This window comes from Ptiloglossa arizonensis, chromosome 5, assembly GCF_051014685.1.
Source record: "Ptiloglossa arizonensis isolate GNS036 chromosome 5, iyPtiAriz1_principal, whole genome shotgun sequence".
Classification (NCBI taxonomy): Eukaryota; Metazoa; Arthropoda; class Insecta; order Hymenoptera; family Colletidae; genus Ptiloglossa; species Ptiloglossa arizonensis.
This window is the reverse complement of record NC_135052.1, coordinates 5,593,690-5,827,121: the sequence shown is the minus strand read 5'-3', so window position 1 is coordinate 5,827,121 and position 233,432 is coordinate 5,593,690. Positions and strand designations below refer to the sequence as shown.

General features: G+C 44.6%; 2 protein-coding genes and 1 long non-coding RNA gene across 10 annotated transcripts; 1 reads left to right on the top strand and 2 right to left on the bottom strand.

The window, feature by feature from the left end:
• Positions 1 to 3,961: 3,961 nt before the first annotated feature.
• Ca-beta (Calcium channel protein beta subunit) lies at positions 3,962 to 155,842 on the top strand. 8 transcript variants are annotated; one of them, XM_076312522.1, is made up of 11 exons: positions 3,963 to 4,273; positions 141,740 to 141,856; positions 143,331 to 143,450; positions 144,209 to 144,419; positions 145,373 to 145,470; positions 146,805 to 146,941; positions 147,026 to 147,191; positions 147,268 to 147,637; positions 148,290 to 148,328; positions 153,388 to 153,662; positions 155,378 to 155,842. In XM_076312522.1, exons 1-10 carry the CDS (start codon positions 4,025 to 4,027, stop codon positions 153,582 to 153,584), a joined length of 1,704 nt encoding a protein of 567 aa, XP_076168637.1. In that variant the 5' UTR covers positions 3,963 to 4,024; the 3' UTR covers positions 153,585 to 153,662; positions 155,378 to 155,842. The 8 variants fall into 8 exon arrangements, with proteins under 8 accessions (XP_076168638.1, XP_076168637.1, XP_076168639.1 ...); XM_076312529.1 differs by lacking the exons at positions 3,963 to 4,273; positions 155,378 to 155,842 and adding exons at positions 127,443 to 127,738; positions 133,256 to 133,833 and having other exon boundaries at positions 144,209 to 144,383; positions 153,388 to 153,654; XM_076312527.1 differs by lacking the exons at positions 3,963 to 4,273; positions 155,378 to 155,842 and adding exons at positions 127,443 to 127,738; positions 133,256 to 133,833 and having other exon boundaries at positions 153,388 to 153,654.
• Positions 94,670 to 95,797, bottom strand: LOC143146550 (uncharacterized). Its single transcript, XR_012991985.1, has 3 exons — positions 95,681 to 95,797; positions 94,882 to 94,987; positions 94,670 to 94,791 (listed from the first exon to the last, which is right to left on the bottom strand). It is a non-coding gene; the product is annotated as an uncharacterized LOC143146550 (long non-coding RNA).
• Positions 155,843 to 165,047: 9,205 nt separating the features above from the next.
• Rau (RA domain-containing protein rau) lies at positions 165,048 to 232,996 on the bottom strand. The gene is made up of 6 exons (XM_076312530.1): positions 232,502 to 232,996; positions 230,465 to 230,682; positions 170,918 to 171,174; positions 169,048 to 169,111; positions 167,792 to 168,040; positions 165,048 to 167,086 (listed from the first exon to the last, which is right to left on the bottom strand). The coding sequence occupies exons 2-6, from the start codon at positions 230,666 to 230,668 to the stop codon at positions 166,730 to 166,732; spliced, it is 1,131 nt and encodes a 376-aa protein (XP_076168645.1). The 5' UTR covers positions 230,669 to 230,682; positions 232,502 to 232,996; the 3' UTR covers positions 165,048 to 166,729.
• Positions 232,997 to 233,432: the final 436 nt, after the last annotated feature.

Below are 233,432 nucleotides of genomic sequence, written 5' to 3'. Positions count from 1 at the left end.
CGCATGCGATCGATACCCAACACCGCCGGGGTTTTCGCGTCTCCGCGCGACGTCACGATACAAGAGCCGAGCGCTGCCGACGGTGGACGAGGCCGGCCGAGACCGGCCGAGGTAGCGCGAGCCGCGGTAGCAGCAGCCGTCAACGCGAGCACGGCCCAACCGTCACCGTCGTTTCGACGTCGTGGACACTTTCTAGCCGCCGATCGTCCACGCGGAAATCAGTTCCCGTCGCGAGCAACCCGCTACGTCGACAGACCGCAACCTACGCGATCGAGCACTGTATCCTCGATGATCGCGGGCCGCGCGCGAAAGTGATCCGAGTGGTGTGTTCGTCTCTTGATTTGGAAAGGTCGCGGTACGAGGACACCAGGTCGTACGGAGATACCGAGTAAGTTTCGGGGAACGGTGTCGTCCGGTCCCCGCGCGAGTTTCGCGAGGCTCCGAGAACTCTCGGACAACCCGTGTTTGTCCATTTTGAGTTTCGTTCGTCGACGGGGCGGAACGATCGGTTTTCGAGTCGGGAAAAAACAACGCTACCGTTACGACAGCTCCCCGAGCGGCGTGGTTACGCGTTCGACTCGGTCTGATTATCGACGGTGCGTTCTACTGCCACGTAACGCGTTCCCCCCGTTGCCGCGGTACATAGTTCGCGACGAGGCGAGAGGCGCGTTAACCGAGAGACGATCGCGGGGAGGGAGGAGGTTCGCGGTGTACGTATTTTCCGTGGAAAAGTAACGGGAATCGTCGAGCGTCTGGGTCGTGTCCGATCAGCGACGAGCCGCAACCCCTTTAGGTCGCGGCGCAGCTGAGCTCGACCGGGCGCGACCCACAACCCTACATTCGCGGTCTGCGGCGTGACCTAACCTCAACTCACCCCACCTTGGGGCGAGCTTCGTCGCCACTGCCCCCCTCCCCTCGCCGCCATCCCCTTTAGAAGGGAAGATCGGAACGGGGCAGGGATGGACTTTACGCACCGGTTTATCGTTTTGATTTCACGCCAGTTAACTGGTCGATCCTTGCGCTCGCGGGTGTTCGCGACGCCGTCCACGGACCCGACGCTGCTGCGTCGCGTCGATCCCTTTCCACTGGTTGGCTACTTGGAGGTAACGGTGCGGAGCTGCCGTAACTTTCGAACGGTCGTGTCTGACCTTGGCAGAGAGAGAACTTGGCGTATATCGCTATCAACGGATAGGCGTCTTCCGAACCACGGGGAGGGGTTACGGGTCGTGGAGGGAGGTGGCGGTGGTGGTGTTACCGTTAATTAACGATAATCGATTCGACGAATCGAGACCGACCTTCCGATCGTCGCTAACGATCGTGACGGGGACGGTGCGGTTGGCCGCGCTTCGTACGAAACATTTATGAAACCGACCGACTTTAATTTTTAATCGCGACACGGAAATAATTGCTCGTGCACCGCAGTGACGTCGACGACGTTGCACCTTCGACCGTAGAGAGTCCAGTCTCGCGGACCGGGTGGATCGTTATATAAATGTCGGTTTTGCGTTTCGTAATTACGAGCAACGCACGGTTAACCCGCGTTTAAATTTCATTCGAGTACGGTTGACGCGCCGTAAGCAGCAACGGGATACGCGTCGATGGTATTCGAGCGATCCGATGCGAAAGTGCTCGGTGAGAGTGTCGAAAGATAGCGAAACCTCGTGTACTTGAAATTTCCATATCGATGCTTCTTCGAATCAACATCGATCTCTCGTACCTTTTCCGATCGTTGGACCCGGTTTCATATTTTCGACACGTTCGCGGGAGTAACGATGTCGATTCGGTCTTCACTGTACCGGTATTGAAGCGTATTCCTCGTTTCGTATTAGCTTCTCACCAACGACTACCGGTGAAATTGTAGAAAAGTACGCCGAATTGTACAACTCGTGTAACTAAGAATGCCAATATTCGTTACGAACCGTTCGGTTTCCTTTTTCATCCTCGAATGAAACTTTGGACGTCGATCGATTCGTGCTTTGTCGGTCCGTGATTGAATTTCATACATTTTTTAAAGAGCTCTTCGTTTACCGAACAGATAAGTAAATAAGTGAACGTATCGGTGTAGAAAATTGATGCGAGGCACGTATCGTGTATAATTGATACGGTTTCGATTCTTTCGTGTAGCTATCGAAACGGTACTCTGTTATTCGGTATCGATACGGTATCGGTTCGGTTGCCGACCGTGAGTAATGTTCGCTCGTCGATGCCCGATATTTAGATTACTCCGTACGGAAAGAAACGTAAACTTCGAGAGGCGTCCGCCGATTGAAACACCAAGGCGGGACTATAAGCTGGCACGTGTCGTTGCATCGAAATTGCTCGGCACGCTAAAATTAAATTAAATTATCCGACGTGGCGTATAGAGAGGCGACGTGAAAATTGAATTTACATCTTACGTGGCTGCGGTAGCGTTGCATCGAATACCAACGGCCGCGGAAGCTATAGGCTCGTTTCTCCGCAACGGTCTCGTCGTTTCGTCGTCCATGCTCGAACACATTCGCGGTATATTTCAGCGACAAGTTGTTTCGATCGCTTAACGGTATCCAGTTCGAACGTTGTCCACGGTCTCTCGTGATTCGAGCGGCACTTGAATCGTCGCGAACGCGTCTCACCGTAACAGCTTCCGATTTCTCGGCGGGTAGCATTTTCTCTTACAACTTCGCGAACCACGCTCGAAGAGGTTCATTTACGCGTTATCGACGAGCTTTACGCGCCCAGCGATACGAGCGTGACACGAAGCAGCATAAAATTCGAGACAACGAACACGTCGAGAGGATACGCAGAAACGAAATCGTCCAACGAATTCAAAGCGACGAAATTCTTCCTGACAATTTCTCGAACTTGCAACCTATTCTCGTTCACGCGTGCACGCAATAAATTACTCGAAAATTTTTCTCGTTCGATGAGAAACGGAGCTTCTAGGTTCTTCGTTCGATTTTTCGAAAGACGGTATTACTGTTCGATGAACGTGTGGAAGTGTCGGGTAGATCCGTCGATTCGTTCGTATATTTACACTTGTTCAACGTCGAAGTGTCGTAGTATCTTTTTACAATGGAAAACATGATAAAATTTATCCAACAACTGTTCGACGATGGTGTATCGTCGAAATGTTGCACGTGTTAGTCTCGCGCGTAGATCGCGGAAAGTGTCACGCACCGATTTTAACTGAAGTTCGTAATAGAAGTCAAATCGAACAATCCGGTACAAGAGTAGCGTTTCGGTCGATGCGACATTCTCCCTAGGCGTATCGACCGAATACGAAACGAAAAATCCAAGATAAAACCGCTGCGTAAACGTTTGTACAAATTGGTCGAATGAAACGGCGCCGAGTAGGAAGTATTGGTCGCGAAAAGTGTTGGAACGATTCTCGAGGCAAATCTCGCGGGATCTGTCGATCGATCGAGCGTGTACGGTTGTTCGAGTTTGCTGCTCACCGGTAACGAAAACATCGGTTCGAGAGTCCGAACTCGGTTGTCGGTCACGAGGCACGAAACGTATTCGAATCGATCGCGGTAACCCTTTCTCGGTCTCTGTTTACAGACACTCGAGCCTTTCTCCGAGCGCATCTACTCCAGCCGCCGGTCTCGCGCCGCTTCCGTCCGTCCGTCGTCGCTCCGCTCCTCACCTAACCCTCGAAGGGATCGAAGTCTCCGCTCGAGAAAGCGAGAGGGAAGAAGGAAGACCGCCGCGACGAGGAATCGAGGAAAGGGGGTAGCGAAAGCAGAAGAGCTGGATCGTGAGGGGTCCGAGAAGCGTAGCGTTCGGGTGTGATGTGGTGGAGCCCCCCGGGGGGCCGCGGGGGCAGGAGGTTCGTGGCAGATCGGTCGTGAGGGCCCCAGGCACGGCTCGGTTGCCCCGCGGCGAGGTCGCCGGAGGGGCGGAGGAGGAGGTAGGATGGTGTGACCTCCGGCGTTATCCCGCCCGACGCGGAGGTAGTGCCGGAGGTGGCGGAGGCGGTGGCGGCGGTGGTGGCGGCGGAGCCGAGCAGCTGCTGCTCGACTCGGAGGAGGAGGAGCCGACGGCGATGTCGAGGCAGCTTCGCGGTGAACGGGACCACGTGAGCCGTTGCGACCTCCGAGAACAACGCGACCTCCGCGACCTTCGGGACCTGCGCGACATCAGGGACCTCCGGGATCTTCGGGACCTCCGGGACGTTAGGGACGTCAGGGACGACAGAGAGAGACACGTATCCGGTAGGCACCATCGGGACGAGTACCTGGATTACGATCACCATCCCACCGCTGCGTCCACCTCGGCACTCACCAACAATCCGGTGAGTCTCCACCGTGTCTTTCATAACTCGCGCGTCTTTCGAACGCGCAACTATTTACACTCGAAACACTCGATGTTCCAACCACCGACAATCGGAACACCCTTACCACGGTTCAGGACCGAGTTGTTCCGACTGTCTAGCAACGATGTAGCGTCGTTCCGCGAGGAACGCACAGGAGTTGCTACATCGATCTTCGGAGGACGATACCGAGCGAACATTAGACGAAATCGTGCCGCCGATTCGACAACGACGAAATCAACAAGTGTCGTTACGTCGTTTCGAACTTGCGACGTAGATCGTACAGATTGCTTAAATTCGGTAAACGTTTTCCTAATCTACGATTTAACTTACCGATTCGTTCGTCGAGTTATTCGCATTATTTCGGACCACGATTCAACCGCAAGCGAGCATCTGAATTTCCATCGTCCTTTATGGCTACCGAATCCTCGACTCGTTTCGCTCGAAAGTCGTTCAGATGTTTCAGCTTGCCGGGAATAAGATAAACTTGGACCGTTATTATGGTTGTAACGTTGTTACGTCGAAGTTTGAAGCCGCGAACTTGCACTTGTTGGCGCGATAGGGCAGGCTACATTCTTCGAGTAATAATTTTCTTCGCGGAACAAGGGGTACGAAATCGTTTCCGAAATCTTTGCGCATTTATCTGTGCGAACTTTTCACCCGATGTAAACACACCTGAGAATTGTTCTAACGTCGAAGTATTACGTTTCTCGTTTGTTTCGCGATTCGATCGCAACAGTCTCGTTTGGAAACAAATTTTGAATTCGGAACAGCAACGCGGTTGAAATATTTGATACTTTTGGAAGGACTAGGGACGAATGGAGTTAAAAGTTGGCGACTATCGACAAAGATTCCGTAAAAGTGACCTTGAATTTTGTAGGGCCGTCGATATCGAAACGCGAAGGAGAGTCCGTAATAAGTTCAAATTGTTCGATTCTCCGAAGAGGGTGACGGTTAAAATTTCTTAATCGGTTCGATTGAACAATTTGAAATATTCTTCGCGATCGAAGATCGTTCGGTAATTTGTAACTCGAAACCGATACAACGTACGAAAGTACCATCGAAGGAGTATAATTTAGAAAGGCGAATAGGGAACTTTCGAACATATCCGGACGATAAATTGGGTATATCGTGGGGTCTCGAAGACTCAATCGACGATGAAAAACGTTCGAAAAATTTGCTGGAAACGAAGGTGTCGAGGAGTTCCGAAAGAGGCCAAGGGGTTTGACTTCTTTGGGGTGAGGGGTCAACGACGAAAGAGTCGAATACAAAAATCGGAGAAGCTGCACTTACGTACTTTGAAGAAAGTTGACCGCTCTCGAGAACAGAACGGAGGGCTATTATCAATGTTGAAACCAGAACTGTGCACATATCGGTCGATGACGTTAATAATTTGCATATCGTCGACGAACACGTACGAAGAAAGACATCGATTAATTCAGCCGACGGGGCATATCCTCTGTCGTCTCGAGAAGCAGATTCGAGTGTGTTACGTTTCCGCGTTATCTTCTCCGACTCGTTATCGAGTACTTTTCGAACGTTGAAAAGTTCGTTTCACTTGGAGACAATTACAGGTTCGAAGGATGAAAGCAGCCCGTCTCGCGCGCCCCGTTATCTCTTTTAGCCAAACGTTAAGGAGGTAGTGGATCGAAACTTTCCCGCTTCCATGGAAATTCACCTTTATAGAATCTTTCAACGGTATTCCCATTTAACTTTATGGCACTGGATACAGATACAATAAGTGAGACGGGGAACGGGGGTGATGGATGTTGCACAAAGTGCTGTCAGGTATGAATATCTCAGGAAGCAATATTTACGCGTATAAGACGCTTTACGTAAAGCTTCGGTGAGAGCAACCGTTGAGCGTACAGATCGGTGTCTGAAATATTTCTCTTTCGATACCTCCTCCGCTTCGTATTGCGCAATATTACGAGGCACAGTCGCGTGCCTCTCTCGCGTTTACGCTTCTCGATCGCTCCGCTCTTCCATCGAAACGGAGACGCTGAAATTTCATTATAATTTAACCCCGCCGAGAGCACTACGTAGAAGGTAATTCAATACGTTGGAAATACTTCGGGGGTGAATTTAGCGCTCGAGAGCCACGAAATAAGGTCGTATTAACCTACGTCCCGTTTGACCTTGTTTTCGAGTTATATAGAGATTTCTGCGTCTTACGGGAAACATCCTCCGATCGTGTTACCCGTATGCACCATTGGAAAATGTTAGACCCCGTTGATGTTCGCGTTCAGGGAGTGTAAAGTACACTTGAGTTTCTAGATGGAATATTTAATCAAATACCTCGAAACCAAACGCGGAAAAATCTCGCATACTTGCACGGTTTCGATAAAAATTTTATCGAGTCGTCGATGTAATTAATTGGATCACACTTTTTGCGTTCGATTGGCTACAGTGGCGTCGCTCATGATTCGATCAAGTTTTCACTTAGGTTGTACAATCGCTTGTCAAAGACAAACCATTTTGTATGTATTCTAAGTAGGGTATTTAACTTTTTAAAAAGAGAAAATAGGTAATTTAAATACAAGTTTAAAGGTAGATTTCATCACTTCATAAATGTAAACATCTAGCGATGAAAAAAATTACGAGTTTAATATTTTTCAATGTTGTATCTGTGCGTCGAGTTTCGTCAACGTTCGAGATTGTCGATTGGGCCATGTTCCTTGTTAGAAATCTACAAAGACGAGAAACCTTGATTGTCGATACTGGTAATTGATCCGAAATAACTCCAGAAGTAATCGTCTAATAGATTTGTGTCCGAAGCGCGAACTGGACGACGTTGTTCAGAATTCGTTTGTTTAAAAGAGTAACTCGCTGAAACGAGACGGAGCACCAGCTTGCGTAAACTGCATACGATATCAAGTGGCACATCTTCTAATATCGTTTTCAATTGCCTTCCAAGGAAATTGACTTACAAGTCCTCTGTTACATATACAGAAAGACGGGGTCGATCGTCAATTATTCCCGTCTGTGTACATTTATTCCAAATTGTTCATATTTCGATCGAACAATAGCACGAGGATTTTTCTCGGTCCAGTGCCTGCCACGCGTTAAAAAAATTTATTTATTCTAGCGTCGATCGAGTCCAGCTTCGTCGGTATATAACACGATCGATCGGGGTGGATCACATAATTCGATCTTCGAGATGACAACACGTGCTTATTTGTAAGTTTTTAAGGTCAGCTTTGACTTTGCTATTATTTTGAACAAAAATTTCAAGTACGCGAAAACAAAATGCTTATTTTCTAGTTTGTTGAATTTCTAGTCGTTGGGTGATGGAAAAACAAATCTACGTACACTTGTGCGTAAAAAAGTCGAAATGCTTATTTTCTAGTTTGTTGGATTTCTAGTCGTTGGGTGATAGAAAAACAAATCTACGTACACTTGTGCGTAAAAAAGTCGAAATGCTTATTTTCTAGTTTGTTGGATTTCTAGTCGTTGGGTGATAGAAAAACAAATCTACGTACACTTGTGCGTAAGAAAGTCGAAGATGACGTTGAGAAGAAAAGGTGTGTAAAAGAATCATATTTTCAACGTATCGTATGCCCGTAGAAATCGTATCGTCCGCGATGAAAAAGAGTTTCGATTCGTCCATTGATTGCGAGAAAAATTGAGTCGATCGAGTTAGGTAGTTCATCCTGTGCATCCACACAGGAGTCAGGTGCAAAACGTTATTCGCGCAGGAAAATCGACTTCGATAAGCCCCTGGTCGCGTTGAACGTGATACGGATACAAGTGCTGCTCTCGAGTAATCCTCTACACGCTCTCGCGAGAGACATTCGTTCCTGCTGATATCCTTCGAGTGCTATCGTTTGCCTCGCTCGAGAGTCTACTCTTCGAAATTATCTGTTCTTGTACTTTTTAGTTTCTCCGCGTGTACCGATCGTTCCTTGAACGAGCTAAAATCTTTTAAACGTTTCGCTATTCAACGAACTTCCATCGAGCGGACGTTCGACGAGCAGTGTTGTTTCGAGCGCGTTGCATTCGACAAAGTCGCGTACGTAAATCGGATGTTTCTCTGTCAATACAATAACTCTTTGTATCGTCACTCGAAACGTAAACTTTCGATACGTGTCGCCAACGTTCGACACGCAGTGCTCTTATCAAAAGAACGAGCTAAACTAACTTATCGCGCTATCAGATAGTGTTTGGAGAATAGACCACAAGGTCGTAAATGCGAGATATTGGAGCATTATTTGTAAATAGGCGAGTGAAATTGCTTATACGTGTCGAGTGAATTATTGGAAAACGAAACTCTTTGCAACTTGGAAACAAGGTGAAATTGGACATACGTTTGAACGAATTTATCTCGTACTTTTTAACCGCTGATTACATTCACAAGCGTTTTGGAAGTTTGAACATTCCGACGACCAGTATTATCTACGGGTTATTTTGGATATTACGTCACCGTTTGCCCAATTTATCACCTTCGTTTAGGTTCAAGTCTCGCGTCGTATGTTCGTTACGGTATCTACGATCGTATCGCCTCTTTTTGGAACGAATTTAATATTTCCATCGAACGTTTCGACCACTTTCGTTGAGTCACCTTCAGAGTACACTAGAGATTCGAGTAATGCGTGTTCATCTAACGAACCGCTGTGACATTTGAGAAACCGTTGCAGAGTGTCGAAAGATTGGATAAATTTGACGATAATCGTAAGAAATTCAAATATCGTGTACGACGTCTAGGTGCGAAAATGTCGAGTAAAATATCAAACGTTACTAACGAGTCAAGACGAACTTCGTGCCGCGTTGATGGCCAATCTTTTAAATGTATTAACTGAATCGGTGAAAAGATCGATCGTATTTTCAAAACGATTCTCCTTTGGAAGAAAATTGTTCGTGGAATTAAAATGTCCGTCAAGATTTCGATGTGTTTCGAAAAGGAGAAGACTACGATCTCAAATATCGCGAACAGGAGTCCAGAGTTACGATACATCTGACCACGTGACGAGTAACTCGAGTCAAAGTTTGATTTCGGCTTACAAAGATTTTCACGACGGAGCGAAAGGGAACGAATTAGAAAAAGTAATCTTGGTTCTCGACTTACAGAGGTGTGAGTTATCGAGGTTCCGCTGTATCGTTATAATTATTATTATTCATTTACGAACGGACGAAAACCCTTTATATAAAATGTAGCGATTGTCTTCTAAAGGTACGAAAAAGTCTACGATTGTAAAAAGTGTTGGAGTCAGTAACGATACGATTGATTGGATTCTTTAATCCATATGCAAATCTGGATTCATGTGTATAAAAACCAGCTCAGATCGATTTGCATAAGAAGAGAGGAACAATCGATGTGATTATTGATTAAATTAAAAATAAAACTACTATCAGCTATTCTTCTACGTGCAGACAACGTATCCAAATTGATCGTGTTTGGTATATCAGTGTAATCATGATCGAGAGTACATCGGGTAGTTTAGTTTATGCTGTAACCTTACCAACGTTACAGCGAGACCTAACAACTGGTGAAGTCTCACCTCGAGTTTGTTTATAAATGTTCCCGGAAAAGTAATGCCTTTTCCTCTAGCTGCGAAGTATGCCGTGAACGTGAAAATCGTAAATGCCTGAATTCGTTTTCGGTACTTGCAGATGTTTTCGTTATTTATTACGATTGCTAACCATGCGCCGCTACAATGCGAAGAAAACCGGAGAAATTTATACTGGACTCTCTCTGGTATGATTTCGCGATTGGAAGTTTCCAGAGACTTGAAGCGTATTCTAACAGTGATCGAACATGGCTAATATATAGCAATCTTAGAGTACGGATTGAAAGTCTGAGGAAAAACAAAGAACGAAACCAAGAGTTTCAGAACCGGAGTTGACAATTTGAGAAACATAACTGGAACAATCCAAGATAGAGGAGAAATAAATTCCAAAGTCCTTTACTTCCGTCATCGTTGAAAGAATATCGTAATGAACGCACGTTTAAAGTGCATTCCCATCGAGGATGCATCGCCGGTTCGATGAAAAAAAGTATCGTAAAGTTTCCTTCCTCTCGTCCACCGATCGTACGTTTCGTTTGATCGATCGGTTCACCGTGGATTCTGTCGTCAGATCGGGAAAGCGAATCGGCGTGGAAAAGTGTCTCGTTTCGCCACGAATTCGTTCCCTTTCGAATTGCAGGTGCGTGTTGAATTCCCGTGCGCGTTTCCCGCGTGTCGAGTTACACCCTCGGCGCGTGCGATCGCGCGCGTCTGCATCGAAGCTGGATATTACGATCTGGGTATCGTTGATCGATCGCGAAACACGTCGCAGGGAACGAGGGTGCGGGGTCGAGGGGGAACGGTGTTTCGACGGGACGAAAAAAAAAAGAAGAAAAAAAAAGAGGTATTCCAGGAAAGTAGTTCACGCGGGGAAAGTCGCCTAATCTATTCCAGCCCCGCGGCAGAAAGAATTGAATGCCGTGGAACGAACGTGGCGAACGCAAGAAAATGAAAGACGGACCGGGCGCTGATCAAAGCGGTCTCTCGCCCTAGTTGCAACGTCGTTCCTGATATATCCACGGTATCCAGTGACCGCGGTCTTCATTTAGCGCTTCTGCATCTTTCATAGGGGCTAGTTCCGTGGAAACGGTGGCCGCTGCCTCTCATTTGCAGCTGCATTCAGCTCCCGACTTCCTTTCCCGCCTGGCGCAGAGCGTGCACCCTCCTCCTCCTTCTCCTTCTTCTCCTTCTCCTGTCGAGGGTCAGAAGTGCTAATGAGACAGACACGGTGGATGATGGGGTGGAAAATGGAATCGAGCCCCCGTCTGTGGTACGCGTGCACACTCTATTCCTTCCTTTTTTTTCCCCTCTTTTTTTCTCTTTTTAGCATATCCTCGGTAAAAACGAGCGCGAAACCGAGAAACTGGGCCGCGTTTTATCCTCCGACACACCCCCCGCACCACCCTACTGGTCCAAGGTCGACGAGGACGAATTTTAATAACGTTAGGCGCCGCGGTGCTCGGGTTTCTCGCGTCACCGAGGGGATACGAAGCGGTCGTTAAAAACAACGATGCTCTCGTTCGGGACAACAGGTACGGAAGCTTTTAATTGCTCCGCGTAGCATGCTTCGCGACCGAATCGAAACAAGTTTCCCAGGTATAGCGTTTTTACTCCATTAGCGTCAACAGTTGTCCGAGGAACGATCCTAGTAGCTTTGATCCGGTCGACGATAGTGGTCTCAAAGGTGGTCGCGATAGGATTGTTGTTCGTTTTGTCGTCGAGAAACGGCATTATCCGCGTCACGGATTGTTTCTTAACCGTTTGGTGGTCAGGTTGAAAAATTTTAAACCGTTTGCTACGGCGAACTCTACCCCCGAAAAGTAATTTTGGTACGTACGGACAACGCGAGTCCTTGTCTTTGTATTTTCGAGTTTTCTCGGTACACAATACACAACGTTTGAACGTCACGGAATACCTACTGAAATTTCGTGAAAATTTAAACGAACAATGAAATTCGCCAAAGAAAACAGTCTCTTTTGTTTCACGTTATTAGCCGTGCTTGCAGAACGAAATACACGCGCAATAATTTGCACAGAGTCTCACCCACATCGTCAACAATAATCGGATCTTTTTTCGTTGATATATACTCCGTGCGCTGCGAGTACTCGTTGCATATATTGCACAGTATTAGGACGAGGTGCATTGTTCCGTTAAGCGCGAAACAGACATACGCGAAATAAATTACATTTTCGTATTTAACTTACGTAACCTCCTTTTAGCGATAAAAAGAGCCCGTTTCTTTCGCAACGTTTGAATTCGCGGTGACACGTTTTCGAACTTAAAATTAAATATTCGAGATGTTTCTAGAAATCGAACGATAAACTTTTTGGAATTCATTCGGTCATCCGCTTCATAAATATTGACTTCTTCGGGTACAAATTACTTTACATTGAATAAAAAAAAAAAAAATTTCAACCGATATTGACCCACGACACCGAACGATCTCGCGGCGATACCGACGGGCGAGATTTAATTATGGGCATTTATTTACACTTTTAACGTATTACGTACCATCGATATTAAAAATAACTCCAAAAGCTAAACGCGTGCACACCGATGTGGCAATGTCCTCGAAGTAGTTAACCCGTAGACCGTGTAATTTGGTCGATCGTAAACGCCTACATACGCGTGGTTAAGTACGAACAGAAACGGTAAATGCGGGTACGGCACAATTTATGGCACCGCGTAGTACAAATATCGCGACACGATTAAATACAGGGATCTTCGAACCAACGAACAAACAACCTAACGAAAAATATCGTACAGCACGGTATAAAATACGAATCCGACTCGTCTTTCACGGATTAACGAATTAATACGCCGTTAGTTACCATCGATAAAATTCCGCCCGGAGTTCGTAGAATTTCGTAAAAATCGGCCCCGCGTTCCCGAAACAATCGAGTATCGTTGTCTCGAGAAACGGTCGTTATCGTCGTCCGATATCTCAAGGTGTCCGGTCGGGTGAATATATTTTTAGCGACTGGAATTGAAACATTTTCCAAAAACAACCGGACTCCTAAGGACGGTAAATTAACTGCAACCGTTCGCAGACTTGTGGCGAGCCGGCCCGATGATGCAAGAAAACGTATCGCGACACTGGGAGAGGCTGATTTATTCGTTTACTTTCTATTCGGTATGGAAATCAGTTTACGGCGTGCTCGTTACGCGCGCCGTGCGAACGAGTTCTTTTTTTTTCTTTTTTCCACCTTTTTCTTCGTTTTGTCGTTTTTGAAAAAGCAGATTCGATTAACGCAAACGCACCGGGGATTACTGACATTTACGAAATATCCGGTTGTCGAAAATTTGCATCCCGTGAGCCACCGACGAGGTTCCCCTTCACGCCTCTGCCCCCCTCGTCCTCCCTTCCCGTCGTTAACACTAGAATCTATCAATTTGACCTGTTTTAAATTTCTTCTTAAAATTATTTAATTATTAACGGTAACTTTTCCTACAATGCTCGTGGATTCCTACATTGTCTATTTCGATAGTTGTCTAATTTAATTAAGAATCTATCAATTTGTCCTGTTTTAAATTTCTTTTTAAAATTACTTAATTATTAACGGTAACTTTTCCTATTATGCTCGTGGACAGTTATCGAAATAGACAATTGTCTAATTTAATTAAGAATCTAATAATTTGACCTGTTTTAAATTTCTTTTTAAAATTACTTAATTATTAACGCTAACTTTTCCTACAATGCTCGTGGATAATTATCGAAATAGACAATTGTCTAATTTAATTAATGGTACTCGTAAATTAATTTGACCTTTCCTCATTTCACTTCGAATATACGTATGTGGTCTGATACAAATGGAAATACGTTCATTGTCAGTAATTCTAGCGTTGACACTATTCGCGCGCATTAAAACGTTACGAGCGTTACGGGGTCAGTTGTGAGGGTGGATAATAAAGAACCACTCTGATAAGTAAGATGAAAAATATAATTCGTGAACAGAAAAATTAGCTTGTACGATAACACAACAGTCCACTTCTATCACGCACGCTTCTACCGTGGACACTCTCTTTTCACTCTATGATACATACTAGATTGCTCGATAAGTTTCTTCGTTCGGTAAGAAACGGGGCTATTAGGTTCGTCGTTTTATTTTTCCAAAGATGGTATTACTGTTCGACGAACAGGTGCAAAGTTTCGTGAAGATCCGTCGACTCGTTCGTATATTCACGGTTGTTCAAAGTCAAAGTGTCATAGTATTTTTTTACAATGGAAAAAACGACAAAACTTATCGGACAACCTATCATATGCTCTCTTTCTTAACACTCTACGTTAAGTGCCACCACGCATATTTCTCCCATTCTGACTCTCTTTACCCATACAAAATACCGTATACAAAACACCTAGACCATACCACGCTAGACTCATCATCGTAACATAAACTTGCGTCTAAAGTCGCTCACACGATAATATACACTCGTCGCAATCATTCTTCCATACAAGCATTATTCACTTTTACATCTAAATAGAAAGTGTCCCAACGGTCACCGGTCGATTTACCTTTTCCCCCCGAATCGTTAGCGTTAACGATCGCGATTTTTCGTAATACGTCTGAATAATTTCCACGCGTTCTTTCGCCGTGCACTTGTCCGCGATTAATTTCCCACGTGTCCAGATAACGCGCGTCAAGTTTTAGATTAATCGGTGCGACGTTTCGAAAATAAGGTGAAATTCAAATCGACCGGTAACGATTGGGACACCCCGTAGATCGCGTTCTATGCTAACCAGTTTCACATCGGTTTCATCGTGGCACGACGACGCGACGTAACCGCTTTTTTCGCGCCTCGCGGGGCGCTTCTTTAATCGATATCTTTAGGCGTGTTCCTGTATCAATCACGAGCGTATATATCACCGGGACCCTTCACTTATCTCGGATCGCGCGTCCGCCGTTTGACTCGCTTTATAATCGTGCACCTGTAATCATGTAAATAACGGGGCATGCATTAAAACGGCAACTACGTAACTATCGCCCCTGATAATCGCGCGAACTTAATCCGAACTTTCCGGCGCGGCGTACGCACGGTCAATTATCGATCGTTTTTCAACACCGGGAACGTGTCACTATCTGTTCTCGTAATGTAAACGATTCATTATCGTTCGCTGGCCAAATTCGATCGTAACCGCGCACAACGGGGTGGACTTTGCTTACGAGCCGACACTTTTAATCTTTTTCAAGGTGGCGTTGTTTTTCTTCGAAACGAAGAAAAATTCCAACCAATATCCATCGGTCGGTGACACTCGACGGATGGATTTTACGATTGTATTGTCGCTTCGCGTAATTGTGAAATTCAATTATTAATTTTTCATCGGAATTTTCCCAGTTATTTCAGCGTTTCGATGTTCCGAATAATTGAAAAATGAAATGTACTCACACGGTATCGATAGTCTCCGAAAGAATAAACGTATTTGTTTTTAACTAGGTTTTTTCGCACACGGACCCCGATTGTTCGCTTTTAGAGTCCTTTAATCTATTTAGGAACGAATTTGTTTTTGTTCGAAATAAAAAAAAAAAATTCACGACGATATCGACTCATGGCACTCGATTTTCGACTGTACCGTCGCGTCGCGTAATTGTAAAATCGAATTATTCATTTTTTAACGGTATTATGTTCTTTTCGCGTTACTTGTTCGTGTACGATTACGGTATCGCTCGAGAGATTGACAAAAATTCTTGAATGTTTTACCTTATCAAGTAAAACAAACTAGTACGTATACGCGTACTAGTTTTAATTAAGAGGAAGGAAGTGTCATCGAGAATGAGGGTGTTGTTGAAAGAGTTGAAATACCGATGCAAATTATCAAATGAAAAGAAACATTCGTCGAAGCTGCAAAAAAAAAATGTGTCGCGTTGCACATAATTACGCGTTTAACGGTTTAAACGAGATTCGTTTTACCGTGTATCTATCGCATCGCGCGAAAGACGTTCTTTTTTTCAGATGAAAATCGATAAATAATTTCCTACGCTCGACTGACTTTACTTTCGATCGATCGTAAATATGCAAGGTAGAGTTCGATAAGAGATAAAACATTAAATTCGATCGTTTTGCAAGAATTATAGCTCGAAAATATAGACGTCGAACGTAACTCTTTAAATAGAGAGCCAGAAAAAAATAACTTCGAAGAATTGGTTAGACGTTGAGATTCGTGCACTGCTTTGATATAATAAAATGCAATCTTCTCTGCTCGTTGAATGTTTAATCAGTCGTATTTTTCTCATTTTCGAATTGCTCGTGAAATTGTTGCGCCCTTTAAAAAATTACCAACACGACACACTTTCCTCTCCGTTGAAATTTAAAAATTATTCGGTAGGGGTATCAAAGGTAGGTCTCGCTCCGGGCGTTGAATATTTTAGCTACGCCCCTGGTTATTACCAACTAAATTGAAGCCTTTACCGCATAGCCTTACATACATAATGTCATTACGGACTAGAAACTTACCTAATCGAATACCGTTAGCGATCGAATAAAGTACGTACGTACGTACATTGCCTCAATTGGGACACGGTAAAATTTCACAAATTGAACGATCGAGATTCAACTCGAACGCTTAGTATCGAATAGAAAGAAACAGAAACGGTTATTTGTAGTTACTTGCCCCGAACGACCGTATTCTACGCTAGCATTAACCCGTGACCGATAACTTGGTATCAGACCTAACCCAGCGAATTTTATTGTCAAAAATTCAATTTATTCGGTCTCTTAACAAATCGATAAGAGTAATTCAAAAGAGCAAATTTTTCTCCAAAAATCTCTACAAATATTCATTATTTAAATGTCTACAATTATACGTGATCCTACAGAACACTCTACCGTACACGTGACAAAATTACCACCATATATCCGTTAACGGTTAAAGAATCCTCCTCGGATGCATATTTGCGTTCATCGTCGCTCGTGATTTATCAGGTGTGTTTCGGAAGGTAATTTTATTAAATGATACATTCCCCAATTTGGAAAACGATTTCTCGAACGAGGGAACAATTTCCAATATTTTGGAAATTTCATCGTTACGGTTTCCCGGTGGATTTTGCACCACAGTGAAAGTGAAAATGGTCCAGCGCGAAGTACGCATCTGTGACACAGTTGGAAAATTGGGACAGCTGGAACCGGAACCGGGTAATCGATCGCTCGGGCGATCCTAGAATCTCCGGAGCCCTGGTGCTCAGCGCGCGGTGACTTTCCGCGTGCAACGAATGCAAATGAAATTTTGCATATTTATGGAACGTGCGTTCAATTTACGCTCGCGTACGGAACCACCAATCCCGGTTTATCCCTCCTCGCACGTTCAGGCGACTCAATTATACGACGATTCCATTCGCGCCGGGGCTTATTGAGCGCAATTTTCCCGCGTGTATAATTTCACTGGCGAACACGCGATACCGCACGCTCGTGCACGTATGTATTCTTCCACGTCGAATACCAAATTTCTTCTCCCGATACGTAAACGTACAATTACGACGCGTTGCTCGTAACAAGCGAACAAGATCCGGTGAATCTCGACAGTCGACCAGGAATGTTGACCCGAAAGCGAGCAGGATCGATTCGCTGGAAACTCGAGTCTCGCGAGATCGCTCGGTAACCACATTTTACGCGTGTACAAGTTTACACAGGATCGGACTTCCGACCCGATGAACGATTGCTCGGCTGATCCGAAAATATAAACCATAATACGGAACGCGGCGCTTGGAAATTTTATTCGAATGGAAAATAAGATTCACGGGAGATCTGTGGAATTAAATACCGATCGATACGAGAGGTTATTCGAACGAGAACGAAACGTCGCCAATGAATCGAATGGATCGACATTTAGGAAAATGTTACGACTCGATCGCGATCGTAAGCGTGTTTCTAAATTGTGTCGAATAATTCTAATTTTCGGGAAGCAATCTCGTAAGGAAGAATTCTCGAACTACTTACGATTTATTCGGTTTCTCGGGAAGTAATTTCGTTTTCCAAAATGGAGAATGTACAATCGGATAAAATGTTTGCGCGCTCTGTAAAAATCGTTTCATTCTCACCAAAGAAAAAACAAAACGACTTTCCGAACAACCTAATACATATCAGCTACTTTCCTAATGGAATAAGAAGAAAAAAGTGAAGTACACAACCGACGCGACAAAGATAAAAAGTACACTGCGCGTTTCCAAAAATGATAGAAAAAAGACACGTATAATATACGCGAATAATAACAAATAAAAGATACCTCGTATTGTACCCGTCAATGATTGATTGCGTTTCGCTAATGTTTCGGCGAGTATTGGGTTATTCGGAAAGTCATTTCTTTTCCAAAATGGAGAATACATAATTGGATAAAATGTGTGCGCGCTCTGTACAAATCGTGTTTCATTCTCACCAGAAAGAAACAAAACGACTTTCCGAACAAACTTTAATACTTCGAAACCAAGATCCATCCGCACGAGTAACTGTTACGAAGAGAGCCACGATGCTAAATTTACGTACGAAAGCGTGGAGACTACTCAGTTCTCGATAGCAGGTAAATTTCCAAAGTAACGAAGTAAATAAAACACGAGAAATGGAAGTTGTATCGAGAGACGATATCGAGTTGGTGGTAGTCGAGATTGCCGCGGTGAATTTGCGTCAGTGGAGCTGGTTGTTTCCAATCAAGGGTTAAGAATACCGAACGGGAGGAACGTGGAAGAACTTTGGTGAAAATGTTTGCCTTCATCGCGAAAAGAAGGGAATCCACGATCATCGAGGGCCGTGTTCTCGCTTGACGGGATACCGGGACGAAAGGAGGATCGGTTGGAATCGTAGGTACGTACGGGGAGTCGATTTTGAAAAATCGATAATCGCTTCGATCGTGTAGAAAATCGAATCGTCGTCGAACACATCCACCGTCGACGATTCCGTAGACGCGCGACCAGCGAACCGTGAAATTGTTCAAGTTTCGCGCCGCGACGCCTCGTTCCGGGTTATAAGTCTCGGATGATCCTCGCTCGACCCAGATACGCCCCGGGGATATCCCGTCGTCTCGAGTGTCCCCTCGGATATTCGATCAAAGTGAAAGTCCGTATTCGTTTTAACGAAGCGTAACGAAGAATCGCCCCGACGTCCGAACTCGAGATCGCTCGAGCGCGGGACCACTCGCTTTCTAGTTAATATCTACGCCACGTGAATACGGAATCGTTGCCGCGGCGAATACCTGTCGCTGCTAAACACTTTTGTAAAGCTACGTGTAGCTGGATACGAAACTTCCCCTTGTCGCGGCTCGGGAAGCACGTACACACGCTTGCTTGTACCTACGACTCGTGGCTTTTCATTAAACGGGGGTGCATCGAGGCGAGAAAGGAACGATCGCTGAGAGAGTATCGTCCCTGGTGCAAGTTCAGATCCCGTGCTCTGTTATTTCTGTTCCGATGTAATAACGTTTATTCACCGGTGATACCCTTTGGTAAGCGAAATACATTAGCTCCGTGCGTAAACGGAACGACGAAGAAACGAAAATGAAAGTAAAATAATATAGAAAAGAAAGAAACTAAAAGAGGAGAATTCAAAGTAATTGGAAAGCTTCTGGGTGTCGGTCTACAGAGCGATATACCCGATGAGTCTATATTTTTCGAGAAACTATCTAAATTTCGTCGATACAGTTTCTTACTTGAAATTACCGGAAAATACTTTAGGATGCAATTGGAAATGAATTAAAGGAAGTTTGAAAATTATCACAGGAATACGGTCGTTAGGTTTACTTTTCACGTTCGAGACAATACGTAATCGATATTTTAGTTTCTTCTCGTTTTTCTTTCTCTTTTAACGTGGAAATTAAACAAATCTCCACCTTGTCCTGCGAGTTGTCACGGGTTCATTCTGCGGCAACGTGCCCGTTACACGCACACCGCTTTCGCAACGCATCGATTCTTATAATAGCAAATTGAATACCTCGGCCGGTACAATTCGTTTATTTTCTAGGAAACCGTTTAACAATAAGTGTCGAGCCCCGGGCAAGTGGCCCCAGTGCTAAGGGCGCTACTGCTCCAAGGGAACACGAGAATCGTTTCCTCGTTGATACCAAGCCAACGACGAACACACGCTCGCGGGTAAACGATGAAATCGCATACGTTTCTTGGCACTCGGGGCTGTAAAATTGCTTTCGTATAAAGTTGCTCATCGATTTTCCTTTTCGAAGCAAAACCACCGCCTTTTCGCACGCGAACGTATCGGTGGATAATCTAGAGGAGATGTGATATTTTTCTAGGAACTTTTCATCGGGTCGGAGAACTCGTTCGATCGAGATCCGTACTTGAGGCTCGTATATTTAAACGCGCCGATGCCAATCCCAGTCACAGGATTACGCGGAAACGTACGATTTTAAATAATTAACCGTACTTGAAATAACCGTACTTATTTTGTAACACGATAAGAGTTTAGTCCCTTGCGCGTTGTTTTACGAGAAAGAAAATTGTAAAAAGTTTACGAGAGTCGAGAAGGACCGCGAGGTTTTTCGAGAACTTACGATACGATGAAAGAATAGGGGAAAAGTTTTACTTAAAAATTGTTTAGTAATTTATTAGATCGAATACGGAACTCTTACGTGTTGTACTAAAAATAGGAAAGCGTTAAAACGTGTCTTCAGTTTGGATTGTATCTAATTTGTTCGTTATTTCGCAAATATAAATCGAAAGAACCAAAAGCAATTTCTGGGCCTTTAAACAAGCTGAATCTTGCGAGACTGACCGAAAGATGCTTCGTTGAAGAAATATCACTAGAAGAAAAAAAAGAGAAAAGAAGTATCGTCGGTGTGTCGTACGTAGTGTAAAAAGAAACTAGGGAAATGGACACGGAAAAAGATTCTATTGCAAAGATTGCAATATGGAATTATGTATCCCATGTGTTTTAAAATATACCACGGTAAATTAAATTTTTAGTCGCGTTTATAATTTCTATTGAAATGAAACGTTATACGTACGTATTTACGTACAATTTTGTTGGTTTCTTGCAACAAAAGAGAACTTATTTATCGCTTGAAATTACTTGTTTTACATCGGAGTAACGTAACCAACCAATTTATGAGAGACAAAACGGATGTGGAATTTTTTGGAGCGATCTCGTTAAAATTGCGGGACGGTTGTTAATTTGAAATCGTTCGTAATTTCGAATCGGTTCGATTTTAGCGGGAGAATATCGTTTTCGCGGGACGATTTTCAAATTTATGCCACATCTTCTCGATCAGCGGAGGCACTTTTATCGAGGGGAAAGAAAAGGGAAAGAAAACGGAGAAAGAGGTCGCGAGGCGAGATATCGTTGCAAAAGGTTACGGACTCGAGCTCGCGTATAGATATCCATCGCGCGAAATATACTCCTTTAAAACTGTAGACCATAGTCGTTCACCACGAGACACCATTTAGATACGACGGGCGACTATGGTCGCTTTCCACGAGAGAACGCTTTACGTACGACGGACGATTATAGTCGTTCTCCACGAGACACCATTTAGATACAACGGGTAATTGTAGTCTTTCTCTATGAGACACCTGCGAACATTTAGACGAGACTTACTCGCAACGGTCCTCCGTACATTTACCCCGAACTTGCAGGTTTTCAATGTTTAATTAACCCATTCGGTCCAAACTCACGAATCGCACACGTATCGCACAACCTGAACCAAAACGTTCCATTACGAACCAAACTCGTAGTTTTCGATGGTAATTTCTAGTCGCGCGGAAAATTGTACGCTTACGGCTACAGTAAGCTCCGATTATGCGAACATCGAAGTAAAATATTGTCAAAAATCGCAGAGTCGGTGCCGTGGCTCCAAAGACGGTGTTGGAACAAGTTTACCGAGAGATCGTATTGGGCTGTTTGGAAAGTCATTTCGTTATTTTTGGTGAAACACAATTTTTTTATAGACATTTGATTAAACTATGTATTCTCCATTTTGGAAAACGAAATAACTTTCCGAATAACCCAATACTCCCGAAACATTAGCGAAACGCAATAAATCATTAACTGGTACAATACAAGGGTATCTTTTTCTTTTTATTATTATTCGCGAGCAATGAACGTAATACTTCCAATGTGTCTTTTTTCTATAATTTGTGGAAAGGTACAGTGTACTTTTGATCTTTGTCGCGTCGGCGGTGTACTTCATTTTTTTTTTTTCTTATTCTATTAGAAAAGTAGCTGATGTGTATCAGGTTGTTCGGAAAGTCGTTTCGTTTTTTTTTATGAAAATGAAACACGATTTTTTTAGAGTGTACAAACATTTGATCAAATTATGTATTCTCCATTTTGGAAAACGAAACGATTTTCCGAACAACTCAATATATACGTCAGGCAGCAGTGCACAGCGTAGAGTCCCTTGAGTTTGTTGCGCAAAGGGTTTTGTCTACGTTTAAATCCATCGATTGAAATTGGAGTTGTTTTCGTCCATTGTCGATGAAATTTTTCACACGTCGAATACAAGGGACTGCACTCGAAGAAAGTTCTTCGGTAAAATTGAACAATTGCCAAACATTGGCGCTGTTCGACAAAGTATACGTTACCCATTCCGTAAGACGAAAGATCGAATCATGAAAATTCAAGTTGCACACTATGTACAACTTTCTCGAACTTGGGATTGTCGATTTCATTTCATCAAATGATATATTCTCCATTTTGTTAAACGAAACGACAACCTAATAAATATCTCGCTCGAGAGAGAAGTTACTCTTCCGGAAGATCAATGCGAACGTAAAATTTTCGTACGCAAGACGTGAAGGTGAACTTTCGTCAATTGTCCACGAGCAACGTGTACACTTTCGGCTCGTTCGGTGGTTTCGTTTCATCGAGGAGGATCGTATCGAAAGGATTAATTTCCACGAGAATTCGTCCACCCCGTCCAAGGGTGTAAATGAACGAAAGTTGGCGAGCGCGCGTACTCGACTCTGTACGTTCGATCGATACTCGCGCGCGGGTTCGCGGGTATCGAAGCGGTCGGTGAGAACCCTTTCCAGCGTTATCGGAATACGTACGTAGAACACGTTCCCGGGGTAACACGTAGGCTCCGTTGGTGTCGGGATGGGCATCGTATCACCGTCGACGCAGGGATCGATTATCGTGCACCGCGGGGAGTCCCCAAAGTGCGTCACTCGCTAAAAGATTCAGAACCGCGCGAGCCGCGTAAATAACCGTAGGCGAGGACGGTGTCGGGGCTAGGCTCGAGTCGTTCCACATCGATCGAGACGCAACGAGGACGCGCCGATCGAACTTTGCGTACGAATGATGCGCGGAATGGTAAATTTCCTTCGAAAAGAAAGAAACAAGAGATAGAGAGAAAAAAACAAAGGAGAAAGAGGAGAGAAGAAGAAAAAAAAAAATACTCCCAAGCACGCGGAGCGGTGGGTAGAGAACCGTCGATCGATGGAGGGTAGCGAGCCGCGTGTAGGCAGCCGCGTTTCTTCGGGGTAGTGGGTCTCCGATGGTTGCACGGTTTCCAGACCCGGTTCCATCGAATATAGGTCAGTGTACAAGCCGGTAGGAGCAAAAGAGCAGCTTGGACTTTTAGCCCGTGAGCGCGCGGCACGATCGTCCCGAAGTGAGTCCCCTGCGCTCGGTGGCGGTGGTGGTGGCGGCGGCGGTGGCGGTGGCGGTGCTGGCGGCGGCGGTGGCGACGGCGGTGGCGGCGGAGACTGCTAACGGCCAAAACGGGTTTGCGCGCGGCTTCTCTTCCTTCCTTTTTCTCGCCCGTTTCCTTTTTGCCCAGAAAGGATTCCTGCGGACGTGTCTCTCCGCCAGGCCCGGCCGATTCACCGTCGAAATTATTGTTAATGGACCGCTCGCGGTGTGCATCGCGGCTGTACCGACACTCGCTGAACCGGTCGTTCCTTTTAAGGCCGTGGAATCCGTATAATGCGTCCGTGGCTCGACGTTTCGCGTTTGTAATTAAACGTTCCTTTGTTTTGCCCCCGTGAAGGACCGTTTCACGGTTTTGACGGTCTTTTCCGTGGATCTTGGGGGTTGGTTGGATCATCGGGAGAGAAGCCTCGCGTTCGGGACGAATTCGTTTCGCTCGAGCCGGTAGTGTCGTTTTCGGTTCGTCCACGCCCGATCGAGCCGAGTATTTTTAAAGCGGACTGTGCGAATCTGGAGCACGAAACGAAACGAAACACATCGGACGGACCATCGTCAGCTACCGGGGTTTATTCTCCGGTTTTACGAGGAATCGAGGGAAGGATCTTGAAACTCTCCGTAAGCGGACGCGCATATGGCGTACGGTACGTTGCGCGCAGCCGACTTCGATCCGTCTTACCTCGAGGAAGACGAGGCTCGCGCTCCGGGCTTTCTTTTCCCAATTTTCGACGCTGGTCCCAGTCTTCCGGGATATCGATTCCTCGCCAAGAGGGTGTTCGATTTTTTTTTAAGGTACGAGCGAACATTTCCAACGGAAACGACACGGCCTGCTGGACTTCTCCGGGAGAGACGGAGAGATGTCGGAGAACGGAGAAAGGAAGAAAAAGATGGAGGAAACGTGGAGAGAGAAGTCGGAGAATAGAAACGAAGACAAAGATGGAGAGAACGTGGAGAGAGAAGTCGGAGAATAGAAACGAAGAAAAAGATGGAGAAAACCTGGAGAGAGAAGTCGGAGAACAGAGAAACGAAGAGAAAGATGGAGAAAACGTGGAGAGAGAAGTCAGAGAATAGAAACGAAGAAAAAGGTGGAGAGAGAAGTCGGAGAACAGAAACGAAGAAAAAGATGGAGAAAACCTGGAGAGAGAAGTCGGAGAACAGAAACGAAGAAAAAGATGGAGAAAACCTGGAGAGAGAAATCGATGTCTACCGTTAAAGTGCGGTAATCGCGTCCTCTAACGTCTCTCGACAATACTCGTACGATCGATGAATCGTGTTAATTTTCTTTTTTTTTTGTATAACTTGTACTGCCTGCCGCGTTTTGCCTGCAGGCCCTGCGCTCTTCCTTGCGAGCTTTCTAAACGTAAACAGCTTGTATCCGAAATAACTAAAATCCACCGAGTGTTTTCCGTCTCCAATTTCGATAATTCCACACTCTACTCGAGTTTTGTCGTTTGATCAAACTTATCGAAGAACGTAGCACTAGGTTGCTCCGAACAGTACCGTTCAATGTTTCGTCGAACGACGAAACTTATCGAACAACCTATTACCTGTAACGTGTACGAGCGACCAAAGGCTGTTCGAAGAGAGAGAAACTTACCGATAACAACGATCGAGAAATCGGTGTAAAAATTGGAACAAAAGATAGTGTAGTATTCGACGAAGCGTCTTTATCGCGCCGAACGAGAAAATGCGTATACGAGAACAAAGTTGAAAGAAAAACGAGGTTACCTCCTCGCGTTTAAGCCCGATTCGAGATAAATAATAAATTCGAATCCATCGGTTCTTTTCTCGTATTTTTCTTTCGCGGATATCTTGCGAATTAGCGTTCTCGTCGTTGCTTTGAAATTTTAATTACGCAGCAGACTCCACCGAACCCCTGGCGGCCAACTGCAATCGTCGTCCTCAAAACGGTGACTGGCCACCGACAATGGTCGTTGTTTCGATGCGACATTCGGTGTCACGTGCACACAACCTCGAGCTCGTATATGGGACGGTGTTTCCAAATGTACCTCTATCGTTCCGAATTACTGCGTTTAAATTTAAAATCCAATTCCCAGATTTCGCGAAACGTTCGTACGATGCGCGCGACTCGAATTTTTACACGTTCCACCGTGCAGAATGTTCTCCAACGAAGAACAGGATCGTGTAGGATTTTTGTCCCACGTTCGAGGATAAATCGAGAAAGTAGATGAAATTTTATACGTACCTCGATCGTTTGGTATCGATCGATTTCAATTTCGAATAATCGACAATTTCCAGTGTTCGCGAAAAATTTCTTTTCACGGGTTGCAGTGTACGAATGAATTGTTGCCACGCTCGGCTCTGCTTTATCTCTTCGTTGCAATTTGTTAACTTTCACGGACGCGTGTTCTTTACTTTTGTATTTTCGTTCGCGCCCTCGCGGTTAATTTCTCTCTTCCGGTTACCCGTACTTTGACCGTGCCACTTTAATCATATTGTATACGTATATTGGACTTTGGTCCGCGAGGAATAATTCACCACGAATATTATTCTAAGCAATTGTTACGAGAAATGACCACAGTGGTAGCATTTAACGCGTTGATATTTATTTATACGTTTAATCACGGTTCAGATCCTTTGACAAACAAAGATACGAAACCGTCGTAGATGACTAGCAGTCGCGTAACATTGTTTCTAAAAACAACGGAAGAAGCGACAAAGTTTGGAAAAAATTCATCTCGCGAGACAACATTTTTCGACCCGGTGATATTCAACGGGTCGCTCGATTCGAATTTAATAGAATTTCCAAATTTCGCAAAGACCGTACTCCCTGCGACAACATCGCGTTCCATCTCGCGATGGTTGCCGTAATTCGTGGCAACGAAATAAATAAGGAAATTCTTCGTGGAAATAAATAAAGAAAACAATACACGGTACGTTTTCTCGCGAGCGTGTGGTTGGTTTTCCGAGACGATCGACTTTTCGAAGTTTCGCGTCCACGGATACCCGATAAGACGGACACCGCGTTAGGTTCGCGAGGAACGATAATCCCGGTACGGAACGATCGCGGGACGAGTCCGAACGTTTCACGAGACGCGACAAGAGCCGCGAGATCACCGCGAGATAAAGAATACAGCGACAAATTCACGTTTCTTGCCTCGCGGGACCGCCCCGTGAGCGAAAAACGGAGAAAGAAAGTCGCGCGAACGTGGGAGGGAAAGAAAGAGATCGAACGATGGATAAAAAGAAGGAGGGAGGAGTAGGGGAGCGCGCGACGAGGCAAGACCCTCTGGGCCTTTGTTGTCCTAGGCTGGCGGGGGCTTTCGGTCCACTTCTAGACTGTGTTTTGTTACAGCACGCCATAGTTACACTCTTTCTTTCCCCCCACCGTCGTCGGTCCTTAAACACGTTCTAACCCGGACCGTCTCGTCCTTCGTTCCTCCGTTGCCCTTCCACGCCCGGTTCGCGCACGCAAACAGACGCAACCACCGGGTGTGGGCCTTACAATGTGCCCGACGCGGACCGAGCCCCGTTCATCCACGAACGCTGAACGCGGCGCGAGAAAGAGACGGACTGCGAAATCGTCCGACGACGACGAATGGCTGCTTATGCGCCCGGACGCGTACACCTGCGGAATTAGCCGCGAAAACAACGGAAAAAGAAGCAACCGTCTCGACCGAGACGGTCCTTCGGGGCCGCGTCGTGCCGCGTGCCACTCGAAATTGCGGAATTATGATTATTCCGGGAACGGGGCCCCGACGAGTGTGTCGCCAGCTCGAATCAGAGCCGACGAGCGGCAAAGGAGGAACAACGGGCCAGAGTGGGGGGAAAAGTTGAAAGAGAAAAAGGGACCAGAACGAACGAACGAGATCTCAACGGGGTACCGTCGTTTTCCTTTTCTACCCTCGGTGAGCCCTACGGCCACGAAAAACGAACACGTAGCGAGACTTTGCACCGGCCTCCTCTTCCTTTGCACCTGATCGAAGCCTCCTGCCGCTTAATTGGAAAGATCCACGAGGACCGAGCATTGTTTGCGGACGAGAGTCGCGTGAAACACGCGAGCCGGGAATTTCTGTGGTAGTCGACGAGACCTCGATCGGACCTCGAGCTGTAATAGAAGTTGACGCCAGGGTGCTCGATAACGTCCCGCCGCCACCGCCGCCACCGCCGCCGCCACCGCCACCGCCATCGCGCTCTTGGAATAATTATCGAGGGGGGAGGCAGGTGGCGCGACGCGAGAAATTCGAGTTTCCGGTCCGTTGGGAATACCAGCGGGCTGAACGCGGAATAATACCCGCGGCTATCGGCCGCGAGTGCAATTTCGATGTCGAGGCCGAACAACCACGGAAATACACGAAGCGAGCAACGTTCGCGATCGGATATCACCACCGCGTGGACGTACGTATACATCGGCGAGGCATTCTCGAACTTTTCCGATCGTTCGCTCGGAACTCGGTTCACCGAAACCCTCTCTTCTTGACCCTTCTTCGTCGATGGGTCTTATCGTTGGAGACGAGCCCAACGAATGCCCCGCAATGGTTCCAAGGTGGAGAAAAAGTTTTTTCGATCTTGAGAAACGAATCTTTTTTTAACGCAGTTTCACGGCTGGATAGTCGACGTACGAATGGTGATACAAATTTTTGGAGAATGTCTCGCGGGTTGTGAAAAATGTAACGTCGATGTTGGAGTACGGAACAGATGCTACTTTTAGCGGAAGAGATACGTTAGGATTAAGGATAACTGACAGCGTTTAATGAAAAGAAGTTTTAACAATCTATGTTTCATACATAGAGAATCAAATATGTAACGTACGTTGAATCAACGATTTTGTTATTGTATTCGGTTGAACAGGAATTTCAGAAATGTGAATTTTTATTTGACTTTAATTGGATAGAACTTTTTAGCGTCGACGAGCGGTGTTGTCCGACTTGGTACCGATTGGTCGATAAACCTTAGAGAATGTAACCAAAGAAGTTCCAGCTGCGTAAACTTGGGGGTTCGGTAGGACGATCAATTTTTCTGAAAAGTGTCGGAATCTACGCTTCGATAGTACCTAGTTAAATGTTTAAACAAATGAATATTTTTCTTCTCGAAAATGATTAGATTTAGTGTCTCGTCAGTGTACCGTAAATTTCTCGAAACTCTCGACCGATTGTCTCCAACTCTTCTTTAGTTCGACTCGGTCGTTTTGATTTTATCGAATATTTATCATCCTTATGAATTCCTGAATATAAAGTAAATATGGCAATGAAATATGAAAATATGAAAATATGAAAATTATTTAAAATATGCATTCGATAAATTGGGTTAACCACTTTCTTTTCAGCAATTTTCATTTCAGATTCGTAATCAGCGACCTTGAAAACATTCGGATACCAATTTTGGTGTAAATCAATGTTCTATAATTTTTTCTGAATTTTAGCCATTTCGAACCACTGTGTGCTGTCCCGAAACGTCGAAGTTTCGCATTTATGTACAGGAAATTGTACACTTTTTTCCAAAGTTTCGTTCGCGTAAACCGTAGTCACCGAAGAGAACGTAGAAGAATTCGACGAGTCGAAGATCGAAACGTTCAGTCGTTTCAATCTTGGTCGTTAATACGAATACACCGTACGGGACATTCAAGTCTTTGACCACGAACGACTTCGACGTGGAACGTACGCTGTGTGCTGAAGATCTTCTCGTTTATGGTGTATACGTACACGCTGGACGCTCATAGGCGTTTACCGCACGCGATGGTTTAACAAACACCGTAGGATGATCGCGTGGCTGGTAAATCGGAGTCTCTGGGATCCACTTTTGCGTTTCGATCGACTTTACAATGATCGTCTAGCATCGTGTACGTCGTTATCGCGATAAGACTACGAAGTAAAAAAAATTTCGGTCGCGTGATCGTTCAACGATTCAACGATTCGATTTATCAACAGGCGAAATACTTTTTAGCGTACGACATAGTAAGAAAAAACAAGCCGGAGCATAGTTTAGCCCGTTAATCCGCCAACGGCGTAGCCCGAGTTAACTCGGGCGCAGCTGTTACGCTTTCTTCGCGATTGAAAAAAGCAGAAGAGCATTGGGAATATCTGTTTCGAATTTTTACACGCGTTTCAAACAGCAACGTAAATTTCTTCCAACGTTAACGATTATTCGTTCTCGAGTTTTGCATCGTTGCTTTCGATGTTTCGATTATCAACGAGCGAGTTTAGCGAACGTTTCATTTAACCGAAGGTCTTTGTAACGGCAACTTAATTTCCAATTTCTTGAAACAAACGTAACGAAAGATTTCATCACAAATGAATTCTTCTTTTTCTTTCAAGACGCGTCTGAAAACTTCTCCAAGTTATAAATCCCGAAGAAAATATTTTTTTCAAAATATTAAACCGCGCTGTCCCTTAAAACGGGCTACCCGATAATTTTCTCCGTTTTCCAACGAACAGATAAAACACGCACGATAAATCCACCGTCACGATTCACTGAACTTCCGTTTGCTCCTTGCATGGAACTATAAATCATTTACTCTCGTCCCGGTTTGAATTATTGGTGGATTAGTTGCGCAACGATAGTTTCTTTCGCTTTTTTTCCTATCGCCTCTCCGGTTTTTGTAACGAGCACCCGATACCCGCCGTGCGTGCAATTAAACGTATTTACGTAGCGCGGTTATCGCTCGCGAATATCTGAAAATCCGTCGCGCGCGTGGGATTTAGAAACAGCGGGGAGGAACGGCGCAACGAAGCTCGACGATTAATTGCCACGGCCGAGATAATCCTTCGCGATTCAATAATAACAATACCGATAATATCATCTGTATCGGACTTTGCGAAATTGCATAATACAGAGGGTGGTTTAAAGCCGAGGTTCGGTTTCGTTGCTATTAACCGCAACCTACATACGACGGTCGATACAATGGAACAAGCTTAACGACACGAGAGATACAATAACGACGAATCAACACTTACAAAATTGGAGTCGCGGGTAAAGGCAACCGTGCCCGGTGAAATTTCAGCGGAATAACTTATCGAATAATCGAGTAAACTTCGATCGCTTCGACGTGAAAAATGATCACTTCTTTCGTTCGAGTTTAATCGTCTTCGAACGATCGAGGCGTTCGAATAATCTTCGAGCAGCTCGAAATTCGAAACGAGCAGCTGGAACGAACCGAGTTTGAAAAGATCGAGCGTTGTAAACGCTTCGAACGAATCGTATATTATTTGAAATAGATGTGTGTATTATTATGTATAATTGAAATATACCAGGTTGTTCGAAACGACAAAACTTATCGAACAGTATAGTACCAGTCTCTTTTATCAAACGACAGAACTTATCGAGCAACTTAGCAGCAGACAAAAGTTTTGTCGTTCGATAAAACTCATTGAACAGTACTGGTTTCTTTTATCAAACGACAAAACTTATCGAGCAACCTAGTATTACACTGTTCGATAAGTTTCATCGAACGATAAAACGATTACTATTATATCGAAACTCGATTATTTCGAGTTACTCGTTTAAATTCGAGCTGCTGATCATTCAAACCGAGTGCAACTTTCGTTCGAGCGTTCGAACACCTCTTCTCCGAGTTTACCGCAACAAGCTACGAAGAATGTTCCTGATCGATAATGTTCACGACGCGATTGAAATCCGATTTTTCTCCCATGTATCGTATCTTCGTCACGGTAAATCATCGGTTTGCGCGACGAGATGATCGAGATCCCGATCTTAATATTCTTTCCCAAAAATTTCGCTCGTCAAACTTTCGGTCGTCGAGAAACGCAATCGTGAGCCGTGTTTCACGTAACTGTGAGAGTTACGATATCGAATTTAAATCGAGTCTCGAAGATCGATAATATTATTCAACCGTCCGATCGGGACGAGCGACGCGAGAGGAGCCGAACAAACCGGACGAAACGATCGTTAAGAAACGGAAGATATTCGCGGAACTCGGAAAGCTCGTGTCCGTAGAAAAGGTACTTGGTCGCGATTACTCGTTGCCTGGTATACGTAGCGAACGCTAATGGCAATTATCAACGTGTAATCATCCGGATACGAAAATACCCGAACGACGGGTTCCTCCTTGCCCCGCGGCCGGTTCGCAAGTAACATAAATAAAAGATGATCTTTCGCATTCGCGTGATACGCCAACGAGCTTCGTGCAATAACAAATCGAAGAGACAAGAGAGAGTAAGAGAGAGAAAGAGAGAGAGTGAGAGAGCAGAGACGCGAAAGAAGACGAAGAAGCGCACACTGAGGATGAGACGGAGCGTAGAGAAGATCCGTGTCGGTGGGAGAAGGACGAGGCGTCGGATCCTTACGTAAAATATCGCGCGGCTATCCGCAGGACGGTCGGCCGAATATTATTTCGCCTCGTAAAGATCCTGATGAGCGTCCGGGGGCCCAGGATTATTTAATGACGCGCGTGTATCTCCGCGTCGGTGCACGAAGCTCGTCCGTGGCAGGTATAAAGGTATAAAGGTAAGTAGCGACGCAGCGGTGGGGGCGAGGCGGGGTGGAGGGTAACGCCGACTCCGGTCAGGTATGCGAGTGCTCGGCCAGTACCACACCGGTGAGATTTACGCGTGTATGAGTGGGTGGAGGAATCGTAGATGCACGCCGGAGACGGTGGCCTCCGAGGTCTTCACGACTTGAAGCTCGCGGCAAATGACAGGGGATCGGGAGGGCTAACTTGGACCGTCCCTTTCCGCCCGCCGACCATCGTCCACAAGTGTCCAGAAGCATCTCTTTCTCTATTTCTCTCCCTCTCTCCCTCTCTCTCTCTCTCCGTTTCTTTTTCACTCTGGTTCTCCTCGGAGTTAGAGTCCTTTCTCAGGTAAATCGAAACAGGTACCAACGCCGCGCGCGTTTTCACCAATACCGGGCCCGAGGATGCCGAGGATCCCGTCGATGCGGATAGAAAGAGAGAAAGAGATACCGAGGGGCCCCGAGGATGGATGAGGGGGCGTTTTTCGGTTCCACCCGCTCGAACGTCGATTTTTAGCAGCGTGTTTACCGCTCATAGACGCCGTATGGTACCTGCCCCTGCGCTAAAAATATACGTACGCGCGAGAGCGGTATCCTCCTCTACCTGCGCGTAGGCTTTCTCACGAACGCCCGATGTCCGTGGCGCGTTCATTAGCTCGACATTCTTGGCCCGATCCCTACCACGCGGCGTCCGACGCCGCGATGACAGGAATTGAATTCCCCTCGTGGCCGAACGAACGGGCACCGCGGATTTTCAAATAATTACAACCTAGACGAGCATAAATTACGTCCGGCGGACGACTCGATCGTAAAATCGGCAGCGCGAGATTACGCAAGACGAGGCTCCGGCACGGGTATTGTCGCGACTCGCGGATGACCAGAGCCTGACGAATTTATCGACGCGACGATTCTCGCGCGTAAATTTCACTCGTGAATTTACCCGTAAATTATCCGGCATATTTCGCGTTAATATTCGCATCAATTCTCGCGGCAATTTACCCGTAGAACTTTCCTAAGTGTAAATTATCCCGCAAATTTTCGCGGCAATTTTACTACAAATTTTCGGGTAAACTTTCCTGTCAATTTTCGTGTAAACTTTCCTGTCAATTTTCGCGTCGATTTTCCTACAAATTTTCGCGTAAATTAGCATATCAATTTTCCTACACATTTTCGGGTAAATTTTCTTGTAAATCTTCCTGCAAATTTTCCTGCAAATCTTACTGCAAGTTTTCCTGTAAATTATGCAAATTTTCGCATAAATTTTTCTACAAATTTTCGCGTTAATTTTCCTACAAATTTTCGTGTAAACTTTCCTGTAAATTTTTGCATAAATATTCTTACAAATTTTCTTGTGAATTAGCATATCAATTTTCCTACAAATTTTCGGGTAAATTTTCCTGTAAATCTTCCTGCAAATTTGCGTATAAATTTTCCTGTAAATCTTCCTGCAAATTTTCCTGTAAATTATGTAAATTTTCGCATAAATTTTTCTACAAATTTTCCTGTAAATGTTCATGTAAACTATCGTGTCAATTTTCGTATAAATTATCCTGTAAATTTCCGCATAAATTTTTCTACAATATTTCGCGTAAGTTTTCCTACAAATTTTCCCTGTAAATGTTCGTGTAAACTATCGTGTCAATTTTCGTGTAAATTATCCTGTAAATTTCCGCATAAATTTTTCTACAATTTTTCGCGTAAGTTTTCCTACAAATTTTCCTGTAAATGTTCGTGTAAACTATCATGTAAATTTTCGCGTAAATTTTTCTACAATATTTCCTGTAAATGTTCGTGTAAACTATCATGTAAATTTTCGCGTAAATTTTTCTACTGTAAATGTTCGTGTAAACTATCGTATCAATTCTCGCATAAATTATCGTGTCAATTTTCGCGTAAATTCCCGCGCGAATTTCCTCGCGAATCTCGTTCGCTGTCGGAGTGGTCGAGTCCCAGGACGTTCCGAGTCTGGGACCTAATCTCCACGGTTGCTTCCGTTGAACACTTGGTCGCGTTTGAACTTTCTCGAGACACCACGAATCCCCGAGTCGGATCGCTTCCGAACGAAGGAGGACACGGTTCGTTCCGCGCGTCTCATTTCGAGATTCCACGGGCACTTTATCATTGGAAATCTTGGTCGTCCTCTTTGCACCGCGGTCGAGAACACAGGACCCCTCGGCTACCTGACGCGTCCGAGGGATGAAGGATCTCCGGTGGGAATCTCCGCAGCAGGGAGAGAAACGCAGAGGCTTCGAGACAGCGGTGGACATTAGTGACACTTCATTAAGATAATTCCAACGAATCCTGGGTTTTCATCTTCCGGTGTCCCTTCTGGTTCGGGTTTACCGAGCGTGGCGACGAAAAACGAACGAATCGTTCGATTCGGGCGCGCGTTCGAGCCGCTCGGGACAGCGTGGATGCACGTTTGTTCGTCGGGAGGGGAAAAGAACGAAACGAAGAATGGAAAAAGGAGAAGGGGGGAGAATGGAAAAAAAAGGGCGAGAGTGTGGAAAAAGGAAACAATCGAAACGGATGCGTCCGAGTACGTAAACGAGAGGATACGTTGGGCAGACGTACAAGTGTGATCGATCGATGATAGAAAAAAGAAGGGAACGAGAATTTTTTCACGTCGTTATTTTATTCGCGTTCGACGCAAGTATACGAAATCAAAGGGAATCGAAAGAGCTTGAGAGGCGAATCGCGGTTCGAGTGTTATTATTGGAACCTACTCTAAAATGCATTTGGTATTAAACCGTACGAATATCGGGTAGCGAGTAACGACGAACAGGACTGGATAGTAAACGTTGAAAGAAGCCTACCGGGTTAAAGGAGTTGGCAACGAGTTTAAACGCGGTACGGACGAGACTCGAAGATCGCAAACATTGGTCATAACTCGTCGAGTGCGATTTGCATAGTAGGAACGGATCCAGGAAATAGAAAACGATGGCGGATCCCGATGCAATGGCCCGTATTTTAACGGATCGCGATCGAACGCGTACAACTCTTTCGAGGAATCGAGAGTTAGTCGCAAACGTAAAACGTCTACGGCGTACCAGAGCGTGCGTACCAGAGTCGTCGCGATACTGAATCGTTATCGAGAGTCCGATTAAAATTCCGATGTTGCATTCGAAACCTTTACGCGGTGTTCGAACCGAACCTAGCTCTCTTCTCGGGAGTTTGGGACGAAGCAGGATTCTCCGCGAATCGGAACGTTTACGGTCCAGACGATCGATCATTGAAGCAAACCGTTAGAGTCTACAGGGCGGAAATAAAAATAATTGCGCCACGTTTGTCGTCGTTGGACTCGATGCTACCAACGACGTATAAAAACGCATCGAACGAGGTGAAAAGCCTCGATGAAAACGCGCGGCACAGTTTCATTCCGCAAGGCGCGTCGCGTCGTTCTATCCTCGCGCAATCTCCGCTCGATTTAATTCGTTTCGCGGGCCATTCGATTCCTTGAAAATAACCAGGCTGCAACTCTTGCAACAGTCTCGAACGTATCGGGTTGTTCGGGAAGTTGTTTGGTTTTTTATCGGTGAAAATGAAACACGAGTTTTTTAGAGTGTATGTGTGTACGTTCGGAAAATTTACAGGGAGATTTACTGGGAGATTTACAGGAAAATTGGCAGGAAGATTTACAGGAAAATTTACACGAAAATTGGCAGGAAGATTTACAGGAAAATTTACACGAAAATTGGCAGGAAGATTTACAGGAAAATTTACACGAAAATTGGCAGGAAGATTTACAGGAAAATTTACACGAAAATTTGCAGGAAGAATTACAGGACAATTTACCCGAAAATTTGTAGGAAAATTTCTACGATAATTTACACGAAAATTTGTAAGAAAATTTATGCGAAAATTTACAGGAAAGTTGACACGAAAATTTATAGGAAAATTAACGCGAAAATTTGTAGAAAAATCTATGCGAAAATTTGCATAATTTACAGGAAAATTTACAGGAAAATTTACAGGAAAATTTGCAGGAAGATTTACAGGAAAATTGACACGAAAATTGGCAGGAAGATTTACAGGACAATTTACCCCAAAATTTGTAAGAAAATTTATACGATAATTTACACGAAAATTTGTAGGAAAATTTATCTGCTAACTTACACGAAAATGTGTAGGAAAATTGATACGACAATACAAAATGTTTATTTTAATTAAATTATATATTCTCCATATTGGAAAACGAAATGACTTTCCGAAGAACCCAATGCTACAGCTGTACGAGAAATTTGAAAAGCTTCTCGACGAATTAGGCGCCCACTAGCGATTCACAGTGATTCGGGGAATCGTGGATTATCGATCTTTCGAACGAGGACGATTTCGACGCAATATGCGGGATACCTCGCGTATCGAGCGTACGTACACGTTGAACGCTGATGGGCGTTTAGCGCGATCGACTAATAGCCTATACGCTGTAATCGTAGCGAAAGGATCGATACGGACCATTAGAGTCCACGGGGTAGAAATAAAGATATTTAAACCGCGATCGTCGTCGTTAAACTCGATCCAACCAACGACGAACAAAAACGCCTCGAACGAGGTAAAAAAAAGAAAATAGAACCCGTCGAAAACGTCGGACACTTTCGTTTCGTAACTCGCGTTTTCGTCGTTCTCCTCGCGCAAGGTTTCGCTAATCTACTTCGTTTCGTGGAACAGATTATCCGTCGGCTTCTGCGTGGACACCGTTTCGAACGAGCGAAACGCAGCTGCATGCCTCGGTTTGACGAGGACTGTTTCGCCACGACCGTAATTATTAATCGTTCGCGAAAGAAGACGAGCCGAAACGACGCGAGATAGATAGATAGATACAGAGAGAGAAAGAGAGAACAAGAAAGAGAGAGAAATATGGATAGATAGATACAGAGAGAGAAAGAGAGAACAATAGAGAAAGAGAAAGATAGATAGATAGATACAGAGTGAGAAAGAGAGAACAAGAGAGAGAGAGAGAGAGAAATGTAAAGCGAGAGAAAAGGATAAAGAGAGTGTGTTTTCGTGGTGGTGCGCGCGCGCGCTGGCTGTTGCACGAAATTGGTCGTTGACTAGCGGACGAAGGCGGATAGCTCGCGAGCAATTTGGCGGCTGGTAACGAAGGGCCTGCGAAAACAAAGGGATCGTCCTCGCTCCGGCCAATTGTTGCATTATTCATGCGTTTCTAGCAAGAAGCGGTCGTAAGCCGTGCCCGTCCCCGGGATCGACTCCTTCCCTCGGCCTCCGTGCCGCGCGGCGTCTTTTTCTCTCTTTTCTGCCTTCAAAATTCATTTTGTTCCCCCTGGGTGCCTTAGACGCACCATTAGTGCGCCCGGCACAGCGTATGGTTCGTTTCGGCTCGGGCTACCTCGATTACGAACGAAACTAGAAGGCCTTCCAACCACGGGAACTAGTTCTCGTCTAACCGTCCGTCACGGGGGTTTCTCCGTCAAAAAATTCGACCGAGGCCTCGTCGAGAGCCGATAGACCCCGATAGGGTATCGGGGACGGTGTCTCGGACCACGTGAGAAAAAAAACAAAGAAAAAAAGTACTGGATGCGCTTTCGACAACAAAATCCAGAGCTCGTAGAAACTCGAACATCGTACGTCGATCGATCGTGTTCTTTCGGATGTTCGAACGCGGGACGTCTTCGGTGAACCTTGTAACGCGGATTTCGACGTATCTCGATCGAAGAGTTTCGTACACCGTTCACACGCGTCCAAAAGCTCACCGCTTCGAGGCCGAATCGCTGGTTCTTTGGGTCATTGGGACCGGTTAAATTAATTAATAAGACTTATTCGTTTCTTGTCCCGCGTTTCTGGCCTTTAAGCGGGCTTTCGCGTTTTGTTGGAGGCCTTTGACGGTCGGTACGATAAATATGGAGCAGCAGCGTCTCGTCCTTTCCTCCGCATTCCTGGTCCCGTGCCACCCTCTTCCCAGAAACCGCGACTTCGGAACAAACGCGCGCGCGCGCGCGCGCACGCGCGCAAAAAGAGCGATCCCGTCCCGTCCCGACCGACGCGGCATCCCGATCGCCTAGGATCGAGAGGGACTCGACCAACGGCTTTTCATTGCGGCAATAAGAATTCCGGAGGGTCGTTAAATTTGCTGAAATCCGCGAGACGACTTTCTAGGAGCTTCTAGGAATCCGCGGGGAGAACGCGTCTTTCGCGAAGATACACGCGGGACGAGATACCGGCAAAAAGGAGCTCCTTTCTTCGACGAGACCACCGCTCGATCGTTTAACCACGGCAAAAGGCTCGCGATTCATTTTCACCTTCGAGTATAAATTAAATCGGATTCGTCGATGGCAACGATTCGCGCGGAACACCATTGTAACCGCGCGCCGCGCGTTACTTCGTAGACGGTGCGACCTTATCTGATGTATAAATTAGCGAAGAAGGAACGAAACGACGTATCTCTTTGAAATCTACAGAGCAACCGCCAAACGGCTCATTAGTCGTTTTGTCGACGACAGCTGCCCTTCTTCTTTTATCGACGTACTCGCCGGAACATTAACGAAACGCTATAAATCATTAACGGGTACAATACGAGGGTATCTTTTTCTTTTTATTATTATTCGCGAGCAATGAACGTAATACTTCCAATGTGTCTTTTTTCTATCATTTTTGGAAACGCGCAGTGTATTTTTTATCTTTGTCGCGTCGGTTGTGTATTTCACTTTTTTTTCTTACGAAAATGAAACACGATTTTTTTAGAGTGTGCAAACATTTTATTCAATTATGTATTCTCCATTTTGGAAAAGAAATTACTTTTCGAATAACCCAATACTCGCCGAAACGTTAGCGAAACGTAATAAATCATTAACGGGTACAATACGAGGGTATTTTTTTCTTTTTATTATTATTCGCGAGCAATGAACGTAATACTTCCAATGTGTCTTTTCTCTATCATTTTTGGAAACGCGCAGTGTATTTTTTATCTTTGTCGCGTCGGTTGTGCACTTTACTTTTTTTTTTCTCATTCCATTAGGAAAGTAGCTGATATGTATTATATAATATTAGGTTGTTCGGAAAGTCGTTTCATTTTTTTTTTATGAAAATGAAACACGATTTTTTTAGAGTGTGCAAACATTTTATTCAATTATGTATTCTCCATTTTGGAAAACGAAATGACTTTCCGAACAACTCAATATATACGTTAGGCAGCAGTGCATAGCGTAGAGTCCCTTGAGTTTGTATCGCAAAGTGTTTTGCGTACGTTTAAATCGATCGATTGAAATTGGAGTTGTTTTCGTCCATTGTCGATGAAATTTTTCGCACGTCGAATACAAGAGACTGCACTCGAAGAAAGTTCTTCGGTAAAATTGAACAATTGCCAAACATTGGCGCTGTTAGACAAAGTATACGTTACCCATTCCGTAAGACGAAAGATCGAATCATGAAAATCCAAGTTACACACTATGTACAACTTTCTCGAACTTGGGCACAAGAGCTATTATCGAACGTGTCGAGTATATTTAATCTCAGTCGGAATACTGGCACGCGCGCGTTCGCGTTACTTCGAATACTGTAACGCAAACCCCAAACAATTTCGAACGATTATTCGTAATTAAATAACGATCGATAATTGACGCGGTCACGTTACCCGTTAGAATTTTACTGAACTTTCCACGCGAAAAAATGAATTCGTCCTGGTTCGAAACGGTGCGATAAAACTGTACGATGTTTCGTCGCGTTGAAAATTCTCTACGAATTGCGAGACGCTCCTCCCTCGTTGCAAATCGCGCCCTCTGCTGTAAAAAAATTCGATTCGAGCAACAGCGGCCGTGTCAACCCGAAGTTGCTCCTAAAAACAAAAAATTCGCGGAACAACGATTAATAAAGCCCGCTGTAATTCCAAGCGCGAGGAAGACGCGCCGTATCGATTGCCCGGCGAATCCTGGCTCGCGTCCATCTCCTCCATTTTCCTTTCGATGTTCGCCGGTTTCGTTCGGTCGCGAACGAACAACCACGATGCAATATTCTCCCGCGAAACCCTTTTGCATTCGTTTCGCATCGATGGATCCGCGCAGGCGTTCGCGGTTAGGGGAGAGAAAATCATTTAGCGGTGCGCGAAGACTGCTACGAAATGATCTCGCGTACGGCGCATGCGCAACGAGGACGAGGACGACGACGACGACGACGTAGCGGAGAAGAGACGAGGAATAATAATTTACCGGCGCGGATTGCGTAATTTCTGTCCGGTTTCTCGGCTCGCTAGGCGATCAGCGAAATATGAAACAGAAGAATGATACCATAAATTCACCGACCGTTATGTTTATCGAGCAAAAGTCGATCCCGTGGCGATCTCACCGCTGGCGCGCTAGTCACGATCCACGATCGTAGAGCAGCGTCGTTTAAATTCCGTCGCGTTAGAATCGCGTCCCGATCTCCTACCTATCCGGGTATCAGGAAGTCGTGAATCGTGTCGAATACCAGGCTCCCGCGGCGAGACATTCGGCGATTGAAAAGGTTACCCCTCGTCGTTGTAAATAACCTCGTCGTTGTAAATAACGCGCGTCGTGGACGGCGCTTCGTCCGGGACTAATTCGCGGGGCCCCGCAACGAACGAGCAAGGTGCAGCCAGCCAGCCAACGTTCTCTCTACGTTCGTCTCGTTACTTGGTCCGGGGTACACGCGCTTGGTACCCGGGGGGAGAAACGGCACGGACGACTCGGGGGACGACGGAGGAGGCGGACGAGGGAAAGAGAGAGTCCTCTCCATGCTAATAAAGAATTTATAGTCCTCGTTACTGGTACGGTTTTCTACGAATTAACGTTGATTACCGGAGCCGACGTAAAAGCCTAGAAAACAAGATAGGCGCAGAAACCGATTAAACGAATTCATGAATAACTTAAACCCGTACGACTCGACGCACCTGCCCCCTTCTACTTGCGCCTCGCCCCTCCGCCTTCGTGTACCACGGTTCCTCTCCTCTCCGCCCTCTTCCTCTTCCTCGTGCCGCACACCCACCCGTCTCGCGAGCAGAATTTATTTCGAGCTCGTAAGATAGCGGATGGAGCCAAACGACCGACACCTTCCACGTTATACCCGCCCGGGCGTTCGACGAGCAGAACGCGTACCACGCGGAGGACCCTGCTACTCGATCCAACGGCGAAAGAACCAACTTAAACGAACGCGTAACCCCGATTAAGATTAGACGATCGTCGCTGACACCTTGCTACGTTCGTTGCACGCGTCTATCGGAGAGTTTCACGGAGCGGTGCTCGCTACGAATTTGTCCCACGCGGAAGAGGCCACGGTGCCGCCTCGTTTTACGGTCGTTCCTCGAACGATTTACGGGACACGGGGGAGACCGTTGCGGATCTTCGGGACCGCGTGCCCCCCCATATTCGCTCGGCGTCGGTTCGATGGAACGCTCGGGAGACGATCCAGGCGACGGGATTACGCGCGAGGGAAAATTTTATCGGTAGACGGTCCCTAATTGAAAACAGACCGAGAGACGAAACGCAGGAAGAATACCGACCGGTTTCTCCATGGCGCGGAATTCGATATTGGTTCGCGGTAGAAAATAACGATCGTGTCTCGGGAATAGGTTCATTTTCATGTGAAGAAAAAATTCAATTTTAGGAGGTATTATGTAAGGCACTGTATCTGCCTTACAACGGGCAGATTCAGTGTCGGCTCTGGATATCGCGGGGCACGTTGGGAACAAATATTCCAGAGCCTGATTTTTCTATCGATATTGAAAAGTTGAAAAGGTGTTGAAAGGGGGCAGTGGTAACGCTTTCACTTTGAAACTATTGCATTTGTAACGAAAATTATTGCACAAACGTGTTACCTAGTTGTCTCATATTTTTGGACAGTGACAATTTCACTGTACGTCGAATAACATCTAAGATATTGATTAAAAATTGCAAGCGGAGAAAATGTTACTCGTCTCGGGTAGGTTGTAACAGTGTGTGATAGTAATAAAAGTTTAATTTTAGAAAATTGAGATATTTATTGAAGTAAATTGTAATTAGTTTGTTGGTTAGTCTCTAATTGAAACTTGTCGCGACAAAGTTTCATGAAACGGTCGCACAAACTCAAGGTTGAATTCTGTACACGGATTCGTTTCTTCGTTCTTTCGTCGAGAAGTTTTGTTTTTCTGCTCTTCGTTAAAAATTTTATTCCAAGCTCTGTAACCCATCGTTACAGGCACACTAGTATCCTCTTCTTCAACTTTTACTCTTTTCGAGTAAACGACCGCACTTGTGACTTTTAATTAAATATTTTTATCAACAACATGTTTACGAATGCTAAGTAACGATCAGCGTTTCTTTAAGAAAGATCAAAGTGAAGTTTCAAAGCGAGAAGCAAGGAGGTATTTGCTAAAAGAGCGTTTATATTACAATTTTAAAATAGCAAGATAAGTTGAAGCTGTTTTCTTCGTTACGCAAACGTTTATTTTGCATCTACATAAAGATGATAGACGAGCGTGTTCCAAATGACATTTTACACTATATACCTATGAAAACTTGTATTAACATTAATTATATATTTCGAGATATTTACGGTATTACTATTATTCACATTATTTCCAGGAAATTATATTTCACGGAACATCGCAATTCCGTCGATGTGGTTTTTAATTTAAACTTACTATCAGAATGATATAGTAGTTTGTTTGATATCGTTTCGTCCACTGTAAAAAAGAATACTATTACACTTCGACTTTGAACAACCGTAAATATACGAAGTCCACGGATCTACGTGAAGCTTCGCACAGGTTCGTCGAACAGTAGTACCATCTTTCGAAAAATAAAACAACTAACCTAGTGGCTCCGTTTCTTATCGAACGACAAAACTCATCTAGCGACCCATTACTTGTAAAAGTACGTTAAAGAAAGAATTATTACTTATTATCGGAATGATATACCAGTTTGTTCGATATCGTTTCTTCCATTGTAAAAAAAAATACTATTACACTTCGACTTTGAACAACCGTAAATATACGAAGTCGACGGATCTACGTGAAGCTTCGCACACGTTCGTCGAACAGTAGTACCATCTTTCGAAAAATAAAACAACTAACCTAGTAGCTATGTTTCTTATCGAACGACAAAACTCATCCAGCGACCCATTACTTGTAAAAGTACGTTAAAGAAAGAATTATTACTTATTGTCAGAATGATATACTAGTTTGTTTGATATCGTTTCTTCCATTGTAAAAAAAATACTATTACACTTCGACTTTGAACAACCGTAAATATACGAAGTCGACGGATCTACGTGAAGCTTCGCACACGTTCGTCGAACAGCAGTACCATCTTTCGAAAAATAAAACAACGAACCTAGTAGCTATGTTTCTTATCGAACGACAAAACTCATCCAGCGACCCATTACTTGTAAAAGTACGTTAAAGAAAGAATTATTACTTATTATCAGAATGATATACTAGTTTGTTTGATATCCTTTTTTCCATTGTAAAAAAAATACTATTACTGAACAACCGTAAATATACGAAGTTGACGGATGTACGTGAAGCTTCGCACAGGTTCGTCGAACAGCAGTACCATCTTTCGAAAAATAAAACAACTAACCTAGTAGCTATGTTTCTTATCGAACGACAAAACTCATCTAGCGACCTATTACTTGTAAAAGTACGTTAAAGAAAAAATTATTACTTATTATCAGAATGATATACCAGTTTGATATCGTTTCTTCCATTGTAAAAAAAATACTATTACACTTCGACTTTGATAACCGTAAATATACGAAGTCGACGGATCTACGTGAAACTTCACACACGTTCATCGAACCAGTAGTACCATCTTTCGAAAAATAAAATAACTAACCTAGTAGCTCCGTTTCATCTAGCGACCCATTACTTGTAAAAGTACGTTAAAGAAAGAATTGGACTCCTTAGCAGGTACAATTACCTTCGTTTATATTTGATAAAACGTGGAAGCAAGTAACAATAAGCGAGGGTGCAGGGTTCCGGGCAAGTTGCCCGTTTGCCCAGCGTTAAGGGCGGCACTGTGTAGCGCGATGATTCGTTCACGGATGAAACGTTCGAGAGATCGACGCATCGGGATCACGCGTTTCCGTGCGATGGAGAATTTGATCGTCGATAGCTGGTTTCTATCTGGCGACAATCGAGAATGGATCGAGGGACAAAGCGGAGGGATAGAATCCGCCGAGCAGTTTGGCGATAGGCGCGGAATTCGCGTCTCTTCGGAAGATATCTCGGTAACGGTCGTGGTGTGTCGGGGATAAATTGATTTTGCGCCAAAAAAAAAAAAAGATGAAGAGAATCTTTTAAGAGTTATCGACTATTCGCGATAGAAATTCGACGTGGGCGCTCCTCTCGCGGATGGAGAAATATTCCAGTGACGGTCGTGCGTAAACTCGATAAGGTTTCTAAGAAATATTGCTTTCGTTTCGCAACGAAAAAGCATGAAATTTCAGGAGGTACTAAAATAACTACCTGCGCGGCGCGTAACACGTTCCAAGTGGATGCAGCGTACCGGATAACGCGTTTCTGCGCGAGAGAAAATTTGATCGGGGAACGATAGGTGGTTACTATAGGGAGACAAACGAAAACAGACCGAGGGACGAGGCGAAGGGACAGAGTCCGCTCGAGGGCAACGGCTCTGCCGGATAGAAAATATTTTCTTCGCGATAGAAAATATTCCAGCCACGTTACTGGATAAATTCGATAAAGTCTTTGAGAAATATTGCTTCCATTTTGCTATTAAAAAGAAATCAAATTCTCGGACCTATTACTCTTCTACCTACGATTCACTCCGTTCGACGTTCCGTGTATACGATAATGGAAAATGAAACGATTCGCTTCGAAATCAACGTATTCGTTCAAAATGATGATCCCTGTTACACGTAGGATAAAAGAATAAGAATATTCAATTTCAATTTAGTTCTGCTGCGCGTGGTAATTTTCGAAACCAGTCCAGTGAACGACACTTGAAATTCTTCGCGTCACCGGGTAGTTTCTTTTCGAATTTTCCACGAAAAAAACACACACGACTTCTTTTGATCCAGTTGGTGGTACACGCTCCGGAAATTACCCTTATCCTTTACCTCGTGATCTAATTGGAACGTCACTTGCAATCCGATACTCTGGGGGTAAGCTTCATCGGCAGTGTCTGTGTCTAATTTTTCTCTCCATCGTTCCGCGTTGTCTTCGAAGTAGAATGTTCGAGTAATACGGAACAGTAGATTTGCAAGGGGATAGGAATTTTTCTAGGAAAGAAACCGGATAAATATCGGGTTGTTGGGAAAGTCACTTATTTCTTTGGTGATAATAAAACACGATTTTTTCAGATATTGTACAAACATTTTATTAAATTACATAGTCCCAATTTCGGAAAACGAAATCACTCTCCGAACAACCCGATAGCTTCGAAAATCGCATTTTAGGGTAAGAATAGTTGTCCGCGCAAGAGGATCCTTCGAGGAGTCGGTTCCTCGTGTACGCAACTTGGCGTTCGCGAGTTCGACGCGTCACGATTTTGCGCGTCGAGAAATTCAATCGATGAACGATAGGTGATCGTTATCGGTGGACAATCGAAAAGGAATCACGGGACGAAGCAACGGGACAAAGCACGCCGCGCGTGTACGTACGCGCTAGAGACTCGGAATTCGAGGTGGACGTGTCTCCACGCGGTAGAAAATATCCCGGCGTGTCCGGTGGATCGATTAAAATCGCAATCCACGCCGGTCGTAATCGATGGGAATTAATTGCGGGACACCCGGTACAGCCGTGCTACGGAGTAACGCGGGATCCACGGGACCGACCGGCTCCGCCGGGCGGGCCGTTAATGAAGATAAAAATCTAATTAGCCGGCCATAAACGAACACCGGGAATTTTTAAGGACGTCCAGCGGAGGACGTGTAGCCAGGCGCAAATTCACGAGCTTCCTTGGCCAGCCGCGGTAAAGAGGATCTCTTTCGACGGTGACGTCACGCGGGTGAGAATGCGGTCAGTCCGGATGGGACCCCGCGATAGTCCTAGGTGTACGCGTAGCAGAAGATGCGATTAAAGCATCGCTCGCGCCGAGTAGAGACATTTTTCCTCCACGGCGTTCCTCGATTATGATTCCAGCCGTGCATCGGGTAAACTTCCAACCCGAGACGCGCTCTACGACGTTACTTTCAGCTCCGTTCTTGCTTTTTATGCACCGCGGCGCGTAAGCGTGCCCGAGCGTAGTCCGTTGCACGGCTAGTTTCGTGACAAATATATCCGTTTCGTGCAACGTCGAGGATCTCCTTGAAATCTTCCAGGCGATGTTCAGTGGTTTGAATCGAAGGAATTTTCGACAATTTTCGTAACTCGAAAATTTTTCGAGAAGATTTCAACGATCGTCGAACCGAGTGTCCGAAGTGAGTTTACAGGTGTTCACGAACGCGAGAGTACCGAATTGGAATTTTCGCGATCGTATTCTAGATTTTGCATTCTTTTCCTTCGAGAGTTTCGATCGACGATGTTGACTTTCTTCGTTCGGTGATTCGTTTCTTAATTTTTGTATTTCGGTGTTATCGATTAGGTTACGAACGGTAAGATCGAAACTCGAACTCGAACTCGATCCTCGCGAATCGTGTAGTCTTCTTTGGTGAATCGGATCGCGTATTCGTTTCTTTACCGGTCTGCACGAAATTCAACGGTAAATCGAAGACGATGTACGTGAAATCTCGGGCAAGTTGCTATTATTTATACATATAGTCGATCGAATAGGTTGTTTCGAAAGAATAGCGCGCTCGACTGGTAGACACAGTTCCGAGGAAATTACCTTTATGGTCCCTGCCTGATTTCCCCCGTTCGTTCTCTCTCGAATCGGATAATCCGCTCCATTTTCTCGTTATCAAACGCCGAGCGTACGGTACACGGACGGGATCGAGGACCGCCCTGACCCATATATTCTGGTCGCAGATTTTCATATCGCTCTGCGCACGGTTTTTTCGACCGTCGATGCGTTTAAGAAATAGGTCATACGGATAGAGGAACACGAGGGAAACGGCCGAAACGAGGAGTGTACCGGTTATCGGGAGTGGACCCGTATTTACGATACGAACAGGACGGGAATAAGTCGAAGAAATACGAAAACAAAGTTTCGAAACACGGCACGACCAGAAAGATCTTTCACGCGATTACCGATGCGCCTAATAAGCTTCACGAGGTGGTCGCCGTAAGCTCGAACGAGCATCGAACCATGCGACGAAGAGATAGATAGAGAGAGAGTTAGAGAGAATAGGAGAACGTTTAGGAAATTATTATCGGTATTACCCTCCTTCGTTTCTTCCGGCATGTCGGGAATCTTAATCCCAAAGGGGAACACACGGTTAAAGTGGCTTTGGGGACGCCGTTGTCGGACCTTATTAAGTACTTAGAGAGCATAAGGGACTTCTTGCTTCCCGGGTAGCCCTGTTTAAACGTGCTCGAGTTACCTTCTGTTGCCGTGCCATCGCGTTTGTACGAGCGACTGCGCGCGAAAAAAAAAAAGAGAAAACGAACCCGAGAAAGAAGAGACAATCGCCTTAGCCAAATTAATAGGCGGAAATACAAATGCGAGGGTTATGTTCCGTGTTACGTCGTTGAGTCGAGCACCAGCTCTTCCGGGCCAGGTGTCGAGGCGTCCCGTGAACCTGGAAACGGGATTTCGTGGAACGCGTGCCGAACGAACATCGTCGTTCCACGAGGAGAACCGACCGTGTTCGTTCGTCCGACTCGCGAGAACTTTATCGCCCCGTCGGAACTTCCGGTCGAGTTCGCACGACTCTTCGTTAATCGACGCGCCCGAAACGAGAACCGCGATAGTCGCTACGACGTCGAACGTTGCGTTTCGTCACGTGACTTCGATAATCGTCGACTCGATCGGGACACTTGGTCACGTGACGCGAGAGCAAAGAGTCGCGCTCGGTTTAATTGTCGGAGATTTATTTTTCCACCGAGTGGAAAGAGGGAAAGACGACGTCGCGAGTCTCGCGAAAGTACAATTTAAAAGCGCTATTGAAAACTGGATCGAGCCGCGGAGAAACGTCGAACAAGAGTCGGCGAGAGAGAATGCATAGAAAAGTGGGAGAAGAGAAACCAGCAGGGACGAAGAGGGGAGGAAAGAAAGGAGAAAGGGGCTTATCGAGGTAAGCTCGTTGTATTTATTTGTATTTATACCGAAACTTGTTTCTCGTAAAAATGGCGCTGCGTCCCGAACCAGTTGTCGATAGCGTTTTTAAGTTGTATTTTCGTCGCTCTTTCGAGCCGCGTATAATAATCTATGCGATTTTATCGCCCATCGAACAGTCCTGGTATTAAAACGGGAACGTATTTGGGAATTTTCCGACGATAAGAAACCCCCTCCCCCCCCCACGATACGAATGTTTCGTACGTGTACGAAAAGTATACACCTAGAGCGATACGTTCGACAATTTTCATACAGAAACGTATATAGAAAGTATAAACGTTCACGTGCCAGGCTACACGAATTTCCTGGTTGCACGGCGAAGTGGATTTCTCCGGCCTCGATGGTCGGAATTGAATAAAATTACAATTTTTATCAATCGAACCCGACCTCGTTATCGTTGCATTTGCGAAAATTTTGCGGAGAAAATCGAGCGGACCACTCGTAAACCATCAAAGAGAAATCAAAATTCGTACACGGAACGATAAAGAACGTTATTAGGAATATACAATTCAAATTTCGACTCGATATTTTCTCTATGATACGACTTTTTCGATGCGACCGTTTTTAAATTATTCGAAAACTCGGAACAATTACTTGAAAAAGTTTCTCCAACGGGAAACATCCCTCCGAATTGTTCGATAAGTTTGCAACAATTAGGCTCGTTTTCGAGAATCGTCCTAATACGTATATCTGGTTAGAAGTCAGCATCTGCGGATTATTCCACGGCCGGTGATACGTTTCAGAAACCGCGCGCGGAATATTCCGCTTCTCGATGCAAATAGGTTAATACCCAGTGGAGGGATGAGAATAATCAGACTCCTGTTAAAGACATCCTTGGACGAGTAGCAGACAGTCCGTGGATAAATATACATATTGAGAGAGTTTCGCGCCATTATCGCGTAACTTTCCCCTTCTTGAACCGCTCTTGGTTCTCGAGGCGAGCGTCGGACAATCCCTTTTGTCGGTGGACTTTTTGCGGGATCTTCGAGAAAGCTTTTGCCGTTTATACGACCACGTTCAACCGAGTGTGTCGGGATACACCGACAGCGGATGGAAATTAGAGCTCGGGTTCCGGTTAAGGGAGTCGTTCCTCGAAGATTCGAAACGCGCGCGCCGGAGTCTGCGGCAGCTGAAGGATTACTCGGGCGTGACTCGAGGGGGTTGCATCGACATAATAAACCGTGGAAGGGGTGATCATCAACAGCGGGCACGCGCCACTGACTCGGAAGAGCCAACCCTTCGTCGGGTTATCCTACGGTTTCCAGCCCACGAACGATAATCTCGACCCCCTTGGGCGAGCGACGGTTCTCTATGGCGGTGTTGGTCGCGGCGCGTTTGTTACGCGCGAGGCTGCCGAACCCTCGGACGACCTTACGGATACGTGACATAACGATTCATGGTGATTCTTCCAGGTCTTATCCCCGATGAAATTATTAACCCTCGCCCGACCATGCCCTGGTTTGCCAGAACCTGTCGCTCCGAAACGGTAGTCGCTTCCATTTTGTCACGAATATGTTGCGATCGAGACGACGATCGGAAATGGTAAATACGAATACAGAATCTCTAACAAATATCCAAGTATACGTAAGAGAATCACCGTACCGATCAACGTTAACGAAAATCAATTAAGAGGAATAAAATTGCCCTTGAAGCGTTTCACGAGCTTCTTGGTATAAAAGAGCCCAATGTAAAACGAGATACCAGATTGTTCGGAAAGTCGTTTCGTTTTCCAAAATGGAGAATATACAATTTGGTAAAATGTTTGTACACTGTAAAAAAATGTTTCATTTTCACCACAGAAAATAAACGAAACGACTTTCCGAACAAGTCGATAGAACGTCCGGGCGAGAAATTGCATCGAGACTTTCTGGGCAAAAAATAAATGGCGATGTTTCAGCGAGAATAGGTTAAGTCGAGTCAACATGTACGAAGCAGTAAACGTAAAAGTGCTCAAGAATTTCTGCGATAATTGTACGATCGGTTTGGAATAATCTCGCGGGGAAAACATACACATTGCATTGTCCGAGGGACACGTCCCTCGAAACCCAGCCACGTGCGTTTGTTTATGGCTGGTAACTCGAACACGTTACAGAGTAGGGGTTCTCCGTAGCCGAGCTCGATAATTCGAACAGGACGAGAGCAGTTATTCCGAGTCGGACCCCTGGCCGAGATGACTGCTAGGGATAAATAATTCTGTTCGCGATCTCCGGATCGATGCGGTGATAAAGCGGAAGCTTCCAGACCCGTGAGCGTAACGCGTGGAACACGATACACAATCACTGTGACTCTCCCGTCGGGAGCGGCGACGATGACATTTAACGCGCCGTTTGATCGCGCCGATCGAGACACGCTGGAAAAGAACGAACCAGTTACAGTACCGTCTATCGGGTTGTCGCTAACTAGCCCCTCCCCCACCACCACTTCCAGGAACAGCTCGTACGGAACGAGCCTCGACGTTATCTGTGTCCCGCGATCGACGATGACTCGACGACTAACGAGTCATCGAGATCGAGAGAAATTAAACGTTTACCTTTCTTACCTGATCGTTCAGAGACTGGTTCGCTCGGATAGGTGAGCTTTTTGCGACGAAAACTATACCGGACACGAGTACGTTGACAGAATTAAGAGCAGTGTATTTGAGGTTATGTTTGAGTTACCAGAAAAGACTGCGGACGAACTTTTTTAAAGGACGATCAGTGGTTAGTAGAAGGGGGTATAATTGGTTCAAATACGTAAAATTGTAACGACCAGGGCGTTTCATTGATATCGTTATTAAAAGTAAGTTACGTTAGGTAAATAAGTGAACACGTTGTAGGTTCTTTTGGAATAATACGTAAATGTTAAAGTACAAGGTAAATCGATATTGTGTAAATAGTTAGGTGTAGTTTCGATAATCCGATCTTCTATTTCGCCGTTACCAAAAACGGTAAATTGGGTTTGGATAAACGAACGGTAAAGGTACGGTGATTCGCCACCTCGATACGTGTACTTTGAAAAGTTACGGTAAAACGCTAACAGTATTACTTCGGAAATTGTCACAGCCTCGAGACCGGGTTGTAACAACTTCTGACAAGTAGGTGAAACTCAATTGGTGCAAAGTAATTCCGGGAAGTGGTGGAGATAACTTTGCGATAACTTGTCCGGCCATTGTGTAAAATACACAGATGTTGTAACGTTTTGTAACCGAGAGACGAATTGAAATACGCGACGAGCGTACGGGAAAATACGTTTGTCTCGTGATGCATACTGAGAACGAATACGCGTAAATGAAATTACGATGTATTTTCAAATCGACGCGTACAAATGTAATTGTATTTTTAATATCGTTATTCGAACAATTTCCGAATTCGTTCGAGAGATTCGCGTAAAGAATACGCTACGAATATTTTCCTATTGCAAGAACCGTGTCGTACGAGTGCGATTAAAAACAATAATTGTCTCCGTCTCTCGTGAACGCGTTCGATAACGAATCAAGTTTCCGCTCTTTCTCGCTCGCGCTCGCTACTTTCTCCGTGTACACGAAGACGAGCGAGACAGCGATAACGGTGTTGAAATTTCACCTACCAGTTTACCAGATTGTCACTGAATACGTAATCGCGCGAGGAGACGATTACCGTAAACGTTTTCGCGCCAAATCGTCGAAGAATTTAATTCTCCTCGATTTCGATTCATCAACGTCGTCCACGAGCTACAATTGCTACGATTGGGACTACCGAAAGGAATAAAGATTTTTGAACAGGTAACCACGTAGTCGTCGGTGTTGTACGCTCGATTCTCCGGCAGCGGACAGGTCGCTACTTTCTTAGGTTTAGCCACCATAATACCTCCTGGTCGTGCACCGACATAAATCTACCGCCTCCCAATATATACGGTGGTATCGCTGGACCAAACGGTAATTCCATCTTCCAGCGATGCTCGAGTCGGTTTTCTCTCTCCAACGACCACCCATTCTCTTTGTTTCTGCGTGGCTGTTTATACCTGGTCCTAACTCGAAACCCGGCGGGATTGAAATTATTGGAGGGTACACGATTTTTACCCGGAACGAGTCCCCGGATTCTGTGAGCATCGACCAGCTGTAATTTCGAGAATAAAGCTAGCTCGAACGACGACAAGGGAAAACGAGAATGTTACTCGTCTCTGTGTGTACGTACCGGTTCGACGATTCGGCTCGAGCCAAGGTAGTTCGGTAGGGACGCTGCTTCATCGTGAGTTAATTTTACTTTGTTCGCTCGACGACTTTATCATCGTAACGATAGAAATACTATGTACGAAGTACACGAACGCGAATCCAAGTATATGAAAACATGACAGTACTGCGGTGGAAGCAAGGTGAAAGGGCGAGGTTCAGCGAATCGTTCCGCAACCTAACCCTAATTGGTGGGGTCAAAGTGCGCGTACACTGTTCTCGAGGAGCCTCGTACTCGTTTCGATTCATTGTTCATCGATCACTCGGTGTATCGATCAATTTCTCGATCGTAGTTGTAAGTCGGACATTCAGTTGGTAGGTTTTTATCGAAGTCGAAACGACCCAACCTGGTAGCTACGAGCGTTTCACCTTACCAATCGAGGGTTAACACACAAGCGTACCATTTTTTATTCGAGGGACTTTCGTGACAGGTCACACAGGTTTAGTCGGGTATATTTTAGTTGTCCTGTCGATCAGGTCGAACCGACCCACCTTACCGGTTACATAATTATTTCATCCTACCGATCGAGGGTCAGAGATTCACGAGAACTTTGGTATAATAAACGCGGTGAATCGTCTCGCGTTACCCGAGACTATAATAACGGTAAGTACGAGGTCATTTCGCAAGTGTTTGGGTTTTCTCGTTCGAGGGAATCGTATTCGAGGGAAATATACACACATGTATACACGTATTAATCATCCACGGAATGATCAACTTCTTGCACGAGCTTTCGTTCGTCGTTAAACGTCTCGGTGTCTTTTCTCGATGATTTATTTACGAAAACTCAACGAGTGTTATACATCTCAACGTGTCCAAGTTGTTGAAGTTTTTGCTCCCCTAACAGTTGTTCCGAAACGACCCACGAACATTCGTATTTTCTATACCCTTCGATCGACCAAAAAAAGAAACAAAGTACACTATTTCGCGCCACATATAAGAACATTTTGTCCATCGAACGTAGGTATAAACAATGCGACGATACGTTTCCGAATCGAACGTTAAACCTTCCACGGGAAAAGTATTCATACTGGAGAAACATTTGTTTTCTTTACCGCGTGTTTCAAATTTTCTCTGAATTTTTACCTATTCGAGTAGAAAAAGGACAAACAATGATATCTGTCACCGACGACGGAAACACGATAATACCTGGAGCAACATTTCGACCACGAACGACTTTTTCGAGAAACACTAATCGAGAAAAAGTTTCCGATCGGTTCGGTCTAGACGCGTCTCAACCACGAACGAATTCTGTCGTCCCGATCGAAGAACTTCGCTCGGTCCACTTTTCGTCCGTGCGGGCAGACAGTCCGAAATTCATCTCTTTTGTTAACTCTGTCTGGGAAAGCTATGCCCGTAACTAGTTATCAACCAGGTTGGCCGAATGAAACCGGCGATCCGGTGGTTTTGCGGAGCGGCAACGATTAAAGCGGATCCGTAGACGACGCGGCAGACGCCTGGCAAACATCTGCGACTAAAACGTTTGCGGATTTCTGGCCGGTAGCGGTGTTGTGTGTTTGTTGCACAAAAAACTATCGAGGAAGCTAGACCGACGAGCGCAGCGGAACAATAGTGCGGGGCTAGAGACGAATAGAAAAGGGCAGCTCGTAGATCCTCAGACCAGCAATTTGGTCGTCCATCAGATGGCGTCTTCGTGACCGCCGAATATTATGGTCGAGGTGAAGTCCAGTCGGAAATTCAAATTCAACTGCACGGGATACGGTGTACGAGGTATACCGTATAGCTCGCGGCTGCTTTTCTACTAAATCGTTTTGATTATACTCATTACGCTGGGCCAGGCCGCGGGTAGAGTCTCTCGTCCATTTTTGGCCGTGCGAGAACCAAGCGGACCTTCGTGTTCTATTATTCCCGGAAATCGTGACCCGCCAGCCGTTTCTGATCGGACTGTATGCGTGTATCATTTTATAAAGCCGGCATTCCGGGATGTCTGACCATACGGAGCGTTCCCTGGACCAAATACGTGTACTTTGCCGGGCGGATCCCTCGGCAGAAAATGTTTCAAGGACGCTTTCTCGAATCCGAGTCCCCAACGCCTCCATTTCTATACACCGGGACACGGGAGAACGACGTCCTCGGTGTTTCGACATTGATCTGCGCGAGAATCGGCCAATTTGATAGGTTGTTAGATGAATTTTTTCGTTCGATAAGAAACGGAGATATTCGGTTTGTCGTTTGTTTTTGTCAAAGATGGTACTACTGGTTCGACGAACGTGTGCGAAGCTTCACGTAGATCCGTCGACTTCGTATATTTACGGTTGTTCAAAGTCGAAGTGTCGTAGTATTTTTTTTTACAATGGAAGAAACGATATCGAACAAACTAGTATATCATTCTGATAATAAGTAATAATTCTTTCTTTAACGTACTTTTACAAGTAATGGGTCGCTAGATGAGTTTTGTCGTTCGATAAGAATCGTAGCCACTAGGTTCGTTGTTTTATTTTTCGAAAGATGGTACTGCTGTTCGACGAACGTGTGCGAAGCTTCACGTAGATCCGTCGACTTCGTATATTTACGGTTGTTCAAAGTCGAAGTGTCGTAGTATTTTTTTTACAATGGAAGAAACGATATCGAACAAACTAGTATATCATTCTGATAATAAGTAATAATTCTTTCTTTAACGTACTTTTACAAGTAATGGGTCGCTAGATGAATTTTGTCGTTCGATAAGAAACGGAGCTACTAGGTTAGTTGTTTTATTTTTCGAAAGATGGTACTACTGGTTTGATGAACGTGTGTGAAGTTTCACGTAGACCCATCGACTTCGTATATTTACGTTGACATGTTCGTGTATTTGCAGTTGTTCAAACGTTGAAGTGTCATGGTATTGGGTTGTTCGGAAAATCATTTCGTTTTCCAAAATGGAGAATATATAATTTGATAAAACGTTTGTACACTCTAAAGAAATCGTGTTCCATTTTCACCAAAAGAAAAGAAACCAAATGACTTTCCGAACAATCCAATAATTCTCTTTAAAAGCAATGCAGTTCTAAAAGTACATTTTAAAAAACCTGGCCGTTTCAATTGGTACGATTATAATAGATTGCTCGATAAGTTTTGTCGTTCGATAAGAAACTATTAGGTTCGTCGTTTGATTTTTCGAAAGATGGTACTACTGGTTCGATTAACGTGTGCGAAGTTTCGTGTAGATCCGTCGACTCGTTCGTATATTTACAATTGTTCAAAGTTTTTACGTTGGAAAAAATGACAAAACTTCTCGAACAACCTGGTATATATGACCTGTCGCTAATTCAATCCCATTTTTAGGCTACGCAAGGTTGTTTCTTTGTTTCGATCTCTTCCGATTTAGTAAGTTGGTATTAAATTGGTGCTCACGACCTGCCATCTTTTTTTTTTAGATTCAAGTTTCGATCGTCAGTCGGCATACGACGTGGAAAGATGTCACGTTGCTCTCGAACTCAATTTTAAAAATGACAATCGATGTCCGTTTGAATTATTTTTCAATTGAACAGTAACCAAGTTCCTTTCGAATTTTAGTCTCTCAGGCTCGACGAAGTAAATGTACCCTTTGACTTCGTATATGCGTGACTTTTCAAATGAAATTCATGCGATCCGAATAAAATCTTACAACGTTGAATCTGGGAACCACCGAATCTCGTTGGTGTCACCCAAAACTATATTACAAGAAAGAATGTTACTCCGATTACGGTTAATTGTCACTGCTAAACGGTAAGGATGAGATCAATCCAGCTACGTGTCGCATCTAGAAACACTAAAAACACCTCAAACTACTCACGGTGCATGTAAACTAGCTATGCAAAAACAACAACAAAAATTAAGAATGTAACAGAGACACGTTTGCAAAGGCTCCGACTTATCGAACAACCTGATACTTTACTACTGTTCACTTCGTGAACAAGAGAAAGCGGTGGACGAGTTATTGTTGTCAGCACGAGCTACAAGGGTGAAACCTTGGAAGTTGCACTCTTTGTAATACGGTGTACGCGATGATATGGAAAAATGAATAAGAAACAGTCGACAAATGGTTGTACATTGCAGACAGTTCGTCGCGTACGAAAGTTGGCGTTAGAATCACTCGTTTTTGTTTTTAAACTTGCCGACGCTACGAGCGTGTTTACACGTTTAATAGTTGGTACGCGTGTGCGCCACGGATGCGTACACTCGTTCAACGAATTGAGTACTACGAATGCTGCGGTCGTGTTTACGCAAAGTATAAAGTAAAGTATTCAGCACCGTGCTACAAACGGTGGAGTATTCAGCGCGTACGCAACACTCGCGTTAAAAGTATGCACCATCGAAAGGGCTAATTGCCGATGTACAATATCGGTTGTAAATAAAAGTTCCGACGGTTGATAGGGGATTTCGAGTAAAAAAGGCGCGCTGTTCCGTCCGTGGAGAAATATGGAGAACAAAGGTAGAAGCGATTATTTTATTCTCTTATTTATTTTGTTTATCGACGCTCGGTGTGTTATTTCTGGCCGCAATCTGTAAATAGTTTGCTCGAAAAAGTTCTGTCTGCGATATTTTTGTACGAAAGTTACCATCGTTAGTTTTCAAGGTTACATCGGAAGGACGAATCGCTAGAGGGTAGTTTCATCTTTCGAATTTGAGTGGCAGTGAACGAAAGCACTGATTATGTAACGTAGTGTATATATATATTATATCGGGTTATCCGGAAAAGTCAGTTCGTTTTCCAAAATAGAGAATATATAATTTAAGATTTTGTTTATACACTCTAAAAAGATCCTTTTCTATTTTCACGAAAAAAAAAAACGAAATGACTTTCCAAACAACCTAATAATGTATACAATAGTATTCTGATATTTTAGATCGATGTTTAGCTATTTGCTTGATCAAAAAATTATATACAAAGTAACATTTGACTTTTCGTATATGTTTCTTTTATGTAAGTTTTCAAAGTCACCTTCAACCTTTTAGACATAAACATGTAATTTTCTTATCTATCAAGTGAAAGGTATCGAGACAAATCCAACGAACTAGAAATCCAATGAAGTATTTTTTTCGTTTAGTAAGAATTTCTATCCAGTAGTCCTGAAAGCTTACACGAAAGAAAGATGCAACTTTACACATTTCTTTGAAACTGTACAATTCGCGCGGGAATTTTTTCCTTACAAAAAGATCGAGTCGTTCGATGTTAATCGAAGAATAGAAATTGTCGTTTGCTTCGAAAAATCTACAAGTTTCATCGAATTCGACATTGAACGTTCTGTAACGCGCGTTTGAAACAGTGGAATAAGCATACTGGGGGGAGAGGGGGGGTTGAGTGTAGCAATTAGGTTACCTTGAGCGGCTCAATGTGGTCTTGATTCGCGAGGAGCGCGACATGCGAATCCTCGCGTTCGAGTCGATGGAACAACGAATCGCGAATTCCCTGTAGAATTTCATTCCTCGTTTTCGATTGGCTCTCAGTTCGAGCAAATAAATACCGAATGTGTGCGATCGCGTACAGATAACTCGATTCACCGAACAATTCGGACTTAATCGGAGCACTCGCTGTTCGAGAGACTATTTCGATACAGCTGAACGCAATTACACGAGTGAACGAAACGAAACGAAACGTTATAAAAGTTCGTTGCTCGATCCATTGTGCCCGATTAAAAGATTTAATTCGTCAGCGTCGTTGCAACTTAGGCGCTAACAAGGACGTTTCCCGTTTGGAATTCACTCTAGAATTCCTCGAGATGGTGTTACTTCATTGTGTATCCTGTAGAACACGATTGGCCGATTCTTCCATAGCGTTCGATTCGTCTCTGAACTGGCTCCGTGCGTATACAAGAGGAAACCTTTCTTGCGCTCGCGGCACCGCGGAAAATCATAGCCACGCGGCTAGAAACTTATTGAACTGGTTCGTAACACCGAATAAGGAAGCACTGGATTTATACGTTCTAATTTTATAGGCACCGCGGTGCGTCGTAAAACCCGGGACGGAGATCCGCGGCTTATCGAGGTACTAATGGATTTCAATCGCGGAACAGCGTGTTCAAAGGTCGAATATTTGCGCGGGTTTCGTTTTACCGACGAAAACGAGTGTAGCTTGTCGTACACGGCTTTACATTATTTTTGTCCGCGGTACAAGAGGGAAACCGGGCCGTTATTTCCACGTATATCGTTTAGTAGCTTTACAAGGTAGATAAGATAAACTCAGGCTTGGAATAATGAGTCGGTATCTATCTCTGCGCAGCAACGGCCCGAAACGTCGATAATCGTTGCTGCGATTACAACAAACGGAGAGCAATCGAACGATCCCCTCGTCGGATGGAAAATTTGTCGCGAAGACGGCTCGAGATCGGCCTCGAAGAATGATCGATCGTTCGAGGAATAGGATTGCACCGGAAACGCGTCGTTCGCGCGATCGTTTCTACGTTCTTCTCGAGGGAGGAGAAGAAAAAGAAGTAAAGGAAAAAAAAATGAAAAAAGTAACAAAACTGGGCGAAATATCGAACAACGCCATCGCGAGAATTCTTTGGCAATAATACGCGATAAACCGTAAACGAAACGCTCCGAATGGAAAGTTCCGTCGATTTACATATTTGATAAATTCGTAAATTAACGGACAAACGGATTATTAACGTCGATGGTGCAATAAGCGATATAAAACGACACGCCCGAGTGATTTACACGTGTTTAATAAGTGAAATCTCCGCAAAAGCAGCGAAAGTCTTGTAAGTGCGTGTCGGTTACACGTCGCCGATGTCTTGCCGCATCTCGCGAAAAGGTGTCAACGCGGATCCATTGAGCAATCAATTACGTTTAATTTTCACGATGGTGGCGGCGATGGCGATGGTCGCGTAACGACGCAAATAACATCGCGGAGGTGTTAATGTTCCGCAAAAATTATCCAACGACGAGTGGTCGATGATCGAAGTTTCCTTTTCAATTTCTTTGGAATTCTTCTCCGCTGTTTTCCACGTGAAACGCGAACGAAACCGTTCCTTTTGAACACGGTAACTTCTAAATATAAATATTACTTATGCGCCGATGCAACTGCATTCCATAGAAGGGTGTCAACGGAAACGCATTGCCGAACTATCGATCGACTGCAGTCGCTAGAATGCACAACTCGGCTAGCATACTTAACGAAGGAGCATAACGTGTGTCGGCTGACGGCAGGTTGTAGCTGAAAACCGGGATAATCCAATAATTATCGAACGCGCGACGTTTATCGAATTTTTGTCGTTCCGTGTCCAGAATCTGCCGCGACATAATTCGAAGAATGGAAGCGTAAGTGGGCGAGACCGAAAGAAATGAAATTTCTCCGATGCACGCGAGCGACTGTCCTCTGTAACGTCGTTGGACAGAATGGACGAGTTATAAATTACTGTTTGCACATCGTCCTCTTTACCATTGTGTCGCTCGTCGTTCGATGGATCCATTATTCCAGAAAAAGGAGAGAACGAATTTCAAACGGCATTCATTCATTTACCGGACGAAAATTACGAGCTGTTTGGGGATAGTTAATTATGGTCCGTTTGTCGATTCTCTCCGTTTCGTTCGACATTTTACTAGACTTTTAGACGGATAGAAAAATATTACCGAGTGTTCCGACCAAGTTTCGGCAATAGATGCGAAACTTGGACACGGTCCGTACGATCGAGAGTAATAAAATTTGGACGCAATTTAAATACATTACACGGTCTAATTAAAAATAATTGTTTCCGTACGAGACTCCCCAATTATTTCCTCGCGTTTCGCTGGATGCTCGCAACGTCATCGAAAACGCGCAACAATAGTATCGAACGAGAAGGGAGTTTGTTGCAAGTTTGTCGTCGATACATCACGAGAGAAGAATAAGTCGGCGATTGTCGTTCGATTTTGTTACGCGGTTTGTTAATCGAGCATCGTCGAAGGCGATCGATATCGATTTCTATCGATCGTTCGCTATCGATACTCAATTTCGAAACGTCGAACCGAATTAGAAGACCGATGATCTTGCATTTCGTTCTTTCGTTGCAAATTTTCGACTCTGTGTTTACGTAACGTTTTTGTCTCGTTTATATTCGCGAAAGTTATTGGTACGGATCGATTGTTTATTTTGGACACACCCCGTTGGATCGATATCGCAACGGTCCGCCTCGTCGTTAACAGTTCCGAATCGCGTAGAAAAGTTTCAAAACCGGTATTATTTGACAGACCTTTTTATTATCGATAAATTCAACACTGTCAAAATCGACAACGGTGTTTAACGACTGGTTGATCGTGGCTCAGCTTGGGTTTCATCGCGAGGTTGTCCTTGGTGTCGGTTAATCGATAGAAATTATGCTGGAATTTGTTCACGTTACTCGCGACCCTAACATTCGGAGAGCCATGTTTTTGCATTTCTAAATAGAATCAATATTTCCAAACGCGTACCAAACATTGCACGAATTAAAATATACACGATATACGAGACGTCCCCAAATTTCTTCAACTGGTTAAAAGTAGTTTCCAGCGATTGAAAATAATTTCAGTTACGTATACGTTTACAGATTAAAATTGGTTTATCTTGTGAATAATAACAATACGGCTCTGTTGCGCCAAGATTGTATATATTGCACAGTGCAGCACGGCGCGAAGGAAAAAAGAAAAGAGGAAAACGACAATAAGAAGTTAACGCGCAGAAGTAAAAATAAGTATACGTTCGATATAAAGGTGAGGTGCAGCTGTGCGCTGTTATTAATCTAATCTTGAAGGCGATGTAATGAGAACGCGATGAAATGGTACAGGCACGAAGAAAAGAAAAGAAAACGAGGAGAGAAAACTGGAAAATACGAAGAGAAGATTTCACTCAGAATCGATAGAAGAAATTTATAAATCGACAATTGACAATCGCATCGAATGGATAGTGTTCGAGGGAACAAATACAACGAAGACAGGTTCAGTTTTCGCCAAGTTTGGGTGCAATGTAGACGAACTGTTTCTCGAATTAGCGGTGCGATAGCTGACCAAACGTCTCATCGAGCGTCTCGTTCTCGAAGTTTGCTGGCGAGAGCATGCTGGGAATTAGAGTGACGCTGTTTGAGTTGCAAGTTGTAGCGCGAATAAGATAAGCGGCAGGGGTCGAATCTAGGCGCTATCGAGTCTCGCTAGAGTAGCTTCAAGACAAGCAGAGCTCGAAATTGGTCTCGCCTCGGTGAAAGAGTAAACGAAATGGAAAAGTTCCACGTCGAGGTTGATTTCGATCCGCCATCTTTCGTTCCTAACTAACGCTCTTGTTCGAAAACGTAGACAGAAGAAATCTTTAACCCTTCGGAAGCAATTCTTTTGGTTCGACATAATTTTCTTCGTATTCCGAATTCGTAGATCGAAACGTAGATCCACTACTCGTACGCTCATCGTATGCATAGATAACGTTTATATATTTAGAGATTATGTATACCTATATATACTCGTTGTATCGTTATTGGAAAAACAACCGAGTCATCGCTCCTACATCGGGAAGAAAAATACCGACATCTCGGGGGACCACCTTCGTTGCTGGGTCCGGAAAATGAGAAACTTAAAGCTCGCGCGACCTTTCCTTCTACTATCTTCGAAATATATTTTTCATCTCAACCCTGACACCTCGAACAATCCAGCTTAACTCTATCCGTAGAAAGCAATTTCATCCTCTAGAAAACTCAATCAACCTGTTCTATCGTGATATTAAAACTTCACGAGTATCCATTTTCGCCGGTACATTTCCTAAAAATGGTACGTCGATTGAATTTACAGTGCACCGAAATTTTGCTTCAAAAGTGTCCGAAACTCGATCCATCAATTTTATTTCGACGTTAAAATTTTATTTCTTGATTTAAAAATTTCTCGTGTATTAATTTTCACGAGTACATTTTCTAAAAATGGTACGTCGATTGAATTTACAGTGCCCGAAATTTTGCTCGAAAAGTGTCCGAAACTCGATCCATCGGTTTCCTCTCTATGTTTAAATTTCCCGTGTATCCACTCTCCCGTGTATATTTATCTACTTTGAATCGAATTCACGGTGCAGCGAATTTTGTCGCTCAAAAGTGGGCCATCAACCCCGAGCTACCCTATCCGAAATATGTATTTCAGAACCAGGGGCGTTCGGTCGGTCGAGTTTGCTCGAAAATCTAGGCCGAACCGAGGACCGACAATATCGATCGGGGACGCGTTGATCGATCGATCGATCGATCGATCGATCTCTCTTTCGCGGTTTGCGAACGCAACGTGTACCCGCGGCCGCGTAAACGTGTCCGGCGTTGAATACGCGGACACTCCGCTCCCTCCCCACTCCTCTGGACGACATAGTAGCGACTTGCGACATGCGCCGCAATTATCCGCTCGCCGTCTCATTTGCGATTGTAATTAAGATCGGTCGGGAGCATAGACGCGGGGCGCATTCGAGCGTGCACCGATCGGGTCCGATTGGAGAGGCCTGGGCCGAGTCGCGGCGTGGCGCGGTGTGGCGCGGTGTGGCGCGGTGTGGCACGGTGTGGCACGGCACGGCGTGGCGCGGCGTGGCGCGCGAGCTGCGCTTTCGTTGCGGCGCTAACGCGACTAACTGCTCTCGCGCGTGTTCCTCTTTCTCCTTTTCCTGCCTCCTGTTCGAGGAGGCGAAGAAACAGGTAGACACACGTAACGGAGGATACAGCGTTTTCATACCGAGCCGTGCTCGAAAAAGATACGCGGACGGTTAATCACGACTCGGCGCTAGAAATCCGCTCCGCGCGGATAGAAGGTACACGACGCGCGGCTATCGCGACGATCTCGTAATTACAGGTTGCACGCACGACGAAAATCGTTCACCGCCTCGGAGCGATCGTGGTTATCATTGAATAACGAGCACCGGTTGTGTATCGATTCGGAGTATATATTATCGCCGATGTTATTACGTCGATTCGCGAAACTAGTTCTGTCGAGACGAGCCCGCGATTTCCGCTCTCTCGGACGCGTCGTCGATGCAGAAATTTCGAGACACGCGTAAAGCTACGAGTCGGTGCGTAGGTGTTTCGGCGAATCGTAATTAAAGGACGGTTGGATTAAATACGGGCGCGTTCGAAACGAGCGATCGCCGCGTTGCGTTATCAGGAAACAACGTGTTGCAAGAAAATCGTTGCCGGTAATAGCGTGTACCGGGTAGGAACTAGTTTTTTCGCCAGCCGGCAATTTTTCTCCTTTAACGATCGCCGCCGGTATTCGCGGAGCGTTAACTCCGTAACGTTCGAGCGATTTAACGAAACGGTCTAATAGTCCCATTATTCGAGTAAATAATTCGATATTAAATTTCGACTCTCGAGCACGGACCTCGTTTAACGAGCGATACGTTTCTACCGCGGTGACGCAACCTCGCGCGGGACGCGAGGAAAAAATCCCTCGATCGATCGATCGATCGATCGTGTGGCCCGTTTTCGCGGGAATATTTTAGATCGTTAACCGGGCGATGGGAGGGGGAATTTCTTAAAGTGATATTGTCAATCAGAGAGTAATCGTGACGATGGATAACGTGACTCTCGAAAAGATAGCTTTTCGTAATCGCGTAATTGTTCAACCCTCGCGCTACCGTACCACGGATGCCTGTGCCGGAGTCACTATTGACCCACACATCGATATTTTACTTGTACGAATTCACAGTCTTCTCTCGTGCTCGAGTTTCTCACCGATGGTACACCAAACAGTGACTTCCTGATAGATTGATAATCGTGTTTGCATTTAGAAAAGAATCACAAATTGTAACAAAAATTGTACTTACATTAATCATTCTACTACAAGCATTACGCATAATAGTTTGTGTGTTTCTTGAATGTGTTTGCATATCTTCTACAATAATTCATTATCGAAGAATATTCGTTATTACTACCTATGCAGAAACAGCACCTGACAAGCTTTTGACCTAATTTTTAACCATCCGACGACTGATCACGATCGTCTTCGGCTTCGGTAAACCGAGCATACAGAGACTACTCGACGTACAACGCAAATGACAAATAAACAAAGATAAGAATAACGATAAAATAACAAAGGCAATAAAAGCGATAAAAATAGGTTTTTACACAAAATACTTGGCACAGGTTTTTCTTCGTTGGGAGGTCGTAAGAAACTACACAATTCGAGAAATTCAAGAACGATCGCCATCGTATCGAAGAACACCATGCTTTTTTTTTTTTTTTTTTTATGTACGCTATGAACCCAGTACAGGGTTATCAGCAGCATGCACATTGATGTGCATACTAACGGTACAAAGCAAGAAATGGAATACATAAGTTAAGATTACCCGAAGATACATCGTTATGTATCGTTATACATAAATAAATGCTTATTACCAGCGATTGTACATAGTGCTTATAATTACATACTTATAACTATTGGCAATATATAATACTTATTACTAGATGCTTATAACTAGTAGCGGTTTATAAATATGGTATACTTTGTATAAATAAATTCATAATTTTTTGGATCAGTATCAAACAGACAGACAGACCTCACTGGCAGTCAGAGATTTACGCCATGGTCTTTCAGAAATTTGTGAATGCACGGTAGAGGAGCAATGTTCAGTTTGCTTATGAAGAACTCGATTGAGGAGGGCGGACACCATGCTTGTGTATACCCGTGTGACGGTGTCCATCGAAGAAACGTTTCACCGTTGAAAGAACACGTATAGAAACCCATACAACTGTCACAAAATCGGTACGATGACGGCAGTGAGATTCGTATCAAAAGTAACCTCGGCATCGTATACGAAGGGTTGATTCGGTACACGAGACATTTCCTTCGCCAGTTTCGCGCAATTAATCCGTTATCGAGATTGCTATGCGTTCCGAGAAACCGAAAAAAGAAACCGAACGTTAAAATTTCTCAATTCGATACCCAGGCTCACCTACGTTGCCAATCCAGTTCTACGATCAAGGCTGACGGGTATCCGGCCGAAACGTTCTCGATTTAATCGATGTTTGTCAACGTTTCGTGTATTTCGTCGAGTCGGTTTTCGCTAAACCGGCGCACCGAGATGCGTTAAAGGCCATCCATATTCGCGCGGTTGGTTCGTTTCTTTCCCACGTGTTTCTTTCACCTACGATCGTCCGAAACATCGTTTAAAAATGTCTTCATTCCAGATTGCGCAGTCACGTCCACCGGTTACAGTGGCAGCCAGTTGCGTAACAATACCCAGTCGAAAAAGGCGGCTGATTTGCGAGGATCCATTTTTCCCCAAGACTGGTGGTTCTTCTCGATAATCCGCCGACAGGGTTTACGCGTCACGCGCGTGGATGGAAACGATCCACGGGTCGGTCTCTCGTTGCGTGACTTCAACCCCTACGCGGCATTACCTTCGATTCGTTCGACTGCTTCTCAGCCAGCACGGTCAGCGAAACGATGAAAAAGAACGCTTTTCGCCGAGTTTCGATTATTCGGTGTTCCTTAAGACGGCTACGAATCTAACACGCACGTCGAATAAAGAGCCACGGAGACTACAGAGGTCGAACCAGAAGGGAAGCTACCCCGATGAGCGGGGGTTGCAACGTGTTTCCGCCTCGGTAACCACATGTTGCGACTTTTCACCGGGGCTTTTGTTGCGTCTTTGATTTTTCGGTCACGAGGTCCTACCCCTCGACTCTTTTTCTCTTTTTTTTTTCCCTTTCTTTTCTCTCTTTCTCGCTCTTTCTTCGTTCTCTCTTTTATCTATCCCTCGTGCACTCGCTGGCTCTCTTTCTTCGTTCTCTCTCATATCTCTCCCTCGTGCACTCGCTGGCTCTCTTTCTTCGTTCTCTCTCTTATCTCTCCCTCGTGCACTCGCTAACTGTCTTTCGTTTTCTCTCTCGTGTCTCTCCCTCGTGCACTCACTAGCTCTCTTTCGTTTTCTCTCTCTTATCTCTCCCTCGTGCACTCGCTGGCTCTCTTTCGTTTTCTCTCTCGTGTCTCTCCCTCGTGCACTCGCTGACTCTCCTTCGTTTTCTCTCTCGTGTCTCTCCCTCGTGCACTCGCTGACTCTCCTTCATTTTCTCTCTCTCTCTCTGGCTCGTTCCCACTCCGTTGACGTCTCTTATTTATTTCGTTTCCTTCGTGTATCACTTTGCACCGTACCGGGGCAATTACAGGCCAAATCGGGCGTCTCGTGTACGTGCGACGAGCTCACGGTCGATCTCTGATTGCGCCGGCAATCAGCGCGATGAGACGAACGTGCGTGCCGACACACGGTAGAGCGATTCGTTGCGGGGAAAACACCAACGCGACGACAAGTTTCACGGTCCCGAAGAAGCACGATTTCGCTCGATGAGTCGATACCTTTTAAGGGTGCATCGGAGGGTCCCGTACACGGTACGCGTATACGTTGCATTTTCTCGAAGTACGGTGCACGGAAAGTGGATACCGTTGAGGTGAAATTCGTAGGTCGCGCGTAGGAGCGAAGATAATGGTTCAAGACAGTGGTTGTCAACCTTAATCCGCGTTGGATTAATCCTGCTTTACGCGCGAAATTTATGAAATCTCGTCATTTATGAAATCTCGTGATTTATAAAATCTCTATGATTTATGAAATCTCGTGATTGATAAAATCTTGCAATTGTTTCGAAACTTGCACGTAATGCGTAGTTTTACTTGTGCGATACGTATTACGTATATATGTAATATACGTTGTATATGTACGAGCACGATAGGCTTTCGCTTAACTGGCCCTCGTGGGACCGATACTCCGGTCGGATCAATAATTGACCGGTTGATCCGAGAGTACAAGTGATAATACCAGCGCTTGAAAATTTAGTACGATGTTAAGATGAAATTAAGTAGAAAATAACTGCGTATTTAAACAACGATCGATATGGCGAGAAATGCGTTTGTTCGAACGAAAGTGAAACATTGCGCAACGTGTCGTTCATTTTTCTTCCGGTCGCTTGTTTTCGTCTACGATACGTGTGCGCGTAAATAATGCGTGAGAAAATTAAGAGGATTATTGTGAAGATTAATTCTGGGATTACAGAATTGAACTTTTATAGCGCATAAAAGTTAAGACAAGCGATCACGTGTCGCGAAGGAGGCGGTTGGTAGTTATGAATTTCGAGTGTTTGGAAAAACTTGTTTCTCGAATTATTGCATTTTCTTAAACTCTGGTCGAACAGAGAATTAAAATTCGACACGAGAGAAACATTAGAAACTATTACGTACGTATCGAATCCATTCACCCGAACTAAATTTTACTCAATATTTCGAATTATCGAACACATTGGCGGGAGCTCTTTTTCCGGTAGATTACGGATCTCGTGCGTTAATGGTAAACACGTGAAAACGTATGAAAATTCTATATATATATAGTATATTTCGTAAAATAATGTAATAATATTAATATTCCACGTTGCACGAGCTCGTATACTCCGTACAGCGTATGCTTTTTATATTTGCATACGCCATAAATACATAAAATCCGCGATCTAATTATCAGAATTATTGCCGAGCTCCGGTTACACGAACTTTGGTTTATCGACCGCATTACATCAACATTCCGCGTGACTAGTTAGAAATTGTAATGGTCACCATTGCGAAACGAACGAACGAACGCTCGATTCGCTGATTATTAACAGATTACGAACCGGACAATTTTATTCGTATAAAAATTTCACCTTTGTCCGTTTGAAAATCTTGGCTTCGATACAAGCGAATGGATCCAGTTATCCGAACGCGACCTCCTACGTCTTATCCAAATAAGGAATCATTGGTGGGGAGATCGGTAAACTCCTATTATCCGGATGTACCAGTTATCCTAACGGTCTCGTTCATCGACGTGTATCGATAAACGGAGTTCTACTGTAATTTGTTAAAGTAATACGAGACGCGTCCTTGCATTTCACTGTCGCAAGAGCTACTCTGTCGATTTGTCGATAGTCATCTGGTCGACGACCAATAACGGCCTTCTGTTCCATTGTTACACGGTAACTTTCGCAACACATGTACGATATTCGTGACAGTTCGAAGCTTCGGCAGCTATAAACTTGACAAATTTATACCCAACTCTTTCTTCATTTTCTCAGCTATCGTTACTTTTACGAATACCGCGCATCTTCGAACTATTGTACATCTCTTCGAAAACTCTATACACGGGATAAACAAGCCCGACATTTCGATTCCTATTGAACTCGACGGTACGCGTAAACGATCTTTCAAAGTCGTTAAATTTTACGACGCGCACACGGTATCTATATTCGCGCAAGTGTATTGCGTAAAGAGTCTACACCGTGCATTCACAATTTTCCCAAAACTGTTGAAAAAAATATAGTACAAAGTATGGTACAACACCGTGCGTGAAATCCAAATCTTATTACTCGATTCGCGATTTCGTATTTCGCGATAATTACTCTCTTCGTGGTGTTCGATGTAAATCAACGACGAAGGTTTAACATACAAATGCATTTACCTCCATCGAGTTGGATACCTTTCTTTACGGTAAACGAAGTCGTTGAACGAACGAAAGAAAAACTAAAGACGATGAAAAATTCGAGAATCTTCTGACCCGAAACTGTTGAAAAGAATATAGTGTAAAGTATGGTACAACACCGTACGTGAAATCCAAATCTTATCACTCGATTCGCGATAATTATTCTCGTCGTTGCGTCCGATGTAAATCAACGACGAAGGTTTAACACACAAATGCATTTACTTCCATCGAGTTTGATACTTTTGTTTACGGTAAACGAAGTCGTTGAAGGAACGAAAGAAAACTAAAGACGATGAAACATCCGAGAATCTTCTGACCGTGAAACCGAACGACGGAACAACGCGGTGACCAACATTTTCCGTTCTGTCGTTCGTTGTTCACCGACGGAATCATCAACGCAAAGCCTACACCTCGATTCGACGATATCGCGGGGGATTAAGCCGCGACTGAGATCCATCGAGCAGGTGAGCCTCTCTAAAACCAACGACGTCGAGTAGAGGCAAGCGAGAGAGCGCGGCCATGGGTTGCTTTTAGGGCTAACGACGCGCCCGTAAAGCGAGAACGATGAAAATGGAGAGTAGAAACGAGCGTCTAAGCCTGGAATGCAGCATAAGTGCACGAGGGATCACCGTCGGCTTAGGTTGGGTTAGTACGAGTCGGGGGAGAGGGAACGTTGGATTTGACTTTGCAGTTGTGCCGCACGCAGCATCCTCTTTTGGATGTGTTTAACTCGCAGGATACAGTAAGAACGGACTCGGAGCGAGAGAAAGAAAGAAATAAAGAAAGAGAGAGCGAGAGAGAGAGTGGGGGCAACGAGGGGTTGAAGAACGAAGCGAGAACGAACGTTCTGGAAGTAACAAGGACGAAAGTGGGGTGGCGGGACGGGAGGGGTGGTGGTGGTGGTGGCGAAGAAAAGAGACGGAGAGAGGGCCAGTAAAAGTGACGAGGGTATGATGTTCGCTTTAATATCCACCAGCAGGTATATATTCTCACTTGCTCTGCTCTTCTCTCTGTCTCCTTCTCACCGATTCCGTCTCCCTTCTCGCTCGGCGTTGCGCTTCTTCTCCCTTTCGCTCGCTTACGAACCGCTTCCAGAGTGTCGATGCCATGAGGCTCTCCCCGCATGGGAAACTCCGGCAATAGCGTCGCTGTATACCTCTTCGAAAAGGAACGAGACGAATAAAAAAGATAAATTTTCCAGGACTCGCGTCTAGATCTGGTACCCGTGAGCTCGAAAAGTCGACGAACAGAGACCGAGAGGGAGAAAGAGAGAGAGGCGATACTTGGTCTTTTCACCGAAAGTCTATCCATTCTCGTCGCACCGGACCGATGCGGAAAGGATGACGCGCGAAATCCTGCCGCCCTTCTCGACCTTCGAATTCAACGAAACGAATTTACCGCTCCCGGTGGTTCCAGTAAAAATTCTTCCGGCGGTGATTGTGCCCCGCGAGTGGTTCGACGCGTAACGCACACACGCGGAAAAACAAAGAAGCAATAAACAGTGTCAATAGACCAGGTATACCGAGTTCCTACAATAAGGATGACCCTGCTAAAGGGTTTCAGGGAACGCATCTACGGTCTCTGGCTATCTTAAATACTCCACGTTACGTCGGACAGAGAGAGGGCGAGAGAGGAGGGGGTAGGGGAAAGACGATGCGATCGTAAATAAATAAATGGACGCGCAATGCCCGGGCGGGTCGGCTCGGGCAAATAAATGGCGGCCGGTAGGATCCTCGGGGCCCGGCGTCGTCACGGGTCCTTTGTCGAAGGACCATACGCGTCGTGCAACGTTTCGAGTTTCTGGCATTAGGATTAGACACGCCACGCAGCCGAGATTCTGTACGAAACGCCTCGTCCTTGTCGTCGGTGGGACGTTCGCTCGGTGGCTGTGTGCGTTGGGTACGCGAGGAGGGGGAGGCTGCGGGTCCTGCGGGATTATGTCCGCGCCAGTTACTGCTTTTATTGTTTCTCGCAGGACTAGGCTGCCGTCAGGGTCGCCGAAGAGGCCGGGTGGGGGAGTACGGGCGGGCCCGGTGATCTTGTATCTTAGGAGGATCTACGCGCATTTTCACTTAGCGAGTTACACGATACCGGATACCGTTGATGTACCTCGCCAGGTTGGATCATTAGTACCAACTGTTGGAGAATCCGCAAGTACCTTCTCGCTTGACCCTAAATTTTTTTCTCCGTCTCCTCCGCGTCTCCTCTCCACCGCGTCTCTTCGCTCCCTTCCCCGACCGCACGGGTCTAGAATTGTAAAGGAAGAAAAAGGTGTAGGTACGGTCAACTGTGCAAGAGTGTGCATTTCTCTCTCTCTATTTTTCTTCTTTATTGTTCCAAGACCTCCGAATCTCCACGTGAACGACGAGAGATTCGATGAAATTTCGAAATTTTTGACAGTACGACGAGAGATTCGATGAAATTTCGAAATTTTTGACAGTACGACGAGGGATTCGATGAAATTTCGAAATTGTTGACAGTACGACGAGAGATTCGATGAAATTTCGAAATTGTTGACAGTACGACGAGAGATTCGATGAAATTTCGAAATTGTTGACAGTACGACCAGTGGGTGAGAGTACGTTCCTCGATGGTAAAGTCTCGAAGAAATATTTCACGCGCGCGTACGAAGCGCGTACGTTCTCCCCTCCCGAGGGACGCGAGATAGGAGCACGTTTGCTCGTCTCGCGTCCGAAGTTTAACGTTCCGTTTCACTGGTGTCGCGAGACCCAAAGCCGCACCGATGCGACCGTCGACGACGCACGTTGTCACGGGTGTATTAAGAATTTGTTGGACTTTCAGGAAAGGTCGAACGGAAGGGCCACGCTGCACGAGGGTCGCGACGATCTGCAATTAGTGAATCTGTGCGTGCCACCGAGATCGACGATCGTCGTAAGTAGATCCACAAAGTCGCGCGAATCCCGTCGCTTTGCCGATAGGGGATGGGGGCTGAGGACGGCGCGCGCGTTCCTCTCCGAAAAAAAAGCTTCTCTCTCGCACCTGTCCGCTTCCGTTGCACTTGGACGCACTCGGATCGCCACCGAGCGACCGTCGAAACCGCAAAATAACACTCGGTCGCACGCAAAAGAAAACACGACCCGAATAATGGCACCGGCTGAATTCTGTACGGGGCAGGGAATCGGCTTGGGACGCGAGTAGCGACAATGGTACTAACGAGGCCCCTAAACGCCCGAAAAAGAAAGCGTTAATTCCGACCTTTCAAGTGTAAATTCCGCGCTGCAAAACCACGCTCTCGTTTTCACCGGCCGGGTAGCTAGCAGGTACAACCGTTTACGTTTTCTCTTTCGTCGTCGGCACCGATCCCACGAATCCCGAAAAAAAACCCGATGAAAAATCCTTGGTCGTTTTCCATTAGAAAAACAGCGCGCCGGGGGAGTTTCGAGCCGTGGAATTCCATTACGGGGTTAACATTTCTGTCGAGAGTAAACCGAACCTCCCTAACGGGGAGACGAGAAGAAGATTGTTAAATGTATTTTCAAATTTATCACTTTCCGACCAAGAGTAAGAGGTAACCTTTTCTAATCGAGACGAATTTACAAATTTCTTTCTTTCTTACGACACGAGTTTCCAGACTCGATCGATTGCGTTTTAACCGAAAAGAAAAATTTCTTTCCAACGCGCGTACGTCGCGATTGCTGTTTACAAACCGTTAAATCGACTCGGTTGCGACAACGATTGTTTCTCGTAGGTATCTCCAACGTATATTCGTTTGTAAATTAAAAAAGAAAATTTCTTTCCAACGCAACGAACGTTTCTGTCGATGGTAGGTATCGGGACTCGTTAATTTCGTACTTGAAATCTGGCACTTCGCGAACACCTGCTAGAGAAATAAAACGTACACGCGCAAAAATATTACAATATAGAATGTTATTCTTTTTGCCGGTTTCGAACGACTGGGATCGCTACGCGTCGTGTTAACCGGCGCGCTGTCCGCCAACGAGACGCGTCACGATTACGTTCGTCGCTGTTAACGATGATGACGGTCGAGATTCGTGGGGCAACGAAGTTGGCGCTCGATAATTATCGGTCGACGTCGGGTTCGAGAAACGAGCATCTCGATCGGGGTGTTCCTCTCGTACAGGGAGGAAGAGAGGGGGTTGCGTTCGGCAGCTGCCCGAACAGTTTGTCGTTGCAACAGCGTTGCGCGGCGCAGCCATGCTCGCATTAGCGCAATGACGGGGGTTGGCCGAGAGAGGGGAGAAGTTGTTGAAGCGGGAGGATAGGATCTAGGGAAGGGAAAGGATCTCTTTGTCCTCGCCGAGAACCTTACGGCAGCATTGACCTGCTGCCCCACTGGCGTAGGTACGCGTACCTCGGTTATCGAACGTTTCCTTAAAGGGCGCCACGGTTCTCCGCGCACGAACATTTTCCAATGGACGAAAACGGGCATAAACGGTGAACGAAAACAAACCGCGTCCGACTCTTACGAAACTATACCCGTGAATATTACCACCGACTCTGTAATCGCGGTGAAATATAATTGCTCGATGCGAAACGCGCGATCGTACCTCTTTCCTTGTTCTTCCACTTGGAAACGAGAAAGACGGACGTACGTTTCCAATGGAAGAAATCACGCGTCTGCGTCGGTCCTTGGAACACGCTTGGAACGCAAAATCTTTTTTTTTAATTTACAAACGAATATACGTCGAAAAAGCGTACGAGAAACAACGGTTGTCGTAACCGAATCGATTTAACGGTTTGAAAAAGCAATCGTTCGAAAGAAATGTTTCTTGTTAGTTGAAACGTGATCGAATCTGGAAACTCGTGTCGTAAAAAAAAAAAAGAAAAACAGCAACGTATTTTTCCCAACGACGAGGAATCTCGAGAGATTCTATCGAACGCGAAACGGGCGAGACTAATTAAACGAGAGGGTTTCGAGTGTTCCACGCCACTGGGTGACTTATTTCTCTCGCGATACGCAAAAGGCCCGTCCGAGCTGGCGAACTGGCCTTTGCAGCCCTGCTGTGCTGTGGTTAACTTCTGCCGAGGGGCCCCCGGATCTCGGGCATTGTTGCAGCGGCCAGTTTTTGACAGGTACCATAGAGCCGCGCTGTGCGTGCGCCCACCTACGTACGCTCGACGGATTAACGTTCGGAGTCAGGACGCTGCGCGATCGGAGAGCGACGTGGAAAAACAGGTCTTCCACTTGGCTCGTTGGTATTTTATTATCGGCGGCAAGTCGACCGAGAGAGAGACGATGCCCCGTTCTCGTCGGGCCGTTAAGCCGGGGATGATAAGTTTTGTACAGAGCCGTTCTACCGTTAATAGTCGCTTACTTTCGGTCAGATTCTCGGGGAACCTGTTTCGTCGGGCCCCGTCCGGACGCGCACACGCCTATTGAATTTCAAACGCACGTAGAGACTATGTGCTCGATCATCGTACGTTTCTAGGTCACCTTTCTCTCCACCGTGCTTTTGGCAAAACGTATATCCGCTCGCGCGGACACGGATATACCGAACATCGCGGCTCACGGATCCCCAACCATCCGAGAGACCCGCAAGAGACCCTTTCACTTTGGGCAAAAGTTAAAACTATAGAGGGCGTGAGGTGTACGCATCTTCCGTGCAAGTTGAAGAGGGTCAGGTGAAACTCTTTTGACGAGGAGGGTCCACCCGGTTGGTCGGTCGGTCGGTCGGTCGGTCGTTTGCTCGCTCGCTCGCTCGCTGGCTCGCTTCGTCTCTCGAAGGGGGCATTTATTTTCGAACGAGATGCACAGGTCGGGATCGCCCTAACCTGACCTAACTCTTGACCGTCCCCACGGGTGTACGCAAACGACTTCAGTGAAACAGAGAGAGAGAGGACTCTTTCGTCGTTGCTCGAGTAGTCGGTTTCGCCACGCTGACGAACGAACGATTTCCCCGTGAATGCGAATGCAACTGTCCCATTGTTCCGTGGCGCGCGGGCGAATCGACCCGGCGAGTTTCCCTAAGTCCATCTCCGGGAAGTTAAGCCCCCGCCCGGTTAAAAGGGGCGCTATTGTCGTAAATCTCGAAATCTCTTAAAATAACGCACGGGGCCAGCGGTAGGTAGATACCTGTCGCCTCGGGTTCACATGGTCAGGAAGTGCGGATCGCTCCGTCACTCGGGGGGTGGCGGTTGATTTTGCATCTCGTACGATTCGTAGATAACGGCTCCGAAGCCCGGCTCGATTGACGAGGGACGACAAGTTGTGCCAGTCGCGCGATCCTCCGATGGAAACACGGACGGTGTCCTCCTCTCGTTCGATCCACGATCGTTCGACGAGTTCCACGACGAGCGTATTTATCGATACACGGACAGCAGCGTGAGAAACGCCGAGACGCCTCGGCATTCGCGGTCCTGAGAATCCATACCGGCCGTGGACGCCGCTTACGAACTACACGCGGAGCACGGTGCATTTTAGCACGTGAACACGGTGACCAATCACCGCGAGGATCTAACCTTCCTCGTGGATCACCGTTTTTTCGGTGTACCCGCGATGAATTCCTCCCGTGCCTTCACCCATCGGGAGACGCGGTAACGCAATCTCGGTAACCAATAGCGTTGTCGGTCGCTCGGGCGTACCCCCACCACCCATCGACCGGTGGGCCGCGAGGCCCGAAAATATCCACGAAGCGTAAAACACGGCTTCCTTCTCTCTATACACGTGGATACCGAGCGCGTGCGCGCGCGCAGCTTCACCGATACTCCCGTATACCCGCGTATCTCTCCACGTATACAAGCGTTCGTACGAACAGCAACCGTGGTAGGCGCAAACCGAGTCGGCGCTTTCTTCGTGCACCTCGAGACCTAGCGAGTTTTAGGCAGACGATGCGGTCCGGATTCACAATGCGGCCGCTAATGTCCACTTACCGACCGCGGTTCCCCCGCGGGCCCTCTACAACTATCAGGGTGTTTTAGTGCTTTACGGCGGCCATAATACCTTCTTTCTTCGACGCCAGGTAGAGGAGAGAACCCTCGTGGAGCGGTGATCCGGCGATTCGCTACAATATTACGACGTACAATAACCCTGAGAACGAGCGCCACTCGAGAATTACGGGAACTCGAGCGGCAACGATCGCGGAAAATTCTTACAACGAATGGTATCGCGCGAACGCTAACGAACATCTGTCTATTCAACGGTGATTGGACGCAGAAATCTATACGACCAACCCGACCACGCGAGACGTACTCTACTCTTGGCCTGAGAACGCGCGCGTCGCTCGAGAGTTGCGGGAACTCGAGCGCCGACAATCCCGGAAAAAGATCCACGTACAGAACCCCGCTAACGAATCTCGGCCTATTCGGGTGTAATTGGGTACGAGAATCGACGCGCCGCTTACCAAGGCTCATTGTTTCCACGGAAAGTAGCAAAGGTTTCATTTTCGCGGCACTAGCTAGCGACGAGCTCCAGACACGTGGAACTACCGTGTTATGAGAAACTGTTGGGTTGTTCGGAAAGTTTGTTTTCTTTTTGGTGAAAATGAAACACGATTTTTTTATAGTGCGCAAACGTTTTATTAAATTAGATATTCTCCATTTTGGAAAACGAAATCACTTTCCGAACAACCCAAGAGAATTTTCCGAGAGTCTTGGAAACAATTTGTAGGCCTCGAAGGTCTTGGAGGTTAACCGGTACCACTACCGTGTAACAGTTAGGTGCGTGCACGTAACTTGTTCATCCTTGCTATCTAAGTTATTGACCGATCGATAAAAATTTGTTCGTCCCCTGTTTTTGTAATTTTTCCAGTCATTTCTCCTCTATTCGATTTTTTGTCTAGCTACAACTTTCGAACGATCTCGAATATGCACTACCGTATATCAGTTAGGTGCTTGCACGTAACTTGTTCACCCTTGCTATCTAAGTTATTGACCGATCGATACAAATTTCTTCGTCCCCTGTTTTTGTAATTTTTCCAGTCATTTCTCCTCTATTCGATTTTTTTGTAGCCACAACTTTCGAACGATCTCGAATACGAAATTTTCATTAGAAATTTATCACGATACGAATGTCGCGTACCGCAGGCAGTTGTAAGAATAAGCGATTTTCGGTACACGTGAACGTTTCTATTCAACGTATTTAAAATCTCGTTTTCAACGATGGTTCTTTAAACAGAGCTGGATACATTTCGTATAATTTTAATTTGCTTTTTTCGACGTCGAAAGAAGTTCGTCGATCAACGACTAGAACGGTTCGCGCGCACGACCTTGGGACTAAAATCTCCAAAATCTGCTCGAACGTAACACTTTAAACGGAAATTGGATGTACGTTCGAAAAGCTACGTTCCACCGACACGAATTTTTGCATCGAAAATCGTACGACGATGTGGTTCGTTGTACGACGAACAAACGCGATTCCTCGAGCGGCTATTTTTCCCCGGTTCTTCGTTTAACGACTTTATTGCGCAAAGGTCGCGGTATCGCAAAGGTAAACGTTCGTTTACCATCGGAGATACGAGAAAATAAAGAAACGAGGTGCATCCGAAGGGCTGTTTCGGAACTATCTTTTCCGTACCTCGTCTCTCGCAGTAAACTAATGTTTGCACTGCAGGTATGTCGCAAGGTTTGCGCAATAAAGACGTTAAGTAAATAGATAAACAAACTTCTAACGCGATCACGAACGTACTACGTTGAGAATCGTTCGGTGGATACATCGTGAAACGTGGTCACGAATCCACGACACGCGAGGATCCGTTAAATCGTGTTACGTGACACAGGGTGTACCGATCGCTCGCCAATCGGCACCGAGACGAAGAACGATTTATCGCGCTTCAAGGATGATCCAAGCCGAAGGTCGACGTACAGCAATTGTTGGAGTGACGCAAAAAAAGAAGAAAAAAGAAAAAATAAACAGAAAAAAGCCGAACAGTTACGCGCGAACGTCGAAGCAGGGAATCGAATAATGAAGCCATTTCGATTTGAGTTTCCGGTTGGACGATGATCGCTGCGCAACGCTCATTGGGTGGTCTCTCGTTACGGCGGTTCCTTCAATGACTTCTTAGCACATTCGGCCAGGAACATATGGCTTCTGACCGTTGGAATCGGGATGACTGGCCGCACAGAGGGCAGTATTGTAGCAGCGGGAGTGATTTTTCATGGGAACCGTTCTGGTAAAAAGTTCTATCCTCCGCTGCCTGGGATAATGAGTACTTTTGTGATGCACCAACCGTTTAACGAAATATAATTCCCGTTCAAACAAATTGTATCTTTGGTGGACGATGCCAGTTCGTCGTGGTCGTTCGCTGAACCACGGCTTCCAAAACCTCCGAGTCTATCCAATACGAAATATTCCGAAACAATGAAACAATCGACGAGACGATCGGTCCGGGATAATTGTACAAATTTCCGATCCGGTCGACGATGATTTTATTCGCTCGTTCGATTAAACGGGAATATTTCATCGATCGCGGTAATTATGATATATAGAAATCGAGTATCCGAAAGAAATAAAAAATCGAAGTTGTCGCTCGAGGAGATGGTATACGGTATCGCGATAGAATCCGTGTTATTAGAGTATTAAATAAAGAAGTCTCGCGAAGGGTCCAACAGCAAAGCGTTAAGTTTTATTAGCTCGAGGATAACGAGAGAATTTATATTCGTTCGTTACGATTTTTGAAAGGAGCTTCTTACCAGCTTCCAATGCTTGTAATCCAAGTCGTCCAATGATACGATCGTAATTATGCCGTTTAGTATCTTATATAGACATCTCGCTCCGAAGAAAACTAAAAGACGTCGGTACCTACTCACCATCTCGGAGCAATACAAACCGGGACAATGTTGCAAACGATTTTGACGCGGATAATTAATCGTTTAGCATCGTTTCTATGCCATTGACTAGTCTCTGCCTATAGTAAATAAACAACTTCATCGTTCGATAAGTAACCCAGCGATTCAAAGGCCGATCGTACTGCGCAACGCGAGATACTGTTCCACGCGTTCGATCGGTCTTTCAAGTCAGGACTTTCAAATAGAAATTTCTTTCCGTCCGTAATTACAACACAGCGATCGAATCCGTTTCTCGTTTCTGTTTAGCGAGTGATCTCCGGAATATTGAAACAAACGAAAAAAGAATACGAAACATCAATTCGAGCACCTTTGGTTGTTCCTTTCGGAGAAAGAAACGATTGAAAATTGTCGAAAGTTACCAAGACACAGTCAAAACCAAACAGAAAGATGATCAGCGTGCACGAATTGTTCAAGATCTCCGATCCAACTACCAGATCTGGGAATAAGTCCCAGCAACTGTTCGGATCGGTCGTTCGATTCCCAGCGCGAAGAAAATTGTCAAAAGTTACCAAGACACAGTCAAAACCAAAAAGAAGGATGATCAGCGTGCACGAATTGTTCAAGATCTCCGATCCAACTACCAGATCTGGGAATAAGTCCCAGCAACTGTTCGGATCGGTCGTTCGATTCCCAGCGCGAAGAAAATTGTCAAAAGTTACCAAGACACAGTCAAAACCAAAAAGAAGGATGATCAGCGTGCACGAATTGTTCAAGATCTCCGATCCAACTACCAGATCTGGGAATAAGTCCCAGCAACTGTTCGGATCGGTTGTTCGATTTGCAGCGCGAAGATCGAAATAAATAAAACAATCCTCCACCCCGTGGCCGGTATCCGTCCATTACGCTTTAATAAATACCAAAGTCGCCGAAAGGAAACGTCGATGCGCCAGCGATAGCGGTGAATTCGATCGGGATCTAACGGAGGGGGGCAGGAGAAGTAAGGGGGGATGAGTAAGGGGGGAATCGTAGCCGAATTCGCGAAGAATAAACGAGTAATTGGCGACGAAGGAGGGAAAGGACGCGAGAGCGCGAGAGGGACCGGGACGAAAACGATGTAGAGGAGGAAGGGTGGGTGTAAGAGGGGGGGACGCCGGTAATTATCATTTCTTGTACGAGCGTCGGTCGGTGCGGGTATAGTCACGGATATAGGCGGTTTTGCAACATTCGGGCCCTCATTGTGGCGTGGTTCCTCTGGTCTCGTCTCGTTCCATCGCGCGTCTCGTTCTCACTCTGACCATCGCGCGTGCCCGCTCCTCTTCCTTCTTACATCGGGCCTCTGTCGCGCCCGCGCGCATCCTGTGCGCTAAAACAAAACGACGAGACTGCACGGGCCTCTCAAGGATAACGACTATGAGCCGCCTAGCCGAGGCGCGGCAGCCATATTGCGGACAATTGAAACCGTTGCAGCGGCTTTTCGGTACCTGCAGCTGCAACACTCCGAGACCCGCGTCGCCTCGCTTCGCGTCTACGTCGGGTCGCCTCGCTTTGAGTCGAGTCGCGTCGGTTCTCGCATCACGCACGCCCATAACGCGCAGATGCGCGGCCAATTAATGCGAACTCACGCACGCACGCCACCCGGAAGAAGGGCATTGCGGGTAATTAGGTATCCCGATCGCGGAATAGTCGCGAACACGGCGTAGAATTTTTTCTTCTTTTTTTTCTTTTTTTTATTCCCCCCTCCGATTCCTACCCGATAGATTCGACCGTACGTTTAGAATCGTACCCCGGTGTTTCCACTCTTATCGAGAAAGGTATAAATCCCGCGCAGCTGCGCCATTTCTTCCGGAGCTGAGTCCCGCTCGGGAGGAACGCCGGTTCGGATCTTTAAATCGATAGGGGGAGAACGCGTTCTCGTATAACCCAGATAAGACCGATCTTTCTTTTTCCAGAATTGTCGAGAATGTTATCGTAAATTACTCGAGAGTCGAGCGAAAGAGAAATTTCGGTCCCGTCAACAGGGATCTCGGAAATGTTCGTTTCAGGAAGATGGTTTGGTCTAATAGTCGTGATACAGAAACGGAACAATATTGTAACCGTGCGGTGAGCGTTAAATCGGTCGTGTCGCGACGTTATCGGGTATATATTAACGAACAAAAAGCGAGAATATTGTATATTTTTGCCGACAGCTCGTTAGGAATTTCGTCGACGACCAACAGCTGTCCATCTTCGTTTCTCGTAGAACGTGATGAATCAATAACGCGTGTAACGATATATTTGAAGATTCGATCGAAGAAGGACTTTTGGTAGAACGTCAGCCTTAACTGGGTCAACGGACGATACAAATATAGATTCACGAACCCGCGGTTGTGTCGGAGATAACTAAATTATTCGAGCGAAATAAATTTGATTTATTCCCTTTGATTAAAGTCGTAAAGATTCGTGTCCGAGAGGGGTGTAATCGTTGGTCTGTCCGTTGCTTGTAGATTCGTCGGTAAAACCGAGCCAGTGAACCTTGCCTTCGGCGCGATCGATCGTTCGAACGTTCTCCCGTTTCGTAGAATTCGGAACTAAACGTCGAGAGAAAAGATCTCGAGAGCGATGGCCATCTGGTGGCAAAAATTTCGAACGAAGATGGATTCTTCGTCTCCGTCGCCCTGTTTACAAAGCGCTCGTCTCAAAGATTCCTATTTATTTGTTTAATTTACTCCTCTCTCGCTCGACTTCGCATACCGAGAATGCTTCTATCGTCGGGTTCCGTCTAAATCGAGGTTTTACAAAGTGGAGGGCGCGACACCTAGGAGATGGAGGAAGGGAACAAGGTACCGAAGAAAATTTTTCATCCAAAAGAACGTTGATAATCGGATCGTTTCTTCGTAACGATGCATCGACCGTACGAGTGTATCTTTCCCGTTTCCTTTTAAATACTCGATTCGTCTCGATCGTCCAGATGATAGTTGCAGGAAATTACAAAAATACGCTGCATTTGGAACACATAACGCAGTGAATATTACCGATCTACCACTGCGAAAGGTTTCCAAGCGTTCAATGTCGATAGAAGAGACTCTTCGAATATTTACAGTAACCGAAATCAAAAATTCGATGCATTTGCAACACATAACGCAGTGTGTATTACCGATCTACCACTGCGAAAGGTTCCCAAGCGTTTAATATCGATCGAAGAGACACTTGGAATAATTATTTACAGTAACCGAAATAAAAAATTCGATGCATTTACAACATATAGCGCAGTGAGTATTACCGATCTACCACTGCGAAAGATTTCCAAGCGTTTAATGTCGATCGTAGAGATTCTTCGAATAATTATTTACAGTAACCGAAATAAAAAATTCGATGTATTTGCAACACATAACGCAGTGAATATTACCGATCTACCACTGCGAAAGGTTCCCAAGCGTTCAATGTCGATCGAAGAGACACTTCGAATAATTATTTACAGTAACCGAAATAAAAAATTCGATCGAAATCAACGTACAACGAACCTCGTGTTTTCGTCTACTCGTATCCCCATATATTTTCCCCTGCATGTACGATAAACGTACAATTCGATCTACCGACCGACAACGTCCGAGATCTCGGTCCTCGACGCTGGGACGTTTCGCGAAGGAGGTCGTCGCGGCGCGATAGGTTCCCCGTAGATAATGGTCCACGAAATAAGAAATATTTTTCCCGTTGTCGAAAATATCACGGGCAACGCGGGGCCCCGCGTTCACGCTCGCACCCGGACAAAGAATGCATTTGCCGCATTACGAAGGACTTTTTGAGAAGGAACGGAAGGAGGGGTGGGTAACCCGATGCCACTGGCGGCGGCGCAAGTTCAGCACGGACGCTGTAAACCACATGGCAAAGTGGGAAGCGGAGAGTGAGAAGAGGAGGAGGAGGAGGAGTGACGGGAGGTACGGTGGGGAAAGAGAGGGACGGAGGAGGGTGGTGGTGGTGGTGGTGGCAGAAACGGTCTCTTTGTGTTCGTGCGTACAAAGCGAGGAGGGAATCGTGCCGCTACACACGGCCACCGCCGAAAAGTCCAAAAGTCGAGTTGGCAGACGGTTGGCAGAGGCCGCAGACAGGAGAGCCTAGGAAACGTCCGAAAGCACGTACTGTAGACGGCCGAGAGAGGGAGCTGTTTGTGCCGAGCAATTAAACGGGCCGGACGCTGATTGCGCGGCTAGTTTACTGGCGTATAAATCGTCGATTTAAATCGTCGGATTTTTACGGTCGCTTGTCATAACGGTAGCCGGGTGTTTTCTACACGTGTTCCCCCCGCGAGCCGGGAACATAAAATTCGGCTATAGCGAATAAATGTAAATCGGTCGGGACCGGTGGAATGCTCCGAGCCCCGCCGAAACGGAACGGAACGGATCCGAATGGCGTCGATGGTAATGCAACTTCGACACCAAGGAACCAGCACCGGCGCGGAGGGGGGCGTCGGGGGATGAACACGGGTTCGCCGAATCCAAAGGACTCTCTTCGTTGGCTAGTCGGGGCCCCGAAAGTCGTCCTACACGGACAGGATCCAATCTCATTTGGTACTAGCATGCCTTCGCTCACTCACCTCCGGAGCCTCGGATTACCGGCTCCGTTCCTCCCTCCGTCCCTCCGCGTCCCTGCCTTCTCACCGAGTATCCCGAAACCGCCTATCCCCACCTCGTAGATCATTATCGCCCAGACATTCCGAGATGTATCCGCGGTGCAAATGCGGAATTACACCGGGTACCGGGCCTCACCGGCCGAAGATTCATCGAATCGGTCGGTGCCGCGACGATCCACTCGATTCCGCGGAACCGAGCGTACGAAAACAATTGTCGTTTCATGGTCAGGGACCATGGTAACTCGGTAACGCACCGCATGGATATCAGAGAGAAAGAGAGAGCGAGAGAGAGAGAGACTTGAAACGCGGCGGTCGACTCGAGGATTCCGACAACGCGGTCCAAATAGCTGTGCGTCGGATATCATCGGGGGGAATAAAAAGAATAGGGGAAAAAAAAAGTGAAAAAAAAAAAAACGGTCTATTTATCATGACACCCGCGATCGTAAAGAAAGGTCTTTCGAGGATACTCACGAAGGATGTCTGATTCATCGGGTTCATTCATCAACGTCCGCCGCTTCTGTTTCTTTCATTTCTTTGAAACCTAACACGCTCTCTGGTGTACGTGCGTCATGCAGAAGTGTGAGCATGACCGGTTACGGTCCTGCGGGGCCCGGCTTATGATTAAACAGATCATTAGAAGGATGACTCCTAATTCTTTCTTCCCTTTATCGATACGGACCGTTTCGATGGTACGGCCCGCTCGGAACGAACCGACCGCGGGCCCGAAATTACCTCGTCCTTCGAAATCCATCGTTTCTTCGTGGGTGTACGAGCGTCGGGAGGATCGGGACGAACGCGTTACCGTACCCCCGTATCCTCTTCCTGGATCCATGGTGTTATCGCGCGTACCTCGCGGCCGATAACGCGATCCGACGATAGCCGGACGGCGATACGCCGCGTTCGATACGGTGGCCCCCGGTCCCGGTATCGATCGAGTATCACCACTAATTGGGATTTCGCGGGATCCTGAACGGAGAACTGGAAAAAACGTGAAGCAAAACGGAGGAGGGCGTGGGCCCCAACATGGTATGACGCGATAATGCGGTACGGGCCGCGTTCGGCGGAAGAAGGGGGCCAGCGCGTTGAGGGAAGACGAGGTGGAAACGGTGGAGGAGGAAAGGGGGAACGCGCAAGAAGCGGTAGAAGAAGAAGAAGAAGCAACAAGAAGAAAGAGGAAGACAGAAGGGGGGCAAGGAGGGTGGGGCCTGCCGCACTGACCTTGACTAGGCCCGAAGTTGAGGTGGGTTGAGGTGCTGCCGGGCCCTCCTGTCCACCTTCTTCGCCCCTCTCCCCCGCCATCCAGCGGCTTCCCCCGTCTCGCCGCGCTCTGGCAGGCCCCACCGGGCCTGCCTCGTAGTTCTGCATTCGCAGACTCCTCCATCAAGGACATCACAAAAAGTACATTAGACGAAAACACGTTGCCATTATACCGCGGCGAGCACCGCGAGAGGAGAGCGAAAACGCTACGTCTGCCGAGGCTAAGGCCGGCTAAGGCCGGCTAAGGCCCGGTGTGTGCGGACCGGCAGTGCAGCCCGAACCACCACCACCATCCTCGTTGCCGCCACCGCCGCCGCCGCCGCCACCGCCATTTGGGCCCCCGCAACACCATGAAAAAAGCCCACGGGTATCTCTCTCCCCTGTCTTTCTACGACTACGCCAACTTTAGGCCGGGCTCGAGACTCTTGGCACCCGAATTCGCGCCGATCGATCTTCTCGGTCCGTCCTCTTCCGCGGGAAACCTAAACCGAAACCTTTTTCGGCTCGTCTGTCTGATACTTCGGTCCGGGTGTTGGTCAGACTCGAGCGATCCGCGGCGGAAAAAGCGAGGACCACGAGCGTGGAACGGAAATGCACGGGAACGGGACGATCGCTCGGAACAGAGTAATTTAGTATTAACCAGGACGAAGGAGAACTCCGCGGTGCGAGGGGCCCGGGTATCGCGGTTTCCGCGCGTTATTTATATCTCTCGCACGGACGGAATCGTATTCGGGCAAGTTCAAGGTTTGCGAACATCGAACGCGCCTTCCTCGAATTCTCGCGAGTGTCAAAAATAAGAAGGTAGTGAAACGCGCCTTAACTGCCGCCTTTATTTCTGGCCCTCTTGGTGCACCTTACCAATCCCTCTCCTCTCTCCTTCCCTCCCTCTCTCTCTCTTTTTCTTTCTCTCTCCGTCGCGGTCTCCCTCTCTTCCTCTCACGCTCGTTCTCTCTCTCTCTCTTTCTCAAGATCAAGGTCAACTCTTTGGAGATGACTGGACTCTTTAAGCGACGTACCTTTTCTTCGTTACTCGGCGCGGTTCTCGCTCCGCCTCGGCCCGCGCTAGAGCCCGAACACCATCGTACCTACGGTTTGGTCCCCCGTGCGAGATTTCCGATCGAAAGTCGGTGGCAAACCTCGGTGAATTATGGCGGTTACCGCGAAGTTAGAAAGTTTGTCACGCGATCGTGGAAACCGAGCAACGAGCATCGCGCGTCCCGATCCGGTCTACGGTATCGGAAAAAGTGAACCGTGCGAGCAAAAATCCTCGAGGCGCGTCCGTATGTGAATATTATCGAACAGGACACCGGTTCTCGTCGATTGTACCTACCCGTTTCCGCGGTTCACGCGGTATGCATGAAACATGGGATTTTCTTGTAATTATCATCGTTACGCGGTGCTCGGTACGCGATATTTTATCATTCGGACGGGGCACGGAGGAGTTGCGGTTTGTCGCGCTATAAATCCTACTCCGCAAACGAGCAAGAAGCGAACCAACGAACGAGCGAAACGAGCCTGCGTGCTAGCGTGCGAGTGAGCGAGCGAGCGAGCGAGCGAGCAGTAGTAGCAGCAACGCCCGTTCTTACGATTCGTCGCGAGGTCGAGTCGGCTGGCCTGGCTGGCCTGGCTGCCACTCTTTCGAGAAGTTAAGTGCCTATAACGGATAAACCACGGCAATTCCGATGAGGCGAAATACCTCGCTACCGGCTACGACAATTCCACGCTCGCTTTCTCTCGCGCAACCATTAAAACCCGCCGCCCGGTTCGTGGATTCACCCGCGCCCGCTTCCCGCTCGAGCGCGCGCGTGCGTTCACGCTCTTGTGTTCACTCGCTCGTTCGTTCGTTCGTTCGCTCGCTCGCTCGCGCCACTTTAGAGAACGTTTCGGTGAATTTATTGCGCTGCTTGGCTCGTTGCGCCGCACATGTACGTGCCACTCTCGGTGCTTCTCCTTTTTCGCCTTGACGTCTAAATGCTGCGACTCGTGGCGGGTAATAAAACTCGACTTTAAAGGAACACATCCTCCTTATTGGCCATTCGATACGTCTATGCTGCTCAAAATAGAGGATCCGTTCGTTACGACGACATCCTCGACGTTGTCCGAGCGATTCGCGAGTGACAATTCTCGCGCCGGATCCATCGATCGTTCTAGGAACAATTCTGGAAGAGCTCGCGAACCTCGACGAATTTACAACACCCTTCGATCTTTATGGAAATAAAGTTTTTTTTTTTTAGACGTACGATTGGTTGCTCGATAAATTTTCGAGTTCGATAAGAAATTGAGCTATTAGTTTCGTTGTTTTATTTTTCCAAAGACGGTACTTACATACTTATACTTGAAACATGCACGAAGTTTCTTGTAAAAACCGACGAAACTTATCGAACGCTGGTATTTCGTTTCTCAAAATTGTTTTTTTTAATTCTTATCAGAATCGAGTTCTTAGAATACGTTTAAAAATTAAATACTACAAACAAAACCTTATTTGTTCTCCTCGATATTTGTTGCTCGATAAGTTTCGTCGTTCGATAAGAAATTGCGCTATTAGGTTCGTCGTTTTACTTTTCTAAAGATGGTACTACTGTTCGGTGAACATGTGTGAAGTTTCACGTAGATCTGTCGACTCGTTCGTATATTTACAGTTGTTCAAAATCAAAGTCTCGTATCAGATTGTTCGGAATGTCGTTTCGTTCTCCAAAATGGATAATACATAATTTAATAAAATGTTTGTTACAAACTCTACAAAAATTGTGTTTCATTTTCACAAAAAAAAAAAAAAACTAAACGACTTTCCGAACAACCCAATAGTATTTTTCACAATAGAAAAAACGACAACACTTATCGACCAACCCAGTACTTCCAAAAATATGGGAATAATATCTCCGTTTCGCGTAGAACGTAATCATCGATCGAGGTCGTTCAATTTCTACCGGTTTTGTGGCATCGTATCGGCACAAGTATATATTTAGTTACGAGTGTTTGTCGTTTGCATAATTAGTTTACCCATTTGTTGCGTCCCATTGATCGAAAACGTACATGTGCCGTGTACGTTGGATGCTGTGCGTTCACCACGGCGCGGATAGCTTTTCCAGACATCTTTTGTAAATACACGAAGTCCCGAACCGTTTTTATTCGGGTCTCTGTTTGTATTGATTATAGACCGAAACAGTACCGGAAACGATAGAAAAATTAGTAAGACGTAGGTTGAAATTAGTCGAGATGGTGACACAGAAACGTAATGTGAAATATATATTTTTCTTATACTTCTTCGTAACAAACTCGATAATATGTAATTGCACGAGAGTGTAACAACTTCTCGATCATTTTTCAAGTTTAATTTATTTTCTCCAAGAATCTTAATACTTTTGGAGCGGAGTGTATACGCTCGATTCATTGAAAATTTTACCCGTTCGTGATGAAAGAACGTTATTCTTGCGCGCAATATAAGATAACAATTTCGTATCGTAAATATTTTTCGAAGGCAGACGAAAAGTTTACAAACTGCTCATTTTCGAGCATACGCCAAGTGTTTTAATCACAGTTATTCCTCAGATTACAGTATTTTTTATTACTTCCGAAATACTCGTATCGAACACTTTTAGGTATCCAACTGTCGTAACTTCGATGTAAATTTGAAACACGTGACAGCAACTTTTCAATGTTTCGTTTCCTCGAAGAAGTTCACCGCGACGGATTGCACGCGCTGTTATTGTATCGATGGAGATTAACTATCGCGTTAATTAAATATCGTATTACGTCTGCTCGAAATACACCGGATTCTCTTCTCGCAGAGTTAATTAGCGTTCGCGGCAACGTGTAAAGTGAATAATTACGGTAACGCAGAACAGTGAAAGGATTTTTGAAATCGTTCAAGGCTCTCCACAAAAATCCCAAAATTCTGCAATCAACGCGATTAAGGTGCTCGTTAAAATTTAAAGTTAAGCTAAAAATAACAGCAAGATCACGAACGTGACATGTGCCAATCTAGTGATTTCTCCTTTTTGTTTTTACGTCGATGTCTGAATAGCGGGGCTCGCGGCCGGGCAATAAAATTCTCTGTTAAATAAACGTTTCGCTTATCGATGCTTCGATAGAAGTCTCAATTACCGCTGGTATTCGAAATCTGCGTGCATATTCGTTCGAGTAATTTCTGTCCCTACTTGTACCGAATTCCGATGAACTTTTCAAATATTCCAAACGCGAATGCGCGAATGATAGACACTTCAATGGAGGGAGTTTCGTGAAATTTCCGTTACTTCGACCATCAATTTTACAAATCCTGAGAACCGGTGAACGCGTCTTCGCGGATATTTCTCAATTCAAAGTCGAACGATCGACATTTCAATGCGAATACCGGTCACGTATAACCATTTGTCTCGATAATTTCGTAATACTTTATCGAGGCGTCCTTATTGTTTCAGCGACGTCTCACCGGAGCGTCGATAACTTTATTAACGAGTTATATACTTGCCATAGAAACAGAGAGTCGAAAATTATTAAATGTCGTCGTTATCGTCGCGCTGTACCGTTCATGGTTATCTAGGCTAGTATTCCGAGAGCCTCGTCGATCCGAAGATCACGAACCGAAGATATCCAGGATCCGTCGCAACTAGAAGGATTTAACTCGAATTAACCAAACTTCTCGTCGGAGTGGAATTATCGAGGATGAATACGGGAGACCTAAGATTTCACTCTCCAATAGTTTCGATGATATTTACTCTTGGATGATTTTTGTCGTTGAAGTTCAACCATGAAACGTTCTTTCGTTCTACACGTAAAGACTTCGGACGAAAAATGTCTCGAACGTGTTGCAACTCGTGTTGCTAAGTTTGTAACGAAAGGACCGAGTAAACGCACGTTTTAATTATAGAAAAACGGTATATTACGAAAAGCGGACGAGTCGGAAAAGATCCAAAAGACGCATCAGGGTCTGTAGAATTTCATCAGGGATACGACTCGGAGGATTCGAATGTCGCGTCGATCGACGTGTCGCTCCAATTCATAAAAAAAAAGACGAACAACGTGTGGCGGTAATTTCGTTTCAGTTATCCGGGGTGAAATTGTTTCAGTTGTCCGGTCATTACCGTAATCGCGTTGTTTAAGGGCGCGGTGACGAAGCGCGAACAGGAAACGACGAGCGAACGGGTTTCCCGTGCACGGTGCGTCACGCGTGCAACAACCAACCGTTGTAATTCGCTTCGTGAAAGTCGATTCGCGCAGAACGGAGGTGGCTCGCGCCCACGCGCTCCTGCGCTGGTGCGCACGCGCGCTCGCGTTACTCGAATACGACGCGGTGTCAAAGCAGGACCTGTTTCCGCGAGCTGATCGTTCGCGATACCGGGCGTCTAGGGCTCGTGAAATCGTTACGATATTTATGGCGGGCGATAATCGATACCACGGCTTTCAGCAGAAGTTGTTAACTAGTCGGAAAATAATGGCCGCCTTAAAAAGCGTATCGTTACTTGATATATTCGCCTCGTATAAGTTTACGCTTCTGTCCCGCGATAGCTCTTTATCGTTATCGGTGCTATAGGTTTATTATCGCGTGCACTGGCAAAGACGTATGCACGTACTTGTAAATCGAGCGCACCGTGTAACGACATTTCGCCCGAGCGAACGAAGAGGTTTATCGGGAGCGGATTGCACGTGGACGAATAATTTTCGAAACCGCGACCCGATGCGCGTCTCGCGCGAGAAGAGAAAGCGCAACGACGATCGTCTATCGTAGTGTCGCGCGTTCGGAACGCAGCTACGACAACTTGAGAAACGCGACGTACGAGCGCTGTTACTTTCGCCTCGCCCGGCTTTGTCCACGGTATCTGTCTCTCGAGTTGTCTCGGTGGCTCGCGATCGTTGATCGTGACTCACTTTCGTCCGCGATACGTACAAACTGAGCGATCTCGCAACGATGCGGCGGAGAGTTTGTTTTTCTTATTTCGGTGACTCGTTAGCTACCGACAGGGGAAATTCGGTCGTTCGAGAATTCAAAGAGATCGAATTTTCGAAACTTTGCAGAACTCGAGCGACGTTGATAACGGAGCCATTCTTTGTTTCGACGATGGAACAATCTCGGGGAAAACACCCCTTTGAAGAACTCGTGAAATATATAAGAGAAATTTAATGAAAAAGTTTGATAGTTTTCGTCGTCGCACGGTACGCCGACGAAGGATTTTCCTCGCGAGTCACCTTCGATCGTGGATCGTGGATAACTCGATGCAGTTTCGGATAACGGAGTATTAAGATCGGGGATAAGTTTGTGAGAATCTGACGCACAGAAACCGATCGTCCTGCACTTCTGTCAAAGAGGAGAGGAATCCTTCGCAGACTTCGGATTCTTGTAGAACGATCGAGGTAAATGAATACATCAGAGGCTTTAGAAGGCGAATAATATTCTCTCAACGAGACGACCGGTAGTTCTCTCTTTGTCTGAAAATATGAGCATCGCGTTGGATCCGACTCGATGAATGAAGCTATCGTGCCGCTGGTAGCGAGATAGCTCTGTTGACAAACGATAAAGTAGAAGTGTCCGTCGATCTGTAAATAGAATCGATAAAACGCCCAGTCATTCCTAACAATACGATGGCTTTGCTATCGTCATTACTAATGCCGTCGCGTGTGCTCGTATGTCTGCTACGATGATACATGCGCGCGCGTTTCGAGTCATCTAAACGCGCCTCGTCATTGAACTTACAAAGTGGTACGTGCGTTCATACACGCGCAATACGCTACTCGAAATAATTACAGGATCGTGTACTCGAGCGAAGTAAGAATTATTTTTAGAGTTACACGCGCGTACACGGCAACGTCTTTGTAATCTTACCTTATTTCTTCCATCATCTTTTTTTCTCCATTCGAATTGTTCTCCGATCTCGTGCCACGTTCAATGCACGAACACGAGATCGGCTAATGTATTCCGAGTCACGTACTCGTCGCGGTATTTCGACAAATGCGCGTCAGCGATCGCTGTATTCGTATATTTTTTAAATACGAGAATATCAACGAAACGATTCAATCGGAGAGCCTCTACCTAAAATAAACATCGAACCCGAGTAGAATTATCGTTCGATCGGGTACGTATTGTTGAAAGGTGTTTCAATATCGTTGATGTTAGAATAATTACTGTTCGTCCGCGTACGTAATATCTAAAGATATTTTAATGTCGGTGATGTTAGAATAATGACCGTTCAATCGCGTACGTAATATCGAGGGATATTTTAATAACGGTGACTTTAGAATTATTGCTCAATCGCGTACGTAATATTAAGAGATATTTTAATATCGGTGACGTTAGAATTATTGTTCGAACGTGTGTCCAATATTATCGTGAAAGATAAAGTCACCGTACGAGCGAGTATCGCGAGGCAACGTAATGGCGCGCGCGGTGCTCCGTTCTTGAACGTTGATTCATATTTCGTATCGCGGCTCGGTAGTGGTATTTTTTCGTTACAAAGAGTAACGGCAAGACCGATGAGTCTACGTGCACGGTCTACTGGAACGGTATTACCGTTTCCAACGAATGGTATAACATCGCTACCGAGTCACGATACGTAAATCACCGTTTAAAAGCCTTCGCTGATGCCATGCTCCGCGATCGAACGTACAGTGTTCCCTTTATCCCTTGTATTTGACTTCTCCGCGATCCGAGATTGGGTGCGTTCTTCGTGCACGAGCTTCTACAATTGTCTCGACGAGCTGGTGCATCGATGCGCGCCAACTCGCGGAGCTAACGTTTCTCGATTCTTCCAGGATCGTCGTTGCACTCGTGCATATATCCGTTAGTGGCCGTTGTACTTGTACAGTTTCAACGTGTACGAAGACCTAGTCGTCGAATCGTTTTATCGCGCGAGCAATTCGACGGACGATTTCACTCGCGTTTAATTAACGAATATATGTATATATATGTAAGGAAAGCACCCTCAGTTATAGCGAAGTTAGCGTCGATAAGTTAGAAGACAAGTGAATGTCTTCTACAACTCGATTGGTAGGAAGACACGTGAATGAGTATACATGTGGCGGGAGTGGGAGAAGAGAAGACAAAGTGTAAAGGATAGAGACATGTGAAAAAAGTCATCAGAAAAAGAACGGTGTGAATAATAACATTGAATGTTGTTTCTTTGTTATTATAGAAACAATTCAACCCATTTTCCACCAAGAACCTGCAGACGAAATAAGACATTATATATATTCGAGAATGGGATTACAAGAGGGAAAAGTCGAAGAGAAATTTATTCGCTTATTTTTTTTTTTTGCTTCTTTGGTACATTTTGGGACCGATACGTATCAATTATTGTTATAAATTCGAAGAAACAAACCAGTGGTACGAAATATTACAAAATTGTAGTTTCTTTAACGTTTTCTCTAATATTTTTCCTATCGTCGAAACAAGCGATATATATATGTAGGGAGGAGTTTTGCGCGAGCGAATCGCGTGAAGTTTCGATCGAATGAGCGACCGTTTCGGTAAATCGATAGCTCATTGAAACTCTGTGCAAAAGACAAAAGATGAGTTGTAATGTAACCAGCGACCGATACGGACGTGAGTCGACCGGTATCGAGAAAAAGTTAAAAATGAGTTTTCGAGAAAACGTGTTCACTTTTCCTTTTGTACGCGTCGTGACCTTGCGCAGACCCTATATTTCCATCTGTAATCCAGAGGGAATATATTACTATAACAGAGGAATAGGCATATTTTCCTATATATGTATATATATCTACATATATATACACACCGATCGAATTTCGTGGCCCGCAAGTCGCCGAAATTTTCCACGAAAATACGCGAAACGCAACCGCGGGCAACGCCCACGTTTCGAAGAGCATAACTCGCGGATCAAGTCCTTGGCATTAAACATGTAAATGTTTCGACGACCGTGCCACAGCCGGCGATCGTTTAATACGTCGGTGAATCGACAATCGCGCGGACCACGGCGTCAATTGGATTTCGGACGGCGTTCCGTGAAATCATTGGCCGGTAATTAGGTTGCGTATAATGATAACCGGACAAACGCGTCGTTTATATCCGTGCGGGTTTCAGCGCGTTTGACGGGTAAGCGCGAAGAGACGTACCGATCGACGACCGATTGAATTATTATTCTCACGGTGGCTCGTTAAACGGCCGATAAAGAAAAATAACGCGGGCTGGCAAAGGGTACTTGTCGCTCGTCGCGGGTTATTACGCTCGATCTTAATTGCCGTTTCTAAGAAACCGAGAAGGCAAAAGCCCGAGGAAGGGCCGCGAGCATCGATCGCGAACCTCTTTTTTCGATACCGTGCATTTGCACGTTAACGAACGCGATCGTTGATTTATTGCTCCGTTGCGCCTGTTCTTTCTTACCCTTGTCTCGTCGCCCGTAGAGAACCGTCGACTCTCGTTCGCTACGAGGGAATTTTAATGTCCGCGAAGCCTTGCGTCACTCGGTGACCCGTAATTCGCTCGTGATTCCGAAATGTGCGCCTTTGAAGAGCTGGCGACACCTGTGCTCGCTTTTACGCGAAACAACGAAGCGGAAGGACGAGGGAAACACGGTATCATCACCGGTGAAACTCAATTCTCGCGTCGATGGAAACGAGTAAGACAGATGTTGGTAACGTTCTGACTGAATTCGTGCAGGGGGGCTGGTGTAATCGCGTCGACGTCGATGTTTATTAACGTGTCGAGGCTAGAACACGTTGCGTTTAATTCTAGAAACGAAATTGAAAGTGTAAAGTACAGTAAGGTTCTAGGTATATACCTAGTCTACGGTAAGGTGTAAGGTTCTAGCGATATACGTTGTAACTTGGAACCGTGGTTGCGTGATAGAGCGTAGACGAAAATGGGATTACAAGAGGGAAAGGTCGAAGAGAAATTTATTTTCTTTCTCTTTTTTTTTTTTTTGCTTCTTTGGTACATTTTGGGACCGATACGTATCGATCGTTGTTATAAATTTGAAGAAACGAACCAACGGTACGAAGTATTAGAAAATGTTGGTTTCTCCAACGTTTTCTACATTTTTCCTATCGTCGAAACAAGCGAGATATTTACGGTGGTCGAGTTAGATGGGACGCACTGTATCTACGTCGTTGGTTTTCATGTTACGATAGAGGCAGGGGTTGCCGGGACATCGGTATACCCAGTCCACTGCTCCGAATATCCATTTTGTTAGATTACGGACGTAAAAGCGACGATACGGAATATCATAAAAATCTCCATTCGACGAGCGTGCACAGGGTATGTTATTCGATCGAAGAATATGGAAAGCGTACCGCTACATCCTCGGGACATCTCGAGGGTGGGGTAACAAGCGTGTCGGTACATCCGAAACGTTTAAAAGTTTTAAATATAGCTGAAGTTTCGAGGGTCTCGAGAACCGGGAGCGAGAAGCAACCTTTCTACGATAGGGTTAATTCTTGTCGTGTTGTATCGAAACCGTGTTAAGCGAAACCTAGACGGTGCGATGGAAATATTTGTGCTGTTGCACGAGTTTATTAATCCGTGTTATGTCGATAACCGTGTTACAAAAGGGTCGAGTGTAAACGAAACAACGAGTAAGTTCTTTATTCCTTGAATATTCTCTACTCGATAATTTCGAGTATTATATACTATATTGTATCGATTATAAGTCGTGATAAATTCGATCTATCGTTCACGGTAAATATTGTAATATTGTAACAGTAATTATTGTAACTTTCCATGCTGAAGCTCATCTAATGGCCATTGTACGTCAAGTCGTTGAATTTCTTCTTTAGTCAGCTCCGATACTACGAAGTGAAAAATACAAAGTGTCGTTTAAAAAAAGTTAGAGCAACCTTTATTTTTCATCGAATGGAAAAATTTTTAGAAACTTTTACCATTGAAATTTATTGCCATCGAAGTACCGAGTAATTTTTTTTCGAGGTATTTTTCCATTGCATAAACGCCGAAAAAATCATCACGTTTGTCGATTCAACACTAGAACTATCGATGGTGAACCTATTACTATTTGTAACAGATCGCATACGTATTATCGAAGTTAGGCGAGGAAAGGGCAAATTAATTTACGAGTACCATTAGTCGTCTGTTTTGATAATTGTCTAGAAATATTCTAGGCGAAGACGCTGTTAATAATTGAGTAATTTGAAGAAGTTTGAAACAAGTCAAATTTGTTTGGAATAAATGCAACAATGACTTAGGTAGTGTCACACGTTGATGACGAACGGTGTGTGTTAGGTTTTGGGAACTATGTTCGTTTTGCCGAAAAGTGTCGTCAGCTCAACGGTTTGACCGTTACTTTCTTTTTCAATTTTCCACAATCAGTCGCAAGCAGAGAGTCGAGAAAAGCACACGACAACATTATTCGCCTAGAGTTAATTCACTATAATAGATTGCTCGATAAGTTATGTCGTTCGATAAGAAACGGAGCTACTATTTCGTCGTTTTATTTTTCGAAAGATGGTATTACCGTTCGATGAACGTGCGTAAAGTTTCGTGTAGATACGTCGACTCTTTCGTATATTTACAGTTATTCAAAGTCAAAGTGTCATACTAATTTTTTTACAATAGAAAAAAGCGACAAAACTTATCGAACAACCTAGTATCATTAGATACGCAGATCCCTGCGTACTATAATAAACCAAATATTATAATCCAAACTTTCACAAAAAAATGTACCCCTTTGGTAGTTGTAGCGTTAAGATCCATCAAACTACCGACGACGTAAGCACGAGCACGAGCCGAGCTCCGAACTACCGTCGAAACACGAGTCGATGGTGTCCCGTCGTTATTTCCGATCGCGACGCTCGCACGAGTTGCGTGTAAGATTCGTCGGTAACGATTTTTCCACGAGCGTCGTTCGGTCCTCGTTCGGAGTAAATATACAGCCGGAAATAACGACGAAACACAATCGACTCGTGTTTCGTCGGCGCGGTAGCTCCTGGCTCGGCTCGCGCCGGCAGTATATATACCTTTAACGAAATAGTTGCGCGCGCAGCCTCGACGACGATTTTCTCGTCGATCGCCGTGAACGAGGATCGTACGAACGCGTACAAACGCGAACGCGTGCGCCACAGTTACGTGCCAACGACTGTAAACAGCCGAGCGAAGTAATTTGCGGGGCGCGCGCGTGTTCGAAGTACTCGTGCCACTTATAGTAACGAGTATCGAACGGATTCCTGTTATTCGAGCGGTACCGAACGATTTCTCGCGCGTGCGCACTCGCACGGATTTTCGCCGGTAGCGGTCGGCTATGTGTACACCGGTAATAACATTATTGGCGTCGTCTTCGAGGCCGTATGTTCTAGATATCCCAGGCATATTTCTCTGTAACGTTATTGTAGGCAACGGTTAACTTTCGAACGCACACGGTTGCACAAGTACAACGTACAATATCGGATAAACGTATTCGGACGAATGCTTCGCGATACTTTGAATTGTTTGGCTGCCGTCAAAGTGTACAGAGAGGGGAATGGTAAATAAAATAAATTAGAAACATAGATTTGGTAATGATACACGAAAATGTGAAATAACACGTGTGATCTTCGTACTGCACTTTTCGTTTGTGTAAATGTTAGCAGATACTGGGTACGTGTTGCTCGACTACCGTTGTATTCTCACGAGAAATATTTGTCAATTTTGATTAGTTTTCCAACTAATATCCATGCAGATAGTTTCTTAACTCTTGTCGAATATGTTTCGCTTGTATCGTACCGTAGGATATTTGCAATGTAATTGAAATGATCCATCACACTGTAACGTACCGGGTACATTTATCTCGATCCGCACATTATATTGGAATGCATCTGTTTCTCCGAACAGATTCAAACGAACGAACTTAAACTTCCGTTATTATTTCGTCCGCGTATCTTTCTGAAATACTCCACCGAGATCGATACGGTCAGGATCATAAATCCTCTGGATAATTTCAAAAACTTCCTTCTGTAAACGACTTCTAAAATCGGCGAGTGTATCTTCAGTTTTTGCGTAGCAACTCGTGGAGCTACACGAGTGTCGTCGATTTTTCTTGAATAAATAACCGAGTGTCGTCGTGTTTTATTTTATTTTTTTTCGATCGAATTACGATTTCCTCCAAATCGAACGATTTCCGCGGTGTTTTCGTTCAACGATCTAACGCTCGTTGCGTCTTCTCTTCTCTTCTCTGCTCTTCGATCGTCAGTACCGGTTATGTGGCACTAGATACACATACACAAACACACATATATATATATATACATACATACTCGTACATACATACATACATACATACATACATACATAAATACTCGTATATTCATACATACTCGTACATACATACATACATACTCGTACATACATACATACATACATACATACTCGTATATTCATACATACTCGTACATACATACATACATACATACTCGTATATTCATACATACATACTCGTATATTCATACATACATACTCGTATATTCATACATACTCGTACATACATACATACATTTATACATATACATATATATATATATATATATCGCGATACTTGTGCGAATCGTCGAGGCTTGAATGGTTCGTAGGTTTGTTGTTCCGTGAAATTCGAGGTGTCGAATTTTAAGAAGGTATTTTCGAAACGCTCGAGCTGGAGAGAACGGTAACAAAGAACAAATCGATTCCTCGCGGCCCCTCCAAACGAGAGTACCCCACTTATCGCGCGAGCGAATACGCCGACGTGTCACGAGAATGGAAGTGGATACGGTGCTTCTCGAGGATCGTTTAATTGTTACGTGAAAAATATTTTAACGGTGGGGCGCGAGAGAAATAGAGAATCGTGCCGTTTATCGGTAGACCGTGTCTCGCGGGTAATGGCCGCGATAAATCGGCTTAAATACAGAAATAAAAACTCGCGGGGCCACGATTATGAGGGTCGATCGCGCGGGAATCCGAGCCACCGGGGGAAAAATATTGCCTCGTTATGCCTGTACCAGCACTTCGGGCCACTTGCTTCTTATCTGTCGCTCCATTTGCATGAGAAACTGCGACTTCGGCGCGATATACCTCGCAGTCTCGTCCAGTGATTAGAGAGACTAAACGCGAAACAACGCGTCGCGAACCGGAGAACGGTTGCTGGTTCCGCGCGTCTTGCTCTTATTACGTCGTTTTACCCGAGGAACGGGTGGAACGACGGGCGAAATAACTTTTCGCGTTACCACGGACGTTAAATACCCGTAAAAAGTGTCGGTTCGAACCCGGAATATTGCAATAAACACGGCTACTCCGCGTGGTACGTGTTTCTCGATTCGTGGATACAGGAGGATACTTAATTGCGCGTAGACGCCGAGGAAACGAATCCCCCGGCATAAAATTAGGAGAAAAAATCGTTACGTGGTTACGCGCGGGCATTGTTCGCAGTTCATATTTCCGTGTTGCAATTAATAACACGCAACTGCTTGGAAGTGCTCGTAGCGGTTTGCACATTTTGCTTCTTTCTGACGTCGAATGGTCGTTCGTTCGATTTATCAACCGTTCCGGTTTCGAACAGTTCTACTTGCACGACAAGTTCGGTTCGATGGAGTGTCCGTAATTGTTGCTTTTGTACAGGGTGAGGCTCACCTAACACGCTCGCCTCGAAAATCTAGTAAACCGCTAGTCGCGTGAGGAATCGCTGAACGCAAAAGTTTGCAATGGTTTCTGGTGAAGCGTTACGTGGCGTGCACCGCGTATGCATTTTTTGCGCGGATGAAAGCGTTTCGGAAATTCGAAGGTGAGCTTCATTTTTCTTTGCTAACGGAACGAACGTCATTATGCTTCGTATCGAAATTCGAGAGACCGTCGATTTTTGCGCGAATATATTATGCAACGGAGTTCAACTTCGCGCCGGTTGTAAACGTAATGGTTAACGATATTTCGTCGATCGTTTTTTTTTCAAATTTTGTTCAGCGGATTATAAATCTCTGTAAATCGTCTACGGAAAAAAGATACGCGTTTCGCTACGTCCAACTTGATGCGATGCAACTTTTGTATAAATCAGTTTTTCCTGCGGTGCATAATTTACGAGTTATTCGATACGAGCGTGTCGGCTGATTCCCTCTGTATTCTCGAAAATACTTGTTGTTGTTAATCTTTTTTTAACTTTATTTCAAGAATTCGACATCCTTGTCTTATTATTTCTACTGTTTTATTCGACACGTTCACCGTGGCGCCACTTTTCCGTATCCGGCGATAATCTCGACATTTATTCAATGTATAATGCGAAATTCGACGATTCATCGGTGTGCTTATTATTGAACAAATAGAAGAAGCGGTTAGCCACCATTGGTCGGCAAATCTGTCTGGAAGACTTGCGGCAAGAATGTGCGAGAAAAACCATACGCAGGGATAGTTACCATTTTACGCTTCGACTCTAATGAGGGTCCTCTTAGAAATGGTCTCAACTTTATCGAGTGTACTGCAAGAAATATGAGATTGTACAGATGGTGAAGATAAATTATACAGATGGCAAAGAAAATTGCGCAATTCTTCGGGCATGGCATAGGTTACTTGCTTCTCGCGAAGGCTAAATTACGAATAATTGTTCGATCGGTATATAGACCGCGCGTTTTCTTTTTTCTTTTGGTAAATAAATTTAGAAAGTATCCTTAGATTCTAACTTACTTGCACACGGTTAATTTTCAATAAGATCGAGGCACTCCGAGAAGAAACTACGTCAAACTCGAAACGTAAAATGGTAACTATCTCTGTGTACAATTTTTCTCGCACCTTCTTCTTGTAAAATTCTTCCGAATGGATGTACTTATTGTTTCGTTGCATTCTCTAGTTATTCAAAAGTTCGCAAGTGTTAGGGTAGACGTTGCAAACGATTTAAGGAAATGTAAATTGAAAGTGTTGCGCAGTGGGGTCAGAATTCATTCATGGTATGACAAAAATAGATTGTTTCCAGAGAGATTTACGCGTAGAAAAGTATTGAATAATCGTGCTCATCTTTTGCTTCGGCCGTCACGTTGATGTATCGTAAAATACAAAGATTATTAACTCGAATCCATTGATTTCAAGTAAAACATCGTTAACTGCGCGCGATGCAAAATCTTTTAGTCGCGAAGTCCTTCAACTTATTATACCACCGGTCGCAGACATAAAACATGATACTATTTCTAGCGGTGGAGATTAATTGGGTTCAAAGTTCTTCTTCTGGTGATTTATCACACCGATAACGATCTTAACACGCAGAAAATGAAAGAAATTGCCCATCGAATATTTTCCTATGCGCGTATTCTACTTCGAACGATTACACTGTATTGAATTTCCATCGCAACGTGCTTTTACATTCGCGCTGAACGAACGATCCTTTTTCTTAAGGTTCGATGTCTAGGTTGTGAAAAATTCAAAGTAGAAACTCGAAGCTTTTCTGCCATAACGTTGAAAACCTTTTTCTAACTTTATTTCAATATTTACATTACATAAGGCCCAATTACGAATACCAAGCTTTGTAATGTCGTTTCGTGCGATACTTTAGGGAGCACTCGCTTTCACTTTTTATTACACCAATTGTTCAGCTTCTTGGTCCATTTACTCGACCGTCGTCTTCGCCACTGATATCTATTTCGCCATGTTGAGACGTCTCGTTCGTGACTTTATGAATTCGGCCTCCAAACAACGTAACATCGAACACATCCTCGTTGGTACAAACTTCGTGGATACAAATTATTTTTCCTCGTCGCAAGACTGTACACGCACAATACCTCTCTCAACTACTGTTTTCATAGCTCCTGAAAAATAATAAGAGAAACTTCCCCCGAACAGTTTCGTGTCCCAAGAATACTAAATCCACAATCCATAGCGCGTGGAACGATAATACCAAAAGTCTTAACCCCGGTGAGTTCTTCGGCTCTCTTTCGACCCATTCTGATAACACGTTCTTCTGTTCCAATGAAACCAACTTCGAGGCTTCCGTGTACTTCCGTATCCCAGTCTCGTTGCACGATAAATTGAAAAATACGAGTTTCCCGCGCTCGAGATATTTACGAACGAAACACACGCGTAAGCTTCAAGTTCGAAGCATCGGGCGAGCGAGAGTCGCCCCTCGAGTGGAAAGGGTTAACGTCACGAACGATATCGAGACGAAACGCGGCACGGAATGTTTGCGGATCGAACGTTGTCTTCGTCGTCGGTGTTGATTCGTCGAAGCGGGTACAGAACGGTGGACAGTATTTTCGGGCCGTACGATGAGGAGGGTGGTGGGTGGAGGGGATGGATGGAGCCTCTTTGTAGAAAAATGGTACCCCGGTGGGACCTCCGGCTCTGTGGATTCGTCTTCGCGCTCGCGAGCAATCACGTCTACCCGCGCAACGCGTGTCCGTGCAGCCTCGGTTCACGGTTTTCGGCGCGAGTGTACGCGCGCGGGCGCACCGACTCGAAGGCGGGCTGGATGCTTAGAAGGCTATAAAAAGAGAAAGCTGGACGGCATAGAGGCATACGGTCGAGCGTGTGGGTGCTCGCCAAAGCGTCCGTACACACCGACCACACGAGTGGGTGTGCGGGATACGGTGGTGTGTAAGCGCGGCTGTAAAACGTACGACAGGATTATCCTAAGACCGTTTCTTAACGGCCTCCGGCGCGCGCATTGGTCCGTGTTCTACCCAGAAAATAAACGGTGTAATAAAAATTTTCGTGGACACGCTTTTATGAAATTGCGATAAAAGCCTCGTATAGTACTCTCTCTCTCTCTCTCTCTCTCTCTCCCTCTGGTCCGCGCGGGGGAAGTTTTATGTAATTCGTTGACCACTCGATGTATAAGGACGCGTATCGGACGCGTTGGGGAGAACCAGCGCCGGATCGTAAAATTTCCTACGGACCACGAAATTCGTACAAAGTCGGCGCAATAAAAGGTTTCCAGGCTGCCCCGGTACGATTCTTTCGAAAAAGAACCTACGGTTTAACGAACGCTTCGTAACCGGTCACATATCATTCTCAAAGACCACGGATATACTAGGAACAGAAAGGATCTTACCGCGATCCCTCGAATTTGCATAAAAACTCGATCGAGGGAATTTTTAAAGAACTTTGGTAATTTCGAACGAAAGAACAGAGACTTCGAGATGTCGAAAGTAGCGATTGCGTGGAAATTGTAGCGACGTTTGAAAAATTGTCGATGCTACGGGACCTTCGACCGAATTCTTGCAGATCCATATTGTTCGGCGACGGTTTTGTGCACAATGTCTGGAAAGTTACTCGAATACGTTGTAGAAAACACGTTCATCGATGAAATGTTGAATGTTTTTAGTTTTCAACCGGCTGGAAATAAGAAGGAATAACCGAAAGACCGAGTGTTTCCGTTTGCGAAGTGGTTTCCTTTTTCTTAATTTTTTGAATCGACGCTTTACGATCGCTCGATGAACAAAGTAATCTAAATTGATAACTTTCGCGATATTTACACGAAATCGTGCATACCGTCGAAGCATATTCTTTCCTTTTGTCTTGTTTCGTATCGAGAAAAACGAGAAAAAGTTGTTACGGGAAAATAATAAACGTCTCGTTTAAGTACCTTACACGAAGCATAGGTCTGTTCATTCTCGTTCCGATTCGATTGTTTTTTTTTTCGTCGAGGATAAAAATGACGAAGAAACCCTCGATTTTGGGCTCGAAGTATCAGACCGTTCCCTGAAAGAGATCGGTGAACGAACGATCGACGAAAATTACTGCGTTTGGAGCGGCAGAGGCACGAAAAATCAACGTGAAATATCTCTTCATCGCATGCCGAGAACGTGGCATATATGTACACGGTACGGCCAAGCTGCATCAAGAATACGCGAAACATCATTATCGTGACTCTGCTCCAGACTCGTGACATGCACCGGTGGTGTTGAATTTTTCATTAAATTCCACTTCAACGTCTAATGTCTACCGAACGATAAGTCATTACGGTTTGATCCTTTCGTTCCCATCGTAGTTACGCGGTCACGTATTTAGAATTACGAAATAAAATATTCCTGCCACTTGTACTTTCATACTCGCAAGTGTACGATATACCGATTCCGTTTAATTTTCCGAAGATGACGTCAGTAGGTGTCTCGACGCGTACACCTTTTCATCGTTTATTAAGAAAATAAAATTTGAATCCCTGCTGGTTCGTAAATCAGTTTGCCCATTTATTGTACATTTGGCTTAGAACGATGCCAAATTACACGCGTCTATGAAGTTTTTACGTTTATATCTACGTAACTGTCTATACGAGCTCCTATCTAACTATCCACGTTTGTTTATTACGAATTTGTCACGGACATACATTTGTTAAGATTTATGCGAGTAAATATACACGTTCGCGCACACGTACGTACACTTACCTCCACTTTCGAACCGTACGGTTTCGTTCGAAACGTTTTTCGATATAACCAATAGTTTCGAAGATATTCGCGCGGTTCGATTTAAATGGGTCACCCTGTACACGTATGCATACATGCACTTGTTCTGCTGACAAGAAAAACCGTGGTACTTAAAAGACCCTGCCGCACAGGAATTTCAACCAAGAATGCCCCATTAATTCTCGATTCGGTTGAACAAGGCTCGAGTTAGGTTCAAGTTCTTCGACGTAAGATTCGCGGGACCTGACACTTTTGGAGCGTACGGGAACTCGAATAACGAGAACGGTAATTCTTGAAATTGTTCGTGAAATTTCGTTTAAACGAAACGAAAATAACGTATATACAAGGGAAAACGATACAAAAAATCCCCTTTCAATTTTTCCCTAATTTTTCACCGTAAATAAACTTCTGTTCGTACATAGACGATCAAGTATTTACGCGATGCAATAATAATAGATCGTTCGATAAGTTTTGTCGTTCGATAAGGCTTGTTGAACAGTGTAATACCAGGTTGCTCGATAAGTTTTGTCATATGATAAAACTTATCGAACAACGTATCGGATTGTTTATTATTTGGAACAAAACCGACGTGTATCGAGAACGCATAGAATATTTTGTACCGATTGGAAAATATTGTACTGCTCGACAGTACTGTTCAATGTAGTATTGTTCACTAAGTTTTGTCGAACGATAAAATTGATCGAGCAACGTATTAGATTGTTTATTCTTTGGAACATAACCGACATGTATCTAGAGTGCATAGAACGTTTTGTACCGATTGGAAACTATTGCACTGTTCGACAGTACTGTTCAGTTTTGTCGTTGGATAAAAGTGATCGAACAAGCTATTAATACCCAGCGCGTAAAAGTTCTAAGAAGAGAGTAGAAAAAAGCATGGTTCGCGCGCGGCTCGTTATCTTTCTAGTGTAAAGTTCGTGGTGTGAAATCGACTCGATTATGCATCGTTACGCGCCGTAGTGTTCAATGAGACGTTTAATTATCGCCGACGAAAGTGGCAGGTAAAAAAAAAAGTCTGACCTAAAAAATCGCTTTGAAAAGTCGACACGAAATGCCACTTCGTCGGATATCGAGAACGAAGTACGACTTGCATCGGTACAGACGTACGAGCGTGAAACGCGAGCCACGATTATCCCGACTCTGGTCAGCTTGTATACGTAGCTTGTTGCTTAATAGCCAGGCATGTCGTGCGCCTAGAGCAACGACCAGCGTAATTATTGGCCCGTCTCCCACCTTTCTTGATCCCGCGTTACGTTATTCACGACACCCGCTGCCGCCGCCACCGCTCTATACACGTTCTTGTTCACGGCGTGGCGGCGGCTGGTATAACGGTGACCCACAAAATTGGGTACCTCTGGAGGCGGCGTAATTATTATTGCGGGTCATTCATTGTGAAAACTTGTCCCGAGACGGCCGGGAATAATGAGCGACGTTCAACGTACCCCGTGTGTAATTACCGCTCGACTCTATCGGAGTAATCGGGAGTGCGGAATAATTGGCGATGATGCGTGCAATTTGTATTGTCCCGGCCGTCCGGGGTTATTCGATTTTTCCCCGAATCGAATTTTTTCGTTGGACCAACTCGTCGGATGAATCACGAAATCACCGAGGAGGTGGCGATGATGGTAATACTTGTGGTGGTGGTGGTGGTGACGACGATGGAAGAAGGTTCACCGTCCACGGAAACGCGTGTATTCTTCGGGCAAGCACTCTCGATCGTGATTATCGCGATCCGACGGTGAACAGGATCTCGGTGCTTGGTGGTACAGTTTTATCGCTTCTCGATCGGTCGACAGGCCATCGTATCGATGTGTATTCCCGTTCGAGTTACGCTATCTCGAGGTAATCGAGTCCACCTCGAGCGGTCGGCCGTCGTCCTTAATCATTCGATTGGATCTAATTCGCCTTCATGATTCTCTGTGTCGTCGTCTTCGTTGTCGGTTCAAGGGCGTCGCGCGTATCGAGCCGCGTACACAATTCCGACTCGTTTCTCTCGGTACCTACCACTCGTCTTTATCCTTGTTCTGGTCGGTTACGAGGTGACCCGCCTCGCGTCGGGGTTTCGCGATGTAAAATTCGGAGATTCACCGATCTTATCGTCACGAGACCGGGACCTTTCCTAAAGGGAACGCGGTGGTCAGGTGCTTGCCATCTGCCGTTCGTTCGACCGGGCCCTTCAGGGAACGAAATCCACCGCCGGGTACCCTGGTTCCCTGCGTGCCCCGAAAACGACCGAGTTCGCTGTTGTTTCTTCGAACAACTCGTAACTCGAGAGGATCGCGCTTGTAAGTCGACACGACCGAGTACAATACGAACTTCCGGGTTCCTCGTCGATAGGAATACGAATCTCGAGTACCGAGAGACACCGCGCGAGGAAATCTTCACTCCGTGGAAGCGGAAATCAGCCCTCGTGTAGGATATTTGGAATTTGGAAAATTGTAAAAAGGCGCGTGGAACGATCCGTATAGAAACAGTTGCTCCAAATTTTACATTGTTAAAGTATGCTGATCTATCGTCACTTGACGATACTTTACGGGCGACGAGACGCGTTGTCTTTTTTTTTTAAGTATAACTTGTACCGCTCGATACATTGTAAGCTTTCTGAGAGAAAATAGTTTTGTATCTGTAATAACCGTGAAGTTATCCACCGAGTGTCTCGTCTTCGATTGCGATCATTCGACGCTCTACCTGCAACAAATTTTATATACCTAGATGTCTGTTTAGGATGCTGCGCGCAGAGCAAGCTAGAAGACTCTACAGTCCGTACGGTATACTTTGTAGCACAGTATAATCTGTAAAAGACATTACGATCTCGAGAAACTCTGCAGTTGAAAAAAGTACAGTAAATTCTCGCTTAACCGGTCCTTAATCCGAACTGGCCGGTTAATCGGTATTATGTTCCGATAATATGGAATCCAGCGCTCGAGAATTGAATACGATGGAAAAGAAAATCAACGAGAGAGGAACTATGCATTCGGGTAATAAACAAAGAGTACGTCACGGAACGTGTCGATAATTTTTCTGCCGGTCAATTGTTTTCGTGTAAAAAAAACCTGTGGTCGGTTAAAGCGGAGACCGGTCGATGCGGGACAAGATGATCGGGAATCTCCTTTATTGTACACAATATACGGGTCGAAACACGTGTGATATAGTCTCGAATACGAAAAATCTTGCACGATGAAAACTTTCAAACTATTCGACCGTTTGAACAATTTTGAATCGGTTCGTGAAACATCGAAACGGAGCTACGATACACGGGGTATAATTGTTATTCGTTTTTATATTTCTTTCTCGTCTTTTTTTTTCTCTTTAAATATTCAACTTTTTATCTACGTATCCCCGTTGTATTGTTTTCAAGGTTTGATTAATAACAGACCTCCGTATCTCGGCTTCGCATCGGTAACTTATTGTCACTTTTTCCTTTTCACCCGATATTTCGTTTCGTTTTATGTACAATCGTGGTGCAATAGAGACGTATTATTATAATTGCTGTATTAAGCGCACGACGGTGCAGTCCCACTGCTACGGTCGATTTCCACCCGTAATTTCTCGCTATGACGTCACTTGCCCGTAGCTGTGCCCGCAGGCAACGGCCAATGCCCGCGGCTGCGAAAAGCCCAGTTTAGCGTACGTGCTCTAAAACGTTCTCGCTAACCTTCCTATACGTTCGAAAATTCCGGGTGTTCGGATTCGTTGACAACCTTCTCCGATACTCAGTCGGAATAGCCGAGCTGGTTATCTACGATCGTACTGTAAAGCCACGTGTAAGAATTCAGGATTTAAATCCGGTGATCAAAGCGTCCGAGACGAATTTATTCGTTTTGAATCGTTCGTTTAAAAATCACCTCGCCCGACACAGGTCAGATAAATGCAAACATATCGTAGCAATTTTTAACGGAACACGTTTTCCAATAGTACATTTATCTCGTTTAAAAAAACGTCGTAATACACGCCGATTAATCTTCCACTTGTAAACAATGATCCGATTAAACGGTCGCCAATTATACCTACCTGTGCGTTGTGCCAGATATAGGTGTTCGTTTCCATTGCGCAATAACATTGCGCGGTAATTTTTTTCGGTCGACCAGTGGCCACTGTGAAATTTCGGTGTGTATCGTTTTCGATGAATCGATCTCACCGATATCGAATCGAGACAATACCGATCGCTCGATAAAAATCCACGTTAACCGTACCGCAGAACGTCACTCGTGGAAGATAGTCATTACGTGCAAGTCCTTGCACCGGTTGCACGTGGCACGTATTGAGTTGTTCAACGCGCAGTATTCTCCAAACAATCGCGTGACCCACATTTTCCACTCTTGCAATCATTCGAGTGCTATCTCTCTATCGTTTTGGTCGATGCGATCGAGCAGTCGCTCTTCGAAATCTACAGACTTGGCGGTCCTAGGTCTGTCACCGATAGAAGCGCTACGAGGAACAGCAAAGAATGGCCCTGAACGATGTTCGGGTTACGAGGAAAATCATTTTTGCGATTGTCGCATCGTCGATCGTTAATTCGCGAGACACGGAATCCTTCGTTGGAAATTTTAATCGTCGATTTTTAAATTCCAACCGGTGACACTTTCTCCAGTTTTTCGGTACGCGTTTTCCAAGTCGGTGTCTCGTAAACGTTGGTTCATTTTTTCAAACATTTCCCTATTTAACGAACGTCCATTGGGAATAGTTCTAAAGGCAACACACTTTGAAAGTTTACCAGCCTCCTAATACGGTCGCTCTACAAATCCGTAATGTTCGATCGAAATCGAAACACGAGAACGTTCGTAACACGAAAAAGAAGGTAACGCGACAAACGATCGTGTACACTCGTTTGATCATTTTCGAGCCCTCCTTGGAAGTTAGGTCCGCGTACCTTGGTACACCCTGCGCAGTGCACACTGTACAGCAGTAACGAGCAACCGGCGGTGGTCCGGCGAAGTTGTTTGTTCGACCCACTTCAGTCGGCTAACAAAGTTGCAAAACGAAATGTTCGATGAAACGCAAGCCTCCGAGAATAAGACGAAAATTTGGAATCGTCGACTCGAGCCCGTCGATACGGTGCCCTGTTCAATTCTGAGATGATAAAATATGAAACTCTAACTTCTGCGAGCGCTCAACTCTGTAAAGTTAACGAGTCCGGAATTAATAAATTAGATCGCAGCGGCTCGAATTATCGAGTTACTAATTTTGCCCCACTGCGACGAAAAGTTACCACCGTTGTACGGTACAAGTTTATACACGATAGCGCTCCGAATTTGAGAAACTCTTCCAAAAAAAAAAAAGAAAAAAAACGCGTTACACCAGGGACGCAAAACCTGCAGAGCGCTCTATTATTCAAAATGCACCGAAACTCTGCGTCACCTTGGCTACGGGTTATCCCGAATCGGTGAAACGCCAACTCCTAAATAATAAAATTTCCACCAAGTGAATCACTTCCGTACCGATAAATCACGTTGCAGCTGCTCGAATTATCGGTTTTTAATTTTAGCGCGCGGGTCGTTCAATTATTCGAAACGCGTTCAAATCGTAGCTCGTATGGATCGCTCCGAATACACGGAAGACCGCGTCACCCCGCCTACAGGTCGCCCGGAGCGCAGGAATCTTAAGGGGTCAGCCCGCGTACAGGTCGCCTCGGATTCGTGACACGCCGCGCCCCCTGGCCGCGAGAACAGCGTTGCGTCGCTCCTATTCGTAACCAATTCTCTCGGGCGGCGTATTCGTGTTCCGGGCGGTGTTACCATCGGTGAGAGCACGTAGGGGGAGGGGGAAAGAGAGAACAACTCTTTATCGCTACTCAGGAGCGAACTTTTAATTCGCTAATTGCACGATAAGCGACGCAGATGCGAGAGTTAACGGGCGGTCGGTGGAAATTAAGGCGGCATTAGGCGGCGCGGCAATTACCACGGCTTACACGGTCGTCGGTCGTTACCGCGCGAAGGCGTACCGCGCGCAAACGTACACAAACGTGCGCAAACGTACACAAACGTGCGCAAACGTACGCAAACGTACACAAACGCAGACGAATACAAACGCACGCATACAGAGTCGGGAGCGAGAAAATAATTTTAGGCCCGATAGCGATCGTCGGACAATTCGCCGCAATCGAGAACAATTTACGGTCCGACCTTCGTCGGGTATCGCCGCGGGTGCAGCGTCGCGGCGCGCGGCGTGCAGCTGCGGTCCCAGCTCTCTGTGTCGCGGAATCGGCGTCCACTCGCGTGCCTCTGGAAAAACGTTTCGAAGGCTCCGGCGGTCCGTGTATCGCGGCGAGTAGGAAGAACGCGTGGAACCGGGCGACGGGCCGCCAAGGGAGGGATGCTAAATCTGCTTTGCTCCTCGTCGGCTAGAAGTCGGCCTACATTTACGGAGCCGACGAAGCCACCACGGTGATGCAACTCGCGCCGGTAAAGAGAAACAGGTGCGGACGGGGACTGTGGACCGCGCGAAACTGAAATCTAGGATGACAGACGATACGCGCATTACGCGCGTGGAAACGTAAGCGCGTAAAGCGGCACGTAGCGTCCGCTCGGAGCATTCTGCGGGATTTACCCGCGGGTTTCGACGACCGTCTTTCCGAGAATACCTAGAAAAGAGATAGAGAGAGAGAGGGAGAGTGGAGGAGGAGCTTTCCTGGAATTTTTTTCTGGGAACGATAGTCGATGAAATCCGCGGCCAGTTCTTCTCGCGAGCCTCGAACGTGTACAGCCCGTTTAAGGTCGGAAGATAATGGGACCTTGATACATATTTTAGAGCAAGCATGCAAAACACGCTAGGATCCCATTAACTCGTTAGAGCACGGGGTCCGATTTATCTGGGAATTTTACAATTTTTACCGGGAGCATTTATTCCTGCTCGAATACGTCGAATAATCGACAAAGCTCCGACCATCCAGCTCGGGAAACGAGTCATTCTTTTTATTTCCAAGATTCTCTCTCGCATCGGGCAATTTTTGTTCGAGAAATTAACAAAGCGTTTATGAACCGATAGGCGAATCGATGTTTGCACGGTGGAGGTTCCCGGATCATCTCGTTAGAGAAATTATGATCGTTTATCCTTGCGTGGGAATAAATGTTTCTCGAGGTATCGATTTAAGCGTTTCAATGTTAACCGAGTTGTACGAGGTAATTTTTACGGATCCAAGAAATCACGACGATGGAAGAAAATAATCGAATGCTGCTCCGTTGAGTATCTTTCGATAATGTGTAATTTGTGTTATTTCGTTCAGGCGATTTATTTTTTCAAAGCAATAGTATCGATCTTTCGAAACTTCGACTGTATTGTTCGGATCCTCTTTGGTAATTTGAATAATTCCTACAGTTCGTGCACCAAGAATAAGTTAATATACTTTATTTCGACAGTCGGTTTTAAAATAACGGAAAACGAACCGACCGAAACTGCGCAATAGTTTCTGGGACAGTCTAATAGAATTTTCTCGGTTTATTAATAAAACGTCGAACTCGTTACGTTCGGTATTAAGAAAACGATAGAGGTGGAAGCGTACAAAGTTTATTTTATTCTTATCGAGCCGGTACAGCTGTTTAACGTTTAATCAATTTTAATGATACAATATGACAATTGAGATATACATAATGGCGGGGAAGTATTCGGACCTGGACACTTTCCAAATCCACGGAGCAGTTATCGTGTTCCTCTACATTGTAATGTAGGCTTCCTTCGTATACGTCTGCTTTATGTTCATTTTCTTTTTTCCTGTAAAAATTTATTACCACGATTCTGGTTTCTAAGTGGCGTCGCATCACTGTATTATTTTAGAACTTGACACGCGATCTCCCTCGGAGAGCAAAATAATTAAATAAACATCGTTCGCGTCCGCAATCGTCTCGCTCCTGGTACTTTGGTACGCAACGAACTTGAAGTTACACGAACAAGCCGAAAAACTTTCTCCTTCGAGTTACCATTCATTTGCATAAATTTTACAACTACATTAGCAGCCCCCCGAAGAAACGTAAGAAATTTCGCAACCAAGGGGCGGGAATGTATCTTTTTTACAAATATACGTACCGAGTGTCGCCAGCTCGACTATTCCAAGAAAGTCGATAACAAATTCGGTTCTTTGGGTTTTCAGTTCGACGTTTTAACCGTAACGGGCTTTACGAAATAAATAACTTACCACTGTTTTCTTGGTCGCGCTCGAACTCGAACGGTTATAGACAAATCGAAGCAACGTGTTTCTACGGCAGGTCGATTCTCTCGGTTACACTTTGAAAAGAAAAACGTTCGAAATGCCTCTTCAAAGCCATAGAGATTTCTTTGTATCGTCTCGACAACGCCAATAACGAGCGACGTGGAAACACAAGTACGACCGATTAATGGAACAGGTACGCCATTAACGATTTATCCCCTCTACTTTTATCGAGGTGTGTTTACCAGGAGGAGAGATTCGTAGAAATTGGTCGGTGATTATTCGATCGGTGAGTAGCGGTAAAAATTTCTGGTACAGAGGACGAGATGTCGATGGTTGCACGTAGACGAAAATAACGGCGGAAATGCCGAGACACGGTGAATAATTAAAACGGGAAACGTTTCTCCGAGGGGCGCTTGAGAACGCTACGAATCCATCCGGTCGAGAAGCGACTTTCGGAGACTGTATATTTAGCATCAATTCTTTCGAACAGAGAGACACTCTGCTCGACGACAATAAGAAGTAGACGATTATTCGAAGAGCCCTGAGGGCCGATGACAATACTGCTAATAGCTTTCCAGAGCTTTTTTTCCATCCATTGAATATCTCTTTCAGCGAAGAAGCGAACAGTTTGCTACTCGTGGAGTAACGGTGACCGATAGGGCAAGATCAATTCCGGATTTGGTCGGTGTAATCGTTCGCGTTTCGACAAAATTAACACCTCTGCTTCGAATCTCGTTACGTTACCGTACATCGATAATCACCGTATTTAATTTTTTATTCTCATTTCGTTCCATAATTTGGAAATATAAAATAGTCGCTTTGAAATCCAAGTTTTCGCTTTGGCATTTCAGAGACATCTGATGGCAGTTCCTATCTTTCGTAGTTTCTTTCTATCTAATCGTCTACCGTTTGTCGGTAAAGAAGAATTCCACAAGATCGATAGAGCTTTTGCGGAAAATGGAAACGATTTCAGTTCTCAATCCGGTTTTCAGTTCACTCGGTCGGTAACTAGCAGCGAGTATCTGTCGTTAGGAGCGTATTTTGAATCCTCGGTTACCTTCTACAGGAAACTGGAACTCGAGACGAAATATAGGATAAATAAAAAATTCCCCGAGCCTGGAGAGGGCTCTCGAGTCACTTTATCGTTTCGATGTCACGCGCAACGTTACCGATTCGGAACGGAACAAGGCTACAGTGCCAGATGTGGCAAGAATCAAAATCACGTACACCTATGGGTAATTGTTCGAACATTTTCGATATTTGGATCGATCTGAATCCAGCGAGCGTGCTAGATCCGTATCAGACTTTACGTGGGAACATTATACGGTAATGTTTTTGTCGGTTGTTACACGACAGACGGAATGGCTTCTAAAGCTGCTAGGATGAATAAAACATAGCCTACCCTAGATATCCCAACATACCCCACAATCGAGCCACACTTACGATAAACTATACAAGGAAGATCGTGGCCAATTTGCTCGTATTATTTGCTATGCAATCAACGATCTCGTTACGCTGCTACCGATGATGCAATTGGTAATTACACACCTAATAACATCGGTCGGGTAGATTTAGTGAAGATTTTGCGAAAAACACGACCATTTGACAGACCATCGCTGCTCCATTCGAGATACTTCCTTTCACTGAACCAAAAAACGGAACCGAGAACGAAACAAACCGATAAAGTAGAATTTTCTTTAAATTCTTCTCCGCTTGTGTCTCGATTCGAGCGTTCGAATCGTTTCATAATAATCTCTTTAATATTTGGTACACGTATGTCCAAGAGATGTGAAACGTTCGGTCGGTCGACCAGATAATAATCTCGTGAAATATTGTCGAAAGAGGATCGAGTTTTGCGGGAACCGATCTTCGGGATTTAAATGCCGTGCTCGGAATCGGTCGTGCACCGTTGCCAAAACGTTTCAAAATTGTTCAAATCTAAAATGTAAAATGCCTACGATGAGCTGTACTACATCTCGGAGAGGAATTTCTAAAAGTCGAGACGACGCGCACGATGCCAAAGGTGAGCGGCGTCTGTTGGCACAGAAACCGTGCGCGTCTTCAGGCGCCGACGCGTGCTTCGTTTGCGTTTACGTGTCACCGTTTAAACGCTCGAAAGATTGTTTAAATATTCGAGTTCGATCGAGTACAACGGTATCGGTTCTGTGAAGCGTCGTTGGTCTCCTCGTCGAGGCGAAGAAGCGCGAAAATTGTCCATCCAAGTGGACAAGAAACCACTTTTTTCGCTTTCGCGCGAAACGTGCCGTGTCGCGGTGAAAAATTAGCAACGATTAAGAAAATTGCCGACACCCGCGTCTTGCCACCGGCGGCCGACGAAACGAGAACCTGACCCAGTTAAATTCTTGAAAACGCGAGAGGAGACGCGAGGCTCGACAACGGAAGCTGAATCTCCGTTTCTCGCGACCGAACCGCTGGAACACGAGTACTTAGCAACGTGCGTTGCACAAAGAATCGCGTTCACACGAATAGTTCGAACACGGCCAGCTCGCGGAGATGTTGTTCTCGAAAGTAATTCAACAACGCTCCACGTTGATCGCGATTTCGCTGATTTTATAGACTGACCCCGATGAATTGCGCAACTCCGCCTCCGGATTGCTTCCGGTGTTAGTATTACAGATCGATTCAAATATTATTGTTTGGGATATATTCGGTCCGGAGAGGTTTACAAATTGACCGTGATCAATTTATTACGAGACTCGACTTCTCGTACAGTTCTCAAGATCGTTCTCAATCTTCGAAATTTCTATTCGTCCTTGTCATTCTTCTCATCGTGTGTTATTTCTTCCGAACGAGAAAAACCACGGAGAGATTCATCGGAGAATATTGCAACGTTTTACACCGATCAATTTATCGATTATTTATTATCGGTTATTCGTTGTTAATAATCGTTCCTACGAACGAAGTACCAGATCTCACAAAGCGAGGAAAATGAGCTTACGAGGGCTAAATTTTCCAAACGAATTATCAGAATATACCGATGTTACCTTATACATATATTATTATTACATCAATTTGTTAAATATCCACGATTGAATATTGTGGCACGCGTTGGATGTATCAGAGCTACCATTGTTCAAGACGCACTGGTAAAAGGAAGCGAAAGGGTATTTAGGGTTAACTCGATCGTTGCGTCAGTTTCTATGCGATGGTCTCTCGGTGCAATCTATATATTTAGGTATATGTATCCTCTGCAAGCACAATGCCACTCCAGTCCCCGATCTATCGATCGTCTTCGTTCTTTCTTCGCCTTTTCACAAAGGCAAACCCTGGCTTTTAGGAGCAACCCCCACACGGACCTGTCCCCACAATGGCGATATCTTTTTGATGTATCCTGTCGGGTCATGAAATCGAAGCATCGGAGTTCGTTGCACCCTCGTATCGCGCTACGAGATCCGTTTTAATTCGGTGGGTAAATAATTGTCGCAATGTCGTCGTTCGAACGCGATGACACCGCGGGGATTATTTTCCTTGGCGCGTGCACGCTCGCTCAGCTTTGATAAATTTTAGAAACACGCTCCCCGATCCCAGCCTAGACACAACCCAGACCTACTTATCGATTACAATATACCTTTGTCGCCCAGGGTGTTATTAACGACTGGGATTTCGAGCGCCTCCTTCAAACGAGAACGAATAACAAAAACAGGAAACGTACGAAGGATCTTCGTCGCGATACGTCGCAACATCGATTGGTTGTTCAAGGATACTTCCCTCGGTCGCGATCCTGTCAACCCTCGTTCTTACATTTCGTTGGATCAACACTACGTTCGATGTAAAGGATTTTATTTCGCGTACACCTCCGCTCGAAAATAATAAGACACTTACCAATTTTAACAAACTTTGATCATCTACTGTAAATTATTGAAATTTTACGTTTAAAATAAATATTTTACGTTTCGTGTACCTTCTTCGTTATTTCAAATGACCGAAACGACTAAAATTTCTTTATTTGTATTCATCTAATACACGAGTAAAATACTTTGATCATCTACTGTAAAATATTGAAATTATTTTACTCGTGCATCAGCTGATTGCAAATAAAGAAATTTTAGTCGTTTCGGTCATTTTAAATAACGAAGAAGATACACGAACCGTTCGAGAAGAAAATGTCCGAAATTGTAAACAGAGTTGTGAAGCGTTCTACGAGACGAATGAAACCGTATCAATCTAGAAGTTATAAAAAGACTAATCGCCAGGATGCCAAAATTAGTGGAAGCGGTACTTAAAGCACACGAACGATGTACAGACGAAAATAAGGTCTATAGATAACTTTTATTAGTGTGAGATATAAGAAACGATTGTTTTCCGTTAAAGGTTTCGATGATTTCTATTATTTCTATTATCTTTCAGGTGTTCTATGACTTCTGAACAGGTGTGTATACTCGAATACACGCGTTAGGTATCTGGTTTTTAATTAATGCAGTTTTTCATTCGTATTTACAAATTTGTAAATATACACGTACTTCGGGACGAAGAAATTCCAACGTAATTTCCTTTGATAGGATTAGCGAAATAAGTGGAAACAAATAATTACAAATTGATCGGTAAATAGTTCGTTTTTATAGGAACAATTAATTTCCTACGATTTATACGTAACTATTCGTGGATTAAGGACCCGGATTTTCAATTTCTCGATAGTTGCTTACAAAACCTGGTCTTTGGTTCGATAGACGACGAGCGTATGTTCGCGAAGAGACGAAAGATGGAAGAGTGGGGCAGTGAAGCGGTGGGGTGGGGGTAAGCGACCTTGAGCGGTCAATTGATCTTGTTTCGAGCGTAGTTGCAATAGGATGCGAATTACTGGCGCAGTTGTACCAGGACATTGTACGTATCGAATACAGGTAACGAAAAATCTTTATAGAGAACATTTCGTAAAAGGATTTCGTCGCAGTGGATAATTCGTGAAATCCTTTTACGAAAACTCCTCGTCGAGGGTTAAACGATTTTTTGTTTCTCTTCTAAAACGAAGAGAACGCGCGAAGTTTAAGGAGAGAGGTCATTAACTGTATGGATGGTGATCTTTTCAAGGTCACCGGAAATTTCCATTGAACAATCTTTTTTATCGTAAGGGGTGCAGTTTCTTTTTATCGAAATTGAACACGAACGTCAAAGTGTAGACTCGAAAAAGAAACGCAAGTGACATTGAAATTATTATAATTGTTGAACGTCTTTCTACGCACGCGTGAGCCCATAGCTTGGGTCTAGAAAAAGCACTTTGGCCGCACCTCGCCTCTTTCCGCGCTTTATTTTCTCGCGTCTCGTTCCCCGCGGTAAACGAACGTTTACGCGCATAATAGCGCGAACTATGCGCGATACACGCGCAAAAGAGAGAAATAAAAAGGAAAAATCAATAGAGACACCCGAGTACGTAAGAAATAAAAATTGAAACGAGAAACATGTGAACGCTCGGGAAGCGAGACGCAGGTAAAAACGCTTTCGTCGAAAGCTAACCTCGACGACTCTGCGACAACAGTTTACGAGCATTCTGTTCGTCACGTTCTGCTGAACGTGTTCTCTTATATCGTGTTCCGTTCCGACGAGAAGCAGTAAAAACCTTTTTAACAATTAATCTTTCTTACACGTGCTCCTCTGACGAGGGAGAGTAAACGGAGAGAGAAACAACGAACAATTTAGAGGGGTAGCGTCGGTTGTGACGCAAATTGCGTGATTCGATAAAAGAGAAACATTTATCGAATACAACTCCGAGAAGTATCTACACGGTACCGCGACCAGAGATTCCTCCATCTTGCGAAGAATACGAAACGTTCGAAAAGTTCAACGTAACGTTAATATGTAGAATGGTGGAATGAAATTAAACCACTCGGACGACGTAACGAATAAATAAATGCAAACTTCGATCGACCGTTTTGACCATCTTCGAACGATACAAAAATCTGACACAGCGATGTTTACCAATACAGAACGCAAGCGCGAAGCTTTACGAGGTCTCGAAGTCATGGCTGCGTGCGGAATAATACTATCGCGTCGAACGTTGTTCCCAAGATTGTTTTTTCAACGTTTCGCGCAAAATGCAATCCTTACTGGTAATTTCTTCATCGTCTTCTTCGATTTCTCTATCGGTCTCGCAACGAGAACGCTCGGCTCTGTAGATCTACGTCACTGAGGTCATCGCCGTATTCGTTTTCAATCCGCGTTTCTCGGTAACGCTCGCGTCCAATAACTTGTTAACAATTTTCCCCTTCGATCGAGCTTTTCCGACAATTCAAGCATTACTCGTTTCTCGGACAACGCGAGAAATCTCTCGACGAGATTCGATAGACGACGGCTGGGTCAAGAACGACCCGAGCTGACAAGAACAACACTCGAGATTCGAAACCGGTATCTCAACGTTGCGTTAGAAACTATTCGATTGTTCGGAAAGTGATTTCGTTTTCCAAAACGGAGAATGTATAATCGAATGAAACGTTTATACATTTTAAAAAAATCGTGTTTCATTTCACCAGAAAAAAAAGATCTACGATTCACGCGATATATTTTCTATCGTAAACGTTGCTCCAAGTGTCTTATCTCTAGATGTACGAAATTGTATCGAACTTGGGTAGAAAAATTATTCAATAGTAACCATCTTTGCAACTGTTAACGACCGTAGTCTAGAGAGAGAGATGAGTAAGAAATATAGTGGTCTCGAGAACACTGTATTCTACGAGAAGAGAGAAAAACGAATTGCCAAAAATCGAAGACAGTTTCGGGTCGTTGGTGACCCTTGGGTACCACCTCCGTATCGATTCCTCCGTCGAACGATCGTCGCGGATTCGCGGTTCCCACGATGGCAATTGATTAGCCAGCGAGGAACGAATCCTCCCCGTTGACACGTTAGAAAAGAAGAGGATCGATCTCGTCTGGTTTCTTGGCCGTTTCGAGGGAGACGGTCTCGTTCGTTGGATATTATTTCGATGGATCGTGTAAGCCCACCTCGTGTCCCCGGGTGATTCAGATTCCGCGGAGCGGTGGGTAGGTATCATCTAGCAGAGAAGACGCATTCTTCGCGGCGAGTTTCTCCGTCGAACGAGGAAAATCACGAGGAATCGGGGCTCTCTCGGCTCGGCTGGCAGAGTTTTCGGTGTGGCGGCCACCGTTTTATTTATAGCGGAGGAGGTCGTGATGCGTTCCAAAAGCCTCTCGTCGCACCAGTAACGCACGCACTGGCATACCGGGCTCGTCTCGTAGCCAGTTTCCATCCGATCGTCGTCGTCCGTTCACCGTCCCGTGGCTGCGTGGTCACTGTTAACGGTACGGTAGCCCCCGACGTATCGCGTAAACGTATACCCCTCTCCTCGCGCATTCGTCGCACCCGGTGAACCGCGATTTCCGTCTCGAAATTCGTTCTCCCCTCTCCTCTCGGTGTACGAACACGTGTCGCTTGCCGCGATCCGAGGGACCCCCCGAGTGCACCGAAGTGGTTTCGAAAAGAGAGAAACGCGAAAGAAAAAAGAAGAACGAAAGAGAAAAAAGAAAAAGAACACACACGAAAAGAGATAAAGCAATCGAAGGTCGTGAACGAAACTTTGGTGATCGGTTTCGAGCGAAACCTCGGTCACGTATCCGAGACGATCTCGGGAACGGTTCGGATAGACGAGCGTGGGATGCATCGAGGCAGCCGATAGGTGTCTCTCTCGCGGTCTCGGCTACCAAGAGTATCTCCTTCGGATTTCTTCCACGGAATCGTCGTCTCTCGTTCGCGAAACACCGAAGCTCGCGTTAATCGTAAATCGTACATCGCGGTACGATTTCGAATTAAGTTGACGGTGCCGGTTCGGTAGGATCGCGGGGTTCGTCGTTTCAAGGTTAAGGCCGAAGATTTATGCGCCCGATATACCGCAGAGAGCCGCGAACGCGTCACGAGCAATCGCGATTGCTCTTCGGCATGCATCCAAAGATCGGAGGTGCGCGCGAGGCAGTGGATTGATCACACGCTCGAGACGATCGCGATTCGTTCGCGTCGATCGGTATCGTTTCGCGGATTCGTTCACGGATGAGCTCGATGCAACGGTGAGAATCGATCAGTGCGCGAGTGTGAACGGAAATCGAACGGTCCCGCGATAAATGCGGTTTCGGACCGTGACTCGACGCACCTCGTGCCGGAAGTCGATGGACTCGCGAAGCTGACGATCGCCGATCCACCAAGGGCGATCGAGGGAACCGTGGGATCGGTTCGGGACGATTGTTACCCTCGTCGTTGGTTCACCGCGCGGTTCTATCGGGTTCTACAGGGTTTTTTTTTCTTTCTTTTTTTCTTTTTTCTTTTCTTTTTTGCGCGCGCGTGAAAGCTCCCAGCTGCTAGCAAGCTGCCACCACCACGGGTAATGGCGCATCTTCGACGCCCGGCCAGGCGGGAGCATTACAAGCCCTTTGGCAGGAGGAAGGTAAAGAGAGAGAAAAAATATTGTACGAGATCCCGATTTTCCGCTAACCGAAGGAGAACGAGGGGAACGAAATTTCAACGGGTACTGCACCGAGCCGAGAAGTTCGTCTCTGGAGGGAATATCCGCTCGGGTTTGAAAAGTTAGCCTTCGATGGCCCGCGGCAAAAATTATTCGACCGTATTCCCATTAATCCCGAGGAATCGACTTTTCGATTCTGTGACAGCATCCCCGGCGTGGATTTTCGTTCGAACGTTGACCCTTCGTCGCAGATGGACAAAATTTTGAAAGAATGCACACCGATTTCTCGATCGCTCGAATTTTCATTCGACCGTGGCTGTCGTACGATCTATCGTTAGGAAAATTTCAATGTACTCGCTTGAAAATTGACACGAGTCGAACCGAAGACACTTTTGAATTACCGATTTCAATTTGTACTTTACGCGAAAAATGATCCAAATTAAACCGGAGACTTTTGAATCACCGATTTCAATTTGTATTTTATACGAAAAATTATCCAAATTAAACCGGAGACTTTTGAATCGCCGAATTCAATTTGTACATTACGCGAAAAATGATTCAAATTAAATTGAAGTCTTTTGTATCACCGACAGCTTTTCAATTTGTACATTACGCGAAAAATGATCGAAATTAAACCGGAGACTTTTGAATCACCGACAGCTTCAATTCAATTCGTATTACAGGATTTGTATCCAATTTGCGTAAATGTTTCTGCACTCGACGCCTCGATGGACGAAAAGTAACGCATTCTCGATGAAAATTTTGCCCATTCCTGCCCTCTGCGGACACACTGTGCTGTACCACCATCTTTCGAGTTCGTCTCGATTCCTCGAGTCGATCGAACGTCGCGTAACACGCGTCGAACTTTGTCCAAATGTTGCTCGAGTTTTCGGATTTCTCGGTTACCGAGATTCGCGGGAGATTCGATAACGACGAATCGACGTTCCTCGGAAGTCACAGAGTGTTCGCGGAGATTTAAGTTTGCGAATAAAGTGGATATTCCGTTTCTGCTTTCACGCTTTCCGATTTTAACGTACACATTGTACCCACCGGTAAAGTTTCTACTTGTTTCGACGATCGACAAGGAAATTATATCGAATTCGTAAACGAAGCTGATCACTTTTGCAACGCGAATTCTTGGCCACGAATTTTGGAAAGTTTAACGAATTTGAGACACTTTGAACGAAGGAAATATTTAAACGGAATATCACACGTTTTCGATAGCAACCTGGTCGTCGTCGAAATAGCAAAATATAGTCCGTTAACTGAAAAAACATCACGCGTATATACCACAAGTGGATACACTCGTCGTTTCCACTTGCTCCGTTTGCTTCGGTGTTTATTAACCACCTGACGTTACGTATGCGTGTTGTTCTTTTAGGACGAGAAACATTATAATTTACTCTTTCGAAGACGACTGGTCGAGACGTTTCATCGAAACACGTTATTCATTTGTTCACTCGTGCAATTGCACGTGGAAATTATTTATCGATTGATCAAGAGCAAAGTTCGACTCGATGTTAGTCGATAACCCCGCACGGTTGAAAACAAAATTTCTGAATACATTCCGTAGAATTCTCAGTGTCGGGTTATCAGCAACGATTCCTATTCGTTCGCTTAAATTTTCCACGCTCGTAATCTTCGTCCAATAGTGATGGGATTTCATAAAGCCTCGCGCAAAAAGATACGAAGGGGGGTTGAATCTGGCGATCTGGGTAGCCAAGTTTTGTTCGTTGGCCCCGCCTTATGAAACTTCCTTCGAAACTTCTCTCCGATTTTATTGCGTTTCTTTCCACGGAATCGCCAAATTACTACCGTCGGTTCCCCGAATTCGTCCAAGGGTCTCTGGAACGAAATTCGTAAAATTTTAATTATTCCATCAAAATAGAGACGTTGCGGGCAGCCAGTGCAACACACACGGCACACAAGGTGCACACACGTACACTTGGATCGGATGATACACGCGTATCGAACAATGGCAGCGGTTGCATTAACATTGATAGCATTCCACGGGTGGCTCCGATCGGAAATATCGATCGATTTAGAAGAGTCTATAAGCAAAGGAAGAATAAAGCAATAATCTTCGGTACGAAGGCCTTGTGTAAGCGGTCTATTTTTGAAATTGCCTCTAAATGACAGGATGCTCCAATACCGCGTTTATACTGAAATAGCTGAGACGTCCTTCGATGCTCGAGAGTCCTCTCTGCCGCCAAGTTTTGCCGAGTCAAGCTTCGCCGACCTGTACTTTGTAAAGTTGGACTTGGTTACTTTCGTGCGCAGAAACGTAATCTCGCACGAGGATATTTTCTCTCGATGAATCGGCGCTGGAACGTCGATTCATCGATACGACGCCTGCGCCGGGGCATCGACGAACTCGAAATTTATCGAGTTTCGTTCGCCTAACTGGGAAGAAGGAACTGGCGTTCCTTACCGGGTGTCTTCGTAGAAGATAATCACGTGCTTCGAGCAGAAGGAGATATCTTTCTCTTCTCGCCTTTTCGTAAAGTCTACGATTTTAAAAATACATTTTTTAAATAGCACGTCGACGTTCGGTAAAAGTCGTCGAAATTTCGGATCTTTGAGCACACGGTTTAAGAATCGTGCGCTTAGATCGACTTGCAAGAGTGAACTTAATACAATCCTCGATTATCGCGAGGATAAATTACCGAAACTTGTAACGATAATAACGATACCTCTGTGATGCTATCGCAACGTTAAGTATACAAAACTTTAAATGTAAGAAACAATATCCCGATATTCGGGTTGAAAATTCGAGGATTGCGTAAACAGAAAAGATTTATCCGGCTATCGCTTCCATTCGTTACTTACGTTAACGTCTATCGTAACAGTTGCAAAACGTTACGACTCTCCCGATGCAATTTCTAGCACCTTCCAAATTATTTTGAATATCGTCTTCGTAACGTTTCTCGCAAAATATTCCGAGTTTGGATACTGCTCCGCTATTCTTTCGCAATCCGTGACGATATTCGAGTTGACGATATCGCGCGGCGTAAATAAAAAGGTAAACGAAATGGGTCGACGCTTAACGCGTTGAGAAAAGAACGCATTAAATATAGTCCGATCCGAATAGATCCATCGACGGGTATATCCAAGCTAGGTATTGCGAAATTGTCGGGACCGTTGAACAAATATCGTGACACGAATTACAAATACGATCGTTCTTAATTTTCACCCACGGAGGACCTACAAAGACCAATATGTATCCCAAAGTCTGCAATATCGAAGTCTGCAGTGGTCTTAATGCAGCCCTACAACTACCCTATGTTTCTATGCTCGCGTGATTACGATACGTAGTTTATAAGCTTGCAACTTCGATGCAAACAATACCGAGGAACAGTGTTTAAGAAACGAAGAACGAAAACGTTAGGTGCGATGTAGAATAAAACAGTTCCTAATTTTGTCACATTTTTCGAACCCAGTCGAGTTCGATACGAAACAATTCGATGGACTGGTCACACTGTTGGACGATAAATTAGATTTCACGGTATTCTCGACGAATTCGCAACACACGTCGTGTCTCGCTCGAAATCCTCCTCGAATCCAATTTGTTATGTCGCAAAGCGAGCGTGCAATCAATTATTATTGGCGAGCTTCATCGAAAGGGAAATAGGATCGGAGAACACGAGAATTTCATTCGCGGACCTCGTGTCGCGTCTAACGTTGCAAATTCAATTAACACGAACAGTCATCCGACGAGTCTCTCGCTGGACGACCGTTATGGTTACCAAGGGTTCGAGACGTTGATAACCAATACTCGAAACGGGATATGCCGTAACGTAAACACCAATTTAAACGAACGATTCGCCCGAATCTCGACGCGACTCACCTTCGATTCCCGCGAATGTTCGTCCACGTCAAGTTTTCGTCGACTCGGAATCAAACGTCCGGTGGTCGACGTTTCGTGACCCGAAGTTCCACGTTTAACACGATCCATCCGAAAGTCGGGAAAGAAGAAGTGAGTACACACCGAATCGTTTTATTTCCGATGTTACGATGCTCGGTCCGGCGACACCGATAACCGGTAATCAAAGCCGTGATACGTGTATTCGCGTACGTGAATAAATTTGTATAAACGAGGGTCATCTCCATCGACGAGCGATCACAATTACCGAGTAACCGGCAACGATTACATTGTAATTAACGATTACCAATGAAACGAATAACAAATCATCGGACACGATCGATTTATTCGCGGTTGGTCGCGAAACGGTCGCGTTTCTGAATTATACTTGTTGGAATAATCGAGTGGTGGATAATCCGAACACTAAATGTTTGTTTGTAAAATGTATTTTTATTAATTAATCGATGCATAATTATTCACGAACGTTCCGTTATTATCTTGTACTTACACCGTTGGTTCGAGTAACGATTCGAGTGGTTCTTTTTATTTCTTTATTGCTAGTCACCTATCTAGCGATGCTTAGTATTTATCGTTGTCAATTATCGTTCAACTCTCTCGTGGAACGATACAACGATTCGCGTTTCGCATTTCCGTACGATCTTTCATCGAACATTTTCTTCGAGCAGTTAACATCGGTTCGATGTTTGGTGTACCGAGTTTGCTCATTTTGACAACCGATGATGGAGATTACAATGCAGGTCGAATACACAATATGAAACGACGCAGGCTGTCTTAAAATAGTTAGTGGAACATAGTACAAGTATAGTTCTAACCGAGGAAGCAAGCGAAAATTGTTGATCAATTCTTTCGCTACAACGAGGCATTCCGCGAACGTTGGCTCACGATCGATACACACCGTAATATAATTAGATCGATGGAAAAGAAATCATGACATTGCATTTTTTTTTTTTTTTTCATGATAAAATCACTCTTTCCATTTAACGCATTCTGTGCTGGAGAAATATAAATATAATACGCTTTCGGAGAAATATAAATAGGTTACTCTTCAACGATCAGAGGTGTCATTCCCAAGTGGTCACTTATGTGTAATTATATTTATTTACTTATTTGTTTATTTATTTATTTATTTATTTACAAATATGGGAAGAACCTATTAGTGTACACAAGTAAATTAACCCATATGAGAAAGAAAGAACAACATACATCGCGTTGTAGACAGAAGAAATAGAAACACAATATTAAAAAACGTTACGGAGTTAGCTCTTAAAGGTAGAAACAGAAACATCGAAAAGATCAATAATTGTACAATACTTACGTACCGAACATATTCCACAGATTGGACAGTAGAGAATAAAATGAAACGATAAGTACACATCGAGTAGAAAAGTACGAACAAATCTGAACAACGTGCTGGAATCGTAAAGTTAATGTTCGATAAGTGCGGTGGACAATACCGAATGCCGTTAATAATTTAAAGAAAAAAAAAGTACGTCGTCATCCTACGACATTCGAGAAACTCGAGCTATATTCTGCACGAAACTAGTTCATAGGACAAAGATAAATTTTATCGATCTTAGTCACGATCAAAATGCCCGTAGGATTTTCAAGTTTGTAAGCAGCGAGTCTCAGAAATTTGTGTTGCGCTCTTTCGATAAGTTTTTCGTACTTGAATCGATCCGGTGACCATACCACCAGTGAATACTCCAAACGTGGACTTTACAAGAGATCGATACAGGACCTTAATAAAGTGAACGTTCTCGAAGTCAGTGATACAACGTCTGGGGAAACCTAAAGACTCGTAAGAACATTCAATTACTACATATATATGTATACGAGAAGTGAAGCTCGTATTCCGTTTCTCATTTGCTTCAATTGTTTTTCAGATTCCTTTTTCTCGTATTATCTTTCCGTTAAACTCGTTCATCCGTAATTTTGTAACGTTTTCTCATCGATTTTAGCCCGTTGCGTTTGTTCGCACGAGATCGAAGCGATCGTTTGTTCCCGATTAGACAAGTTTGTTCCCCATTGCGCAAATATTCGCGTGCAATTCTATTCGAACAATTGTGTATAATTTCGTGTAAATATTCGAAAGCGAGTCGACGACAAAGAATTCGCGGATGATTTGTCAGTAATTTCCATCGGGAACGACCTCGGTGCGATAAAACGTGTAGATTATTCGGTCCTGGTAACAGAAACGTGCGAGTTCCCGTGTAAAAATTTCACAACAACGCGCGTAACACGATTTTCAAGCTAGAGCGGTTTCTAGAAACATACGATATCGACGCACCGGTGCGATATTTTTCGGTGTACCGGCGAGAGCCGGTCGACGGACAGTAATGCGTCGATAAAGTATTTTCGAATACAACGTACGGAAAAACAAACATCAATTTCGAAAGAAACGCTCCGTTACTTAATGGAGCCGATGGAATCGTATGTCAATAGTAAGTAGCGAAACGGTCAAAACACTCGCGAACTATTTCATTCGTATTATTGTGTTGTTATTTCGAGCAAAGATCCTTCGGTAATGGTACACGCAAAATACGATATTCCGTGGAGGAGAAAATCGAGATACGAAACGAATACAACGGAACCGATATTAATACAAACGCATTAGACGGTGCGATCCAATTACGGGGAAATTCTCCTCGAGTTTCGAAAGGAGACCGGTGACCCGGAGAGAAAATCAAAGGTATCAACGTGCGTTCAATTGTCACCGGTTGTTGCACGGTGCGCGTACGCTCGTGTCCGACGAGGGTATTTTTCGTTTTTTTTTTTTTTTCGTAAATACGAAACGTATACGAAACACCGTACGCGAGGAGAGAGAATCGTCGTCGACGAGTTTCTGTAAAAATTCCAACAGCGTCCCCCTTGACTGTCCAAGCCGGCCACGGATGGATAAACCGTGGAAAGTTTCGTCCCCCCGCTTGTCCCTCGGACTTAATCGTCCGACGTTCCGCGAATAGACGAAAGGTAGACCAATCGAAACCGGGCGTCGGGAGTACGGTTGTCCTCTCTGGTAACGCGAAAAAAGAACCGTGTCTCCACTACTATTCTCGACCCGCTCTGACCCGACGAACTCGTCGGCTAAACATTCGATTCACCCGAATGACACACTTCTGTCGGTGAAACCTTTGACCGCAGCGGCCACGAAGAAGACGCCTCGTGGCGGGTTCTGCGATTCGACGATCGTGGCGCGCGCGCACACACGCGCCAAACACGGGTGGAGGGGGGCGATGGGGTTCCGTACGCGCGAAACGGGGTGGGGGTACACATCGACGCAGACACCGGCACGCATACACACGCGAACGACGCGAGTGGCTTGATAGGACACGTTGCCTTCGGGGTGCAGTGGCCTGGCGTTGTCGTGTGGGTCGCCCGCGGGTGGCGAAGATCGGGTGTAGCAGGGGGGTGGGTTAGGTGGATCGATATAGTTACGGGGGTGTCGTCCGGCTCCCTCGGTGGCGCCACAGAGCGGGTGAGTCGGGAAACCCCTCCTCGGCCGATGTATCAACTAAAACCCGGCCAACGAACGCGACTCGCGCGCTCTATAGGGGACGAACGAACAGCGGGGGGCCGGGGAACGGAGGGGTAGTATACCCGCCACCACCGCGCAGAGAGCGTCAGTGCGCGAAGCAACCTCGTCTCGATCGCTCGTGCTCCCGTGGTTCGTGCGTGCGTGTCAGTCGAAATTGGTACGCGATCGCGGGAGGGTTGAGCACGGGCACCTCCAGGTGGCGGGGGAGCACGAAGACTCGCGCGCGCGTGTACCGAGACGAACGATAGACACAGAGAGAGAAAGAGAGAAAGAGAAAAAGAGAGAGAGAGAGAGAGAGAGAGAGAGAAAGAGGGAGAGATCACGCGACCCGCTGCCTACTCGGTTTCCCAAGCTGTTGATATTTGTTTTTCTTATCTGTTTCCGTGCGAGACGATCGAACGCAGGTAACCGACCGAACCGGGCCGTGTGCCCATGAGGTGGGGTGGGGGTGGGGGGCGCCCGAGCGGGCGATTACGCGCCCCGCGAACGGACGCAGGCAAGCGTCCACACGGGATGAATAATGTTGATAACGCCTCGCGGCTAGTAGCGTTGCTCCGAAAGAGCGAGCTAGCGAGCGACCAAGAGAGAGAGAGAGAGAGAGAGAGACCGAGTCGATCGACGCCGAACGCAGAGACTCGACGTTCCACGGCGATGTCGTTGACCCGCTTCCGTGCTCGAGCTTTTCGTAGATTCGCGACAGGGGATTTCGAGTCACGAGCGAGGAACGACGACGATACTCGCCTAAACCCCTCGGTGAAACGTTCTCCTCCCTTCTTCGTTACCCTTTGTGCCGCAACGTCGACGCTTCTCTCAGGTGGATATCTCGCGTTACTCGCGGTCGTGTACGGTGGTAGACAAAAGCGACGATTTCTTTTTTTTTTTCTTTTCGCTCACGACGTTGGAGGGGTGGCGTTGTTTTTCACCGAAAGGACACCGACATCACGCCCGTGGGGTGTTTCTTTTTTTTCTCCTCCCGACGCGTCGAGACTAACTCTTTACTTCGCGACTGCTACCCCCTAAATCTCACCGATCCTCGCTCCCGTACGCGTGAAAACGAAACGTCGTCGTGGAATCGTCGTTCCTCGAGACACCGAGGTCGTCGACGACTGTTTACAAGAGGATAACTCGCCTCGAGGAGCGGAACGTTACAAAGAGGTCAACGGAATCGATTGCCCTCTCTTCCCCGTACGGCGTGGCGGATAATTCGCGGAGAGGGGAGGGTAGAGGGGGGCTCTCGGGGGCTTTTCTTTTTTCTTCGAATTGTTGCATTCTCTCGATCGAGGCGAGCGACTGCCACTCCAGTTCTGCCGGACCCGAGAGTCAATTAATTATCCAGCTGGCCGAGCGATCGGGGAGTTGCGTGACCGTAGAGGCTTCTCTGTAATATAATCCAGTTTCTATTCCGCGCGTTCCATTTGCTGCTCGAACTTGCATCGCGTACAGTCGCTCTCACAAATGTACATCCGCTTGTCCGAACGAAGAGAACCACCAATGCACGTTGCGGGACTGTTTACGTCTAGAACGGATACGATATTCGTGCGTCGTTGAATTTTTCGTTTACCTCGTCCGTTGTTTTGTTACACGATGCTTCGTAAACGATGGTTTCAGCGTGTTTCCAGCGATACGATTTAAGTAACAACACTTGGGAGAATGTTCGTTGTTCCGTTACGGATAACTCGTTACGGACGAAAGTTTGGAATGAACCGGAACGAAGGAAAGTTTATCAGATCCTCGTCGTGTACATAAAATCGTGTATGCGAAAGTTTGGAAATATTTAAGAAGGGATCTGATGGAAAGCGAGGAACCTCCTTGAAACGATGTACACGCGTAAAGAAAAGGATAACGTGGTACAGGAATCGGAGGAAATACATAGTTGTGCAACTGGCGTGCTTGGTTCTTTTTATAAGGAGAAAACATTGTCAAGTTTTTATTTAAGGGTATCGTTTCTTTATTCGAATTCGATTTTACGACGTTTTCATCGGTGAGATTGTTCGATTGTATTTATTCCCCGAGGAACACTGTAGACGGTAATTGCAAATAGTGTCCGTAATATTCGTTGGAATGTACTATAATGGGAACAATTTTCGTACATTTTTTGCGACGTTGTGTCTCGAATTCGTCGACATTTTCTTACGAGAGAGTTCAACGAGTGGCAATTTTTTCAAAATGTGGGTAACGATTCGCTGTAAATTTCGGAGCAACGATCGCCAACCTGTTACTCGAAGCAACGAGTCGTTCGCGTTAATTTGTAAGGACGGAAAGAAAAATTGAGTCCGTTACCCAATTCATTTCGCTTCCTTTCGCGAACTTCGACGTTGAACGTGAATCCAGCTGCTCTGGACATTATTTTCAAGAAGACGATCCATTCGTGAAAATCAAGTTTCCACGTACTTGGAACCAAATATTTGATCACGATCCGCATTGCGTTACACGCGAAGTCATTCTTCCGCTCTGTATCTCCAGACGAGTTGCCATTTTCAACCACAGAAATAACGAGAAACAAATATACGAACAGACTCTTCGAACGTTGTCTGAAAATTTCCATATGAATGGAAATTACGAACCGCGTTCATAATTCATCGAATCTCTTTAAAATTTTAAATATCGAGCGACAGTCGCTCTTCTCGTTGAACGAGTTTCTCGAGACACGTATATCGCAAAAATTCTCGCCTTTCGAAATAATTCCTTCCTCGTTCGTCGTTGTATAATATTTTCGATATTGCTCGTCATTTTCATTCGTGATCAGTAGACTTATACAGCAGTTTCTATACGCTTCAAGATTGACAATCGCTGCTTCGTAGGGTCGGTCTTCTGTTCTTGACAATTAAATGCGTAACGGACATATTCGTGACACGTAAGAGACAGACACTGTCGATTTACATAAGTTGTTATCCCTGTTCAATCTCGAAGCGTTCTTCCACTCGTTCGATTACGCGTTTGAGTGAAAAAGCTCCAGGTTGTGCGGAACTTGTGTTTTTGACTTTATAATGCCGTGAGAGAATTACAGAGTTCGAAGCGATACGATGGGTCGAAAAAGACCCGAGGAACCAGGAGGTAACAGAAGAGGTAATAGAAGCTGGTAATAGAAGAGGGAGAGGACCTTGAGGGTGTTGAAAAGTTTTCGTTGGAAGTTTTCGTCGCGCGAACATCGATTGGAACGAGCTTCCATATTTCGAGTGGCTTCTTTGGACACTTTAGAGACCGAACCGGTTGACCGTGTCGATATAATATATATCTATGCTCTTTTTTCCCAACGAACGCTATCGTCGTTGCATTAATTGCTTCTGGTGTGTATTAACAAGCGAGCACTCGTTAGGCAAAGCGTGTGCGACCAAGACGGCCGTGTTCCTTCGTTAAGATGCTCGCTCGAGAGCAATTATATCAGCATATTTCGTGACAGGAGTGGAACAGGCGCGCCAGTCTGGCACCGCGCTAGGAGCATAAATCTATATTAGCGAATCCGTTGTAAAAAGATCGACACGAATCGAGAAGCAGCGCGGAGAACGCGATAGACATCCTTTCTGGCTACCCGAGTGCTACGAGGACCTGGAAAGATGATTTCTTAATTGAAAGGAATATAGTGTAATGTGTAAGAAGAATGTAGCCAGTGTCGAGAAATTTTTGTTTAGTCACAGATCTTCGAACGTCGACTAAAACGTCCGATTCAATATGATTCGCATCTTTTTCCAGAAGTCGAATTCTCAGTTTTGTAAAGTACTATGAGGAGCTGGAAAGATGACTCTTGAATTAAAAGGAACATAGAAATATGATGTGTAAGAAGAATGCAGACAGTGTCGAGAAATTTTTGTTTAGTCACAGATCTTCGAACGTTGACTAACACATCCGATTCAATATGATTAGAAATTTTTTCCAGAGGTCGAATTCTTAGTTCCGTACATTACTATGAAAAGCTGGAAAGATAACTTTTGAGTTGAAAAGAAAATATTATAACGTGTAAGAAGAATGTAGACAGTGTCGAGAAATTTTTTAGTCACAGATCTTTGAACGTCGACTAACACGTCCGATTCAGTATGATTCGAAATTTTTTCCAGAGGTCGAATTCTCAGTTTCGTACAGTACTATGAGGAGCTGGAAAGATGACTCTTGAATTAAAAGGAACATAGAAATATGATGTGTAAGAAGAATGCAGACAGTGTCGAGAAATTTTTTAGTCTCAGATTTTCGAACGTCGACTAACACGTCCGATTCAATATGCTTTGAAATTTTTTCCAGAGGTCGAATTCTCAGTTTCGTACAGTACTATGAAGAACTGGAAAGATGACTCTTGAATTAAAGGGAATATACTAACACGAATAACAGAAGTGTGAATACCGTTGAACAATTTTTGTTTGGTCGTAGACCTTCGAAAATCGACTAAAACGTCCGATTCAATATGATTCGAAATTTTTTCCAGAGGTCGAATTCTCAGTTTCGTACAGTACTACGAGGAGCTGGAAAGATGACTCTTGAATTAAGGGGAATATACTAACACGAATAACAGAAGTGTGAATACCGTTGAACAATTTTTGTTTGGTCGTAGACCTTCGAAGGTCGACCGAAACGTTTGTCAACTTCTCAATTGCGAACAGTATGTACTGTGGGGTACTGTAAATATGTCTCGAGGAAGATACATCGAATCAGACGGTTCGGTCGGTCTTCGAAGGCTGAGATAAAAATTGCTCGACAGTGTCCACGTTTTCCTTAGACGCTACACTACATTCCCCTTAATCCAGGAGTCGTCTTTCCAGCTCTCGGCTATACTCCTCCCTTTGGGTTACTATGGTGACCGCATTGCCGTCGATAGGAGCTCTTAATATTGTATAATACAATGAAACGCACCGTTCTGAAATTGGTAGGTAAACGTCGTTACTCGTGTGTTGGTAAAACGTTGTCTTGTTTTGCTTCGCACCTGCGTGGACAGCTGTGAGTTCTGTTTACAGCTTCTGTATCGAATTTAGTACGCAATCGTTATCGACATTGAACGCGTCAGTCACGGATCTGCAGTTTTGGATGGGACTGGAATCACCGATTTAGAAATAAATGGTCGCCGACATCCATTAGCCATGTTCAACGGAGCGTAACTTCGACGATCGGACGAGAATCTAACATATCGTGGAGGATACAGTCGTTGGCCGATTAGAACCGATGCTACATGCACGGAAAGGATGGACTCGTCGAGACTTAGACCGGTCGTAAGAAGTGGGATATTTTCCTGTCTGGGACTATCGAGGTTCTTTCGTTGCTTTTTTTTTCTTTACTCTGTTCTCGATCGACGTCGTTAAATACAGACTCTAGACGAAACCAGTATCACCGATTTACAAGTAGACGGTTCATCGGAGTCGTTTAGAAACAGATTAGAATCGAAAGAGGTCGTTTACCATAGACAAAGCGATACCTTCTTCGGGCAGTTGATCAAGATCACTTTGCGAAGATCGTTACCGTAGGCCTAGTCGACTCGCGACGAACATATTTCGCAATTTGAAATTTCGTAGGTACATACTCTAGAAAGATGTCCAATAAAACTAAAACCTATCGTAGATATTGACATGACTTCGGTTCTCACGACGAAGCCTGTTTGATAATCTCGATATTTAAATTAGATTCGTACCCTTCTCGAAATATCGTAACAGCTCGAAAAGCAGGTGTCAAATCCAACCGTACTCACTGAGAACTTTGTCGTTTCGTCGAATTCGAGTATAAAGAAACGTCAAGAATAACCATCGATGAAGTGTTCCGAGAAACTTGGATAAAAAAGTGTTTCTACCCCTCCGAACAACTCAGGAGTACACGTTCTTAACCGTTCCTCCAGGTTAGGTGTCTGTTACCATTTTCATCGCCGTTTAGTTGGAATCTTGCCTGCGTACGTTCGTTCGTTCCCCAGCCCGTTGTAATATCAGCCAACGTGTGTATCCCTCCGACAGTGTCCCCGAGAGTGAAGAAATCGAGGTCGACGATCAGAGGCGGGCTCGTTTCGCGCAGGTTCGCGCGATGCTCGCGAAGGTCGGGGCACCGTGTCGTCTAGGTGCGTTGACGTTCGAAAGCCGGGAGTAGATCGCGACGCGTATTTGGATGGCTTGCAAACGGAAGCGTAAAAAGTCGTGGAAGAGCGCCTGAGGGGGGACGCGCCCTGCTGCCCTACGCCCTTGCGCCGGCCACGGCATGGCGTAGCGGCGCTCGAGATCGACGCGCGAACATTTCGAAACGTAGTCGAAGCCGAGCGGAGGGACACGGTGACCGAGCAACAACATCGGCGTGGCGAAAAGCCGGGTACGCAATGCGGTAGCGTGCGCTAAGCGCGAGCTTAGCGTTTCGAGTACACCAGTCACCGGATTCTCGATTTTATTCGGAACCGGGCCCGTGAACACGCGTCGGATTAGGGCCCCCCGAACCTGGATAACAACAGCCGCTCGAAGAACGGCCCTGGCGACGACGGTGGCGGCTTCCGGCGATGATCGGATACAATCAACACAATTCTGGCTACAACAAGCTGTTCACTCAGGTACACGCGCGGAAACTTCTCTTACCTTAACCCACTTAGCCTTCGGGTGTTCCGTGCTTCGCGTGGACGAACTGCGCCACCGAGTCAGCGATTTTTCACAAGCTTTTATTTCGATGTTCACGAGTCGAGAGAGTAATGCGGTAGAATTCGGTTGTTGTTGTGATCGGGAATAATGGTGTCGAGAGATTGTTACAATCGGTCCGGAATTATTCTGCGTAAAATTGGTTAAAAAGATTCCCCTATTGTTACGAAATCAAGGAGATTTCGGTTAAGAGTATCGATTGTGATAATTGTACTTGGAGACAAACGATGAAATTGGTTAAGAAGGTGGATTATAGCGAAATCAACGAGATTTCGGTTAATAGTATCGATTGTGATACTTGTATTTGAGAACAACCGATAAAATTGGTTAAAAACTATCCGTGTATTGTAACGAAATAAACGAGATCTTTGTTCACATTTTCGATTGTGATACTTGTACTTGAAAACAAACGATGAAATTGGTTAAGAAGGATCCGTGTATTATAGTGAAATCAATAAAATTTCGGTTAATAGTATCGATTGTGATGCTTGTACTTGAAAACAAACGATGAAATTGGTTACAAACGATCCGTGTATAATAACGAAATTAATGAAATTTCGGTTAATAGTATCGATTGTGATACTTGTACTTGAGAACAAACGATGAAATTGGTTAAGAAAGATCCGTGTATAATAACGAAATTAATGAAATTTCGGTTAACAGTATCGATTGTGATAATTGTACTTGAAGACTAACGATGAAATTGGTTAAAAACGATTCATGTATTATAATCGATTTGGTGTAATAGTGCATGTCATAGAAAAAGAACATATTTCGAGGACACTATGGGTCGAAAAGGGTCCCAGTAACGCACTCGAGTGGAGATTAAATACAAACGATTATCAATATCCACGATGGTGTTTCCGAGTTTCGAGGGATTTGTTCGTTAGACGCGGAAAGTTTGTCTTGGAAACTTTATTTCGCTCGTTATATTTCGATAGCTGGTCCTACGGATCCGGTTATGTATATCTTTTTAACAATCGAGTAAGGTGACAAGAATTCTACTACATAAAAATAATAAATTCAAAGCGTTTCGATAGCAGTACTGACACTTTAAGAGCGAAATTTAACACGTGTGATTGTTTTTCGGTTAGAGATCTAATTTCAGAAGTGGACTAGACAGTTACCAAAGACTGGACCGGCACTTTGGCCAGTTGTACGTCGTTTTCGCGTCTTGGCCGTGTCTCTCTTGGACGAGATCGTTAGATTAATAGTTTTAGAAATTCACTGTCCGCCTCGTTTAACTTACATACGTTGATCAACACCCGTGGAAAAGTGATTTACACAATCTCTCGATCCGAAGTAACGTGATCGAGACACATAGCTGCACGTAGATAGATGCTGCGTACGTAAGCACGACGTTTAAAAGCAGCCAATCAACCTCTCGATTTAGCGAAGTCAATTTCAGATCATCTCGGTTCGTTCGCTCGATCAACTAACAAGAGGAGGTCACTTTCGAGACCGGCGCGTATGGAACGGAACTCTCCACTGAAATTGTGACACTCGTTCATTATGAACGAACGTCGTTCGGTCGTATTTGCTTCAACCGTTTCTCCAAAAACGATTCTTAAATGAAATTTCGCAGTCGTTGAATTCACTTGGTTTAGTATTTCTTTCTTCGCCTGTAAACTTCTAACTCAACTTTTTTTCGTAGAGTCGTCGTACCCGTATTCCGTCATCTATTGTACAAATCTCGCGAGAAATGTTGTTTCTCGGTTACGGTGTTATTTTTTTTTTTACGCGTGACACGATTACAGGTTGCACCCCTAAGAGGATAATGCAACACGGGTGCTTCTCACAAAGGGTGTCAATGAATCGCCAACCTTACAAAGTAAATCAATTGCGAGGGAAGTTCGCGGCGCCTGCGAAGCGTCTTCTTCTCTTTCTCGATTTATAAAAGGGCTCTCTGTGGAGCGCGACGCGTCATACGAGTTTCGCATTAATCAGCCTGGCGTGAAATAAAAGCGACGAGGCGTGCCATCGTTGCACCGGCTCGATCCTTTGCGTTGCAATCTAAATCGATCTGGTTTACGTTTTGAGCGTGAAACCGAGCGTTTCTGGTATGCTCCATTGTCCCTGTTGTCGCTGTTTTCGCCCCTGTTACGGACTCTTCTTTTTTATAGGTATCGCGTTTTTATTACTTTGTTTATATTATTCCACCGGTCGTGCACGGTGAGTACCGTTTAACTCGTTTTCTACGCTCTCCAGACACTCGATCGAGCTGTTCTCTTATCGTTCACGATCATTTTGAAAAATTATTCCGCTCCTTTTACGTTCGCTCGTCTTCTCACCGGTGTAACAGTTCTTCTTCGGTGGTCGTCGAACAATTTGAGAAAAATAATGAAATTCTTAATCGGCTCGAACGAACCATTCGACGAAGAACAATCAAACATTTCACAGTAGTCTATGGTGAAAAGAAGTATCGACAAGCGTGAATCGTAGCGATTCGATTCCATGTACCATAATCTACGTACTATTAATTAGAGTACATAATTTCTGAACGCTCCTCCTTTTATGCATATGCACGTGTACATACCGCACAACAGTAATTATATTAATACCAAAACGTAACTAAGGCTGGAATCCGGCCTCAACGTAATTTTTAAATAATTATAATTTATATACAATAGTTTCTACCGACAATCAAGAATTTTTAAATACACTTTCACAAAAGTATTTGGCATTTGTTTTCGCAACGATTCTATTCGTTCTAAAAAAAAAAAAAAAACAAACTAAGGACGAAGAAGGAGCAACGATAAATTTGCGTATACATTAACATCGGCTAAGCGACGACGAAAGGGCAAGGTTCGACGAATTGTTATTTGAAAACCAAACCCTAAAGTTGTCTCTCGATGGTCGAGCGTTAAATATCGATTACCAAACTCCGAATGGATTTACCAAATATTTACCGAGAATCGCAAAATGGCACACCCAACCGGCGAAGTAAAAGTTTCCGTTGCTCGCGTAACCGTGCACGAGAATTTATTGCGTTCAATTGTTTAGAACCATCCTCGTTCTTAAGGTTCCCAGAGGGGGTAGCAAGGTCGCTGTGACACGCACAGACAAATTTACACAGTCACGCACGAGAAGCAGGTAGAAAGAGAGACGATTAAGTAAAGGCCGTTGGCATGGCTACGACCCCCAACCGAATGAATTCATCCTCCGGAAAAAAATTCCTGCTCGGACAAGAGGGTAGAGAAACACCGGCGAATCTTTTTGTAAACAAATTCGACTCCTCGACCACACGAGCGGAAATTGGACGACGTCCACGAAGGGACGTCGCGGTGCTACGCGCTGAAATGCAAAACGGTAACACGCTCCGTCCAAGTGACGCGCGGTACACGTCCACTGTCCTTTGCATTTAATTATGTACCTAATTACGAGACAGGTGAACGCTTCGACTTTGAAGAGCGGATCAATACGTCAATGTCAGCAGCCGGGATCGATAAAACTGTTACAAATTACGCCTTGCCCTCGTGGATACCTTGCCAACGACCACCGATAAGACTTCTTCGTAGGGACACGATCGATTCGGTTAATTTGGCCGAGATAATTCCCGATTAATATCGAAAGTCAGAGACCAACCCTTTGTAACCACATTGTTGTCGATAGATACCATTCAGGGTGTTCCGAAACTATTCGCTCGAACGTTCTCATGGACAATTCTCGAGCTTGGTCGCGAAACGATTGTCCCCAAAATTGTAATTGTCAACGAGGGGAACGAAATTCAGTGAAATTTTAATTGCTCGAAACAGTCGGGGAAACGAGATTCGGACGATCGATTCATCCGTATAGGTGTTCGAACAATTGGATTTTAACGGAAATGTGGATAATTTATCAGAGAGCCCTTTACCGTTTAAACGAAACAGGAAACCTTTGATGAAAATTTTCGAATTATGGTTATTCTAGTTACTCCATCTTTCTCACCTGCCAACTGACACGTTCCTAAGAGAGAATTGGGTTATTTCGGATGAAAAAATTGATTTTTTGTGGCATTTTAAATATTAACTCGATATTAACTATTGAAGTGGATATTTGTTTCGTGTTTCGAATTAAGAAAAATAGCAACAAAGAATTGTACGTATCTCGTTCAATTACGTTACAATTAATATGTCTATTAATTTTCATTCCGATACAATAATTACTTCAGTAATGTAAAATAAAAAAATACAAATTAATAACGTTGCTCCGTAGATATTATGTTCTGGTCGGGTCGAATATCGTTTAAAAGTATTTATCAAAATAATATTCAATTTGTCTTCTTCTTCGTCGTTCCCACAGCTATCGACAACTATTTCGATCATCGCTCCTTATCCAATTAATCTTATCAGTATCCATTCGTTCTGGTTATATTTTCGATGCTGCGGCACGTTGCGCGAAATTACAAGTATCGTTTTTGTTTTCGTTGGTCTCTCGAAATTGCTCGAGTATATAAAATGAAAAGTACACGAAACGTTTATCTTCGTTTTCTAAATAACGGTTCGGTGTTTCTCTTCGTAAGGAGATTCTTTTTTTTTTTTTAAATTGTGTACTTACACCGTCGTGTCAATTTTTTAATCGACACGCGACCCTTATCGTGTGATTTTACGACGATCGTCTCCGTTTATTTACTCGGTTCTGAAGCAACGCGGAGAGGAAATTGCTCACGGTGCAACTATCGAGGGATTGCGTATACGCGTCTAACCAGATACCGATCGTTTCTACAGCGCGACCCTCTCCGTTGATTAATTTATTTACGATCGGGAACTCTCGTTCGCGCGAAACGATCCCCGTGTAAAACACCATTGTTCAGCGATCTACGAGAGAGGCGTAAACAATGTTTCAAAGTATGTGCAATTAAAGCTGCATAAAAGCTCCTTAACTAAATACACGCTAAGCTCCCGCGACAAATTTCATACAGCCCGGAGAATGTCGACGGTTTACGCTGACTGCTCCGATTCAAATCACAGACGATTATACAAGCCGCCGCTTTAAAATGTTTGCAAAGACTGTTTAAAAGCGGAGCGGTCGTAGTCGGCTTGAAACTCGACGAGAGTGTTCTCTTTTTTCAAACTAATGGTCCCCGACACTGTGAAAGACCTCGAGAACTTCACGGTGGCTTTCGTTGACGAAATACCGAGGCTACTCGCGGTTCTCGGTTCTCGGTGCACGCGGAAAATCCCCAGGTGGCCATTGCGTTTCATCGACGGTGGACGAAATTTTGAGAACGCGGATCGTTACGTAACGTCACCGTGGAATTCCGAGTTTCGGATCATGGCCGGTTCATTTTGCCTCGTTCGAGCCAGCTAATCGATAAGTGGTCCGCGAAGACGTCCAAGGATCGTCTCGATGTGTTGCACCGTCTTTCCGGTTAATTGTCCTCGCGTCGTATTTATGCCTACGCACTATGACCTATGAAAAGGTACGGTAAGTATAAATAAAAGAGAAATCTCCGATACGTATTATTGCTTCTTTTAATTCCAATCGTCCGTACTGTTCGTTTGTCGGAATGTATTGCGCTTTTCTCGAAAAGAATACCAATACTATATCACTTTACACTTTCTCGAGTCACGTCGTAGATACTATATATTTTCTTTTATCCATTCCTAGTCGATACAGAGGGGAGGGACAAGAAAACGTACGAATCGAACTTGGAAAAAATTTCAAAGATATTGTCCAGAATGAACCACCTTCGATACTACACTCGACGAGTGTAGAATATACTCCGCAATATCTGTCTTATAAAACCGGTATATAGTAAATACGTTTCAATTAGTTCTCGGAAGAGCGTGATCGTAAAATTTCCCCTGGACACCGCTCTAGAGTAGTTGCTCATAATTTATGAGCATTAACCGATACCTGCGTTTCGACCGATTCGATCAAAGTTCCCCTGGAACGTTGTTCTCGTTTAAATATTGCACCTGAAATGTTAGATATTCGTGTCGCGCACATACGACGTGGCAGTCGACGCGTCGAGACGATTCGGAAATAAGCTCCTCGAGCGTAATTCGAATTAACCCGACGGTTTGGTGGGCAATGACCGATCATGGGCATCAGGAACAGATCGGGGAAGATCGCGCGATTCCAAAGGCATACGAGGGTAGTCCCATAAGTACTCGAATTGGTTTATAGACAGCGGTAGTTTTTGAAAAGAACGACCTTGCGAAGTTTAAGTTCGAAGGTTGACAGGATCGAAGGATTCGAAGGATTGAAAGTGAATTTGTAAACACGAGAAAAATTGGTTATCGTTACGCGATAGAATACTTTCGTTTAAAAGGCCTCGTTGCAACTGGTATCAAAGCAGGGCTAGATTCTACTCCAGGGGTGTATGCTCTTTCGTTTATGTTGTAAAGTTCAGATTGTAATATCTAGTTTATTACAATATGCAGGGATCTCGCGTATCCAGTAGTATAGTTTTTGTGCATATAAGAATACAAAGTCCGAAAAAATGCGTATACAGTGATGTGTCTTGATGTAAACGACGACAGTGTCGTGTGGTCTTCGTGACTCTGGACTTGGAATTCGACTAAAAAGAAAAACCAAAAGGAAAACGGCCAAACAGTCCTTACAACTGTCCTTAAAACTGACATTGCCTGAGACAGTCCTTAAAACTGACATCGACTGAGACAGTCCTTAAAACTGACATCGACATCTGGCACCCTTAAGATCGTTGTTGCATTCATTCCAACAGTTTACAATAGAAAAATATTGGGTGGCAGAGTTTAAACAAGGCAGTACGAGCTGTCGAGACGAACGTCGCAATGCTCGACCAAATGAGACGACTACGCCCAAAATGGTGACAAAAATCCACAAAATGGTATCGGATGACCGTCGAGCGAAGTGCGCGAGCTAGCAGACACGGTAGGCATATCGAAAAGTGCTGTACTTCGTGTATCGATTGAAAATTTCGACACGAGAAAGCTGTGCGCAAGATGGGTGCCGCGATTACTCATAATGAAACAAATACAGCGCCGTGAGGATGTCTCGATCGAGTGTTTGACGAGGTTTCGGAGCAACGAAGCCGAGTTTTTGCGTCGATTCGTAATCATGGACGAAACACGGGTTCATCGTTTCACACCCGAGACGAAGAAACAGTCGAAACAAAGATGAGAAGCGGCTCCGAAGAAAGCGAAGACAGTTTTTTTGGGATTCGGGTGGGATAATTTTCATTGATTATCTTCCGAAAGTAAACACGATCGACGAGTATTACGCGAAGCTATTGCAGCGTTTCTACGAGAAGAAACAGTAACATTTGACGAGAAAGGTTTCGTTTCGTCGAGACGATGCACCAGTTTACACCGTTATCGCACATTCGTTATCGCGATGGTCAAAATCAACGAGTCAAATTTTTAAAGGACGTGCAATTTTCAAACCTTTTAATCACGTGATATAACCATTAGTTTACACATTGTAATGTGCACAAAACAGAATACTGTTTTGAGTCAAAGTTCGAATCGCTACCTCGCGCACCCTGTTCCCCAGATTTAATCCTCTCTATTTGATTCTATTCCGTTTCGAAACTCGAAAAAATGGCTCGGTGGTAAAAGATTTACCGACAACGAAGAGCCAGAGTCCGCGATTGATGTTGTTTCGCAGAGCTCGTCGGTTCTCGCTCTAAACAGGGTATCGAGGCTATCGAACATCGTTGGGAGAAGTGTATCGATCCGAAAGGAGACTGTGCCGAGAAATATAAAGATACATTTTACCCAAATTTTCTTGCGTTCGGGTATTATTAGTTCTACTGCTCTTTGTCGGTTCGTGTGTATCTGGGACCTACCCTCACTAACGCGGCGTAATTCTCACCGCCTCCGGACGCAATTTAAACGTGTTTGTTTCGCGTTTCAGGGCTCGGCAGACTCGAACTACTCGCAGCCGAGCTCGGATCTCTCGCTGGACGAGGAGAAGGAGAGTTTGCGTCGCGAGAAGGAGAGGCAGGCCCTCAATCAACTTGAAAAAGCCAGGGTAAGTCATTGATCTTTCGCATGTTCCAGTTTCCACTGGTTCCGCCGCCTGCTGTTTTTCCACGAGCCTTTCGTAAATCGTTCGTATCGATCGGCGTCTTCCGAACGGTCGGGGGCTTCGAACGGGGTGGGCGTCATTGCTTTCGACGCCGATCCCGCGAGCGTCTAAGTCGCTCGCCAGGGGAATGAAAAGCGTGTCAATGAATACGTGCGCCAGACTAATGAGATTTCACGCGGAGGCTGCTGGCGAAACCAATTAGACGTTCCGCGATCCTTTGTCACGACGATAGACACGAGCGAACGCATTGTACACCGGTGCCGTAGCGCGGTAATACTATTGCCTTTGATTGTACGTTTCCTCGATACCGTTACCGGGACGCTCGAGCCATTGATCGTCGATCGACAATTTCGTACGCGTGCACGTTATTTCTCGTCGTTCGATCTCCGTTGAGCTATTTTTCGAAGCGAATCGCGACCAAGACGGTTCGTCGACGATAGAGATACCAACGATCGAAGGATAACTGGAACAATTGAAATTATCGGATAGATCGAAGTTATCGGAATTAATCTCGAAACGAATACACTACCGAGTATATTGGATAGCTTAAGCGAATCGTTGATAAAAATGTCAAAGGTTGGTTCGGAAAATGTATCTTTATCGATCGACGCGGAATTACTCGCGATGGTATTATTTTCATTTTGTGCGCGTGTTGTTGAGTCGAACCGGATCGTTAACGATGAAATTGTTGTCGCGATTACTTGGTCGATCGATCGTGGAAACAGTCAGAAGAGCGTCGATCGTTGTCCCGATACGTTCGTAACCGGTTCTTTGAAACTTCGAAGACGTGAAACGTTTCACCATTTCGCGGAGGAACGATTTTTAAATATCCTTAAACGCCAATCGGGCAGTGTTTCCTCGCGTACGATTACCCTCGCGTTCGTGACAATGCGACAGATGTTTATCGTTCGACGAGGAAAAGAGGGAGCCCGCGGTTAGGGGTTGAAACGAATCGAGGTATCGGCCGCTCGCGTCCGAATTACGGTTAAATTCCTATCGAAGTTCGAGTATACCGGACCGATCGCCGAACCGAACGATAAATGAATATCGATTCACGGGAGCCGACCTTCGATGTATAGAGCGTCGTAATAAACACGAGGAAACACCCTATCCATGTGGCACGCTTTTATTCTTTATCGACGCGGCGACCTGACACGTGAACAGCGTTGACAATGTACCGATCATCCGTGATCTCATCGGCGTTCGCTTTATGCGCGGATTATGGTCGCGCGGATCTCGTCGCGTTTTACCGAATTGTACCGCGAGCCGGGCAAAGTCGATATTACGGGCGATAAAATGTCTCGCGCGGTGTGTTTCGTTAAACGATTCACGAACGACGGTCGCCGGGTCTTCTAAACGCGGAACGTTTTTAACGAAGAGTTTTTCTTCTTTCTTTTCCCGTCGATGAATTATTCAGACGAAACCGGTAGCGTTTGCAGTACGGACCAACGTGAGTTACGATGGATCCGTGGACGACGATTCGCCAGTTCACGGCTCGGCGGTCAGCTTCGAGGTTCGCGACTTTCTGCACATCAAGGTAAATGGATATACCTCCCGATGAAATATTGATACACCGTAGGCTATCTGGTCCACTTTAGGTACAATAACATACCACATACCACCGCTTCGAATAAATTAGACCGTCCACTCGAATCGAGAAACTAGCGTTCTAATGGTACTCGTAGCGCACAAACTGCCACTCGTAGTGTACAGACCGCGCGAATTCAGCATGCGAAGAATCAGGACAGTATCGGCAATATCGTAGTCGGGGCCGAATCAATTGGCGGCTCAAGGTCTCCGGGAACGTACCCCCACCGTACGGTCCGGCCATCCCCACCGCTTCGTTTCTCGTCGACTCGCGCGAGCGAATCTGGCGCGCACACTGTTTCCTCCCACCAAGGTTTCGCAATCGTGTCTTTCAGGTTAATTTCTTTACGATCGAATCGTCCGTGGTACAGTCGAGTCGAACGTTTTTAATTTATGGTGTCGAATATCTCTCGAGCCATCCGAGATATATTTTTCGAGTTTCTTTCTACACGAGTTTCCCCGATCGACTCGAGGGACCCCTTTTGCGAAAACAAACGTACCTGTCCGGCAAGCTCCTTGCACGGAAAGTAGCCTTGAGCGACCAACCGATTCTCGGTCCCGTTAAAATATCGAGCAACGACGCCATTGGCGATAAAAGATTCAGCGGAAGTCCGGACGTTTCTGGCCATTGTTCGCATGCACGAGCAACGCTCGACCGTAAGATCCAGGACGAAATCTGAAGTAATCATTACCCGCGATACCCCTCAGGAGAAGTACGACAACAACTGGTGGATAGGTAGGCTGGTGAAAGAGAACTCGGACGTTGGCTTCATTCCATCCCCGGTGAAGTTGGAAGCCCTGAGGCAGCAGGCGAGCGCCGCACGTGGCACAAAGGGTCTCTATTCGGCGCGCGGAGGGTCTTCAGGGAACCTTGGCGAGAGTGGTATGCCCTCACGTGGTTCCACACCACCTACACCAGGTATCCTAGCACGTCCTTCTTTCTTTCCCCGACCCGAAAACCACGGTGTATCTACCTGTTCGAGAATTGTCTCATCTTGACCGATCGATGTCCGACAGAGAAAACAGACGGAGGAGATCGTTTCTACGGCAAAAAAAAAAAACAAATAACAGAGAGAGAAAGAAAGAGAGAAAGAGAGATATATCGGAGTAAAAAGACAATGAATCTTGACGAACACTTGCGTTTGTGGCCCTAAGTATTTGAACATTCAAAAAAAACACTGTAGCTTTCGCTCCTCTCACACACGCATATCTCGCGGGCTTCTTTCTCCCTTCACAACCTTTTGCCCTTTTAGTTGCTAGGTCGAACCGTCGCTAGCGATGGTCGATATAGCGTGTTAGGCTATAGGGACAGTTTAATCGTCGTTACGTGGGTCATTGGACGGATTCGGTGATAAATACCGATAAATACGACACAGAAACCAAGTAATCGAAGAATCGTGACCCTGGTATCGTCCCGGTTGACACGTGCAACCGTAAAATGTTGAACGTGTCACTCGCCGAGAGATCGGTACCGGTCCCCCGATGGCCTACGTACGAATAGAACGACTCGCTTGATATTAGTGCCAATTGTCGTTCGCTTTCAATTCGATCGAGTTCAACTACGATCAGTGGAGCACACTAATCGCTGACCACCGCGTTAGTCGACACCTACACACACAGACACACCTTCGTACACATACAGACGCGTCCGTGGTACACTTAGTATCTCTAGTTGCGTCCGAACGTTGGTAGTTGCTTCTAACGATCTCGGGACCGATGCATCGATTTAGCAAACCCTAGGTTCTTAGACTGCATTCCGCGCGATTTGAAGCTTCTCACTAGTATATCCTTGAGAGAAAGAGGGACACTCGTCGATGCACAGGTAAGAGAGGATCGTGTCGCGAGTAATCGGTGGATGTGCTTCTTCGACAGGTGACGACAGCGACAGCGTCGGGAACGTGCGCGCGGGCAAAGCGACCTTGACAACCCCACCTGCCAAGGACAAGCGGAAGAACTTCTTCAAGAAGCCGGTAAACGATCCCGACGAGTCCACAGTGGCTGCGACTACTTGATCCGTTGTGCACACCTTCGTCTAACGTCGTGCTTGGTTTCTCTTTTGGGGGGAGAAGGGTTACGTTAAATAGCGTAGTACGGGAGCTGGAAGTATGCCGTAAAGTTTCGACCACGTTGCTCGCATTGTCATCGCCAGCGAGGAATCCGTCCGCGTACACCCGCTCGGTAGCGGTGTGTCGCGATAATCGGTCACTGGGCGGTGTCGAGGCACGGGGCTGAGGGATGGGAAGATTTTTCGCGAATTTGGCAGGGATTCCGAGCACGGGATAAAGCTCGCGACGCGGTCGAGGCTTTAGAGTCTAAATTTATCTGTCGGTGCTAGAAAATATCGTGGGGCCACGCGAGGACTAGCAGATTTATTTCTGTGAGTATGCGACTGTATGCGTGCGGCTGTAACCAACTCTTTTGCATCGTGTGTTTGCTGAAAAAATTACCTACCTATGTACATCGAGCACTCGGGCTACTCGTAACTTTCCTCCGTGGACGAGAGAGAGAGAAAGAGTTTACGTAATAATTTCGCGATAGCTTTCGGCGATTGTCACGCCGAAAAGGAGAGCGTTTCGTTTTCTTTCGTTTCGGCGAGAAGTCGATCTCTCTCTTCGAGTCCCGTTGGCCGACTGCTCCGTGGAACAAACGGACAGGATAAATGGCTTCGTTTCTCTTCTTTGTGTATCAGTGTGTCGATGTGAGTAGCGTGTTTCTAGCATCGATCGGTAACCGTACGTGAATCGTGCGTTCTCGAGCGGACCGTTTTCGGGTCCGCGACTACCATTGTACGCGCGTACCGTGGCAAGTTGGAAAGATGTCATCTGACTGGAACCGCGAGTCGTACGTTAACGCAAGAATTTTACGACCGTCCACGTTGTCTTTAAACGTGTTGGAACATTCTTCTCGATTCGAGCGACATCTTTTCGGCTGGTCGTGGTACGATAACGACACGAGAACGGTTCACACGATGTCGGTAGATTAGCTCGTAGCTCGAAGAGATTAGTCCTGGTAGAAAGCGATTGGTAGCGTAAGTCGATCGTAGTTACCAAACACACTGCCTGGCCAAAGCGCCTTTGGAAGCCGAAGAGAGTGCCCGAAGCGATGCGATCGGGAAGGTCTTTGGCCGTGCAGGAGGGTAGGTCGCATGTCTCGAGTCAAACGTGGCCATTAACTGTTTTCAATGTTTTCAATGTTGCATTCCGTGCTCACGAAGTCCGACGTAAGTGAGACTATCCTGGGACTGGTCCTGGCGAACGGGTCTCCGCTAGATAGGTCAGACTGATCCGCCCGTTGCTTTTTCCAGGAGACGACAACACCGTATGACGTCGTACCATCCATGAGGCCTGTCGTCCTGGTGGGTCCTTCGCTGAAGGGTTACCAGGTGACGGATATGATGCAGAAGGCGTTGTTCGATTTCTTGAAGCATCGATTCGCGGGCAGGTGAGCGGGAAACGCACTGGGATTTCGTTCCAGCGAGGTAGCCCGGTGGTCCACAGACGACAATCCTCGTTCTCACGTTTTCAGAATAATCATCACCAGGGTAATGGCAGACATTTCGTTGGCGAAGAGATCTTTGTTGAACAATCCGACGAAACGAGCGATCATGGAACGATCTACCAGCAGGAGCAGCTGCCTGGCGGAGGTACAGGCGGAGATCGAGAGGATTTTCGAGCTCGCCAGAACTCTGCAGGTAATCGATCCATCGTCGATCGTTGTTCCCCGTCTCGGTCGGTGTTCGTCGATTATGACCGATTTGACTTACGCAGTTGGTGGTGCTGGACTGCGACACTATAAACCATCCGTCGCAGCTGGCCAAGACCAGCTTGGCGCCCACGATCGTTTACCTGAAGATCTCGTCACCGAAGGTGCTGCAAAGGTTGATCAAAACGCGGGGCAAGTCGCAGATCAGACACCTGAACGTACAAATGGTGGCGGCCGAGAAACTGGCCCAGTGTCCGCCGGAGATGTTCGACGTGATACTGGACGAGAATCAACTGGAAGAGGCCTGCGAGCACGTCGCCGAGTACCTGGAGGCATACTGGAGGGCCACGCATCCTCCGGTGATCGCCACCGTGGCGCGTCCGATTCCCGCGCCCGATGCGCCCGTGGACGCGCTGACGCCGCGCGTTACATCAGGTATTCCGTTCATTCTGACGCGTAGGTCACGGCCGGACACTTTCATCGAGGATCGCGTAGCTGAATGTTTCGAAGTACAAATATTCTACGTGGGTTTCATTAACGCGGAGAATGGAGTCGCTGATGGAGAACCTACACTGATCGCGAAACCATCACTGTGACGGGGCCACGAGTCGGGCCGAGACGTCTCTCTTCGGTCAGGAGTAGAGTATTTGTATTTGGAAAGAAAATGTCCTTCGGGGTCGTGGTATCGGACGTTCAACGTTGCAAATTGTTGCGTCTCTTGGATTGAAATTCTATCGAGGCAACGGGTCCGCGACGGATGATACCATCGGAGCGGAAACGTCTCGGTGTTAACGCAACGCTCGCGTACGGACGAATCGGCCGAGCGGGATCTCGAGCGGGGAAACGCGCGCGTACCAGATTTTCCAGCGAAACTCGCAACGAGATATCGAGACTCGGTGATCGTGACCCACGGTAGCCATATTTTTTTCTCATTCTCGTCCGCGATTATCGGTCCTTCTCACAGCCTCAATACGATCCTCTCCTCCCAGTCTGGCGCTGGGTCGAGGTTTTTCTAGCTCACTCGAAAACTCTAACGAGCCCCAATTCCGTCAACTAACACTCGACACTTTCTTTCTTGCCCCTTCAGGTGCCCATCATGAGAGTTACTACGGCCACGAGCCAAGAGGTAACCCAACCTTTTCCTCGAGCGCAACATACTACACACGTTCTTTCTAAGCTCACCGTCGCGCAGCCTGTGTTCCGTTACTCGCTTGAACAATCGCAAAATCTTCAGTCAAAACGTACCGAACATTTCGGGATGATCTGCTTCACACGTGACACGTACACCGCGCAAATCGGATCCGTTCGTTTCGGAGTCATTTCTCTCGAGTGTCGGCGACATTCGAAGCTAGTAATGAAACACGCCTGTAGTGCTCCTTGTATCATTAGTTTGCACGTAGTCGTTGCATGGATTCGTGTTAGACGGTAGAGGCATTTACTATTCGGGAAAGACTGCTAGTGGCTATGCAACCTATACACAGCCTGTGAATTATTGCGATACATTCGACGTGCTGCACGTTCTTCCTCGTATGCGCATTGCAAAAACATCGGGCGAGAGTTGTTCGATAAGGACGAGGTCTGTTTCTAAACGATTCTTTTTTCTTTTCTTTTTTTTTAACAGCAAACTTGGTGTTAGCAGTAGAGATCAACTTCCCCGTAACTCGTTTCTATTTTCGTTGAATTTTTCCAGCCCGAGTTTTTTGCGAATTTCGGAGATCCAACGACGGTGGTCCGGACGATACAACGTCTCGAATCGGTGCTAACCAAGCGAGGCCACGCGAGAGATCTCTGGAGTTGTTTCACTTTCGCCTAAACGCGACAATGACGTACACGTTGCGCGTAGTATTTACGGACTTCTTTGCGACGAAGAGGCTCGTTGCGCGGTTCCACCGACAACGTGTATTTAGGGGCTGAAAAGATGACTCTTGGACCAAGGTATACACAGTACCGTACGTAACAGGAATATGGACAGTGTCGCGGAATTTTTTCTCGCTCGCGAGTCTTCGAAGATCGACCAAAGTATCGTACGATTCGCAATTCTTTCCAGAAGTCAACTTTTCAGCTCGCTCAGTACCTACTCTGCGCGCGTTACTTGATGGCACGCGAGAGGAATGCGGATGTAATTGTAGATTAACTTACCGTTTCTAGGTATTGTAGCTACAGGGTTGTCGATAAGTTTCGTCGTTCGATGAAACTTATCGAACGGTACAGCACCGTTGAGCACGAGAAAACCTATTATTCGTTGGTCCAAATGTAACGTATCGGTTAAAAATTTCTTTACACCGTGTACAACTTATTAGAAAATTAATACGTAACGAAATCGACTTACCAACGAGCAACCTATTATTTGTAGTAATTAACGTACTATTTACCGGAGAGGTCACGTACCAACTAAAGCGAGTGACGAAGGAAGAGAACGAGCGAGAAGTGAACAATGGCGAGAAAAGAAGAACGAGGGCCGCTCGTGTGTCGTTTCGTGTGTCATCGAGCGAACACACAGTAGATAGGTACAGTGTGTGGGAAAGTAGGCACACGAGTGGTCCACAGACTGGACATCGCGGTGCCAAACGCGAAAAGTAATATTTTTCCAAGTTCGTTTCGCGATTATCGAACAACTCTCGTGAATGATTGTTCTCCGTTGTAAATACTGCACCCCCGTCTCGCCACTATTCGGATCGTCCCGAAAGGAAATAGTTCGCGTTCCCCGCGAGCTGGTAGATTGTATACTAGCAGTCTTCGAGTCATCGGCGAAACACGAGCGACAAGAAACCGAACGAACCGGGGGATCGAACGCTCGTGATGGACTCGCGCAAGAAGCCTTTTTACATTGAATTTCTTTTCAGCGACAATGTACGGAACGGGAAACTCGCATCAACCGCAGCGAGACAATGGCGCGCTTGCTCTCGTTAGTTTCAAAACATCTTTCATCTTGTTTTCTTTGTTCATTTCCCCCCCTATTGTTTTTTCTCTTCTTTTTATTTTTTCCGCGCTCTCCCCCCGTAAGCAAACGAAAACCGAACCACCTTGTTCTACACACTCTCTCTCTGTCTACGTTTCACCTCATTTCTCAATTACCGTCCGTTACACTTCATCCGCAGCTTACCCACGTGCACGCTGCGCTCTCTACTACCCTGACACGAGTGGATTTGCCCGACTAGCTGTGACCGATTCTTAATTCACCGAAAGTCGTTGTTGCAGAGTATATTATCGATCTCGGATGATCGCCGTGGACGAAGAGTTACCTGGAGGAAATCCCGTCCCCTTGACGATTATTGTGCATTAAATTCGTAAACGCGTTGACGATCGACCGGTAGGGTGAAATACTCGCGGATTGAATCTGAATCGAAAGATCCGCGTAGCGTTGATTCGTTTCATTTGGGATGTTCCGCGATCGTTCCTTCTTTCGAGGAGTATCGAACGTTTTGCTCTCCACGTTGGTCCAAATGTAACGTATCGGTTAAACATTTCTTTACACCGTGTACAACTTATTAGAGAATTAATACGTAACGAAATCGACTTACCAACGGTGAAACTTTTATCGAGTAAGAAATTACGGGTGAACGACTATCGCGTCGTTTGTAAGATCGGTACGATTTTTCGCAAAGACGGAATCGTTTTGCTCGCGTTGTTATCAGCTGAGCCGTCGAACTCGTTAAATCCACACGTGTTCCCGTGCTACGCAGGACTAACTTCACAGCTGTTGCGCGCGCGCGCGCGTGAAGAAAAACAAGCGCCCCCTAAACGGGGACGGTGCGTTTATACATCCATCCAAAGACACCCCGTCCCATTGTCTTCCATTCCATTCGTTCGCGGTACGTTCCATTCGTTCGCGAGTGTAACGAGAACACGACTAGGTATCCTCAACGAGAAAGTATCGGGCAGAAACGAAACGGGAACGAAACGTGACGAAATGTCAGGTCCACGTACGATTGGCAACGAGCTCTGACTCCGATGTTCTCTTTGTTTACGTGTAAAAGCCGTGGAGGCGGTGGCTGCCACGGGAGTCATCCGAAAACAGGGCCAATTCACCTATGGTCGGGGTGACGAGGGCAAGCCCAAAGAGTCGAGTTAAGAAAGCTCGCGCACGACGACGGTCGGCCTAGAACGACCGACCTCTTCCACTTCCTCCTCATCGCGGATGAGATTTTACGGCGTAGACCGGGTGAATTGTACAGTCGTCCTCCCCCGAATCTCTTATTACGGGGATTGCGATTGAGAGAATTAGAGACTGTGTAATAGGGAAACCTCCTTTATGAGAGCGCGTAGTAAGTACAGACGGGTTTGGTGCATGGGCCCGGTGAACGGGACCTACCTGTTTCTCTTGCCCAAAGAGAAGGATTTATATGTTTCTGGTTAATTTTTTTGCCCCCCCTTCGCCCAAACCTCGTCCACCACCACCATTACCACCAACTCCACGAAACACCTTAAAAGCTTCCATCTACTTCTTTCACGTGTCAACGCCAACCATCGGGTGATCTTTCTGTTTCGTTGAAACCTTGTTTCTCATTACAACCCCCTAATTTTTCTTTCACAATTTTTACAGTTTTTTTCTTTTTTGTTTTGTTTTCTGTCTCGCTAGCCCTTCACCAACCCCTCTCACATAGAATAGGTTGATAGAGTAGCTTAACGTGTTAGAGATTAACGACGTGTGGTCGCGTGAGTCGAGAGGACAGAAGTTTCGGATCGAACCAGATAGATCCCGTGCCTTTGAACAGGTTCGTCTAGTCATTACAGATTTTCGAAATCCTTCTTTTGGGACATTGGCTTGTTTTTTTGTGCCCCTTAACCGCGAGTCCCGTTTCGCGACATTTTTATGTATATATTATATATATTATATATATATATATATATATTACATATATTATATATATTGTGTATATTATATATATTATATATATATATTACATATATTATATATATTGTGTATATTATATATATTATATATATGTATGTTATATGTATATGTATATATTTTTTGTTTCTTTCTCTCTTTCTTCGCGAGAAGCAAGTTCACCGAGGAAGATTTCTGGCGGGTTTTCATTCACTCTTCTACTTCTCGATTTCTGCGCTCCTGCGCAATGGTAGCTCGAACGTCGGAGTCTTTGCAAACGTGTCTCTGTTACTTTCTTAATTTTTTTTGTTGTTTTTGCATAGCTAGCTTGCATGCACTGTGAGTAGTGTGAGGTGTTTTCAGTGTTTCTAGATGTGACACGTAGGTGGATTGATCTCATCCTTACCGTTTAGCAGTGACAATTAACTGTAATCAGAGTAACATTCTTTCTTATAATATAGTTTTGAGTGACACCAGCGAGATTCGGTGGTTCCCAGGTTCAACGTTGTAAGATTTTATTCGGATCGCATGAATTCCATTTGAAAAGTCACGTATATACGAAGTCAAAGGGTACATTTACTTCGTCGAGCCTGAGAGACTAAAATTCGAAAGGAACTTGGTTACTGTTCAATTGAAAAATAATTCAGACATCGATTGTCGTTTTTCAAATTGAGTTCGACATCAGCGTGACATCTTTCCACGCTGTCTGTCGACTGACGATCGAAACTTGAATCTAAAAAAAAAAAGATGGCAGGTCGTGAGCACCAATTTAACACCAACTTGCTAAATCGGAACAAATCGAAACAGAGAAGCAACATTGCGTAGCCTAAAAATGCAATTGGATTAACGACAGGTCGTATACACTAGGTTGTTCGATAAGTTTCGTCGTTTTTCCATTGTAAAAAAGATACTACGACGCTTCAACTATGAACAACTGTAAATACACAAACTAGTCGACGAATCTACACGAAACTTCGCACGTATTCATCGAACAGTAGTATTCATCTTTGAAAAAATAAAACGACGAATCTGATAGCTCCGTTTCTTATCGAACGACAAAACTTATCGAGCGACCTATTACATCCACGAGCCACCAAATAATTTTATTCCGATCGTAGCAGTTCGGAGTGTAGAACAGACTGACCGGAAACGAGTCGAAACGTAACTCCGATATACGAAGCAACGAAACCCTTTCGAATTTTACACGACTCGAACCGTGCCTAGATTTCTGTAACCAGAACCCCGTATTCGTGGCTTCGAAGTCTCGAGAGTATCGTAACGTTACGGAAATTCAGGCCCGAAAATCGTGCGAAATTAATTACGAAATTACAATCTCGTTTTCCATGAACTCTAGGATCGGGCTCGTACAGCGGCGGACACGTGAGCGAGGGAACAAGAAGATCGAGACTCGAGAGGATGGATCGTGATCGGGGCGATCGCGGTGAACACGACTACGGCACCGAGGAGGAATCGTACGTTGGTGGCGTCGATTATGGCAGCGCATCGAGGCGTCGCCAGCAGCAAGACCCGCGTGCATTGAACGCCATTTAGGAGCTGGGGCCCCGGGGCCTGTCGCTACAGCGCTGTCCCCACCTGCGCACCACTGCTCTTTAGTGGGGTCGCCTTCTGGTACGCTACTGAACGTACGAAGTGCTTATGCTACCTTAGCGAGATGTCGCTCTGGTTTGTTAGTGGGGTTTCTTTCCTGTCGCTACCCGTAACAAGGTTGAACGAATCGGATTACGTTACCCCTGCGCGAGCTGTTACGCTAGATATCGCATACAGGGTAGCGAGTACGTTACCTTGCGCCACCGTAGATCCATAACATTTATCATTTTCACCTTTTCGTCGTCGGTAGCGAATTAGCTGCCGCGCGTTACCGAAGGTTACGGAGAATTTTCTTTACTTTTCTTTTGTAGCGATCACGCTACCGAAAATCGGGCGAACTTTCGTTGTTTCCCTTATCGTTACGCTACCGAAGGTTTCAAAGAATTTTGTTTCATTTTCTTCTTAGATTTAAGTAGCGAACACGCTACCAATAATTGGGCAAAATTTTCATTCTATTCCTTCCTTCGTCGGTAGCGAACACGCTACCGTACGCTACCGAAGGTTCGAAATGATTTTGTTTCCTTTTCTGTTTATGTTCGGTAGCGAATACATAACAATTCGGTAGTATAATACTTGGATTCGTTTCCTTTCGATGTCGGTAGCGAACACGCCACCGTACGCTACCGAAGGTTCGAAATGCTTTTGTTTCCTTTTCTGTTTATGTTCGGTAGCGAATACATTACTGACAATTCGGTAGTACAATACTTGGATTCGTTTGCTTTCGATGTCGGTAGCGAACACGCCACCGTACGCTACCGAATGTTCGAAATGATTTTGTTTCCTTTTCTGTTTATGTTCGGTAGCGAATACATTACTGACAATTCGGTAGTACAATACTTGGATTCGTTTGGTTTCGATGTCGGTAGCGAACACGCTACCGTACGCTACCGAAAGTGCCACGGAACTTTGTTTCATTTTTCTTTTCGTCGCAGATGTTGGGTTGTGCGCAGTCGTTCTCGTAAACTGTGCTGCATTTTACGCCAGTGATTTCGATAGTCGTTGAAAGCGTGCACGCTACTTTGTTCGATGTAATGTTTCCGATAGTAGTCTCGTAGTTGGGATAGTTCTTTTGTTGTTCAAAGTATACGGAAGGTCTTTAAGTAGGATTCGTACGAATCGAATTTGTTCATTTTTGTGCGAGATATTTGTGGAAAAATGTGAAACGCAAAACCAACCCTTTTCGTTGTACTCGGGTCCGCGTTCGAATTGTCGATGATCGCGGGCGACCCGATAGTGACAAGATTTTCGCATTTTTCTTCTCGCAAATCTCATCATTTATTTGTACATTGTTGAATCGGTAGTAACAGAGATGAATGATAACTGTAACATAATTGCGCCATGCTCGCGCGTGCACGCTACGTACGATACCCTTCGAACGTTCTTCGGTACGTATTTCTTTTCCGACGACGTGTACGAGCTTTGGAAAAAGTAAAGCGTAGCGAATTAGCGTTTTCCTTTAAGTAGCGTCGTTGTTTTTCCAAAACGACAACGAATCATCTCATCGCGTAACAATTCGTAGATCGCCGTCATCGTATCGTTTCGATTAGATCAGCTCGTTCGGTGCGATCGTTTCGAGTAGGTACTCGTTAGTTACGTAGTGTCCTCGCCTAGCGAGATCGTTGTGACTCAGTAATGGCTTCCTGTCCGATTTATTTACAGAGTTTAGAGTATCGAATTTGTTGTAAGCAGAGGAACGAGTAGCCACCCGAGACTTTGACCAGAATTTTTTCCAACAGGAATTCCGCAAACGATGGGCGGGTTGAAACAGTCGTTGAATGTCCTTGCGAACGCGGTACGCACAGGATAAACCCCCATTCGCGGAACCAGCTGAACGAGATGAGTAGTCACGAGATTATCACGTGAGAACAAATATAAGAAACACACTTTCGAAGGAGAGAGAGTGAATGAGGGAGAATGTGAGAGAAAAAGAGCCCTGGGGCCTTAATTTTTGCGCTGACTCCTCCCGGGCCCCCAATACCCACCCCCACGAGAAGCGTAAGAACTCCGCATGTCCACTCTGGCGAGAAAAAACTCGTAAATCGGCGTATCTGTCCCGAGGATATCCTTTTCTCGAAATCGGGACGGACGATCGTTCAACGACGACGAGAGAAACAAAAAGAAAACAAAAAAAAAACAGAAAAAAAAAAGAACAAAACGAATCGAGAGTAATTAATGAGAAATAATAATAATAATAATAACAAAACTTTGACTCGAACTCGCGTAGAATTCTTTTAATTCGGCCGAGAGAACAGCGATAGTTTTTTGCTTCGACTTAGAGACAGACAAACGGGCAGACAGAGAGAGAGAGAGAGAGAGAGAGAGAGAGAGAGAGAGAGAGAGAGAGAGAGAGAAGAGTCACCTCTAGTCGATACCTTAGAATCGATCGCATGATAAATTTTTAGAGAAATTTCGTAGAGAAATCGCGACGCTACGTCGCGGTTGTTATTTACGCGACTCGTCGATTTGTCGCGAACAAACGCGAGAAATAAAGAGGAACGAGAAATATGAATAGAAAACAATGAAACGTGCGTGGCGATGGGTTGGGATCAGAATTTAATTAATAATATCGCGGATGAATATTTGAAAGTTTTTCGATCGCGGGCGAAGCGCGATGACGATCACCGCGCGAGCCCGACGCGTTTATACATTTTATTAGAGTCTATTCGAGGAAACTGACATACGCGTACATACATACACACGCACACTCACCGAACGGCCATGCGAACGAACACACGCGCGCACACATATACACTTACACACATACACGTACATAGACACGATAACACGTTGAACACTTTGTGTATATAGTATACATACATAATAATAATAATAATAATAATTATAATTATAATTATAATAATAATAATGATATATATACAGATACGTATACACATGTATATACATATATAAATACGTACGTATATACATATATATACGTATATGTATACATATTGTATACGTACATACGTAACGCAGTGACACTTCCATCTCTATCGCTCGACGAAACTAAATTCCGATCGAGGTAAAAAGACAAATGAAGAAAAAAAAAAAATGAACAAAAAGATACTACCATAGATGATGGATCGATAGGTACTGTGTAAATATTGTAAGAAGCCTTTTCAAACGAGTCCTTTTCGTTTCGATCGTCGCGAGTGCAGCGTTGCCAGCTGCAGCGAAAAATATCGCGTTTAATCCACTAAGGGTATTTCTAAGAGCGATGTCTCCTCTTGTTTTTACATTGAACACATCGCGTCCTCGATCGACGTGGACGCTTCTAATGCACCACAAAACATGCCGCGATCATGGAATATTTATTAAATTGATACGGAAATACGCGTAGCCACGCCAATTGCACGGACAGGGTTGCCACCTTTCCGATTTTCCGATCGTAAGGCTCCCTTTTTGATTCTACTCCTCTCGATCCTTTAAGCGGGTTCAGGGTTGCCATCTTTGCGATCTTCCGATCGAAGGCTCCCTTTTTGGTTCTACGTTCTTCTCTCTTCGATCCTTCAAGCGGGTCCAGGGTTGCCACCTTTCCGATTTTCCGATCGTAAGGCCCCCTTTTTGATTCTACGTTCTTCTCTCTTCGATCCTTCAAGCGGGTCCAGGGTTGCCATCTTTGCGATCTTCCGATCGAAGGCTCCCTTTTTGGTTCAACGTTCTTCTCTCTTCGATCCTTCAAGCGGGTCCAGGGTGGCCACCTTTGCGATCTTTCGATCGAAGCCTTCGTTTCTGGTTTTTCATTCTCGTCTCGTTGGGTTCACGAACGAGATCAAAATTACCAATTTTGCAATGTAACGATCGAAGGCTCCGTTTTGATTCTTTCCGTTTTCATTACGTAGCGTTCTTATCGTTGAAATCACCCGAGCGTTAATATCGTATCGACGATTTTGTCCCGCGAAAACTAACCTCACTTTCGCAAAGTATTCCTTCACGAATGACGATATCTTGGACCGTTTGCGTCAAAAATTGGCAAAAACGCGGGCATTCGTTGGTAAATCGCTCGGTGATAAGAACGAATTACAAAACTGAGCTAACGCTTACCGATTTTTTGCGTTTCGGAGGAAATATAAATAAAACTTAGCTTCTTTCCATCGATGTTTCTTTAAATTCCGTTTGAAAATAGTCATTCGGACCACCGATCGTGGCGTTTTGCCAATTAATTTGTTCTCGTATAATTACGCTTCGACCCTTCCGTAATATTCCCTAAAATTATTTCTTTTATTTCAAACAGCGTCTTGAAAATTTACTTATTGTACGCTGCAAGATTATTACACACGGATTATCGATAATAACTTCCCCAAAGTTCTCGCGATGTTCCCTGCGAGTATTTTGTTCGATTTCAGAAATCGAGACTCTTCGTCTCGAAAATTTACTAATTGCGCTACATACGCGTTGCAAATTTTTTACGCGAGAATAACACAAAATACGTTAACGAGCTCGCGTTCGAGAGACTCGTGAACGTCGATGTATCATTCTCCCCCGAATCAACGGAAATTTGTTTTCAGAAGTGGAAAATTTCGAACAAATATCGATTTTGTCGTCGTTTTCAAACGTTTTGAAAATTCGGCCGATATCGCGGTTCTCGAAAAGCGAAGAGGCGGCAACGCTGTCGCGCGAAATCCATTCGTGGCGACCGATAACACACGCGGATTGTATTCCGATCGCTCGCGTGTATTGATTTTTAGGAACGCAAGCACGCACGCATCGTCGTTGTTTCTTAAGTAGAACGAATTAATCACGGGGCACGACCGTTCGTCGCGACCGTAGGGTTGGCTTGCTGCGCGAAGTCGACGTAGTTGAAAGAAAGGAAACGAGAGTCTCGAAGAGAGAGAGAAAGGTTGAAAGAATCAGAGATCGAGAGAAACGGAGAGAAAAGAAGAAGAAAAAAACAAACAAAGAAAAGCGAGAAGGTATGCAAAAAACGGATCTCGATGAATTTAGATGCCAACGCGGTCGCTTACGTCGCTTCGTTAGAGTAGCGCGTAAACCTACGAACGAAGGTTTTCCATTCCTAGCGATTGCGTTCGGAGCGGACACGCTGCTTTCTCGTTGCGGAAAACGCGCGCGCGGCGTAAATTTTTCTATAGTTTACGAAATCGTTCGAGAATCCTTCCGACCGATCTGCTACTATTTTTGGCCCCCAACTCCCTCCCGAAAATCGATCGGCGATGTTCGATTTCTACTCGAATTTCGAGGCGCGAATCGGCACCGGATCGTTCTGACGATCGCTGAAAGGCAGCGCGATTGTTTTTTTTTTTTCATTTCCGTGTCAGCGTATTCGCGACCGATTCTCCCCGAGAATAACAGATCGAAGACGAAGTTTCGCAACTCGTGCGTGCGATCGGTTCGCGATGGCGAACCGTTCGCGAAGAACGCCGATGATTATTTACTCGCCTTGAACGATCGCCTGTAGGTATATCGAATTACTCCGCGAGGACACGTCGCGGAATTTTCGCCACACGTGGACGAGAATTTTCTTTTCGGACGAAATCGTTCTCCCGAACGATTTTCGAGCGCGTATCTTTCGGGAGAGATTTTTGTAAAATAAGAAAACGAGTGAAAAATGAAAAAAAAAGGAAAAGAAACGCGTGAAAAGACGTCCCCGCGTTAACGATCCCGCGTAGGATCGTTTCGTTCCGGCGATCTTCGAAAGGTTCGCGCGGAGGATTGATATCGGCGATCGATCCAACGATTTTATTCTTCGAATGAAATCTCGAAAGATTTGATTCTTCGGCCGGTCGCCGATTCGTCGAGAGATTCCTTGCGCGGCTAACGTTTGTAAATAGTAGGTAAAACATTACTTGCAAACACACGGTCACCGGTAAAGTCCACTCGATGATACTCACGCTTCCATCTTCTCCCGTACGAGCGAGTTTTCGAGCTTTCGATGGTGTTCTCGGCGTACGTTCGTCACGCCGTTGAAGAAGCTTTCGAAGTTTCTCAGCGTTTGTACGTTACACGGTCGAGAAGTATCGAACGACGAGCCGATCGCGAGGCGGTGCGATCGTTTCTCGATCGTCGTATCGCGGGAGCGACAACCGCGAGTCGCGGTTCGTAGTCGAAAAATAATTTTAACGAGTAGCGGGGAAAATCGTACGAAAACTTTGTCACTTGGACGGATACGACACGTTCGAAGCGATCGACGGGAGTGGAGTATACGCGTGTATCTCGGTTGATCCAGCGACGGACATTTTTTACGATACTTTTGTAAGAGTTACTCGCGACGCGATAAACGTCGAGAGTACACTAGACGTTTCCACGAAACGAATTCTCGGCTCGAGATATTCCGCGGGGAACGATCCCGTACGAAGCTGACAAACGGACGAGGACTCGTCGGCTTTGCGCACATTCAGTTCTTAGACATTTTAGCGACCTCCGGTCCGTTCTTTCTTTCGGTTTGTCGAGTAACGTTCGATCCCGTAACGTCCAGTAACGCGTTGAATCGAACACGAATGCATTCGATGGAAGAGGAATACGATCGTAGCTCGAATCGAGAGCGGAATTTCCGAACGCGCGAAGAACGGTTCGATCGCTCGAGCAACTCGAGACGACGTCGATATTTTTCGGGTAATGATAAGAGGGTGCGTTCGAAAAGTTCACAACCTTGCGGTGAAACGAATTGTTCCTTGCGTTTTCGTTCTTTGACGTAAACCCGCTTGTGATCGACGCAGCCGGACGTCGATAAATTTAATTTCGAACCATGGATATTTGAAACGAGACGTCGTCGTTTGAAAATTGATTCGTCGTTCGATCATAGACGATTACTTCTCACGAATCGTGTTACAGTTATTTATTTTTAGTTATATGCTAACAAGCCACTATGGAAATCCACTGGACACACTGTACTATCGTGGATTTAATGTACAAAATATCGACAAAGTATAATTCATATTACGTATAATTTCTCCTTCTTTGCAAATTGTTGCGATTTTGACGAGACGAAGAGATTTCTAATTTAGCAAAATGCGCTGCGTAATTGTATCTTATAAATAAGATACTGCGAACTTCTCGAACCACCGGTGGTAAGCGAGACCGAAGGTACCCACGCACGATCGATCTCAACCAAACGACAATATTGCCTGAATAATATTAAGAAGCGATGGTTCGCGCTGTTCAATATTATTTCCACAATATTTACAATTTTTCTCCCCGCGCGGTATACAATTATATCGTTGGTACACAGGATCTATTCCATTTTCAAGCATTTCCGCTAATTTACCAGAAAAATATTTCCAATAAATCATTAGTCGGATTTCGATCGACTGGACACTTGTACGTTAAAAATATCCGAAAACTATTTTTTCTTTTCTCGATTTTCTTCAAGGTCCTTTTTAAAAAACGAAAAACGCATTTTGGGTAGATTAACGGAAACACGGGAAAAGTGGGGATCGAACTCAAAGGATACACCCTGTATAATGCAATACTGCACTTACGGGTTTCAATATATCGTCGGTGCTTCGATACCGTCGAACGCTTTTCGATCGTCTCGTTGCATCCGCAATATCGTTCCTAGATATTATTTCCAATAGCTATCCGTGCACCGGTATTCCATCCGCGAGGGAAACAAATTTCGTATCCAAAACCCAGACGACGAGATACGGAAGAATTGATATCGTTTCGCGTGCCGTAAACATTCTCCGTGAACGGGCCACGAAACGATTACGTTTCTATGGTAAATCGAGGGTACACGAGGGAAGAAAATGACGCGAAAATCAACGATTAAAATACCTTTGAAGTTCATATCGAAGGAAACCAACGACGCTAAAAACGACGTGCTTTCCTCGCGAATAGGCTACCGGTGGCTATTGTATCGACAGGGTTTCGATACCGTCGAACGTTCCTCGATAGTATCGAAACATCCACGATATCGTTCCTAGACGATATTATTACTTCCACTTGTTCGATACGCACGAGTGGGTACCTGAAACAACCGAAAAAAGAAAAAAAAAAAGAAGAAAAAAGTGCAAACGCTGTCGAATCAGCGCTCGCGCGGAGGCGTCGCGGAAACGATCGAAAGTCGTTTGGGGAACACGATCGAATTGTCGTCCGAGAGATCGAAACGTACGAATCCACGAGGCGCGAAGTGGAGAGAAAAATACGAACGAGAGATTCGAAAACCGGGAGCGAGGGTGAACCTTTAAGGGCGTTCGAATCCGAGCGCGTGTTGTTAATTGTACAGGGGGCGCGAATATTTAGCTCGTCGATCGCGCGGCGGTCGATTCGTCGGCTCGGGCGTCGCGACGCACTGGTCCCGCGAGATCGATCCGACGCACTCTCCTTTTGAACGCAAACCCTCCCCCTCGTATGGTTGGAAGGTCCAAAAACGAGAACGAAGCATCGACGAACGTTGAACGGGGATCGTTCGTTGGAGAAATGAAACGACGTTTGGGGGTTGGTGAGACAGGGGATGGGATAGGGGGTTGGGGGGGGGTGTTGCGAGAGAAGAGCAACGTCGTTCGTCGATGCGGATCGTCTTGGTACGCTTAGAGAATATCGCGAAACGCCTGTCCTTGTACCGAGCCTTAAGGCTTTCGCAATAATATTGTTGGCCGCGGTGTAATGTGGTTTCGAAAGTATATGTGTAATAGGGAAAAGAGCGAGTGAGAGAGAAATAGTGAGAAAGAGAGACAGAGAGTGAGAGAGAGAGAATCGCCATCGTTCGGTTTGACTCGATGATCGTGACTTCGTCTCGTTCCATGGACGACATTCGGCTTGTATCCGTTTCGTTGCTTTTCTTCGATTCGATGGTTAACTGGACGGAACGTGCGCGAGTAAATCGTCGAAAGAAGAAAGAAAGAGACGAAATGTTACGTTTGGAAGGTTTCGAGGTTCGGAGCGTATCGTTGGAGAAGCACGATTGCTCGCGACGAGTGCGTTAGGAAAATTGTCTCGTGTTTTCTCGGGAGTTGTCTCTCGAGTTGTCTCTCGACTTTCGAAAATCGGTGTTCGTCGCTTGGTTGTCCCGATGGAACGATCGTCGATTCGAATCAACCGGTGTTGCTCGCCGAGGACGACCACCCGTCGCTCGACGGGGCTCGAGCGAGATCGCGTTCGAATTTACGCGGGCTCGTTGGTCGCGCGATGCGCGCGCAACTCGTTTCGTTGGAACGCGGGCGCTCCGTCCTCGGTAAGTTTTCTTTTGCGGCTGGTTCGTTGGATCAAAGCTTTTCTCCCCCCGTGTATATTGTCCGTTGTATTTCCTCGCGCGATCGATCTCGGTCGCGGACTTGACGGCGAAATGAATGGCGAAACGAAGATCGGAGAGAAGAGATCGAAAGAAGAGGAAGAGAAGGGGCAGAATTCACCGCGATCGAGGGATCGGGCCGATCCGTTCGTTTTCCTCGAGCGAATTTTATTTCGTTGTTGTCGCGCTTGAGGAGGATCGATGGAGCGTGTACGAATCGAGCGAGAGACAGAGAGCACGAGAGAATGCGAGAGAGTGTGTTGCTGTTCGACGATTAAAATGTCACGTGAAAGTTTTCGCGTAGGTCGCGCATCGCTATTATTCGAATTAACGGTTTATCTAATTGTAAAGAGCGCCACGGATGAGAGGTATGGAGAGAGAGAGAGAGAGAGAGAGAGGAAACAGATTGCGAGTGTGCATGTACGAGACAGAAACTGAGCGAAAGAGTGTGCATGGGAGCAGATGCGAGCGCGAACAAGGGAGAAACACGGAACAAGAGATCGCGATTCGCGGTTCGGTGTGCGCGAGCTGCGGTTATTCGGAGACGGAATTGAGGCGATTTAATTAACGAGATGTTGTAAATTGTTCTATAGCAAAAATGAAAAGTGCTACGGCCGCGGTAGCGCGCTCCTCGGGAGTTCACCGACCGGAACGACGACGGATTGTTCGTTTTCCGAGCGTTTTTTCATTTCGTTGTGAACGACTCTCGACGAGCGCGATGCTCCGATCGTTTCGATGTTGATATGTCAATGCTGTGATGTTATCCTTTGAAACTTAAAAAAAAAAAAAATGAAAAAGTATATTTCCCCACCCTCCTCCAACCACCCGCCCACTCCCACCCAACCAACCCCCTGGACTCGAACCACCATTTCCCTTTTTCCTGGAATAAAGACAAATTGTCCCGCGAGACACGAACCCTTTCTCCTTGGAAAATGAATATTTCTATTACTGTAACACTCCGCATAGCCCTTAAAAAATAGCTAGATTCTAATCGTATTTAATGTAAAGTTTATTATTGTTACATCTCAGTGATTCTCTCCTCTATCAGTGATTTCACGGAGAGAACAACGTGCCGTTGAGATGTTCGCGCGTGAACGCTGGAACAGAGAGACAGAGAGGGGTGAGAGAGAGAGAGAGAGAGAGAGAGAGAGAGAGAGAGAGAAAGAGGGACGCGATTTAATCGGTGTTCCGAAAGTATGAGCGATCGATGATCAACCAACCGCGTTTACCGTTCGTTTCTCTCCGATACGTCACTGGTACCCAAAATTCCTACATTTGTCGCATTTGTAAATAAAATTTTTATCATCACACGACGCACCCGTTGTTGCTTCAATCCCGCGGAATGGCCGAGGGATGTATCCACCGCTGTTCCGTTTCTTTGATTTTTCGCTCGTCTTTCCACGACGCGATTCCAAAGTTGTTTATTCACTATCTGCGCTGAGTGAATACGCATTGTAGAAATTAAGGCTCGACCAATTTGGGCCATCGTTTTGTAACTTTTTGATAAGATACTCGAGACTGTTACGATCCAATACAATCGGAGGTTTGTTTCTTCTTTGTTCGAATAATACATTTATTATGAATCCATAAAAGTTAGTATTTGTTTACAGTAAATATTTTCTGTATCCACGTCTTTCGATCGGCGATGGAAAAAATCGATCGTACTTATCGTTGCTTCTCGATTTTTTTGTTTTTTTTTTACGGGTTCTCTTCGGATAGAAATATAAAGTGTGTTCGTTCTTATAAATTTGTAGTCGCGTGAGAAAATGTTGCATTCTTCCAAACACGCGGTTAACAATCTTCGTACGACCACGAATTTGTGGAAAAAATGATCCCGTTGAGTATTCTTTTCATCGAGGCAATGTACGATCATTTACTTTACGTCTGTATCCAGAGAACACTTGGAGAAAAGAGATCGAAACATCGCGATAAATATAACTATTCGTTTCTATTCTTATTACCGTTTGAAAACTTTACAAATACAACATTTATAAAACTACAATAGCAAATTTATACACGAACCTTGGCAAAAGCGAAAATAAAAAATTTCTTTAAATCATTGTGCAAATAAACAGCCGCTCCAATTATACTTCGCTCCGTTGATTCTCAATCACGATGACTAATACTATTTCACAATATTTTTCGTTCGTTGAATCGATCCGCCTTTTGTCGAGGGATGCGACGATCAAAGGGTGAAAACAAAAAATCGAGCGAATACGGACAGGTGAAACGATACTTTCTTTCTGTGAATTACAAACGACGATACAAAATAATATTTACATTCTACGTGGTTGTGTCGCATTAGAATAATACAAGGTTCATTGTACTCGTTACAGTTGCTGATATAAGTCACGGGGAGCTCGTGACAGGGTTCTTGCGCGACGAATGTTTGCATCGCGATACAGAAATCGCAGCTAATCGATACGAAACGTTTCTGACACGGTCTCGTTTTGCACGGATTGAATCTACAGGTTTTATATACGTATCGTACCGATTCTTTGGCAACGGATCCAACGTTCGCCGTGACAAAACGCGAGGAAGCGAGTCAGAAGACGTCGGAGCGTCTATGTACAACGAAGTATAGAAAAATATAACGTTCTTTAAATGCCAGCGAAAACAGGAAAAACGCGTCGATTTTTAACGGTCGCTTGACCGCGCTATAATCGCCAAAGACGTCTAAATACTCGTCGCTTGGATTCTATTTACACGAATATAACTCGAATCCCGCTTGAATCCGATTACACGTAGTTATACAAGCTTTACGTACAGAATTCTGATAATAACTTAAACGTTCCAGGCTCTCTTACATTAAACGCTTTACAGATATTATAAATAAATAATAGAACCCACGTTTTGCGGTGTATTTCGAGTAAATGCACACTCTTTAATCCTAAGAGACTACTTTGAACCGCGATCGGAGCGCGTTACAAAATTGATGAAATTGAACGAATAACAGATTCTCCATTCGATGGTTCTTCCCCGGATTTTAACTGCGAATTAAATATTTGTTGTTCGTCAGCGGCGCTCGAACGAGTCCCGTAAGATTAACGTCGCCGATCAAAAATTAATCCACCTTCGATTGTATATCTCGATTCTCTTAAAATACCTCTCGTTTAACGCAAAAACATTTACACGTATACGGCTGAATAATACACTACATACCTAAAATTTCGTACGGCTACCTTTGGTACAATTTCTCTCGCTATTGACTATAAATCGTAAATTCTCTTTGTTCCTTCCTTACCGACGTGATATAGCCAAGACGCAAACCCGTGTTCCTTCAATCGTGCTTTTCTCGAACCGAGACACACCCTGCTCTTCTATTCGCAACACTTCGCGTAAACAAAACCACGTGACCACTCGAGAATCTCGTCGATTCGTTGCGTCTCGAGCCAAGAGTGTACCGTGAATCGAAATACGAAAAAATTTCAACGATCGAAGCAAACCGTGGTCAAGGTTCCATAGAAACCACAACGCAAACCTTCGAAAGAAGGTCTACCGTTACACGCGAATCGTAATTCGTGCAAATTCTATCGTTTCTAATCGTTCGTGGTGTACTCTCTTCCAGTCGCGTGGTTTTGCAAACACGAGGATGATCAGTCTCCCTTGGAGTTCGAACTGCCATTGCAATAAATAAATCTCTCAAACCTCGGGTGTCAATCGCGACGTGAATCCTCCTCCCGAATTACATCGAGAGTCTCGCCCAAGAGTTCAACTTCTCGAGTTCAAGAGTTCGAATTCCTTTCGGTGAAATTACACCATCGCGCAACCGACCGATCGAATACTGTTCAACGCGCTGAAAGGGTGCAGGTGACGTCTGTAAAACTCGGACACAGCTCCAACGTGCTCGAACGCAGATTCTTTGCGTCGAGTTCGGGAGGGGGTTCTTTTATCGTTTCTTTTATATGAACAGATAATTTTCATAGTCCGCGTAAGAGGACGCCGTGACGTGTTTCGACGTGATCGGCGTCGAGGGCACGCTCTGCGGCAGTTGCTGAACCCGCGGGACCTGCATTTGTGGCAGCTGGGTGGCGTGTGGCACGACGATCCTCGGTTGCTGGTTCAGAGAGCCCAACGACAGGTGGTGCTGGTCCACCTTGTGGACCATGTTGTTGTTGATCGACGCGTGGTCCTTGTGCTGGTACAACGACATATGATTGTTGTTCTCGTGGCCGTGATTGTAGTGGGCCTGATGGCTGCCGTGGAGGTTCAGTCTTGACATCACCATGCTGATGCTCGAGTCTGACGCCCACATGCTCTGCAAACACGAGGATTGCGTAACGAAATTGACTTTCTATTATACTCTTATGAATAATGCTCAACGACACGTTTGGGACGCAGATGCGTTCGTACGCGTAATTACGCTCGGCCATGTTGGAGAACATCCCAAGCGGAAGAATGCCTTTGTTCGAGGCGTGAGAGCTTGTTCGGGAATCGTTTAACCGCTTAATAACACGTTTTATTGGCACGTTGCTTGTATTTTAACGACTGTTACATGCTCTGCGAGCTTATCGCGACATTGTTTCAAATACTGGGGGCTGTGATTCATAAACCTGTCCTCGCGGATTGAAACTCGACGAATGGTAGCCTTTCTGTTCAGGGATTCTTTAACTTCTCAATGACACTCTTACGAACGATTTACTCGTTTTTCAAACGAACATTTTACAGTTTACCAATTTATCGCGATATTGTTTCAAACATCGAAGGGGTCTGAGTTCTCTGTTCTCGCGGATTGCAACTAGACAACGGTAGCCTTTCTGTTCAGGGATTATTTAACTTCTTAATGACACTCTCGCGAAAAAGAATCGCTCGTACTTTAACGACAATTATGTACTTCGACAGCTTATCGCGATACTGTTACAAATATGGGTAGTTCTAAGTCGTAGTTTTATTCACGCATTGCAACTCGAGGACCGGTAGCGCGTCTTGTATTACGGTCGCTTAGTTACGAAGGTGGACTTACTTTTCTTCTATGGGGATTGTAGTCGGGATTGCGCCTTATGCGAAGATGGCAGTCAGCGGTTGTCCAGCGTTGCGTGACCTTAAGGGGTGAGTCGTCAGGATGCAATTTCCTTTGGTACTCCTCGCCTTCGCAGACCTCGTAGAGAGAGAACTGCTCGACGCATTCTTTGGAGCTGTAGCAACTCAACAGCATCTGGATGAGCTCGTCTACGGTGGTCTGCTCGGAGACCAACAGACTCTTGTACTTGGACTGTAAATCATAAAACGATAATCGTAATCTCGCTCCGCGGAGTTATCGTCGAGTGACGTTCGCGAGATGTCGTTATTTCTTAATCATTTTTGCGCCGTTGGGTGAGAAACGACACCACGCATTATATATCGTTCGACGGTGGTAGCGAATCGTCCCGTACATAGAATCGACAATTGACGTTGAAAACTATTTAACATAATTTACATATCCCAGTATCGAAACACCGATCGTCGTTGATTCACGAACGACGTTTCATTCAAAAACGTCCATCGATGCACGGTTCTTTACGAACACGGAGCTACACTTGGTTAGAAATTATAAACAGGCTATTGTAAATCGAAAGAACGTTACGTATGAAAATGTACATAGAATCGACAATTGACGTTGAAAACTATTTAACATAATTTACATATCCCAGTATCGAAACACCGATCGTCGTTGATTCACGAACGACGTTTCTTTCGAAAACGTCCATCGATGTACGGTTCTTTACGAACACGGAGGTACACTTGGTTAGAAATTATAAACAGGCTATTGTGAATCGAAAGAACGTTACGTATGAAAATGTACAAAACTTTGAAACTTTGGAGAATGGTAATGCGAAATTTCGATAAATTCGTTTCGTTAAATTGAACATCGGTGAAATTTCTATAAAATTGGTTCTGTCGTTTAACCGAGTTATCGTTGAAAAATTCGGAACTGACTGCGAAGAATACGAGTAAAAAATAGAATTTTTAGTAGAAGAAAACAACGGGTCAATTGCTCCGTAATCGACAAACAGATGTGAACCGAGCGTGGTGAGATGAAACTAGATAGAGAGTCGCGTAGGAGAGGACGGAATGGAAAACAGTAGGATGGAACAAACTAGAATGAAGTACAGTAACCGGAGTAACTGGAGCAACTGAACTTCTATCGCAGACGGACTAGAATGTCGTAGATAAATTGGCAAAATAATCGGCGAGAAGATCGAGCGAAATATTTGAGTAGCGTGCGGAGCGTGAACTTACCCCGGACATGAGTGCGCAGTCGTATATTTTGACAAGTCCCCCACGGCGTGTCTGCAACGAGAATCTGCAACAAGAAAACATCCGTAAATGTTGGATAACGTAGTAGTCGGCCAGAATCAAAGGAAATACGCTACTTCCACGTAAAAACACGGGGCTCGAGGTTCTAGTCAAACAGGGACCGTCTATGTCTACGTAACGTATACCTACGCCGGAAGTTTCGAGCTACCGAGAAAACATTGGTGACTCTTCGATGCTTTTTCGTGCGAGGCTGCGGCAGAAGCTTCGACACTTCCGATCCTAACATTTGTTCACCGTTCATCGGAGACCGGCAATACTTTCATCCGAATATACACGTCGAGTACTCGTTGAATGAAATAATTAATATTCGATCGTGGATCGAAATATTTCGCGAGTCGATTTCGTTCGTCTTTTACCCGAATTGAATTTTGTCCATCTCTGCCACACGATACTCTGTTCCTGCAACGCGTCTTTACACACGGTACGCTATCCGATATTTCGAGATAAGAGACAAATACACAACCGATACTCCAACAAAGTCAACGAACTCCGTGACTGAACACGGATAGTTACATCCATGTCTTAGACCAGTGGTTTTCAAACATTTTCGAAAGCTTCCTTTCCCTAAAGAAAATACATAGAAATTACTTGGACATTTTCTTTTTCTTATTCTATCTGCACGTAGAGTTTTTGCTATTTTCAGATCAGTCTTATACCGATATCCGAAACGAATCATTGATTTGTTTCTTGTGTTCATTTCTTAAAGTATTATAAGTGTCGTTAAAGTAAGTTTATTTTAGTCTCATTTTCTATTACATGCATGGAAAGAGAACTGTTTTTTATTTTATTTTATTCTTTACTGAGCAAAAAAGAATTCATGTTTTAGTTTTGCAAATTGATGTATCGGTGCATCGTGTAATAAATATAAATAAACAGTTTTGTTCATTTACTTACTAATTTCATTGTTTTAATTACCCAAATGCTTATGCTACTTGTAACGGGTAACTACTGATACAGGAAAAACTAAATTTACAATTAGAACTTGATAGGCTGACTACTGGCGAAAATGATACTTTTGCATATTCTTGTACATTGCGACTATAAATTAATATATTATTAAACGAGCTGCAAGATATTTTTAAAAAGCGTACTTTAAAGAATACAGCGATACATAAAATGTTTAGAAAGTAATTTATTAACAATGATCACAAGGTTGAATTTTCATGATGGCTTAAATGGCCGACCACTAACACAATTGCCCAATTCAAAAATCGTCGAAATCGGTGAGAGCCCTCTTTTCTAAACATTAGTTTGTTCTAAGAGTCATTTCGCTTTTTTTTTCGTGAAAATGAAACACGATGTTTCTAGAATATATAAACATTTTATCAAATTATACATTCTCCATTTTGTAAAACGAAATAACTTTCCGAACAACCGAATAATTACCCCTAGACCCAAACCGTAGTGATTTCGAAGATGGAATGGCTCTTGGTACGCGTAGTTGGCGTCGAAAATCCAGAAACGCGAGCGGGTGAACGAGTCTCTGACCCCCACCCTTCGGAATGTTAGCATATAATAAGCGAGCGTTTCGCGTGGTCGCCCCGGGAACCCCAGAACAAAGGGAATCGTTCGAGAAGGACGTTGCTGGTCGTCGTCGTTGGCTCGTGCTCACCGAGCCGCAAGAAGTCGCGTTTACGGTCGGTCGCGAGCCCTGAAATTACGTCACGAAGCCGACCGAAACCGATGAGCGGGAGTAAGTGGGGTGGGGGTAGGTGGGTGCGCGCGCAGGGTGAAGAAGTGCGCGCGCAGGGTGAATAAGTACGCGCGGGTGAATCGGTCTCGGCGATCGTACCTGGAATCGCCGGGAGGATGACACAATTGCAAAACAGCGGGCCTGGCGTCCTCGTTGAGCGGCAGGACCGTCCTCACGTTCGGTCTTCTCACGGTGACCTCCATGGTGAGGTAGAAGAGCTTCGGGTCGCGGTGCCTCATGCGATACTTGTTCAATAAGTTCTGTACGACCTCGCGGCAGGTCGTCTCGTAGGTGATGCCGAGGGTCTTGTACTCGATGTCCGGCCGCAGGCAGTTCGCGTACACCTTTATGGTCGTCTGGAACGCAAGATCGAAGGCTGTCATTAGGGTGGATATGTTAACTCGAGTTAGAACGGTTATCGATCGATGGAAGCCATCGGAGTCTCTCGTGGATGCATCGACGTTGGTAATCTTCCTTTCGAGTCTTATCTACGATCGACGATACAAAACCTCTTCTATAGCTTTCTAATAGTTCGAATTAATGCTCTCTGTCGTTTGGAAGATTACCGATAGCTCGACGGGCTGTTCAGCCTCGATGTTTCTCAACCTTGCGGAGTACTTCCGTTCAACTCGTGTTTCTACAGTTTACAGTACAACGAGTGGACGAAGGAAATACACGAGTATCTGTTATAATTGTTTTAACACTAAAACTACCGATAGATTTTGGTATATTGAGGTATTATTCGTACGTGTCTCGGGAAAATCGATGATTGAGGAAAAAAAGGGACTTATGATATTCATCATATATGTATATATATATATATATATAGAATAAAATAAGTCATAACGTCTTTTGAAAATATGCTATGGAATTTAAAATAAATTTCTTTGCAAAAACAGTTGAAACCAGTCGAAATGACCGGTTGGTAAATCTAGTGTTAATCGTGGAAGAACAATATGTTGCGGTATAGGTTGAAAAACACTCGAGGAACACACCAGGGATAAGCTTTCCAGCCGAGATAGAAGATAACACTCGAGAACTTTTGTCCAATTGTACGGAACGTCTCGTTTAAGTGTTCCGTACATGTATCGAAAGTATATACTTCCAATAATACGTTGCGATAATTTTCATAAAATAATATCGGGGTATGTAAAAAATATAAACGTCCTCTATAGCAAGCTATTTGAATTTCACAGTGGGGTTTCTCTGGTCGTAATGGTCGACCAAAATTGAAATGTTTATAAACTGGACTGGAAAATACGTGTAGGTGAATTTTAGGAGGAAAAGAATATATTTTTTGATCGTGTTCGTTCGTTGTTTCATGCGGATTCGGAAGACAAAGTTCCGAGAAAGGATACGTCTTGCTGTGTGGATCTGTGCCGCGGGAAACGAAGGAGAGGAAGGAAAACTGCGTCCTGTTGTCGGAGGAGGAGTAATAAAAAAAAAGAAGATACGGTAAAGACCGGGGTGACGCGACAAGAGGTTTTGACAATTAGTCCATAATTAACTACGGAGACAGACGTTGGCCACGCGCGGCGCATAAAACGCTATCAACCCTTCAGATACGCCGGCTACGAGGGGATGCGTGCACCGAAAATAAACCAGACACCAGATCACCCCGTTCGCAGATGCGTACGTCGTATGAGTATACACTCGTCTGTGTATTCATGTGTCGAGATTAAGGCTCCGTTTACGAGACGGTAGCTTGTAAAATTAAATACGGAGGTGTCGCGTTAACATTAAAGAGGACACCACCCTGACGAATGAAAGAAATAAAATCGAATTTTTTTTTCTTAGTTTCTTCAAGTTCAAAGTGCGTGGAATGTTAGGTCGAAAAGATATCTCGAAATTCGAACATTTAGCGAAGTTGCAGCGACGAATATACTCGTTTCACGTTTTTCTCAAAACTTTGCTTTTCAAGATGGTCGACGCGAAATCTCCGGAACTACACATCCGATTTACTTCAAACTTTATAGAGATACTCTCCGTAGAGTATTATACAATGCGGCGTAAGATTTGTTTAATATGTTAATTATTTAATTTTTTACAAACTTTTAAAGATGTTTTTTTTTGATAAAAATGATTTTATTCTTTTCATACTTCGACCATTTCTACAATTATTATAATTTTCGAAAAATCGTGCGCTACATTTTAGATAATAGTCTCTAGTTTATGAATCGACGACATCTTTTTATTTCAAACCTCCCAGTTTTCGTCACTCGTGACCGTAAAGAAACAATGTTTCACCAGAAGAGGTTCTAGGAATAGCGAACAACTTCGCCATTTTCTACGATTTTTACTTTCGCAAAATTGTAAAACGAAGCTGAAAGTTATATTCATATACACGTTTCGTTTGGTAATTACTTGGAAAAAAATTCGCAAAATTTACCCATTTTTCGACGTCTCGGAGTGGTGTTCCCCGTTCATTTTAACCATCGATTCGTAAATTCGAGACATCGGGTACCGCGTTATTCGTTGGGAGAGTCGAACGTAGTTACGACAGTTGGCTACATCAATTATTCAGTCTGTTAGTCAGATCCTAGCAGATATAGCGCCAAAAGTGTTGAATCGCATCGATGCAATCGTTTAATATTAATTTTGCAAGGCCCCAACCCCAACGATACATCGCGTACGTCTATTAACGAATGAAAATGATTTATCGCAAGTTGCGATCGTAGTGTTTCTGTTGAAAGATTAATCGTTCCATTATTCTACTAATACCCGTAACGGTACGTATCTTTTCATTCACCTTTGTCGTTTAGCAATATCCTCTTATTTGAATTTCTGTGAATGGAATTTTTACAAATAACTCCGAACATTGCATTTAAGCTTACGTACAGTTTTCGTGCCTTCTAATTTTGAGAAATACTTCAACGACGTTGCATTTTCGCTATAATCGAGAACGATAGTTCCCTAAATTAGAAAAATGGTTTTGCTCCAACGTTTCAAACCCTAAAAATGACCAACTAACGTTTCGAACCCTAAAAATGGCCAATGAATGTTTCGAACCCTCAAAATGGCCGACCAATGTTTCGAATCCTCAAAATGGCCAACCAATGTTTCGAACCCTCAAAATGGCCAACTAACGTTTCGAACCCTCAAAATGGCCAACCAATGTTTCGAATCCTCAAAACGACCAATGAATGTTTCCAACCCTCAAAATGGCCAACTAACGTTTCGAACCCTAAAAATGGCCAACCAACGTTTCGCTAACCGATGGTTCTCGGATAGCAGAATTCTCGGAACGAACCGAAGCCGAAATAACGGACTAATTGCAGAGATTCGAGAGCCAATCCGTCGATAAGCCGGATGTTACGAGTCGAAGAGTTATATACTTGGCCGCCGTATTCGCAAGTACCACTCCGATCTTCCGAAAACACGTGTAGGTGGACTTTACGACTGCAAGCCGCGTTGTATTTCCGACTGTAATGACCTACGCCGAACGTAGCGAACCGTGTCCCATGTGGCCCAGAGTGTTGCACGTGTTCCTACAATGATTCCCAACAACGGTGTACTCGCTGAAATCGTTCGACGAAATCACCTTCGTGAACTCCTGTCGACCTCTTTCGGATTTTCGCTAAGCTGCAGCCGTTCGTAACGGGCACGTTTCGACGAGAATACTAGGATTACACCTTTCACTGTGTACCGTTTATAGCGTCAATATGTTGCCTTTGTATCGCTAACACTTGGACAGTGGGGCTAAATTGGACACCTTGAATGGAGGATTACTCGGGGTTCGTGTCGCGACAAATATCGAGGTGTCGTGTGCCAATTTGGACGTTAATTCAAATATTTTACCAGATACATATTTGTTGAGCTATCTGTATCGCGGTAGCGTGTAATTAGAGACGTGAGTTCAAGAGCGAGTAAACTGCTCGATAGAGCACGGTTCCCCACCGACGAAAATCGTTCTTTTTTACTTCCTCTTTTTCAATGTCGTCTCGACTATCTCCAGTCTCGAAAGATTCCATTTTGTAAAGAGGAGGTGTCCGATGGTTCGTGTTCTCTCTTCTTAAGCGATAGAACGATGTAACAAAAGTGCAAGGACTGAACGAAGAACTCCTCGATGTCCTTGACCGGACTGTTTACTCGATTGCTGCTGTAGTTTGGTACGAAGAAGTGAATTGTATTAAGGGAGTATAACTAATTCGATGTGTATAGATAGATACACAACAAAGATTCTACGAGACAGAAAGGTTACTTTATTTCTTAGTACGACAGTGAAAAAAAAAGTGAATTATATTACGGGGTTATGATTAATTTCACGTAGACATATGTGCGATACAAATTCTACGAAACGAAAAGGTCGATTCAGTTTTTGAAATGGAAGATTGAAAAAATGAATAATTATCAAGGCGATGTAACTAATTTGGAACATTACGTATGTACGATAAAAATTCAACGTTAGAAAATATGTTCGATTGATCCACGTTTCGGTTTAATATTTACATAATTGAGAGACATTTCGCGGAACGATATCGTATGCTGTCTATCGTGTCTCTAATGGATAACACGAACCTGACGGACAATCATTGAAACAAGTATGAAATGTCACGCGGTGAATCATTCCGAAATCGATTCTGTCCGAGGGAAATCCGATCTTTCGATTCTACTACGTGCAATTTATTTATAACGTGTAACTTACTTTCTACGGACAGAAAATACGTATCGATGCTTATCGCGAGTGTTCACGTCCATCGTAACACATCACGTGCGTTGTTTTGCAGTGACGATACCTGCATTAGAAAGTCTGGTCTATTCGTCGGTAATAAACATTTCGGTAGATACGCAACAGTGTATGGACAACATACGTGTATCAGATTGCGCGAACTAATTCAGAAATTATTTTCAAAATACGAAGTCCGTTACGCGCGTGAACCATTCCATAAGAATAAATATAGAAACGTGATACGCGTAACGTGCACTGCACGATTTGTAGAAAATTCGATAGAAGAGATTGCACTTACCCGAACAGGGTATTGTGGCAGAATAATCCAAACTTTCTAACGAAATACTGCAATTTTCCAATAATTTGAAATTATCCAATAAGAGATACGATCTCGGTACAACGGAGACTCATTATTCATTTTCAGGTTGTAGAACCGCGCTCTTTCAACTCGTTTCCGCGGAATGCAACGTTTTCCGTACATTGTCCCGTTCCTCGTCGACACGCGAAACTTAAAAAATAAATAAATATCACCGGACGTTCGAATTCCTTCTTGATACCACTCGGATCGATTTCGGGCGCCAAGAGCGCCACGGGCGGATTTTCGTGCTCGTATTTGCGTTAGCGGCTAAACAAATAACCAGGGTTCGTACACGCACGCCTCCGTTGAGAAATTCCTGGTGGCGTTTTACGACGACCGAGAATCGATAGAGAACGTTCCGTTCTAACGAGTCGTTGCCTTAACAAAGCGAAACGTACGTGCCGCGTACAGCTCGCGTAAACACGTGCGCGTAGAGATACACACCCAAGAGGGGGGCACGGTTTTCGTGCGCCCCCGTAAGTTTTTTCTTTTCTTTTTTTTTTTTTCTTTCTTTCGCGGAGAGGGCAAAAGATCGACGTAGGCGCTCCACGACTTCTGATTCACCGATGGAATTCCGATACGCTTACGCGCGAACATTAATGCGGTTTGCGCGGAATTCTCAGGTGTTCCTGCACCAGGAGTATCTTTGTTCGAGTTTTTCCTCGTCTCTCGAACGCGGTTACGAAGGTCGAAGGCGCTTCTTGTCGTCGACGAAACCAAATCCTTCGCGCCGGATAGATCGTATGAAATCTCACGGGATCGTTAACGAAATTCTTTCACTCGTCGACTAACCGAGGTACAAGAGTGTTGCGATCGAGACGAATTCTTTTTCTCACCACGTTTCAAAACTTTTTCAGCGTTTCACGATTTAAAGAGAATTGTTCTTCGGGTGTATAGTTCAATTTTATATTTTTCGTCTCGAGACCTGATTCGATTTCGAACAAGAACGGGCGATTTGTAACGATGTTTGTAATTCTTTTCCTTTTAATTTTGCTAATGTTACTTGTCAAATATTTAAGAAATATTCTCGACGAATTTTGAAGGGATTCAATTTTGTACGAGAAAATTGAACGAACTTTGTCCCTATGGGAGATTCTTTACGATAAAACGAATGAAATTATTCGTCGCATTTCTGAAGTTCGTCTCTGTAAATTTCTTTTTCGACTCGGTTTTGAAATCGCATCGACGCTTCGAGTCATTAGCTCGCTATCGGCTAAGTGCTTGTCCTTAAATATTTTTCCATGCGTGGGTATCTTCGAGTAGCTGTGTTATCTCGTCCGTGGTGTCTTGTGTACCAAGTGCTTGCTTCAAACGGTTGGCGTATTTCGTGTTAAAATTCGTCGCGTGCGCAAAGTATACGGAAAGTGAAAGCAGACTCATCGTTTAGCAAACATATGCCGATTTGTAACAAAATGGTACAAATACTTGATACAAGCGTATTGTATTGTACGATAGAATTGGCAATTTTTTCCTGGAAACGTGATTTCGGTATAGTAAGACATACCTCATACGTATCTCGGAAAATTCGATAAGCGAGAAGAAAAGGTCAATTTATCAAATTGATCGCGTGTGTGAAAAAGAAAAATTCATAACGTCTTCGGAAAATGTATGTAGTATGTAATTTAAAGTAAATTTCTTTATAAAAGAAGTTGGAACCATTTTGACCGGTTGGTAAAGCCAGTGGGAAAAGACAAACTTATAACATTGATCGCGTGTATAAAAAAGAAAAATTCATAACGTCTTCGGAAAATGTATGTAGTATGTAATTTAAAGTAAATTTCTTTATAAAAGAAGTTGGAACCATTTTGACCGATTGGTAAATCCAGTGTTAAGATCCTACTATGTATCGATCTGCAAATAAAAAAAAAAAAACACCCATCGTTTAATTGGGCGTACAGTGAGTCACAGCCAAAATCGTACATCACATATATGAATACGTTTCATCTCGTGAAAAAGTTCAGGAAAGATATGGGGGAAAAAATATCATGAATCTATATTGTAAATGTATCTATATTTATTATGTAGTAGTATCGAAAGGAACAAAGTTGTCTAAATATAAAAAAAAACAAAGTTACTATGATTCAGTCTGGAAAACGTCTCACAGCTAAAATCGTACAGTATGTGTACCTTGTAACCCGCCACGGAATTGGCCATTTTTCCTGGACACCAGTATCCGAAACACGTCGATTTTTGTAACGATGCTAACGAAGTCGGTAAAATCTGTTGTAGATTTAAGGTTAAGGAACACGCACAGTTTACACGTATTTAGTGAAATAGTAATTCAATTAAGGACAGAAAATAAGAAATACAATTTTAGAACGGACGCGTTCTGTCCGATGTCTGGAACGAAACATTAGAAACTGAAAGTCAGAAACAAGACACTTAGCGGGTTTATCGAACGACAAAACTTATCGAACAACCTAGTACTATACTGTTCAATAAGTTTTATCGAACGACGAAACAACCTAGTATCTCGTTCAAAAATAGCAATGGTTTCTACGAGAGATTATCTCAGCCGAATAGTTAGTTAGTTGATATTTTTCTTCTTTTTATTTAAAAGTACAAACTTGGCAGTTAATAACGGAACAAAATATCTTCCAAATGGCCGCCTCGGTTTTTTTTACAGACCACGATCGATCGAGCGATTGTAGTCGTCCTAATTACAAAATATTTAAAACGGTAAAGTGGATGCGTATAGTTAGTCGAATAAAAAATGGCACCTAGCATCTCGTTCAAAAATAACAATGGTTCCTATGAGAGATTATCTTGGCCGAAGAGTCGAATAGAAAATGGCACCTAGTATCTTGTTCAAAAATAGGAATGGTTTCCTACGAGAGATTATCTCGGTCGAATAGTCGAATAAAAAATGGCACTTACTATCTCCTTCAAAAATAGAAATGGTTCCTACGAGAGAAACTTTAGCAACTGAAAGTTAGAAACAAAAGATGGTTAGCTCGTTGCGACTCTCAAGTGTTCATATTTGACTCCATTATCGACAGTGAAATACAATTTTAGGACGGACGCGTTCTATCCGATGTCTGCAACGAAACTTTAGCAACTGAAAGTTAGAAACCAAAGATGGTGAGCCCGTTACGACTCTCAACTGTTCATATTTGACTCCATCATCGACAGAGTTCCAAACGTTGGAGACGCAACACGACAATGTACATATGTATATCATTGTCCTTGGAAAAAATCAGCGAACGACGAGGTTCGAGATCACCAGGACGAGGAACGCGCTTCGAAGCGACGCGACGCGACGTAACGGTCAATCGACAGCGTGTTTTCCCAGCGATGGCGGCTAATGATAGAGAAAATAACGCGGAAGACGGAAAAAGCGCGCGGAGAACCGCATACAAGTGTCAAAGGGAGGTCTGCGGCTCGTCAGAACCCGCTCGGGAAAGGAGAGATGCCACCCCGTTACGGGACATCAATAACTTCCAGCCGGTTATGCGCTACCGAACCGAAATACGCATCGAGATATTTCCGTTCGAAAGAAGTGTTCGTTCGGGTTAAAAGTGTATCGCTTCTCTCGCGGGATCGTGGTCCGTGTTTGGAACGCAGATGGGCAAAATTTTATTCGAAAGGACGAACGAATAGGACCAAAGTACATACGACGATTCATTCGACAGGGTTAAAATTTTATCGGGCCATTTTGAAATGGCAACGGGCTAACCATCTTTTGTTTCTAACTTTCAGTTGCTAAAGTTTCGTTTCTTTAATTAGTATCTTTAATTACTATTTCACTAAATACGTGTAAACTGTGCGTGTTCCTTAACCTTAAATCTACAACAGATTTTACCGACTTCGTTAGCATCGTTACAAAAATCGACGTGTTTCGGATACTGGTGTCCAGAAAAAATGGCCAATTCCGTGGCGGGTTACAAGGTACACATACTGTACGATTTTAGCTGTGAGACGTTTTCCAGACTGAATCATAGTAACTTTGTTTTTTTTTATATTTAGACAACTTTGTTCCTTTCGATACTACTACATAATAAATATAGATACATTTACAATATAGATTCATGATATTTTTTCCCCTATATCTTTCCTGAACTTTTTCACGAGATGAAACCTATTCCTATATGTGATGTACGATTTTGGCTGTGACTCACTGTACGCCCAATTAAACGATGGGTGTTTTTTTTTTTTATTTGCAGATCGATACATAGTAGGATCTTAACACTGGATTTACCAATCGGTCAAAATGGTTCCAACTTCTTTTATAAAGAAATTTACTTTAAATTACATACTACATACATGAAATTCCATAGGGTAGTAAACACACTGGAATATCTCACGAGCAAACGATACTATTGAATATCGTTCGGAAAGTCGTTTCGTTCTCCAAAATGGAGAATATATCATTTAATAAAATGTTTATACGTTCTAACAAAATCGTGTTTCATTTTCACCAAAAAAAAAAAAAACGAAACGACTTTCCGAACAACCTAATAGATTTGTTTAGTAATGTTTCTCGACACGGAGGAGGTTGAGAAATTTGAGAACTACCGTGTAGTTTTTGCGAGACATATTTTTGATATTGCTGTTTGAGATATTATAATTGTATTGTATGTAAAGAAAGGAATAATTTTTGTCTACGTAGAAATTGTGGCCCTCTTTGGTTCGAGCGTAAGGAATAGATGGGGAGATTTAAAGTCCGATTACGATGCATCGCAGGTGCGCAAAGTCTGGCTCCTATCGTCGTAAACAAATTCAAACAGCTATAAGAAGGTGTGCACTTGGTTATCGTTGCAACGGTAATTAGATCCTTTTCGATTGTAATTTGAATCAAACGAGACAGCAACATTTTACAAAGATATACGACAATCGAGTATTATTCGTACAACTCGGATCGTGATTGCATCAATGGAATGTGTATTAATAACAAATTTCTTTTAGTATAGTTTCCGTATTAAATTGAGAACCAATTAGGGATCAAATGTTGAGAACGGCGCGTATTTTAGGTAATCTAATAAACCTTCCAATATACGTACATTTTTCAAAATAAATATGCTATTCTGTCAAAGTGACATACAATATATTATTTTATTTTCAGTCATGCGTTAACGAGAAAAGTCGTGGACCACTGCGATGGATGGTTTAATTTCTACTAATTAGTTTCTTCAAGCTAGATACTCTTTCGAATTGTACAGAGTGTTCGTAAGTTAAACAATCAAACATTGCGCCGTGAAAGTATAGCTTTGCGAACATTGCGCTACCGGTTTATTTTTGTCGAAATTTGCATTATTGGTAGACCTATTACGGCAATCGAGTAAACTGTCAAGCATGTAAATAGTACGTGGCGTTGTAACGGAATGGAAAATTGATAAGATTAAGAGCGTTAAGTTTAGCTCATTGTGTGCTAGTGTGCTATTTATAGAGCATTCAGGAAGACGATATTATTCCTACAAAAATTTATTTCGATAACGCTTGTTTTTCCACAGGGAAACTACATCCGCTTCAAAGACAAATAAATTCGATATCGAGCCAGCAATTGAACTTGAAACAACTTGGAAAAGAAACAATTATCGACGCAAATATACTGAACGTTTCTTGATCGTTGCGCCAAGTATGCCTTGAAAATTCAGCTGCTCGTTTCACGAACACCCCGTATTCGTTCTCGCGTGCTTTCACGTCGTCGAGGGAATTTTCCTCGGGAACGAATAATTAAAGAACGCCCGTTTCACGCGCCGTGTACAAGGAAAAAACGTAAAAGAATCAACATCTACCCCCGACGGAAGCCGTAGAAGATTCGTTCGTAAACGAAGATCCTAATGGGTAGGTTAACAACCAGGAATTCGAAGAAGAGGAAGTCCACCCCAGATTCGGGGACGAGAATTCACCGGGTTAATCTGGCGTATCGAGTGTAAAATGTAAAAAAAATCAAGGGGGACCGGTCGAGGGAAACGAGTGGAATGGAAGTCGCCATATGCTCGAGCAACGTCTTGCAACGAGGGGACCCCGTTCGCCGCGAGTTTGGTAAAGCCCCATAAAACTCGCGGCGTCTCGAAGAATGCACCTCTCGCGAGCACTTACGGGTTTTCGCGCATCGAAATCACCATCGGCAAATTTTTCCTCTCTTTTTCTACCAGTAGTCAGGACTACTCGTCGGTTCGCGACTTTCACGAGTTTTCGGGTTTTACGTGTTTTCGCGCATCGAAATCACCATCGGCAAATCTTTTTTCTCTCTTTTTCTATCAGTAGCCAGGACTACTCGTCGGTTCGCGACTTTCACGAGTTTTCGGGTTTTACGTGTTTTCGCGCATCGAAATCACCATCGACAAATCTTTTTCTCTCTTCTTCTACCAGTAGCCAGGACTACTCGTCGGTTCGCGACTTTCACGAATTTTCGGGTTTTACGTGTTTTCGCGCATCGAAATCACCATCGGCAAATCTTTTTTCCTCTCTTTTTCTACCAGTAGCCAGGACTACTCGTCGGTTCGCGACTTTCACGAGTTTCGCGGCGAATCTATGCGTTTCGCTCCGTTGATTCATTGACGCTCTAAAAATAGACACGGTATCGCGAGCTTATCGTTATCGGGCCGCTCGTTCGAGATGGAGCGGGCAAACCCAGCCCCGCGCAACCGACACCCGGTAGATATCGCGTATCCTCGTTTCGAGGCAAGGTAAACGACACCTTTCAACGGAAACACCATTAAACGACCTTGCCGCTTTTCTAATCGGCGGACATATTCGCGTGTTTGTATAATTAGCGTCACTGATACGCCGATACGCGTTTACTTGGAAACTTGCCGACGGGGACGACGCAAAATTTTATTCGAATAAAAAGAAACGACCAACGAAACGAACGTGTAGCGATTTATTCGAGCGGGTCAAATTTTGATTCGTTCATTGTGAAATACATCGTCGTGCAATTGAAACTCGAAGTTTCGTTCGACCGCTGCTGAATCAAAACTCGTTCGAAGTAACAAAATTAACGTACATTAGTCCGATCGGGCGTTTAAATTATCATTCCGTAATTGAAACTCTGAGTTTTATCGGTACACGCTCATTTTCACAGCAGAATTACCCGTCCCGATAATTTAAACGATTCAAATCAGCATTTCGATCGATCCGCGTACCAAATGCTCTCATGGAAAATTGTACGCAAGCGTACACATGGATTGAAAGAAGAAGGAAAGAATCTTCATCGTTGTTCGAAACTTTTATCCAGATAAATCTTCCAACTCGCAATCTGAATCTAATACTCGCGTATTTTACAAAAATATGACATTCAGTTACTATCCGGATACATATGATCGTATCGATGAAACGCCTATTAGCTAGGAAATTTCTTTCAATATTTTCTCTGTATTCCCAAGAGGGTTTATCAGGATATATGTCCATTGTTTAACACGATCCCAATATTCGTGTATTCTTTATTCGTCGTATTTCCATCCGAATAATACATTTTTCCCATTCTCTGCTCGCTGAGTAGCCAACTCGAGCTCGTCGAATGGGATGCAGTGGAACGGTTGCAAATAAACGGGCAATCGAGTTTCCCTCGGTGTAAAATTTCTTTAGAAAAAACGAGACTCGTCCATTCCTTCTGTTTCGCAACCGTCCTCCATTCGGGTCGAAGAGAGCCGAGTGATCTTTAGGAATCCGGAAATGGCAAGGGATTATGAGAACCGAGGCGCGCGCTTTATAATTAGAGCGCGAACAAAATCGTGCAGCAGGTTTTAAAGATCGTCTAGAATTTCCTCGCGTCGACTGTCCCACGCCAATGGAGGCATCACTCGGACGCATAATCGTGAGCATTTTTTAATAATTGTCACGTGGACGGGGGTTGGTTACACGTCACGGCCTTGGGTTCCTTTTATCGCGGTACACTTTACACGCTGAACACTCGTCGCGCGTTGATTAGGATGATTTTTCATCCCCCTTTGACCAAGAATTTTTCCACTTCCTTTCTCATCGAGACAAATTACACGTACCAGGTTAGATAGATTTAACAACAAGGTGATTCATCGCTGAATGTACACATACCAGGACAGATAGATTTAACTTGAATCGTTACAATTGTTTTACATCGGTGAAAATACATATCCCAAGGAATGGATTTGGAACGAAGGTAATTGTTTCTTCATCGCTGAAATCCACGTACCGAGGATCTAATAACAAGGCAATTGTTTTTCGTCTCTGAAAACGCACGTATCGGAGCACAGATTTAACAACGTAATTGTTTTTCATCGTTGAATCTCGCTCACGTTGCAGCCGACTTTCCGCATTGTTCGCCATTTTTCTTCCCAGATACTTTCCTTCGTTGCTATACGGTCGTGTATCCGCGTGTAACAAGGTATTATTATTCTTATTAATAGCGGCAGGTGTACTACCACTGAATCCAAAGATCGTTTCGCAAACAATAACCGTAAAACTCACAAATTGCGGACTTTGATCAATTAGTCCGTTTTCACTGTGACGAATTACAAAAGTTCCGAAGATTTATGAATACACAACGGACAGATACACGAACGATGATTGATATTGGACACCAATTGTGTTATTGTTCTCGGTGACCTATTCCTGTCATCGAACTTCTACTTTTCAACTTTTCCAACGGTGCTCCGTTGGTAATTAACAATTTCGAACGAACGTTTCCTCTCGTCTCTGTCTCTTCTTCGCTCTCACCGGTTTCGAACCAACGTTTTTACCTCGAAAATGGGGGTTCGAAACGCGATATTATTATTTAAATCGTGCACACGAGTCAGCCATTGTCGTTTTCGCCATCGAACGTCAACTTGGACGAAACGGAATACATTCGCTGAAAGAGGGAGACCTGGCCGATAACGAACCTCTCGTTCGCGGGAAATGCAAAATATCGCGAAAACAATAGCAGTCTGCGCGACTCCAGGTGCCCCCCTACGTCCCCCCACGGCAAAGGATAGGATTCGAGGTGCCACGACACGAACTCTTCATTAATTTTCATGCGGGGGCCCACGTAGACCTGGTAGGACCCCTTCGCATAATAAATTCCTTATTCCTCCCCCCAGAAGTCCATTGAATCCCGAACGACGGCCCTTCTTACCGCCCCCCCCTCCCTCCCTCTTTATCCCGGTATGGCGCGTGCTTCACGATTCTCAGCTGCCATATTTTCCATCGTCAAGGGGGTCCTCGGGTGGTGTTGCTGTTCGAGCACGTGTCCCCCTCCCCCATCTCTCTGATTTCCGGTCGAAGTGAAGAAAAAAAAGAAAAAGGAACCAGGAGACGCTTGGAACAAAAACTCGCCTCTCCCGCCCCTCGAACGGGAAGAATCCGTGTCCTCCGTCCCCCTTTTCGCTCCTCGAAGCCGTGAAATCGGTGTTCCGCACCGGTGCCCCAAACCCGCACGGAAATAGAGGTCACGGGGCTTTGTTTTTTTCGGGATTTCGAACGTGACAGGTGTCGAATCGAGTGTTTTTTTTTTTTTTTTTACGGAGAAATTCGGGGAGTCGTTACGGGGATAAAGGGTTCCTCGGTACCCCAAAATTAACATAAAGAATTTCTGTACGACACGAATATAGTACACGGACGTACCGATGCAATTATATTTTTTTTCATCGATCATTGATGCTCGAATAACATCACCTGCGTGTATATTTGTAGCAAGGTTTTCAATCTGCGAGTTCACTCTGAAGGAAATGATTACTTTTGAAATTTAGTCCAAAATAAAACTGTCTAGCCAGGAATAAATTGGTAACGATAGAAACGATCGATTTACGCTCGTAAACGTTGAAAAATAGATTACGACAAAAGTTCATTCCCACCGAGAGAAGAAGTTCTGTTCCTCGGTACGATCAATTCACAAGTGCTCGACGTTACATTATACACGTTATGTGTTACAGTCCCCTGTTCACAGTGCTCCGTGTAAGATAACGACGCCGAGAAAATCATTTCCAAGTTTCGAATATTGTTAACCCCTATTGAAACAATCCCACCAATTACACACGGATAAATAACGACTTCATTCTAGACACTTGGCAATGTTTAATGGTAAATTATTTCTTCCGCGCCACTTTGTTAATACACTTATTCGTCTTGAATCAGTCGAGTCCGCGTTGCGTAGACGTTTGGAGTATGTCAGAAGTAATTATGCACGGTCGCGAAGAATAAGTATTATATTCAGCGACCTGCATACTATCTATGAGAAAACTGGATAACCAAACGAATGAAATATCAGCTGCACCGATTGCATATCATTCGTTTGAAAAATCGGAACGGGAAACGGTAGTGAAAATTGTAGAAATCGCGGCTTCTATATTTGTTCTTTCGTTTCGCTATTTTTCCGGTCGTTGCGAGTATCGGGCCACCATTATGTGCTCCTTTTTAAGAGGGAGCGATCGTTCGAAAACTTTCGTATAAAATTTCGTATAAAAAATATAATACACACGTGGAAGAGAAATATCTACGATACTTCTGTATCGTTAGAGTTTCGAATGTCCTGGAACACGTTGACACAAAGACTTCGCTGAGCAGATATAATCCGAGCTGTCACACGACCATATGCGCTCGAAAGAACGGAATGGTTTCTGCGAGTGTCACCGGTGATCCGCGAGCATCGTCAGCAACGCTCGAGCGCATCTTGTGTATCGTATTCTCTAGTCGGTATATCAACGGCCATTAACTATATGCGCAGTAATCGATAGTACCAATAATTATCAGCGTGTTACGGATGCCCTTGATCTCTCGAGCGAGCAATCGGACACGCGCGGACTTCAAAGATTCGAACCGTCGTCGCATAATACCGATATAATATTAAGATTCCGTACGCGTGATAGCAAACAAATAGAAAATAAATATGATCTTGAAAGCAAACCGTGACGAAACTCTTAATAAATTACGACACGCATTAATCGCACCAAAGACAAAGATACTTAGAATTTTATTTACCGTAGAAATTTTTTATCTTCAAATTCATCAATGGTAGAATTTTATAACGTTAGGATTTATTTATTCTAGAATTTTACGTTTTAATGTAATAAAAATAAGATTCTGGGGTAGGTAAAATTCTATTGTAAGAGAATTTCAGCGTCGAGAAATTTTTTATCTTCAAATTCATCAATAGTAGAATTTTGTTACGCTAGGATTTCTTTACTCTAGAATTTTACGTTATAATGTAATAAAAATAAGATTCCGGGGTAGGTAAAATTCTACCGTAAAAGAATTCTAGCGTCGAGAAATTTTTTATCTTCAAATTCATCAATGGTAGAATTTTATAACGTTAGGATTTATTTATTCTAGAATTTTACGTTTTAATGTAATAAAAATAAGATTCTAGGGTAGGTAAAATTCTACTGTAAGAGAATTTTAGCGTCGAGAAATTTTTTACCCTAAAATTCATTAACGGTAGAATTTTGTTACGCTAGGATTTCTTTACTCTAGAATTTTACGTTATAATGTAATAAAAATAAGATTCCAGCGTAGGTAAAATTCTACTGTTAAAGAATTCTAGCGTCGAGAAATGCTACCGTAAAAAAGTTCCAACGTAAGAAAACTTCGGCGTAAAAATTTTCAATGAAATACAATTCGAGTTATGTCTCCAACCAGAGTACTAAACTATCGTCGCCAATACTTACCGAGCATAGTTGTTACAATGCCAAACATGTGCACAAATTAAAAAGTAATTCCGAAATTTTGCCTATCGTTACTTTCGTAAGGCATATAATAATTATAGGTTCGTTCGAAAAGTGATTTCGTTTTCCAAAATGGAAAATATATAATTTACTAAAATGTTTATACACTCTGAAAAAATCGTGTTTCATTTTCACCAAAAAAAAAAACGAAATAACTTTCCGAACAACCTAATGGTATTGCTCGATAAGTCGTATCGTTGGATAAGAAACGGAGCAATTAGGTCGATCGTTTGATTTTTCGAAAGATGGTACTACAGTTCGACGAACATGTGTGAAGTTTCGTGTAGATCCGTCGACTCGTTCGTATATTTACACTTGTTCGAAGTCGAAGTGTCATAGTATCTTTTCACAATGGAAAAAAAACGAGAAAAGTTATCGAACAACCTAGTACTCGAATTGCACGAAAGAAAAATCTGTCAAAAGGAAAACGAAATACGCGGTTCCAACAACGAGGACCGTTGCGTAAATCTCCGACTGCCAGTGAGGTCTGTCTGTCTGTTTGATACTGCTCCAAAAAATTATGCATTTATTTATACAAAGTATTCCATATTTATAAACCGCTACAAGTTATAAGCATCTAGTAATAAGTATTATATATTGCCAATAGTTATAAGTATGTAATTATAAGCACTATGTACAATCACTAGTAATAAGCATTTATTTATGTATAACGATACATAACGATGTATCTTCGGGTAATCTAAACTTATGTACTCCATTTCTTGCTTTGTACTGTTAGTATGCACATCAATGTGCATGCTGCTAATAACCCTGTACTGGGTTCGTAGCGTAAATAAAAAAAAAAAAAACAAGGACCGTGTTCGATTTCGAACAACGCTCGACCACTCTCTCTCCGTGTTTCCAGGTCCCAGGCGGATCGCGGTGCTCCTTTCGGGATCGTCCCGTGATCCAGGACGACGATCTACGCGCGTCTCGGCGGCCCGAACCGATGAGAAATTGTCGGCTCCCTATTTCCTGCGGATTCTTACTTTCGCGCCGGCACTTTCCCGCTGGGAGACAATAGCCGCGGCACGAAAGCCTGGGAAGCGCGATTTGTTTTGCTCGAACGAAGCACACTTCGCACGCTCGACGGAAACACGCGCGGCGACCGGTAGGAGGAGATATTCGCGACTCCTTTTGTGCTACGGGCCGCGAAATGTCGCACGACCCGGTTTACATAACATCGGCCGATGCGTAACGGGAATCGGGAAAAGAAACACCGAGGAAAATGCATCTCGGATCGCCCGAGTCGATCGTTACGATCAGCGAAATTATAATTGCAGCGAATCGAACGATGGATTGCGTCGGAGGAAGAACTCCATCGATGTCACACCCTCCCAAGCCCGTAACCGAGTGTTCTCGCGCCTGAGGCACCGCTCGAGAACACTCATGTGTCGTGTACACAAGGATAATTTGCAACGGGTGGTAGAAACATTTTCACGCAATTTTTGCGATCGAAATAACGTGAAAATAACTCGAAATAAAGTAATTTAATTTATTTCACGTTCAAACGCAACGATGTTTCGCCCGTTTCTTCTATTACTATGCTATCGATTTATAAGATACTATTTTTCGAATTGCGCGAACGGTAAAGATGGTTCAATTTGTTTTACTTTCAAGTGCAACAATGGAACGCGGCACCCTTCGACAGTTTGCTTTACGACGATACACGTTTGGTTAAAAATGTTTTTGCCCGAAATGTGCAAACGGTGATGCGTCAAAACGGTCGATTTAATTTCTTTTACATTTAAGGGTAACAATGGAGTGCAGTAGCCTTAATTCACTTTTGCAGTGGCTTGTATCGCTGTCTGAAATAGTTTTTACGCAAGCTCTGCGTAACAACAGTGAATCGTTGAAACGGCCCGTTCAATTTATCGTACCTTTAAGGGAAACAATGAAACACCACAGCCTTAACCTACTCACTTTTGCGGTAGAAACACGCTCGTACGGGTGATTTGCATGGTTGTCGAAAGTAAGATTTTACGCAAACTACACGAACCTGTACGTACCCCTTTTGCATTATCACAGCCCTGTTCCCTTTTATCGACGCAGAAACGCGATTTGATACCATTCGAGCGTTTGAAGTAGATCCGTGAGCCATTTATGCGTACATTTTGAGGTTAAGTTTGGTAACAGAACCTCGCTGATCGCTCCCGCGTCTCGTTTCGCGCGATAAATTAATTTACTCCAGTTATTCTAGATTCGTGTCGCAAACGTTGTGCGATAAAGACGTTGAACAAAAATGAATGAAATTTGCGTCTGAACCTTCTCACTGCTTGTGAGATTCGTGAGATTCTGGTAGTTGGAACATTGCGGAAATTGCGAAGATTTTTCGGCAAATCTTTGTACAATGTTATCCATTTCGTTAATACGGCTTCTATCGATTACACTCAAAGGTGCACAAAATATACACGGGCTGTAACACGTGAGACCCGATTCGGCGTTGGCTCGGCTACAAGAAAGCAACGAAAAAAGTTTCTACAAACATTGTGCCCTATTTGACCTTGTTCCCACGTTATAGCCATTTTTCTACACTTGTGTTTATTTTCATCCGCCTACTCTTTCGCCGGATGTTTCCAGGTTGGCCTAAACATTTGCGCTCGAGCCAAGGTATTCGACCGTATCGGATCTTGGTACAGGTTCGTTGTTCAAAAAGAACAGTACGCGAGTAGTTCTCTGCGTACGTGAAATCGGCGTGTACCGATTTCGTTTCTTTATTCTTTGCATTCTCTATTCGGACGACCGACAACTGCACCTTGAATCGCGATACAAAAGGTATTAGGACGATCTACAAATCTTCGGATTTTTCGATCTACGGCCGGTATGGTCGCTTCGATGAACGTAGTCGCTTCGATGAACGATCCACGTCGAAAAAGGTTACGCGCGGGTCTAGCAATCCCTCGTGAAAAATACAAAAACCACGCAATCGGCGAGCGATAACGTTTACGATTTTTTTGCGTTCGGCGACGATACGGGCGGGAGATACTCGTACAAACCGCGCCATTTTATCCGTCGATCGAGGCACGCTGCTTTTCTCTCGATCTTCTTCTTTTTCTTTTTTTACTGGAAAGTGCTGGCAACGTTAAATCGAGCGCGACGGGGTCGACCGCGAGCGTCTCAACGTCGCGAGGTCAGGAATTCCACGCGAGGGTCAATCACTGTCGCTTGCATCGTTCGGAGTATGCGTGTACGTGTACACATATTTCGTGCGATTACGTCTGACCGCGATTACGCGTCGCCTCGTGCATATTCGCGACTTTTTACCGACGCCTTTTAACCCTACGGGACAATTGAACCGCACGGTCGCACGTGTACCGAAGATACGAGATTGGTAATTCCTGGATGGAGTTAATTGACTTTCCACGAGCAAAACTTTTCGTAAAAGTTTCTCTCGCGTCACGATTCCGTATCACGAAATAACATAGTAGAAAAGTTACTTATCGATCAATTTCCTGCGCGCAGTTCTCACCGAAACTCGCGAGCTTTACTTTACGAGTAAATTTTGGATCGAAGAGTGGCAAAATTTCATTTGGATACAAATGAAACGGAGATAAAGAATTTTTGCTCGGTGCACGAAATTAGGATTTCAATTATGGAACAATAATATAGAAGCATTACGTTTACGACAGTCGTTAGTCACAGGACGAATAGAGTTTAAAGATCGTTTATACCTAATATTCACCCTTCGATTCATACACCAGTATCAATGTTTACCAGTCTTTCGTTATATAATTTCCTCCAGAAGCCAAGAATAATTCGAATTACAGAGAGCGTCGAGAGAAGAAAGGAACTGGAAATAAAAAAATATCTACAACACGGGGTGTTATCTTCGCGATGCAATTACGGAGCATAATCGATAATCGCCCCTCGAAGAAACCGCGGAGTTTTAATCTTGAAATGCACATGGTCGCGGAACCGCGTTGAGACATTTTTTGTTTACACAGATGTTATTAAGTTCCAGCAACGTGTCTCCCTCACCGTTGCATTTCCGTGACACATTTCCATTTTCCGACTTCCGAGCCCGGTGTCTACAATTACACAATTACATCGAAACGAAATAATATTTAACTTTCGAAAAACATTCCGCGTCCAAGTGGTGGAAACCTCTCTCGCGTAACGCGAGTGTACGCGAGTGTAGTCGATTCTGAAATCTTTTACGGTACACGAAATTACGTCGAGGCGACGGTAGATAAGCGCGTCGTTTCTTTTGCGATGAAACTGTCGTCGCGGAAGAAAAGAACGTGCAGGAAACGAAGGGGTGGGGTAAGGAACGTTTCTTCTCGACGTGCACCGTGACGGACAACAAAGCGGTCTCGAGGAAGGGCAACAGCACGGATCCATTTATGGAGGAATGCAAACGAGCAACGATTAAATAATAGAAGAAATCGAGTTTACAAAGTGGCCAGCAGAAGTAGCTGCGCTACGTCGCGATCGTAATCACCCTGTCAATCAACGCTCGGTTGTTCTTGCGCGTGTACGCGCATGCGCGCGAGTCTACCGGTAAACAACGTACCCTTTCAGGTTGCTGCGCGGATCGCTGTCTTAATTACACCTTCGCGATCGGCCGCGGACAACTAGCGGGGAACACGGACGATAATTAATGCCTCGTTACGAACGATTATCGAGTGTAAAACCACCCGAGCTACGGCGAATCGCGAAGACGAACGATCTCGAGCCTCGTTTCGCGAATAAGACCCAACTCGAGCCTCGTTTCGCGAAACGCAGCCGCGGAAAGTGTTCACCGGTTTAATCGTCGATAAACCGTTCGTTCGACGTCCACGGCACGCTATCCTTATCGACGATCGCGGTTAAACGATCGTTTCGTCGGTAGGTGTCGGAGGAACGTACGAGACGATAAGTGAAAACGCGAGAGGATCTTCGAGGCGTGCATTCCAACGCGCCTCGTTTTTCAGGGAATACGAAAGCTCGTTCTATCCGCTCGTTTCGAACGATTGAACCGCTCCTGACATAATCGTGAAAATCCTCCGAAGGCGCTCGGTACGCACGGTTAACGCGGAATCAAAGCCGATTAAATCAGAGCGAGTTATTCAGCGATTCGACTGGCAACTGGTTCGCGCGTAATTCGTTGCCACGGGAAATTGCTGATAGCCCGTGCGACCCAAATAACCGGGGAAAGTTGAAAACACCGAGAAACAGAGAATTCTTTTCAAAATTCACGATTACTGTTAGGATAGACGAATGAAAGTTACGGCCGGCACTTTTCTGTTCAACGAACTTTGTCCGGTGTTCCGCGAGTTTCTTCGTTCGGTTTGGGTATATCTTTCGAGATCTTCGCTTACACTTTCGACAGACTTCGTATCAACGATCTCTTCGTACGCTTCGAGTGTCCTTTAATATTTTACACCGCTGTTTTCTACACACTCGAGTCCAAGATTCGAGTCAAAGATTCTACACGATTCTATTACTTTTACATTTCAATTTTACCTATGTATAAATTTGTCGATCTTCCTGGCAAAGATTCTACACGATTCTATTACTTTTACATTTCAATTTTACCTATGTATATATTTGTCGATCTTCCTGGCAAAGATTCTACACGATTCTATTACTTTTACATTTCAATTTTACCTATGTATATATTTGTCGATCTTCCTGGGAAAGATTCTACACGATTCTATTACTTTTACATTTCAATTTTACCTATGTATAAATTTGTCGATCTTCCTTGGAAAAATTCTACACGATTCTATTACTTTTACATTTCAATTTTACCTATGTATAAATTTGTCGATCTTCCTGGCAAAGATTCTACACGATTCTATTACTTTTACATTTCAATTTTACCTATGTATAAATTTGTCGATCTTCCTTGGAAAAATTCTACACGATTCTATTACTTTTACATTTCAATTTTACCTATGTATAAATTTGTCGATCTTCCTGGCAAAGATTCTACACGATTCTATTACTTTTACATTTCAATTTTACCTATGTATAAATTTGTCGATCTTCCTGAGAAAGATTCTACACGATTCTATTACTTTTACATTTCAATTTTACCTGCGCAGTGGTTCTTTCGTGAAATATTCCACCGTATCGAGATAAAACAGACCTAACCCGTATTTACGAGTATTAGAACGAAAGAGAGGAATTAAATAAGCGCGGAAGCTTTACTATCGGCGATCGATTTAACGACGAAACGGTTAAACGGTGGAACAAATTATGCTCGACTTCCCTCGACTAAAGAGACGTCGAAGACCTTTCGAGGAAATAAATTGGTCGAGATTCCAACCGTTGCACCCTCATCGGGGCCCGAGGCTGGCGGAAGATTTCCACATGTTTGGGCCTTTGAAGGAAGCGCCCGAGGGTGAAAAGGAAGTCACTGATTAAACGCGCAGCCAAGGAAATTACAAAATTTCGAGCAAAATGAGTGGAAGTCCTGAAGAACTATGCAAGACGTCTAAGACGCAAGAAATCGAATATTCTAGCCTAGGATGAAACAAGATTCCACGCTTAGAAGCGTATTCCGTCCGAGGTGTGATTGATTCTATTTAGCTGAGAAATGTTTAGAAATTATTAACACACGATATTATTATTACACGAATAAAGATTCTTTCGTAATTGTACATAGAAAATTATGAGCATATATACATAATGGGCAAAAAGTCGAGGTACGAATAAGTATCGAAAATACATTAGATCTACCAAATTGTTTTCGCCAATAGTGTATCCTTGCGCTTAGAATCAGATTTTCTGCTCGAAACTCTACACGAATACACACCTCGTCGCGCGATTTAACGCACGATCGCGTTACCCGTGTAGCTTCGATGGTTCAAGATCACCATGGTTACGCAAATTTTTAACGAGTTCACCGTTAAACTTTCGCTCGATCGAATCGGCTCGAAAGTCGTCTGTCGTCCGTGGACTACCGACTCCGGAGATGCGCCGCCATCTTGCATCGTCCTCCGATGCAATTATTTGCGGAGGACCACACAGAAGGAGGCGTTCTCGGATTCGCTGGTCGTGAACCGTGTCCGGTCGTGTTTCGTTCCACGTCGTCCAAGTGGCCCCGACAATTGACACCCATTTCCGGTCCCTCGACACAAAGAAGCGGCACGGAGGTGGCTCCTCGAAGAATATGGGGCACGTGCCCTCATCGTCGCATCGCGTGCCGTTTTCACGTGAACGCACGCACACGTTCTCCACCCTCCCCCACACCCGTGTCCAGCTTCTTCCAGGCAATATGTTCCTCGGTACGGGGAACGAACATAATACGGTCGTACCGCTGGAAAGCTTCCTTCCTGCGTACTCGTCCTGCCCGATAGGCCTCTCCCGATATGCCATATGGCACCGTGCACCGGGTTTCTTGGCACGAGATGAAAGCAAAACTGGACTGGGATGCACCGACGCATGAACGAACGTTCGCGCTCGTTCGCTCGCGTGCCTGCACGATGATAATGATTCGACGGTTGATGGACACCTCGCGAGAAACGTCTACGCGAGGTCTAGCCGGTTAATGTATTCACGACGGGATGATCGTTACTTTTCCTTTTTCGAAATACCGCTGAACCACTGGACGAGACTGCGATCTCTCGAGCCGATCCTTGCGCGTGCATTCCACGCGTCTCGTTTCCGGTCTTCTACGGAACTTGCGCCCGTATTAAATTTGGTGGAAGGATATCTTACTGAGAAAATACACTTGGATGTAACGAGCGATCGAGTTAACGATCAAACGTTCTCGTTAGAATCGGTCACCAATTGTGGTGCGTTCCTCGGGTCTTTCCCGACCCATCGCGTTCTTGCAATATATTGTCTTTTTTTTGTAATCAAAGCTTTTGTATTCTGTGTTTCCTTGCTTCTCTCGTTGTATGATAAAATTAACCAAATTCGGGACACTTTGTGATCAATGATTTTGAGCGTATTGTCAAACGGAAGAACCACTTTGAGGTTAAATTTGTACGAATTCTATTTTTTGTAAAATAGACTCGATGACGGAACAGATCGAGAAACGTTACGCGATGGAAACTCCATGATGGAAGACTACACCATCTTAATAGGGAACACGACTACCAGTTATTTTCCAAGTCGTTTAATTACTCTACCGTTATCTGTTGCCACTGCACTGATAATGAATAAAGGAACAAATACTGTAAGAATTACTCGAGTATAAGTAACAATATACAAACGACAATTTTAATAAATTCTGTTATTCCCACTGCATAGGGTGTCTCGTGGCATGTGAAAACGCTTCGTGGATAAATTCTGGGGACAGAAACAATTCAAATAATTTATTCAAACGTATGTCCTCTTTGACCGTATTTACGAGTTACAGCCAGTTTTATTTTGCAATAATTCTTTCGATAGACGGAAGTAGCGAAACCAATTGCCCTCAATTGTTTACAAACGAAACTCGATATCCGACGTAAAATTTCGTAGTTCGATTCTGTAAACACTTCCTCCGAGACGATCGATGATGAAACGTCCGAACGAAAACAAGGTCAAATAGGACATACGTTTGTGCAAACTGTTTGTCAACACTAATGTCTCGTTCCTTAAACTCGTGCACTTCGAACGCTACATTTTTTTTTTTTACACTCTGTAAACAACATTTGCATCTGTATCTCCGTAAAAACGATAAGATTCGTGTATTCGTTGGAAGATCGTGTATTCGTCTGTTTGCAACCAAGATATCGACGAACTTACGCAACAGCCCAACGCGTACGGTCTTCTAATTGGCGAATCGCACTCGACGACAAGTTCTATATTTAAATTAATCGCGCGCCGCGAAAAAAGAGTTCATCTCCTTGAAAACTATCCGCGATGTGTCAACACGTGCGGGCCACCCATTCGTGGCAAAAACCATCGAAGATTAGACGGTGCCAGGATTTATAAACGGCGTCCAGCGATGTGAACATATTCCACGAGTCCCATCGTTGCAATTTTTTGGTTCAGTAGCCACGCAACGGGGATAATGACGTACGGTTGAATCGGACGAACGCGTTATGCAACAAATTGCACGGAAACACGGGTAGATTAGCTAAGTACTAAGACGACTGACTAACGTGCACCGCCGAGCGCAACCAGCAATGAGAATTTATCAGTAAATTACATTTTCACGGGAACGACCTTGGCTTTTGATACGTACGATCGTTGCGTTACAGGATTCTCGAGCGTTCGCGCGAGGAATCTTGAAAAATTCCTCGTGGGCGTCGAGTGCCCTCGAACTCCAATGGTCACCGGTCAGGAAATCGTCGCAGCTGTTTACACGGCGGTGTTACGAGTGGAAAACTGCCAGACGGCTGTTTCAGCAACGTATTTCGGTTTTTTTTTTCGAACACAGTGACGGGTGCCACGAGCTGGGGCCCAGCGAACAAGTACTCGTCTCCTGTTTACGATAGCCGACAAGTCGCGTGCCTCGCGTTTCAAAGTATTCGTCTCCGTGAATTTCTCATCTCGTCGTATCGATCGTGTTCGTCGCGCGAGTGCAAGGAACTCATCCGACACGCGATTATAAAACGAAACAAAGCGGGACGATTCATTTTCGAGATTTTATTTTTTCTACACAATATTTTTCACAAAATTTTATTTTTTACATTTTTTATTTTATCTATATTTTTTACAAATTTTTTCACCAAATTTTTACAAAGTCATGGACAGCGATGATTACCTCGTGTGATTCTTTCATTTTTCCCATATATTATACGTTCGTTGTTCGTAAAAATTCATTGAAACGTTTTCGGCAAACCTCGAGACGAATTCAATTTTACGTAAAAAAGAAAGAGAACACTTTCGAGATAACTTTTTCTCTAAAGAAAAAATTCATCGCCTGCATAAACCATCTTTTCTTCGTTGAAAAGTATTGCTACATGTTCGTTTCTGTTGATTCTTCCTTTCTTACAGATTTCATAGAAAGAAGTTAAATGAACTGTTTCACCATTTTCTCTAACGGAGAAACAATTCCGTACTTGAACCACGTCTTCCTCGTATATTAATATTTATCCCTTCGTCGATCGTGTTTATCGCACGAGTGTAAAACGAAACGTTAAAGAGGTGCGTTGTAAACACGATACAGCTATAATATCGTAACCTAACCTCACTTTCGAGCGACACAGCACCTACTCACGATTCTCTCGCGCCATTTTACGCGCGTGCGATTCGTTTCGCGAATACGGAAACGAAATATTTCGAGGTACTCGCGGCGAGAGTAGAATCTCCGCTTCGGAGTTGAAAAGCGCCAGACAGCTGCTCGAGGCTTGAGTTTCTGTTATTTTTCAAACCGCGGGCAAGTGCTCGTCTCTCGTTCAGTTGAGAAGTCACGTGCTCGTGCTTCGCGAGACGCTACTGCGAAGAGACTCTCGATCAAACGAGTTATGGCGTCCTCCTCTTTTAACCCTTTGCACTCGAGGCTTCTTTGCGACCAGAAACCGACGTCTCGAGAAAATCCTATAAATCGTAAAATTAATCCCTAATGGAACATTTTCATATACTTCGCATAGATGCGTTCACAATCTACGAGAACGTAATATTTCAATTCCAATTTGAATTCCAAACCACCAAGTTTCCCCGGATTGAAAATAATACACTGAATTAGGTGACGACCGAGGATCTCCTCTCGAGTCCAAAGAGTTAACCCTTCAGCGACCAGATTCGCGGAACGAAAATCGTCCTCCGCGGCCCTTAACACTATAACTACCAAAGAGGTCGATTCGACTTGCTTCGAACTTCTTTCTAAAATTACTCAATTATTAACGGTGTCTTCGTCTGTAATATTCCTCGACAATTGTCAAAATACACGACTAACGGTATTTGTAAATTAATTTGCCCTATCTCTAACTTTGAAAATACGTACGAGATCTGATACAAATAGTAAAAGATTCGATAGTTCTAGTGTTAAAAGCATCTGTATACAGTTCAACGTTCACAGCAGTATGTCCATTTTTTTACAAACTATACAACGTCTTCACCGATTTCATTTTTCTCTCTTCGGTGTAACTTTTCGAACAAAATGTCCTTCCGTTAAACGAGGTATTATATAACCGTGAATTGCTGTTCCTTGCCCGATACTTGGATCGCAAATGCCGAGGAATATTTCTTCCATCGGCACGACTCTAAATTGCAATCGACTCGTAGATAAATAACGGAACTGTTGGTACCGCGTTCGATAATCTTTCGAATAATTTCAACGAACTGTGATATTTTCTCTATTACCGTGTACACATAATACACACGTATCCTCAAGTGAGCGATCCGAGCAGTTTCTATTACGAAATTGCTGTTTACATAAACGAAGAAACGCCAAGCGTGATACGTTGCATAGGTCTGCATCCGGTACGGAGCTGGACGACGTATAAAAAACATAGGATCCGTACACGATACGGAGGTGGTCGTTGAAGGGTTGAAGAGTAGGGGAAGTAAGCCACTCGAGATTTCCAATTAAAACGCGCTCACACGCTGGAAAGAACGAAACCAGCCGTCAGTCGCTCTCGGCATCGTCTCCAAGCTGGAAAAGAAATCTCATCGCCCGGAGAGATCGCAATTAACAACGCCATCCTCCTCCTCCTCCTCCTCCTCCTACCGTATGAAATTTTCTCGCGTACCGGTGAAAACCGCGGGGCTTTCCACTTGCCATTTTCATTCCCTTCCGTTTCCACTTAAACTCGAATCAAAGACGACAACCGTGGATGAGACTCCTCGTCCGTCGGCGACTGACGATTTTGCGGGTCGAACTTAATGGCCGGATAAATTAGAGCGTGGGTCCTGCCCGGAAGTAACTTCGGAGCCGGTGTTCACGGCTTTCGAGATCCTCGGTACACTGTCACACGAATTGCGTGCAACCCAAATTCTTTTCTCCACGATTCATTGTTCGCGTAATTGTTTCGATTCATTTCTCCGGGTCAGCGTTGAAATTTTTGTAAGGTGGATATTTCTTTCGGTGGTAGAACTAAACGGTAATTTAATTTCTCTCTCCGTCGACGAGACCCTTTTCAAGATGTACACCCAAGTTCTCGAGTTACGTGAATTCGTAGAACCATCGTTGCATCTCTTACTTATCTCTTACTTAATACTATTGTATTATTTTGTTCGATGCATGTGCACAAAGATATCGAATGCAGGTTTCGTCTCTGATTGTTTCTCTTCGCGAGGGAATTTTCACGGTTGTGAATCAAACTGTTCAAAATGAACCGTGCAAAGGTGATGAGAGTGTAACGATCGAGCGCGTTTCTCTTCGAGAAACGTGTTCATTCGACGAGAAAATTTCCATTGTACGTTTAATCTATATACATATTTTCCATAGAGTTTTAAACACGGCACGGAAATAGTGGTCAGAAACGATAAATAAAGAATCGACTCGTTTGAAAGGAATCGTATTCTTTTTTCGAAGGCAGCGTTCGAGGATTCGGAAGAGCCTCGAGTTTGCGTTTCGTCGAATTCTTCTACCCCTTCCTCTTGTTTATATTTACCAGTGCGGTCCGATCTACGACATTAAGAGAACAGGAGGTCGGTGACAGACGGTCGCAGGTCCGTATAATTGGTCCTTCCTCTGCTGCTGATTGTTTTAAACGAGAACAACTCGACCAACTTTAAGTCCCCCGTTACCACCAACACGCGCGCGATTATTAGCGGCACAGCCACCATGCACGGAACGCTTACATCCGGTTCGTGGGCCGTGGAAGGGTGACAACACGATTCCACGCCAACTCGAGGTAAGTACAATTCTAATCTCGCGTACCATTACGAGGCATCGGTCATTTTCAGTCACGACAGTCCGACAATTGGTCGCTCGAAAATTCTACGAGTCTTTCCCTCTTACGAGTTACGAATTCGCATGGAGATTGAATTGTCGTTGAACGCAAAAAGGGTGCTTCGCAAGCCGAGGCTACGTAACACTTACAGAGGCATGTCGAACGCTCGAGGTGGAAGTTGGAATTATTAAATTCGGAGTATATTGGATCACAAATTAGATTAAAGTATATTACGGTATATTAAATAAAGTCTACGCGGGTGGGTGTACGATCGGTGTACAAACGTCTATACACGGTGTAACTCGAGGAAATACGATTCGTTCTTGGAATACGAATGGAAAATTTCGCGAAGGGAGTTTTCGATTTACGTTCCCTTCTCGAGGGCTTTTTACGCTCACCTACGTCGGAACGAGCTTATCGAATGAATTAAATCGAAGTCAAAGCGAAGTACCGTTGGTTCTTCATCGTTGTGTAAACAAACGCGACAATGTAACGTCGAATAAGCTTTTATATTACGACGATATGACTAAAATGATACTCGACGGTCCGCGATAGCGTATCAAGTGTCACGTTGTAGCGTGCGCGCTCTCTTTGTTTACACTTCCAGCCTACATTGCGATTTCCATGCTGTGTATCTAGAGCTGTCGGGCAAGCGATAATGTATCGTTCACTTCAAGTGGCTTAATGTGGACAGAAGTTTCTGCCGCGTTGACGATCCGCGCTGGACACCGAGTTTACATGCGCGCACGACACGCGTGCTGAAAGATTAAGAGCTTTCGTCGACACTCGAGTATGCACCGCGCGATCACGAACGCGCGACGTGCATTCGTACGAGATGGAAACGAAGATCGAGCGACAGCGTGACCAAACGATTCGGTGGGGATAGTCCTTCGGTGGCCTTGAGCGGCCAATTGATTTTCTCCCGACTAGTACCACTGGATACTGATACTAACAACGAGAGTTCACGCTTGCTCGTGTACTTTCGAACGAATCGTGAACAATTTTATTCGCTTTGGAACTGTCACAATATTAACATTGCACACATTGAAATTCCCCGAGTCTCGAATGTTTCGAAAACTGTTTCGAAACCATCGAAGATCTTGTAGTTGCACAGCTTCTTATTGTCGCGATACCAACTGACTTTTCCTTATTTATTTTATTTATCGTGTTTTGGCATTTAGCGAGTGACTCATCTGCCAGTCGTAATTCAAGACTTTTAAGAATTCCATGACTTTCGAAATATCTACGACACGCGAGACTTTCAAAACATCTCAAACATCGGTGAATTACGAGGACCGTCAATTACCAAGATCTTACAAAACGTTCGAGGACTTATGGTTTCCATCCTTGACGCAAGATGTCCCCAGACGAATAAACATTTTCTTCGCCGTTGCGTACTACGAGCCATGTATTTTTCCTACGTTAAGTTTTCTTCTTTCTTTTCGATCGTGTTTATCGCACCGATACTCGAATACAAAATTAATCGAAACGAGATGTCACCAAACGAATAAACTTTTTCTTCGCGGTTGCGTACTACGAGCCAGGTATTTTTCCTCCGTTAAGTTTTTTTCTTTCTTTTCGATCGTGTTTATCGCATCGATACTCGAATACAAAATTAATCGAAACGAATAAACTTTTTCTCCTTCGTTGCGTACTACGAGCCAGGTATTTTTCCTCTGTTAATTTTTCTTTTTTCTTACCGATACACGTACGTAAAACTAATCGAAAGAAAACGTTTGGTGGTAAGAAACGAGACGCTCTTATCGAAACCTAACCTCACTTTCGAGCAATACAGGTACCAGACGTATAATTTCCTCGGGCCATGTCACGCGTAGAATTCTTTTCACGAAACTGAGACAAGAAGTAATTACGTACTTCGAGGGAGTCACGAGAAGTTGCAGAATCGATACGGTCGTTGCACGATTCGTGTACACGCGGGTTCTGAGTTTTTCGAATACGACGCCCTTCTGTTCGTTATGTGCACCAAAGGCTTCGCCGCGATGCACACCTGACCACGATTGCGGCAACCGAGACGATAAGGTCGACGAGGGAGGGTTATCTCGAACGGAGGTAGTTCTTTTCATGAATAATGTAAAACCTTGGCGAAGCGTAGTTGCCGCGAAATCGTAAGCACGAAGTTTTTAAACGGGGCCGCATGAAATTCCATAATAACTCGTTCTCCTTACGCTTACAAAACACCGTGTACTTTTTTCATTTACAAACACTCGTAGAAAAATATTCTATTGAACGAAAAGGTGGAAAACTTATCACATTGGAAAACGTTGTTTCTTTTTCCCTTTTCCCGAAGAATCCTCATATTTTCGCAAGATTCATGAATGAGGCCGCATGAAATTCTATAATAACTTGCTCTACTTACGCTTACAAAACACCGTGTACTTTTTTCAATTACAGACACTCGTAGAAAAATATTCTACCGAACAAAAAGGTGGAAAACTTATCAAATTGGAAAACGTTGTTTCTTTTTCCCTTTTCCCGAAGAATCCTTATATTTTCGCAAAGTTCATGATCGAAGCTGCATGAAATTCCATAACTTGTTCTCCTTACGCTTACAAAACACCGTGTACTTTTTTCAATTACAGACACTCGTAGGAAAATATTCTATTGAACGAAAAGGTGGAAAACTTGTCAAATTGGACGACGTTGTTTTTTTCCCCTTTTCCCGAAGAATCCTCGCGTTTTCGCAAGGTTCATTAACGCGAGACGAGATTACTACTTATAGGCAAGCGGTGACGCTCTGCTTCGTTTAACCCGTCCTCTTGACTTCACTTGACCAAGTGTCAATAAGTCGTGCGCTACGTCAGGACCGAAAACCAGCCGAGGCCTAACCTTCGACCGCGTCGGGGTTTTCTTCTCGGAGGGATTCCAAATACGGTAGTGATCTCGATTAAACAACTGCTGATGAAAACAAAAGTTCGCGCCAAGTCGTTGGAGACGTTTTCCAAACGTACAAGATGTACGATGGACGAAACAAAGAAATTCTCTTCGGTGTAATTGTACTCGATGTAATCTCAGAGAATCGACGTAACGGTCGAAAGAATGTTATTTAACTTCAAAGCATTGTTCGGAGCTTGTGTATTTAATTTCACAACGCGACGAGAAGGCTAAGGAAATAGAGAAGCATTCGGTTGTATTTTCTGTAACGAGAATAATGTATTGCGAGAACGCGATGGGTCGAAAAAGACCCGAGGAACGCACCAAACACCGAAATCATCCGAACGCACAATCAAGCGCGTAAATGCGATTGAAACCTGTTCGATCGCAGATGGTAAAGGATCAATTAGGTATCCTAAGAGCTAGTAATTAATTACATTGAATCCTGTTTTAACGATACGTCGAAAAATGTGGTCCCTGGATATGTTAAAGGTGGACCAGCTGCGTGACCTGCCCGTACTCGGGTTGGCGATCCTTGATTTCTTCATCTAGGGTTGGCTCGCATAGTTTGCTTATTGGTCGACGACGGCTGTTAATTTAGCAGATCTCGGGGACAGTACAATAGCCGGTCGTCGAACAGTTTCGAAATACCGCAGAGATTTTTCAGCTCGTGCAAATTACTTTGTACAATTTTTTGATTTACAAATTGGAAAATTTGAATCTCGACAAAGAAAAGATTCACGAAGTCGCGATTACGCGATATCTTTTATCGTTAAAACGAGGAGACAATGTCACATTTTTTATCAACTTTGTCTTTCGTTTTGAGAAATTTCTGTACAACTATTGCGTCATTGTCGGTGTTATCTTCAAGTTCGATCGTAAGTTAGGCACGAGCTCGAAGATCATCCACCTTTTGTTCGCAACACCGGGAACGAGTTGCGAGAATTATCCACGCGGAAGTATCGTTACTTTTGTATGTTATTTATTTACTTAACGTTGATCTTTAAACGAGTATTGAAAGACCAGCGTTATTCGAAGCCCTCCGATCGAACAGCGACGCGGGAAAGGGTCGATTATCAAGGATCCTCCGCTACTCCTGTAAGTTTATTTTATCGTCGCTGGGGGTTGCAGGTGCAGCCGTGCACCTGCCCTTCCGACGCGCGCTCCCCAGCGTCAGCTGCGTCACGTCGAACTATACATAGGCTGTCGAACGACATCGATGACGTGCGTTTTCACCGAACTATTCTCAGAAGCCGGCCGTAAAACTAATATTGGTGTCGTAACAAACTGCGCGCAACATCGACGGGTTCGTTGCACCGGAAGTTTCCTGTTCGTGCTTAAACTCTTTCGTCAGAGCCGTGGGGAAGCTTGGAAATCGCGGTAATACGGTGAACGACGATAAGAAGCTCGCGCCAGGTGTGTGTGGGAAATCGTCGACGTTCGTGCGATCGTTATCGTTCTGTCATTGTTCCCGGTGATTGATAACGGGGCCGACCGTGCATCGAGATACACACGTACGTACCCGCGTACGTTGGTCGCTCGACATCGTCGTTCGTATTCGCGTAAATAAATACGATAACAAAAACTGCGTTCCCAATGAACGCGACCGTCCGCGAAGAACAATGGAAAACTTTCGGTCGTCGGGGCGTCGCGTCTGTCGACGTCGAGGTTCCGTAAAAATAGCTCGCGGTATTTATAACGGCTAAAATAATAACACCAACGACAAAACAGAGACGAGCAACGAGACACTTCCAACGACCCCTACCGATACAGGGGGACAACAATCGTCTTCCCGCGAGACACCCGTTACGTTGCACGCAAGAGATACGGCCGCGGTGCTGGCGCCGTGCCTATCATTACGTTGTTTAACTCATAATACATCGTAACACGTACGCTACCGCAGCGTGTATCACAACCGTTTACGCGTTTCAACGAGTGCGCGCGCGCGTCACTGTCGTATACACGCGTACGAACGCGTGTGCGCGAATCCGTACCTTAATTCACTCAACGGAATCAACGTGGCTACTGTGTCGGCGCCTCTGTCTCCACCGTGAAAATTCCTCCAGTCCCCTACCACACGGTAGTAAAACCGAGGGAAATTAGATAAAACCGCTAATTGCGCGCGTTCAATCAACGTCCAGCTTTCAACGACCTAGCGCGCGGATAGTCGCTTTTGTCGCGCGTTCCCCGAACGGCGTAGTCGTCGCGGCGAAAGCTTGACGGCGATTTCTAATCGTCGCTGACAATTAATTGAGCGCAATTACACGTTTTCTGAATTCGGCTCGGCGAATGGACGATTCTCTTCGCAGCTCTTCGCGAAACACCCGAGTCGTGTCCCTGATGGGATTAAGTTAAACCACGAGAACAAAAACGACCCGAGAGCACACATCCACGTAAGCGTTGAAGATTGGAGTCCAGGGTGTCCCGTACTTAAGGGTTAGATCTGGGTTAACTAGCGTGTTAAACTCCGGGAGCAAGAGTGATTCAAGAGTGAACCATCCTTGAGACGGTTGGATATTGAAATCCAGGGTCCATCGTACTTACGGGCTAGGTCTGGGTTAGGTATTGTGTTAAATTTCAACAGTAGAAACGTACCAAGAGATCCTCGCGATTGCTGGAGATTGGAGTACAAGGTTTTATGTACCTGTCCGTGACGATTCAAATGCTACGAAAGGACCAAGTCAAAGTCTCTCGATAGTGATGAATACCTTAACAATTTGTGATTTTTCCAATCGATAGAATTGTAGACGTTGAAGACTCGATTCTTAGAATACAGCCTAGAAACTTCACACTCGAGGATTTTTCGTATCTATCCTCGACGAATCAAATACTACGAAAGGACCAAGTCAAATTCTCCTGATAGTGATGAATATCTTAACAATTTGTGATTTTCCAATCGATAGAATCATAGACGTTGAAGACTCCATTCTTACAATACAGCCTAGAAACTTCACACTCAAGGATTCTCCGTATCTATCCTCGACGAATCAAATACTACGAAAGGACCAAGTCAAATTCTCCTGATAGTGATGAATACCTTAACAATTTGTGATTTTTCCAATCAATAGAATCATAGACGTCGAAGACTCGATTCTTACAATCGATACATCCTAGAAACTTCACACTCGAGGATTTTTCGCATCCATCCTCGATGAAACAAATACTACGAAAGGACTCGAACCTTCTCACAGCGATGGTTACTTTTACTATACAGTCGTTTGAAAACTCAACAGAGATACACACGTTAAAATCTTGATAGCCATGAACGCTACCGTGACAGAACTCGCACTCCTCGTGAAACGTATGTCGACTACAAAAGGGTGTTTCTCTCTTCCGTCCGGTCTAACTCAGGACCACGAGAGTATCATCATCGTGTTCGCGCCACGCTTCCGGCTATTTGGAACCCTTGCACGTTTCCCCATCCGGTCAGCTTTCGAGCATCAGAAGCGCCTGTATTCCCCGGATCAATGGTTCGCATCCTATCCGACTCATTGATACGGTACCCCGTACCCCGGTCCCCGTGGCCGTCCCCTTTCTCATTTCAATGGCTCGCGTTTCTGGTCAACGTGTTTCGCAACACGCAGTTATCACATTCTCTGCGGGGAGCTGAGTCACGCCAAGTATCCGCGAAAAGGATCTCATCGCGGCAGTCCAGTCATCCGTGACTGTTGGCTTTTCCTCGTAAACCTCACTGACAAATCACCGCAAATTATGCACTTTAATAGGAGAACTCTGCTTTAGAAACTTCCGGAATTTTCAGACATTTTCACTAATCGATATTTACACGACGATTAGTATCGTGCGAATAATACTGAGAAGCGTAGAAGATTGAATTGTTAATGGGACAATATTTTCAATTTTGCTGTTCTCGTGCCAGAAGCATAAACGTGCGATTCGATCGTTTCTGGAAACTCGCAGTCGAATGTAAAATATAATCAGATAATACAAATGTATGTACTCGGGTTCACGCTATAATCACGATTCTTACCGAATGTATACACTTATCGTTTTAGTGTACAGTTGGGAAGAAAGAAAAACATTCAACCGCGTATTTTTATACAAATTTGGCAAGAGTCGATTTCATTCCACAATGTTATTCGTTAAATCTACTTGGTAAGTGTTCGATGACTCACCAGTTGGCATCTGTAAGTAAACTATTAACTTTCATCGATGCAACTTGTTCTCGTTCGAAAGTGCGTGCATTTAACTATTTCCAAATGAAATTTCATCGATCGATTTCACTGTACGTCGAAGACAATTATTGTAACCGAGACACGGTTATTTTACAGAACAAATTTGCCAAATCTCGAACAACGAATAAGAAACTTATTATCGCTGATTCGTTGAATGCCAATTAAAACTTCAATTGTAAAAAGAAATATTTCGCAATGAACGAATAAAAATTCAATAGTTCTATTGGATTGTTCGGAAAGTCATTTCGTTCTTTTGGTGAAAATGAAACACGATTTCTTTAGAGTGTATAAACATTTTATTCAATTATATATTCTCCATTTTGGAAAACGAAATCACTTTCCGAACAACCCAATAGTTTCATTCGTCCACTATTCGAATCGAATTTTGCCTATCTTTGATTTGTTGGCAGTATTTAGAATATTCTCGAACCTTTACACTTCGAAGAGACACGATAAACCAGAAATCGACTTGTTTCTTTTTTATAGCTAGCTAGGTACGCGCTAATCCCATGAGAGAACGATTAGGACGCGGCTTTGTTCTCGGTGCAACAATTCAGAGGCGGCGAGGCAACGCCAACAAGGCAAACACGATTATCAGGCAAACGGTTCACGAGGCTCGTTGATATCACGAGAAGATATAAAACGGGGGACCGCGACGAACAGAGCACAAAGGCGGTAAAAGGGGATAAGGAGGAGTCGGATGAAGGAACATACTACGACAACGAGGGCGGGTGGGAGAACATCACGAAAGAAAGAGTGAATGGGAGCACTGTGTGCCAGATGGTCGGCGCTCGCATCGCGATCTTCAGCCCTGTTCCTTCGCTATTTCCCCAATGATGAAGGAAGATCTGTGCCGGTGGTTACAGCTACGGGGAATCTCGGCGAACTCGCCTACGATAACGGTGCAACGTGATCGCCCGCTGACCCCCGATAATTAATGAAAATTTATCGCTCGATCGTTAACGACCGAGAGAGCAACGACGCGCCGAGCCGAACGTTCATTGTCAAATAACAGGAACGTCTGTCCGAGGGTGGACCTCTGCAAATAAAAGGTGATATCTCGGGACGTGCACTAAAAAGAAATTTATTGTGCGAATTAGACACTCGAGGACCACGAAGAGCTTAACTTTGAGTAACTCGGTTCTTTTCGTCGCGTTCTCGTTATATTATTTTTCTATAATTAAAATCATAGATACTGGATGCTCCGATGTGTCTTTAGTTTCGTACATCCGTGACATTTTTGCTTTGGAAATTCTACGTAGTCGAATAGAAGGTTTTAAAATTATAAATACGACTGGATACTCCCATGTGTCTTCAGTTTCGTACATTCGAGACATTTTTGCATTGGAAATTCTACGTAGTCGAATAGAAGGTTTTAAAATTATAAATAGGACTGGATGCTCCGATATATCTTCAGTTTCGTACATTCGAGACATTTTTGTTTTTAAAACTTTGCATAGACGAATAGAAGAACGTTTTACAATTATAAATACGACTGGATACTCCGATGTGTCTTCAGTTTCGTACATTCGTGACATTTTTGCTTTGGAAATTCTACGTAGTCGAATAGAAGAACGTTCTATAATTATAAATACGACTGGATACTCCGATGTGTCTTCAGTTTCGTACATTCGAGACATTTTTGCTTTGGAAATTCTACATAGTCGAATAGAAGCTTTTAAAATTATAAATACGACTGGATGCTCCGATATATCTTCAGTTTCGTACATTCGAGACATTGTTACTTTGAAAACTCTGCGTAGTCGAATAACACACCGCGGTGTCTCGAAACAGGGATTTTCGAACAACCGTATGCCCAGGTCGTGTACCACGCGGTGTTTTGCAACCGTTATTAGTCGCAGACCGTTGATTACCAGGTATCTGTAATCAGTATGCAAAACAACGAGCTCGGAGAAAATGATTAAAAATTTTAATTCGTTTGCTCTTTATTTAATTAATCCCGAGTATCGGTACGCAAAAAATAATTTCTTCTACTTAAGAGCAGGTTATTTAAAGCGCTGTGTCTCGGATTCTTGGAGTTTCCAATTTGCAGAGAATTCTATACCAAACTAGAGAATGATCTCAATGGCGGGTTCCGACAGGAAAAATTTAAGAGAAACGTTGAAATTTGATTGTAAAATCGGTTGCAAAATTGGAACCTGAATCGTAAGTTTCGATCGTTTCTTAAGCTTTTGAAGAAAAAAGCCAATCTAAATCACAAAAGAGAACAACATAGATCGCGTGGCTGGGACGACGAAAAATAATCAAGCGTTCGTGGAAGCATTGTCTCTGATAATGTAGAAAATCCCATATGATTAAAACATTTTCTCGAGCAGCGAAGAAATTACTTCCTGCGTATTACAACGCTCGGGTAAAATTGGAAAACATTCCTCCCTCTCTCGAAGTGACACACCTGGGATCTCGAATCATGCTTCGAATTATGCTTAATTGGTAAAACGCGGGTCACGTGCAATTTTCGCGCGTGTCGCTGGTAATTTCTCGACGAAGATACCGTGGTGCGTACGCGATACCAGGAAGAGGATAACGAGCGCGTGTACCGGGCACCAGCGACGAAAAGAAGAATTGCACGTCGCGAGGAAGACGAGACGATTAATTCCTGCGGTCGAGCGGGTAACACGAAACTCCTCGAGACACGGTTCGAAGTTTTTTATCTCACGGACAGCTCCGAAAGCGTAATAACCCGCGAACAGGTTTCACTCGTCTTTTCTTGCCCGCGGAGCAACGATTCGCTGCTCCGTATTCGTTCACGGAAACGATTATCCATCGCGATCTTAAGGACAATCGTTTCAACGTTACATACGAGCTTCATTCGACAGACAGAGACGCCAATTTTTCCATTTAGGAAAGAAATCTCGATGACTGTTTACCATTGGTCGGTTTGCTTTTTGAGCCAATGTTTACGCAGCGACGTGTCTTTACGTTCGTGTTAGTCACCGGGGCAGAGATCACTAGATATAGTACATACGTGCGGTGTGTTACTCCGAGTCATTCATACCGCGGCTATAAGTCATGCGTATTCAACGAACAACACATGTTTCGCTCTCTGTAGTTTTTGTAGCGAAGAAATGTCGGTCTCGGGAGCAATAATCGATTAAAAAGTTCACTACGTTTGTCTGGGTTATTTCGATACGGTGGAATATCTCGCGAAGAATCGAAAGTATGTTCTGGAAAGGATTATTTGATAGGAAAAAGAACATTCCGAGATGGGAGTAATTTATCCAACCCCTTCGTACCAAACGACATTTGTAAGAGTATTTTAGCGACATCGTCGAGTCACTCTTGAGATACTCTACCGCGTCGCGATGAAACAGATACCTGGCGTACGTATGTTAGAAAAGAAATGAATTACTTGTACGTCTCAGGAACAATCTTATTATTTTTACACCGAAAAGGACTCGAATTAACGGTCGAAAATAAACTACGGATACTCAAATGGCTACATTTGTGAAAGAAATAGACGTTTACGCGAAACTTTCAACGATACGATCTCTCGCAAAATCGATCGCTTAACGAACGCGAAGTAGGTAAAAAAATCCCCCGTTAGATTTTCGAAAACGTCGATAAACGATGGACCAGCTGAAAGCCGCCCATTGTGCATTGTGAGCGCCAAATTGTGTGTCGATAGGACCGTGGTCTGCTATGAACGAACGCTTTCATCAATTTCAACGCCGGTGATCGGATCGTTTCGTATCTCCTGCGTCCGTCGAAGAAATGATCCCTCTGTGTGCTTCGATCTGCCAGTAAAATAAGTTTCCCTTACCGATGTTCGATCCATTGCGCGCGAGTTCCGCGTCATAGAGTCCGTGAGTAGCGAAACTTTCGCCCGTAACCTCATTGATCGAAGATCACGATACAGAACTATCTACCGTTTAACAGCCACCGCTACCAGGAGGGTTGGACTCGAAGTAACTAGTCCTCTGACCGTGTTCGAATCATCGAAGATAGGTACAAAGGATTCTTGATTTTCAGCAGTTGCAAGGACGCGATATATAGTATATATGTGCAATGTACGTTACTCTTGGGTAATTTTTGTTGGTGTAGTTTGATACAATTCCACCGTAGAGGTTTAACTCGAAATAACTCTCATTATATTCGAATTATCGAAGGAGGGTACAAACGACCCTTGACTTCGGCCTCCGGCAATTGCAAGGATATTTACACTTGGGTGATTTTTGCTACCGAAGCTTAATACAATTTCACCAGGCAACTTTGACTCGGAATAAGTAGACCTCTCATTATATTCGAATTATCATGGGGGAAGTACCGAGGACCTTTAACTTCAGCCTTCAGCAGCTGAGAGAACGTTTAATCTTGGGTCATTTTTGCTAGCGAAGTTTAATCCAATTCTATCAAGGGTGTTTTACTCGGAATAACTAGACCTCTCATTATATTCGAATCACTGGACGAGCCTTGACGTTAGCCTTCAGCAGTTGGAAGGACGTTTACTTTTGGGCCATTTTTACGGAAGTTTAACCAAAAAAATAATACCTCTGCGAGGTTCGAGATATCGAGGGCGAAGATCCACGTAGCGTTCACGGGTGTAATACGTTGCTCGATAAGTTTTGTGGTTCGATAAGAAATAGAGCTATTAGGTTCGTCGTTTTATTCTTTTAGAGATGGTATTACTGTTCGATGAACATGTGTGAAGTTTCATGTAGATTCGTGGACTCGTTCGTATATTTACAGTTGTTCAAAGTTCAAGTGTCATAGTATTTTCTTGCAATGGAAAAAATAACAAAACTTATCGAACAATCTAGTAGAAGCTTTCGCCTATAACCTCACCGATTGGAAGATCAAGAACTATAAAAGTATCCATCACTACCAGAAGAATTTGACTCGGAATATCTTTTCATCATTTTCAAATCATCGAAAACATGCACAAAGGACTCTAGACTTTAGCCTCCAGTGGTTGGCAGAATGTTTACTCTGATGTAATTTTCACTGCTGGTGTTTAACAAGATCAAGAACTATAAAAGTATCCATCACTACCAAGAGAATTTGACTTGGAATACCTAATCTTTTCATCACTTTCAAATCATCGAAAACATGCACAAAGGACTCTATACTCTAGCCTCCAGTTGCCACTCTAGTTGCCAGGATGTTTACTCTGATGTAATTTTCGCTGCTGGTGTTTAACAACGCAATTGGGAATATGAACCATTTCTGTCATTCGATCCAGCAACGAGACAAAGCGTCAAGAAGTGACGCGCAAATGAGTTTTTCATGCCACCGCATCCGTGCGCGCGCGCTATCTTCACCACAGTTGGTCCCGTGTAATCCCACCTCCTTCTTCCTTTGCTTTTGGAATTGTGGCCCGAAACGAAGGTGTCATTATTCGAGGCCTATAAGGACCAGACTGCGGATATCGAAACCATACCAGGAGAGTGTTAAGTGTCGCAATTGCGATTGTTCGACGTTTATACAAGCACGAAAGCGCGGCCATCTGCACCGGAGACTCGAACCGCAATTGTAGCGATCCTGTTCGACCAGGTGTCGAGCGATGACATGCCAAAGAAAGGGTTTTCGATGCGAGAGAATTCAGTCACGAAACAGGAGATGGAGGCAAAGTCTTTCGCAACGAAATTTAATTCAGAATGTGTACAGTTTGCGCTACCAGGAGCAGATCTACCACGACGCTCACAAAACTTCGATTTCGGACCATCTACATAAAAGAGGCCGCTATTTCTCGATCTTTCGATCGAATTACCATTCAAGAGCATAAAAATTCTTTTTTATCGAACAATGACGCAGTTTGTACGAATAACTTCCAAATTTTGCTCTAATTTCATCCAGAAGTTATTATTGCGAACAATGCAAACGAATTTTTCGTACGGAGCGATAAAGCGGAATTTTTTACCAAATAATTCTCATAATAATGTTTAACGCTTTTGGTAAAATATTTTAAAGAACAAAAGGGCGTCGAAGTACGTACTTTTAATACACGTATGAAACATTTGTATTTGAAATTTCGTATTGTCGGAAAGTATCAGGCTGTTCGGAAAGTGATTTCGTTTTCCAAAATGGAGAGTATATAATTTAATAAAATGTTTATACACTCTAAAGAAATCGTGCTCCATTTTCACAAAAAAAAAAGAAATGTCTTTCCGAACAACTCAATATTTTATCGATATTCTTTCTGCTCCGAAATATGGTATTTCTACTCGACACTTCGACCGACGTTCTGCATCGAGTTTAGAATATTTCTGACGAAGCAAGAATCGAGACGTTTGCATAATCTTCGCGGAAACAATTCCAAGAAACCGGTATGCGATTTTTCTTCACCGGTTCGGATGTTCGATGCGGTTCGATACTTTCGATCGGTCGCGGCTCGAAGAATCAAGGACACCGTGCACGCGAATACCCAGAATGCAATATCACGGGGCCACGTGTTAGCACGATTGCCGATACCGCGAACTCTCGGTGACACAAAACCTTTTGGCGCCTGGACAAATAATCAACGCCCTGCTGCCAGCTTATTAGCACGTGTTCGCGGTGTGAACGATGCGTAATCGTATACAAACTCGCGGATACAGTAGCGGAGGAAATATTTATCCAAGTATCGCGTGCCATGCTCCATGAAACACAGCGAATAGGTTTCGTTTTCACTTCGTGGACAAGTGCAACGGTTACGAACGCGATAGGAGATAATTCTTCGCGAAGAAAATGAATCGTACAACCGCTAATAATATTTTTCACAGAAACTTTCCTCCTCTAGAAAAACGTTGACTCGATTTACACGCGCTCGAAGAATCGCGGCTGCGAACGAAAATTAATTTATTGGCTCGTGGTAAAGTTTCGTATATAAAAACATTGGACACGCTTTTCGTAAAATATTTTAAAGAATAAAAGGACGTCAAAGTACGTACTTTTAATACACGTATGAAACATTTGTATATGAAATTTCGTGTCGTCGGAAAGTATTAGGCTGCTCGGAAAGTGATTTCGTTTTCCAAAATGGAGAGTATATAATTTAATAAAATGTTCATACACTCTAAAGAAATCGTATATAATTCTATTGGGTTGTTCGGGAAGTGATTTCGTTTCCTAAAATGAAGAATATACAATTTATTAGAATGTTTGTACACTCTAAAAAGATCGTGTTTCATTTTCACCGAAAAAGAAACGAAATAACATTCCGAACAACCCGATACCTTTGCGGGTGAAGAAAACATCGTACAGTTTCGTTCTAGATCCGTCAGAGGATAAGGTTCGTTCCACCGGATCCTACCTTAGACGCGATTAACCGTTCGTACGATCTCCCGTTTAAGGCGAATTCGGCACAACCTGTTCAAACGTTTACTCAGTTCTCAAACAGGATCCCACTGGCAGCTATACTCCTCTCGCGAGTATTCGCATCTCTCTCTCCGGAATTTGCTTCTGTGACGTATTCGCGTTTTTCTTACGTTCGTCGAACGGCCGCGAAGACGCCCACCTGGGAACCTCGATACAAGTACGGACGAGGACACGAATCGTCGGTGCGGTAATACGCTCGGTGGAACCGTGTACACATTACCACGGACGGAATAATGCAACGAATAAGGCTCGTACAATCCAATAAATATGTAGAATGATACTCTAATTGCCCGTCGTGCGTCACAAACAGGCTTTAACGACGATTCTCGGTACAGCGGAATGACTGTTCAAGAGTAGTTTCGCGTACGGTCGCGTCGAGCAGCTGCGAGTGCTTTCACCGGTAGCCTGTGAACCAATCCACGGGCGACATTCACGCTGAAAGAATTCGTACGGCGATCTTCGTGAGGGGGACTCCCCCCACCGAGACCACGGTCCAATCTACCGTATCCCCATTGTGCCAGTAAATCGGACTTTCTTCTTCCAGGTAACGATCCACCGTGGTGATCATCGTAATCGTACAAGGAAACTGGCCCCGAGCTACCGATGCAGTCCCTTGCAACGAGACGTCGAGTACGTACTTGAAAGGTGGACGCGCGTCACGCGTTGCGCAATCGACGATCGTCTCGCTACAAGTTAAGCAACGAATTCCGGTTCACGAGCGGCTCAAATGCTAAATCGCGGATGTAGCAGCGCTCGCGTTATCGTTCTCCTCGTCGTCGTCGTCGTGGTTGTCCTCTGTGCTCGTAACAGGGGCCACCGTGTTTCAATTTCGAATTCACGCGCTCGGTGGCATTGAAACAAACAGAAACGAAGGATACAACGAGGCGGAATCGGACGTCGCCGCTGGCTAATCTCCCGGAACAGCCTAACGACCGGTTTACGTCAATGGACTAACGATCTCCGCGATCTGAATGACAAACGTGTCGCGAGCGACACTCGGTCTGCAAGTCGTTTCTTCTGGATCGTAATCGGTACTTCCTTATTTTATCAACGCGGCGTTGTTACGGTGTTATCTTTCGGGGGTTGTCGCGAGCGCGTGAGACTCGCGAGGAACATCCGCGAGGAAAACGAATCTAATCTTCAAGGGACTCTGTCTTCGCAGACGAGAACGAGGAGTATGTATTTTCTGTTGGCGGAAGACGTGAAATTATCTTGCGATGTTGCGTCCACGCTGAAGTCGAAACGTTTTCACGATTACGATTAGAAGAAATATTTTCAAATCGGTGGTACGTGTTCGATATTTGTACTAAACGTATCGTTAATATTACTACCGCGAATCTAAAATTAAGACGATTAAATGTATCGCAGGTTTAAATATCCGGAGAGCGCGAATCGTAGAGAAATTGTTTGAAATATTTCCTTACCGTCTATAATTTTCAAGAAAACTTTAGAGAGTAAAACGTCAGGGGACTGAAGTGATTCAAATTTGATAAATTTTCTTTACAGTTCGTGTCTCTACTCTCGTCGTATTTAGATGCGGAAAAAATAGAATTTAGACGAAGAAAAAATAGAATTAAGAACAACAATGTGTCCACGGTGTAACAAGTGTTCTTCCACTTACGCGTATACAATACCCACTCTTTCTGTGCCAAGATTCGACACCTTGGCACGCGCTGTGTGCGGAAATCCCAGAGTCGCGTACGTTACGCGTATTCCGCGCACGCACATAGGCGTTCGACGCACGATCCACGCTAACCGAATTCTCGTAAACTCGCGTAAGCCTCGAAAAGAACGAAATACTTTCCCCCTGCTCCAAAATTCCCGCGCGATTCTAGCTCCCACATCGTCGCTATGAGCGCCAAAATCGCTTCAACGCGCGGAAAATCCAATCGATTTTCATACCGGAATAAATATTCCACTTATCTCTTCGATGCGTACTATTGTTTCTACGATATATCCACGTTTGTTTTTTTTTTTTTTTTACTTCTGAAACAGCCCACCGATCAATGAATCTTGAACGCGTGAAAAAAATCTCGTTCAAAAGGGTTCTCGGTTGAAAAGGAACGGTTGTAAATAATGTACGGAGACAAGGTGTACAGTTTAAATCGGTGTATGTACTTAGTTCTTTTTAAACGCGAGACGTATTGCGATCGTTTCGGTCGCGTGAGCCCGGCAGCACGATCCTTCTGGCTGGCGCCGATCGTTCGATTTTTTCTTCGCACCGATACGCGACCGATTCCAGGAAAAACGGGTGAACGGCACCGATAACGGCAGAAAAGGGTACGGTCCGAGACGCCGAGAGCGCAGATAAACGGAAAGAAAACGGTTTTATTTATATTCGATGATCGATAGCCTTTTTATCGCGACGGAAGCCGAATCACGGATTCTCGGTACTAATTGGTGATGGCGGAAGTCGGCTCCGGCCGGCTACTGCTCGCCGAACCAATTCGACATTATCTCGAGAAAAGCACGACCATCGAAAGAAACTAACCGCGATTACCCAAGAATTCCGGGGGCTAATCGCCGAGACGCTCCTTCCGCCTCCGCGTGACGATCGGACTTATCTGTGGATTTGTTTGCCCAACAGCTCGCGATCGAGCAGTTTACCGAAAGCGTTCATTGCCGCGTACGGTACGAGAGCCGAGACTCGTTACGAAAATAAGCAAACTGGTTCGTTCGATGTCCATCGTGTAAAAACACCACGGGAGAAACAGAGAGACGAGATCTGATCCAGAGCTTCCCAAAGCGAGAGTGACCCATCCGTCAATGGGTCACGAGCTAAGCGAATCGCTCAACGTTCCATACGAAAGATTTATCCATCGTACAAAATAGTCAATTTGTACGTTAATAAAGCGTGCTCGGTAAAGAATGAAAAATACGCGATATTTTCTATTCGATCTTCTTTTCAACATACGGACTCCAAGTTCGCGACAAGTGATCCTCTTCGCAATTACAATTTAGGAAACTTGGTTCCAATTCACCGATTAAACGCCAAGAGTTTTTTCTAGAGCTCTTAATACTAGTTCCTAACACTAGTTTCTAATACTAGTTCCGAATACTTGCGTCACGGACAGCAGTAATATTTTCGTAAGACTCGGTCGTGTTTACTTAAGACCGACCACTCGGTTAAAAATCACAAGTCTCCGATTCGCTCGTACCAGAGAAGAGTTCATCTCGCTGGGTCGTTGGGGCTCACCGGAACAGAAAGACCGATAATAACCCACAATTATCGGCGTAGGAACAGTAGGGCGAGCCTCGTTCCGTGTTCCTTAAATAGTCTTCGTTGGATGCTCTCGGAATTGCACCGAAGGGGTTGACCAATAACCGGAGAGCTCTCTCTTCGTCCTCGATCGCTCACCACGTTCGTCTACCAACGCGGCGCGATTATCATTTCCTCGGCGTTACTAACATGACATAATGGCATTCCACCCGTAGGAAAACGCCACTTACTGTTGCATAATGCAACGTCCCGTAACCGCGTCAACGTGGAACAAGACATTGGCGGGTTACACGCTGACAACGCGTTGCACGGACCAACCCCTCCATTGCTTGAAAATTGAAATCGTGCGAACTCGAGCCTCCCTTCGAGTAGATACGTTGAAAAGAAGAAGAAAAAAATGACGATTTCACAGTAGGAATAGTCGTGACGGTGGATCTCGTAGGGGACGCATTCTTGATACGAAAGCAAGAACCGAACGACTTGTATTCTGATTACGGGGCATTGTGACGGTTGTTCGTTGCGGGTCCATGGTGAAAAAGCCTCGACCAACACGACGCGATTGGCCAACGTCTGGTTTCCCCCACCACCGGTGTTCGACCACGTCGCAGCCATGCGGGTGCGCCAGCACGTAATAATTAAACGCGACGCACAATTTATTACGCCCCCTCGCTTCCTGGTCCGTCGACCAAGGAATCGGAGCAGGAAAAGAGAAGACGACGATCGCACCACGAATTTCACCGAGTCGCGAAGTCGTTTGTTACCCATCTGTCGATGTTCAGCTCGGTCTTTGCGTCGATTGGATTTTTGAAACACCTTGCTGGATGAATCTCACCGTTAATTGTAAGGTCGAGAGAACGAGAGAATCGACTTGGAAGTTAGCTGGAACTTCCAAGAGTCCCCTCGCTCCTTGGATAATTTCTACCGGTTCGGTCGCTTCTAGCGACGTGTTCGAAACGCTTCGAGTCTTCGCGATCGTCGAACAACGTTTTCTGTCGTCGACTTTACCCAACTTCTCCTCGAACTTTTTATCTCTAGTTACAAGTGTCTCGAATAGAATTTAATACATTTGTTTTATTTTATTTCTATTCGTTTCAGGATATAGCGTAGAAAAGCAAAATGGAAGGATACAGAAATTACTGTATCCTTCTTGGTCTAATTCTGAGTCGTTGTAAAAGAATCTATAAAGTTAAATTTAAATCTTTCGTCTCGAGACGAAATCTTTTATCTCGGAACTTTATTTCGATACTTTCGTTCGGTACTGGGATCGATATTTGTTTAAGCATTGGGTTGTTCGGAAAGTTATTTCGTTTCTTTTTTTTTTTTTTGGTGAAAATGGAACACGATTTTTGTAGAGTGTATAAACATTTTATTAAATTATATATTCTCCATTTTGGAAAACGAAATTACTTTCCGAACAACTTAATTTAATAATCGCTGCATCTATCGACATTTAGGAATACTCGTTTGAACGATAAGTGATGTTGCCTCTTTTTACATATAACTTGTGCTGCTGCGTTAAGCTTGTTTGCCGAGTGCTCTCTCCTATGTAACGTTTTTTAAGAGAAAACAGTTCTAATAGGTTTTTCAATCAATTTTATCGAACGAAAAAACTTATCGAACAACCTTGTGTACGTGTACTGGCAGAGAAGTAAATCCACCAAGTGTTTTGTCTCCAATTTTCAATTATTTTACACTCTACCTACAACAGTCTTAAAGGGTACTGATAAATTTAGTATTCGAATTTTGTTCTAATAATATCGATGAAAACGAAGATTCACCGTGACACGCTCAAACCCATTATTACTTCCATCGAATGCTACCGAACTCTGAGTAGTTCTTAAGAAGTGGAAGAGAGTTTCTCTCGAAAGAAGAACCAGCGAGTGGTTTGCCAAGTTAATTCTTCTCCGTTCGTTCAACCTTCGAGAACTACGTTCGTAAGTTAATTCCCGCTATTGTGAGAAACGTATCTATTGACGCCTCCAAGGCCGATACTCCCCTCCTCCCTGCCACAATTTAGTAGCACGTGACCGTCTAGAGTCGCAGTACATCACGTGGCGACGAGCCTACGTTCAGCGTTATGACGTAAATCTCGTAGAAGATCGCGTTAATTAACCGTGGTGAGTTCCTTGGGTCTTTCTCGACCCATCGCGACCCTACAATACATCGTTTCCTATAATTAAAGCTACTATAATAGATGCAACTGAATGCTCCTGTATTTCCTTAGTCCCCCTTTGTGTTACAAAATTAAAAAACGATTTGTCCCTACATCCGGGACATTTTTAACGCAAAGACTGAGTACACGATCGAAAATGGTGTAAGGTTAACGTAAAATAGAAACGATGGATGGTAATTTTGTTTAGAAATGGTCGAACAGCGACACTATCGGATATAATTTATTCGTGCCTAAGAGAAATTAACCGCGAGAGAGATACCGAAACCACAGGGAGGTGTAATTGCCAGAGTAGGGAGAAGATGATGGCTTCGAAGACGTAGAAAGATGTATGTACTACTCGTAATAGTAAGCGAGCAATGGAAGAATCTAAATATTTTTAATATATCCGCGCCCATGAAACAGAGTCTGCCGGTTGAACCTCGCAATTACTCTTTCCTTTTTCTTCTCTACACTGTAACCAGTAATTACAGCTCGTCGGCGTAGTGAGAACGGACAACTTTGCGAACAACTAAGGGAAATCTGTACACGAACAACGTGTCTTCCCTCTTCCTGCTCCGATTCCTTCATCCAGTCGCGGAAAGACTTGAGAAATTGTTCCGGGGGCAGAAGGAAATCCAGTAGGCGTGTATCTGCTCGATGCGCGTTAACTCTTCGGGTACGTTGCCATTTTTTATTCGACTCTTCGGCAGAGATAATCTCTCGTAGGAACAATTTCTATTTTTGAACGAGATACTAGGTGCCATTTTCTATTCGACTCTTCGGTCTAGATAATTTCTCGTAGGAACCATTTCTATTTTTGAACGAGATACTAGGTGCCATTTTCTATTGGATTATTCGGCCGAGATAGTCTCTCGTAGGAACCATTTCTATTTTTGAACGAGATACTAGATGCCATTTTCTATTCGATTATTCGGCCGAGATAATTTCTTGTAGAAACCATTTCTGTTTTTGAACTAGATACTAGGTGCCATTTTCTATTCGATTATTCGGCCGAGATAATCTCTCGTAGGAACCATTCCTATTTTTGAACGAGATACTAGGTGCCATTTTCTATTCGATTATTCGGCCGAGATAATTTCTCGTAGAAACCATTTCTATTTTTGAACGAGATACTAGGTGCCATTTTCTATTCGACTCTTCGGCCAAGATAATCTCTCGTAGGAACCATTGTTATTTTTGAACGAGATGCTAGGTGCCATTTTTTATTCGACTAACTATACGCATCCACTTTACCGTTTTAAAAATGTTGTAATTAGGGCGACTACAATCGCTCGATCGATCGTGGTCTGTAAAAAAAACCGAGGCGGCCATTTGGAAGATATTTTGTTCCGTTATTAACTCCCAGGTTTGTACTTTTAAATAAAAAGAAGAAAAATATCAACTAACTAACTATTCGGCCGAGATAATCTCTCGTAGAAACCATTGCTATCTTTGAACGAGATACTAGGTTGCTTCGTCGTTCGATAAAACTTATTGAACAGTATAGTACTAGGCTGTTCGATAAGTTTTGTCGTTCGATAAACCGTCTAAGTGTCTTGTTTCTGACTTTCAGTTTCTAATGTTTCGTTCCAGACATCGGACAGAACGCGTTCGTTCCAAAATTGTATTTCTTATTTTCTGTCCTTAATTAAATTACTATTTGATTAAATACGTGTAAACTGTACGTGTTTCGTTTAACCTTAAATCTACAACAAACCTATTATAATTCGCGGTTCTTCTTACCGTATCCGGTGTAAAAGAAGAAAAGAAAGTTTTATCATTATAGCGTCTTTGTTACACAAGTTAGAAGATAGAAGATAATGTACACAAGTGGGTGATTGGATAATTGCAGAGAGACGAGTGTACAGAACGAAAATAATTATAATAACTAGGACTGGTGGAACTGCACTACATTTCTACGAAATATTTCCAAACACTTGATATACGAATGAACTCTCCTCGGTACTTAACAACTAGAAAGTGATAAGTGGTGTCGGTAAAAAGACTGCTTCGGAGAAAATATACGCATCCACTTTACCGTTTTAAAAAATTTCTAATTAGGGCGACTACAATCGCTCGATCGATCGTGGTCTGTAAAAAAAAACCCGAGACGGCCATTCGTAAGACATCTTGTTCCCTTATTGACTCCCAAGTGTGTACTTTCGAATAAAGAGAAAAAAAATATCAAAATTACTCGAACCGTTCGAGTTTCGTTCAGAAAGTAAATCGACCGGTGACGATTGGGACACCCTTTACTCCCATTCGATTTTCAGAAGCAAGATCGTTGGAATCGGTACTATTGTACACGAATGGAATATCGATCTATAAAGGGGTGAAGGACGATGTTGCGGATAACGTTACGGATTCGTTCGACCTTGTATTCGGACCGAGAAACACGCGTTAAGGATCTTCCCTGTTGACGAATCTGACCTTCTTCGAGCCAACGACACGAGGTAACACTTTCGTGCCATGAGAATGATGGGACAAAGGAGTAGTTTCGAAACTAACCACCTCGAGATCTTCGTTCGCGATTACGATTTTTCCACCGTGGTGTAACTTACGGATTCGAACCGAATCGCTGCGGGTGCAGCGGGTCGAGATCACCCGTTGGTTACGGATAAAGGTCGATCGACAGGATCGAAGGTAGGAATTTCGTTGCAACGACGAACAGTGGTACCTTCCATCGAGAATACCGGTTGGTGTAAAAGCCACGCGTGCGCAAGAAAGCCGGAACTACGGGCCGCCGCGCCGGATGTTGCGCGGTCCGGGAACCCAGGACAGGTCCGCGCGATCCAGAAGCGGAACGAAAAGTAGGAACGCGATTTCGTACGTGTCGCGGAGACAGGACGCGCGGAATCGACGTGGAAATCGGACCAGGTCCACGCTGGATCGAATTTCTTTCGAGCGAATCCCGCGTCACGTCCGTTGTCGATCGTGCTCGCGAAAAATGTACACGCGAACGGAGAATGGGAAAATGAACCACACGGAGTAAAAGTGTAACGCAAAACGATACGAAAGTATTATACGAGCATCGGTTGCGCGAGTTTTGTTCCTTCGGAGTAACGAGAAATCGTTGAAACTCGACTCGATTCGAGGATGGAAAGTACACCAACGAGGAATCCCTACTCTCCCGGACGATGAAGTTTATAGTTTATCGGATAGCAATCTCGATTAGAAACAGTCGACGAGTTATCGTCGTTTGCAAAGAATATATTTCTGCTCTCTTGTTCGGTAAGGAGAGAACAATTATTTTAGGTGATCGTGATTTTTGAAAAGGAGAATAGGTAATATTCGTTGCGTGTTTGTTAAATGATAAATAACAAGTTATGAGACAATTGACGAGTACCTTGACGAACGAAGTGAACGAAACTTTCGCTAAATAATATACCAGACTCGAAAATTCACGTCCTGGGATAAGTGGAACGAGGTCTAATAAGGTCGATTATTTCTTCTATCGAGTCAGAGTTTCGATATTTTATCGCTTCCGAGAGAAGAAACTGGATGGCGATTAGAGTGTACACATTCGAAGATTAATAATTCGAGATCTTAATAACGGACCAGATCGATCTTGGAGCAAATAACAATAGGCAACGAAAACCGCACACGCGTTGTTTTGGAGACGTAGAAATTGGAGATCTTCCAGCGTTGTTTTGTTTTTTGGTTCGTTTTCTTCTTCTTTTCCGCGATCGCGGTAATAACTCGGTGAGGAGACGTTGACATTGTCAAGATCATTGCACGCGACATGATTTTTCGTTTTTTCGAAGCCACTTACGTAAAGCTGTACGGTGACCAGAAAGCCGCAAACGTGCACGCATGTACCGCGGTGCTTCCTACATTGAGTTTAATAGAGTCGAAAAAAACTTGACCAGAATACATTTTATATTGTACCGGTTTTCAGCGTCCAACCGAGAACCAGCGAAACAAAACATCGTGGATCTTCTGCGCGGCCATTATCTTATCGGTGGCGACGATAAAGCCCCCCCTGTGACCACACTTGCATCGAAATTCGAATGACTTTCCGATGTTTTCGATTCGAACGAATTGTTCTCCCGTCGTCTTCATAATTTCATTCGATCGTTTATTCGTTTAACGTCCCTGGCGAGGGGAAACGGATACACGGGCGTAAAGACGAATGAAATGTAAAGACAACGATGCACAAGAGGCGCGGCTAAAATGTTGCTATTGATATAACCTCAAACATATTCTCGACCTATACAAATAAACGGTGATAGGTTACGAAGCATCGGGCAGACGAGAGTTGCAATAGCGTGCACCGTGAAAGAAAAGAATGCTAGAAACTTGAACTATGGCGAAATGTTGGATATACAGGGTGTTCCCAAATTAACCGGCTATTTTCGAAGAATATTTCTAGTCGTTCGGTTCAGTCCCGTATGAATATTATTAAACTTGACCGATGGTACGATTCTCGTCGATATTCAATGTATAACGATCGTTTCTGTGGAATCATTGAGGTCATTTGTCGATACGAATTTCATTTTAACATTTTCAATCTAACGTTCGGGTCTTCTTCGAAGACATTATTATTTGTTACGTAGGTTTATCGATTCTTTTTCGAGGAATATCTCGAAGAGCAAAGGACATTCAAATAAATCTTACAACGACAAATTGACTCGAGTTCGTTAAATACAACGCAAACTGCAGTAAATTTTATTCGACCCTAACTTGGAAACGGAACAAGTACTGAATGCCTATATGGCATTCTGTTATCGTCATTTGTCGTACAAGGACTGAAACCAAGGGGGAGGGACTTTCTGGCATTGCAAGGCTGCGTATTGCGCCATGGATTCCTTCTAAGGCAATGTAATACTAAATACAAATTAATTCCAGGAATTTCTAAACAAACGAACGGTTTTGTCCTTCGAAACGAGAAGAACAAACGCTTCGATCGAAGATCGATAAATAAATCGAAAAGGGCGGATTCGAACACTGCGTTTCGAAAATAAGAAACTTTTCATTTCGAACGATTTAAATAAACGCCGTTCGCGACTGTACAATTTATAAACGTAAACTATTATGGACAAAGTCTCGTTTCCGCATCTTTGGACTGGAATATACTCCCAAACTTCGGTTTATTTATTCACAGTAGATCGTCCACATTCTCGCGAACCTAACATCCGTAATTTAACTCTATCTCTACTACCGAGGTATTCCTCGGATCTTTCTCGACCCCATCGCGTCCCTATAGTATATTGTTTTTTTATAATTAAAGCTACCGAAATAGATACAACTGGGTGCTCCAGTATCTTAACCCTCCCGATGTATTGCAAAGTTATAAACACGAGTTTTATGCATTTGGGACATTTTTAGCTCAAATTTAATTTCAAATGAGAAACGATGGATAGTAATTTCGATTAGAAATAATCGAGTAATAATAACACCAGAAATAATAGCCCCATTGAGGACATTTTCGGCTCAAAGTTAATTTAAAAGGAAACACTATAGATAGTAATTTCGAATAGAAATAGTCGAGTAATAATAGCACCAGAAATAATAGTGCTATTGAGGACATTTTCGGCCCAAAGTTAATTTAAAACGAGACACTATAGATACTAATTTCGAATAAGAATAATCGAGTAATAATAGCACCAGAAATAATAGTCCCACTGAGGACATTTTCGGCCCAGTGTTCGGCCCCAAGTTATGTTAAAAGGAAACACTATAGATATTAATTTCGATTAGAAATAGTCAGGTAATAATAACCCCAGAAATAATAGCCCCATTGAGGACATTTTCGGCCCAAAGTTAATTTAAAACGAGACACTATAGATAATAATTTCGAATAGAAATAATCAAGTAATAATAGCGCCAGAAATAATAGATCCATTGAGGACATTTTCGACCCAAAGTTAATTTAAAACGAGACACTATAGATATTAATTTCGATTAGAAATAGTCAGGTAATAATAACACCAGAAATAATAGTCCCACTGAAGACATTTTCGGCCCCAAGTTATTTTAAAAGGAAACACTATAGATATTAATTTCGATCAGAAATAGTCAGGCAATAATAGACCCCAGAATAATAGTTCCATGGAGGACATTTTCGGCTCAAAGTTAATTTAAAACGAGACACTATAGATAGTAATTTCAATTAGAAATAATCAAGTAATAATAGCACCAGAAATAATAGTCCCACTTAGGACACTTTCGGCCCAGTGTTCGGCCCCAAGTTATTTTAAAAGGAAACACTATAGATATTAATTTCGATTAGAAATAGTCAGGTAATAATAACCCCAGAAATAATAGCCCCATTGAGGACATTTTCGGCTCAAAGTTAATTTAAAAGGAAACACTATAGATAGTAATTATATAGAAATAGTCGAGTAATAATAGCACCAGAAATAATAGTCCCACTGAGGACACTTTCGGCCCAGTGTTCGGCCCCAAGTTATTTTAAAAGGAAACACTATAGATATTAATTTCGATTAGAAATAGTCAGGTAATAATAACCCCAGAAATAATAGCCCCATTGAGGACATTTTCGGCTCAAAGTTAATTTAAAAGGAAACACTATAGATAGTAATTATATAGAAATAGTCGAGTAATAATAGCACCAGAAATAATAGTCCCACTGAGGACATTTTCGGCCCAGTGTTCGGCCCCAAGTTATTTTAAAAGGAAACACTATAGATATTAATTTCGATTAGAAATAGTCAGGTAATAATAACCCCAGAAATAATAGTTCCATTCAAGACATTTTCGGCTCAAAGTTAATTTAAAAGGAAACACTATAGATAGTAATTATATAGAAATAGTCGAGTAATAGTAGCACCAGAAATAATAGTCCCACTGGGGACATTTTCGGCCCAGTGTTCGGCCCCAAGTTATTTTTAAAAGGAAACACTATAGATATTAATTTCGATTAGAAATAGTCACATAATAATAACACCAGAAACAATATCCTCATTAAGGACATTTTCGACTCGTGGATCTTGTTTACGGTCGAACGAAAGAATGCTTGAAGATTGATACGACCGATCTCGACTTCTGGGCAGTCCTCTCCGGTCCGATTCTAAGCAACCCGCCAAGGAACTGAGGTCGGTAAACCGGCACCGAACGCGATTAAGTGGATCCACCAGGGTTACCAGTGGGCCCCCGTGTACTTTTTCGTCGCACATTGTGAGCCTTGCCCGCAATGTGCGACGCTCTGGCATGCGGGGTTCTCACAGAGAATTCTCGGTGCTGTCCGACAAAAAGTGCGGGATGCGCGACAAAGATATACTCTCTCCGACGAAAGACACAGTAAACGCCCGAAAGAGAACCTCCGGTGTTTTCACGAAACGAAAGCATTTATTTTTTCACGCCTTCGAGGAAACGTCGTCTCGCTTAGGTGTAGGTAAACCAACCGGAGCATCGGTTCTACAAATTCTTTCTCGATGAAACGTGACCGAGAACGCACGGTGGGATGGAATCACCTGTAAAAATATTCACACCGGTGACCAGGATATACGGTCGCGTTCGCGGATGGCCTCTCGAAGAAGCTGAACCCCGGTATCCATTTATCGAGTACCTCGCAACGTCGATACGAAGTCTTGATAATTGTTTCGAGATTTGAAAAAGGTACCGAAGAGTTTTCGATGAGCAAGAAACGTATCATCGCGACTACAGTCTATGGAAAGAGACAAGGTATCAATGTTTACATTAGTGTGATCGGTGAAATAGTTTGTAGCTATTGGTGTATTTTCTTGAGCTCCTGGAACGACTCTCGCTCAGTTATAGTAGCTTTTTTCTCTGATCGGAATAAACCGAAAGGTTCGAAAGAACTTTCGGTATTCACAGTGTTCGATTTCACTCAAGTTACTCGGTTTATTAGAACGGTTCGATCCTTTTTGAACGAACCAAACGTTATTCGGTTGATGGCGGTGGTTGTGATAATAGTAGTAGTTTAAACGGTGGTTCGAAATAGATGTTTGTTAAGAAAAAATTTGTTCGTCCGACTTATTTCACTTATTCCGTTGTTATCCTATATTTATCTTCTATTTCTTTAAGAAGTGATCGTTCGAAACTGTAGTTTCTTTATTACGTACACCGTTGATTATACAAGTCACTTAAGTGTAAGTCAAATAATTTAAATTACAAAAAAATAACAATGAAGTTTAGAAAACATCTTCTACGTAAACATTGGGTCCGAGTATTGCAAAATCGGTCCTGATCTGATCCCGCACTCATCGCATTCGGTATCTCGTCACATTGGACGAATTGTGACTTTCTCGAAGAGGAATTGTTCTTCTTTCTTAAATATTCTCGATCGAATAAAAGATAATCAAAAATTAAAATCGGTCGCATCCTGGTAAAGACTTTGCTCGCAGACCGAAACTTTCAAACGACCACTAAACTCGATCGACTAGGTACCTTCCTACTTGTATAAATTATTGATATTCACCGAGCACGGTGACTCTTTTTTATCGTCTTCCTGTGAGCATAATGAATAAAACTGCCCTTAACTACGGAGCGAAACGCATTGCAGACGATACCAACCGAGTGTTTCCCGCGTATCGACGAATCGTATCGTTTATTTCCATACACACCTGAAATCGCACACCGTTGCACCGTATAGTATCATCGGTTAATACGCAACGGCGATACGATACGAAGATACGCGACAAATGTATGTGTACCCACCTTAACCGAAGAAGTCTACCGTTCGCGGCGACCTTTGCGCACCCGCGTGCGAAACGGGCCGAGCGTAACGCGAAGAACACAATGAAAAACCAGCGCGTATCGACGACTCGGTTATTATACAACGGACGGCCGTTTAATATCTGGAGCTTCAGAAACTGGGATGCCGGCGATAATAATGCAAACCGCGCGGGGGGCTTTTTAAATGCAACGACCTTAATTTCTATCAGGCGGTACGAGCCGCGCGCCAGCCGTACACAATTGACCTTAATCCCGATCGGATTCGCGCCTTGGAAACCGATCCGAAATTCCGCGCGTGCAAAGATTCGCGTTCGAGCGGCACGGAGATTCTTTCGAACGATTCTCGCGCAGAGAACGTTGAGAAACAGCGACTTCCCTGAACATCTCGTGGTGAGGAAGGACCTTCGTTGTACCCTTCGCAGAATAGTCCTTCCGAGACGTGGATTCGCGAAAACACGAGCTGTTGTTAATGTAAAGGGGGTGAGATACTTTGATGACTTCTTTTATAAACGCAACGAAACAACGACGACAAATGTTCACAATCGTGCGATAGCTACGAGGGTTTCGTTGACCCATGTTTCCACACGGAGAAAGCTCAGAGCAAAAGTAGCCTCTTTAAACTACTCGAAGGGCCTTTATCGTAGCATTTCCAGAAACTCGAGTTCTTTTTTATTTTTATCGAAGTATTCAATACTTCGTGAAAACTCCTTGGACAATTCCACGCGACGTGCTCTCGAGGTGAGCGAATTACTTTCAGGTAGAAAATTTCGCGTTCAAAGACTCTGTCTCCTCGATATCCACGCGAAGATTGTTAAGAGAAAACGTGGCCTCCCTAAACCTCTCGTTACTATAAAGAGCTTTCGTCGTAATCTTCTTAGAATGTATCCACCGCATAGATTCGCAAGTTAGGTTTAATTTGTACGATTGATACTTCGAGATCTATTTCTTCGTTGAAACGCGATGGAAGGTCATATTCGCGAGCAAATCGTGCAAAATTTCGCACTCGATCGTCGTAAAGGGGGTTCTCTCTTCTCCATGGACAACGTCGAGAGAAAAAGTGTCCTCCCTAAACATCTTGTCGGGACGAAGGGCCTACGGGAGAGTCGTGTTTCTCCGTCCGTGCGCAAAAAGGGATGCGAAACCGCACGACGCGTTGTCGTCGAGCGGGATGAACGCGCTCGGGGATCGTGAGAATCTCACCCCGGAGCTCTCATTGGAAACCTGGACTTTCGTTCCCACAAAAATAAACGGAACCGGGAAAGGGACGGATTTTCGGCGCGAGTGTAATTAACGACGCTTATTATTCGCTCGGTGTTCGTCGCGGGCTTAAGTACTCGGGGATGGAGCGCATTTCTTTTCTTTTTTTTCTTTTTTTTTTCCATCGAACGCGTACAGTTTTGTTTGCATAACCGCGTGTAGCTATTTTCGGAGCGCGAGTAATCGAGGGACAGAGCGCGTCGGAAATAATCGTGGATTAAACACACGTTCGCGTCGATGGATCCCATTAGCTCGGCCGCTGCAAGGACACACGTGGTCCAGCTGTTAATAAGTGCGGGACACCGTTTTGTTCTCGTTTTAACGAGAGACCGTTCCATTCGACGCGACGCGACGCGTCGTCCCGCGTCACGGATAACGTTTCTGTTCTCCTCGTTGCGAGCTTCGTTAAGCGTACGCGCGTCATTGCTTTTTGTACCCACCCGCGTGGTTCTTGATCTTCCCCCCCCCCCCCCTCCATCCCACCCTCAACGAGAGACCCGACGCCGCTCGCTTCGCGGTCCGTTTCCATCGTGGACGGAGCGTGTCTCGATGGACGCGTCTCGACGATCAAGATAAACACGGAATTCCGAGATTCTTGCTCGACTTACCTGTTGAGGATTGGCGTCGGCCGGAGAGAAACTCGAAAGGGCGGTTAAGGGCGCGAGTGAGGCGCACGAAGACGCCCTTGAGGGCGGTGGCGTGTGACCAGGAGTTGGACTTCCGCTTCCGCAACTACTCGCACCCCCGCTCGAGGCGAGGCTCACGCTGTCCGCTCGCCCTCTCCACGGCGAGACCGACACGTGCTTCAGCATTCCTCTGACCTTACCTGAAAGGAGAAGATTTTTATTTTTTTTTTATTTTTGTCACGGTTACGATCTCGTACACTTGCTAAAATTCATGGGGTAAGTAACAACAGATCAGTGGCTCGTTTCGATTAAAATATTCCGCGTACTGGTAATTTAAATTGCGTCGAGTTGTAACTAAGCGCGCGGGGGTAGGCGAAACTCTGAATTCGTTTCTTCTTTTGATTACGAATCGGATGTAATTTCGATCCGGATCTTCGTCCTGTACTGTATTTCATTTTCGCGACGTTGAAATGAAAATAGTTTATTCACGGTATTAACTTACAAAAGGGTCAACTCCGACTTTAACCTCTCGATTTCGATTCAAATTTATAGTGCCACGCGGCCAGTTCGTTGTATCGTTTACGATAGGTCGATACTCTTTTTCTTTCTTCGAAGGAATTCTTCGTGTTTCTTATCCTATTACGAGTACATTACACGCGATATCGGTTAACCTTAATCTCGCGTATCTCGCCGAGGGAAAGAGAAATTGTGCATACATAATGCGCAGAAGGAAAAATCAGCTTATCTTAATTTCATGTGCAGATACGCTGGCAATATTTTATCAACATAACTGTGTATAATTTTTCGATACACACGGCTAACCACATTTTGTACATCGTTGCGTAAACGCGTACTCGTTACCTCGACATAGCTGCAAGTGTGTTTTACATATTTACCGATTCGTGTATTTCATTCGACGCATTTTGACCGATGATCGAGACATCGCGATCGAAAGATCTAAATTCACGAATCTGGACCTTCGTTGAAGCTCAAACGATAATAATTCTCATCGGTGAACTCTCGAGTCTACTCGATTTCTACTAACGCCATTTCTACTCTCGTCGACTCGAAGATCGGTTAACATCGAATTTTTCCACGAACGAGTCACCTCTATTTGACAACGTGGTGTCGGGCGATTCACAACCGACTCGACGTAACATCGAAAAAAAAACGTCTACCGACTAGAAACCTGGGAACAGGTTAACACCGATCGCGGGTGAAATTCTCGTTCCAATTTCTACGTCCGTACGTGATTCTATTTCGTAGCCACCGCGTAGCGCGAATTCGTATACCACGTAGGTAAACGTAACTAATGTCCGCTCGAAATAGAAACGTCGCTCGACTGGCTAGACGTCTTCTTTTTCCCTCGTCAAGGTTGCAACAAGAAATAATCGTGGCGAAGGCCGTACGATAATTATCGGACAGCTTCGTGATTGCCCGCGGTGAGTAAACGATGGAAAGTCGAGTGCGAGCAACTGACGTGCAAAACCGCGACACGCTCGCCGAGTTGTGCGGCTCGAAACGCGCCGCGGCGTCACGAGCAGGGACCGGGAGGGACGCGTTTCGATTCTCAGCGCGGAAAACCGTGTCGAGCCCTTCGCGGTACGCGTAAACATCTGAATACGGGCCCCAGCTGGGCCCCAGAAGCTTCCCTCGCGAGATCCTTGAAACGTTCGCGAACCGACGTCCCCGGATGTTCGACGTCGCACAACGAACGAAAAATCGACGCTGAAAAGTCTACGCGCTCCGATACATCGAACGCCTGCAACGAGGAAGCGCAACGAAGTAAAAAAGAGGTAACCATTCCCACAGCCGTTAACTGTATATCCTCGCCATTAATAATAATTAGCCAACCAGTCGGTCGGTTTAAACGATCGTCGACCGCCGGGGCTCGATTCAACAACAACGTCCGATTGTATCCCGATTCTCTCACAATTAAGCAGCGAACCGCGCGAAACATATACCCATATATTCGTATTTACATCGATAACTGTACCGTGCCGATGAATAGGTACTCACTTGAACGAAATTCACAGCAGAGTGCAGCCCCGCACTCGCGGCTCGGTTGCGTACGTCAATGCGCGGGAATCATGTTTACACTTGGCGAACAAGCGGCATTGAGAGCATCCGATCGCACTTGTCAGTCACTGGGGCGATTGGTAAATCCTACGGTGGCACCGCGATGTCACTGTCAGTTTTACGATTACTCGTGATTCGATCGAAATCACCGCGTCACACCTCGCGTACGAGAATATCGTCCCGTGAATGAAACGCGAATTTTTTATTATTTTCTTTCTTTCACCGAGCGATTCGATGCTTCGATTCGGTTTCTTTTTTTCTTTTTCTTTTCTTCCGTTTCGTTCGGGCGTAACGAAATTATGTGAATTTCGCGCGGTTCTCTCCGCGAGTCTCTCCGCTGTTCTCGACGCGCGTTGAAATCACCCGATCGCGAGTGCAGACCGCGTTCCGCACACCACGAGCGCCACGCTACGACTGAAGCGGACGCGTGAGCCGAGGAGTAACGTTGCCGTAGTAAGCCGTGCCACGAGCGTCGAGTAGGAAAGAAAACGACCTTCTCGCGAACCGCACGAGACGCGACGAACGCTCGGTGAATGTTCGAGCGAATTTCGGTCTGTTCGACCGCGGGGGCGACTTCGACGCGGAGAAAACCCCGCGCCTCCACGGAAGGACCTAGAGAAAACATTTCTGCGACGCGTGGGCGTGGAGGGTGTACCAAGGATGTCCGTGTCGAGAGTCGGTTTCTCTTTTCTTATTTTCTTTTTTCTCGTGGTTGACCCTTCCCTTTCCTCTTGGGGTGCATATATTATATAAAGTGCACGGGGCCGGTGCATCGTCGAATGCACAAAAGACGTTGATTACATAAGGAGCGAAACCGAACGGAGACGTCACAGGTTTGAATGCGAGCCGATGAGACATCGTGCACACGAGG

Coding starts and splice junctions, on each gene's coding strand:
- Ca-beta (XM_076312522.1), top strand. CDS start 4,025: ATGTCGAGGCAGCTTCGCGGTGAACGGGACCACGTGAGCCGTTGCGAC. Junction 141,857..143,330: donor ATCAACTTGAAAAAGCCAGG/GTAAGTCATTGA, acceptor TGAATTATTCAG/ACGAAACCGGTAGCGTTTGC. Junction 148,329..153,387: donor CTACGGCCACGAGCCAAGAG/GTAACCCAACCT, acceptor CATGAACTCTAG/GATCGGGCTCGTACAGCGGC.
- Rau (XM_076312530.1), bottom strand. CDS start 230,668: ATGCTGAAGCACGTGTCGGTCTCGCCGTGGAGAGGGCGAGCGGACAGC. Junction 171,175..230,464: donor CCGACGCCAATCCTCAACAG/GTAAGTCGAGCA, acceptor CTTGCGTTCCAG/ACGACCATAAAGGTGTACGC. Junction 168,041..169,047: donor ACTGCGCACTCATGTCCGGG/GTAAGTTCACGC, acceptor TATGATTTACAG/TCCAAGTACAAGAGTCTGTT.